This window comes from Melanotaenia boesemani, chromosome 11 (assembly GCF_017639745.1).
Source record: "Melanotaenia boesemani isolate fMelBoe1 chromosome 11, fMelBoe1.pri, whole genome shotgun sequence".
Classification (NCBI taxonomy): Eukaryota; Metazoa; Chordata; class Actinopteri; order Atheriniformes; family Melanotaeniidae; genus Melanotaenia; species Melanotaenia boesemani.
Genome location: NC_055692.1, coordinates 14130484 through 14418841, shown reverse-complemented (window position 1 = coordinate 14418841; position 288358 = coordinate 14130484). Strand labels below are relative to the sequence as shown.

Genomic DNA, 288358 nt, shown 5'->3' with positions numbered 1-288358 from the left:
AGCATTGTTGAATTACTTGTAACTGAAAAGTTTATGATCTTCTGACATTGGAAGTACTGTGAAAAATTTGATTATCAATCACTTCTAATGCTTCTCTTGACCTAATTCGGTCTTTTCACCTGTTATCCTATGACTGATGTTCTGTGTGTACCTGACTTGCCTCAGCCTCTCTGTGTGATGAAGGCTGAGCCAGAGGCAAAACGTTTGAAAACATTTTAAAATGGGATTATGGTTTCAATTATTTATCCCAGTCTCACTGCAAATTTGTGATTTATTACAAGTACTCCCATAAGAACTGTTGTTACATTTAAAGAACAAAGTCTGCGTTTGGAAGTTGGAGGGCATAGTTGGTGGAGATGTCAATACATCTGTCAAGTTAAAGAACAAAGTTTGAGTCCTGTCCCAATCATTTATGTTAAAATGAACCTTACTTTAAACAGCATTTTTAGATTGAGTAACTTTTCCCTTGAATTTGCAGTCTATGTTTTGTCACTGGTTTACACATTACAAGGTGTTTAGTTAGTGCTGGACAATAAAACCTGGGGTCCTTGTTTGATGTTAGGCATGAAAAATATGGGTTGTTTTACTATCTTCTTAATCAAGAGCATAGTTTTACTATTTAAAAGCAGACTTCCTAGTTTTCACACTCAAATATTATATTGATTTCCTTCAAAATGCTGCTGTCACACTCAAGAAGTCACTGTTTATATACAAATGTGTGTGTGTGTGCTTCAGTCTTCAACTAAAAACTCTGCTCTTCCTCTCAAATTTAGTGTTGTGCATCTAAATCTCCTGCCCTCAAGCTTAAAATATTCCCCTTATACTTTGCTCTTGACAGTCTGGTGTACACTGAAGTAAAATGAACACACCCAGAAGGGAGTAGCAACAGCTTACTTGGATCTGGCTTTCTATTGGCTGGAGGAGGTTTGACAGGCTCCTCTCACAACAACCCAAAAGAGAAAAGATGCAAAAGTTTTGAGTGAGCACTGTGCAGAATCCTGCAGAGTGCAGGAAAAAAAAAAAGGCTTGCACTTGAGTGCAGGAGATTTGCATATGCAACTCTAATTTGAGAAGAGAAGCAGCTGAAGCACAACATATTCATATGCAAGCAGGAATGTTTCACTGTGACAGCAGAGCTTTGACAGAGATCTATGCCATGTTTGAGTGCAAAAACAAGGAAGCCTGTTCTCAAATCAAAACACTATGTTCTTGATTAAAGATAGTAAAATACTCCTATGTAAAACCAGCATGGTTTTACATATTTTCGTAAAACATGTTTTTTGTTTTCAAATTCATCACATGACAAATGATGATGATTATGAAGTGTTGTGCAATGACTGGACTTTTACATTGAACCAAATGCATGCCTTCCCTCAGTAAGAAACAAACAGCTTGAAAAGCCATTTAAATTTAGTAAACTATTATGTTTTTAATTGTAAGATATTAGCCAACAATTTCATACCTGCCTTTATACATACGTGCAAAAGCAAGTATTTTGTAAGAGACAGAAAGTTATACGAGATACTTAGAAGCACATGAAAGGAACTGAAAATAAACTTAAATGAGGCAACTCAAAATTACTACAGCAGGGTTTGCTAATAGAAGCTTGATTAAGGAGAATTAAGGGTGTACAGATATCAGTAAAGGGCAATGTCAGTGTAATGTAAGGTTTCAGTATGTGCAAGTTAGATCGGTCTTGATAAAAATAAAATGGAAGATGGAGACGATAACTTATTCAGCAGCCATTTTATCTACTATTCTACACACAATCATACCATATTCTTGTTTGGACTCTTATTTAACAGCTAGTCTAATGGAAGAAAAAGTTTAGAAAAGACAAAAAAAGATTTAAACGATCTGGACTCCCTTTCAGACAATGCAAATGTGGCTTGCTAAACATGAAAACATTCATCACCACACACAAACAAGGAAATAGCCACAGAAAGTGCAAATCTCAAACAAATCAACCCAATGCACGAGTCTCCTGAACTTCACATCTAGTCCTTCCTTCATGTAAGAAATGTCCTTGTTTTACATACAGAAAGGAAACAGAAGTGCCAGCTAATAAAAGAATAAAGCAGCAGTCTCATTTAAAAATACAGACCTTCAAGTATCTTGAAAGGCTAACTTGACATCTTCTAACCTCCTCAGCTGAAACAGCAGTGTCAAGGTGGTATGTCAATAGCTAACCAGAGGGGGGTGCAGATGAACACTGAGTCTGTGGAGTGTGTGACAGGGCAGAAGGGGCTGTAGCTGGCAGATCTAAGAGGGTATAGAGGAGCCTCTTACACAACCAGCTACATTGAAGGTTTTTGTAGTTAAAAGCACCTGACAATACAGGAGTTGAGACTGCAAATAGGAATATTTCAAAAGGTGCAAGTTTTTGACAAGAAAAAGTTTGTGGGACTAGTTTTTGTTTTGCTGTGGTGGCGTCATTCAACCACACAAGGTTTTCAGAATCATGAGGAATATGCTTGACAATTAGTCTGAAAGTAATTTCTGCTTATTGTGGGCACTGAAATGAAAGCTTACTGAGGTTTCTGGGTAAACATTGAACATGCACTGAACATTGTCTGCAGGAGAACCTGAAGTAAATGTTGATTGTGCATTGTTAGGTTAAAGCACTATGGTGACCATCCTTATCCCACAACTCTGAGCGAAGAAGAATAGAGTGGAGCACCTGAAAGCCAAAACAACTTTACCAAGCTGCGGAAGAAGTTTCCCAACTAACTCAACAGTGCTCAGTTAAATCTTGCTCATGTCAACAATTCTGGGATGATATGGTCTTGTTCTAGTTTTCTGGATGTCCAGCAGCAAATACAGGTGCTGAAATGGGTCAGACTAATCCTTTGATGTCTGTTTCGATACTTAATGGGCAGAAAGTAAAATTAAATTCAAATTAAATCTTTATTTGACCCTTTGACAAAATGTTTAAAAAAAGAAACAATAACAAACTAAAATAAGTTGCATATATCTACCATTTATTACCATGTGATATGTGTGCATTATAGTGCACACAGATTATATTATATTATATTATATTATATTATATTATATTATATTATATTATATTATATTATATTATATTATATTGCAACAAGTACTAAATGCAACAAGGTTTTGAGCAAAGTTTTTATCATAAAGGGATGCCATATATCTCAGAAAAGTATTTACCAAATGTTATATTTGACATCAAAAGGTCAAATCAACATCCTTGATTAGAACGCAACATTCAGGAATGCAGTGCACACATGCAGTTATCAAACAAATATTTTGTATTGGTTGTGGGGCAAAAAGACACATGTTACCACGTCTTGTAAAGGGGAGTTCAAGAATTCCAGCTGCAACTTTTTGGAAACAATTGTTTTCATTGAAGTTGTTTGATTAGGAATGGTACTCCATCTTCTGTTACAAGGTGGACATCACCTGCACCATGCCTTGACATCATGTGACATGAATGGCCAGTAGTACTGCTTCTGAGCAGATTTCTGGATTTTATTGGCTGACATATATAATCAGCAACTGGATTTCCATTCAATAGTTGTAGAACAGTGAATTTCAGGGCATAAGGAATTATTGGATATGGCACAGATCTTTTGGATACCTCAAACACTTATATCAGCTATATCTTTTTTGTTAATGAAGCCCAGAGACTGTGGCCTTTTTCAGTCACAACTGCATTTCAGCTCCCCGTTCTGGTGTCATACACTAGGCATCTTCTTTGACCTATACAAATCTGATGCTCAGTTGTGTCTTTGTGACTCCTGTGCTCAGAGTCTTTACTGAATAATGTGCAATACTTTTGAAGGTCTAATTTCAGAAACTGAAATTGGAAAGTTTATTTTAATGTTCTGTACAAGTGGATTTATATCACATGTGGGAGAAGTTAAATAAAATATCCCTTCAGTAGATGAGGAGAAGTGAAATGCATCAAGGTGTTGACCTGAATTGTAGTTCAGTGTTGTTTCTGGGGGAAAAAAACAACAGTTGTCCAATTTGCAACCTTACTGAGAGAGAGTGTGCCACAAAGTGGTCACATGTGGGATGGACTTACCAGCAGTCGTGTCGCACAGAAGAAGCGGATATAACTATATAACTGCTACCGTGCAAGTTGTAGTAAGGGTTTCACTCATGGCAGGAATCTTAGTACTTGCTAGTGTGGGGGACCTTCAGGAATGTTGGACATACTGAGATAAGTAGTGGACTGTGGACAATAAACATTTAACATTTACACTGTCATTCAGTAAGTCCCAATACCCTGCAGTGTACAGCCACGTCCTGATGGGCTTGTGTTTCTGTGTTTCAGAGATAAAAACAAGTAACATTTTTACACTCATGCATGTTTGGAAGTCACTTTGTGTTCAAGTGTGCAACACTAGCAACAAAATAGAGGTAAGCAGTATTTACTTTAAATGGTTATTCACATAAAAGTAAAGTATGCACATTAAGTAAAATTAAAAGCAGACAACATAAAACATAAACTACAGCAATGACTGTGTTTGTTTAAGAGACAGACAGAAAAATAAACAAATAAATGCTTTTCTGAATATATCTTTCTGTGTATTATGGAGACATAATTCAAGTGATACTGTGCTTTAAGGAGAACACACATTAACAGATGTATGTTTGTGTGTGTGTGTATGTGTGTGTTTGTGTAGAATATATGCTCAATATGGAAATAAATGTCCACATATGTCCAGTATGGAACATTTCTGTGATTTATAGGTAGTTTGGAAGAAGGAGATGCTTTGATTGTGGGTGAAGAAGAGAAATCACTGAATGTCTGGGCTCCTCAGAGTTTTTAGTAACCTTACTTGTTAACGTTTGTTGCACCACAACTTTGTTGCTGAGACTCATTTGAACACAGCCTTGCATGACAGCTTTTATTTCTCCCATTTGGTACTTCGATCTGGTCTTTTGTTTCTGGTTTTCCTCTTTTTTTTTGGCATTTCTGCTGGGATAAGGAGTGCTCTGTTCTCCTGGAATATCCATAGGCACAACAGTCTAATGGTAAGAGAAGGTCTCTTGTGCACAATTAAAGTATGTTTATGCCTTTCACTTCCTCCATGTGGCTATATTCGCTCCACTGACATGTTACTGCAAGTGGTGATTTAATATCTTTTGAACAACAGAGAAATCCTTATGTCCCAAAGTTGAAATGTGCAGTTTCTGAGATCAAGGAGGGCACAATGTTTTTGAGAAAATCACAAACCAAGATAACTTTCTGGTAAGCATCTCTGAACTTCAAAGCCTGTTCCTGAACCTGTGTTTCAAGTCTGAGTCTAACAGTTGCCAAAGATTTCCAAGCATTGACAGAAAAAGCTGCCACTGAAGAGGTTGCCATGGGGTGTTTCATGAAAAGCGAGAAGAAAGTTTTGAAAATACTAACAATGGAGATAAAAAAAAAACAGTTAATCAATGCACCTACAGTAATAGCCCAGATATTAGAAGACACAGAGGCATCTGACCGAGAGTCATTATCAGGCATCAAACTGGGGCTGTGATGCAGCAGCTGATGTTTGCCCCTTAACAGAGACTAATTTAAGTTTCTCTGAGCTAGAGTGAGCAAGCCTTACAGGTAATGCTTGCTCTGGTGTGTGGACTTTCATCTTTATTTTGCCGTTAAACTGGACTGGAACTGTACCTATGTCTATAGTGCTGTAGAGCCTGGAGTGCTGGTAAAATGGGGTTGACTAAAGTGGGACCTATTCCACTTTAATGTCAGACAGCAGTCACTATGTTGTCCAACATGTGGCATCTCTGATAAAATGAGGAAAGAGAGTGACTTTCATAGCAGAACTCGTGGTCATGACCATAACACTGCTCACAGACAGGATGTTTGCAAGGTCTGGTGTCTAAACGACAAGAAAACTCTTTCCTGTAATGTTATGTTTCAAACCAGTTGCATTAAAGACTCATTTGCACCAGCCCTTCTGATCTGAATCCTAGTTCCTTCGCTTGGCTGGGTAGGGGTTAATGCACAAACGAACTCTGATGTGGATTAAAGAGGCGAACTCTGGTTCACTCACAAACGTAGCTCTTTATCTGTTTAATGTAAACCAGATACAGGAAGTGAACATTAGTACAAAGTGGATGGCGGGTGCATCGCAAGGCATTGTGGGTAAATGCAGTCAGATCAAACGTGTGATTGGACCGCACAAGGTCTCTTCTGATTTACTGTTAAAAAAATAATAATAAATGACTCAGTATGTGAATATTGCTTCTTGGTTGTTTTTGTTGTTGTAGTTTTAATGATTACTCGCACATATCTCATCTGAGAAAAAAGCTGAAACTGCAGATAAGTCATAGTTTAACTTTTTCATATGTGAGTTTATTCCTCCATTTGCATAAACCATATCCATTGCCACATTATGATGAAGTTAGGTCACTTCAGTTGTTATGTATTCTGTGTATCATACAACTTTTGTTTAGTGTGGTCGTTTGTATAATGTTGCATGTTTCATTAGGCAAGGCAAGTTTATTTCTATAACACATTTCATGTTCAAAACAACTCCAAGTGCTTCACACAAATTATTAAAGGCAAGGTGCGTAAAAAACATTAAAGAGTGCATTAAAAATAGAAGAATTCAAACAAACTAAAAATGATAAAGGAAGTTAAACAGAACAGAATGCATACAGTGGGTTAAATATGATACAGGTATCAATGGGAAATACGTCATCATCACAATTACTCTCAATGTGCATATGTGATTAAATATATTCAGAAAGAAAAAACCCTTCTAATTAAAAGTAGTACATGGCAGATAAAAGAGTAACCAATCTGTTGTCATTAAATCACCATTACCAGCTGTAACTATAGCTCCAGCTCACCAGCAGGGCACCACGCAGTAACCTTTTTCTATTGATGTAATGTACATAATCTCTACACTATGTTTTGTGAAAACACATTGTTTTCTAAAAATGTATCACGCACTGTACAAAAAACTTGAGCCACATCTTATCTGTTTTTGTATTGACAGTAAAGCAGGAAATATTTGCATTATGCAAACATAAATGAAAATACTGTCTGAGCTTAAAGTTTATAATTCTAAGTCTGTGTTTAATTCACAATCTGTAGTCTTAGTCAAGCATATTTGTATCATTCTCCAGGTTTCTTGGAGGACATTTTAGCTCCTCCTTGGATGTTGGCTGCATTTTGTTCTGCTCTTTATTGAGATGATACCACATTGCTTCAGTAACATTAAGATCTGGGCTCTGAGGAGGATTCATCACTCCATTGGACCTGATGCTACTGATATTGAGTCCAATTATTGTGTCATTTGGCATACAACAGCCTTTTCTCCCTATTTGCCCGCCTGTCAATAATGGCTTCTCGACAGCCATTCTTCTATGGATTCCATCACTGGTGAGACTTCACAAAGTAGCAAATGGATCAGCTAAAGGACCAGGTCCATCTCAGGTTCTGTATCAGGCTTTGAAGGCTTTTGTTCTATTTCTAAAAGACATTATTTTCTGATAGTGTTTATCTGCTAGGTGTGCCATTTCGTCATTGTTGCTCCACTTATCCAGATTCTGCAAATTTCCTCAACATGATGAGACAATGCATGTAAAGTTTTCAGCTAATAAGTCTTTGAGAATCACATCTTGTTATTACGAAAATACTATTTCATGCCTGTCAAACTGGGTTATCTCTGGCATTTTTCATAGTTAAACTTGTGCGATGGTATATCCCAAATCCTTGTGACAGACCCCCTGTGATAAGCAAAAATAAACAAGCAAAATATAGACTGTGGAGCATGTCAGTCTAATTAGGTCAATTGGCATTATAATTGGGTATAAAAAGAACATCTGGGGGTGGCTGAGATTTTGTTTTGAGTTAAGATGAAGATGGAGAAGAGTTCATGTTAAAAATTAATACAATGATGTTGTGGAAATCACTGCGTGGTCAAAAGTTTATAATGGAAAGAAAGAAAACTTTGGCTTTTTCAGGACCTTTAAGATGGACTGAGTTGAAAAAGAAAAGCGGAACCATCTGGCTTATTATCAAAGTACAGTTCAAGAGCCAGCATCTGTGATGGTATGTGGGTGCAATAATGCACAGGGTATTGGTAACTTACACATCTGATGCTGAACATTTTCACTTTGTGGCAGAACATGTACTGCTGTCCAGATAAGGTATTTTTAGGGAACACTGGTAACTTCAGTAAGACAAAAACTACTCAACTTGGTCATCTATTGAATATATTGGGACTCTAATTAAAGAAAGGTACAAAAAGGTGTTATACTGGATGTATTGTGGACATTACTCAGTCTAATATATCTCTAGGTTGAGACTGAGCAATATGCACGATAGTTTCAGACACTCTCAATATGCTGAATTGACAGTAAATAGGAAATACATTGATGTGGTTAACTGAGGCTAAAAGTTAATTAAATTTTGTGGGATATTCAGTCCCTGAGCCGGTGGCCTTTAAAAGATGAAATGCAGTATAACTTTGACAAATGAGATTGCATTTTTTCTTTGTTGTCTTTTTAAATTTCCTTTCCATGGTTGGACCAAAAAGATCAAACATGCCCCCAGACAGTAAACTGAGAGCACAGCAGGTGCCTCTGTTTTCCTAGTTTGTGTAGTATTGGTATTATCTTCCTTGGGCTATTTCTGAGAGGAAACGTTTTTTTTTGTCGTGTTCTGCATTTCCAATGAGAAAGAGGTGATAAGATAAATTGTGAAATGGAAGCCATGAGCACAAAGGAAATTTAATAATACAAAATATGAGATGAAAAAGAAAATGTTCAACATGGACAAGATGAAAGATGTTTTTATACATTGTTTATTATGACTTAAAACAAAGGAAAAGTCTTGTGAAATACAGCATTTAAAGTTTTCCACGAACACCCCCACCCCTCTAGTCCTTTATACTGAGTCAATAACCAGTGTTTGTGAACTACTGAGAATCTGAACTACAAACTACTACTACGTATGTGATTTCTCTCTGACTGGGAATATTGAACTTTGTAATAAAAGATTAATACAAGGTCCATAAGAAACTTTTTGTTCATTTTAATTCAGTGTTTCTTACCTTCCACTAAGATGTAAACATCTCAAGACATAGAGAATACATTAGCGCACCAACCGTTCTTAGAGACAAGATAATCAGTATGAATGAGGCGCTAACCCCATCAAATTTCTTTTTAGAGGTGTTATATAAGATGCATTGTCATAGCAGGTAGGTATGGAGAGGAATAGGAAGAGTGATCAGATGTGATTTAAGTAAGAAACAACGCAATGAAAAAAGAATAAATTCCTCCAGCAAAGGGAATTGCAGAACTAATGATATAGGGGGTGTGAGCATTTACATCAATCAAATATATTACCAGTGTAATGTGCCTCATATATGGCTTAAGTACATCAGGCAAGGGTTGAATCATCATGTATTTATGCTTATAACCACACAGGTTTCTGTATATTAAAATTATTAGGCAATCACAGCCATTATCTAATTTATTTCCAGTGTCACCATTATCTAGCTGATGAATAAAGATTACATCTGATTACTTTTTTTCTTGTCTACAAAGCTACACATATAAAGTAAGCATGTGTGTGAGGGAAGCAGTCAAAACAAGATATTTCCATAGACTGAATCATGATAGCCTGAAAAGTGTAAAATAGAAAACAGTTGAACAGAATCTGCTGTATTTCTTGCTGAAATTGTTCAGCTTTTGATTTTTTTTTTTTTTAAATAAAACCACAATCACAGTGTGTTAATTATGAATACATTGGCTTACACAAAAGTGGAAAGATGCTTTCTAGGGGAATAAATGTGTGATATGTGTAATTAAAATATATAGCACGCTCAACATCAAATCCCTAAGGGCTCTCTGTAAGTCTGAGCTGTTTTCTCATGCCACAGAGTTTCTTATTAAAATGCAGTTGAGGTTTAAATAAACCTAAGACATGGATCATCTCCCCTCACAGTTATTTATAAACCTATTTCTGTATACACAATGATCTACTAAGAGCTAAATGCCAAAAACATTTAGAATGATGTTGAAAATTTTCAGTGAGATATGAAACATCAAGAGGTTTTCATAGAAGTTTTAAAAGTGAATACAAGATAACTTAATTACAAGTGGGAAGCATGCAAAATACAAAGTACAAGCCTCATTGTCAGCATTTCCTCGAAGCAAACATGGAAATCTTTGCCTTTAACTCTGCAACATTGCCTCACTGAACCTTTTGGCAACCATCTATATGTAGCCCCAGCTCTGTCCTTCACTGCACCATGGAGCTCTCTCCATTCTCCGTTAGGCGCAAGGAAGCCTTGTCTGTTGCATCTCCAACAAAACCAGTCAATTCTATGCATCAGTGTACTTTCATTTACAGGAAACCCTATAATCAGTTGATAATTTTACTAGTTTATCTCCTGTCCCTTTCTCTCACATGCACTGAGCATTTGTATCTGTTGTGTTATTTGTGTGCATTGATTTGACATCAAATCAATTAGACCCCAAATGTATTTTATGTATTGTATTATTTACTGTACTGTTTGTTTAACTGTAACCAAAATAACACATGTTAATGCAAATCTGTCAAGTGACTTCGTTTGTAATCATGATTAATTATATGACTGCAAAACACTACACACAAAAGTAGCCCAGCTACTCAAGAATTAATAAGGAACAAATGAGGTACTAACAGGGAACGCTTTGTGAGTGCTTTCCTAATAATACAAAATGGAATACTAATCATAAGATAATGATCTGTCCATATTTTATCAGAAAACATACCCCCCCTTTCAGTGCCATTTGTGATAAAACTTTAATATCTATTACTGAGAAACACTAAACAGTAACTGCTCAGTCATTGCTGATTATTCCAGGGTCATTTATATTTTTACAAGAACTCTTGTAAATTTAAGCATCTTAAGATGTTACTCAGCAGTTCATCATTTCAGCATGCGCATTATCTACTGTTTATCTTTACAGCAAAAAAAAAAAAAATAATAATAATAATAATAAGTGAAGCATCAGTAGCACAAGTAGTTGTCAGCAGGTAATGGTGAAGTTTATTGTAACTTTGCCATTTTTTTGCTAATTCTGAATCTCTTCTATGGTGACACATTATACATACTAATTTTTGCCAAATTATGAAGTAAAATAACGCATTATATCAATTGCTTATTCAAATGTTCTTACGTTTACGATGATTTTGTTGACAGTGAAAGAGAAACCAGGCAGCTTTTAATAGGAATTGGCATAATCTCTAGGCTGCAAATGTCTTCTTATTATTAACATTCAGTTATTTTCTAAAATTGTAAAAGATCTACACAAAAAGGAGCAAAAAACAGTGTTTATAGCAGTTTAATTCAGCTACAGCAAGACAAGAAAAGGACATTATTTACATATTAACAAAACACCTCAACATGTCCAAACACAACAATATACAAAACACAGTCAGCTATAACATTTATCATGTTGCCATATACAGTAATAACAAATGTGCTATTTGTTAGACATCAGACACTAGCAGCTTGCTTTTCTTTCTTATTCAGGAGTGATAAGGTTATTCCAGCAAGTGAAAGAGTGTCACTAATGACACTGCATGTTTATAAAGTGCATGCAAATCTCAGAGTAATCATAACACATTCCATGTTATGATGCTAAAGCATACCTTGTTAACACATTACAAGATGTGACATATACGGGAGTACATTTAATCATAGAGGTGGACCAGTGATATATTCTGTCATCACTGAGGTTAATACTTAGCAGGGGACAAATGAAGCTGCAGCAGTAGCAGATGGTGCATGTGTTTCCGTGAGCATGTGTGCACTTACCCTACAAACATTCTGTTACAAGCAAGTGAACTGGTCATGGATTACACATCAGACAGAGAGAGGATTAGTGCATATGATCAGTCTTCTTGCAGTGTGATAAAAAGTAACTAAAAGAGACAGTCATTCTTACTCATGTATTTTGTTTCATGCTACAAATATTTGAATAAAATCAAGAGATACCCAAAGTGCTGCACAGGTAAAAAAAAACAATACAATTGAAGCATTATATGCATTCGTCATTTATTGTACGTAGCTTCAGTGCATGAATAGAACGTGAAATTATGTCATATTTGTAAAGTCATAAAAAATATTCTTAAAGTATTCTTTAAAAATGCATATATAAATAGTAGGTAATTATGCTGGCAAAAAAATAAAAACAAAAAAAAACATGAAGACACATTTAGAAAGGTGAGGATGGAAAGCTGTCAGAATAAATTAAGAGGAAAATATTAAATGGAAGGAGACAAAAAAGAATAATGGTGTGACTGAATGTAAGTCAATCAGACTATTTTATAAGGAAAATTGTATCTCACTGAGTTGCTTAAGAAATCTCATTTAGGTAGAAAACTGAAAGAAGAGTAGATGGTGAAGATGATCATTTCAACATACATACAAACCTACAGGAGTAGCTGAAATGAAAAGCAGAAAACGCAGTTTATTAGACTTTCAAAGTAATTTTACTCTGCTTGCTCTGAACTCCCCAATAACCGTTTGGGTAAAGCTTTATAATAAACTATCCTTACTGATACTGATCTGCACCACCATCTACTTTACAGGCTGTGATGCCTATTTTCTTCATGCCCATCTACTGTGTTCTGCAACAGTCGCCAGCAGGAGCTCTGTCAGTCTATTTATCACCCTGGGCAGCTTATTTATCGTGTTAAAACTAATGCTCAAAGAGACACTGGACCTCTGAGAATTCAAGCCTGTCAGCCTTATACTCGAGGCCTGAACTAAACTGAAAGCACCTCTTCAGTTGTAATATGGTGCCTTTATGCAAACACGGTGACTATTAACTTGTTCTCCAAGTGCCTCATTTACATGTGATACTCAAGAGTTTTGTCTTCTTTTTCAATAAAGCTGTATCAGTTTTGTAACTTAAAATGTGTGTCACAGAGCATCACAAATTAATAAAAAAAATATTTCTGAGCAACATTAGAGGTTGTTTGGATGAATGACAAAGCTAAGAATGCTATAAATCCCCCTTGCACTTCCTTTTTGATTCATACCCATTACAAACTCTGGACCAGTCCTCGTTATCCAGTAATAAACTTTACCACTATCACTATTTATTACTATGCCATTTGTCATAACTCAAGCTGTTATTGCCCATACTTGAAATCTGCAGTGTCTGCACAACCCTGTGAACTCCTGACCTTGCACTACATGACACTTTTCAGCCACAGAAATATGAGATGCCAAACCTTCCTAATTTACTCCACAAGTGTTTTCCTGCTCAGTGAAGCATCTTCACATTTCACTGGATCCGAGTTCAGTATATCACACTCTGCAGCTTGACATGAAATACGGGGCCTGTCACTTGCATAGAGAAATAAAAAATTTTAAAATCTTCCATTTCTGCTAAAATTTAGCTTTAATCTTTTCCAAATAGCCCACTTTGAATGTCATGCTCCCTCTATTAAATTTGCATTTTCCTGATGGATCACATGAAGTTTATCTTTGGCTAAGTTTACCATTTACCAACTGTAAATTTGCTCTTCTCCACAGACAGTGATTGGAATGCAGACCATGTTGCACACACAACTGTACACAAAGTATTGATTAGGCTTTGAAATTGCTCACATTACTCTCAGACTCATAGCACCTGCTTACTTTAATTTTACAACCTTGTGATGGCCCAAGAAGTGACCAAGGTCACAGCATCCTCATACTTCTCCAGGCCACGATCATCCAACATATGCTCATATTTATAACAGATTGTCATAATTTGTGGAAGAAATGGACACAAATGCAGGCTGAATCCAAGGGGTGTATACGTTGATGAGAACAAGGAGCCAGAGACGTGAATTAACAAATTAAACCAGGTGAGCTGATAAACAAAAAGCAGAAAGCAAAACAGATTACACAAAGGAAAAAACTATTAATTAAAACAGGAAAAACAGAATTTAAAATGACAGGACTAACAAACCCAAAACTATCAGATCATAACAAAGATAAATATCTTATGAGTGTATTTATTACTTTCCTATTATCTGTAGTTCACATATGACAACGTTTAGGCAACTATAGATACCTGGCTATGGAAATATACAGTATATACAAAGTTGTTTTGTATCTATCATAAATCTATCTCAGTTGTTTTAAACTAGATAGCTAGATATATAGAAATCTAGATAGAATAATAAGAATATGAAAACCAGTCCCTCAGTAGGGAAACTGCTTTGTTGCAACAGTGCAAGTGAAGTAAGCAGAAGCACACAGGTCATATCAAACACACACATACACACAAGCACACACACACACACACTCTTACAGCACATCTGCTGTTACATACTTAAGTGCTTTGGTCTATCACACACATTCAGACATATCGGGAGGCAACATGGGGTTCAAGGTCTTGCCCAAGGCATTTAGTCAGGGGAAGCCTAGAATCGATCCACCACCGACTTTTAGGTTGGCAGACAACTGCTCTTCCTCCTGAGCTACAGCCCCCCCAGTGAAAAAAAATTAAGTAAACTTCACTTACACAACATTTGGTAACATGGCATCTTCCTTCAGGGGTTTTTTTTTGTTTTTGTTTTTGTTTTTTTGTTTTTTTAGTTTCACATCTTTATTGCCACAATCATTGCTCCTTTTCTTTCTTTATTTTCCTATTCACACCTTATTTTCTACAGCTGGTTGGATCAGGCATGAATGGCTAGGTCTGAATGTTTAAAAATTATTGCAATAATTTCTGCAGTACTCCTTCAAATAAACACTTCTCATTGACTACATAAGTTGTTTTAGAAGTCCTGCGATGGACTGGTGACCTGTCCAGGGTGTACCCTGCCTCTCACCTGCTAAAATCTTGGGTTGACCTTCAGCTTCCCCGTGACCCTTCATTGGCCAAAGCGGAATAGCTAATGGATGGATGGAAGTTGTTTTTGTCTGCATCTTTATGGTGATGGATAATCTTTTTTTTTTATCAACCTATTTTTCAGGTTTATTAAGGCTATTTTTTTTCTTTTGTTTTAATTTTGTTTAGTTAGATGTAGGCAATAAGACAATTTGTTGGCATGTAGACTTAATGAACAGCCCTGTAAAGTTGTGCTTGTTTGTTTGATACTAGTGCCTGAAAAATGATAAAGTTAATGTTGCTATGTGTCAGATGGATGTGTACTGAGACAAGTTTGCTAAAAATTTGTAAAAACAACCTTGTTGTTATTATAAAATCATGTTAACTAATTAACTGAAAATGCAAACCATGCATACATTATATACCCTGTTATGTTTGCTAGTCATCAGTGAATACATGTGAGCATTGATAACAGTCCAATAATTATATGTTATAGAGTGAATGCAAACACATGCACACTAATCCTTTTGATGTTACAAGAAAATAAAGAAGCAACAGTGCATGCAGTTTGTGGTTTTGTCGTGCCTTTATCTGCACTGCCACAGACTATTCTGACAACAGGTTTATTCCTCATTGTAAATTGGTTATTTGGGGGTTACAAAACAATGAAAAGAAACAGCAGGAAACTGTTGAGTGATCACCTCTCTGTTGACCCAACATGTCATTTAAAGCTGGAGCTAATGGAGGTGCACTGCTTTTTTTTTAAATAGAAAAGTATACAGAGGATTTCTACAGTATATTGTTAAAGATTATTTTGCAAAGATTCAGCAGAGAAAATTTGCTCAACTTTTGGGCAGAATGTTCCTGTCTAGTATCTTAAAAGAGTTTTTTATACATCCTAATATGCTACACATACTTTCCATGAGTTTTCTTTAAACTGTATATGTGGAACTGAATTTCTGATTAGCAAAAACATAATATAATGGGACAGAAACCTGTATAAGTTATGTCTGTCTTTTTTAGTTCTTTGGATTTCCTCAATACCCTGCTGTGTGATCTGTGCTGATTGAATCCCCTCTTGTAAGAATAAAGACCATTATAAACAACTGGAGCAATTTTGACTTTATTTCATCCACCAGATAAAATAAATTTCCACAACAATATACATAAACTGTAATAATGTGATTCAGATGAACACCAAGAGCCGTAGGGTAAATCAACTTTTAATATTCTTGACATTTTCACTGGAGCATTAGGAAAGTGATTGCAGTGTTACTCCCTTAAGAAGCTGACTGGCATTTTCATATTATGGAAACTGAAAAGCTGAAAAATTATGGTTCATGGAAATTTAATCTCATTATAACCAAGAGATTGGTGATCCTTTGCATAGTTCCACATGAAAAATGAATTGAAATTTGGTTCCCTGAAGAGTTTTCCAGCATTACAACCATTTCCCACGTATGAAAAATAAGTAGGAAAGTAACCAAATGACACACAATACAAAAATGATACTTAATTAAATGGATTTGCAGTGTAAGAATTGATTAAATTAAAGAAAAACATGGAAAAATATGCATTCTGAATACATTATGAAAGGAAAACACATAGTGGAATAGATGGGAGAGAAATGCAGGAGCTCAGGTGCAGTAAGTTGGCAGAAAGAGATTTCACAACTAATATACAAAGATTTCCTTACTGGAATGTAAAAGGAGAGATGAGTTAATTCTGAGCTTTGTAGAGTTGCGCGGCAGGGTAACCCAGTTTCACGGGAAAAGGAAAAATAGTCCTGTAAAATTATTCTATTGATTCACGTCCAAGACAGGATTTTTGCTGTTCTTTTATGCAACTGCGCAAACAATTGACTCCACAGAGTATTGCATTATCGCAGCATTTCATCTCTCATGGATTGACCATTGGTTCACATTTAACAAGTGAATCAGTCCACATTTGGCAGCCAGAGAGGTTGGAGGAAAGCATTGCATCCATGACTGATAATTTTTAGCCAGTGATATTTTCTGTTTTTTTTTTCTACTTTATATGTGTGTGTGTGTGTGTGTGTGTGTGTGTGTGTGTGTGTGTGTGTGTGTGTGTGTAAGTCGCATGTGGTGTAAATCGCTTTGAATGGTCAACATGACTAGAAAAGCGCTATATAAATACACTCCATTTCAATTCACTGTGTCCTCAGTGATGAAGCTAATTAGTCATTTGTCACATTAGCATATATTCCCTTGCCTTCAATTCATCTTTGCCAAATTTTCTTTGTGCCTCTCTAATTGGTCTTTCCATCCATTTGCATTTTTCTACTCTGTAAATGATCAGGTTGGTTACCAGTTTTTGACTTTTTGCTGATTAACTGACAACCTTAATATGCGTATGGTCACTTATCCTAGCTAGCCATTAAAGCAAAAATGAGGTTTGTATGGATTATTATTAATGTTAGGCATCAGCATCATCCTGAAGATGTTGCAAATAACAGCCAACTGACTGTCCTGGAGATCAAATCCAGTATCTACCATCTTTTATGTCACTGCCATAAGAATTTGTTGGTCTGGCTGTATGTGAATACACAGTGGAGAACAATATTAGTCAAAGAGCAAAATAAAAAAATAAAATAATGTCAAAGAGCAAAAAAGACAATAACAGGATAGTTGTGGAATTGGGAATTTTATGATCCACACAAGGAGATAGTCTGGGTGATAGAAGGTTTCAGTTAAGGAAAATCATATATGATTTTCTGTAACTGAAACCATCTGTAACTGAAAATGAACTGTAACCAATCTCTTATAGGAGAAGATGTGATATTTAAGTAGTGATTTACATTTCTGAAATTAAATCGAAGTCAGACCCTGAAAAGATTCATAAGTGCAGCTTAATTGCACCTGCACTTTTCCTCTTTTTGCTTGCATTTCAGGAATACATTGGAGCTATGTTTCTACCTCATTGGATTTCATGAAATTGAGGTCGTTTCATGCAGAATAACCATGTTTATGATACTGCCTCAGGCTGCTGGAGGTGAAAACCTGTTGCCTGAAGCCAGCAATCCCAGCTGAATAAGTTGAACTGGATCCTTTTCTCCACATGACGGATAAATGGCTTGGACTCAATCCCTTCGCTTTGCTTTTTTTTCATGTCGTCACCTGTCTTTGATGTCATCAGATAATTACTCCTTTTAGAATTCAGAAAGGGCCACTCAGAGCTCATTGCATGGAACAGTATCCATGGTGACAATCTTTGTTATTCCACACTGTGGGAAAAAAAAAGAAAAAAAAAACAGCTTATTGTACTGGATGAGAAAAACGCTTTTGAGCAGATATGTAGCACATCTGGGGCAGAAGAAAAGGGAGACAAAGATGGTCAGAGACAGTAAGACAGAAATGGTAGAGGAGAATAAAGGAGAAAGATGAGAGGCAAACTATTTTTGTGTGTTTGAGCTACTGACAGAGAGAAAGAGAAAAAGAGAAGCATGTCCTAAATGAATTGGAACTCTTCAGGTTGAGCAGAAAACACTTTAGGTAGGGGCTGATGCAGGAAAAAAATCCATTGGAACTTTTATTCTGCACTCACAAAAGGTCTTTATGTAAAAAACATTGATACTAACGAGTCAGGAGATAGAGTATTGATACCCATCATTGACTAGATGGATGGATAAAGACGAGCTGAAGCTGGAAGTCCTTGCTGTCATACATCTCTACAGTACTTCTTATACTGTATTATCTGCTGCTGTTCTCCTATATTACTTCTGGTGTTTTAACACATCTATCCTAATTTATTTTTATCAGGAAATGCACATAAGAAATTACTTCAGACAGCTGTTTGGGACACTGTGATTCTTCTGTGCCCCTCAGCTCCATCAGTCTTCTAATAGTCACCTTTATTAGACATGATAATCAAGCTAAACTGCACTACATGTTGAAGCATTTTGAATTATAATAATGTTCACACTCCAGAGAAACAATGAAATTGGCCATCACATATTTTGCACTCATTACTGTTGGATACTGCCCAGTGTAATTATGGCAGAAAGTATATAGCTTCCAGCCAAGGTTTAACATCGACTGGCTGCCATATTAAGTTTATTATATCTCGACAAGGTGATGAGAGTCACACAGATTAATTTACTCGACTGATGCAGGAAGCGCTAACTCCCAGAAACAACGAATAAGCCCAGAACCAGAGCTGCAAGACTATTTTTTTTTATCTGCTTCATATGATTTGTTTTGTAAAATTCTTGTTTTTTCTACACAATGAAAACTCTATTACTTTAACTGTCATGTTTGTCATGACGAAATGCTGATCACTTGGGGTTATTGACAACAGTTCACAGCAGGTTCAATTTCAAGGAAGAGTTAGATAGTGATGGATTTGTTGTAAGATATGTATGAAATCCTCAGAAAAACACTCTCTGGAGAAGGGGATGGATTACATATTTTCAGTAAACAACATGGAAGCTATATCGTGTGAAATTGCTCCCTGTCTACAGCCATCTGCGAATGATCTACCCACATCATGTTTCTTGGTGTGTATGCTGGAGCATTATCCGCAGCACTTATTTCTGTGGCCTCTCAAAGATATCTTTGGTGTATGGTGCAGCAGTCTCTTCCCTGCACTGCATCTTAATGACAGAAGGGAGGAGACAAAGTTAGAGGGAGGATGCAGTGGAGAGGAAAGTGAGGCAAAGTGACAAAAGTGGGGAAAAAAGGTAAAGGACAGAAGTACACATTTTAAAAACTCAGAAAACTAGGAAATATGGAGGAGATTAAGTGGCCATTTGCGGATCAATACCTATTGCGGACATATTGATAATAGATACGGGTCTTGCAGGAGATTCATCCTTGTCTATTTTTTCCCCTCCATGCTACTCATCTAAATTTTTACAATGATTTATTTTTTTTGCCTCTTGTGTATTTGTGCATTATTCCAGCTGTGTCACCGGGGTAAAAGCTTGCCATCATGTGCTTCTAGAAAACCACCAAAGGTATAATGACAACATTTTCCAGCAAACAGAGCCCAGCACTGTTCTCACTTCATCCCCCGAAAATTCATAAAATCATGCAGGCTTGTCATAGATATTTTTCATGCTCAAACACACCTAACTGAGACATTTTGAATCCTAAACCTAACCAAGTCAGTTTGTTGCCAAAACCTACATGTAGCTATGGAATGAGGCTGAAAAAATTAATGTGAAACAAAAATAAAAATGTAACAGTGTCAACCTGGTGTTGATGTTAATCCACAGTTTTTGTGGACATCCAGGTGTTTGATTTAAAGAGTACCAAAAGTACAAAACAAAAAACAACCAGCAAACAAAGCAGATGCAGGAGGCTGACAGTATAAATCCAAAAAAGTCCACAGATGCACGAGATTTGTGGGTCATCAGATATTGTTTCTGGGGTCTTACAAAGTCTTCTGGGGCAGTGTTCTGATCTGGAGCCATACAAATTGACTTGCTTTGAAGCACATAGTAGAAAGAGGAGAAAAATAGAGCAGAATAAAAAAAGAGAAAATATATTAAAAAAAATAAACAAATAAAAAGGTTTTGTAAACTGACTGTAGCCTAAATGAGAATTAAGTATTACGCCCTGCATAAGTAAATGTGAATAAATATAGGGTCATGAAGCTTTAGGATATAAAAATAAAAGAAAAGGGAAAAGAAAATTTGAGGGGAACCAAGGAAAAGTTTGTAGTGGTTTGTGTATCTGTGCAATTGAGTGTTTTTCCAGTAGTGCATATGATTATCTACAAGAACACTGCTGCAAGCAATGTAAAAGCCAAGCCTCCTTGGTTTCTAAACAACTGAAGTCTCACTCTCACCATGGAGTTTCACACATTGAATTCTTGTCATTTTATAGACTGAGTTTTACAATCAGTACAGTGTGTTTGTTCACGTATCTCTGTTAATCCTGGTCTAGTCCCAGTGGATTAGAGCTTGAAATTCCCCTGAGTTCTTGGAGCTCAACTTTATTGATACTAAGTGTTGTTTGGGAGATTTTCTTTCTCAGCAGGATGAGGATCAGATGTAATTTCACCGTCTGTTGCCTTCATTGATTTTCCCCACAACTTGCCTCATTGTCATATTCATCCCCACTGACATGTTGCAATTTTTCCCTAAGTCTACTATCAAATGTATTGCACAACAACATGATAGTTGTCAGACTATGGTCTTTTTTTGTAGAACAGTGTATAAGAACACACATGACTACAGCTTTACATCAAAGGAGAACAGTCAAAGAAAATGGTATATGTTTATAATCATATTCACAATACACGAACAATCACAAACCTTGCCTGCATAATTCATGTTTTACCAAATAGCAAATTTTATCAACAATATACCTTCTCGTGTCAGCTCTTGTACAACTGTGGTGGGGTGGATTGCACAGAGTACTTTATTACATTGTGTGTGTGTGTGTGACTGGAATGAAAATTAATCTTTCTGCTAAGATGAATACATGACGTTAAAATATAGAGGCATCACTTTCTGACTTACTGACATTTATCATCTAAATGTGTTGCAGGTCAGTAGATTCAGTCATCTGACCCATGCCTCCATGTATATGTATGAAACATGGATTTACCGAATAAAAAAAAAAAATTAAATAAAAAAAAAAAAAGCATTACAAAATATTAAAGAGTATTATATAAATCTTTACATCTACATTATGTGAGGTGGGCTGCTCAGATACATTTATTGTGCTTAAATATGGTTATCCAGATTTATGTCAAAATGTAAACAAGTCAGCCAAAAGTATTTTTGGTGCATAAAACACAATTAAAAGAATCATGTCATAACTTTCCAACCTTGAAACGCTGGGCATGTGACTCCTTTTGATGACACACTGACATTTATTATGTATATTCCTGTACAATGTATGTGTTGCATCACTTTACAACATAATTAAGCTTTATGGCACCATGTCCCAATCCAGCAACTAGATATCAATACACCAGGGCTTATACATCAAAGAAATGCAATAGGACATCATCAGAGGAAGCCAAGAAAAGAAAGAGAGAAAGGGACAGAGCAAAAAATAAGACAAGAGTCAACTTCCAATTGACTTTTACTGGCAGGAGAGAGCTTAGAGAAGAAAAAAGAAGCAAGAGAGATGATGAATTGGCCTCCATTAGGGAGTGCCAAAGTCAGAAAGTCTGCCATAGATCAGTGACAGGGCTTTTAAGAAGGGAATAAAAGAAGTAATAATTTACCTCTTATAAGGTTCATAATTGTCACAAGATATCCCAAAAAACTACACAGTAGTATTTTATTTAGTCTTAAACCTGTACATGTACAGTGTAATTATCTTTAACTGTGGTTGACACCAGTTTTTTTCCACATTCATCCCATTTACAAGACATTTGACAGTTTTAGTTGTACTGTTATGTTTCTTCTCCTCTACTATTTGAAACGTCCTTTGAGTGTTGCATTAAGAGTACAGCTTTACCTTTTACAGTGCTCTGTAACTAAACACATGATGTAGTACGACAACACACACACTGCAGCTGAGGAAGTCCATAGCAGCATGATAGAATTCTTTCTCCTGGAGCTGGAGAAAGAATAAACAAACGATTCCTGCCTTTCCCCTCTGCAACTTACTCCAGTTTAAAGATGGACATGCTCAGGCGCTTCACACTCACAAGCATATAAAAACACCACATGCACAAGTTAAAAGGTCAAAAACATGACTTTCACAAAAAACAGACAATAACATATACATTGGCAATACATCACAGGTCCTTTAGCACCAGTACATGGGTTTAGAGTTATGCACATGCCAGAGAGATATGTACAGCCTTTAGGGGAAGAAGTAATACGAGCAGTATGAGTCAGAAAAGCTGACAGCAAGCTTTACATTTCATGCTGTCATCTTGCTTGACAGGATTATTTTGTTTGCTTTACCTGCATGAATATCTCTTATACATCCATTTTAACACACGTGCACAGCCTGCTGTTTCAGCTTCACATTCTGTCTGAATGTTCTCAAAGGAAGGAGTTTTGAAATATTTTGTGACAATTTTACAGTGGGGGTCACTATAATGGCAGGTAGAATTTGCACCAATTCGACAGCAGGTCACATGTCCCTCCACTACCTAAATTATTGATAGGAGCTGAAACAGGAACATATACTATCCATTGTGTAAATTAAAAAAAAGAAACAGAGAACTCACATGATAAATCCTCAGAAAACACCTTTTAGGTGACAACCTTGCTTTTAACAACCTGATTTCATGTGAAATAACCATGAGGTCTCAACGCTTATTTACATGTTTCTGTCACATAATTCTTGAAAATTATTAGGGCTGTCAAAATATTTTAATTTTTAATCAGATTAATCACAGCTTTAAAATTATTAATCACCATTCGCGATGCTTGAAATTTGACGGTTTTCACTGTATTGTATCAACAGAAAGAACCAATGCTTACAAATATTTACTGTTAACTGACCTTCTCTTGGGTAAATGTCAGATGTCCAAAGGTAAGTAAATGCAGCATGTAATGTACTTCTACATGCTGTTCTAAAACATCTCTACCATGTTCTAGATCATAATTCTGAATAAAAACTTTTTTTTTATTAATTATAAAAATAAAAAAAAACAGCAGATGTGGCGACTGAAGTTAAACAGCCAACATTGATGAAGAAACTCTAATAAAACGGATGAATTGGATTAAAAACAGGTTTTTCCTTTCATTGAAGTGTAGGTGTTTGTGCAGCAGTGATTAAAGTCCAACAGCAGCTTCACTTAAAGTAAACACCTGTTGATAAATTATATCATTGCAAAGTTTTTCTTCACTTTTTTACATTAGATGATCACATTTGTTGTAATAATGAGTTCAATATTTCATAAAATCTAGACCTAAAAAAGGTCTAATTTGTGACCCCCCTGATCAGGGTTCCTGTCTGGGCTCCCATCAGAACTTTTGTAGACCTCCCCTGCATAGCTGAAATCCTTTCCACAGGTACTTTGTCATCAGCTACTTTGTCAGAGTAGGTCCTGCAAAAAACAATACTTTGAGATGAATATACGGTGTGAACCATGAACCGCTAGTTTCTTCCTTCCCAGCTGATGCATAAACATACACAACAAAAGAGAAAATCGATCAGCTGTTAACAGACAGTGTTGGAGAAGACCTTAAAAATGCACAAGTAATAAAGAACAGGTACTTTTTCCCACAGTATTAAAGTAGGCAGGTATTAATTTCCCACTTTCCTAATTAATCAGGTACTGTTCCACACAAATTTCTTTTTACCTTTCTCTTTAGTATCTTCTCCTATGTGTCTGTTGATGGAGTTGCATGAATTTCCCTGCAAAGGGATTAATAAAGTATTTTTCATTTCATTCATTCATTTCATTTCACAGTAAAAATGCTACTACTTCTCTCAGTTGACCATTTACTAATTACATGCAACAGATCTGGGTTCTGTACTGCTAGAACTAACAACAGACATGTAAGAGTCCTGCTGTCCAGTATCAGTCAGAATACCCTCTAACTGATTTCTGAACCCTTATACCTTCTTGCTATACACAATTTTTGCTGACTAATGCTGCAGTTGCTGGAGTTGGGTCAAACGCAGTCACCGGTCAACCACATGCAGATGACTAGAGCCGGCCTTGTGACATCCATCCATTTGGTTTTTAACACCGCTAATTACATATATTAATTGACACTGTTAACGTGTTATTTTTGACAGCCCTAAAAATTACATGTCAGTGCTGTGCCCAACACCACGACCACAGAATTCAATAGGGATGGGTGATACTGCAAAGTTTCTTATAATAAAATAACTCTGTTATCCCCTTTTATCACACACACTTGTTAAAAAAAGTCAACAGTGCAAACTAGCTAAATGAAAGCCAGACTTACTATTGGTTGGATTTCATTCACATTCTTTGACTTTGTGCCCCCCAAAATCCTCTGTAAGAAATATTTTGATCTCATCATGCTTGTATCAAATGATACAGATACTAGCCTTGGTATTGATACTATCGATATTTGGATCAATCTGCCCAGCCATACAAATTGGAAAAATGTTATGTCAGTGGTGAAGCTTTGTTGTGCTGTACGCACAACTTTTCTGGTTCCAGAACAACAAAATAAGGCAGAAATTGTGTTTTCTAATGCAGAAAAAAACTTTTTAATATCTTCATCATAATGTCACCAAAATTAACTGTAGTACACTAAGAAGATGTTGCTCCCTAATGACATACAATTTTTTTTTTACTGTGTTTAGGTGTATGTCTGTGTGTGTGTAGTTTTTTTTTAGTTTTTTTTACATATTCAGATAATTTTAAATGAAATGTTTATTTTATTTATGTGATTGAAAAGATAATTTTATGCTCTTATTATTAATTGACCACCAATATTAGTATAGATAAGAAGAAAGTAGGACACTAAACAGCGTTTTCTCATTACCTGTTTGTTGAATATTGTTCGCAAAGTTAAGCGCAACATTTTGTGGATTTGCTACGTATTTTCAGCAACACAAGAGATCAGTGCACCGGTGCACCTGCACAGATTCTGCATTCTTTCATCCTGTCTGGTTTTAGTCAGACAAATTTTGACGGCGAGAGCATGCTATATAAAGTATGCATTTGCTTGAGGAAGATTGTGAGGAAAAAGTTACAATAATAACTAAAGTTACATTTTCATGTGAAAGTATCAGTATTGTATCAGTATTGTCAATACTTGCCTTGGATTTACTTGATATCAGACAGATACCAAAATTTGCAGTATCGCCCACCCCTATAGGATACTAAAATTATGGAAGTATTGTAGCTTATTAGAACAGTGTTACCACTTCCAAACCAAAACTCTTAAAACCTAAATGACTTTGTTTGTTCCCTAAGGGCAATTTAACCTTGTGATACGTGATGGTGAATTTATAACGTAAGTCCGATTTAAATAAATAAATAAAAACACAGTTCACCTCAGGAGAATTTTTTTCTAAAGTTATACTCTTACACTAGCAAAGTTAAGATATTTGGTGCAGGATATGTTTTAAAACAGTTGTGTCAACTGTGCTACAAGGGAGCAACAATAGTCCCAATCTGGCCCAACAATGAATTTGGCAAATGTAAACATAACATGAAAGACTGTATTTTTACCATTAAATATTATGCATTCCCAAGGCAGTGGGACAAGTTTTTATCCATTTTACTTTTTATAACTTACTTCTACTGCCTGGTGTGAGCTGGGCCTTGATTGCCCTGGTAGTCAAGGCTTGCTCCTGTGCTGCCATGCTTAGTGCCACTGTGCTCTCCTTTAGTCCCACCCTCTCTAGCCATTGGTAGGACTTGTTCATATCCACCACTTCAGCTGTATATTGGTGTTACATCCTATGCAGGGGCTTGTCCTCCCATGATGGTTCCTTCATTTCATTCTCCTCCAGGTTCTATTGCCTGAGGCATGCACTCAGTGCTTCATCCCTTGGGCCATCTTCCTGATATATTCATGGAGCTTGGATGTTTCATCTTGGATAGTGGCCCTGATGCTCACTAGTCCTCGGCCTCCCTCTTTGTGCCTAATGTACAGCCGCTGGATGCTGGATTCGGGGTGGAACCCTTCATGCATGTTAAACAGCTTCTGTGTTTTAACATCTGTGGTCTGAACTTCCTCCTTTGGCCAGCTTATTGTCCCAGCAGTGTATCTGATCACTGGCAGGGCAGGGCAGTTAACTGCCTAGATCTTGTTCTTGCCATTGAGCTGATTTCTCAGGACTTGCCTTACTCGCTGCAGACATTTGGTGGACTTGCTCAGGCTTGGTTGGAATAGCTTGCTTCACACACAACATGCCTTCTAGCATATAAAAACACCACATTAAACATGTTAAAAGGTCAAAAACATGACTTTCACAAAAAACAGACAATAACATATACATTGGCAATACATCACAGGTCCTTTAGCACCAGTACATGGGTTTAGAGTTATGCACATGCCAGAGAGATATGTACAGCCTTTAGGGGAAGAAGTAATACGAGCAGTATGAGTCAGAAAAGCTGACAGCAAGCTTTACATTTCATGCTGTCATCTTGCTTGACAGGATTATTCTGTGTTTGCTTTACCTGCATGAATATCTCTTATACATCCATTTTAACACACATGCACAGCCTGCTGTTTCAGCTTCACATTCTGTCTGAATGTTCTCAAAGGAAGGAGTTTTGAAATATTTTGTGACAATTTTACAGTGGGGGTCACTATAATGGCAGGTAGAATTTGCACCAATTCAACAGCAGGTTACATGTCCCTCCACTACCTAAATTATTGATAGGAGCTGAAACAGGAACATATACTATCCATTGTGTAAATTAAAAAAAAAGAAACAGAGAACTCACATGATAAATCCTCAGAAAACACCTTTTAGGTGACAACCTTGCTTTTAACAACCTGATCTCATGTGAAATAACCATGAGGTCTCAACGCTTATTTATGTGTTTCTGCCACAAAATTACATGTCAGTGCTGTGCCCAACACCGCGACCACGGAATTCAGTAGGGATGGGTGATACTGCAAAGTTTGTTATAATAAAATAACTCTGTTATTCCCTTTTATCACACACACTTGTTAAAAAAAGTCAACAGTGCAAACTAGCTAAACGAAAGCCAAACTTACTATTGGTTGGATTTCATTCACATTCTTTGACTTTGTGCCCCCCAAAATCCTCTGTAAGAAATATTTTGAATTCATAATGCTTCTATCAAATGATACTGAAATGATACTGATCACTCAGTGCTTCATCCCTTAGGCCATCTTCCTGATGTATTCATGGAGCTTGGATGTTTCATCTTGGATAGTGGCCCTGATGCTCACTAGTCCTCGGCCTCCCTCTTTGTGCCTAACTATCGATATTTGGATCAATCTGCCCAGCCATAGAAATTAGGAAAATGTTATGTCAGTGGTAAAGCCTTGTTGTACTGTATGCACGACTTTTCTGGTTCCAGAAAAACAAAATAAGGCAGAAATTGTGTTTTCTAATGCAGAAAAAAAAGAAAGAAAAAAAAAACATTTTTAATGTCTTTGTCATAATTTCACAAAATTAACTGTAGTACACTAGGAAAGTCATGGTTACTTCATTTCATTCTCCTCCAGGTTCCATTGCCTGAAGCATTCACTCAGTGCTTCAGTCCTTGGGGCCATCTTCCTGATGTATTCATGGAGCTTGGACATTTCATCTTGGATAGTCGCGCTGATGCTCACAAGTCCTTGGCATCCCTCTTTGTGCTTAGTGTATTGCCTCGGGACACTGGATTTGGGGTGGAACCCTTAATGCATGGTAAACAGCTTCCTTGTTTAAAACATTTGTGTTCTGAACTTCCTACTTTGGCCAGCTTATTGTCCAAGCAGTGTATCTGATCACTGGCAGGGCATAGCTGTTAACCGCCTAGATCTTTGATCATTAAGCTGATTTCTCAGGACTTGCCCTACTCCCTGCAAATATTTAGCTGTGGCTTCTTTGTGGTTCCTATATGTACATCTATATCTATATCTTTATCTATATCTATATCTATATCTATATCTATATCTGTATCTATATCTATATCTATATCTACATCTATATCTACATCTGTATCTATATCTGTATCTATATCTATATATATATATATGCGTATATATATATATATATATATATATATATATATATATATATATATATATATATATATATATATATATATATATACAATCTTCGGCCTTCTTATGTTTTAGACATCTTTAATCACTGCAAGCCCTCCAGAGCCCTCAGGTACCCTGATAGGCAACTTTTCCTAATATCAAACATTTACACAAAGACTCACAGTAAGTCCTCTTTTAATTTTTATGCTCCACATTTGTTAAGCAGTCTGCCAGAGGACCTGAGAGAGTCTGAAACTGTTGAAGTTTTTAAAGCCAGACTTAAAATCTTTTACTGAGGCTTTTAATTGAATGTGTTTCCTGATGAAATTCATTAATTGAAAGCCATTTACTCTTCTTGTTTTAATTCCTTTTATTCATATTTATTTCATTATTTAATTTTTACTATAATTTTTATCTATTTTTTACTTGTTTAATTATGTACTTATTACTTATTTTAGATACAACCTATTCATTAAGTTTTCTCTATTCTGGTTTTATTATTTTTTATGAACTTTTTTAGATACTCTTTTAGATTTAAACCTTATACGGAAGCCAAGAGCGGCCGTCATTGGCTATTATTCTTTTCTTAATCGTTATCTTGAGATAACGAGGACCTTTTTTTCATAACAGATAATTTATCTTGTTAACTCGAGAAACAAAGTACGTTTTCTTAAAAAACGGAGATGAATAGGGTGTGCTCAAAAATAGGGTGTAACACCTGATTTCAAGTCACCTGGTGACCCCATGACAACTGATGGGAAGGGCAACAGTCATGGTGTATATGTGTAATTATGTGATTATTAAAACTCTCATACCCACCTCTCTCCCATACCTTCCATATCTTTATACTTGTTGCTCTTTTTTATTAATTATTATTATTTAGTCATTTTATAATGTTTGTTTGATCTTTTACACTTTTTAACTTTTTATTTAAACCCCAGAGCTTTGTGTGCTTTATGTGTATGTGTGTGTGAAAGATAATAAATGTCAAGATGTGTGTTTTTTGATTCAGTTTGGTTATATATCTGTATGTGAAGGCTTGGTTTTAATTTGATGTTGAAATTATTTTGATATTTAATTATTGATGTTATTATGCATAGCACTTTGTTCTGCACTTGGTATGAAAAGTGCTACACAAAAAAAATTGATTTTATTTTATACGATTTGACTAGTAATGTGTAACCATGATTTTTTTTCTTCTTTTTTTTTTTTTTAAATCAGTGTCACTAGATGGGTTCCGTATAAAACTGTCTGTTTGGCCAGAGGTTTGCTTCATGTGTGCACAAAGTCTCGTGTAGTTAACCATTTTCTAAACCAATTTGCTGGAAAGTTTCAATGCTTCATGAAGCTTCATTTGACCATCACTACTTGGCACCACCTGGAAAACAGACCCAGGCTCAAGAGTAGGAGTCAATAAGCCAATCACAGTTGTTTAGCATGAACATCAGCAACCCCAGGAGCCATGCCTGTCAAAGCCAGGAACAGATAGATGTTTGGGTTTATGAGCTAGAAAAGTGAGTTTTCTGACATGATTTTTACATTGCACTGAGGTCTTTTTTAAGAAAAGTGATGATGTGTACATGACCCTAACCAAGTACTTCTTAAATACCTAATGCCTAAACCTGTCCTTATAGTTTGTCTAAACCTGCATGGACCAAATACTATATCTTAAATGCCTTTATATATTATTTGTGAAAATTATCTACTATACTTTGTTTTAAATGCAAATAATTACTTTATTAACAGCATTATTTGGATTCTTATATTTCTGCATTGCAATGAATTATTACTTTTCAACAACTATGAATATATATATTTAACTATGAATAGTTAAACATAAGCATAGTTCAAGCAATATGATATTGTCTGCTTTGTGTGCACTAGAATTACAAGTTTTTCATTTTCTATTTGTCAATCTCAATCAATGTTTCTCTCAAAAACATTTGAATGGTCTCTCAAAATATAAACTGAGAGGTCACAAGCAGATTCCACTGCTCAGGAAACCCAAATGAAAGCAAAATGTCAAGAATATTAGTCAGACAGCAAGTGGGTGCTGCTCTTCTTTGAGCATTTATTTCTGTTTTTTTACTATGTTAAGTGAAAAATCTGTGAAACCAGACAGTATAGAGAAGTCAAATAGTTACTGTGTGTCAGACAGCAGTGAAATTTGTAGAAAATGTACGAAAGAGTTCAGAAGATGAGAAAGGAGAAGACATGGAGATATTGTGAAGGAGTCCTGGGCATTTACTTTTTTTATTTCCCAATTAAACTCACAGACATCATGTTTCAACCATGTTTATTGATTTTGCAAATGCAAAAACTCCAAGATTTTGACACACAAAAAAGAACACTACATAGCAAACAAACGGAGAAACACATGTTACTTTTAAATAATTTAAATTTACATAGCATCACTGTAGTTTGGAGCTCAGACAATGTAGAGCACAATTTTTTTTTCTGAGACACTTGAGGATTTTCCAAGATATCTGCCTACTAGGGGAAAACCTCAGGGTCAAGCCCCAGCACATAGAAAGGTTACATATCCTCCTTGAGAAACCATCAGAGACAAATGCCAGTTTTATTCATATCACGTTCGAGCAAATAAAACAAACTGTAGCCGTTTAATATTTATTGGTTCTCATGTATGGATGCTAACAGAATGTTTACCTTAATTCTCAAACTGGGGGCGGGCCCCCATGGGGGGGCACGGCAATATGACGGGGGGCATGGGATTGGGAAAATGTAGCGTACAAACTAATGTTTTGACAACTTGGGCTCTTGGAAACATTCTAGTCCACACTCCAGACACTTGGTGGTAGAAATGCACTAATTCGTTTTTGCCAACCACCAAAAAACATGAAGAAGAAGAAGAAGCGCAGAACAGATATCAGGGTTTATTGAATGCACTGAAGGAAGAAACGAAAGAGAGAGATATGAAGAAACAGGTAACCGGGATAAAAGAGGGCAGATATTTTGCTCTTGGTTTAACGGTAAATGTGTTTCTTATTACATCTTCCTCGTGTCTGTGGCGTTATGAGTATAGTAAGTTGCATAGTTATAAGGTACATAGTTACCACTGTTAAAGCTTTTTTATGCACTTTCATATATTTTTCTCTGAAAATGTCGAAGCATCATAGGATAAGCCCCTACTGTAGGTTGCCATTAAGGCTGCATGATTCTAATTAGGCTCAGTTGGAAACTCAGTGTGGCTGTAGCGTTAGCCAGCTCTTATTGTTTTCATACATAGAGCTACAGCTGAGCTTTAATAGAGACTAATGGATATACTTTGATTTGGGGTTTTATTTTGCTGTGAAAGTTGTTTAAAATGTTTTTTTTAAGTTATTTAATAGTCCCTTAGACAGTTAGACACTTGAGAATAAATGTTCACCTCCAGACACATGAGCAAGGCATTGGGCAAAAATGCACAGTATGCACAGCAGTAAGCACCAAAATAGCGTTTCTGTATACTGTATTCCATACTTGAAAGTGAATTGGCCATGCATGTGTACACTGCAACAGCATCCTCAAGGTTTTCAGCTTTTCAGCAAACTCAGATTAACCTTACTACTGTAAGATGAGATTCATGTTTGATTTTGGTGAATACAAGTTCCATTTGTTTGGACTATATCTTGCTACTGGTGTGGTGGAGAGGAGGCGAAGTGATATGGTTGAGATTGAAGAATACACTCTGATTGAGTAGAAGAAGAGTGTACCAGGTTCTGTTGTGTTGAGGTGCAGGCTAACAATAAAGAGCCATCTAGCAGCCCCCCCTCTTATTTCTAGAATCCATAACTCGTGTTATGTTAATACTAATTAAAGATGAGGACACACTCAAAGTACACTAACTGAGCCCAAAACCGGTCTGAAGTTTTGGCATGAACTCGAAAGAGAGCACAATATTTAAACATCAAAAATAAATTTTGTCTTTGTTCCTTCTTTTTTTCAAATTTTGCCCAAATGATTGAACAATAATTCTTACTGCTTACTGTTTCTGTGCTTTAAGTAATAGAAAAATCCACCATGAAGCATTAAGTAAGTGAAGCAGCTGGACTGGTCATGGAAAATATACATGAAGCTATCGCCAATTATTATTCACACATTCATAAACTTCTACCAATGGTTTTCATAATAACAATAAACCAATTAACAATAAACTAACTGCCTATATGTCACACATGATGTGGCCTTCCATGTTGTAGACTGCTTATTCTGTGACTCCTCTTCATTGATTTCACCTCAGCCTTTAATGGTTTCATAGCCCAGCAATTAGTGGAAAAGCTGAGGCTGCAGGAGGTGGATGCTGGTACCTGTAATTGGATACTGGACTTCTGGGCACATATGAAGCTGACAGTCAGAGCTGACAGTTGCACCATGTCTCCATGGACCAGCAGACTCTGGGGCTTTGTTCAGAGTCTCCTGCTGCACATCCTGTTGACCCATAGCTGTCACATTCATCTCAGATTTCATCAGAGAAGGTGACGAGCGATGCATCACTGGATGCATAAACGTGACTGAGAACATAATGTTGTTAAAGATCTGTGATGAACAAACATTGTTACTGAGGGTGCCCACTTAACTGTTAAAGAGCATCGAAACTGAGAGGTTGATTTTAAGTTGCAGGCAAAAATGTAAAATAAAAAAATATATGGATTCAAATCAGATGTCCCTCAAGCGACAAACTGGCGTGTTATTTATACTAAACTGTGAACACATTTTTATGCATATGGTGAGGCGCTGTGAAAATGCATTGCAAGAGTTGGCAGCAGATGAAACGAAGACATTTGAGCGGATTTTTTATTTTATTTTATTTATTTATTTTTTTTTTTTTTTTTGTGAAAGAGTTCATTTTGAGGCAATAGATCCTACTCTTGGCAACAAATTTTTCTTTCTGACAGGCAGTGGAAATGATGCAATAAACCAAGTGATGTTTCCTTTCCAAGATCTCCCCCCCTCCCATTTCTCCCATCCTGTCTCATGCCCTTTGTCTCTTACTCTGTCTTCCCATGGCATTAAGAAGGTGCTAGAGGCAGTATGGTCACCTATGTTAATTTGAAACTGTGAGAGAATCACTGCTACAGCTACTCACTGAGAAGCACTCACAAAGTTCATGCTGTTATTTCTGAGAACTGAACTGACTGAAAAACATGGAAATAATAAAGTAGATACTGATGTGTAGAGACAAAGTTCAGATCTTTGTAAAAACCAAGTTGGATCAGACTTTTTGGAAAAAAAGTGTTCATAATTTATTATTGAAATGAATACATTATGAACATATCAACAAGTGATGCATAGCAAAATGTTAGAATTAAGTTGTGTAATCTGAAATCTTTTATATACATATTATTTTAATTATATTGTACTGAGGCAGTGAAGCCCATGGATCTGCAACATGCTTGAAACATGGCATGTTTATAGAAATGGAAAGTAAGAGTATTTTCATTAACCAGGCTATTAAGTTTCTTCATCAGATCTGGTGCAGAATAGTTTATGTTGGATTCTCAGCCCCAGTGTTGCTGACCAATCAGAGCAGACTGTGCTTGTTGGGAGGGATGAGGCTTCTATGGGAATTCAAAATTTTACAGGAAACATAAACATAACACTCATATTTTTCTAGACTTATGTAAAAGCTAAGTCCAAAGCTGTCCAATAAACCTGCTCGACTTTAACATGATACTTGCCACCAAAATGCAGTCGATTGCAATCATGAAGTAGCTGTATGTGCATGTGCTGTGCAACACTCACTCACTCACTCAATCAATCAATAATGCTAAAACCCGCCACTTTACGGGTTGGAGAACTCATTATAGACCACAGTGTTTATGTAGTATTCACGTGGGAATTTCATGATCTAACCTGAGAAACGCAGACTAAGAATACTGTCATTGCATCAGATTTTCTAATTAGTACATGTTGATGTGACATTTAATCACAACTCTTAGCATATTCACTTTTTTACCTTCATCAGAGGCAGAGCTGTTGTGTCTGAGATTATGAGTTGTTCAGATATTCAGATAGCCTGTGGAATTATCTTTACTTGTAAAATTCAGTATAATAAATTAAACTAAGTTGATGGATTGTGTCACTACAATTAAAGGTAAATGGTGCAACTAAAACTAAATAACATTTTTTGAGAATAAATACAAAACCTCCTGATATGGTAGTGTTTGGAGTCTCATTTGGTAAATTAAAAAAAAACTTGTGTGGAGCTTGTAGGTTGTATTTGTGTCTCTCAATTGTTGTGTCAGACCACCCCAGCTTTCCATTCTTGTTCATATCTGGATTTCACATAGCCATCTGGGAATTCCTCTGGAGAAACAGTTTAAATAATATTTTTCTCTCACAAACAAATTTCAACCAATTAGATAAACCAAGTAGAAAACCACAAAACCTTATACAACACTAATACAACATAGAGAATACCCACTACTATTTCCCTAAACATTTTGCTTTGGCCACACACAGGCTCTTGAGAATTTATAGTTTTGATGTTGTACAGTTTCCTCTGCAGCAACTTAAACTGGTGCTAAATGCAGACAAGTCCTAATTCATGTTGTTTTCTACTCTGAGCTAATCACCAATGGGCACATCACAGATTACAACATAAAAAGGAACACCTTCAGAGAGTGTTGCAAGCAACAAGCACATAGGTTTTATTATGGACCAGATTTTGACATTTAAACAACACATTGAAAATCTGGCATCCAAACTGAAACTTGGCTTCTATTTCAGCAATAGATTCTGTTTTTCTCTTAGTGCGAGGGAGCATCTGGTGTCTACAACCCTTTTGCTTCTCTTAGATTAGAGTGATATGCTTTATATGTCGGCTTCAAACAAATATTTACAATCTTCCAACCCTGTGTATCACTGTGCTTTGAGGTTTATAACTGGCTGCAATTTCCTAACTCACCACTGTGATCTGTGGAGAGTTTCATAATTGGACGGTCCCTTGGGCTTGGGAAAAGAGCAATTAATATTGTGCCCCATCAGCATGGAACAGACTACAAAATGACTTGGAGTTGTATGAACTGATTTCATTCGAAGCCTTCCTCTTAATATTAAATGCTTCTCTTTTTAACTTTAATTTAGAAAATTTAGATTTACTGTTTATGTTTATGTTGATGTGTATTGCTGACCTCTTGGCCAGATCACCCTTGTGGATGAGGTCATCATCATGAACAAGTCTTATCTGATTAAATAAAGGTTATCAAATCAAATCAAACTTTATTTATAAAGAAATTTTTATACAAAAAGCAGCACAAAGTGCTTTACATAATAAAAACAAATTTTAAATATATATAAGATCTTCACACACAAGTATAAAACAAAATTCAATAACACACACCTGGTCATACTCACACACACATCATCACATTCAGACCCACAAAGCACACATATACAACCCCCAACACCTTCCCCCACCCCTCTTTGCAAAAACATCATCTCAGACCTTTAGTTTCTGTCTCCTTAACTGAAGAATCTATATAAAACCTAACTAGAGATAAACATCTGGAAATAAAAATATGGCCTGACACTGAGGTGAGGAAACACCTCGGGGATCAGTCCACACCAGGACCTGTTCCACAGTCGAGGGCCATAATAGTGGAACAAGGTCTCACCATTAGCTTTAGTTTGGGTTAGGAACAACTAAAGGCCGATATCAGAGGACCTCAGGTTCCGCGAGGGCTCATAACTTAAAAGCAGTTTAGCTAAATATGAAACCCCAAGACTATTAAGACATTTCTAAACTACTAAAAGAACCTTGAAATCAAGCCTGAATCGCACAGGGAGCCAATGCAGCAGATTTTTAAACTGGTGTAATGTGTTCCTGCCCTCTGGTCCTCGTCAGAACACGTGCAGCTGAATTCTGGAGTAATTGTAGATTAGAAATACTCTTTTTGAGAAGACCAGAGAGCAGGGCGTCACAATAATCTATTCTGCAAGAAATAAAAGCATGCATTAGCACCTCTGTGCTGGCAAGAGAGAGAAATAAGCAGACTCGGGTGATGTTTTATAAGATGATCAAATCCTGTCTTTGTGACATTTTTAATGTATGGCATAAAATCCAGCTCTGCGTCAAAAAGGACACCTACATTTCTCGCAAAAGAAAAAGGTTGAAAATGTTTTAATTTTGGTAAAATGATCTCTCTCTTGTCTTCAGAATCAATAATAAAAACGTCAGTTTTGTCCTGATTAAGCTGTAAGAAATCCTCTGCCATCCATGACTTTGTATCTAAAATACAGTTTAAAAGGATGTTAACTGGCTCTATATTATCAGGAGACACAGGGATGTTAAGCTGTGTATAATCAGCATAGCTGTGAAAATCAATGCTGCAGCATGTACAGATTAAAAAGTATTGGGCCTAAAATTCATCCTTGGGGAAGCCCACATTTGATTTCATGGATTCTTGAGAAGTATGTACCCATACTTATGAAAATTATCTATAAGATAAAAAACAGTTAAGAACAGTACCAGAGACTCCCACTAAACTTCTAAGTCTGTTTAATAAAATGTTGTAATCTATTGTACGAAAAGCTACACTTAGATCCAGCAGCGTGTTACATCTAAAATCATTAATCGTCCTTAATAGGGCAGTCAGGGTACTGTGTTTTGTCCTAAAACCAGACTGATGTTTTTAACAAATCCTGTATTTATTTAAAAACTCATGCAATTGGATATAAACAACTTTTTCTATAATCTTACTTAAAAACAGAAAGTTGGATACAGGTTGGTAGTTATCAATAATGTTGGGATCTAAATTACGCTTCTGAAGATGCGTAATTTAGATATAAGAGATAGTTAGGAAGTCAGCCATCTCGTTCTCGCTATAGAATAATCAATCATGATCAATGTAATCAATGTGACTCTATTTAGTGAAACAACAATGTCCTGAAGGATTACATAATGACCTTCTTAGATATGCATTTTGATCCATGCTTGTAAATCACATTGTCTCATGCAGGGTACATTTTACAGGGATGGGGGGAAAAAAACTCACTTTAGTTACAAAATTATGTTAAAATTGTTTTAAGTATTTGTCAACAAAGAACTGTAGCACACCAATATTGTCATTCTTTTCAAAAAGCATTTTTTCCTTCTTTTTCTTAAAGAATTAAAATACCTTTTCTCAGCATTATCACAGTTTTGTGATTCCCCACTAAATCCTTTTTTAAATTATGTAAGTTTTTAATCTTAATGGACTGCTTTTGATGGACTCTAGCCTCACTTTTGATCTGACTTGAACCTCTAATTGGAATAAAAATGTGCCATGTAAACCCCTCAGTTTAACCAATCGGCCTTGATCAAAAATAATTTTCTATCCGATCAAGAGTGGTTTAAACCTTTCCACGATCCGATCAACAAGAAAAATCACCCTGTATAGACCTGTTCCGATAGTTTCTGTGGTGTATGTTGTTCCTGTGCATGCTTGAAACGTACGAGTTAGGTGGCGTGATGAGTTTTAGTGGCAGCAGCAAAACAAAACGGGAGTGTAGTGGATGAATTTCCGTTGGAAACTTAGAAAGAATTGAGGATTATTCAGTCAAAAGATTAGAAACAACTGATTAAATCTTTCCATCATGTAAACACACATCAGATTAGATCACTTTATTTAGCAGCCACATAAACACGTCAGCTGGGATCTCTGATCAGATTTCAGTTGGATAGAAGAAATATTTGTCCATGGCTGCTATTGATCCCAAAAAGTATAGAGTACTGTTAACAATATTATAAAGTATGCTACCATAACCAACACACACACAAAGAAGCAACTGTGTGTCAGTATATTATAACTGCCTCCAGGCAAAACAAGAGGGGACTTGTTTAGCTTGGAGTGGTCTTTGTTTGCAGACTGTTTCACATAGTCAGTGTTAGTGTCACTGAGTGGTGTTTGTTGTCTCTCCACAGAAATTTTTTCCTTTCAAATTTTCAGAGCTGGAAAACACTTATCAAACAGTCCTGAGCATCCTCTGGGAAAGGGTAAGTTTATATTTTAAAAAAATGAAGGGGAAAGCTGCAATTGTTTGTTGAAGGAGAGGCAGAGAAGTTATTTAAAATGACCAAAGCTGAGGTGAAGTGTTCCTGACTCGCTGTAATGCTAACAGCAGTGGCAATGATGTTGCAGCTCCTCATCTCTGTTATGCTTTCAATTGTCTGTGAAAGCAGCAAATGGAACAATGGAGTAGACATTGTTTACTCTTATCTGTTTCTTTTTTTGTTTTTCATTGTCTTTGAGCATCTGTCATCCATCACTGCGATGACTTTCTGCATAGGTGTTTGTATGTGCGTGCACATGCACAGACGGCTATCTTATTCATCCACATTTTGACCAACGTGTGAAACAGAAATCACACATCTGTTTCTTACAAACCCATTTTGTAAAACATAACCATATCTGAAAATGGCCTAGACCTCATATTTCCATGTCAGAATTAGTTTTGTTGTGTTTTGTCTCATGCTGGGATGGAAGGAGAGCCTGCAGTGTGTGATGGGCTGTGAGATCCTTGAAAAAGCTCTGATAGATCAAAGAGACCCTGAAGAAGGAGGGGGAGAGGCAGAAATATGCCTTGTGCTAAGCATTCAGTCATATCTGTTTCTCCCTCAATGTTTTCCTTGCTTTTGCCCTTTTACTTCTGGTGTTTCTCTCTTTTTTCACCCTCAGTTTATTTTCTATTACATCATTTTCCTTTGCTGTTTTTTTCCTTTTGCTTTTTTCATTCACTTATAGTGTTGCTTTGCCTTTTTTAACTCCCCAACTAACAACTCAGACTAAAATTCTACTTTTGTGTTCACTTTCCACAGAGAACAAGTCACAAGAATAATTTCTAAATATTATTTTTTCCCTTTTATCAGTAAGATTACTCATGTAAACTAATCCTATTGGTTGATATAGACTGAAAAATAACAGGTTATGAATAATATATTGGAAACAGAATAAACATCCATGCATTTGTATTTTCATTGACATCAATGTTTTAGATTTTTTTAGTAGAGCAAAGAATTTCAGTTGGATAAAAAAAACAATAAATAAATAAGAAAAAAGAGGGTAAATAGATGGATCAACAATTGACATTTTATCTCATCACAGTTGTTTTCCATATTGGTTGAAATATTTATTCATATTTTACTGCTCAGGATCTTGAATTATAGACCTTAAAAAGATATTTAAATCATTGCAATGCTTCTGCTTCATAACTCAGGTATTATTGTATCATTAGTGTCAGTGTCTGTCAGTGTCTCGCCGTTACTTTTGGATGATGCTGATTTGTAGAATTGATTACGTAGTAGAAGAAAGGAAAAAATTATAGCTATGAAGGTAAATTATAAGTCATTTTAAAACTCACATTGAAACAACTATGAATCTTTATAATCAAATCTAAAGTGTGGCAGCACTGACTTTATCAGTTCATTCTCCTCAGCAGACTTTAGTGAATTCCTGTTTTACGATGATGCTTAAACAAGCTGCAGTTCATTGTTGTAGCGTATGTGTCCATCAGTGCTTCCTCAGTGTTGCATGTTTGAAGTTTTGGTCAAAAAGGCAAATTGGCTTTCTCCACAAAACAGAGTGATTGCAGTACAAGAAAAACAGTTTTTCTCTCTGTAATAGATTTACCTGAATGACTATTTCATGTTCTTCTTTGATTGTTCTCACCTTACACCATCTCAGTACTTTCCCTTTCTGCAGATCAACTTTTTTCAGTGCTGACAGACAGATCAGCAATTTAAAAAAAAAAGAAGAAGAAAAGGAGAAAACAGTAAAAGAGACAGTTTTCTTCATGGGGTAGTTTGGATAGAGGTGAAGGAACAAGCTAGGCTGACAAAGCAAGAATTTGTCAAAAGGCCAGTGAAACAGAGACCCCCAGGGAGCCGGGCCAACAGGGGACTGGGATATGGGGAGCAGAAATCCCCCTAGACACAAGAGCAGAAAGCAAGAGAGGCGAAGCCAGCAGAGCCAACTCAGAGACAGAAGCGAAGGAGGAGGGTCCTGCTCAGGGACCCCCTCTGGAACAGGAACTCAAGAAAGAATAAGAGCATCCCTTTCCTCAAAAACAGAAACCAAAGGCGATTAAGGGGAGTCCCACTCAGGGACCCCCTCTGGAACAGAAACTTGAGAGGTGAAAGAGTGATGTCATCTGCACAACCCCGTGCAGGAACAGGAGCAAGACTTGGTGGGGGTGGTGTCAGCAGAGGCCGGCGCTCTGATTCAGGCATGGCCTCAAAGACAGCTGAGAAGCAGGTTGGGGCACTGGAGATAACACTGGAGACTGAGGCCGAACAGACAGGAGCTGGATCTGTGCCAGAGCTGTGCTGCGATCCACCAAAGCCTCTTCCAGCAGCTCAGGAACACCAGGAAAAGTTTAGGTCTTGTTCAAAGCAATTTTATGATGTCTTCAGAAACATACAGTCTCTCCCTGGACCCAATGTGCTCTGCGACATTGTCAAGAAGGGCTTTGACAGCCTTATGCACTACCAGGAAATTCTCAGATGAAAGCAAGACCACCGGGTCTCTGGATCACAGTCCACTGGGTCCTGTTCTGGCTAGTTCATTCTGTCATGGATAGGCTGCAGGAGATGAGACTCGCGGAGACAAAGGTGTATGGATGGCCAAATTAAAGATCATTTAATTTAAAAAAAAAAAACACTGAAGAAGTAGGAACACTGGGAAATCAACTAACAAAAGACAAAACTATGAAAACTGGACCACAGGGTCTGGAAGAACAAACTCACACAAAGAGTATGGGACAAACTGGACTAAATGATGACTAACACACACAATGAACTGGCAATGAATAAAGGAAAAGCTGGAACATAAATACAGAGGGGCTGATTATAAGATGAGGAGCAGTTGTAACAATTAATAACTGGAAGCCAGGAACAGGAAGTGAACCAGCCAGAATACACAAAGGGAAACAACTCTACAAAATAAAACAGGAAACAAAACTGAATTCAGAAATTACAAAAGGCTAGAAAAGTAAACAAACAACAACAGAAAAAAAGTAAAAACCCACACGATGACAGTTTAAGGCTGCAACAGCAGCAGCTCTGCATGTTCATGTGTCAGTGAGAGGAGGTGCTGTGTGTGTGTGTGTGTGTGTGTGTGTGTGTGTGTGTGTGTGTGTGTGTGTGTGTGTGTGTGTGTGTGTGTGTGTGTCTGTCTGTCTGTCTGTCTGTCTGTCTGTCTGTCTGCAGCACTGCTGAAAAGATGGGAATATTGGTATCCTGGCTATTGGAACTTAATAAGAAATCATTCCTCAGAAGACTGCTTCTATAGATTCTGTAGCTGGAACTGTAACAATGAGTGAGAGACAGATAAAGTGTTTACAAGCCTATCATCACGGTGGTGATAGAATGAATCTGTTTCCAATTATTTGCAATAAAAATACAAATCTGTACTGGAGGACATTAACACTGATTAGACACTTATTACGTCTGTTGGTGTATTAAAAAAAAAAAAACTGTCGACTTTGATCTTTTTTGTTCTTTTGAGTGAAAGAAAATATGTCTGCCTTTAAAGGAAGATTATAAATTTGAGAAAGGCTAGAAAAAAAGGGGGGAAAAGGTGAAATAAGCATGTGAATTTTTCTTATGCAGAAAATAAAGTAGTGACTTTAAATATCAAGATCAAATTAAATGTCATTGGTGGGACAGAAAGGGAAACTTTGATTTATAAAAGGTTGATGCATTATTTTATTATTATAAGAAGTTCATACTTATTCAGCAGATGAGATAGACTGAGGTTTATGATAGGAGGGTATTTTTGTCCTCATTACTAGCTCAAACTTTACTACAACAGTATGTGGTTTATCAAACAATGACTGATGCAACAATTCTTTGCAGTAAAGTAAAGTCCCACTCCTATTTGTCAAAGTAGAAATAAGAGATCACTGCTTTGGTATATCCAAAGCATTATATTAAAATATTATCATACATCTAGATCTGTTTGAGGATTAGATATCCATAAGTCAGACAATACTAGTGAAATAACAAAATAATATGGCAGGAGTAATAAGATTAGACCACAAATATATCTCCCAAAGTTTTTGTTCTAATATAATTTATTGCCTCAAAACTCAGAAAAGTCAGAAATATCTCCATGAGTTCTTTCCTCAACTCAGCTTTGAAAAGAGAGCTGCTCTGGATTGTGACCTGGCTTTAGAGGAATTACCTGAAGCAATCAGATGGCACTTGGACAGGCACCTGGGATAGAGGGCCTTTCTACTCACTTTTGTGAATGTTACTGGAAACCTCATTTGTTCAGATTTTTGTGAATTTCTGCTTAAATTCTATAGAGCTAGATCTCTTCCTGTCTCGTGTCAGTGGTCAGTGTTGCCTTTGCTGCTTAGGGGGACTAAATGTTTAGCGGCTGGCACTGTCAATCACTGCACAATGAGGGATAAGACAATATCGTACTATTTCAATACAGTTGCAGAGCTTTGCTGCTGAGCATTGCTGTGCAAACTGAAAGGCTAGCTTAGTGGTCTTTTCACTTTCTGGGTCCTCCAGTCTTTGTTACCCTATGCTTGAGTCTGTGTATGCAGGTAATGTAAATATTGCTGTCATTTCTCAATCTGATGTATATTGTTTGTAAGTTACTATTTCTGAGGGAAAATATCAGAGCTTACTGGTCAGATTGTGACGGCATCGAGGTATTCCTTATCTGCCTGGAGGGTTTTAGTGGAGTTAGGCAGTGTTTTGGGGCTTGAGTCAATTCAGTCAATAAAAACTTCCCTTAGACTACTGACTACACAGTGACTGCTCTGGTTGCAGTTCCAGTTGGACTGACAGCAAAACTGCTATTGAGGACAATTGGTCACCATTGTTATGATTAACAACTTTTTAAAACAAAATTTAAGGAGATAAACTTTACTGGAATCCATCTTTTATACACATCTGTTTATAAAAGTTGCATGTGTCTTTGACACGTCAAGTCTGTGGTTGTTTTGGGAAACTTTGTTTTTCAATGATTTTAATGACACTAAAACACAGCAGTTTGTCTCCCTCTGTGCTTGTCTTAGGGAGGATGGCCTTTCCGAATTCAGTCACATGATAAAGATGTACACTATACCTATGGTCACATTAAGATAGAATGCAAATCACATTTCTCAGACTGATTCATAAAGGGGTGACCGAAGTGAATGCTAAACCCATGATCTCTGGCAGGGTTTGGGGTTGAATCAGCTTTTTAGACAAATGGACTGTAGGGGATGTTTTATGTTCTGTGGGGGAGAAGGAGGAATTGTTTAACTTGTGAATTCTGAGTAAATGTTTGAATTCCATTTGTAGTGATCCTTCAACTGGGATTTTTGTTTTGTCCCTAAATAATTTTTTTTTTAAATGGAACCTTTAAATCCAAACTTCTCTGCTCTCTGTTCATTTGTTGCTCTTGGGTCATCATCCTGCACCCACCTACCTATATTTCACTCAACAATTCCATAGTGAGAGAGATTAATATAGTCCTACAATCCAACACTTGAATATTACAGTATAGTTTAAAGCAGCAGAGCTGCTTTGTAATCCCATATATCAGGATCAGCATGTAATGATATTAATGGCCTCACACACTCAGTGTGATTCCCTAGTGAGCACTATACGCCTTTCTGCAGTGGCTTACACAACATCCTCTGAAGCACAGACTCCTCTGAGCCTGTCATAAGCCCAGAACATGACCGGGAGGTCACAGATATGAGATTAATTTTCCCAAAAGCATTTTGATTGCACTGATGTCATGCTAAAGCCCCACAGATCAGAAGTATTTGCATAGTAAAATTAAACTTGAGGCATGAAAAAATCATTTTCATAGTTTCCTGCCTTTATTTTATTTGTCATCAGACACAGTGTTAAACTCTTTATAACTCCATGAGCTTTTTAAAATCTAGCAAACTTTAATGCTCTTCCCCATATTCTGACTTCAAAGTGTGTGCATTATTTTTAAAAAAATGTGTACTTTATATAGTTTATCATAAACATTTGGAGAATTAAGTACTTTTTGATAAAATATTAGAAATAGTGAAATATTAGAATTTAACAGCCTGCTGCTGTCTTTACATTTTCAAGACCACAAAAAAGTGATTTACAATGCTGCTGTTTAAACAGAGAAATGAATTAAATCATCACTTTTAAGAGTCCAGACTGAGAGAATGATTAAAGTAAAGTTACATTTTTTTAAAAAAAGGCTGCAGAATTATTTCTCTGTTGACTGGTTATCAGATAATTTAATAATTTCAGTTTGAGAGCAGATTAGAGATTCTATAACTATCACTTGAATAACCAAAAAGCATTATGTGAACATGCAATTCAATCTTTTTCAATTAAATGAGAAGTGATATAAGATCTCCAGCTTAAAAAATCTATACGAATTTAATTAAATTAACTACGGCACTGCTCCGTGACTGGTTGTGGCTGCACATTCTGTACATGTGTTTATTAATTATAGTTACAAAATACAGAGTATTTGGCTTGCTTTTTGTTTATATATACATTGATATATGTATGTATATATATATATATATATATATATATATATATATATATATATATATGTATTTGGCTTGTTTTTTGTTTATATATACAGTGATATATGTATGTATATATATATATATATATATATATGTATATATATATATTCATCGGCTACTGATGTCTCAGCTTCCTTTGGGCTGGAGACTGCATTCTATCTGAGGGCTAACACACAGAGAAAGACAACACTGCATGTTTACACCCACAGCCAGTGTACAATGAATTAAGATAACATGTGTCTTTTCATTAAGGGTGAAATTCAAATCAACAGGCTGCATCACTCTTGTTGGATTCTCCTCATCCCTGCTTTATTTATTTATTTTTAATGAAATCTTAAATTATGCTTTAATACATCAGCAACCTTTATGCCAAACGAACAAAAATACATCCACCTTTATCTTTGAAGATGCATCAACATCTGTTCATAAGTTTGGAGCACATCTATAACTTGCTTGTGAAGGGTTTGTACATCTGAAAGATAAATAACAGAATTTGTTAACTTATGTACTCACAGTTTAATGTAGCTACCCTTTAGAGGCCCATCAGTCATTCATTAATGCACCTAATACACATTCTTTCAAAAACACTGATGATCGACTTTGATGAAATTACCTACTTGGAAGTTACAGAGGATCATCATGTATATAAACCTTTTGGTTGTTTTCTTAAAGAGGTAAAATGTTAGGAGAAGGGATGGATGAGGGCTGGCAAAAAAAAAAAAAAAAAAAAAAAAAAAAGATCATTCTTTTTAGGATTAAGGTAGCTGCTGTAAAGTCAAACTAAACCCACTGGAACACCACCTCTACAAGAACACCCATGTCTCCATTAATCAATTCAGAGTACTCAAACAAGTTTGAATTTTAAAATAAAAAAAAAACACACTTGCCAGAATATAATTGTATACCACATTGTCATACTCTGTCTCACATTACTGTGTGTCCTCAGTCAACAGCCTGCCTGCCACTCCAACCAACCCACAATGCTTTGGGCCTGAAATGTTGCCACGACAACAGGCCACATAGCCACCCATCTTGTGCAGCATGGGGCTTCTTCCTGAAAGTTGTTTTCCTGTTTCCTCTTTCAGTGTCTGACAGTCTATATCTCTACATCGCCTGTAAGTGGATTTGTGTCTTGGATATATGTGAAAGATGAGACAAGTTACTTAGCTATACAGTGAAGAGATTGCCTGCAACTATGACCTATTTTTCTTAATAACCAGCTACATTTAGTCATTTTGCACATGGATGCTAAATTTAGAACAGATTTCCTTGATGTTAATGATATCTTTAGGAAGCGTGGCAGTGCAAAGGAGAGTGTTTTACTCTGCAAATTATTTCTTTTCTACAGGAGTCTTTAAGTTTGTTGAAGCTTATGGCATTCTAAAGAAGACAATCAGGAAGTCGAAAACAGATAAATGGAACAGGAAAGGCCTGAACAAGCAGAGAGAAAAATAGATTATTTTTTCAGCAAAATAGAGTCCATTTTTAAAATTCAACATGAAAGTAGAATTGATAGAGAGACAGTCAGTTTCATTTGATGTCTGTTAAGTAAAAGGCCTCAGTGACACCATGCTGATAACTTTGCAATCCCTCAGCAGTACCAGGGCGCCCTTCAGTTAAATTTGAGCAAAGTTTTGCTGTTTTTTTTTTTTTTTTTTTTTTTTTTTTTTTAATGCTAGACAAAGCAGAAAATAATTAAATCCTCATCTCGTGATGATAGCCCTCAGTATAGGCCCTGGTACTTACTTGACTAACAGTTTTTTTTTTTTTTTTGTTTGTTTGTTTTTTTTTTTTTTTAACAAAAATCGACTCAGATTTCTTATTGGCTGACTGATTGCTTTTATTGTTCCAGTGCTACAAAGCGCATGGCGTAAAACGGAAATCCGCGTGCCTCATAATAAAATTCATGGAATCAGCACAAGACACGTCTTGCATGGCATTACAACGATGGTTGTCGTCGTTTATATGCTATATAGTGGCTACAACAATGAAGGAAAAATGAGCTTTTACACTGAAAATGGAAGTTTTTGCCTTGTTTGTTCAATCGTTAGTTTAATATTTTTTTTCACGACCCTCGAACACACACCTTCAAGGGATTGTCCCTGAATGAGTCCATGACTTTTTTGACTGTTCTCTGCAGTCATTGGCCATTTCCTTCTGTCCGATTAATTGCTGCACATTTATAAATAAACGCAAATGTTATCACTGTGTGGTTACGGTCTGTGGAATTTGCATTTTAAAATTTTCTTGAAAGCACTTTGGAAATCTTTGTTGAAGTAGGCATATATGATGGGGTTCAGGAGAGAATTGGAATAACCAAGCCAGTTTATAACTGCTCCCAGCCAGTCGGGCATATAGCAGCTTTCTGCACAGAAAGGCAGTACCAGTGCGACGATAAAAAAGGGCAGCCAGCAGAAGATGAAAGTTCCCATGATGATCCCGAGAGTTTTCACTGTTTTACGTTCCCTGGACAGCGCTAGCTTTCTCTTTGCCCCCGAGTTCTTTTCATTTATGTTCTCATAGCCAGCTGAGGATGACTGAGGAGTGTTGGGCAAAGGCAAGTGCGTCTTGGAGCTGCTGATAACTTCTATGATCTCCAGTGACTCCCCCTCGTCTCCATGCTTTACCGCACCGTTTACGCACGGAGAGTTTGTCTTAGACTCGTCACAGCGTTTCCAACCTTTGCCACGAGTTTCTCCGTTGGTCTTCTTGTGAAAGATGGCCGGAGACACGGCCAAGCACTTGTCTGAAACTTTTGCTGTCTCGGTTTTCCTCACTGTCTTTCGAATTCGAAACCGAGCAGCCTTAAATATTCGTCCGTAAAGGACTAACATGAGGATAAGAGGGATATAAAAAGCTCCAAACGTGGAGTAGATTGTGTAACCTGGATCTTGGCTGATCATACAGGCGTCGGGGTTTGCCCTGTCTTCGGCACTTCTCCACCCTAACATTGGGGGGATGGAGATGGAAAAACCAATAAGCCAAGTTGCGCAAATCAAGAGCGCAGCTCGCCTCGGTGTTCGTTTATTTACATAGTCAATGGGGTCTGTAATGGCCCAGTACCTGTCCAAGGCAATTGCGCACAGATGCAGGATGGAGGATGTGCAACACAGTACATCCAGAGAGATGAATAAGTCACATATCTCCTGACCCAAAGTCCACTTGTTTAAAACCTGGTAGAGGGCTGCCATCGGCAAAACCAGCACCGATACCATCAGGTCTGTCACGGCCAAGGATCCAATCAGGTAGTTTGCCACATTCTGGAGAGATCGTTCCAGGGCGATGGCTGCCACGACGCACGCATTGCCAAATATGGAGCAGAGAATTAGGGCCCCCAGGAGCAGAGAGGTGATAATCTGGTAACTCAGTACTAGATCTGAAAGAGACCCAGAACTCGTGCTATTCTCGCCACCGATCCAATCGGCAATAACGTCCATTCCTTCAGGATACCCGCTGGTCGCATTGCTGCTGTTGTTGCTTCTTGTTATAAAATCCATAACGCCACCACACTCAGAGCGAAACTTTTAGAAAGCAGTAGGGGGTAACGAAATTGGGTAAAAACTGAGCGCGAGGCAGTCAGCTGCTTAGACTGCAACCACTGCTGCGGTGCGTTTTGCCGGGTCCATCGCAGTTAAGGCGTTCGTGCTGTGGCTCTCAGGACGCATGACGCAGGCGTGTTTGTGGGTGTGCACGAGAAGGTTTGTGCATGTTGCTGTCCATGAGTGTCGACAGCCGGGTGCGCTCACTGGTACTGCGAATAATCTGAGCTTGGTGACGCTGTGAATGCATTTATACCAAGAGCTTTGGGTACGTCAAACTGGGAGGAGGTCACCCTGGAGTTCTGTGCCTTTGCTCTCCCTGTTGCTCCGTTTTTCAGCGTAGACAGCCGACGAGGTTGCTCAACTCATTTTCCTCTCCTTTAATTTACTTTTAGAACTCGCTGACTGTAGAAACATAGTTATTGCTATTTAACCCAAATCTAAGGAACCGCTGTTTGAACGACGTTGAGCGGAATTTTTAACCGTCGATCAAGACAGAATTATTTTTCTAAAAAATAATATTTTAATTACAACGTCCTCTATATTTAGCTCATTTGAGGCAGGCGTTGTTTTAAAGTAAAGAAGCTTAAATTGGAGCATGGAAACTTTTTTACAGCGTGACAGGAGCTGAATTGTATCTTGAGTTGAGATGGAAAAGACAAATTGACCACAATGCTGAGAGCAAAATTTAAGGACCAAGGACAGTTGCTCGATGGTTGAAAAGGAATGTTGCTGCCATCTGCTGTTCGCAGTGCATATTGAACCAATTTGTGTGCTGTTCTAGAGCGTTTTCAGGAGCGGTTAGGCTTCCCTATTATGGAGAGCTTTTTTTTTTTTTTTTTTTTTTTTACCCATAAATAGATAAATTAACAAATAAACAATGCAATTACACATACATTCCATCAAATAAATTAACATGCCAATTAAATAAATTAATAGTTTACTGTTTTATTTAATTATACTTTTATTGATTTAGTGGGACAGCAAAAATTTAAATTTAATGTAATACTTGAATCTGTTTATACAAAATCAGTTTCACATGAACAGAAATATCATTATTAAATATATGTGTTCAATAAAAAAACAAATAAATAAACAAATTTAATTTAATTTTTAATTTAATAATTAAAAAAAACAACATAAGTGTAATTAAAATCAAAAGTTAATCATTAATTTATTTGTTTAATTATGAATTAAACAGCTCTCCATATCTAAGGGGGACAGCACTGGTGTTTATGAGAGAGGATGGAAGACCAGGTTTTTTCATGCCTCTCTGGCATCTCCTGCGCTTCCTGCTTTTTCTCAGTTTCTCCTCCCTCTATACCTGCAGCTGTGCTTAACGTATTATTTCAGACCATAGCATAAATCATTGTTTCTCCAGTCACTCTTCTGCCTTTGTCAACATTACTCTTTTGTTATATAAACCTTTGTTTTTGCCTGCAGATCAGCTACATGGAGTCATGACAGAAAGGACTGGACAACAAATAGACTTTGTTAATCTACCTGGAATGCCCCAGCTCCAGTCTCCAGTGCCTCGCTCTGCTTCTCAGGCTTCTACTGTACCATACACCAGTGGATTGCAGTTGATACGAGGAAGCTTTTGAGGAGATGCATCTGGCCACAAAGGCCTTTTATGATTGTATGGGATCTTGCACTATATTGGATCAGATAGCAGCAGCTAAGGAAATCATCAACACTTTAACTGCAAAACCCTGTACCTCGGCCTTCCAGATGTGCCTGAGGTGTTGACTGAGGCTATATAAGGCTTTAATACTTTATTTGAGGCCTGTGTCGTCTCTGGCACCCAGCTCCTGTCCAACACTTCATGGTCCCATGCTGGCAACCAGCTCCTGTCAAGCAATATTCCAGCACCCACTTTCACACACCTTGGCCCACATCGCCAACACTGCCCCCCAAGCCTTGATCCTGTTCCTTTTTCTGCATGGGGTCCAGCAAGGGACATCATGTTCTCTTGAGCTGCTGTTTCTGTGGGGATCCCAGGATGTGACACTCCTCCGTCTCCTGTGGTTCCTGTTTCTGAGGGATTCCCTGGATGGGACGCTCCTCTGCCTTGTCTGGTTCCTGTTTCCTAGGGGGTCCCGGAAAAGGAGGCTCCTCATCCACCTTCTCAAGTTCCTGTCTCTGAGTGGGTCCCAGAAAGGGACAGTCTTCCTTTGCCTTTTTGAGTTCCTGTTTTCGAGGGGGTCCTGGAAATGGACACTCCACCTTTTTGAGTTCCTATCTCTGAGGGGGTCCCGGAAAAGATGTTCTTCCTCTTGAGTTCCTGTTTTTGAGGGGATCCGCAAGCAGGACGGTCCTTCGCCTTTGGTTCCTGTGCCCAAGGGCTTTCCCAAGTGGCACGCTTCTGCTTCGCCTCTGGTTCCTGAGTGGGATGCTCCTCCTTCACCTCTGGCTCCAGTTCCTGCATCTATGTGGGGCCTGCTGGACTCATCTACATCAGTTCCAGTTTAAGTTGACCATACAACTGCAGCGTTCCTACCTTATTGGTCGCTCTGGAGTGTCCTGCCCTGCCTATTTGGCCTCCGGGTCATTCTCCAGACATCTAGCTCCTGTCTGCCCAGCCTCCCAGCCACTCTCCAGGGATCCGGTTTCTAAGCTACTGTGTTTTGTTCTGATCCCACTCCAGCTATCTGTATTTTTGGACTTTGCTTTTGTCAACATTACTTTTTTGTTAAATAAACCTCTGCTTTTGCATGAAGATCATCCTTTGAGTTCTTCCTCTGTGTAGTCATGACAGGTTTCCCTGTTTGTCTTTGATTTTTGTATGAATTATGTCATTTTGTGGTTTGCAGGGAACGGGGTGTAGAGGAGATTGAGGATCAGTTTTACTCAAAATAAAAAATGAAAGTGAAGGTTATTTTTTCAAAGAAATTGTATCCATAAGGACAAAAGTGTGGAGAATTTTATCTGTGCAAGTGTGTCATTGAGGATGTTAGTTTCAGCTTATGATCAATCCCTTTACAGAATAAACATGTTTAAAATAAGTCTTGTTCATATTTTTTTTTTCCACAGTGTGTGTGATGCTCCCATGACTGAACATCAAGATGTGCTAGGGCAAAATCTTTCTCATTCAAATCCTCCAAGGTGAGGCAAAAGACTCCTTAAATTTATAGAAAATTACTGTTGTAGTTATCTCCACACATATAATGACAAAACTTCTTCCTTGGATTTTCAACACAATCTGACCCCGACTAGTCCTTATTCAGAAACAATGTCTCTACAAAGTACCATTGAAGGAATGATGCTTTGTCCTCAGATACATTTAAATTTTCAATTAGTTTAAAATGATTTACTTTTATGTACACAGAAAGACTTGCAGAGTGATGCACCAGTGGAAACAAAACAAACCATATGATTTATCACAACATGTAATGATTAATGGAGAAAATTGTTCTTCTTTGACAACTACATGCACACACAAATGTCCTCACACTAATCTCTTTGTGTTCTGCTTATCAACTGGAGAAAAAGCTGACTCTGTGGTATTGGATGACAGAAAAAAAAGTGGCTCTGGCTTTTTCACCTCATTTTGGTGAGTTGGTACTGCATAGTGGTGTATTTTCTATAGGTCTCACAGGACAATGGTGAGGCCATGAACAGCGCACCTATTGTAATGGGGCTCGCCGTGGGGACTTTGTCTGTGTCAACAGTGTGGAATGCCCCAGGGGGCTCACAGAGGCAGGGTAGGCCAGGCCAGTGAGCTGGACTGCTCACCTCCTCTCAACTGGAACACTCCCTCTAGCTCTTAGAAAAGGGGGTTGGGGAGAGAGAAAGCTTGAATCTATATATCCAGAAGAAGAGGGAGACAGAAAGAAGGCTGGAGGTTGGAGATCGGGTGGAAGGCCACGTTAGTTGTTTGAAGCTACACCCAATGTGATGTACTGGTGATTGAGGGGCTTTAAAGTGCCATCATGAGCTCCCATAAGGGAGTGTCTGTAGTAAATGGCCCAAGCAGAGCTGGAGATGGTGGAAATGGGGATACTGGTGAAGAAAATGGGCACAATCAGAATCTCACTCTGTGCTCTAAGGCAGTCAGACCCATACCAAGGAATACAGATCCAGTCGCAGAGGGAAGGTCAACCAATGTGGAGCAGCTGGTGAGACCTGCCCTGCCTGGGAGGAAAGTATACAGAAAGACCATCACTGAGGACAACAGAGGAAGGTGCAGAGAAGGAAACCAAGAAAGAGATGAGGAGAAACTAAAAAATAGACACAGAGAAAGAGGAACAGTAAGGCAGAGAAGGATGGACAGAACTGATGGAAATGAAGCACAGGTCCGGCAAGGAAGAGGAAGTAATGAAAGTTCATCCAGCAGTAACTCTGACGTCCAGTTCAACAGGATTTTAGAAGCTGGAGAAGGATCAAACAGCTCACAGAGGGGACTCACATGTCCTGGACCTCAGGGAATTGGCTTCACTCAAACTATCATTTCCAGTTTAAACTCTCAGTCTACTCGACCGGCTATCCAAACCAGATCCATTCCTCTGTCACCGCGGAGACTTTCAACCAGGCGGGCAGTAGGAGACTTGCATCGCCATTCATTTGGTTCATCTAGAGATTCAGATCAGTTCTGGATGGAGGTAAGAACGAGGGCGGCATCTGGTCGATTATCACAAAACCATCGAAGCCAGACGCACATCCCACCTCTCAACCCCTCAGAGCCAGAAGAGGAAGAAGCAGAGAATGAGGAAAATGTGGAAGATGACGAGGAAGAAGGCAACGGAGTGCTGGAAGTGATGAGTCAAGCCATGACCTCAGCAGTGGTTCCACCTTGTATTTCTTTTGGGGAAAGGAGGATGAGTAAAAGAGAGAAGAACAGGATTAAAAGTCTGAGAAGGAGGCAGAGGAGACGTGAAAAATGGAGACAAAGTCAACAGCAGGAGAGCAGACAGGTGAATCACACTGTGGATGTTTAAATCACTGTTTATTTAGCAAATTCTTCAAGAGGACCAAAGAAGTCAGTGGATAATTAAAATGTATATTCATATTTAATGCTCAACAAGAAGGAAAAACTCTTCACTAGTACACTTTTTTACTCATTGGTTGGGTTCAGATAACCTTACCTCATCAAAAGAAAATTTCATGATTTAGGCTAAAATCCATCTTTTTTTTTACCATCTGACCACCACTTCCATAGATGCTGTTTCATTGGTTGCCTTGGTTACATGTAAACATACTATTTTGGCAAAACCTTTAGTTTCTGATTGTTTTTAGAGAGTAAAACCACTTGGATCAGGTTAGAAAACATGTCATACATTTTATATGCAATTGCTTTCACAACCACTACATGTTGCATGTTGTTCTTTCAAGGTCAAATCTGTATACATGAACACATTTTAGGGAGCATAGTCTCATTCATACAATGTAATGCCTTTAGTAACTGTTGACATTTTGTGTTATTTTTATGTAGACACTGAAAACAGGGAGCAATGGGGAAATAATAAAAAAACAAAAAACAATGACCTGTAGGGAATCTGTGGACACAACAAACTCCAGTGATACCCTGAGATTTACATCCAAGTGCCTTAGCTTTAAATAACCTGACTGAGCCACTTAGATTTTAAATGAAAGCTTAACACAAAACTAAGGTGAAAGCTGCAGAACACTGCAAAATAAGACATAACACCGCAATGCCCCCACTTCCCACTTTATGTATTTATAGAAGTTCATGTGATATGGCACCGTGTGTTTATGTGTCTGTGTTTGTGTGTGTGTGTGTAAGTTCATTTCATCCAGATTTTGACACTTGACAGTCATATCAGCACCCAGCTCATTTCAATAGCCATTGTGTGCATAGTTTAAAGTGGGGTTACATCTGAATTAGTTGCATGATGACGCCTGGGCAGAGAGCCCTTCAAAACCGACCAGACAAAAGAACAGATCCAGCTTTGATTGCTTGCTGCGAATCTGCAGTCATGCTGGCTGACTGAAATTATTCAGACTGTTGTGTTATAGAAAGCTGAATAGAATTAGTTGATTTGAGACTCATAATATCAGTGTCCTAATTCAAGGCCCCCTGCTGACATCATTATTTAAGTAAAGACATTCCCTTTGCTTGCTCAGTGGGGTGTTTCAGGCCTTATGTAAATACTTAATACCAAAAACATGAGACTCTAGTGTGGTGAGTTGCATTTTTACTAGTAGAGAATCCATGCAGAGAAGAAGGAAAAAATATGAAAATGTAATGCTTGTGAATATTAAAAGATATCAGAAAAATTGAATTTCTTGCATTAATAAGGAAGGTGTTTTATGGTAATAGCCATGTGAACTTTATGAGACAGCCAGGCATGCCACATCACTCTGTTGCTTTGAGATATGCTAAGCATACTGCATACCGCTAAGCACACTTTACTTGGGAGTTGTATTGATCTCCTCAAGTAACTTTCCGAGAGAAAAAAAACTTATTTATCACATTAGATATTGCTTTAAATTGATTTATTCAGTGGACTCTGAATGAGCTTGCCTGCTCATTTATCATTATCAAGCCTTCTATTCAAATGTATTTGGGTAAAGATTACAAACTGGGAGAAAATCAGTTCAACCACAACTTTTATTAGGCTTTAATCACCACTGCAGTGTTTGTACTTGTAGCCCAAAATAGCTTCACCCATATTCTTACAGATTTTTCTGGCCTGGAACTTTCTAGATTTCAACATTAGCTTAGAATAGAGACACTATATAAAATATTTTGGGCTATATTATAGCTTCTATAACTCATCCTCTTTTAGATTAGTTAGAATGTTTTCCATTGCAATGACACTTTCCACTTGGTTACATATTCCATATTTGTAAGATATCACCTCCTGGAAGGTAATTTCCAATCCATATGGAATATGTAACCGAGTGAAGAGAGATTACAGTGTAAGGTACAGCATCCCCTCTATAAAGAAAAAAAAAAGTTTTACAAGACGTCTTTACCTTGTAAACTGTTGTCACATTTCACTGCTTACATTGCCCAAGTATTTTTTCCCAAACTAAATGTAAATAAGTCTTGTCAGTTTCAGGGCAAGGTCAATGCAACACAGCCAAGACAGACCAGATGAATGTCAACCACTGCAGTCCATTAATTTTATCATATTTGCAGAAGTGCCAGTTGTAGTCATGTGTAGTTTTGTTAGTTTTTTTTTTTTTCATCTTCAAAGATTCAAAGACTTTTACTGTCAATTCACCATATGTCAAAACATACAGAAGAATTGATATGCTGTTCTCTCTCACCATAAAAAATTACATAACAAGGACACGTGAAAATGATTTAAAAGGCACACATGAAGGAAGATAATAAAAAATAACAAACTAAATAAAAATTAAATTAAAAGTATGCCATCTGCAAACTTAATTATGTGGTTGGTGGTGTACCTGAGCACACAGTCATGAGTCAGCTGGGTAAAGAGCAAGGGGCTGAGCACATATCCTTGGGGGGTTCCCGTGCTCAGTGTGATGGTCCTGGATGTGTTGTTTCCAGCCCAGACATTTTGTGGTCTCGCTGCTAAGAAGTCTAGAATCCAGTTACAGAGGGAGGTGTTAAATCCCAATTGATCCATTCAGCTGCTGGGGGATGATTGTGTTAAATGCTGAACAGAAATCCAGAAACAGCATTCACACATATGAGTCTTTGGAGTCCAGCTGGGTGGAGAGTGGCTGAGATGGCATCTTCAGTGGATCGGTTGGTCCTGTATACAAACTGGAATGGGCCATGGCAGAGGGGTGTATGTTAATGTCATGGACTGGTAGTCATTGTAGCCGGATGGGTACCAGTTCTTTGGTATCAAAATTACTGTGGTGGTCTTGAAGCACTTAGGGAAAACTGCTTGGCTCAGAGAGGTGTTAAAGATGTCTGTTAGGACATCCTTGAGCTCCTCAGCACTGTCCCTAAAACCAGACTATTTATGTTGTCCGGTCCTGTTGCCTTGCATAGGTTGACCTTAGAAAGGGTATTCTTCACGCTGGCTGGGGACAGACACAGAACCTGATCGTGTGGGGGAGGTGATATGATCTGTGATTGTGGGAGGTGATGTGATTCCATCTGTTCAAATTCCTATTTTACAGAAGCTGATGTAGTTTTTATGACTATTTGAAGTTTTTCAGAAAAACAGAAGTGAAAGAACTAGAATTAGTACCAGTTTGAGCACTGTTTTTCCTGGATAATTATCCAGTAGCTCTTAGTAGAGTGTTTTACATATCCATGTAACCATTTACCATTATAACCAAGACAAAGCTGCTATGTTACAGTGCATGTTGAGAGCCATAATAATGCGAGATATATGGGCCCAGTGTTCTCTCTTCTGTGTTAATGACACACCTTGGGAGAGTGAGCTGATGCTACAGGGAAGTCCATGGAGCTCCCCCTGGTGATAAAGTGGTAATTACTCTGGAAACACCCCGAGGCTGTTTTTCCCCCTCAAACAGTGAAGCTCTGGACACAAATTCCTTGAGGGTCTGCTGACACAAGTCTGAGGAAGAGGTGGGGGACTTGAGAAGGCTCAGGTATATCCTCTTACATTAGTTATAGCTGGGATTTGGAAATAGGAAGATGAGTGTGGATTCAGGGCCAGAGAGAGAGGAAAAATCGATTGACTAGAGGGAAGACAAGAGTTTGAGAAGGAATGAACATTGACGTGTTGGGATGAAAGATATATAAGAATATGGAAAATGTTGAAAAATAGAAAAAGAGAAAATGAAAGACTCTTTTAAAGGGCTCAACAGAATATCTTTATCATGTAAAAATGTGTCTGCATGTTTCATATTAAATCGGACAATACAAGTGGTACATCCTGAGATAGACCAATTTCCCTCTTTTCTGTATAAGTAAAAGAGGCTAAATCCAGGGTCAAGTTATTTTCTCTAACAAAAAAATGTTTATGCTTTACAGTAAGAAGTGGAGAGACATGTCATTCTCCCTGAACTCACACCTGACACCCTCATGTACTCACACATATTAACATGCTGTATTCATGGGCATCATAGAGGCTTACACTCATCAAAAAGGCTGAGAGAAAAAGAATCTCAAGAGAACTGCAAAAGAAGATGCATTCCCATATGTTTATCCTCTGCAAAACAATGTATTAAATTTGATGATCATGTCTTTCTAGTTAACATCTCCTGCTGTGGATGAGAGGTCAGGATCCTTGATAGCTCTCTTTGATACTTTTACCTGATGCAAAACACCCATGTAAAAAGAGAAGAAAAGATGAGACAGCAATGAAAAATGTTTAATTTTAAATTTTATCCTAGTTGCCCATTTTGGCTTTAATAATTTTACTTCTAATCCAAAGTTTAAGAAAAGAGCTATAAAACAGCAGCATGCTTTCAAATAAACACGTGCATGTTTAAATATTTAAATATATTTGCAACAGCAGTAGGACAAGAAAATATGTTCACTCACATATGCTTGGCTGGTAATATACTGTAGCTTTCAAACTCCAGCTGCTTGATTCTTAAATGTTTTAAGGCTTTTTAACACTTTTGCCTTTTTCCATGCTCAGAGTTCAACAGGAAACCCAACCACGAGCAGCAGCAGCACCAGCAGCAGCAGCAGCAGCAGTAGCAGTGAGGATGATGAGGCCCTGAGCACCAGGGACAGAGATGGTTTCATCTGCGCTGTGTGCTTGGATGTCTACTTCAATCCTTACATGTGTCATCCCTGCAGCCACATCTTTTGCGAACCCTGTCTGAGGACGCTTGCTAAGAACAGCCCCACTAATACCCCCTGCCCCCTGTGCAGAACAATCATTACACATGTCTTCTTCCAAAAGGGTGAGATAATGGCCCAAAACCATCAAGTTAATACAATAATTATGGTAATGCAAAAGAGACTGTGAAATCAGTGCAAGCATATTAAGGTAATGAAAAAACAGACTGATGTGTGTTTCAGCTAAATCAGTAGGGCTTCATGTGTTAGTTGTAACAGCGATTACATCTGAGCTGCACATTGTTCAGGGGGCCCAGCTGCAGATGCCCTGTAGGGAACAGGACAGACCTTTAGTTCAGCTCACACCAGATGAGTCACTGAGGCTAAGAAAGCAAAATCAAAACATAGGGAAAACTTTTTTGTTTTGCTTTCTAATGAAAAAGTGAGTGGTTTTGATGGACTGTGCACTGTGATGCAGGACAAAAAGATGCTTTTTTTCCACAGGTGAAAAATAAAACCCCAACACTGTAGCATTTACACAAATGTAGTATGTAATGAACAATTATCATATATGTTTATGCACATGAATTTCTTGCGTATTAACAAATGTCTTCAATGTAATCTCATGATGACTGCACAATGATTACATATAATGTAGTCAGATTCGGACAAAGCTATGAATAAGTAATGAACTTCCTTGGCCTACTTCTTTATGCAAAGCGTGAGCTGTAGGGATGGTATCGTTAAGAGGACTGGGAAAATCTTGTGAATGATTAGATGACAAGATTCAGTTCTTGTGTTGATAACCAAAGCCAAGGTCACACTAAAACTGTAGGAGGAGGGCATTAGGTTGCTGGTGATGCAACATCTGCCGTTTTTTAAAACACTGGACAAATCAAGCATTATCTAAACATGGGATCGAGAAGTGGATAAGTGTATGAAATGTTGACTTTGGCTAATCTAAAGTTTATCTCTTTTCATCATTCCAGAGCTAAATCAGACAGCGAGGACATTCTTCCCAAAGGAATACCTCTCCCGGAAGCAAAGCTTTCAGAAAGCAAATTGTGCAAAATGGCCTCTGCCAAGCAGCAGAAAACTCTTCCGCATCTTTGGAGGCAAGTTTTTAATTATATGGGCTCTGTAGTTAGGCAAAATGCCAGCAGCTGAGACTATGCATGTAGACTGAAGCATAGAATATTTAATTGCGTTTCTCTTGTGTCTTGTAACACAAAACTTTGACATTTTTAATGGTTTGAGCAGCATATTAAACACTATATGTTAAAGTTGGTACAAACAAGTAAATTCTACTATCTTTTACTTAAAAATTGAACTGTTCCTCAAAAGTTAGCTTGATGTTTTATTATTAGGATAGCATACATTTAAATTTATTCTGATCACTTAAGTCCTAATTACAGACAAACCAAACCATTTACAAAACACAGAAATTGTTTAAGATGTCTTCTTCTGTCACATCAGTATACAGTTTTACAATCTTTTCTAAGACTGAGGCAGTTATTATTTTAAAGTTCATTTTCAAGATATATAAAAAAAAGCCTATAAAATTCCTCTGAAACCCTGCAAAGGACCTTTGTGCCTTCAACAGTAGCTAGCCATTTTGAGTCCATTGTACATGAATTCCACAGATGCAGAAACCTCAGGGATTTCATAAAATCAGCATAGAAAATGCTATTTTATCGAAAACCATGAAAAACATTAAATGACTCATTTATGTTTATACCAGGCTTCCAGAGGCAGTCCAGTCCTATTGGTAGACGGCAGTTCCCTCATGGAGGAGGCTACCGCATGGACACTATGGACTTTGAAGATGACTCTCGAGGTTGGAGGTTTGATATGGACATGGTCATCATCTACATCTACTCGGTCAACTGGGTTATCGGCTTCTTCATATTCTGCTTCCTTTGCTATCTCTTCTTTCCTTCTTTTTGAAAATTCTGGTTACTATTATGAGGCGGCACACAAACAGGAAATGTTTAAGACTGATGAGGTTAAAGCTGGGATTTGAAGGTTATTCACATGTATCATGGAAAAAAAATACAAAAAAAAAAACATAGGGTTTAGAGTTTAGTGAGGAGCCAGTGAGGGAATTTGAAGCACGTGGGATGGTGTTATAGAGGCAAAACAGCTGTGTGGCAGCTTGTTGTCTTTCATTAATAAGTAATTGAAATGGGAAATGGTGTAGATGGATGTTTTGAGTTATTATTATTCTTTATTTATTTATTTTCTAATATCAGATTCCACATGATGCACTTGTAGTGTGGGTTGTGCAAAATGGCCCTTTCCTGTTTGAAAGAATATAATCGGTCCTAGGTTGAAAAGTTTTACTTTCGACACAATCCTGTTATCATTTAAATTAATGGGGAAGCAACTGGAACGCTCCAATGTTTCTGTTTCGCTTGACTGTCTGACTGATTAAATATAATTTTTCACCTTAATTTTGAATGGTTTAAAATCATCTTTCTAGCCTCTGAATTACAGTTTCACAACACAAACTCTACACTATATAGAACATCTTGCTGGATTTACTTTTATTTATTTATTTATTTATTTTAAATATTGTATTTTCTTTGTTCTCAGGCTTCCACTGGAGGAAATAAATCTGTGATTTTATCAAATCATTGTATTTTTCATAAGATAAAGATTTGTTTTACATTTTGGGGACAAACTCATGTATCTAAGTGAAAGAAGAAAAAAACCCATTTACTTTTTTTAGTGCTTCTCCAACAAGAATCACGACTATTGTGTACATAGTGCACATATGTGCACATATACAGTATCTTTTAAAAAGCAACTATTTTCCTCCTTGTTTATAATTATCAACTTATTAAACATCTCAGTAAACATATTTTTCTTTTTCTTTACTTGAAATAATAACTTTTAAAAGTAGATCAAATCAACTATGCAATCAATTAGAAATAATTTATGTCTATTTCATTATTCATTCATGTTTTTGACTCTGTTGTCAGCCATTTACAAAATTGAAAAAGGAAACATATGACATTTAAGTAAAAAAAATAAAAGTTCAATAAGCCATGCTTGTTATTATTATTTGTTTTCTTGTTAAATTTATCAAATAAAAAAAATTGTATAAGTTGGCTGGCTGGGGTGACCCTTAGACATTGTTGTAATTATGATTAAAGTGGCATTGCTGGGCAACATCCCTTGATGCACTCTGCACTTTTCTCTCTTTATTTTTTAAGATCTATGTTTTGTTTTTGTTTGTTTTTTTTTTGTTTGTTTTCTTTTGTTTTCTTTTGTTTTTTTGTTTTTTTTAAGGCATACTTTTCATTGACTTATGATTCTCTTTTTCTTTCTCAGTGGGTATCCCTGGCTTACATGACGGTGCTTGTTGTCCTCATAGTCCGGAGGACCAAACAAAAGATTCAATGCAAGCCATTGTTTTCAACTTTTTAATGAAGTGACTTTATATGAATACAATTATAATACATAGGAAAAAAATGTTTATACTAAATATGATTTAATTGGATAACTATTGGATTACAGTTAAATTGATTGAATTAGATCATTATTGGAATGGACCAAACAGTATCTTTAAAATGTCTTGACATAACTTCTGATGTGAACTGGCATGATGCAAATGCAAATAAAACTGAACTGAATTGCAGTTTAATGGGAATTGAACATGTTTCTCAGTTACATGTAGGTTGAAACAAGTTATTTAATAGAGCAATTAAAAAGTAATTAGTGATGAACATATGTGCAGTAGGTTCAAACTTTTTGGGCACAAGTTTTTTGGGCACAAGGCAAAACTGATATTTTTATTTGTTTGTAAAAGCTAAACATGCATGGACACCTATCATAATTTATTTTTAAAGTTTTCTTGTTCCATTTAAAAGTCAATAGTAGTGCAGCTTTAGGTTAAAGCACTCACTGAATTCTCCTTCTAATTTATTCAGAATGTCGACCATATAGTTCTCTACAAGGAAGGATAAATAGCCACTAAAAGCCAGCAACAAATTTAGGCACATTTAACAGCATAAGACTGTAAATGTTGAAGGAGTCTATTTCCTTTGTGATGTTATCATAGACAATAAATGATTACATTTACTGATTGTATAGCTCACTGCACAGTTTACTTGACTGTGTGTGTGCACTTATTATGTTGTTATGACGCTGCCAGCTTCTACTATGAGGGCAAAAGTAAATCCAGATTTATAAATCATTATAATTTAATATGATCACTTTATATAATTGTAGGGTTTGACTCAAGGGTATACTTACAGTAAGCCAGGTAACAAACTTGATACTATAATATGCGCCAATTCGGTGCAAAAGTTTAAACTGACCCACTTCAGTCCTTCCTGGAATATTAAATTCGTCTTTACTGTTCTTCTACACAGGCGGAGACAAAGTGACTAGTAGGCCAATCTTAATTTCACACCTACAGGAGTTTATACAGCCTGCGGCTCAGGGCGGGGGTCTGAGTTGATGGGCTCTATTAGTATTCGCGTCCCTCGGGTGCGCAGTGTTGCCAGCCATAGAGCCACGTCAGGCCTGTAGCAACTGCTCGTCTTCTACTGCCTCTCCAAGGTTAGAGACAGGCCCGCCTAACTGGCTGGAAACACTCAGAGGAAAAGACACTGGGAGCCGGGCTGAAACAGCGATGCCCGGAATTAAGTTTTTTTGAGCGTTCACATTTTTCTCCGGAACAGAAGCTCAAAGTGTCGGCGGCGAAATTGTCAGCGTGGACACTGACAGCGTTATTTCGTCTCTATAGGAGGTTGTGCGGCTAAGAAAAGATCGTTATCGCCCGGTGCTTGATGGAAACGCGCAATCATAAAAAATGGTTGCATCTGGAGGACATCCGTGAATGCGATCGTTTCCTTTTGACATCGGTGCGTCAGAAAAGACACCTCAGTAAGCTGGTCTTCTGGTTGGGTGTGAAGTGTCTATTGTGCACCGTGGTCCTGGTGGAGTGAAGGTGACTTGAGCCCCGTCGCAGTCGAGGCAATGCGGAGAGGAGCCACAGGCGCTCATCCGGTACCTTTCCTGCGCCCCCAGGCTCGTCTGGAAGAATATCTGCTCCTTCTCTCACATTAAAGGGAAGGGACGTGAGAAATAGAGCTATAAGAGTAATCGAGGTTCAACCCAGTCTGTAGTTAGCGAAGGTGAACTGAGTCTAAAAACGCAGGAGAGAATAAGGTGAACAGTAAGGTGCAGGGCGGTGGAAGCAGGAGGGGAGTAAGTGGTGGAGTTTGGGGGGATCCGACTAAATCGTTCTGTCTTAGGGCTGTTTTTGTGGTGGATGTGTATGCATGAGTTCTGCATCGAATGGGCGCAAAAACCGCCCCAGATCCGCCGGGAACATCTTCCAGATCGGCAAGCCACCTTACAGAGACCCACAGAGGAGGGAGAGCACCGAAAGTACCCGCAAAGCTCAGCGCGCCGTGGCCGACTGCAGAATGGTAGGTCTGCGGAACGTCAATGCCTGCATGGTGCCTCTTACAGAGTACTATTATCTGGTCATTTCTCTGTTCTCGGACAATGTGCTATCCCGTGCATACAGCATGCAAAGGGGGCAGCTGTTGATAAATGAAAAAAAAAGACTGTACCCCAGTCTGGCAGCCTAAAAATAGCTGTTTGCATTTGCATTGCTTTGTCGGCAGTGAAGCCAAACAGAACACCTCAGCGTGCAGATTGACTGTGTGATTTGCATATAGAGTGTGCAAAGCTGCTGGTAATTTGAGCTGATTTAAAAAGTGCCTGGATTTGAAAACCTATCTATGGATGGGTTCGTGATCATGATTTATTTTCACAATGCAGACAAAAAGCCTGCTTTTCCCCGTTTAATTTCTTTTTATACCTTTCATACATCAGTGATCGTCATAGAGCCTTGCTGTTCGTTTACAGGACTACAGCAGGATGCCATGCAGAAGTTGCACAAAACGAGCAAAATGTTTTTGCTTCAAGCTCAAGGTTTGATCTGTGCAAACAACAAAAATTTAGAATAACTAAATCCCAATCATCTTATCAATCAGTCGTGCCGTATCTCTTTGCTGGCTGTTGTCATGGCGCTGCTTCACTTTATGTTCAGTCACGTTTCTCTTAGACATCAGCGAGATTTTGTGGCTGTATGTGTGCAAGGTTGCAATTTTTTTTTTTTTTTTTTTGGCTGTACCGAAACACACCACCATGTGCCGGCACATGGCACATAATTTATTTTTTTGGGGGGCGCAAAGTGTTGGTCAGCATTTCTTGTTCTTCTTCTCTGACGCGGTGTGAACTCAGGCTAATGATGACGACTTTTTTACTGCACTGATCAGATTAGAGCAAGAAATCATGTTCAAACAAGTTATTTGTCACATTTATGTGGTTCAACCTTGATTAAAGAATTACTTATTTTTATGATTTTATTGTAACACAGATCGTTCAAGAATTCAACACACTTGTGGCTCTGTACCGTGAACTGGTCATCTCCATCGGCGAAATAACAGTCGACTGTCCTTCCTTACGGGCGGAAATGCTTAAGACCCGAACTAAAGGCTGCGAAATGGCGAGAGCTGCACACCAGAGTCTCTCCTTGATATCGGGGTGAGTCGACACAGACTCTGTCCATCGTACTGAAAGTGGTTGTAAAATGTTATCTATGACTCTGAGCGTGAAACAACCCCCCCAGCAAATGGGGGTGGGGCATCACTTCAGCGCCTGAAGTTATAAAGTATCTCATTTGACCAAAATAAAGCTCTAATTTGCATAAACATTTAAAATTTTAGGCTCATGCAAGCCCTTTACACACACACATATACACACACACACACACACATATATATATACACACACACACACACACATATATATATATATATACATATATATATATGTATATATATATATATATATATATAACCCTGAGTTTGAAGTAGGGGAAGCTTGTGAGAAAATGGAACATGAGATCAGCTTTTAAAACTGACATCTCTAATTTGCAAGCAGAAGGCTATAACAGGAAGCAATCACAACAGCCTTCTGTAACTGATCACTTCCATTTAACTGTGCCTAATGCACAAGGTGGAGTGGAATTGGGATGCTTCCCAGGACCAATTTCCTAGACATTAGTATCAGTAATGTGAAGTCAATTAATTTTTCTTTTATGCTTTTTAGTATGATTTTAAAGTGGTTCTGTGTCTGTGTGTGTATTTTATGGGTTGTATCTTTTATTGTTAGTTGAACATTTAGAGGTTTTTTTTGTTTGTTTGTGTGTTTTGTAAAATTTTATAAGCATTCAAATATTTTGTGGGTTTATGATGACCATGATAAAACAGTCAATGCAAAACGGCTCAGTTTCGTGTTGGTTCTTTGTTAGCTTAATCAGAGCTATTTTTTTCTTGAAGTTAGAGGAATAGATAGATTTAGAAACCTGAAATACTGTTGACTTGGCTAACACCAACCTCTCTGCATTGGTGCCAGTGGAAGAAGGGCAAAGCGAAGCTTGGGAGTTGAAGATCCTCTGTGAAGTTAAGATGCCAGCTGACTTGGCATCCTTAAACTTACTGGGAAAAAAAAGTTAGGAAGATTGTAGCCAGTGGTGAGAAAGATATGGGGGATTTTTGCTGTGCAAGATGTGCTTGCTGTGCTTGCTAAAGCCAGACACTATTACAAAAGTAACAACCTTAGGCTTACTGTAGCATTATAGTTCATATCTTGCCTTGTGATTGGCGTACACATAAAAATTCTGGCTCAATTAACATTCAGCTTTAAACAATGTATATTTTTCTATGCATGTTACTTGCATAACTATTTTTTTCATTGACTCTATGGCAGATTTATTTTATATTTGTACAATAAATTTAGCCAGTAAACTGGTTTGTTGTCTGTGTACTCTCGGATTGCTCTATGAATCATACAATTCATATATTATGTAAACATATGTTATGAATTAACCCTTTAAATACATACTTTTTTTCCAAAATATGGCTTATGATTGCATAGATATAATTATTATGATCATGCACCAACTAGTATAGTTCTGAACTTGCTTCCTCTGAACAATGATGGCACAGCAGCTTTAGAGGGAACATCCCACTGATAACAGCGTTAACATTATTCTAAAAAAACAGATAGCACATATTCTAAATTTCCTTCCACAAAAGTCATTTTCAGTTGTTTCCTAAAGATGGAGCTTGAATTAAAGAGATCATTTCACTTACATAAACTAAAAAGAGTGTCTTATGGCTCTGGTGATGCAGGAATCCTTTGATGAATGTGCTCTAAGAAGTGCTGTTTGTATTAGTGATAGTGTGCTTCAGCAGAAGTGCAGTAGAAGGTAGCATTGTCACATTACAAGGATGATATGGAAGAGAAGGTTGCTGCTGGAAGATAGAAATTCAGTAGCATAATCTGTGTGAGAAATGTTTGTACCAAGTGCAAGTTTCACACCTTGCAGTTTTCTCTATAATATCACACCTGCTAAATATCACTTGCTAGCATCCCATTTAACCTCAAATATATTTGGTTGCAAAGCTAAAACTCTGTTAAGTTTAATGAATGCTAGTGATAATTTCTGTTCACAAAAAAACACAGAAATCTGATTTTATTTTATGTTACACTGTCTTTAGTATATTTTTTTATGTATTGTCAAACAGCTGAATGCTGATGAACACCTGTGTATGCTGCTAGTAAAATCTAGCACAACGAATGAAAATCTATCCAGCAGTCTAAATGTTTTTGTTTGTTTGTTGTTTGTTTGTTTGTTTCTAGGATGAAAGTAAATAAACAGGAACAAGAAGTACAATAAATTATTCATTAATGCAAACTTAATAACCTTTTAATGGCATCAGCTGCACCAAAGCGTTTGAACACCCAAATAGTTCAAACTTAACTCAAGCTGGAAATTTAAGGGTTATCATCAAACATATTTAAAGGCAAAATTAAAATAGCTTTGCTTACCACTCACACCATGTTAGAACTGATTTCTATTTAAAGTTAAGAGTACTTTCATTTTTAAACTGGGCTCACTTTAATATTTAATTTGGTGACTAAGTTACTCCATATGGTATCTATGAATTGTTGCGCAATCATCTTAGATTCATTTCAGTTAAATAGAAAATATCTATACAGCTTTATTCATATATTTAGATTTTTTATTAAATTTACATGAGGAATTGTTCTGCTTTCCTGGAAGCCCAAAATCATAGAGTGGAAACGACTATGAACTTAAGTGTAACAGAAATGCAGATTTAATAGCCTATAAATGAAGAAAAGAATGAACTAATATTGCTTTACCAATGTACACTGCATGATTTCATGTATCAAACCATCATGTGCCATCAATTAGAAAATCATGACTTAATTTTATTATTTGTACCCTCAAAATGTTAGCATTAGCTGATCAGCAATGCTAGGAGTCAACACTTGAAATCTTTACTGTCAAGGTCCTGTAAAACAATATCATCCCACATGATAAACATGATCTCATCTGTGTACATGTATATAAAGTATGTGTATATGAAGTTTTTTTTGTAGTTGTTTGTTTTTTTTTTTTTTTTTTTTTTTTTTTTTTTTGCTTTTTTTTCACCAGAAATGCAGAGAAATGCTTTTCAGAAGTATTCATCTTCTTTGGTATTTTTTGTATTTTGCTGCCTTACAAGCTAAAATTAAGATGGATTTTGGTGAGAGCATATCATTTGTCCAACACAGCATGAAAAACAACAAGACTTTAATATTTTCCTTCAGAAAGAACAAGTGTTGCTTTAGAATTATGGTTAGAGATATTGTTATGCTGGAAGATGAATTTCCATCCTAATCTCAGTTGGATGAAAGATTTAAAAGTTTTCTCAAAATTTTGCCTGGCTTTAGCACCATCCATCATTCCTTCACTTCTGACATTATTATGTTTTAATTACATCACTTTGTATATATAAAGATATCATCTGCACAATTTGCCATGTTTATTGGCTCCGTTCTTACAGTAACCCAGACACTGGCTATAGAGTGGCACTTTGTTTTTTTGCAACTTCCAGTTTCTTTTACAAACTCAGATGAAAAGTCTGGGATATGAATTAGAGGAATAAATGAATCTTCTCCAGAAGTATAACAGTTGAATTTAATTTTTAAAATAAAACTACATTTTATTTAATCCATGTCTACAAAGATGATTTACACTTACATTTACAGTTCATCAAGCTCTAGCTAGCCTGTAATCTTGCTTTGTTTTCACTCTGCCATCTCAGGCCAGAGGATGGGGAAATCCACCCTGAGATCTGTAGACTCTTCATCCAGCTGCAGTGCTGTCTGGAGATGTACATCACAGAGATGCTGAAATCTGTCTGCTTGCTGGGATCCCTGCAGCTCCACAGGAAAGGTAAACACACAGCTAACCCTTCTGGGTAGTTGATAGACTGCATGCCTAGTTTCTTTTAAAATAACTAGGTGAAAAGGATCAGGCAAGTACTTCTGTTCTAAAGACAATCACAATACTTGAGAATATTTCACTATATATGTAAAGCAAGAATGCCATTTAATTTATAATCAGACAACCACCTGCAACTTTATCATCATTATAATAATATTGTTCTTATCTTTATTAATAAACATGAATACTTATGTTAGCATAAGCTATTACCTTTGAAACCTGAAATGTTTATGGAGTCTGAAATCTGCAGCCTTTTTTTCATTTTCTGATATTTTATCATCTATTTAAGTGATGCATGGTTACGGGTGCTCTCTCTGTGCTTTAGGTAAAGATTCATGTGGCCCTCCTGGCGTTGACAGCAAGACTGAAGACTCAGACATCCCCATCCTGGAAGACACCTCTTCCTCCCCCACCGATTGTCCTCAGCTCTGCTGGCTAGTGGCTACTGACATAGAAAACATAGAAAAGTAGGTGGAAAAAAAATATCCCAAGGGAAAAACATCTTATAAAAGAGTTTTTATGTAAACATTAATCCGTATTCCATTTATCCATCCTAAATATAGCAAATTTATTCAATAAAGTTTGAGATTTTGTTACAAAAATTAGACAAATTCATCTGTCTATATACTTGTTATACAGTAGTTTGTGTGTCTACAAGTATTCGTCATAATGACCAGACACAGTGGTTCTTGAAAGTTTGTGAAGCCTATTGAATTTTCTATGTAGCTGCATCATGTAACCCAAAGCATCCAAGTTACAAGTCCTAAAATGAAGAAAACCCTGTTAAACAACTGCTGATGAAAAACTGTTTAGTGGATTCCAAAGAAATATAACTTATCTGTAAAACATGGTGGTAGGAGTAGCATAGTTTGGGTCTGTATTGCTGGATGAGGACCAGGCCATTTATTATTTTTGGCAGAACAATAACTTCTGAAGTAAAGCAGTGAATTCTAAAGAAATATGCCACATTTGTCTGGGAACTGAATCTCAAGAGGACATTGGTCATGCAGTAAGACAGCAACCCTAAACAAGTTGCTTTACCTGAGAACTTTTTAAAAGAAACCAAGTTCCTGTTTTTAAATGGCCTGAAAAAGTCCTGATCTGACTGCAGCTGTTCAGAAAAAATAACTAAGTGTTTCAAGCTGATATGCAGAATTAATCAACAGTTACGAGGAATACACTACCTGATCAAAAAATAAAAAAGTTTCCATCTGGATTGAACTAAACAAATAAGTACGAGCCTCCTAATGGATCATTGTTGGATGGGCGATAATCTTTCAGCTGGTAACAAGTTACTGATGCAACGAATAGCTTCTAATCCTGTGGTCGTGGTAAAGATGTTAGTCTGTTGAAGAAGGATCATATTATTGGCAAGCAGAGAAAACATCTAAGGAGATTGCAGAAACTACTAAAATAGGGTTACGAACTGTCCAACGCATTATTAAAAACTGGAAGGAAAGTGGGGAACCATCGTCTTCCAGGAAGAAATGTGGCTGGTAAAAATCCTGAATGATTAAACATTTGGTGAATTCAAATTGAAGACAAACAACAATAGAACTCAGGACTGTGTTTAAACATGAAAGTAAGAGCAAGCTCTGGATGGAAATAAATCTTGTGACATTGCAGAGGCTTATCTTAGTGCCACAGCAAATGTGTGCTGTAATCAAAACTAAAAGTGGTCCAACAAATTATTAGTGCGTGACCTTTTTTGTTCTTTTTTGGTGGCAACTTTTTCTTTTTTTTTTTTTTCCAGGCAGTGTATTTGATGCAGCTATTTGGTGCACAAGGTGTGTTTAAGTGTGGGAACGTTTAAACCATGCATGTGATACTTGAGAACTGGAACTGAATTTAGATTCTAACCAGGAAATTTAAAAAAGCTTAAAAACTTTCAAGAAACACTGTATACTTGTCTACACTGTCTACTGTTACAAGTTAGGGACATGCATTATTTTGGAAACAAATCAAAGTCACTGCTGATCGGCAGTTTATGTGAGTTTGTTGAAATTTCTTGTGATGCAATAAAAATCCAACTGTGTGCATATGTCTGTGTGTTCATCTAAGAATTTAGTTACACTTAAGTTACACAAACTAAATCCCATGATTGTTTGCAGGGATATGAGAGAGATGAAGAACCTTCTCAGTAAACTCAGGGAGACAATGCCTTTACCGCTGAAGAACCAAGGTAAGAAAATAACTAAATACATAATAAGTCCAAAGAGCAGTGGCATTTGGATAATGGGTTGTTCATAATTGAAAAGAAAACAAAAATAGAATCACAATTAAAACTTTTATAATGATATGCAATCACTGTGGGACCCCTATGTTTTTCTGCCCAGATGACAGCAGCTTGCTGAACCTGACTCCCTACCTACTTGTCCGACAGAGGAAGAGGCGGTTCTTTGGGCTCTGTTGCCTGGTAACCAGCTAAGAGCCCCACCTATATGTAGGAGGCGGCAACAAAGACACCATTACCCACTGTCTGTCACCACTTGTGTCTACCACCAACCTATTACTGCCATTTTAAAATAAATAGTCTCTTTCTCTTCTTTTTTTTTTCAAAGGCTGCCCATTTTATAATTTTATTTTTTAATACCAAGAAAAAATTGTAACTGCAAGGGAATGAAACAACTCATGAACATATATTTTAAGAAAGTTTTGCAAAAGCTTCTCCCTTTTTTGGTAAATTAAGTCAGATATCTGCTTGTCCAGTGTGCAAAGAGAATAAGAGACCATCCAACATAATGTCAATGTTCAATTACTTCCACATCCAGAGTGAATGAAATGATGATTCATGTTTAAAAAAGGGAATTTAAATGTCTGTTTTGTCAGAAACAATGTGATATCTTAATGAAGAGATGCCATTTGAGAGTGTGAGGAAGGTACTTGCAAAGACAGAGTGAAACCTTTGTTTGTCAAAAGCGATACAAGTTTGTTCAGAAGAAGTCTTTTGTGTATTCCAGTCTCTGTTTTCCGTTTCTTGTTGTTTTTCCTCTTAATGTACTTAATTTAGTCTTCCATAAACCAAGAACCTGTATCCAACTTAAACTTTCCACTTTCATAATGGAATATATGATACAATAGCCTACTCAAAAGAAAACTTCTTTGCACACAATATCTATCTATAAAATGAGACATTAGACTTGTATATACACATAATCTTTACGCAATGCTCTGAATTATTTTTAAAGATGGAGGCGTCTAGTAAAGAATGTTGGTCCGTGTTGGTATACCATGTGGGAAGAATCTTGTCCTGACTGAGACAGTTATGCAGGCAGAGGGCAGGTAATATGGGTATTGCTTATAAAAGATAGTTATCAATGTTTATGGAAGGATGAAGATACAGTAGTCAAAGCTGTAATAGGTCGTTTTACATTGTTAATAAAACTTTTGTTATTGAAACCAATTAGCTGGTGTCTGTGCTTGTCTTGGGTGTAGTTGACTAAAACGCCCACTTGGTGGAGACAAAGAATCAAAGGAGAATAATGTGACATTCAGATAAAAACTAGTTGTTGGACTGATTTAGTGAAACATTTGCTCTTTAGGCTTTTGGGTGATGAGACAATCAATAAATTAGGCTAATTTTAATATAGCATTACATTCCAAGACAATTGCTCTTTCAGGGTTTACTCATATAGTTATGAGAAGTTGGCAGAGTTGCTTTTGTAAATTTTCTATAACCCCCCAAAATGCTCCTGTAGTATGAAAACCAAGAGCAGCCATGTTTTAAAGGATTTTTAAATAACATTATCTCGAGATACTAAATGAATTATCTTGAAGTCAACTATCTCAGTATCCAAAGACATCATAGCAAGATAGTATGACAATAATTTATGTCCCAATCAATTAAATTGGCTGATAATCACTCACTTTTGAGCTTTCTGTGATCAGTTTGTGATTTCCAGGAAACAAAACTTATCTTGGGATAACCAGTATGTAGTTATCTAGAAAACAAAAAGTTGATTTTTCAAGATAATGAGAAAAAAATCTGTTTTTCACAAAAAAAGGACTTTGAGATCTTAAGATAACAGAATAAATAACTTGTGATCTTGAGATAACAGCATGTAAAATAAATAATTTCAGGCATTGCTGCTCTCAGCTTCCTGTGTGCATTTAAAATAATTATCAATATAAACTAGGTCAGTGGTTCCCGGCCTGGGGTCTCTGACCATTTTAAAATTAAGGTCGTGTCCACAAAGAGATGAATTGAAGTCTATCCACTTAAGTTTTTTATCACTTGGTTGTTTCATTCTTATAGAACAAGCATTCTGGGACCTGAAAGCACAGACTTTTGAAATCAGGTCGCGAAGTGAATAAATGGGGGTGGTGATCAAAATCATTTGTTGTCCATGTTCTAAGTGGTTTAGTGAGGTCATTGTGCTGGTGGAGCTGCAGTACTGAAGTAGTTCATGTCTAACCTGGTAACCTTGATTTTTCCCGAACTATTTCCATAATGAAACTTGCCTGAGAAACGCCACAGTGCAGATGGTATGTCCCTGTTTTAAAAAGTAAAGTAAGACTTTACGTTGTTAGATGAATTTAGTTTTTTTTAAATCAAAGGACAGGACAGGACTTGGTTAGAATGTATAATTGGCGAGAAATTGGAATGAAAGCAAAAAGCCAAGCATGCTTTCAGCATGGCACAGGTGGGTTGTGTGTGTAGGGGATCATTAAGGGGGCCATCAAGGAAAATATGTTGAACTAGGTGAATGTCAAACTGTTTGCCTTCATGTAGGAACATATGCTTTACATAGCTTTTGTTTTCTTGTCAAATGACCTGTTTCTCTCTGCCCTCTTAAATCTACTCCCCTGACTTCAGTATTGTATTTAGCACTACTCAGCCTCGAAGATGCTACAGGTCAGTATAATGTTCTTTCATCTGTTACTTTCCAACATCATGTCTCTAAGGATGCGTCTGCTTGCTTTTTTTGTTCACATGAACTTTGCTTTAACCTGTTTACTGTGTTATGTTAGCCCCCTCCTTTTTTTTTTTTTTTTTGAAAAACCTATTGTGGGTAGAGCTTCCTCTTTCCTTTCATGACCTGCCTTTATACACACTGTATTATCAGTCTCTGCTATAATATGCTCCTGGTCTATTTTTTTAAGGAAGCCAAGCCAAGCTGTATAGCAGAACTGCATGGAGATTTTAAAAACCAACACCTTCTGCAGAGACATCATTATATATCAAATCAAATCACATCAATAGCAACACAAAACCAGACATCAAATAATTAAAATTATTTTAACAATGGATAACAAGAAATTTGATCATCAAAAATTAAGTGTTCTATAACTTCACATTAGATGGTTCTATTCATTTACTTATTCATCTCTTAAAAACATCTCTAGAGAAAAAAATGTGCAAACTGGACACAAATGAATACATAGCCTGGGTAGACTGTGGCCTATAGGCCCAACATGTGGAGAGGACATCAACTGGTTAGACAGTTTTTTTAAACTTAACCTTTATTGGCCAATTAGAAACAGCAAAAGTTAACAGCAGAGTTTGGCTCAATTTGAGTTTTAAATGTTGGCCCACCAAACTGGTGGACAGAAAATATGACAGCTATGAATATAAAAAGAAAAGCACAACATCAGAAACAAATCTCTGATCAAGAGCTACTAGGTAAAATGGCTTGAAGAATCACAAATTTCAAATGACCAAATCTGTAGTCAACAACATGATGAGAGGTTCACAGCAGGGCTGCAAGCTATAGTCTAATGTTGGCAACTTCCACATAACTCTTAGCAGAAGCTTCAGCAGCCAGTTCCAGTCACAGCAATGACTTCAAGCTCACTGGAATGATGCCTAATAACTTTCTCATTATGATAAAATGTGATGATGAGCCAAATGACCATGATTCAGCCATATTTAAAGACTTGTAAGGATACTAGCAGTAATTAGCCAAACCCCAACTTTCATGTGTACCTTCATGATGAACACTTCACCTATTGTGCCAGAGAGAGCACAGCAAAACTAAAATTCCTGCAGCTTGTTTCCTGTGTTGTGAGATAAAACTGGATCAAAATGGGAAATTAAATGTGTCTGAACAAATACGTATATATCCCTACTTCGGACATAACACTAAAAAAATACATTTCCATTGCTTTGTTTGCAGTAATGCCAGTGGGGAATGATCAGTGAAAAGTTGTTTCCAACTTGCAGGTGTAATGCAGCAGAGCTGGATCTAGTAAAATCCAGTATTAACATTATTTAAACATCAGATTATCCTAATCACAAAACATGACCTTATCAACAAACCTCAAAGAAACAAGTCATCTCATATGTCTTTAAAGTTAACCAGTAACGTGCTTAGCCATGTACCCTGTTGCGATGTTTAGTTGTGTCATTTTCTTATACGTAAAAATGCATTTCTTAGACTTCTTTTCTCGCTGGTGGTTCTACCAGTTAATAAGTCAATGGTGCAAAGCGTTGTGATCATGATGGTTCATGCTCTCTGGGGTATATTAATTCATGCAGATAAGGAGGCGGTTTTGTTCTTCTTGCAGAGGTAACACTGGGAATTAACTTGCTTTGTTTTTCTGTTGCTTCTATATGTGAGCTTGTTACGTGTTAATAGAACATTTATGCATGTTTTCTGTTAATGCATCTACCACAGACGTGGATGCCTTATGCCACCTTTGTTAAAACCATAAATGAGTGCTTAAAACAGACACCCAACAGCTTAAAATGATGGCCTGACAGATAAGAGAAGAAAAAGAAACACTCTTCTTGCTGGTTTATGGAATTCAGTTTATCTGCTGACAAGAATTTTCTTGTGGTAGTGAAACATTGGATTTTGACTTTAAAGCATTTCACAAACAGGTTCAGACACATGGGTGCTCAAGACCTGGGAGGGCAGCAAGCCAGGGACAGGAACAGGCTGCCAGCAGGGGTTTATTTGGGAATCTGTGCCTGCTTTAGTAAGCACACGATGTTATCTCAACTAAGAAACAGAGTTTTAAACATTATCTGAAGAAACCTTCACAAAACAATTTTCCTCAACATCAGGCCTTATCTTTTTTACTCATCATCTAATTTAATAATTTTTTTAAACCAAAGATTTGCAACACATCAACAAATTCCATGGTGTTGTACCTGTATCCATTGTCTGTGACATTCACAGTAGTGCTGGTCAAACATGTGTCATTATTACTTATGCAAAACAACAGCAAGATCAAACTGGAGTACAGCCGTTTTATTTCTTGATACATGCATAAAAATGTGTCTTAAAGTATGCTATGCAGTGACACTTAACACAATAATTATGGTTTTATGTAAGAATTAACAGGAAAATTAGGTAAATATGATATATCAGTCAGCGCACCCCTGAATCCTCAAGAAGCACAAGGGTGGATGCTGACTACTGACACCTTTTCTCCCTTACACCGTCGAAGTCCTGCTTCACACTCACTCATGGTTTGTGTGGCTGCTGATGCATCTTCACCAATACGAACACACACTTGTATTCCAGGGATTGAGCATTCTGCAGAATCCTTACAGCGACAGACGTTGGCTTGATCTAACAAAATCCCATGAAAACAAAACAAGATGAGCAATGTCAAACTCCACATATTGTACATTGTGAAGATGTCTTTCATGCTCCTACCATCGCAGGTTTCCCACATTTTGCAGCCAGTGCAGTCTGGCGCTGGTGTGGTGCGCTGTCCCCACCTGCAGCTGTTGTAATCTGCTATCTCTATGTGTTTCTCCATACACTGCAGCACGTGCATTTTGCACACAGTGATAGCTAAAAAACTGCTACTTCCTGGAGGTGTGGCACACAACTCCAGTGATGGACTTGAGAAAAGAAAGAACAGACAAAAATCAGCAGCAAACACACAATCAAATCAGCCAGTCTGCAAATGTTAAAAAAAAAAAAAAAAAAAAAAGTGATATGACTTAACAGCTCATTGAAAATACCATACCCACACTCTTTAGCTGATATGCAAATACATTTTCCTTTATAAGGTTTTTCCCATCTCTTACATTCCACAGTGGGATGGGTGGGTTCTGGATTTTCATCTGTGGGATACGTAGGTATCAATCAAAAACAGGGCTTATGCATTTTGAACAATTATGAGCAAGAATAAAATTAAAAGTACAACATTCTCAAGGCTCCTTTTTTTATATATAAATCCAATATCATCTTTCTGAAAATTGATGTGTTTAAGAAGGGGAAAAAAATATATGTATATATAAATACCTTCAATGCATCGGATTTCTCTTGGGTCTGGTGAAAAATTCAAACTGGGGTTGCAAATAATTGTTGCTTCTCCTTCTAAGATTCTACCCTTAGGACAGGATAAGACAACTGACTGCCCGATGGAATAAAATGGTTGTAAAGGAGAAGCTATGACACCCTCAGTAAGTGAATTAAGTCTGCACATTGAACCTGTGGGGAAAAAAATGGTGTTATACAAGGTAAAAATGTAGCTCACTAAGTTTGGTTTTTACTCACATATAAAGCTCTTCATGACCAAAGTCCATTGTATCTTAAATATCTCATAGTTCTGTCTTTTTCCAACAGAGCATTTCACTCTCAGACTGCAGGTTTACTTGTTGTTCATCCAGTTTGTAAAGGAAGGATGGGGGAGGCAGAGCCTTCAATTATAGGCCCCAGTTACAGACAAAGACACTTTCTCTACCTTTAAGATAGGCTTACAGCTTTTCTTTTTGATAAATATTTTAGGACTAGATTGAGAGACTTTTATCTATCCCTTTAGTTATGCTGCTTTAGACTAATCTGGGACAACACCAGAAGTAGACCCTCCCTCATTGCTGAGAACAGTTGAGAATCTGACTTTTCTTAACAATGTCAAGGAAATCTGGAAGGACTTGTGCATTTCTTGGATGTTCAAACAGCATAGGAAAACTTTAATTGTGGGGGGGGGGGGTGTAAATGCAAAGAGCACAGAGCTTTACTCACTGAAGAACGACGCTGTGTGATACTGAGGGGGGCAGTGGTTGACACTGTTTGTCCCCTGATGGTGGATTTTATTCCCAACAACAAAAAACATGGTAAATTTTGGTGAGCAGTCATCAACCTGGCACTAAATTCTATGTATCCATGCTGTGACAGGTAACGTTGGTTATGCTAGTTAATATTAAGAGACAAGGGGTTACAGTGTGCCCTGTGATGGACTAGTGACTTGTTCAGGGTGTACCCTGCCTCTCACCTGCTAAAATGCTGGATTATGCTCTAGCTTCCCCGGATGCATGGATGGGTTATGGTGTCGCTGAGAGTTAATGTCTAATTTGGGAAATATTATCAAATAGAATGAAATGTAATGTTATTTGCTCTAATCAGGACAATGTTTTAACCAGAAAATAAAAATCATCCAGTAAGTAACACAAACGGATCACGTACACGGTGTCCTGCAGCCTATAACAAAAGATACGAAATATCTAACAAACTAGAAAATTTCACATTTTTGATTTCCTTTACCGACTTTTAATAACTTATTATAACTAGATTAGTGTTTTATTGCTAATATGGGTCATACAATGTACTTTTGGGGCAGCTTGGCTCAGCAAGGTAGAGCGGTCGCCTTGTAACCCAAGGGTTGCCGGTTCGATCCTCGGCCAAGTCGAGTTCATGTCGAGGTGTCCTTGAGCAAGACACCGAACCCCTAATTGCTCCTGATGGGTCATGGTTGAGCGCCTTGCATGGCAGCTTCCGCCATCAGTGTGTGAATGAGTGAATGTGATGTATGATGTAAAGCGCTTTGGGTATCATTCCAGGTACAGTAAATACAGACCATTTACCATTTTACCATTTTTTTAATTGGTTTATAATTGGACTACAATGAATTGTGTTGTGTAAAAGTGCCTTGAGATGACTTTGTTCTGAATTGGCGCTGTACAAATGTAGCTAAACCGAAATTAATTAAATTTGGTTTTAGGTACTTACGTGCACATTGTCCAGGTGTGCCAGACCAGGTTTTACCAGAAGTGCATTCCAGGATGCTTTGGCCAACAAGGTGAAAACCTGCAGTGCAGGAATACTCAACTCTGTTACCCACAAGATAAACATCCTTAGGGTTCTGTAATTAAAAAACAGAAAAAAAGAACCAAATTTTTATTTTCAGTTTTGACCTATGAAATCTTTACATGATCATTGAACTTTTACTATGTTGTATCTGTTCAAGTACTAAAAATACTGAATAGCTGCTTCATCAACCTCAACTTTACCTGGATGTAACCGTTTATAAGAGGGAGTGGGGTATCACACTTTGGACTTGGTTGTAGAGTATCATCAAAGCACTCAGGCTCCATGGTCCTGTAGAAAAAGTAGGTCAAATTAGCACATGTTACAGTTTATTTCTCTCATCAAAAATACAATACAATAACCAGTGGTGACTGCTTTAAAATGAGAATTATGTAAATATTTGATGCACAATAAAATAAAAAAATAAGCTTGCTCTGACTTTAAGTATTGTAGCTCATCATCGTCACATTCAGAAGTTTCTATTGGTTCTCCAATACAGTGTTGCCCCCCATTCTGAGGGAACGGGTTAGAGCAGGAGCGAGTTCGTGAATGAGTGAGTCTGTTCCCTGTTCGTGTGCACAATGACCAGGCGGACCAACATGACCAACTACCATGGATCACTCCTTAATGGACACAAACAGAAACAACATAAAATATTTTAACTAATGGGCTTGGTTGAATGAAGTAGTTAAAAATTCTTAATGAAAGGCAGCATCCACCCTGTTGGCCTTCTGCTTCAGTTCCCTCCTCACAGGCTAGCCCTTTTGTGCCATGCTTGCAAATGCATTTGCATACATCTCCATCCATGACAACTAGGCCATTGTTTCTGCAGGGCCGGCAATGGCAGGGGTGGCTCTCCGTAAGGTATTGCTCTATGGCCCTTCGCAGGTAGACCCTCTTCATTCCCGCACATTTAACTTCCTTCACCAGCTCTGACAGCAGCCGCAGCTGGTAAAAAGTAAAAAGTAAATCCAGGATCATATCTATGAATTCAAAGTTTTAAAAAACCAATTTTACTTTTCGCTCACCTTTTGATTTATGATCTGTGGGAATGATCTAACAGACTCAGCCCAGTTTGAGTACATGTCCCAGTTCTTTTTTGGATCTTTAAGGTCCATTCTCTTCAATGCTTCAATATGTGAGACGCTTCCCCCATCCACAAACACTTTATCCACATTATTTGATCTCTCAAAATCTATTTGAAAAGGGTTTGTGGAAAATGTGAATGAGACAAAGAATTACATGCATCTATTTTTTCATTTTTTGCCTTTTCCTTTTCTTTATTTAATAGTGCATAGCAAAGGAATTCATTCATTCATTCAAAGCGACATTGGTCTGTCAGCTACATAATTTAAAAGGGTATGGATGGATTTTGATTAAATTTACAAGAAACATTAGAAATAGAATAAAGGAACATGTGATTATATTTTGGGGTGATCCAGATCATCGTCTGGATCCAGAAATTTTTTGAAGGATTTTTTACTATTATGAAATAGGGATAAATTTGTCATTACAGCTTCTAACTCAACAGATAATGCCCAGAATCATTAGCAAATAAAACATACAAGATGACATGATGGTAGATGTTAAATACACTAACAGCTAACCCAAATTGCCACTACTAGAGAAAATGCTCATTTCTTTAAGAACTTCAAGAGTATTATAGCCATTTGCTTCATCTTGGTGTCTAAGGGTATGTTTTCAAAGTCAAGGTAAGATGTGGCATCTGTCCTGGTGATGGAAATAAATAGTGATATTAGCTTTAAATATACATAAGGGTGTTGGTAACTGAGCTGTTGGGCCTTTTGGGGCTACTCTCAGATGAGTGATCCTATGGCTTGGTGGAGGTCTGCAATCTCTGAGCACTTCTAGTTCATTCATTGATTTAAGTGTGTAAAATTAAAATCCAAACTGTACCTTTGGTAGAGCCCCCACCCCCATCTTTCTCCTTGCATTTCTCCACTGTAAATGGGATAAACAAGATCCAGCGTTTGGTCCTCTCACATTCCCGAAGCACCAGTTTTTCTTCCACTTGAAAAAAAAAAAAAGAGAGCGAGAGAGAGAACAGTGCCAGAAATAAATAGCAGGATTAGGTTAGATGGACAAGATAAGGTAATTTAAAAAAAGTTAAATTCTCATCAAGTTATAACTAGTTTATGTATTCATTGATATTTTTAACATAATCAGAGGTTTATTTGACAATTACAAAGTAGGATTTTTTTCCTTTTAAATACTCTGGAGAATTAATTGATTCTTAAGTAGGAGGAAATCTCAAAGTATTTATAACCTGACAAATAAAATTTTTTTTTTCTTAAAGTTTGTAAATTCTTACGCATATATTTTTCAGTTTCTTCATCAATTGAAATAATGACTTTAAAGGAGCCTCCCAGGCTTCCCTCAGCCACATAGTGGGTTCCAAACCTCTCCAAAATCTTCCTGTATTCTGAGTAGTCATAGACAGTTGGGAGTTTTTCCAGTGCCTTCCAAAACTCCTCAGATATTGGGAGGTAGTTAGGAGAGTTACTCTGGAACTGAGCTACCTCTACGTCATTCTTTAACACCAAAAGCTTGTATGTCTGGGGGGAAGGAAAAGGAGTTTATCATTTAAATCATCTTTATTACCTCATTTGAGCTCCCTTTTTTATAATAAAATATCATATCCTAAAAATGTTCTGTCAAAATTGCAGAAGAAAAACTTTAAGGGTTCTACAAACCTGAGTCTTGTCTAGTTTCTCATGAAAGTCATAGTTGCGAAATCCTGATGTGGTCCCTTGTGCTGTCTCTCTTTCTACAATATCCTTAGCATAATGCCATTTACTGGTGAATGTCTCATCACTGAAGTCAGTCTGGACTTTAACCTGGAAACAACACAAGTTTAGCAAACTTAACAAATGTAATTTTGCCTGAAATTCCTTCTTTACTGAATTTAAGGAGATTATAAATCTGTGAACACCCACTAACATCTAGAGTATTTTTATTTATTTTTTTTTCAGCCTGGTATCACTTGAGTCTTGTCATGGGTATTTATTGCCTCTGGCTCATCATGACATTGACATGAACACAACAATCACATGAACAGACTTATTTTCAATGAAGGTACTGGTATAGTGGCTACAAGAATGGGTACATCTCACATTTACTTTACAGAAACACATTTACTGACTCTTGTCTGGTTCTGACACTGAAAACAATCAGCTGTGGAGACAGAAAACAGTAGTTTCAGCTCTTTGCAAAACTGCTGTGGAACTGACATCAATGATTCGATTAAATATATATAAAAGACTATCTCATAACAACATAATAAGTGGCTTGAGGCAAGGCTGGTACACTACCAATAAAAAAAACAACCTGTCTCATGTTCCAACATTTTTTATCAATCAGCTCTTACTAGAGCTGATTGATTTCAGGAAGCAAACCTTAAACCTTTTTTTTTCCTGCATTTTTAATTGTTGTAGCTGATTCCCCAGATTAAAGTTTTAACCCTGTAAATAGGCATTAAAACAGGATCTTTGAAGGTACCTTTTACTTAATTTTTTTCCTCTGGTGGTGATGCATGATGATTACAGTCTTGGTTGAAATTTTTCAAGCAAATGACAACCTAACTGATCAGACCTCATGTTGTGTGGCACATGTCCAGCGTGAGTGAACAGTAAATGAAGAGTATGAAATACAGCTCAGTTCCCATTAAAGGTAACCTACCCTTTGCAAAAACTAATTAAAATGAGAAGATAATTAGAAAATACATTTAAAAGACTTAGCTAAGAACAAGAAAAACTCATCTTTGAGACAGTCAGATACCCTTTCACTTTGACTCGTGACTCATACGTCTGTTCAAATGCAGAAAATGAAGCAACACCTGCAAGCTAGTTCAGCTAGTTCAGGCAGACAACCTGAGCTGATGTGTTGCTTTCCATGTGATCTGCCTCAAACATGTTGATATGTTGATATGTTCATGTTACATATCAACGATGCCCATCCAATCTGGGGGTTCTATTTAAACTGCACACTTCCTACTTTCCTGTTTGCTTCAAACTTGCTACCACTACCACTGCTACTATCATTACCGCTGCTGCTGTTACTGCTGCTGCTACCACTACCGCTGCTGCTGCTACTGCTGCTTTTATTTCAAGCCCTTCCGCCACCCCACCATCCACTTGTAGGCTCTGGTTAAAAGAGAAAATATTGTCCAACATTCGCTCCAATATTTAATTGCTAAAAAAACATGCATGCACAAGGAGTCATGGAGTCAAAGCCTAACCACCAAACTTCAATGCTCAGTAAAGCTTTTATACATCAACTTGTGAGTTGTCTGACTGAAACTAATAACATGGAAAATTTTATTATTAGTCTGTTAGGACTCCAAGTAACTCCACTTTCAAACAAAGCTGTGCACATATTTAAATCAGGGTACTTCTGTAAGAAAAACTAATTAAGAAAAGTGTCACTAAGAATCGTGCAGGCATTTCTATGTACCAACCACAAAGCTGTACTGGATGACATTGAGAGGCAGTCGATAGGTAACTTTATGATCACCACTATAAGTGGGTCGGCACTGGCCTCCAAAGCTGTTTGTGTTGATCACACTGCCTCTCCTCTTTTCAGTCACTGCATCATACCTACAGAAACAATGAAAATATATACGGGCTATATAGCTTCTTACATTATCTGTGTGCATATGGTGGGTAAATCTAAATAGAAATATGTAAAAAAATATCTGTCACTTGCCCAAGTCCTATTTGCTGAATGTTAGGTGGAGGAATTGTGTATTCACAGATAATGAATTTTCCAGTAGGACAGTCCCGTTCATCCAGTCCATCTCCCTCACAATCTTGATCTCCATTACACTTCAGAGACTTGTTGATACACTTCCCTGCAGGTTGAAAAACAGTTACTGATTAATCCGTTCTGTTGATGAATGCTGAGGAACAGTGAACTTTATTTCTAACCTGATTGACATCGAAACCTGTTTGCACATCCATGATCTAAGGGGCAACTTTGTGTAGTTTGACAGGGTCTGGTTTCAGTGCGCAAGCCATCGCATGGGTTCCCACCAAACTGAGAATACTGGACCATGGCTCGACTTCTTGTCTTTTACATACCACAAGAAGAAAAACAATTTAGCTGCATGATTTTATGGGTGAAAAGAAAGTTAGATTCAAGTATTTATTGATCGTTTTAACCTGTGTTTTGGTGCAGGGATTACATTGTGACCAGCTGTCATAAGGCCCCCACTGACAATGAACCCTCAGATCACACAATCTTAAAAAAGAAAAGTTAATTAAATAATTCATTGAACAGAAAGAGATTATTCATTGCAAGTCCACAATGACAATGTAAATTTGTACTTTATTATTATGCTTTGGTTTTAGTGTTGAAACAACAAAACACATTTACACTCTGGCTGTGAAGAGGATAATCAGCCACGGCAAAATCAGTGCAATGTTCTGAGAAGAGAAGAGAAGCGAAGAGAAGAGAAGAGAAGAGAAGAGAAGAGAAGAGAAGAGAAGAGAAGAGAAGAGAAGAGAAGAGAAGAGAAGATATTACTGCATACATTCTCATTTATTTATCAGTCTATCTTGTGGTTTTCAAAAGCACAAAGTTTTTGTAATTTATCTGTTATTGAAAGAAAAGAAAAATCTACTTGCCTTCATGGTGGATGATGTGCAGCAAACACAGAAGATGTTTTTCAAACTCTACATTTATATAAGGCAGAGTCACACTATTAGAAGGACAGCCCACTGGTTTTTTAAGAAGAAACAGCAAATGCGTGCCTCTGTATGTGTGTGTGTGTGTGTGTGTGTGTGTGTGTGTGTGTGTGTGTGTGTGTGTGTGTGTGTGTGTGTGTGTGTGTGTGTGTGTGTGTGTGTGTGTGTGAAGCTGTGAAGCCTGTTTCTCTGTGTGTGTATCTTTTTTCTTTTTTTTTTTTTTGGAAAAGAAAAGAAAATATTTTTGTGGCTTTTCCTGCCAGAAAGCTTTTCCCGAAAATCACTGTGAGGCTGAAAACAAAGATGGAGTGAGTTTCCTCTGTAACATTCTTATTTTCTCATGGGGGAAATTTTTGCTTCTTACTGCAAAAAAAAAAAAAAAAAAAAAGAGCGAGAGAGAGAGAGAGAGAGAGAGAGAGAGAGCTTTAAATGAATAGCACTGTGTTCTGTTTTTCTGTCTCACAAAGCCAGTAAGTGCCAGATGCTGTAACACCTAATTTGAGTAAAGCCATATTTGAGGTTCTGTTCTTAATCAAACTAAAACTGTTGGTTTTGTGCTGCTTTAACTTCTTTAGATGTTTGGAATGTTGACATTTTTTGTACCCCATAACTTATTACTTCTGACACGCAAAAACATACTATTTCTTTCAGTACTGGTTTCCACTTTGGTCCTTTACTTTATTGTATGTTGGTTTTTCTTTCACAATCCAAACCTAACAAGGAACACCTTTCTCACTAGGATTCTTATTACTAAAACAAGTCCTCTCAGTTTTAGAACTATAACTGTTTGAGCCGTTAGAAAACATATTTCAAGATCTTTGCTGACCACTTGGGTCTTTGAAATTGATACAAAGGGGTGCAATTAGCCTTGACTTGGACTCTCATGTATCAGAACTGAGATGTGATATAGTCAAGCAAACACTGGAGGGCAATAGAGCTTTGAGAACCATTTTTATCTGCATGCTAGGCAAGGTTTTAGATTTTTAATCACAATTAATCACTTATGTTTTATGAAGGTAATCTAATAGATTTTTGAAGATCAGAGAAAAACATTTGACTCTTATAAAGTTAACTTCTCCTGTTCTGGTGCTCATTAGGCTGCATGTTCCGTTTTTAAGGCTTTACCACATGAATCCTGGTGTATGATTCAGTTTGTCAGCTCACCTGCATCATTTTCCTCTTGTATCTTTGGGCTCCTCAGCTTACGTAAGAGCTGCGGAGACTCGCATCGTAGGCCTTTGATTAGAGGAGAGTTTGATTGATGTGTCAGTCCGTTGAAGCCTTTGTTTAGCCCAATAAAAAACGTTAAAATTTAGGCCATGTTAAGACATCCGACACAGACCAGATTTAGACCAAAGTAAACCTGAGCTAGGTACAGTTAATGACATTTGGGCAAAATGTGATCAATGTGTCTTGATTACTGTGTTACCACACTAACTCCTCATTATGACCACAAACAACTTCACTTAAATAAAGTTGAATTTTTCTGATAACAGAAAAGTTGATGGACATTTTCTGAAGGTGAAGGGGTGTCAACTAATGTGATGGGGGAAAAATGTCAACTAAAGAATAAAGTGGGTTTCAGGAAAGTCTTATTACAATGGCTAGGCTGCATGGTGGTGTGGTGGTTAGCACTGCGGCATCACAGCAAGAGGGTTACTGGTTTGAGCCTCAGCTGGGTGGAGGTTTGAACCTGGGGGGTGGTGGTCTTATTTGCAGAAATAAAGTATTTCAAATCTAATTTTGCTATGGACAAAATCAGACTAATACTAATATTTACATGTAAAAGATATTTTTTTAATGAAAAAAACAAAAACATTATACAATAAAACTGTAACCAAAGAGTGCTGGACATTGGCTTTTATATAATAAAAGAGGCATGTATTACTATTCTAGAGAGTAATAATCATTTTGAGGAAAAGAAGGGACCAAATATAAAACATTCATTTAAGCACAGTGACACCTTTATGGCCTAATACAAATTCAAAACAATAAAATGGAAAACCAAGTCGTGCAATCTTCTGTGAAATAATCAATGCAAAAAAGATTTCCTTTATTTTTGAAATGTGCACCCAGTGCTAAATGACTCAGCTGCAACTCAGTACTGCAGCAAGTCCCTTAAGCTTACCCAGACAATAGGCTACCAGACCATGCCCTCCATTAGTTCTGCTTCAGTGGGTCTTGTGATATTTAGAGGGCTGTCCTTGACCGATATGTGCTCTAGAAGTTTGGTGTTTCTGCTCAGAAAGAAGAGTACCAGCAACTTTTATGCATTTTAATCTCAACAGGGATGTATTTTAGTATGTAGAGATAAATCATTTGTGAATTAGATTATCATTATTTTTTGTGATAGATTCCATTCTGATCATGCAGCATTATGGAGGAAAGGGGCACAGTTCTCAGAGTCTAGACTGGATTAGCAAGATAGATGGTGGCAAACTTCTGATGAGGCTCCTTAATATCAGGAAGAAGGAGAAAGAGAGGAGGTGGACTGTGAAAGGATCAATGAGAGAGAAAAAGAGACAGAGAGTTAACTACTAAACATAAGTGGGACAAGAGACATACAAATTGGCTCAGATAACCTTGGACCAGGAATGTGGCGTCAGAATTATTCATGTGGAAAGTTTGACTGCATGAGAAAATGAAAGTGATGAAGAGTAGTTGAGCAGAGTTCAGGGAGGCAAGCTTCAATGTTTAAATTATGCTTAATTGGATTGTTAATGTATTGCTTCACTTCAGCTTTCTTCTCTGGGTTTATCAAGTTTTTCCTCCTCAGTCATCTCTGCTTCCTTACACTGTAACACTTGCCCCAGTCCCAATTTTGTTGCCACTACTTCAATCCAGCAATCTTCTTGTTTGCTTTTTTCATAAACCATGTTATGTAAGATGCAGTCATATTTTGTCATGCAGCCTTTCAGGGCATCTTTTCTGCAAATCTTCCTTCTTTATCTTCACCTCAGCTAAATCAAACTGCCATCTGTAAACTTTCTTCTTCAGCTTTCTGTCCCATTTCTTGCCTACGCAGGGAGCATGACTCTGCTAGAACACTTCTTTAGATTCTAATCACTGCTTCATTACCATTGTTTTACTTTTATTTCATATGTATCACAGTAATGCATTGTTTGCTCAACTGTTATTCTTCAGGTTTTTAAGTTGTGTATATGGTATAGCCACTCTTTTGTGGTCCCAGTCTGCATGACTTTTAGCTTGGCTTCCTCCCTGCTTTTATCAAAGTGAGAGCACTCTGACCACTTTCCGCTTTAGGTAAGACACTACGTACTCATAAGTACTTCACAAAATACCACAGTTTAAATCAAACATCCCTTTAAGTTTGTAGCATGAAGTGTGCAATTGTTTTGATTAAAAAGGACATATAGTAAACCATCAGTGTCTTCTTGGGATTAGTATCTCTGAATCGGAGTGATGCAGAAAACTGAAACAGCAATCTTGTTTTTTTTTTTCTTTCTCTTTGTCCCCTTTGTTTTGTGTTGACTGCTGCCTTTTTGGCATTTGCTGTCTTCTTTGTTGGTATTTCTGTTTTTATTGCTGGAGTAAAACAGCCAAGATCCATAGGGCAGACTTTTTTCCGCTATCCCTGAAACCACAAATTGCTGTCCGGCCTGTTGTCACCATATGCACATGTACCTTTACTAGCAGACACTGAATTGCCTGGTGGAATTACTCTTCCTCCTCCACACACTCTAAACTTTTCTAAAACTGCGCATCTCCCCACTGCCCCTCTTTAAAGTGTCTGAATGCCATCATCCATCGCTGCCTCCTACACCTCTACCTCCTCTTCATCTGTGTGTGCGTGACAGAGACACTAGCATACACACAAATTTGAACACATTCTCCCATTTCTTCAGCAAATGGGTATTCATACAGAACCCATTACTGAACATTTGCTTATTTTTTTGCAGTAAACTGCTCCATTAATAATGGCACAGGTAATAAAATAAAATATAAACCACAGAAGAAGAAAACGTAAAGAATCCTTGTGTTCTCGTAAAGATGAGTTTTCAAAATTTTCTCTTAACTTTCTAAATGTGCAACCAGAGCAAGTAATACTCAATGAGACAGCCAGAATTTAGTTAGCACCACTATAATGCCATCATTGCGAGCATCTCTCCCAGGGGATAATGCTGTTGATTGTTCATAATATTTACTGTAATCATAAAGAGTAACACAGTATTAAAACTTCAGCTTAGTGATTTTCCAGCATATAACAACAGAAGTTCAGAACAATCCAAGTAAGAGACCTGATGGTAGTGTGAAAGAAAATACTCAGAAAAGCAACAACACTGAGCCTCTTAGCACTTAAATCTGTTTCCATTTCAACACCTGGCCGCCCGATGGCACATGCTACATTACAAAACACAGTCTCAGTAAGGTCACCCTAGGTTTCACTGCCCACCTACCTTCCATCCTCATCACCCTGGAAACAGGATGATTTTAGGTTGCTTTTCTGCACAGACAGGGAAAGAAACATGCTAGCTTAAAAGCTGAAAATCTACATTAGTATTGCCATTAGCTCAAGAAATGATTTATAGTGTTATTGTAGTGACTGCAATGATAATCTTAGTAAATCTAACCAACCAAGCAACAACTTAGGTTGTCAAAAACTGTTTAAGGAATGAGACTTCTCTCAGTAGGCATAGAAGCTTTATTTGATTGGCCATTTTCCACTTAGAACAGAGTCACTCTCATTTGAGTGAAGTTTTTTTTCCTTTTTTTAAGTTTTACAACAGCTAAGGAGTTTTTTTTTACAGAGGGGGCAGAACAGAGGGGGCAATTACAACAGTTTAGACCAGGGAAGACACATATGTTCTTACAACACAGTTTGCAAGTCAAGTCTTTTTGTTTGTGTGGTTCCAGGGGTTACAGAAGTGCAACATGTAAAAAATAAATTGATTTAGGCATCTGCCTTAAAGGGACAGAGAAGTTCCAGCTGAGATGCACACATGCTTTTCAGGGCAATAAACAAAGCTGGCCGTGGGTGTGTACAAACCTCTTAGACCCTACTGGTGTACTGCAATCTGTACATGTAGAAGCTTTTGTTTCATGCAAAAAAAGTACAAAATAAATAAATAAAAACAGCAGGATAGAGGCTCACTAAAGATACAAGTTACAATAAAATGTTGGTGACCTCTAATAATAATTCAAATAATTTACAGCTCATCTGCAGTATACTATTTTTAGTTACAGAACGTAGAAACTTTGCACAATATAAAACATTTTGACACAAAACCACACAGAAGTGAGGGAAATACTGCTCAAACTGAGGGATATAATACAAAGATGATCTTCTGACTGAAACTCAATCACTCACATGGGACTTTCAGAAATGGCACAGTTACAAAACACATACATTCACCAAATGGAGAAGATAAGTTGTTTTTGTTTTTTTTGTTGTTGTTTTTTTTTTTGGCTTTACATTAGCAAACTTTACAATAACATAGCTGCAGAATACATTCTCTACAAAAAATGCCACTCTGATCATACGGTGTGTGGATGTTTGGCGTGTGTGAGATTGTTTTCATCTGTAACTTCTCAGACTTTGCAACTTTGTCGTTTAGAATGACATTTCTACATGCTTTTCAATCTTTACGATAGACAGTGCAAACTATAAAATGAAATGCAACAACACAAATAAGAATAGAGGATGCTAATTATTCTGCACCACCAATTTACAGAAATTCAGGGAATCAAAAAAACAGTAAACATCCATTATCAAAGAGCTACAGATGGATCTTTACAATTATTGTCAAATCTCTGAGTTCACATAAAGAACCCCTGACCCATGATACCTAACCTTTGTCATCTAAAATAAATTTAGTTGCTAAGTGACTGTTATGCAGTTTTATCACCTGTTAATATGAAAGATTCAACATGGTGATACATCTCATGATGACTCATATGTGCTGCACGATAGAAGCAAATACAGAGACTCACACAGGGGGCAAGCAACCAGCGAAGGAAAGACAGACACTCTGCGGATACACTCGTGTACCCCGATACACTGTATTTTTATATTTGGCTATCACGACTCAGCACCCACCATATAATGTAATAACTGTGTCACGCCACTACAAATGACTGGTTGCCTCTCCTGCATCTCTTACAGTAAATTGCTTCTTTTGGAGCTTTCACACTTGCTGAAAATGTCAAAATTACTGGTGCAAACGGACAAAAATATATCTGTAGATAACACAGTTGGTGTTTTTTCCCAGCTAGCCAAGTTGCACCCTCCCTCTCTCTTCCTCTGTGGCTTTGAATTAGTGAATCAGTGTTTTTAATCAGTGATTTGTTTTTTTCTTTTTTATCTATGTATTGTGCAAACGCATGGAAACAACAAATTTTAATTTTATTCATAAACACCCACAGTGATTAGAGCAGGGATGCATATTGTTTGAAGAGAAGAAGCAAAGTAAGAAAGAGGATTTCACTTGGACTTATTCTCCAAACAGGACAGAAGACAGCTAGCTACTTACACCAGCCAACAATTTCAGTTACACAGATTTATTTAAAACAAGCTCCTAAAAATCTGTCACTTTCACCTAAATATCAAGACTGATGTATCAGTACTGTTAGAGGCCTGATATGCTCTAAGGAACCTACTTTTGATGGAGTGGTGAACCTCAAAACTCAAACTTTTTTGCTGGAAAAAGCAGGTATTTTTACAGCAGCGGGAGGAAATAAAAAGAACACCAAGCTTGAAAATCAAAAAGTTTTCAATCCCCCAAAACAAAACAATAAAAATAATTAACTAAACCTCATTCTCAGTGTTCCAGCCAAACATCACCATTGCTTCTACCATGTCAGCTTGTTTCGTTTCATCTCTCCTGATCTCTCAGTTCCCTATAGCCCTAAATAAAGTGAAAGGAGCTGTGCAGCTCCCCTTCTGAAATAAATGGCAAAGAGAAAAGGTTGAGAGCACAGACCCCAACCACTGCTACTAGTGGCGGTGACTGCACACTCCGACACCTCCTGTGGGCTCTCAGGTGGCGTCATCGTCATCATCGTCAGCCAGGTGATGATAGTTGAGGGTGATGACTGCGCTGATGAATTCCCCGAGCTCCACAAAGTCAGCTGTGATAATGTTGATGCCACTCTCCCCGGGTCTTTGCGATCTAATCCACTGCATCATGCCCGGTAATGCCCTGGAAGAATGTGCAAAATTGCATGCACAGTGTCATGTCATCAAGAAAGAGCAAGAGGGGAAAGAGAAAGTCAAAAATGATACAGAGAGTGGCAGAGGAAGGGATGATTCATGGCTGGTTGGTTTAGGACCTTGCTGTGATAAAAGATCTGTGTGACGCAGCATATGATGTCTGGCTGTGTCCTTCTCACAGCTGGTGTCTGGCGGTGAGAAGGACACTGAACACTCACTGGACATGATCATAGAAGGCGAGCACCAGGGGAGGGCGTTACCCCTGCAGATGCCTCTTTTTGCATGACAGAATTCTTCGAATTATCTCCACCTCATGTTAGCATGCTTTCTTGCAAGGCTAAGTCGTATGCTGGGAATCTGTGTAGCAAAATGCCAGGAATTTTGAAAGATTCCCACATCAAAGTAGCTAAAGTCCTGGTGAGAATGGCTGATAGTGGAATTATCAAATGAATAATTCATGCCAGGAAAATTGATGGTTTTGTTGTTGTGCTTTAAATAAACTGACAACATTAAAAAGAAATGATAAACAAAGCTGAGGCGTAAATCAAAAAATCCTGCAACATAGAAAAGAGGAAGGAGTATGAAAAGCAGTGGTTAAAAACAAAAAATTCAAATGAGGTCACTTCCAAATGCCTATAGGGATACCTGCAACATGTCTTTTAATTAAATTCTTAAATGCCACAAAGGCTTACTTTTGTTTGTGTCTGCATGTACACATGATCATGATTTTTTTATGCTAAGATGTTGTGGATAAATCATGTCACTGCAAATACCTTTGATCTAAAGTGTTGCAACAGTTTTGGTCCCAGAGGGGCCTTGTATTTTAGCTAATGTTCTTTTCCACCATTGGTGCTAACCCTGCAGGATTTGCAGTCCTTATATAATGAAATGAATATAAATATAAAAAGCAGTTTGTTTGCATTGCTCAGGTGTATGCACCTTTCTGTGATTGTCTCCCTCAGTCCGCTGGCCACGCCTTTCATCACAGTGCTGGCCTTTGGCGTCAGAACCACCTGGGAGACAAAGAAGGTCCCCTTCCTCCTGCAAGGAACACATCAAAACATTTATATTTTTTCCTTTACTTTAATTTGCTCATCTTGGTTTGTGCATTTTATCTGTATTTCTGTAAGGCACCTAAAGACATTTATTGTTGAGTGTTATTGCATATATACAGAAAACTGAATTCATTACATTCAATTTCCCCTGAGAAATAAAAAAACATTAGGCTGTAAATTAATTCTTTATCAGGTTTTACCAAAACTTTTTAACCTTGCTGCTGTATGGGTAAATGCTTTTTTAAAAAAGTATAAATGTAGTTTTAATTGGATTTTCTGCATGCAATGTTTCAGACGTTCTTTTTAGTTATAGCTGTAGCAAATAAAATTGAATGAGAAAGATAAGCAAATTAGCACACAGCAAAAATGTTAGTTAAACATATCAAGATGGAAAAATCCAATTTATTTGGACCTTTGGACCCTACCAAAAGTTAAGAAAGTAGACAGCTAATTAAACTAATAAAAACTTATTACCCATAACCCATTTCAGGGTGGTGAAATTTTGCTTCATTTAATCTCACATAAACACCTTCAGGAGAGTAAAAAAAATAATAAACCAACAAACCTGCGGTCAGTCACAGACGCCTGGAGGAACTGAATCAGCTTCTCCGGGTCAGTGGTGTTGGCCCAGGGAGAGGGCATCATCTGGCCTGGCCACAGGAAGGGCACCTCTAGCGCCATGGGGTGATGGTAGAAGACAAGCACCTGGTACTCCTTCTCCCACAGATACTGCAGAGTCACCTGAGTATGGATGGAAAATGTTTAGGTCAGGGGTCTGCAACCTGCGGCTCTGGAGCTGCAAGTGGCTCTCTGGACCTTCCACAATGGCTCTTAATACATGACTAAAAATCCATACAGAACTAATGTTTTTAAAGAAAGGTATAATAATCAATCCAGGTTTTTAACATTTTTCATTCTATGGAATAATTGCATTAATTTCTAAAACATAAGGACACTAAAAGTACCACTAAATTTTTTTTATCTATTTTTCTTGTCAGTAGCATTAAACTATGGGCTTTGTTTCTTTTTTTTACATAAGTTTCCACAAACATCTACATGAAAGCATAAACTTACTGTCAGAACAGCACAGCAGGTTTTTACCCTTCGAAGAGTCTTAGCTCCCCTCTCAAAGGTGTAAGCTTTTTAGAAACTTCTTTGTTTTTACTTTTTTCAACTGAAAACCCAAATGTTCAAACAAAATAGTAAAACTATGTAAATAATGTAAGAACTAAGTCATTCTATGAATAAAATATGTTAACCAAACACGAGCGGTGTTCAGCATGAGGCCTGAAGAGCATCACGGGGCGAGATAGAGGTTGTTCATTATGTGTGTGTCTACCCAAACATGCCAATGATATAACCAAAATGAGTTACTGTATTAATTACTGTATTATGTTTTTTAACTTTAATGTAGTGAAACAAGATTATTTTTTCCCTTCTATGGAGACAAATGGACTCCACTAATTTGAACTGGACTGCTTACTTTACAGACTTTATCTTTATCGAAACTGAACTGAAGGAAAATAATGTAAGTGTCCGATGTTAAGGATCACTCCCTACAATTAGTGGTTATAATTTTTGTCTTGATATGAATTTGGTTTTTTCCACAATACTGCTTTAAAAAACCTAAACTATATTTAGAACATGGAGGAACATGTTTTTTAGGCAATCTACTGCAGTAATTCTGTATATCAATGTAAAATGTAATTAATACCCACTTATGCATGGGTAAAAAAAGAAATCTGTTGAAATACAGTGAAACCTGTATAGATGTGGTCATACCAGCCAGCGCCACTTTTAAAAGGGAGGAGGAAGATGGACTATAGGGCAGATAGTGAAAAAAACATTCAAAGAAATACAGCAGTCAGATCTGGGCATAAGGGACTATTTTTTTCTAACTTGTCTTTTATGCAAAAGGGTGTTTTCAGAGTGTTCCATTATCATTATTTTCACTATTATTAAGGATGTGACAACCATCACTCTTCAACTCATGTGATCAAAACAAAGAATTTGTCTGTGCAAGGTTAAGCAAAGGATAAGTAACACAAACTTTAGTTCAAAGATGTAAAGGATAGGCTGTGTCCCTGCATCCCAGTACCTCTATTTCCTGTCAAAAGTTAAGAATATGCATACCTCCTGAGCAAACACAACTGGGCAGAGTTTCTCTCCAAACACCTCTTTCAGCATGGCTACCAGTTTTTCATGGTGCAGGTTCTGCACGCCGTAGAAATGGTTGAAGTCCAAGAAGACAACCTCTCTGGCGTGAGCTGACAGGAAACTACTGATCTGCTCCAGGCCTTCTCGGACCTGGGAACAAATACATTAACATTTCCAAAGCTAATTATTTTTTTTAATGGAATGATTGCACTCAAAATCTAGATGCATGAGCATCTGTGATTGTGTACTTAAACTCTCTGAAGTACCTTGCATGTTAAACTCACAGCCTCCACTCAAACATACAGTAAATATTCTGTCACGTAGACAGAAATTCTCAAGCATCACTTAACAAGCGCATGCATCGGTACAGTCATCACATCAAAAACCATCCAAACACTGCGGACTGACCGTGGCACTGAAGAGCCCGTGGGCGAAGTAGAGCTCATTGTCAGGGTCGCGGGGCTTGGTGGAGATGCGCAGGTCAAAGAAGCGGATCCCAGCTTCCAATTGGCTGATGAAGTTCATAGTCTGTGTAGCCAACCATTTCCTCATTAGCTTCTTGGCCACTGTGCCAAAAACAGAAACAAAGTTCTGCACCGTCTCTGGCTGCTCAGGGCCCACCGGAGATGCTTCATCGATGTAGAAACTGAAGGAATCGTGGGAGCCTGAATAAATGACACAAATATGAGTCTGCATGCAGGTACTGACAGCTGCATTTTGGAGAGACAAGTGTAAGAAAGGGGTCAGCACTGGAAAACAGCCTGGTGCCATGGCAACAACTATCTGAATAACAGCATCCGTGATCCTAAATCATGAACTCTGACAAGATTAAATCAGTCAAATCTGTGCAAAATTACAAAATATTTCCTATCTGTTAAGATGAGCACAAAATGGTAGCAGTTTTATTTGGTATTTGCATGTAATTTTATGGACAGTTTGATCTAAATTACAGAATTTTAGCCAACAAATTGCTTCACAGGGCTCGTTTTTTATTTTGGAAACAGCAGCTTGACAAGAAAATAAAATTTAAAAAAAAAAAGTTCTCCTTAATTTCTGTTTTTTTTTTTTTTTTTTTTTTTTTTCAAAACGTTAGGTTGTCATCAGCAGAAAAAACTTTCTGGTTCTCATAGAGTCATTTTAGTTTAACTGTTATCAACTGAGTAACAAAAGTTTGGAACAGCTGTTGAAGTGAGAGAGACTGTTGGCAAAAAAAGAAATATATATTGAGAATTTGATAGGAATAAATTTGGTTGTTTTGTTCCTTAGCCTTTTAGCAAAGCATATTAAAATGCAAAACCCAATTCTGCCTTAAATTTAATTAGACAATTGAGTCAATAGTTATTATTTTTATGTCATTAAAATGCAGATAAAAGGCATGGAGCTGATTTTAAGAATGGCAAATGCATTTGGAAGCTACTCTAAACCCACAACATCCAGTCAAAGGACCTCTCAGCTCAAGTGAAAAAGGCCATCCTCAAGCAGCAAATGAAAACCAAACCCATTAGAGAGATTGGACAAATATGAGGAGAGGCCAAATCAATGATTATGAAAGTTTTGAGGGGTAAAAATCTAAAAAAAAAAAAGAACATACTATTGAGTGAAGAGGGATAGATAGATAGATAGATAGATAGATAGATAGATAGATAGATAGATAGATAGATAGATAGATAGATAGATAGATAGATAGATAGATAGATAGATAGATAGATAGATAGATAGATAGATAGATCTCCATCACAGTTTCAAAACGGTCCAGTTTGTACCCAATGACGGAGCCAGCTTTCTTTCTAAGTTTGTTCAGTCTGTTGGTGTTGCTGGCTCCGATGCTGCTTCCCCAGCACACAGCAGCAAAGAAAAGCACACTGGAGACGACAGACTGATAAAACATCTCTGACATTTTACTGCAAACAATGAAGGATCCGAGCCGTCTACAGAAGTAGAACCGGCTCATCCCCTTCCTGTACACAGCATCTGTGTTGGATTTCCAGTCTAGTCTGTGATCGATGGGCACTCCCAGGTACTTATAAGTCTCAACAACCTCCACCTTCTGCCACATGATTTTCAGTGGTGTTAGAGGAGTCCTCTTCCTCCAGAAGTCTGTCACCATCTCTCTGGTCTTGGTGACCTTCAGATGCAGGTGATTCCTGCCAGTCCACTTTACAAACCTGTCCACCAGAGCTCTTGTACTCCCTCTCCTACACACCCAACAACAACTGAACCTTTAGAGAATTTCTGAAGGTAGCAGGACTTAGTGTTATACTAAAAATCAGTAACATCCACAGTATAAAACAGTAGTGAATGATAGCAGGATTCTATCCATGGAGGAAGAACCCCACCTTATCATCCAGCCAAATGAAGGTGGAGACTTCAAAAGAACGAACAGAAAAGATTTACCACAAAGCGCAAAACATTCATTCAGCTTAAAAGCAGAAAAATCAGATTAGACTTTCAGATGAAAAAATAAAAAAAAATCTTAAAAAGCCTAAAGTTTTGGAACATTCATCAGCTGAAACTAACATCAACCAGTAGTATGACAGGAACAAATGGAAGAAAAAAGTTTGGCCTGGACCTGAAGCTGGCAGCTTGACAGCATGGGCATGAATGGCTTCCAGAGGCACATGTTTACTACTCTTTATTAATAATATGACAGGATAGAGACAGGTTTATAGGGATATACTGTTCAGATTCACCCAAGCGCCACCAAGTTGATTGGAACAAGCTTCATAACACAGTAAAGAAGAAAAAAGTTGGGTTTTTTTTTCAAATCAAATATATGGCGAAGACTGTCTTTTATGGCAAGTACACAGTTCAGGCCTGCAGTTAACTGTCATTTAAATTACTTATTATTTTTCTGATCATTTTCTCCATATATCAACATGGAAATGCTCAAGAATGGCACTAAAAAGTTCAAATACCTTTGAAAACTGACAAATTAGTCATGCAGTCATGCTTTCAATGACAAAATTTGCTCTTTTAAACCCTCAAAGACTTTCTGAGTGAAAAAGGATCACACCTTCTTTAAATTACATAATTTCTAATGGATGACAAAACATAAACATGCAGAAATCAATTCCAAAACACAAGATCATGGATATTTTGCCATCAGATTAATGATTACCAAGTGATAAGTCTAAGGTATCTGAATGTTTTTTCACTGCAATTTGAGACAAAATAACAAAGTTAGTTTATTCAATTCCATTTTTTAACAAGTAGATCTAATTCTAAATAGAAACCACAGAACCAAAGTGGCCAAAATTATCTCTAAAGGATCAAAATTAATAAAATTATTTTGTTTTGTGCATGTGAGTAACTGGAATTGTATCTGTACATATTAATGCTTTCAAAAGCTTTTAATGCATTTTTTTGCTCTTTTTATTATTTTATTTTTATTATAATGACTGCAGTTATTGTTTTGAAATGCAGCAGAAATGTCAAGTAAAGATATCTCTAAACCAGAGCAGATACAAGTAACACTTGAACTGGAATTCCAAAAAATGTTTTGGAGCTGGGAAAAATGTAAATAAATACAGAATGCATTGCTTTAAAAATGTTATAACTGCATATTTTATACACAAATAAGAAAATATATCCAATGCTGAAAGTGAGACATTTTATTAATGAAAAATATTAGCTTATCTTAAATTTAATGTCTCAGAAAGGTTTGGACAGGGAGATTTTTACTCCTGTTTAGCATCATATCTTCTTTTAACAGTCTGTACACACAGGAACTGAGGAGACCAGTTGCTGGACCTTTGGAGAGGAATGTTATCCCACTCTTGGTCTTATATTGCCTTTTCTGGATTTTCTATGTGGTATTTTGTGTTTTATGGTGTGCAAAATGTTTTCTGTTGGTGAAAAGTCTGGCCTGCAGCCAGTCCAACACATCAACTCTTCTACTACAAACCATACTTTTGGAACACATGCAGTATAAGGATTGGCATATGCGGCAGTAAAATCTGTCTTTATTCAGTATTTTTGGTGAACTTTTAGAGTTTATAAGCAAAATACATAAGTTTCCAGCTCCATAAGCATTAATGCACCCCCATACCTGCAGATACAACTTCACAGCAGATATTTTACAACAAGCCAGATGAGTCCTCACATATTTAACCTGGGAAATGCAGTGTTTATGATCTTCACACAGATTTTCAAATGTTGGTTTGTCTGATAACAAAACAGTTTTGCACTTTCCCTCTGTCAAAAAGGAGAACTGTGAGCTTCAATTCCTGCTTAAGACTAAGAAACCATTAAAGCGAATTATACAAATTAGCCTATCCTGTTCTTCCCAAGGCAACTGATCCTGTTTCTGCACCCCCACCTTCCACCAACAAACTGACACAGCCTGAACTGACCTTCAACCATCTATACAACAGTGCCAGGTCTTCACAGTCAGTGCAGAGAGTGACCATAAGCAGGTTAGACAGCTGAATCCTGCGGCAGAGCAGAAATCCACATCACTATTGGCTGAGCTTCACCACCAGGGTCACACAGTTATACAGTATGACCTTAACCAGCTGCAACAGCTGCATCTGGTGACTTACTTTTTTTGGTTCTAAAGGTTGTGCACAAAATAAATTGTATATATAACAAAATCATTATTATACTCCACTAGAGGTATTCCCTCTATAAACAGATCAGGAATACATAAAAAAATCAATTACTGTATCTTCAAGGTCAAAATGATTAAATTACATATTCAGTTTTCTTATTATAAAAAGTACAAACTCCTTCCCAATTTTAATTAACAGCAGATATGTCAATAAAGAAAAAAAGAGTCATGACAGAGTCATTAGACCCATAAAGTTCAAGATAGAAGATGTAATGCTAGATTTCTTTATAATATACTCAACTAACCTGTGAAATTGTGATGTGCAGTTGATATAAATAAATGTCAACGGTCCCCTAGGATCCTGCAATGGAATATATTTTTCGAGAGGTAATGAAAGCTGAGCACATAAGGCAAACTAATAAAGCTTGACTGTGAATTGCAAATGAACATTGCCTTAAATATTAATGACAAAAACTTGTGGCTGATGTTAACTGCTGAGAGAAAAAGCCTCACAAGAAAACTCAACACTGTGCTGACCCTGAAGGACTGAAAATTTTGCCAAGTTTGCAAAATATCTGTAAGAATCTGCAGAGAAGCATGTGCAGATATATAGAAACAGCACTCCAACGCCATCAAGCGACACTGAAAATGATTTCTTGTTATTCATGATCTGAAATTACCTAAATGCTGTGCCATGCCTCAGGGGCAGCATGTTCATTTTTAAATGTGGCACGATATTAGAAAAATTCGATAAATGTGGCACATGAATGCAGACAATAAATTTCATGCTCATACAAATTTTTAAATGACCATGTGTTTTCTGTCCTTTTATTCTATTTAATGTTTTTGCACTAGTCATCACAGTCAAACACATTTGCATAATGTCCGCTTAGTGGTCAGTTTGGCCTCTCTCTTTTTCTTTTGGAAGGCTCCTGAATGAGAGAAATGACCCAGGAATATTTTAGTCGCAATTATGAAAAGAGCTGTTCAAACTCTCTAAATTTAAAAGAAAAGATCCTTTATCATCTACCTTAGTACAGGAAACACTGACCAAGAAAAAAGGAGCTAATCCTGTCCAAACAATGAATAAGCAGCAGCACACACATTTCTTTTTGTCCAATCGGCTGTACAGTTAAATACGACGGGACCTTTCAGAAAGGTGTCTATAGAGACAGAAGTGAAAGTAATTATGTTTGATTTGAAAGCTGAGAAATCTAAGACTCAGAAACAGCATGACATGTCAGAACATTTAAAAAAAAGGGATCTGGTCTAAGATCTTAAAATTAGATAAATACCACCATTGGTGAACATGGTCATTTACACTCAGCTCTTTTTAAGGATCCACTCTATTCAGGCTGTGGTCTAAACTTTAACCAGCTCATTGCAACGCCTTGATTCTTTTCTTTTTCTGCCATTCTGTTGGAAACTGCCTGGTGTTTGTGATAATTGTCCAGTTTGTTGGGGTCAAGTTTTAGCATTTGGTCAAATGGCCTCAAATTCAGCTGTAGAATACTTAGTTGTATAAAGAAGCTAATGGCTGACTGTATTGCAAAGCGTGCAGGTCTTATAGCTGCAAAACAAGTTCATGGCACAACTGATATAAGATGTTTCTGCAGATATAGTGAGTCTGGTTGTCACCAAAGTTGGCACTGTGCATCGTTGCCATGAATCTCCACTGTGATCTCATCTATACAAACAGTATTTTCCACAAGTTTTGTTGTTTGTTCAGAAGCAACATCCATCCATCCATCCGTTTACTGCCGCTTATCCGGAATTGGGTCGGGGGCAGCTGCCTAAGCAGGGAAACCCAGACTTCCCTCTCCCGGCCACATTCACCAGCTCATCCGGAGGGATCCCAAGGCATTCCCCAGGCCAGCCGAGAGATGTAGTCCGTCCAGCGTGTCCTGAGTCTTCCTCTGGGCCTCTTTCCAGTGGGACGTGCCTGGAACACCTCACCAGGGAGGAGTCAAGGAGGCATCCTGACCAGATGCCCAAACCACCTCATCTGGCTCCTCTCGATGTGGAGGAGCAGCGGCTCTACTCTGGGCCCCTCCCGGATCACCGAGCTTCTCATCCTATCTCTAAGGGAGAGCCTGACCACCCTACGGAGAAAACTCACTGTATTCGCAATCTTGTTCTTTCGGTCACTACCCACAGCTCGTGGCCATAGGTGAGGGTAGGAAGGTAGATCGACCGGTAAATCGAGAGCTTTGCCTTTTGGCTCAGCTCCCTTTTCACCTCGACAGACCGATGCAGAGTCCACATCACTGCAGACGCCGCACCAATCCGCCTGTCGATCTCCTGATCCATCCTTCCCTCACTCGTGAACAAGAACCCGAGATACGTGAACTCCTCCACTTGGGGCAGGGCCCTGTTGCAGACCCGGAGAGAGCACTCCACCCTTTTCTGGCTGAGGACCATGGTCTCGGACTTGGAGGTGCTGATTCTCATCCCAGCTGCTTCACACTCGGCTGCGAATCGCTCCAGTGAGAGCTGAAGATCACGACCCGATGAAGGTAACAGAACCACATCATCCGATAGGAGCAGAGACCCAATCCTAAGGCCACCGAACCGGATCTCCTCAACACCTCGGCTGTGCCTAGAAATTCTGTCCATAAAAGTTATGAACAGAATCGTGACAAAGGGCAGCCTTGGCGGAGTCCAACCCACACTGGAAACAATTCTGATTTATGTTTTTTTTTTTTTAATTAAGCTCTAATCTAATTATGTCCTAATTTAATCAGAGCTACGCTACATAAAGCCTGAGTCAATGTCTCTCTCTTTAGTAAAAATAAAAAATACACAAGAGACAAATGGTGACAGTAAACATGCTTTGGTTCTATCTCATCACTTGATTTTAAAGATATATTCTCCAGTTCATTGTCTAATATGAACTACTTACCTTAAACCATATTCAAACCATTTGATGGCGTTCCTGTTACAAATCCCTAAATAATACAGCCATTTTTTTCAGTATGAGCCAAATGTAACACTGAAGTAAGGGTCACAGCAGCCGAACTGATGGGGCAACTGTGAAAAACTATCTTCCTCTGTCGATCAGTTTCATAATCACACATTGGGTAGGAAAAATAAAGATGTTGTGTTTCAGCTTAAAGTATAGAGAAGGAGAAAGAGCCAGAGCAAAGAGGTGGGACAGAAAAAGGCCAAAACAAGCTGAGACAGAGAGCCACTTATTGATGATGATGTTGATGGTGTTGATGACAGTGGTTGTGTCTGATGACAGTCGCCTTAGGGAATTGACCAGTGTTAACTGAGTCATTCTTGCTGAATGGGAGTAAGCTTTCAGAAAAGGCCACCAGTGGCGTATCCCCTTTTTCGAGAAAAACAAAAAAAACTTCCTGTTTATCATGGAGCCTTACTTGGTCTATTTTAAGATGCTGAGGGGAGGAGAGAAAATGGCTAAGGAATGACGTGACGGGATGAAGATTAGTTAAATGTTTCTAGAATAATAAAAAAGATGCTTCATCCTTCATTATCTACACTTTCCCTATACAATATTTTCCATACAATTTCAACATATTTTTTTGTGTTACTGTTTTCATTTATTGTCTGCAGCCATCTGTTCCTTAAACTCCTCTATAGTTTGCTTCAGTCTTATTTCAAAGCCTGTTTTGCTTTATTCATGTTGTATGAGTACTATTCTGTATAAAGGACATGGATTTCTGATGGGGCTGAATTTTTTGACTATTAAAAACAAGTTTTTGCAGCTATGTCATGATTCATTGTAATGATCACTAAACCCCAGTCCTTCATATGTAAATGCAGTTTGTGAAAACCTGTGTTAACCTTTTAACCGCCTGTTGTATCTTTTGTAAATTTATTTATTTTTGACTACCCAAATGGAACCCCAAAGAGCAAAACATTTCTTTTCATTCCCTGCAAGGTCATTTTTACTTCAGTTTCATTCACCTGCTCCCCTTTGTCAGAAGTACATTCATTTCTCACCTAAATGCTTAAGCTATTACGGTTAGGCAGGTAAAGAACGACCTCAGTGAGGCCGCTGTAAATCTGATACTGGTATTATGTGGACACATCATAAGGTACAGATTTGATCCCATCCTCTAGCTGGAATTAAGCTGGTTTCTTTTCCTCCAAAGGCAAACATACCAGCTTTAGCCAGATGTAATACAGAATTTTGAACCTTTAAGCTTGTAATAAGTTTTCAGGAACTAGTTTTCAAGTTTTACTGATCACTTCAGGTAATAGTAAAATTAATACAGATTTGTTTGCATATGGGGTGAACATAAGAAAAGAATTTGTATTCTCTGTATGTCAAGCAGCTTATTTACTTAAATCTTTAAATCTCCAAATAGCAAAATATCAATGAGGGCAGCTTAAAAAGACAGAAGGATGTTCTGTATTTGGTTTTTTTTTCCTTTTCTTTTTATTCTTTTTTTTCTTTTCTTTTCTTTTTACCACTGAATTTAAAATTTCATAAATTTGCATGGTGAAGCAATTAAGAATTATCCTGATACAAATGCAACACAATATTCCCAAATGTGTTTTCATTAGAGTAGCATCACATAAAAAAACACTTAGGTTTTTGTTGTCACACAAGAAGATCAAGAAGTTTGAGTGCTATATGAGTAAATACTGATAGTATAACTTATAATTGTTTTTAATCTTGCAATCAGTTATGATGCCCTCCGTGGGCGGTCTCATCCATCCAAGCTCGGGTCCTCTACCAGAGGCCTGGGAGCTTGAGGGTTCTGCACAGAATCTTTGCTGTTCCTCGGACTGCACTCTTCTGGACCGAGATGTCTGAGGTTTGTCCTGGGATCTGCTGTAGCCACTCTTCCAGTTTGGGGGTTACTGCCCCCACGGGCACCACTGTTGCCTTCACTTTCCAGGCCTTCTCAAGTTCTTCTTTCAGGCCTTGGTATTTCTCCAGTTTCTCATGTTCCTTTTTCCTGATGTTGCAATCGCTTGGTATTGCGATGTCAACCACAACGGCTTTCCTCTGCTGTTTGTCCATCACCACAATGTCCGGCTGGTTTGACATTACCATTTTGTTGGTCTGGATCTGGAAGTCCCACAGGATCTTAGCTTAGTTATTCTCTACCACCTTCGGAGGTGTTTCCCACCTTGACCTTGGGGCTTCCAGTCTGTACTCTGCACAGATGTTCCTGTACACTATACCAGCCACTTGGTTATGACGCTCCTTGTAAGCTTTCCCTGCCAGCATCTTACACCCTGCAGTTATGTGCTAGATTGTCTCAGGGGCCTCTTTGCACAGTCCGCACCTGGGGTCTTGTCTTATATGGTAGATCTGGGCCTCTATTGCTCCGGTGCTCAAGGCCTGCTCCTGTGCAGCTATGATTAGTGCCTCTGTGCTGTCTTTCAGTCCAGCCCTTTCTAGCCATTGGTAGGATTTCTCGATATCAGCCACTTCAGTTATCTGTCGGTGGTACATCCCATGGAGGGGCTTTTCCTCCCATGATGGTTCCTCCATCACCACATGATCTGTTTTCCACTGCTTGAGACATTCACCGAGCACTTTGTCCATTGAGGCCATCTTCCTGATGTATTCAAGGATGTTGGATGTTTCATCCTGGATAGTGGTTCTGACACTCACTAGTCCTCTGCCTCCTTCCTTGCGCTTAGTGTATAGTCTCAGGGTGCTGGATTTGGGGTGGAACCCTCCATGCATGGTCAGAACTTTCGTGTTTTTACATCTGTGGTCTGAATCTCTTACTTAGGCCAGCTTATTATTCCCGCAGGGTATCTGATGACCGGCAGGGCATAGCTGTTAATTGCCTGGACCTTGTTCTTGACATTGAGCTGACTCCTTAGGACTTGCCTTACTCGTTGGAGGTATTTGGCTGTGGCTGCTTTTCTTGTGTCCTGTTCGAGGTTGCCATTTGCTTGTGGGATTCCAAGGTACTTGTAGCTGTCCTCGATGTCTGCTATTCTGCCGTCTGGGAGTGAGACCCCTTCTGTATGGACTACCTTCCCTCTCTTTGTCACCATCCGCCCACACTTCTCAAGTCCGAATGACATTCCGATGTCATTGCTGTAGATCCTGGTTGTGTGGATCAGTGAGTCAGTTTAATTTCAGTTTCATTTCAATTTTGTTTAATTTCATAGGACTGAAAATTCTATTTATTTGCTGTAAGTCTCACATTTTATTCCCTCCTTCTATTGCAGGTGACAGAACCACAGAAAGACAGATTCATATTATTTTTGGTACACTGTTGCTGTCAAACTCCGCCAGAAAAATGTGCAGCCAGGCAGGGTGCAGCTCTCACCTACCTGACCTAGTAATAGCTTAAGAAAAACAGCCAGCCATGTCCCTCACTCACCAGCTTAGTCTGCAGGGGGGACATGTCTTCTGTCCCTTATCAACTGTATCTTCTTTTTCTTCTGTGGTAATCCTTCAACCTTAAGAAAAGCTGGCACAAGCCACCTGAATCCTACTAAATAGATAGACACAGTGTGAGGCTAAAGTGGCATTTGTGGCCAATAAAGCAAAGCTGAGTCATGTCTGACAGCCTACTGCCATGTCCTTACCTCAACAAATGACGTGTATAAGGGAGAGGAGTCATAGGATTATGTTCATGAAAATTTGAATTCTTATTTATGAATTATAGCCAAAATGCTGTTCCGCTGTGTCATGAGTCACAGGAGTACAAAAAGTTCTGTAATTCTGCAGTTATCTAAATAACAACTCAGTTATTTTACAATAAATTAAAAATCCCAGCCCAACTCTCATAACTATCATCCTTTCTCAGATGTATTGACAGGTATGGCACTAGAAAGAAATAGCTGTTTCACAGCTCACCTCATGTTTTTTCCATGACAATTTGAAATCAATTTTCACAACACCACTAAATCAGCTCTCCTTCAGGTGACAAATGAGTCATTAGCATCTTGGGACTTAAATAATTGTGCAATTTTAATTCAGCTGGACTTGATCATTCTGTCTAAATCAATCATCCAATCTCCCTGGATTGTCTCTGCCACATTGTTGACACAGCTGATCATAAAATAAGAAGACACACAAAAAAAGAGAGAGAGAGAGTTTTGTAGATTCTTGTCTAATTTCAGGCTATGTTCAGTGGAGGGAAAACAGCCTGGTTCCAGTTTTATCTATCCTAAATATTTGGCGTGTTACAAGCCAAAAGCTTTAAATGTGCATAAAAGATGTGTGAAAACTGCCCCAAGCTGTGTGCCATGTTGATTGACAAAATGGTAATAACAAGGCTGTGTAGTGGTTTTCTCTTCCCAAGGATAGATTAGTTTTATTTCCCTCTATATCACATATATTTCTTTAGTCCAGGGTCTATTTTATTCTTACATTATTTATTTACCTGGCTACCCAGTCACCATAAAGCTGGATCTTATTGAAAGCAACTGATGTCATAATACGCCTCTTCACTGTCCAGAGGGCAAGAAAAACACTGTTATAAGCTTTTATCACTTTGCCTATTGATTAGTGTAACTCACTGACAGTGGGAGGGAGTCATCCGGCTTGTCTAGCCTGTAGGTTGTTCAATATGTGACAGTAAGTCTCTTCAGGAAAACTGCATCTTTTTCTTTAACTGTGTCAATTCAAAATGTTTTTAAAAAGTTAGGATCAATTCGATTTATTTTAAGTGACATGCTTAATTTTGCATTATTACTGAGTCAATGGTAATTACAAAAGGTAATGGCCGCAGACTAATGACACCATCATCTCCTTCTATAAGCCTTGCTTTGGTGATGTAATTATTCCTGCCACTGGGAGCAAAATCTCCCAGGAAATTGAAGGAACGATTTACAGCACAAATGGAGAGCATTTTTTTACTGTGCAACTAAAACAAGAAGATTGATGCTGCTTTTGTTTTCTTTGGTAGTCACCAATAGCTCTCCCTCAATCAGCTGAAATTGTGAACACTACACCAGCCTGAAGAAAAGGAAAGAAAACAGAAAACAGTTGTCAGGGGAGGCAAATAAGGTTTGGAAGGAGAGTTACCGAAAATGAAGTTCAATGAACCTCTTATGCTCACATTCAGTTTTACTGCAACAGTAACTAATGAAACCTCTTCTTCTATCATTACAGACCGTTTTGCTCTATCCCAGTAAGACTGTGCCTTGTGCCGTGTGGATCTACAAGGAAACAGGTGGAAACACTGGGAGGCATAGGACTGAGAAGCTGTTGTTACAGTAAGGTTATAAATTACCAGGCAGCAGTGTAAAGCTGTGGCCCCATACGTTCAACAACTAACCAGCTGAATCTATAAAACAAAAATCTAAGGGTAGTAGCTGAGCATTTTCTCAATATTTCAAGCATCTTTTTTAAATGTATGTGTTTACTGTTAAATTTGATTTCTATTTGCATTTTAACCATCTCTTTTAATATCTGCTTGTAAATGAGCTGTGCTCCAATTATACTGTGCAAAGCTAGGTCACCATGAGATTAGCTAGTACTTCTCCATTACGGCCACCACCTCAGTCTCAATGATGGACTGGGGTGATTATCCTTTGGTCTATTAACCTCTTAATCTTTTGAGAGTGTCATTTTGAAAATTGATTCTTTCTGATTTTCTACACTAGTTACACAAGCAACAGCAAACACAAAACAACCAGCTGATAGACCGAACCATTGAATCAACAGTTCTGCACAGGACAGAGGTGGACTTCCATAATCTGTGTCATTGCTACTGTAATTCTTTAACTGATTTAAAAAATAACCCAATATGCAAATCAGAGATAACAGAAGCAGCACATTCAGAATGCAGAGGCAACCTGTCATAGAGCAGCTGAACGCTGATGCAGCTTTGAGAATATATAATGTGTTCTTAAGGTACAGTACATTCCTCTTCCACACAAATAACAGAAGATATGGAAAAAAAACTGCTGCTGTTTGTGGAAGATTGAGTATATAGGCAGTCCAGTCTGAGAGATTTGTCAACAACAGCTACAAACCATCCCAGTAATATCCCACCACATGATGGAGAATTATTTAGGCTTGGATAATCCTGGCTGTGGCCAGTGAATTAACTACATTTTCACTCAAGACTAAAGAACATCACTAAGTTACAGGAAGGCAGCTGCATGGCATTTTCCACCAACATCATCTTAAAAAAGAAAACATTCTTTTAAGGTTTGAGGAGATTAAACTTGTGCAAGAGGTGAAATGCTTTATTCTTTTGATTCTTGTCCCAGATTTATTCCAGCCTGAAAAAAAGGAGCGCTCTGATGAGACAAAAGAAGTGTGATATGAGACGCGCTTCTCTAGATCTGATGTACATTCCAAAAAGAACACGTGGATGGTGCTAAAATAAGCTCTGATAAAATCCTTAGGATTGGGGATTTATCTTGGCAAACATTATGCCAAATGTGTAAAGAGACACAAGAGGGTGTAAAGACTCAGTGAGTCTTTTTTAGAACCTGTATCCAAACAGAGGACAGACTAAGAAGCAGCTGAGCTGCAAGGCACAGGACCAATAAAAAGTAAGTGCAAATAATTAAATTGGACAGAATGTGTTAAGAATATGTTGGCTTAACACAGACATCCCATATGATTCAGCATAATGTCAAGCAGGCATGCTATGCTGTCTCTAATAGTACTGAAATATATGAGGAAATACATGGGTAGCATCCCTGAGAGCTGTGGTCAGTGCTGGTAAAACGCCACGCCTCACTGCACATTGAGCACTAAGCCATCTGCATCTGAAATGTCATGATTCCACATGCCAACCGTAAACACAGCAGGCAATTTGTAGTTCAACAGGAGGGTGAGGTGAAGAGAGGGGAAGACTGACACTGAGATGGAGAAAATGAATTAGAAACTGAGGAAAATGAAAAATTAATGTGGAGGTGTAATAATCGCAAGGCGGCAGAAATTGGAATTAACTGGCTGCTAATAAGCTGTTCCATCTGTTAGATCTGAGTTGAGCTTTACAACCATTTCTAATTTAAATGGAGTTTAAAAAAAAAAAAAATCAATACACCGATTGGCTAAAGGTCTAAAAGCTCATTTCCTATCATCGCTTTTGAGTACACACTGAACTCATCCTACATCGTCTCATCTTATCTTTGGTCACCACTCCAGTACAAACACATCAAGTCCGATACAAAACAGCGCAGTCCGTCTACTCTGAATGTCATCTACCTGTGGTATTCTCATTGGGCACAGTAGCCATCAGCCACGTAAGTGTTATTTATAGCTTTCAGACAGCGGACCTTACACGAGCGAGCCAAACTGACAAATGGATGGCACTTCTGGCGATGCGCAACAGGTTCTACCCTTTGTTCTAATGACGTGCAGTTAAAGTCATGCAATTTTGAAGGGTGTTGGAGTTGCACTGAAAGCAAAGTGAAACATCAAAGTTGCAAAAGTGGTTGAAGGTCCACGATGTTAAAACTCACAGCCAATCTGTGTTTTTTTTTCAATGCACTAGAAGAAATGCGCGGAGAAAAAGAAATGGCCATTCTTCACATATGATTACAAAGAGGGTGAATGACCACCTACCGGGAATGGCGAGGTTAGTGAGCGGGATAGTGTGCATGCCCTGCGGCAAACTTGCCATCCAGTCTGCGAACCGCAGGTCGCTTCTCCCGTGAGACGAAGCCATGCTGGCACCTTGCACAATGCTCCGTTCTCCCGGACCGGTGCCTGCGCCAGCCTGGAGTGCTCTCTCTCTCTCTCTCTCTCTCTCTCTCTCTCTCTCTCTCTCTGTGTGTGTGTGTGTGTGTGTGTGTGCGTGTGTGTGTGTGTGTGCGTTTCCACACACAGACTCACAGATACTCTCTCCCCCTTACACACACATATTAGCGAGTCCACCCCACCTACAATTATGAAAATGCGGTTGGACGGATCCAAATATGGCAACACTCGGTGGGTAGACGTCCAATACGTGACTGTGTAATAACACTGAAGCGGTACATGTTTCAGTTACACAGTCGCCCTTTAAATAGCAGCAACATGTACAGTCAAGAATAATAATTCAGCTTTATTACAAAACGAAACGCTTTTTTCTCTCCTTTCTCATATTCAGATTTAAGCGGCCAAAAGATCCAGCATCACCCCTCTATATTTTCTCTATAAATATAGACTTTTGTAAAGAATTTAGAATTTAAAATCTAAATCCCAGGAGCCTCATATCTCAGGTCTTATGGACGCCTATAGGCAGCATGGATGTTGTTCAATACAGCTGCAATTAAGATGTCAGTGACAAAAAAATAACATAATCTGTGGTGGTAATCAGCTGGCAGGCCACCTTCATGTGAGTCATTCAGAAAAAATGGGTCACAGTGGAATAAAGATTGAGAATATGCTGAAAGATGTGCATGTTTTTCATATATATGCATGGTGTTTGGGTGAATCTGAGAAGTCATATTTCCCCAAGAAACAGAACCACATAAAAGTCAAATCAACAAATGCATATGTGATTAACACAATCAAAATATACATGTTCTGAATTTAAATTATTTATTCTTGCTGAAAGCACATAAATCAAACACTCAATAATATAACTTATTTATTTGCTTTTTATGGCATTAAGCAAGTCTGCTGTCTGGGTTGAGTGAAGAATCAGTCTTGTTGCATCAACTAGGTGCACACACAGCTATTTTATGAGGTACACCAGTTCAGCTGCTTGTTAGCAAAACAAACATGAGAGCAAATCAATGCGTGTAGGCATGTATATCTGGTCAAGAAAACTTGCAGAAGTTAAACCTGACTGAGAGAGACATTAAGGGACGTTGAATGTGGCATGGTTGTTGGTGTCAGACTTCAAAATCTTCTGGAATTTTCACTTAAATTCATCTGTAGGGTTTACAGAAAATTACATTTAAAAATATATATCCAGTGAGCAGCAGCTGTCTGGATGGAAATGCATTGTTGATGTCAGAGGTCAGAGGAGAATGGGCAGACTGCTTGGTGATGATAGAGAGGCAACACAGTCTTAATGCAAATGAGCTACAGCATCAGAAAACCACACTAGGTACTACTCCTGTCAGCTAATACCAGGAAATTGAGGTTGCAAACATAAAGCATGCACCCACCCTGCTCTTTAAGTTTCAGGCAGGTGGTGGTGTAATGTTGTGGAAGATATTTTACACATTTTATGACCCCTAATACCATTTAAATGTTGTTTTAACACCACAGCCTACCTAAATATTGTTGCTCACCATATCCATCCCTTAATGACCACAGTGTACCATCTTGTCAGATACAAGAACTGAGAGGTTAATTGTGTGATATATCAAATGGGTCATTCTGTAGCCATCCTCTAAATATAAGGCTTGAAAACTGTCAGAATCTTCATAAATAAAGAGGATAAAGTGTTTTTTGGTGGCTTATGTTAACAGCTGTGACAAAGCACCCATATGCCAAAAATCAGCTTCTCTAGCCGAGATAATGCCAAACTGGAGTTTTTAATATAGCACCCATAATAATTTGGTTTCTTCACACCCGATGATAAATATTCTAAATGTAAGACTTGAAAATGATCAGAAACTTCATAAACAAGGAAGATAAAGTGGGTTTTGGTGAATTCAGTTCACCAGTGTAATAAATGTTGGCTATAATTTTTAAAAAAAATTTTTATACAATGATCTGGTGACCTCCTGAAATTATCTTGGGACCCCCCCGATAGATGACCGCTACTCCTTGATCCTTAAAAGAAAAGGGGCATTTTACCTGTGCAAAACAGAGGGTAGATCTAGCTTGAGGAATTGGGATTGAGTCTGAATATCTTTAATTAACTATGATCTTAGAGTGATAAAAGATATGACAAAAACATACATGGGGGGGGGGGGGGGGGGGGGTAAACTTAAGTTTGCCAAAAACCTGAGTGCTTAAAATAGCCTCTTGCACATGCTCTACAGTTAGCTGATGCTACATTTGTCTGAGCTTTTTGACAAACTTTGCTAAACCCATTTCCTTCACCTACTTGCACATTTACAACAGAGAGCACATTCATTTCTACTGTTCCAAGACATTTATTCCTGTTAAATCCCACCATGTTTTCGAAATTCCCCTCCACCCTGCCTTCAACTACCAAGTATAAGAAATAGGTTACAAAATGTAGGCTTATGGGGTTCCACTAGAGTTTGACTCATGAAGGGATGTGCTATATTAACATCAACAGCCGGTGGCAACAGCTCCTGTCTCTTTCTTTAATTTTTATGCTTGATGATCCAACCCAGTTGATCTTCTTGAACCTAAAATCCCACTGGTTAAATTATCTGGTTATGTAACAGCCCTCAGGTAACAACAGCGTCTCTCTACTCAAGTGGAAAAAAATCACATAAAAATGTCAATGAAAGCCTATCATCCAAATATAGAAAACCTTAACCTGTGTTACTGCCAAAGCAGTCATTTTGCTTTGGGTCAGTGGCGTGTCAGTGTCGTGGAAGAATTAGCCAAAAGACAAAACAAAATTCTACTTGTTGACTCTGCAAACCAGGTTTATTTGATTTTTTATACAAAGACAGGGGACCAAATACTGGAGCAAACAGATTTAAGGCGTATTGCTTTTGGCTTGAATTATATGACTTTCAGAGAAAAAGAAGTTCATATTATGGCAGAGGTGACTGTTCCAAACATGTCCTTGTCAGTGCTACAACACTACATCTCGTTCTCTTTCCACATGCAGATAAAAATGCCATCTTAAACTCAACACTGTAATGAGTTTTTGTTGTTGTTGTTGTTATTGGAGTCATTTTACATTTAGATTTAAACAGCTGACCTACAGCAACCCTGTTCTCTCAATTCATTACATTTGCATTTTATCCTATTACAACAATTTAAACTTACAGTAAAATGTGACTTTAGTTTATTTCAGCAATTACCTTCATACTAGAAACAATATATTTTCTTCAGACACAGACTACAATCAGATTGTAATTTCCAGATGGACGATTTGGTAACAGTTGCACAAACAAAGGTAAAACTTGATGGTGTAATCGTCACACCACACCACAAAAAGAGCCAGGGAAGTTGGCTTCCATGAGAGCTTTTCGGTTGTCACTGCTGCAGTTCAAATCCATTTCATATTTCCACATTGATTACCAGAAAACTAGACTAAGCATTTGTGTTTTCTAAGCTTATTTGACTGATCCAGCTTGTGATGATATTTCATCACCTGTTTATCCCAGCATAACTAAATGACCCAAACCAAAAATACATCTTCAGAGCCGCTGGAAGCGCCTCTAAATTTGCTGCATAGGTCTCAGGTTGGGAGACACCTACATGAAACCACAAGAAGAAAAGAAGCATTTTGTCAAACTTAAAGTTAGAAAATATATTGTGATGCTTGCAGTCAAAGTGTTATATTACTCACCTCAAAATCTGTGCCAGTGCATGTCTTGATATCCTCAGGAGTAAGCCCCTCCCAAACTTCAATCAGAGTCAGGCCCTTTGTCTTGTCCACATCAAACACAGCCTGGTAGAAAGACGGGAGGTAGAGAAGAGGGATGAAATAAAGAGGAAAAGATGGGCTGTTTGGAAAGAGATGGCAGAAGTTGATGGGAAATTGAGTATTTCTATAACAGGCAGGTTTGAGCCCAATGATGTAAGATCAGTTGAGTAGCATGCAAAGATGTCAAGGCCTTAATTAAAAAACAGACCTTAGAGAAACAAAAAACCCTCCCAAAAAAAGTGTAAGTGGCTCAGTCAGCAGGCCAGAGTGCTACTTCACTGTCACCCATCCAGGAGATGACAAAATAGCTGCAATTATTGGTGACACATTCAGGAAAGGCTTCAGAGAGCAGCCCTCAACTCTCTGAAGCCACACCAGTACAAACAAGTGAACAATTATACTGTGAATATTTCACTACTTATATGATTTTAAACACAAGAGAAATTTTGTTTAAAAATAATGTAAAAACAAAATTTAAACATAAAAAATGAGAAAAATGGCAGGGATGGAGGGGTGATTTTTCAACTGCTCCCTGTACCGATGGATTTTACATTACCATTAACATTTACATTATAAAGCTGTTAGAACACTCAGGTCTGCAGGACACAGTTTTTGTAATAATTGTAAATGTTAGAACCAAAATGAGAACTTTCTCTTCTTATTGTCCACGATTGTGGAACAACCTCCCCAAAGAGGACAGAAGGAATTTTTTTTAAGCTTAACTTAAAAAAAGAGACTGACAGAGACACTTTATAGGGTTTTTGTCTCCTTGAATTAATATTTGAGAAAAGAACTTTTGAATTACAAAATTGTACGGAACGTGCTATTTAAATAAGATCTGACTGAAATGAAACTTGGGCACCACATCCCTCATCCAAGACTGCAAAATTGCAAGCAGCATTACCACATAAGTTTTCAATTTCAAACCTCACTTTTTGCAAAACCCTGCACAGTTGTCTGCATCAGACAAACATTACAAACATTTTAAGCTAAAAGTGTGTACCTTTGGAAAGCAGCAGTATGTACAATGTTAATCTTTATTTACACAGTGACAATTCAGTCTCCTCAAATGTGGCAACACTAGCTATTGAATTGTTTCCATGGAAATCAGAGCTTTAGCACCACAAAACACCTCAGAAGAGCTCTCCTGTTTTAAATAAAAATGGAGGAATGCTTCAGGCTGTTTTCATTTCTGGTTTCACAATGGTGGCGTCAGCTACCAAAAAAAGAAGAGTTCAGTCCAGCTGGAGATGTTACAGGCTTGTATTCATCAAAATCTACTGTACATCCACTTCTAATTAATGCACACTGTAGTAAAACAACAGCTTTCTTGACTGTTTCCTGTTAATTGTTGGTCAGTTTTAATAACTTATTAATAACTAACTAACTAGTGATGTGATTGAACTAGTGATTTACCATATCAGCACCATATATCTGATTGAAATCAACTACCTCAAACTCAACTGTGATAAAAGTGACATGATTATTTCTGGCCCTAAATCCATCATCAAAACCACAGAGAACATCTTAGTATTGATAAATCCTCCGCGCCATCGTCCCCTTATATTTATAACCTCTGTATCACCTTGATAGTAGCCTTTCCTTTGAGCAACATATTAACCAAATCACCAGAACAGCATTCGCCTACCTAAAACGCCTTGTCTGTATCCGTCCATCTCTCCCCTGTTCTGCAGCTGAAACCCTCATCAATGCTTTTGTCCCTTCTAGACTTGATTACTACAATAGCATCCTTGTTACGGCTGTCTGTCATTTCACTGATTGCCCTCTCATTTTGCATGGAAATGCCTGTGTGTCGTCACCCATCTGAGATTGGTCATGCTCTACACACCTTACTTCCTGCCTACTGAGGATTGGCTCCTTACACCACACCTCTGCCTTCAAGATGATTGGATAATTACCAGGCCAATCATCATCCCTACAGCCACCTGATGGGGAAATAAAAGCCATCTGCACCTGTGTATTCTTTGGCAACTGTTTGCACAGACAGTCTGCCCTTGGTCTGAGAGCTTTGGTTATGAGCACTTGATTCACCACCTTTGTCATTGCATTTATCCTCATTCCCATTTGTATCAATAAATTCTGTTATCTCTCGGTTTTACATCTGTCCACACTGTCTTTTGTTACGTCCATCGTACCCCTGTACTGGGTCGTAACAATCCTCTACGACTCCCCACACCAAGTTTTAAAACGAGCGTTGATGCATTCAAAACACTGCCTGCTCGTCTCCTGACTCACATTTTCCCGTGACCACATCACCCCCACCTTCCAGAGACTGGCTTCCTGCTCCCCAACAAATCCAATTTAAAATCCTTCTCAAATTTAAAAACCTTAATGACCTGGCTCCCTCCTATTTGACTGACCTCCTTCATTGCCACATACCATCACATGATCTCTGCTCCTCTGATATGAAGATAGTCCCTTCATAACCAAGTAAAGCAACCTGAGGGGGCCGAGCTTTTTCAACTGCTGCCCATACTCTCTGGAACTCACTCCCAAAGAAATCCATGATTGCTCTGACCTAACATTGCTAATAAATAAAACTTACCAAAAGATATCTTTTCAGAGTTGCCTTTAATGACTTTAATGATTATAAAATTTGTTACTTGTGTAGGTCCTAAGAATTTAAAGGTTTTTTTGTTAATTGATGTTTTTGAATGTATTGCATTTTTTACTCTTCTTCTCCTGCTGTAAAGCATCTTTGAGTGTCCTGAAAAATGCCCTATAAATAAAATTATTATTAGGGGTGGGACTTTCGTCCGATTAATTAATTACAAAAAATGAACCAGTTAAAAAAATAATCGCATTTAATCACGGTTTGAATTCCATATAACGCAGAACGTTTGTCAGTGCACGAGTTCCTGGTGCATCAATTAAACTGAGACACATCAGAGCTTGTTGCCAATTTAACTAATTTGGCTATTTCTTCTATATCTTCTAGCTATTTCAAACAAGTGACTAGCGACAAGTCTAGACACTTTTTCTGGTGTTATTGGAGACTTTTGGAAACTGACTGGAAGGCATGTTTACTTCTCCTCAATAAGCAGCGCTTCCGCAGGCCCCTCCCCATCCAAAAGCGCTCACAGCTGCAGTCAGAGCAGGAGGCGTTCACCTCTGCTCCATGACCAGACTGAAAAGAACGTGCAAAGCTGCTGCTGGCTGATCCCGTCCTGGCTTACTGTCAGATATTAATGCCTATTAATGAAGAGCGTGGACCAAAACATTTAATACGTTAAAAGTACTAAAACATGTTGTAGACTCTTAATCAGAGAACAGCTGCTGCAAGTTAAAGTACTTAAAATAACACTTTAACTTCAGGTCTGTTGTTTTTGGCCAGGAATATTTCTTTTCCTATTATTGAAATGCAATTAAATGCATTTTTCAGACATTACTAGAGCTTGTGTATATAATATTAATGTCTGTTTCTATATTTTGATTCAGTCGTTCACTAAAATCAATTTAATCTAGATTAATTAATTACATTTGTGTAAAATGTTGGAAATCCTTAGTAAAATCTTGCCTTACAACCACACTTCTACTTTATTTGTGAACTACTAGATTTGTGAATGTGAAGTAGTTTTTGTAAATAAAAAAAAAATAAAAAAAAAAGCTCTAGCTTGAAGAGTATCTGTTTAGCCATACCGCGGTTTGTCTGCCAATGAATGAAAAGCAGAATAAATTAATGGGTTTCAACTAAACGAGACATGTGAAGTGGTCATCTTTTAAAAAGACCCTGTACTGACCTGGCAATCTTGTCACATTCAAGAAATACCACAATCACTGAAAATGTACCTTTATCTCTGATATGCTATGAATATAGAGTACATTCAGACAACAGGCCTGCTTCTTTGAGCTTTTTTTTATGAGGCCGTTAGTTTAATTAAGTCTGGTGCACACATAGTTTATAAAAATTCTACTTAACATATTTCAGTAAAAAAAAAAACAAAAAAAGGAGAAGAAAATCAAAATAAAATAAAGTCGTTCACATTAGAAATTCCAGTTCACTCAAGTTAAAAAACTGGAATTTTGACATACTTATGTGAGCTTTCAATGCATTTATAGTGTTTTCCTTCATGTGTTTTGGAGCAAAACATTGAAAAGACACAATAATCTTCGCAACTGGACCCATATTGAGGGAGAATGTCATGACCGAAAACAGCCAGAATGTAATAACACGGGGAAATCATGCACGGCAAAACAAAAGGACTTGCGCTTGCAAGTGAAAGGCTTGGATAGTTTTGTAGGTGTCACATGCTGACAACACTGAAAGGTCCTCTGTGGAGCTGGACCATTTTGTTTATGTTTCATGTCTCAGCAGTAACGTACCTTTCAGTGCCTGTGGTATTTTTCCTGGCATGTTATGTGAGGCTTACAAAAGGAGAATTCATTCTGCATGTATTCACACCTGACTACTTATTTTAGCAATAACCTCAAACATAGAACAAAACAGCACATGTAGCTGATTTTCATCTATTTGAATAGGTATTTGGATGTAATGCTCTTCCCTTTTATTAAAACCAGAGCAAACAGAAGAGGAGCTTTAAGAAATGAAAGAGAGAACTAGATGGCTACAGCCACAGGATGGTAAATATTGGCAAGTAAAATCACGTCTTGGAGCTTTTTACTCCAGAAAAAGGTGACTTTGTTGTAGGATTTCTTCTTTTATTGGACTGACAATACTGATCCTCTTTCTTTGCCAACATGATTTTTGCCTGCAAGGCACAACTAAAAAGCTGGAGAGTCTGTAGCACAAACAGCCACAAATTCAGTGACTTCCAGTTCTCCAAAGGTAGCATGCAAAAGAAACAAAAATTGTGGCTCTATATTTTGTTGTAGGAGTACTTTACCATGCTATCAAGAAAGTATTTTTATCCACTTGAGATAAATGTTTTTTGCTTTAAGGACAATGAACCAAAATTCTAGTGTCCTTTCTGCAGTATATCCTGGAACAATATTCGAGGCATAAAAAAGATTTCCTGAACCTTAACAGCAGCTGGCTCTACATATGCAACCAGTAATTATCTTAAATGGACAATGTGAAGTAAAACATGCAAACCTACAAGTAAGTAATAGTTCTTTTTCAGTGTGATGGCAGAGTTTTGAAGAATGGTACAATGTGTGGTCATGAAAACAAGTAAGCATGTTCCTCATTAGTAAGATATGCTCTTGATGCAAGAGAGTAATATACACTCTCTGTTGCAATAGTTTGAAAAACTCAACTGTTATTTTTAAGGAAGCAAACTGTAATCAAATGTGACCATGTCTCCATGGAAGCTAGAGGCAGACTATGACAGCCCAGAGACACGGGTGATCAGCAACAATCCCGAAGCACAAACCCAAGCCACCCCACCATGAAGACTACCCCGGACCCATCCTGAGTGCATCAGAGTAAGGCCCCAGCCAGAGCCCCCCTCGGTCACAGGGCACAGGCCCCGACAGGCCAAGATCGGCAGCTGCCGACTCTGCCAGGCACCGGCCATCCAGGGTGGCCAGAGCAAAGGGCCCCAAGCCTCTAGAGCCCAGAGGCAGCCCCCTCAAGGCAGAGGGCCTGCACCATGCCCAGTAGGACCAGACAACCACCCAGCATGGGCTAGCACCCACCCCAATGTTCCAGCTGCACACCCCGGAAACCAGGGCACCATCTACCAAATCCCCACCCCCAAATCGTGCCCTGTGAGAGACATCCTCGGCAGACCAGAGGATAGGAAATGGATTCCAATCCTAGCACTGCAAATGCCCATATGGGTTGGAAATTTATTGTATAAACTAGAGCAGGGGGTAGCCAACGTTGGTCCTCGAGGGCCCCAATCCGGCAGGTTTTCCAGATTTCTGTGCTCCAACACACCTGACTTAAACTAACGAGTCATTGTGCAGATCCTTATAGGCTGCTGGATCCATTTAATTTGAGTCAGGTGTGCTGGAGCAGGGAAATCTGAAAAACCTGCCGGATTGGTGCCCTCGAGGACCGACGTTGGCTACCCCTGAACTAGAGCAATGGCATTATTTCTATTACTGCAAACAATGGAGAAATATTTAAAGTAGAGGCTTGCTGGGCCCTGATGCCTCTCTAAGCAGGGACCGACAGGAAAAGCCATACCCACATTCAAGTAAAGCCTGTCAGGGCTCTCAGCTCATTAGAGCCCCACACAGTGACAGGGCAGGAGGCAGATATCTCACTCCAATATAGCAGGACAGATGGAATGTCACAGGGAACAAGGGTCTACGGATAACACAGACACTGACATGCATCTCTAACCGTGACATTTGTCACAAGTGATTAAGGAGAATTAATGATTTATCAAAATGTGCCAGAGGTGGTTGATAAAAATGCAACAGCGGTGTGCAGTTGTGGTAGATGCTGTCAAATGTTAGTGGGAAATTCAGTTTGACTCTGCTTGAAATTTCATGAGACCTTGACACATAATGGTAAGGGTAAGTACATCTGTTGACCTCATTTGTAATATTCATGCTGAGTGGGAAAAAAAAATAATAAAAAACAAAATGTGGCTCCATTTGCATTGTGGCCTTTTGTTGTAAAAATGTTGAGTCCCTTTTCCTCACCGTCTTCAAAGCCACGACCGTCATTAACCAGATTGATGCAAAGTTAGTCATTAAAAAGCTGGCAGACTACATGACCTGTCTGGCGAGAACTGGGCAGAATACTGTGTAACACTAAGAGACAATTATGCAGTCAGCTAAATGTTTTCAGCAACAAAATATGAATGTGATAAAAATTAGCATTTCACCCTCCAACAAATAAACAAAAGGTTATCTTCGCAATGCATTCAAGCAATTATAATAAGCAGATTTTGGGATGTGTTCTCACAAAACCCGGGACCATAAAATAATTTCAGTTTGATTGTTGCAATTATAATTGCCATCATTGGTATTACTGTCATTAGGCAAAATGAGGAGAGTAATATTTTCCTGAGGCTGTAGCTGGATATTTTAGGAATAATTTACATTTATCTGTGCACAAAAATATATTCTTTTTATTCTTATTTTCAAAACAGGAGAGAATTACTGAACTAAGTGTTGAGAGGAAAATATACTGAAATAGATAGAAAGGAGACCTCTGAGCAACTCAAGCCCCATGGATCACAAAGTTGATCTGATTTACTCACAGCACATATGAAACACACACTTTATCATTTTAATGACAACACCGTTTCAAGCAAACACACTTGTAAAAAGGACGCCTTCAAGAAATGGAAACATAGGATGAGCCAACCACAAAAAAGCAGCAACAGGTTCCCACCAGCCCGGGTCTCAAATCAGAACATAACTAAAAAAGACAACACTCGATTTACCATTCCCTCTGGCCATCGAGAGCCGAGGACACTGCTTGTGAGAAAATGTTGTGTACATCAGTGTCTGTGCATGCACATGCCTGGAGGGGGGGGAGGCAGGCCCCATTTGTACTATTGCTTAGCAAACATTTCGGATCAGAAATTTTAATCATGGAAGGAAAGCAACCACTGGAGAATAAATTTAGTATAAACCTCAGGCTCATTAAAGGTATGATTTCGGAAGTGGAGTACCCTTTTTTTCTTCTGTTGGGAATCACCCCATGTGATCACTTTATTAATAATTTTTTCAGGAACCATGAGCAGTTTTAAAACATCTTGTTGGTTGAGACAGAACAAAAAGCTGCAGAATCTATATGTTCATTTGTTTAAAAAATGAGCTACAGATGAATAAAATGACTCCACAAATAAGACAGTAAGTTATGGGCTGTCCAGTGCACAGTCAGGCTAAAAAAGATTGCTCATCCATGATGTTGTCCTGACAGTGATAACAGCTTCAGTGTCTTCTTTCATCTGTCCTCACCACTTCATCCCATATTTGTATTAGCTATTATATTAGACATCAACATGCAGGAAAGGTTTCTGCAGAGGGCCTTAAAAGTGGTTGCTTTTATTGATCAGTGTTTTCTGACAATCACAGATAAATGTGTTTTCTCTTCCCTGTTGTCATGGAGAAGGATGGGAGCACAGCAGAGCATTGCCCTACATCCACACAATACCATAAACCACAAAGACAACAACACACAACATATGCAAGCTAGATTATCACACTGACAAGAAATAATTTGTGATTATGAAACTTGCAAACTAGTTTAATTTTCATTATTATTATTATTATTATTATGTCAAGCACATTAGGTAAATTCAAAAATGCTATTTTCTTTGGCATTTTTAATATAATTCAGAAAAAGCCCATATGAGATAATTATTTTGCATATTCTAGTTGTATTAATTTCTCCTAAATCTATGCAAATGACAGTTAATAAAAATTTCAGTCATTAAAAATCATGTTAGGTTATTTATTTTATGAAATTATGAAAACAATTATGAAAACAGCATGTTTCCCAAACACTAAAAATAGTGGTCCAAATGATTAAGCATAACAATTTCAAAACATTATATAAGTTATTACAAATTTAAAAACGTACACCTGTCACATTTTTTTTAACAGATCAAGTTCCATGTTAACACCAGAGCCCCTCTTTGAGATCACCTTAAAAACCATTTCATCCACTGATTCTGTTAACCCCATGGACAATTTCTATATTTATTTCATTTGAGGATGCCAGTATTTCCTCCCAGAGTTGCTGTTTGGAGGTATACTGCTGTCCACCCTCTGATCTTCCTTTTAATTAATTGGCTTAAGGTCAGGGGATGATGGTGCCCACGCCATGAGCCTTTTTTCCTTTATACCCATAACAGCCAAAGATTAAAATGTATTTTTTGCAGCATGGGATGTTGAGTTGTCTTGCATGAAAATAAGTTTACTGCAGAAGACACAGTTAGTCCTTTAATGCCATGGCAGGAAATGGTCATATAGAAACTGCTCACAATTTCCAGAGGCCATTTTGACACGTTCAGGAGCCCTAAAAGGGCCTTCTATCTCACTCCCCATTATTCCAGCCCAAAATATCACTCTACCACCACCTTGCTTACGTTGCAGCCTTGTTGAGACATGGTGGCCATTAGGCCTGAATGATTTTGGAAAAAACAAAATTTAAATTTTTCATACAAATATTGTCATTGCACATTGGTTTGCAGTTCAATCATTTAAATTCCAGCCTCCGTTCAGTATTCACAGAGAAATATATTTATTACAGGAGATGGAGAATTATGACATTAGATGATGTCCAAATATGAACTGATTTATATATTCCAATGAAACGACGTAAACTTGATAAGAACAGCATTCACTTGCCAACTGCAAGATAAAACCTATGGCCAAAACACTAGTCTGAAGGAAGTACTTCCTTCTAGAACAAGACTTTACTTTGTCCTTGTAGTAGTAAAAACTAAACAGTCTGATGATATTCATCTTGTTTACACTACAGCACGTCTTTTTCTGCAGACAGAGGAGTTCCACTCTGATGCGTGCACACGTAGGTGAGCACTCTCCAACTTAATAACAGAGAAGTTGGGTGAAGATATGTCCCTTGAAAATGTCCATCTTTATGTCAGTCCTGAAGACGCAGCTAAACAAACGAAATCTGCTGTCACTGTAGTAATTTCTCGACCATATAATGCCTTAAAATGGATCCAGTACTTTTTGTAGGTTTTATTTATGTCAATACATTATCTGAGATCTGAACTTTTAGAATATTTAGAGCAATTCCACTCAGTAAAATGGTCTCTATTCCTTTCTTTAGGACATTGCAGAAGTTGGACCGTTATCTCCCCTGAGTATTTTTTGTCACAGCAGTTCAGTCATTTATGGAAAATTAGTCTGCAGTGAGGTCTGAAAATGTGATGTGACTTCACAGCTGAGTGTAGCTGTCACATAATCTTTAAATGACTGACAAGAAAAACGACAGGAATTTACGACTAAAGCGGGAAGATTTGTAACACTGTGGACACTGCACATCTTAAAACCAGAATTAAACGTGCAGAAGTATTAATTGCGCTACTTTGCAATTTGATAATTACAACATTTTAAATTGCGATCCTTTGTGCGGGAATGATGCTAAAGAGTTGTGCTTTCTGACAACCTGATGGATGAAGCTGTTCCCCATTCTGGCGAAGCTGGTATCTGACGGGGTGGAAAAGGGTCCAGGGCAATGTTGACAGGTGCTGTACATGAACTGTGAGGGTGAGGAATGGGAAAGCTTATCGGGATGCTTTCTATGGTGCCCCTTTCTATGGGCAGAAGGTGGTCATGGTGGGGACCGATGCTCTCACTCCTCAATTTGCGAAGGAAGTAGTCTCTGCTGAGCCTTTCTTGTCAGTGATGTGAAGTTGGCCAACCAGGTGAGGTCATCAGAGATGTGCGCCCCCAGGATGCTGCTGGCATTCTCTCCACCGATGGTCAGTGGGGGATGCTGCTTGGGGCCTCTCCTATAGTCGATGATCATCTCCTTTGTCTTATCTATGTTGAGCAGAAGGTTGTTGTTTCTCCACCAACTGGCCAGGAGGCTCACCTCCTTCCGGTAATTGGTTTAATTGACTTTGCTGATGAGACCCACTGTGGTGGCATCATCTGCACACTTTATGAGGGTGTTGCTGCTGAACCTGGCTGTACTGTCATGGGTCAGCAGGTGAAGAGTAGGGGACACATCTTTGGGGCACTCCTGTACACAGCATGGTAGTGCTTGAGGTGTTGGAGCTGACTACAACTCTTCAGGGTCTCTTTATAAGAAAGTCCCCCGATGTAAATATACAGCCCCCGGTTTGCAGCACGTAAGCTGGCAGAGTCCGGAATGTTGTTGTTGAGCCATGTCTCCGTAAACACAAAAACAGAATGTCCTCAGCCCTCCATTCAGAACTCCATCCATGTGGACCATCCAGTATAGCATGGGATACATCAGTGAAATAGAAATAAATAAAAAAATAGCCATCATGTATTTGTGAGCCCACTGCAAGCATTTCTCTTTGTGAGCATTGGTTAAGGGTAGCTGAAATATACCTTTGTGCACAGCTGCAATCCTGCAGCAGTTTCAAACGCCTGCTTGCTTCTCATTAGTGGCTTTTTAATAGCTGCTCTCTTTAAAAGATCTATTTGCCTTACAGAAACCTGCTTTGACATGGCTTAATCTGAACAAACTTTTATTACTGTATGAACAAAACTCAAGCACACAAAACCAATCACTGCTCAGCAGGTGAGGTTCAATACTTGCTCAATCCAGTGAGAATGTAGTTTCAAACAAATCAAACCTCAACAATCTCAAATGCAAATAAAGGTTCCATCTTGCTCTTTAGCTTAAGCTTTGCTGTTCACATGCAGATATGTCTAACAGGAACATAAATAATCATTTTAAGTATAAAATATGAGTAGAAATGCAAGTCTGGATACCTTGTTTGGTTTTCATCCTGTTTTCTGGGCATCTGAAAAGTGAACAGAGCTAGCTGGCATCCACATTTAAGATCATGTTTTTTGACACAGACAGGTCAACTTTTCAGCAGCAGCACCTTTCTTCAGCAGTGGGATATACTGATTATCAAAAGACAAAAACAGCAAGCAGCAGAAAGGTGACAAAGAAAAGCTGCCCTCTCAACATTGCTGTCAAGGATCCTTGAGGAGGACAAACTGACAGTCACATGTCAGAATTTTTTAAATCTTTGCCTAGACTACAATGACAGACTGGCGTCATCAAAGACTGCCATCAAAATGCTTATACTTTGGGACAAACAAAGCTGGTTTGTTGTGGATGGAAGGCTGACACATTTTCAAATGTATTCAAAGCACAAGAGACATAGAATCAGATGACGAAAGTTGAAAAACGGGGGATGTGGGTGTAGGAGAATAAAAGGACAAAGAAATAAGAGACAAATGTGTGTTGGAAGAGAAAGGAGAAGAAAAAATAGGTAATAAATTATGGACTGAAAATATTCAAGAAATAGTTCAAGAAAGAAAGAAAGAAAGTAGAAAGACTGGGCATGTATTCAAGAAAGACAACACTTATAAAGAGCAAGAGAGGTTGCAGTATAAGTTAAAATGAGAAAGGTTGAAAAGAGGAGGAGGAGACGGTACCAGTGCTTGCAAGGCAGTAGAAAGGGCTTTAACCTTTACAAATGTTGAAAGAAATATGCTTGCTGAGAAATGTTGTGCAATAACAACAAAAGCTAGCTGAGCAGAAAGGAGTGAGTGAGGTAGGGGTGGGCGAGGAGACGTGGACATGTCGTTTTGGCCCTTAATAGGTCATGCTTTCAGTTCCAGAGACAGGGTAATAAGAAACTAACCAAAGTATTAACAAAATTGAATTAGAACCAAGCTTTCCTGGCTACTTCAGCATCTTAGAGCTTTATTTTCACACACACACACACATACTCCCTTCATGTATTCTACTACCCATCAACTTACATCCTCAGTTGAGAGTTACATATTACAAAGATGTTCTGCCTTGCATAAGTTCACCCTGTGGTCTGCATTTACAAATGAAAAATGGAAAGCAACGCTCATCGGCCAGCCCATGGGCACTGTTTAATTAGTCTCAAAAGCCTCGATAACCACACATGTGTAGAGATCAGTATCTGGAAGCGGAAATGTATGCTCATGAGGTAGCATACATACATGAATAACATACAGCAATATGAATTACAACAAAAACAGCCAAATCATAGCAATCCATCACCAGCTAAGACCAATGACCTCTTTGGTCATCAGTTTAAATGACTCCAGCCTTCTTCTAGATGCAGGACAAACATCTTTCAGAGAAGAGCCCTTTGACAAGAGCCTTAAGTGTTTAGGTTAACAGGGTGAGCCTCACTTTTTATTACAGTCCAAAACAAACAATAACAGGGCTGAGGCTACAAGCACAGCACAAGAGTCAGAAGGACCCTTAGGCTGGTATGAGTGAATCACCTAAATGTATAATTAAACGGAAACTCCAAGCATAAAACATTTTAACAACATAACATTAATAATACCCTCATTAAATGCAATTCCATCTACTAATGTCTCTTCATTGTATCGTACCAAACTATTTTTAAATATACAGGTACATGTATGAGGGAGATGCAGATGAGAGAAATAGATCCAATGTGTGTGACTTGTGTTTAATGAGTTTGTGGTCTCTGTATGCTCTGCTTGCTGCTGGCACAATCAGGAAACTGACTGGGTGGGACCAAAAAAGACAAATGCATGGACATTTTGATCAGCTGTGCTGTTTTCTGAAGAATTTTCCTCACTTTTATACTAATCTGAAATGGATAAATTGATTCCTCACTAGTCCACAATGTCAATGTAAAACCAGGTTTTTGTAGTGCTGATGTAAAGTTACAGCAGAAACCAAAAAAATAAATAGGGTCCCCAGAAAAGCAGGAAACCTTAACGTGTTACAAAACACCCGACAATGTTTGCATTGTCATTGTCTGGGTTGCAGTTATTCACATTCATGTGCTGAATACTAGTCAGTTTTACATTGTTGCATTTGAGCATAATGTGGGTCTGACTCATCTGCTATATCATTACCATAAATATCAGCCATGCATCTCTAATATTTAAAAAAAAGAAGTGCCTTTTGTATTTAACCTAACATATAAAAATTGCAAAGGCACTTGCATTTCAACACAACCAAATCCAAAAATCCGGTGGGGGGAGTTCGAGGAAGCTTCAGCTGACATGGTCTGACCTTAAACATGGCTTATCCATTTCTGAGTGGGGCTGTTGGATGTTGTGACCTGAATATTTCATGTATCACAGGTATCCCACAAGATGCCTTTTTTTGTTTCAATAATGCAAAGTAAACCACTATAAAAATCTTTTGTAGGCCAAGTAAACAGTACAAGTCTATGACTGAGACTTTATTTATCCACTCATGCATCCATTTCCATTTGAATTTAGGTTGACTGAAGCATATTTGTGAAGAAAAAAAAGATTAAAATGAACCTTTTCTGTGATTATTCGGTCCACGCACTGCTTCCCTGTCAAAGGCAGGCTGCACTTGTCCAATATCTTGTGTTTTCCTCCCTGAGAAGATAAAGGCAGTTGGTCAAAAGGTTGAGTATTTGCTTAGCCACTTAAGTCTGTCAGTCACTTTGGCTGTACTCCTGAAAGAATTAATAATCTGTAGGTTTAATATTTAAGGGAAGATTATGTATGCTCTTCCTAAAGGGAAAAGAATATGTATGCTCTTTCTAACATATTCCACTTAACTGTGTCCCATTCTCCCCTTCCATCGCCTTTAAGGAAAACCAAAACATATACAAATGCCTCCAATGATGCCTGAAAAGCACACATCATTTGTCATTCACCCCTTTCCTTTAGTGCTGTAAATTTATGCTAACCTGCTGCACCATCTGGACAAAAGCTGGGCGCCAGAGTCCCATTAGCAAAAAGCTGCATGCTTCTGTGAATGCAGAATGTTACACCACCCTTGCATCATATCAGTCTGGACTTTCTAAAAGTAAACCAATTCAGTTGGATTGTCTACTTCTATTTTCAGAAGCCCTTTGGGTTCATTCATCTTGAGCTGGAGCATGTGTCTAACTAATCTGCTCTTCCCAAAACACCAACTCCAATTCTTGACTTGTATCTAAATTAGCTGAAGACAAATGAACAGGGAATCTTTTCTGTGTAGAACCTCATCATAGTGAGTTGGCATTCTGTGGTAAAAAGGCATTAAGCAATCCATTAACAGACTTGTCCTTATTCAGCCATAACACTTACACTCATTACAAGAGGAAGCGGATATAAATTATCCTGATGTCCCATTATGGGAAAAGGAAATTGCCAGTTCAATTTGACTTGGGTCACATTCACTCCTAAGAAAAATAATGAGCCTTTTGGATGACTTTAACAAGCAATATTAGTTAGAACAAGTGTGTTAAAATCACATGCTTACATCCTTATGGCTATACACACCTTAGCCGAGTGCTCCATGGTGACCACCACCTTGGTTCCAGCGCTAGCCACCAAGTCCATGGCTCCTCCCATTCCTTTCACCATCTTACCCTAAAAATGGAAAGAAAAAAAACAAAAAGAAAATTAGAAAATGAAACAGTGACTTAAGGGCTTAAGAAAAATGACAGAAGTGCCTTTCTCTTTTCTGTAGCTATTTAAGAAAATGTCCCAAAGACAAATCCCCTCTCATCAAAAACACATAAAATCATAATGCAGCTTTGGATCTTCAATGCACAGACATATTCTAATGCTCTGTGCTCAGTAGAGTCTAATTTTAGACCTGCACCAGTGAGATAGAGCACAGGAGAAGGAGATTGGAATGGGTCTTCGACTTAGAAAAATGTGGCAACACCACAAATGTTTTCCGAACAATGATGGTAAAATATTTTTACCAAAAATGATTCATACCTCCCTTTTTTAATGTTGTGAGCACTGCAAACATAATAACATCCAACACAATGACATTTGCAACCTCAAACTTAACAAAATATGCTCAGAAGTAAAAAAAAACATTCTTTTTCTGAGAGTTTTAAACCCTCAACTGCAGTGTAATGCAATCAAAACTCAGACTTACTGGGATAATGTTTGTATACATTTAAATTAGCAAATGTAATAACGAATGCATTCAAATGAAGCACAAGAAGGATTTCAGTCTTCTGGTGAATTTTCTGTCTTTTGTTGCTAACAAAGGGACTAAGTCTTAGAAAAAGAAATGTAGCACACATTTAATCCACAAATATTCAGAAACTACTGCATCCTATTGCAAGTATAAAAACATGACAATTGTCATGAAATATAGAAGTAGTGCAGAGTTCTGCACTGAAGCAAAACCCAGATATTTTCCATCTTGTTTTTCAGTGTATATGTTTCAATGCCTGGCACTTTAAGTATCTCTGAATGCTTCTGTGTAGAAATCCCAAGCACAAAACCTTCAGGTCAAATTTCCAGGAGTAAACAAAATAAATAAGCGTGTTTATTTATAATAAGTGTGTTTTTTTGCATTCACACACAAAAAAAAAGGTTCAAGTTTTTTTTTTTTGTTTTTGTTTTTTTTTATGCGAGATATTGAAAGTATGTTGCAAAAAGGAAAATTAATCTAAAAGAACATCACCACTATACAGTTGCCAGCCTGGTGAAAACCTGTCTGCAAGTCCGACATTGTTCCCAGCAAAGCTTGTTTCCAAATAGGGAAGGCCGACATGCAGATATGGCCACAGGGTGACGGCTCAGTAACTGAATTAAAATCCCATTTCCTCATCAATCATGTGAAGAGCCTGTTTTGCTCTCCGCTCAATAACCAGAGGATATATATGCCAAATGTGGTGCATCATAGGAATACTGTCTGCCTCTGGGGAGGCCAGCTGGGTAGAGAAGATATCAACTTAGAGCAAACAGAAGGTTGTTGTTGAGAGGAGGTGAGTCTGAGAAACTGGAGAAAAGCATATGATGTGTATACACTTTCATGTATTATCTTCAAGATACCGAGTGAAAGTGGAGTGCTATAAGAGTTTATTGACATCCATAAATAAAAACACACAAAATGCAGGTTACAAAAATAGTAGATATGTCTTTAAACTTTCCTCCTTCAAGCAGTCTTGCATCCTTTTTTTCCCTTCAGTGATTTTATCTATCACAAAGCAGCATGAGCCGATTCGCAAAAAGGAAACTGCCCCTTTTTCATAAGATCAGTGTTGATGCTCTTTGTGACGCTCGGTGGGTTAGGTGGTCTGCGTGCACAGGCCTTAAGATTTAACACTGTTTGATCTGATGGCAACAAGTTGGGATTTATACCCGAAGTCTGAGCTGGACACCTGCTGTGTGCATGGCCAAATGTGTCACTAATGCTAGCATACTGACCTGGAATTGAAGTGTTGCCAACACTTACAGACAGGTTGAAGCTCTGCTGCTCGCTGAGAATTGTCAGTGACCTTTATGAGGATTGGCATTTGCTTCTGATAAACAGCTTTGCATGTTGTTACTGAAGGCAGCTTTGATCTAAGTTGCTCCATCCTACAAAACTCAAACTTATCATGATAAGTATGTGTATGACAAAACACACGTTTTGCAAATGACATGCTAGTGTACAATGAAAATCAATAACACCCTGCTCAATAAATCTTTTTTGAGAGTTTATTAAAGCCATAACTTTTGGTTAGTTGTTAATTAGACTTGTTTATTTCTGGTTTGATGCGGCAGCCATGCTGTAATATAGCTCTTAGCTGAAAGCGCAACACCCACCGAGTGATGGTAAGCTTTCATCATTTATTAGAGGCATCCAAATTTTGGGATTAGCACTTTACCCATTCATGGAGGATATGTAGGTTGCCATGTCACCTGACTGACAGAACATGTGTGAAGGCACTCAGATGGAACCAACATATCTTCATTACAATATCCTCTGCCTAAGTTGCTACCAACAGTGGGGTAATTCTGTCATTTAATTAACAAGCTTTGATGACACTGACCTTGCTGGTCTGACTGAAGCCCCACAGGTTTTTAATTTCCTCGTTGCTCTGATTGTGTCCAATTGCATGCTGTAATCTAAGCACCACAGAACTGTCAGAAGTGTCTCTGTAGATACCTTTATTTAGCACAAATGCGCATTAGGAAATGAAAATGTGCTGTAAAGGCCCCTCTGTAATGTGAAAACTAGTATTGGGCTGGACAGATATGAAGTCCTGGGGACATTTTTGTGCATGTAATTTTGGTAGCACTATTTCAGTGTTGCATATCTTTTATTATTAAAGAAAATCTAATTCTCCTCAAAGAATGTAAAATTACTCAAGTGTGCAATTTTTAAAGACTCTTATACGTCCCTGCTCTAGTTATATTTCTTCCTTCTTTATATTCAAGCCAAATGAAGATATAAACAAGCCTAAACTTGCAGTTTAAACTGGAAGTTTACAATTTATTAAGGTGAAACTCACCGTTCCAAGTGTTGAACCATTTTACAGATGTGATGTTTGCAAAGTACAGTTTCAACAATTCACACAACATCTGCTCTGAGCATTTTTAGATGCTGTTTGTTGACAGAGAATTTAACTTGTTATTCACAATTACGTCTCCAAGTACACTTTGGGGTTGCTTGCATTATTTGTGTTGCCATGACAACATAATACAATTTTCTCTTTTTTTTTTTGTGCTGAAAAGTGTTGACTTTTCAGTCAGTGGCAGAAATACCCCAGAAAAATGACCCCCTTCACAATCCACGAGTTCCCACTAGCCAAGTGGCTTCCTTTTTCTCCCCCTCTGATTTCCTGACAGTCTCCTTCGTCTGATTCAAATGGCTCTCTATTTAATAACATAGCGACAGACTGCAACAAGCCTCTGTTACCCAGACAACTAATAACAAGAATCAGGGAGATGGAACTGACAGGGAGACAACTGAAACTGAAAAACAAGAAATAAATACAGTTCAATTTACTATGAAAATTATATTTAATTCCAAGTGAAATCGTAACAACAGACACAGCAGTGGTGAAAAGCAAAAAAAATAAAGCTTTAAAAGTATCAGTCTTTTACTACAACTCTGGCATCCACGTCCAGGTCCATTTAAATAATTCTGCGAGAAAAGGCACCAATGAAAGAGTGATTTAATTTTCCTGCTGACTTAAAGTTTTCAAAACTCAGGCAATGCAGATAATGCCGAAATCCAGAGTTGTGGTGTGTCACTACAATGGAGTCAGACTGCGTGGGTTATTATAACTTATAACTAAATTCTAAACATACTTGGTTTAAGACTCTACAAATGGTTAAGCCTTACACTAAATCCTGCTTTAATGCAAACAAATAAATTTTCGTCATATTTTTGAAAATTTATATATTTTAAAGTCTTATTAAGCACAGGAATAAAATGTTATTTTGATATTCTAGTTGCTTTGTGTGATTTGATATGAATGGATCTGATTCTGTTACAACAGTGTGACATACTGTAGTTTCATATAAATGTCTGGCTAATGAATCAAATATAAATTAAATTATATCTTGGCAGAATTAGTTATATAAGCTTAAGTCAATATAGTATTTCCTTCTAATCAAACTTGTAATTTACACCCCGAATATGTGCATGGTGACTGACTCACTTTTGAAACCAGCCTAGAGGTGAACTTTTGAGGAACTGGACTTTGAGATACTTGTTTTACTCCTTCAAAAGATACATATTTGATTTCTAATGCAGGTTATACTTTAAAAGTAGCTTGTATAAACTAAAAGAAAATAAACCAAAATATTACATAAATAAACAGAAAAAATGCTGGTAGACCTATTAAATCAAGCCAATTAAATTCTTTCCCAATGGCTGAAGTAGCACGTTTATGCATTCATGTCACTACAACAACATGAACGAATGACATTAAACAACATACTACAGGCTGTTATCTGTGTATCTGGACTAATACAGTTAGGTTGTTTGTTTTTTGTTTGTCTTTTTTTTTAAATAAATTGGAGTACTGCAGTCATTTGAAGTGAAAAACCACAGGAAAAAAGGTTTCGAGCGAGGGTCAGTAACAATTTGGATTGACAAAGCGTGATGTATTTGTTTAACAACAACGTCAACTTTGAGGACTGGAATTTGCCAGATATTTCTACAGATTGCACTTTCCAAAAAGGAAAGAAGAATGTAGAAAATGGACAAAAGACTAAATCATCCTTATTATCATCGTTATCCATTCATTACAAATGCATGACACTCTTCCTAGGCCCCAATGAATTCCTTAAATAAACTGCTAAATTAAATTTATGTTTTCCAAACAACCATCTTAGTCAGAGTGACAGATATTAGTTGCCAAAATCTCCACTACAGAGGACAATGAAGAAGCATTTTCCCGAGAGCACACTCAGATTCAATGGCAATAGAGCAAACCACTTTTATATAAAAAGGGATGCTTGCCAGCCAGCTCTGAACTGGGGACAAACAGTGATTAAAACATACTAATTTTTCTGTAATAATCATATTCTGCATCTTGATATAAAAGCATCTTTTAGCTCACTTTGTAATTTATTCTTCCTCAAACCCATTATAACATACTTTAAGCTTATCTATTATTCACAGTCTATTATTTTGCATAGTACATTAAAGCATTTACTTGGATGTGATACAAATTATCCATCAATTTTCAAGTTTTGTTAAATTTAAGTAGCGAAACTGCATTTTGTGCTGTGTAAGACTTGACTAAGTTCAGTGCTCTTTTACTTGGAATAAATGTGTGCACATATGACAACATCTACATCTCCTGTGAACTTCTGGGTGCAAGACCTTCATGTGCCGGTCGACCTGATAAAGTATAAATGGTAAAATAGGATACTTGATCCAAAACGCCAGCCATTATTTCTGTTTCCTCTCTCTCTCCCCATCTATGTTTTTCATGTTTTAGGCTGAGTTAAGATGTAAAAGCATTTCAAAGCTCTCAACTGGAAAATGTTCATCTACATTTTGCATATTAAAATCATTTAAAATCAACATGATCAAGCTGAGTGTACTGCATCTCCAACTCCTACGTAAAACATTTCTAATTTCACGCTATGCACCCATCTTTAGATAGTGAATAATTTCCATTATCACAGACGGCAGGAAATGTATTTCTCTTCATCCGACCTTTCCAAAGAAAGGATAATGAAGATTGAAGTGAAGGGAAAAACTGAGGTGCGTGAACCAACAATGCTTCAGTATTTTGCTGTTCAAACTGTCCAACTCAACAAAGACGAAACGAGATAAACTCCTTGCTTATGAACAGCTCCCTGGCAGGGCTTCAAAATACGCATAACATGCTTAACTAAGCCTTGGTTTAACAGCAGTTGCCATTGACAAGCTAGTACAAATGGCGAGGTAAAAGTCCCTCAATCCTTATGCACCAACCATGTCATAAAATGTTTACTTCCAAATGTTTTATTCTTAAGCTCTGAAATAATATGTCTTAGTGGCTTTAGTGGCTGTTTCTACTTGGTTGTTTAAAAATACAACTATAAAACTATGCACTGGCAGGAACAACTTTCTATGGACACTTGAAAAGAAGCACCCTGGGATGCAGTTTTCTGCTTTAGCCCTCCTACACTGTGGACAAGCTTTTAATAGGCTCTTGACCTTAGTTATCAGTAAGCAGGACTGGGGTCTCTATGGTTTCAAGACCAGCTGGCTCGATGGAATATCTAGTAATAATGGAGACCATACATTATACTGTAGCGCTCACAAACAGCTCTTGCCAACCAAAGCTGTGAAAACATTTTACTAAACATTTTTCTTTCTAGAGAAATCCAGACAACCACCATGATTAAAATATAGCATGCTATTAAGAGAAGAATTTCAGGCAAATATAACTTGCTGTTTTAGGCAAACTCATGACCATCACATTTTCTCTTTGATACACTAACCCACAACTAAGCAGAAAAAAAAGAACATTTGGTGAAGAAACATAAAAAATATATTAGTAGTGGCTGCATTCATGCTTACAAGGCATTTTGTTTTTCATGGGAAAATGAACATGCAGGATTAGAGCACGAGACAAGTGTCAAATGTGTGTTAATTTACAGCTCCAGCAAATACCAAAACTCAGGTAAATAAGGCTAAAAATGAAGTGACTGGTTTTGGCTGCATGGAAAAGGAATAGTGAGAGTAACAGTTAAGCAATCAAGAAAGTAAGACAGCGATCACAACAATTTGCAATGAAAAAGAAATAAAACAGTATTTTTCTCATTGTTTCACAGCAGTTAGATTATTCACAGACAGACATAAAAACTAGATATGACCAGTGGTTCTAAAGCACAACAGCCAAAGACATATCCTCAGGGTAAGGGGCCTTATGACCAAATGAGCCGAAGTTTTTATTCTGTAAACTGCGGCCTCACAACTCTGTTTATGTGCTTAAGCTCAGAACCACTGAAGCAGATAGCCTAAGCTGCAGCTCAAAGAGAGCAAGGAAGGGGAGGTTTGCTCACTTTTCATCCATCATTGGGATTATTTGTCAATCCTTTTATACCATTTAGGATATGAAATAGCAACAGCTAATGGCTAAACACTGTCACAAGTTCCTCTGTTAGAAATTATGAGCTGTGGAACTTACAGCCTAGACCAGGCATGTCAAACTGGTCCAGCAAAGGGCCGTGTGGCTGCAGGTTTTTGTTCCAACCAAGCAGCAGCACACCAGATTTGACTGATTCAATCAACTGATCTCAGTCTTCAGACAGCTGATTGGTCAAACTGTGTGCTCTTGGCTGGCTGGAACAAAAACCTGCAGCCACACGGCCCTTTGCTGGACCAGTTTGACATGCCTGGCCTAGACTAACACAAAAAAGAAATTTATAAAACTGTGAACATATAGGGCAAGGACACAAACCAACACCAGAACCCAAAAAGCAAACACTATATATATATATATATATATATATATATATATATATGTACCATCAAGACCTAACTTACTGGGATCATCCAGTTGGCTAGATCTCCATATTTTGACACCTGCATGGCTCCCAGCATTGTCAGGTTGATGTGACCCCTTAAGAGAATGATACAACAGAAGAAGACAGCTGTCAGCTTCAGAACAGTTAAACTTATAAACTCTGTTCATCAGACATAAAATACATAAGAAACACAGAGCTGTTGCATGTTTCCCTTTCTATCACTAGACACACCGCACATTTGCAAAGACACTGAGCAACTGATAACACGTTATAACCTTAACAAAGTTAATCATCTTCTTAACGCTGATTTGAAACGGTGCAAAGATTGCTCATGTTCCTAAAGTTTTCAGATATAAACACTGCAGATAAAAATGATAATTTGTAAATGTGTGGTATTGTAGGTTACAAAGTTAACAATATACCATGCACTGCCTTATCTTTTCCCAACACCTCAGGAATATTAATTGTTTTAGCACAACGTCAAACACACTTGCCCAGAAATTCAGCATGGTTCCATTTAGTCCTTGCCAGTGTGACTGAACAGCACTATTTATGACCACTATTGAATTTCTGCTGGGTGGACAAGCAAAACTGATGCTGCAGGGAGCAGGGGTGGGCAATATCAGTCAGCAGGCAAATTAATAAAAACCACAGACCTTGGGTATATTGACAAGGCTGCTGTCAAGTGCTGATGACAGTTGCCATTAGTTAGTATATGGTGTTATATATTATTCCCATGTCCTTAATGACAAGAAAAGAGGGTTTGGTGAAGGAGAAAAGTGTGGATTAAGAAAAGTGTGGATTAAGGGGCCATTTGTGCTTTCCTTATTGTTAAATGCATAAACTGCAATTCATAGAGTGACTTAAGGTATTACAAAAATGTTTTTCCATGGACTTAACTGTAACTCCCTTAAATGTCTGACAAATCTAACTTTCATTTGACAAATAAGTTATCAAAGCTAATGTGTATGGCCTTACCCTCGGATCATGGCAAATGACTCATCACTGGAGAAATATGCAGCCCCAGGGAGCACGGTGACAGTCTCCTTCCCTGCAGAACAGGGACACAAAGTACCGGCATAAACTTATAACAGCTTCAAATTTAACAACATGTGTACAACCTGTGGCTATACTGTATATACACATATATATATATATATATATACACATATATATATATATATATATATATATATACACATATATATTATTATAGATAGATAGATAGATAGATAGATAGATAGATAGATAGATAGATAGATAGATATGGCCTTTGTGACAAAGTTGTAAGCTGAAATGATGGAAAGGATTATAAAACTTCCTTTGGAAAGCTTTAAACATGAGATGTGGTAAAACTGTTGACTGTTGCCAGTCAGCTGTTTCTACAACTTGGAACAAGTACGAACAAAATGGGAAAGCATGCCTACTTTGTCTAAAATTACATGAATCACCAGTAGTTTTATTTTGTTTGTGTGCATATGCATATGTTTTGTCAATAGCTATACTCCATGTATGAACTTGTATATATGTGCTTATACTTGAACAGCCTATCAGAGAAGCTGAAACAAAGTAGTTGTTTTGTTAACTTTTTACTATATAAAATAGCTTAATTAACATCCTCCTAAAGTGCTTATAATCTTTGCTAGGGTTTGTAAAAGTAACCAAAAATTTTTGATATATGAAAGAAACTGAGGTGTCAAAAGTCAATAATATGTCAATATGACATTGAATGAGTATGTGAGTAAAATGTACTTAGTCTAATGTTTTACCATGACAGATATGACAGAAATGACTTAGTAAGTCCAATAATGACACATTTTTTCAACAGATAAATAATTAAATCAGTTTGTGGGTATTGATAAGGAAAGCCCTCACCAGCATTAATCAGGTCTGCATCTACTTGATCCTCTGTAGGGTATGGCCCCTAAGCACAAAATCAAACAAAAAAGAAAATAAAAAGTAAGCATGAGTACACACAGGTGGTCAGCCACATATATGCTCACATACATCACTCAGCCTGACCGGCTGTGATCTGTTGGGGGGAGATACAGACACAACCACATTTCTTTGATAAGGTGAGGCATTGATTTGCTCTGCTACCAACAAAGTGAGCAATCCTTTTGAACAAAGAAGAGATGAACGGTGAGGTAAGATCAGCACCTCTCTGAATTTAGGACATTTAATTAAAAGAAACTTTGAAAAATAAAGAATTGGCATAGGTACATGCATTCTCCTGCCAACACTAGTGACTGGAAAGTCATTCCACTGCAGCTGCAGCAGTCTTTGTTAAAAGCCCCAGCCAGCAAGTAATGATTGTGAGAAAGAAAAAGAAAGAAAAAATGTCAAGCTGTCACCAATAGTTATATAATAAACCTAGCACATTTCAAATGAGGGCTTCAGCTTGCAATGACGCTGTTTCAGTGAATGGCTATTCATCTTGCCACATATTGAGAGCATAATTTGATTTTAAAAAAAAAAGCAATACTTTACTTTTGTCAAAATGGCAATCAATGCTTCTTTTTAGATTTAAGATTTAAATGAAAACGATAAAGAAAATGCTGCAGATGTCTTACCAGTCCCAAAATTCCATTTTCACTTTGGAGATGTATGGTAATATCTGGTTTTATAAAGTTGCTGGCCAGCATGGGGATACCAATACCAAGGTTGGCTGATTGTTTCTTAGTTAAAAAAAATGGAATCATTTCATTTGTATTCATGAGATCAAAGTCAAGTTTTTTACTTTAGAAGATTTATCTACAAACATAAATTTGAATGCTGCTTTTCCAGAATCATAATACATTTTACAGCTGTCTCTTTAACCATCTTAGACCTGTGCACTCGCAGTAGTGATACCAAAGTGTCATGCAGGACTGCAAGGGAATGTGAATTACCCCCCCTCCCCAAAATAAATAAATAAATAAATAAACAATAAATCACTGAGAGTTTAATCACAGACCAGCCTCTTGTAGAGAAGTAAAAATGCTATTAATACAACATGTTTGAAATGCTTAAGAAAAGAGAAATAATAATAATAATAATAATGGATTAGATTTATATAGCGCTTTTCAAGGCACCCAAAGCGCTTTACATTGTGTGAATCCATTATTCATCCACTCCTCACTCATACCTGGTGATGGTAAACTACGTGTGTAGCCACAGCTGCCCTGGGGCAAGCTGACGGAAACGTGGCTGCCAGTCTGCGCCTACGGCCTCTCCGACCATCACCGAACATTCATCCACACATTCATACACCAGCGATGCCAACACTGGAGGCAAGGAGGGTTAAGTGTCTTGCCCAAGGACACAACGACAGATGACTGCGGGAGCGGGAATCGAACCGCCGACCTTCCGATCATTGGACGACCTGCTCTACCGCCTGAGCCACTGCCGCCCATGAAATGTATGCATAATTTCCCTGTGCAATTAACTGGTGCAAAGAACATAATTATTCATTGTGCATGCTGGCAACAAGGAAGGCTGAGGTGCAAATCTTCTTCTGTGGCTTTTGACCATTGCTTGCTCTGGCTGTATTTGTGTTGATTAAAGAAATCAGTCAGAGAAGGCATTTATATGAATTTCCGATTTCTTCACTGCTTGTATATTTGTCAAAGGATACCGTACATCCCGTCCTCAAACTCCAGAGCAGCCCTGCGAATGATCCTTTCCCGAACAATGTCTGAATCCTTCTTTGGTTTGGGCTTCTCTTCTTGGCCTTTTTTTACTGTGCGCTTCTGGAATCATAAAGAGACTCATGAGACGTCCATCATCATTCAAGACCCTTTATGACCAAAAACAATACTGAAAAAAGAAAAAATTAATTAAAAAACAATTTGTGTGCTGTATGTCCACAATAAAACCATGTTACACTGTTTTTTTTTTTTTGTTTGTTTGTTTTGGGGAGGCTTATTTTAGTTATCCTGATGCAACTCCGCCAGTATAGGAAGAATACAACATGCTGCTTTCATGTATAATCTTTCCACTCATGTGAGCTCTTATAGATCTTGTTTTGTACCTCAATCCTTTTCTCATAGCCACCTCCCTGAACAACCCTGTGGACATAGATGCTTGGTATATGGATGTCCTCTTCGGCAAATGTCCCAACATCCACCACCTCTTCCACCTGCGCAGAAAGACAAAGTGATGAGTGCTGCTTTCACCTGCAAAATGCCCTTCCTTCCCTGAGATTGAATGTTCAGGTGAATAAACCAATCACTCTGGAGGAAAAACTCAAAGGTTTTAAGGTATCCCTGATTGCTAATTCCTGTATTTTTTTTTTTGTTTGTTTGTTTGTTTGTTTGTTTTTATGGAAATACTTAATACATCTTAATACCAACAGCAGGCATTGTAAATTAGCTTGATATCAAATCCTAAAAATTATACATGTGGTGATGCAGAAGCAGATATTTGTCCATTAAAGATAATCTCTCATGTTTTAAATGCCTGCCACTGTCATGCATTTCACAGAGAAGAAGGTGAAAGACGCTGCTGTGCTGATTCAGCTAAACAGCTTCAGAGTCCAGTAAAAGTCACCTGTGTACCCAAATCCAGTTTGGCTAAATGAAAACAGAAGAGGATCATCTGACACACTGAGCCCAGGGGATATAGCTGGATCCTTGGATCAAAGTCAGCAGATACTAAAGGTGTTTGGGTGTTTGGATGACAAAACACAACTACTTTATGAAGAAAATAGTTTATTCTAACAATTTCAGTGGAGCTTGTTAAAAAAGAAAAAATACCACTTGTGCTGTTAAAATGAATCCTTGTAAACTGTTTCTTACATATGTACCAAAAAATATATTTGGAGATGAAAAAAAAAAAGGCTTCACCTTTATTTAGACAGTATGCAGCAGCAGAAGAGAAATGTGTATGAGAGGTTATTTCTGTCTGACTGGCAAGACACCGATGGAAATGGCTATTGATTTAAGCAGTGTTGGGTCAACACGACTGGGATAGAAATTCCACAATGAACACACCCGCTCCCTTCTCCTTAGGTAACAGTTGGGAACTGCTATAAAGCTGCAGCCTACACCTCTACAGGTGTCCAGGGGGTGTTGTACAGCATGTGTGGGCTCCACTAAATCTAGCTACCCATTTTCAATCTGCAAAAGGTCTAAAAAGTCAGATGTTGTATTCGGCTGTACCTATGAGCTCTGAGATCTCAGGTAAGTACAGATAAAAAGCTCAGCTGAAAAGGGATCAATAGAAAACTATTCTTGGGAGAAGGTTACATTTAAGGAGATACTCCTTAAATGATAACATTTACAATGCAAAAAATAAGAAAGGGAAAGGAGAATTATCATCACATCTCTGGAGGAAAAAGGAGACTTAACCATGGGAACACAATTCTCACCCTCACTTCTTTTTTGTGTTTTCATTCTGTGTGGCTCACAGTATAACCAACTTATCCCATTTACATGAGGGGCAGGCAGCCGTTCGGAGCAAATTAAATTGAATCTCTCCTTATCTCTACTTCCTCCCTCAGCACTCAGCGCTGACTGAGAGGAGTCAATGGCCAGGAGTGGATCCCATCTTTGTGTTGTCATGGATACAGAGGCTTTGGTTTCTCATGAGCTAGGGCCACTCAGGATCATAAAGTGATTTTAGACTCCTTTTATGGTTCTCTTGGTTGGTTTATGGTAAATCTCTAATGCTTAACAGCAAAAAAATTAGGCCGTGCAAGATGAGATTGGGAGCGCGAGAGCACCGTAACAACAATCCCACACAGTCACCCACATATTTCTCTGGGGGCTTGATCTGTCTTTTGTGAGACTGTTGATTTCCTGAGACATCTTCATCAAGCAACAAGGTGCTTGTCACGACATATAACTGTATTGAAATAGTGAGGCTTGGGGCAAGGTAAGCACAAATATTGGGTGGTTCAAATCATAAGAAGAAAGAATTTAATGGACTGTGTTAATGTCCATTTCTGTCTTAGTAAAAAGATGTCAAACAGTGAGCCACTTGAAGGCCACAAACGAACAAACAAGGATTTACACCTCAGACTGGTTTTGTCCATGCTTGGTTTGTTTGTCTCTCACATGCATGCAAACAGACCTGATATTCAGTTCTGTTTTCAATTAGTCTTCTAAAGCTAAGTAACAGCCCGATAATATGCTCATACAATTTAAATTTGCTGTGTACATAAAAAAAAAAAAAAAAAATAGAAAGAAAACTCTCCTTTCATCTATGTGATGTGTCCCGACTCCACAGGAGGTTCAACAGACAAGGATGGATAAAGCTTTAAAATAAAATGAAACACACAGAAACACACAAATGAGCAGGTGTGTGGAGCGAATAAACAGGCGCACGTATCGACATTGATATTCCTGTATCTGTACACCGATTTTCACATCAATGAGAGCAGAGCGAGGCATGAAGTGAGCTGGCAGGAGGACAGAGGGAATCAAAGTGCCCTCTGGGGACACAGCAAGCGCTTTTTCGAGAGGGTGTGCTTTTTTAGGCCATGAGCTTTGTCAAATCTTGTTAATCTCAGATTGATCTGTTAACAATGCAACCAAATCCTTAAAATAAACCACCAACAGCGCTGTTGCTTACAGTGTTTCCTGTCCGGTTATTAATAATGCTAGAGACATGCTGCACTCAACACAAACATTTGCTCAGTGAAAATAAAATAAAGCAGGACAAAACTGTATTATAGAAGGTTTGAAGAGAGAGCTAGAGAAAAGCAAACAAAAGCACACAGAAGTTAGCTGATGCTCTCCTTTTGTTTAAATGACAAGTGACATTCCAAATATGCATGAATGGTGTGAACTACAGCTACCATTAGATTCAACAAGGTGGCATCACACTGATGCTGCAGATTTGCTGCTGCACATCCATGATGGGAATTTCCTGTTCCGCCACATCCCAAAGGAGCTTTATTGAATTGAGATCTGGTGACTGTGGAAATGATTGGAGTACAGTGAACTCATTGTCATGCTCAAGAAACCAATTTGAGATGATTTGAGCTTTTGACGTGGTGCATTGTCCTGGTAGAAGGAGCCATGAGAAGATCGGTAAACTGTGCCAAGGAGCTCAAATTGTGCCAGAAAAAAATCTCCACACTTTTACATCACCAGCAGCAGCATACCTGCATACCTTGGGCAGAAAAAAAATAATAATAATAATAGTAATAAAATTTATTTATAGGTGCTTTTCTTGACACTTAAGGTCACCGTACAGATAAAAACAAGGTAAAAACACAGTAAATAAAAAATAGATAACAATAAAACAGGAAACGAAACAGGAGGGTTTTAAGCTGTGACTTTAAGTGTGCAAGTTTCACTTATTTTGTGAGATGGGGGGGGGGGGGGGGTGTAAAGCAGGGTGTCATCTGCATAGCAGTGGAAGCGGACATGATGTTTCCTAAAAAATAAATCCAAGAGGAAGAATACAGATGACAACAGGGGAGCCAGTACGAACCCTGGGGTACGCCTGTGGTGTCTGGGACTGGGTAGGGATGTGAAAGACAGCCACAGAGATAGGATTTAAACCGGGGGGGATATCTGAGTTACCGTGCAGTGATGTGCACAAATAAGTTCAAACGAACGTGTTGGCTGAATATGTTTGTTTGTCTGTGAACTCTGAAGTGAACGAAACATATTTACAAATAAAGAACTTGAACGTGAACTCAGTCAGATTATGTTAGGTCCCACAACAGTCTCTCCCTACATTTTCCTGAAGCTACACCTACTACACACTAGATTACCCATGATGCATTGTGCATTCTAGCATAACAAACCAGCAACACTCCGCAGTGACACCGGTGAAGGCTACAAAGTTAACATCCTAAAATTCAAGGACAAAATATTGAATGAATGAAAAACATTGCTAATTGTACTCCTCCAACCTTTTTGCACAGCAGTTAAATTAGTTCTGAGGATGGCGCCTGAAGATAATGTCATATGGAGTCATTCATTGCCTTGAAATTTTTCCTCCTGTGATGATTTATTTGGTGACCACATTTATGAAAACTGAATCATTAATTACTCATCTTGTATACAAACTACTTCATTTAAAAGGGTTTTTCAGAAATACAAAATTGTAGATAATGCTTATATTATACACTGAAAGCAGATCTCTAGTGAAAGTATCATAATGTGCAAAAGCTCATTTGTAACAACATCCCAATAAAAGCTCTTTATAATCCTTAAAGGTCAAGACAGTGAAACAGCTTTTGTGAGTATTTTTTTTAATCAAGATTAAGGATTTATCAAATTAAGCTAATTTGTTGTCTAGTGTTTTGGTTAGTCTCTGCAAAATTTCACAGGCTCAGATGTATGGACAACCTACTGAGAAAGTTGAAAGAAAATATTCTAAGTGAAAAGAAAACAGGTGTTTTCATTTTTATACATTTGAAAAAAATGTCTCTGTGGCAGTACAAAATATAAGATTCAAGTGTCAACAATATGAAAAAGAAATGACCTGCACAGAGACCATGACCATCCAAAGCAGATTTAATAGCATTCATTGATTTTGAATAATTTTAACATCCTGCTTTTGGCCAACTGAGATACAAAAGCCTCGGTAGCTTAATATTTTTTTTTGTATTTTGTTTGGGTGTGTGAGTACTGAAATCAAACATTCAAGAGGTCAGAATAAAGCATGGTGCGGCTACAGGCAACAGGGTGAAACCACACTCTCATTACTGCATGTATTTTTAGCTTTTCCATCTTTCCCCCCATTGTGTGTGCATGTGTGGGTACTTGGCCATGCTCTGTTGCCACTTTCTGGGATCAGCTCAAGCTCCATCCTCTAACCCAAAATACTGACATCACAAGCAATCTGTTTCCTCTCAGTGGAAGCTTGACTGCCTTTAGAGTATCCACAAAATAGGAGACAGCCACCCTATGCAGGTCGTGACAACGCAACAGTAACTAAAACTATATTTTAATATGTACATGTACCATACACTTTTAGAATGGCTCCCTTCACAGCTCAAATGGCAATGTTTGCATTTCTAAGAGCACATAAGCCTGAATCAAATTTGTGTCTAATGAAGGGCAGTTGCAAGTAGTCTTTAAAATTATATCCACAAATGTAGCTTATGGTTTTTCCTTGATTGCCTCTCAATATAACTTTTGTATTCCCTTCCCCTTCCCTGCTTCTCTATTTAATGTCCAACAGTGACCTGCAGCAGATTAATAATCTTTTGCAGTGTCATTGGCTTTACAATCAGTCTTCAGTAAAAGTCAGGATGGCATTGAATATAAGTCTATGTCAACTTGACTTATTTCCATACTTAAGTCCATACCAGGCCTGGTGATGGATTGTCACATACAAAATGGGTCATGACTGCAATGTTCAATTTGTCCTCTTGTGCTCTGGAAGATCTGTATGCAGCCATCAATATGCAATATTTATAAAAGCAAGTAAAAATGTTCTAGTAATAAATTAGATCAATCTTACACTAGGTTTAAATATCTGTCTAAATGTCAAAGGGCTAACCTGAGGAGCTGAAAGGAAGAAGAGTAGCAAGTTCATAATGTGATCTCAACTAAAGGAACTACAGAAAAGTGTTTCACAAAATTTAATGTTAAAGGATGAATAGTGTTCGGTCCTTTAACTATGATGGTTTATATTTACACATGAAAAAGAAAAAAGGGCATATGGCAAATATTTAATCACTAAATCTTGGAAATGTTACTTGGCTCATCATATCCATGTTTTTTTTCCATGAGCCCAATTCTTTGTTGTGTCTGAAATTTTAAATTTATCAGGATTACAAAAAAAAAACAAAAAAAAAAAAAAAAAACAGTTTAATATCAAGTCAAAGTGACCTACAGTAATTTCTTTCTTACACAGACAATCGAGCATCTAACTTTCTGGGGGATGTCAAAGGCTTTTATACTCATCTCTCCTTTGATATTACAGCAATTTACTGTAGTTGTAGCCTATCAAACCCTGCAATTACCACCATTTGCTCTTGAGAGGCTTTAGCTCAAAGTAAAAGAAAGTGGCACTAACTTCAGAACAATGTTAACACTGATGATGTGGCATATCACAGAGATCAGAGAGATGTTGTAGAGAAACGCCTTTAAAACAAGTAGCATTAATACATCCTACGGAAAAGTCTTGATTGAATCAATGTGATTTTCCAGCACATATGAATTCTATCAAATCCAGTTAAGGAAGTAGCTCTTCTTTTCTGCATCTGCACTGCAGGACTCTTTGTGTAGGAGTTTAGGTGCATCTGTACCAACAGTAACCCAAACTGAATTGCCCAAAGATGTTTTTTCCAAGGACCAAAAAAGATTATTTCACTGCTAAGTCGTAGGTACTGCTATTAAAGTCTGGGATAAAGAGTGGATAAAGCAAATTAAGTTATTAAAAGTGTAAAATGTTACTCCTCGCTGGAGTACTGAGGCTCCCACTCTTGTCACACAGCAGCCTGCAAAGACATTAATGCACCTTAGCTTTATTTTTTCTAAATCCTTTAAGGTTACCCATTTCCACAGGTTGAGAGTATTTTATGGCTAACCTAAAAAGTAATTCCTCCTTACTGGGGTCATCTTTTGGGGATAAAAAAATCTTTTCATAGTAGAGATGGTCAAGAAAAAGTCTCCCAAAGGGTGGTAGTTTCTGAGAAAAAGGTTCGCTGCATGATGGGAATTTTTCAGAAAGAAAATTCCACGGTGACTCTTCTAGCTGGCACAATTACAAACTTGTTTAAACAAGCAAACACAGCACTGAAAATTCTCAGTCCAGAATAATCAGAAGCAAAAATGTCACCGATGTAATCTGCAGTTATCTTTAGTAGAAATTTAAACCGACATTAAAGCTCAGGGTTTATAGAGCAGAAATAGAAAAGAATTACAGTGATGCAATTGCTGGCTAGCTGCCCCATCAGAGCTCCTATCTGCATTGTCACCAGGAATAAATGCTTCTGAAAACTTTTTTTTTTTTTTTTTTTTATTGTTTTTGGTTCCCAGTTTCTTCAAAAAGCCTCTAAAGCTTTAAAGGGGATCAGACAGACCACTCACCGCATCGTTTCTCACAATTGCTGCAAGCAGAAATATACAGAGCTTCTAATGCACACAAGAGTCGATTCGGAAATTGTTTAGACAGGAACCGATGCAAGAAAGCATTTCAATTATTTGTCAATAGTGACTTTAGAAGTAGATTTATTGAGGAGAAATAAAAAACAAGAACAAAGGCTACAAAACTCAACAGGGTAAAGTATGTTGACACTAAAACTGAGTCTCATAATCTTTATTGTTTTGATATTTTGCGTTGAAGCATTAATAAAATCCCCAAACAATACCATACTGAAGGGCTAAACTGCAAGTGCTATTCTTTTTGTCAACATAGATATAAAAAAAAGCCAATACTGTGAGATAGAGGTCATTTATATCTAAATAAACCTCTTGAATAGTTAAAAAAAAATACATACTTAAAATTCAATTCATGCTTAACTGTTGGAACACATGCACGCCACACTATCTCGCAACAAGAACACAGCTGAATCATTTACTGTGACTGATAGTGAAACAACAGTCGAAAGGCCATTGCTTTCGTTCAGTCCCTGGTACATCGACTCCCACAATGCACAGGGATCTGTCACTGTATCTCTGATAAGGGAGAAACTGGACCAGCTGGATGCCGTGGAACATTGAACAATTGAATAGTAGGGTTCGGTTGCCTGGCAACCATGGTGAGAGGCAGTGATCTGGTAATTTACTTTTGTGTAATTTTTCTTTTATCTTGCTTTCTGATAGCCTTCCAAACACTTGGCATAAACTTGGTAAAAAGAAGGATTGTCTGTCAGTGGCAGACAATGTGACTGAATTTAGTTTATTTTGAATATTTAAAAACTTGTATGTTAGAGATAAATTTTTTTCTGTCTGTGACCCAGTCTTGTAATATTTAGGTAAATATAAAACCCTGACCACAGCGCCTTCACATTACACAATCTCACCATCTTCTACTAATAGTGCAGACAACTTTTAAATCTGCTGTATGTCAGATATCTCAAACTCCTTCATTAATTTAATCTTTAACCTATTTATTTTTGTTTTTTTGTTTCTTTTAATCAGTAAAATTCCCCAAAGTCTTCTGTAATTCTCTCCATTAATGCCTTGAAATTCTCTGTCCCTTGAGAATTATTCATTTTTACGAACACTTAGATGACTGGTTGCTTACAAACTAAAAGCTGCAAAGAGTTGCAAGTTAAATGAAGAGGATAAGAAAGAATAAAAAGAAAAAAAGATAAATAAATAAAACACACACACACACACAGACACTGCCTGCTAGTTATTCAACCAGTGCAGCTGACAGCATGGTCAATATTAACAAATCACCAGATTTGAAGATAAGACAGAAATTGCATCACTTTGCAAAATCAATCAACCTACACTTTTCATCCATGTAGGTCCATGTAGCCCATTGACTGGAACTAATCACCATATAGGATTTAGGGAATGTTATAAGCTCTACAGACTGAGGAACCCACCACAGGATTGTGTATTCCTGAAAAGCTGCTCATAGTCAACCTGGAAGCAGAGAATATGTAAATGATCACTATGTACAGATTTTATTCTGTGTTCCAGTCTGACGAAATACTTACATTTTACCTATACACACATTTTGGGGAACATTTAAAAAAGAGTTTTTCTTTTTATTCATAATCAAAATGAAATCTGGATGAAACAATTTTTGGTTGTTGCTGGGAACCACAGCAAGGCTGTTATAATCCTAACAACACAGGGTGGGTACAATACTCTACAGGGAGTCATTTAGTTCTGTCCGGTTCTTGCCTGGTGCTTCACTAACAATAATAAGAGTTTATTTTTCAATTTACCCAATTTTCTAAAAGTTTAGGCAGATCTTCTATGTAGATACTTTTTTGATGAGAACTGTTCAGACAAGGAATCAGCAGGTGATCTGAGCTCACACCATTTACAAGGCTGAGATAAAGCTGAGATTGAGGAACGCCACGTATTCCATGCACTGTTCTCAGTCTGGCCCAACATTTGGGGTGAAAAAAAGAGCACACACTCATCATGAACAACAACAACAACAACAGGAGGTTAAAAACTATGCAAAGCAGATGCACTGATGGACTAGCAGCATATCTGCCAGCAGCATTACAAAGCCAGGAATCTATCAATTGCTCTACAAAAGTAGAGTGAAATGAAAAGAAGATTGAACACAGCCAATCATCTTATAAAGGAAGACTAACAATTCACTGGGATCCTTGAGTTAAGTTAGTTAAACTTACTGTAATTCAACTAAAACTAAAAAACACACAGCATGCATGCAGTTTTAAGTTGCTCTTCATAAGTGATAGTGATAGCATGTGTAAACTAATTAACATAATCAACTAATTAATTGGGGGTGGGGGGGGGGGATTAATAAAGTAACAAATTATCCATTTAATAATTATTATTACTAAATTCAATAAAAAAACACTTTTCTATCATATCATACATGTTTAAATAACAATGGCAGGCAGGCATTACAGATATTAAGAAATAGAAAAAGGCAGCAACACATAGCAAGAATCACAATAAAATCATAAATTACATAATTTATAAGTTAAAAAGTTAACATGCAGATTTCATGCATAGGTGCATGAGAAAAGAAATGTTTTTAACCTGGATTTAAAAATGTCTACATTTGGTGAAAGTTTAATCTCCACTGGCAGTTTGTTCCACTTGTTTGCAGCATAACAGCTAAATGCTGCTTCTCCATGTTTAGTCTGGACTCTGGTCTGGACTAGTTGACCAGAGTCTTTGGATCCAAGAGCTCTGCTGTATTCTGGGCCTAAACTGTTCTGGGATTTGTAAACAATCAGAAGGGTTTTAAAATCTATTCTGTGACTGACTGGAAGCCAGTGTAAAGATTTCAAAACTGGTGTGATGTGTTCAGATCTCTTAGTCCTGGTTAAAACTCTAGCAGCAGCGTTCTGGATGAGCTGCAGATGTTTAATGCTCCTTTTAGGAAGTCCTGTTAAAAGACCATTACAGTAATCCAGTCTACTGGAGATGAATGTATGGATGAGTTTCTCTTGGTCTTTCTGGGAGACTAAACTTTTAATTCTGTTGATGTTTCTGAACTGGTAAAAAACTTCTTAGTGACAGCTTTGATGTTGCTGCTGAAAGTCAGATCTGAGTCTATCAACACTCCAACTTGGTCAGTGGTTTTAAGAACCCGAGTCTCCAGGACGTTTACCAATGCTGACCCTCTTCTCTTTGCTACCAAACAGAATAATCTCAGTTTTGTCTTCATTTAATTGTAGGAAATTCTCCCTCTTCCAGGTGTTTATTTGCTCCTGATACTGACACAATAAGTCAATCAGGCCGCAGTCGTCTGGTGACAGACACATAAAGTTGTGTATCATCTGCATAACTGTGATAATTAATGCTAAAGTTCTGTAATATTTGACCCAAAAGGAGAATATACAATGGGCAATTTTCTATTAACAAAAAGAGTTTCTTGTCAATTAATTAAAATAAATTTAAAAAAAATTTAAAACATATCTGACAATTTATTTTTCCCTTTTAAAAACCACTATTTGTTGCCATTTTACTTTATTAAACAGCACAATGAAATTTCTGTAAGTAACACAAGAGTGCATGAATATTACAGTTTAAAGGCATTACATGACTGGGAAATGTTGCAAAGTTTTGACTGGGGGTTTTCATTAGGGAGCATTTGCTATAAATAGAAAAAGCTTCCATGAAAACCATACAAGCTTTTTTATTATTTTATTCTATGACTTCAAGTAAATAAGTATGACTGAGGAGGAGAATCCCCTTTAATTCAGCTTTTGTAATTAAACTTTGATGTCTTGTCACAAGGCAGCACATATTATAATGTTTTCCCCACTGGATGTGAAAAATCTGTTGACATGTGGAAGACGAGTGTTGTGCAGTGCAAACTCTTCAAAGACTACGTTGGAATTGACCTAGTTGTCTGATGTAGTCTTCTCTCGTTGCTGGCAGGGAGAATCAAATTACATTTAAAACAAATCAATTCATTTCAGACGCAGAGCGTCTGTTTCCTAAAATAAGATGATTTCTGTCAGTTTGCAGTATGTTTTGGGTGAGATTAAGTAATTAAAAAAATATAATTGGATTTCTTTAGGCGAAACCCAGGTGTCTAGGACTCCAGTTAAAAGGGAAGTGCATTCATGTCCCTGATGGAAAACATGTGTCAAGTTTTTTTTTTTTTTTTTCATCCATTAAACTGCAGAGGATGTTAGTCTTCAAAAATTTTCTCAGACATAATTAACTGAAGTGTGTCAGGGGCATCATGGAAGCTTGTGATATTGTGGGATCTGAATCTTTTTCAGCTTATGTCATCTGTTCCCCCCTTCCCTTTTTCCCACTCCTGCCACTTGTCACTCTTTTAAAGTTAAAAATGCCACAAAAACTATTTTAGAAATGCAAGTGGATACTTTCTATTTGTACGACCAGATGCAAAATGGGTGTCTACTCCTTTTAAGTAACTGTTACATCCACCCTGCTCACCGTGAATATGAATATCTTGAGCAGATGATTCTGTGTGCACAAAGATGTAAATGGGCAGTCAAATATTAAATCCAGTTCATACACTTCCATCCCAGTCTGCTATGTTATCATTACCATAATTGATACAACTACATTCTACCTCACAAGTGCAGCATATGTCACCAAGACACATTTTTCAGTAGAATAACTACTGTAGCACCACGCTGACTCTCGTTATGACTGTCACCACGTCCGTTCCCTATTAGGTGTTACACCAAACAACTGAAATCAAGAAGTTCTTCCCATTTTTATTTAATAAGGCTTTTTGGTGATAACATTTACCCTTTCCATTTAATCCCTGACATTTCTAATCAACAGCAGACTAAAGGCACGTTTGAGCTCGACACAGAAGACGGATACGCAGACGGACAGACAGGTTTGTCCGTCTTCTGCGTTGGTTACATGAACAATTTGGTCCATTTCCAGGGATCTTAGCTATCCGTTGCTTGACACAGAAAACAGAGCAATACCGCCAGAAATTGCGGGGGCAGTGCTGAGCAAAATAGCTGACAGCAAAAGAAACAAACCAGAGAAGAAGACGAGGATCAGGAAGGGAAAAAAAGCAGATGAAGAATGAAGACAAGGACAACAACTCTGTAAATTGCGCGATATTTTGAAAAAAGTCTGCAAATGTTTAGGGTGTGTTGGGAAGTTGGAAAAAACTTTATAACGATGCATCACCGCTTCCAAACAGTGTCTGAAACTGATATCGGCTCGCAGGAGTGAACTCTGAACTTAGCACTTAGTGGAGGAATTAACTTAACAACCATGGCAACGCAAACCACACATAGAAGTATGCGGACAGCAACGTATGGCAACGTTAGAAACAGACATCGTTATTTACGTAAGTAAGGGAGCATAAATGGGCCTTAAATCTCAGGTTTAGCGAACATAGAATAATTATGCTGCTCAGATTTATAACAGAACTTAGTTTTACAATTTATTTTCAGAAAGTGTCTATTTTATGGTTTTCACACACAAGGTCTTTCTTCCTGCTGCTCGCTGAATCAAGCCATGTCTATATGAGAGGTGTGAAGCTGTTTGTGTTGGAAGAGAGGAGAAAAAAAACTAACATATACACACGGAGGAAGGAGATGGATAATCATATTTCTAAACTGTCAAATACTAAACAAGTGGGGAAAATAGACAAACTGAAAGCAGGTATGCCGTAGACAATGCATAGCAAAACACTATCTATTTGGTCAATCTTTATGAGTGTAAGGTTTTAGAATGTCCTATTTATTAATAAAATGTAAAGTGTTAGTGTTAAATTGAAAGCTGTGCAAAATATCACTGTTCATATTTTCACCCTGAGGGACAAATTCATCTGAGCCAAGAATGGGAAAAAACCTTGAAAAATAAACTCCATGTAACTTATGAAACCCATTAATGGATAGCTCAAGTGTAGATTTCAAGCTGGTAACTCCAATTACAGAAATGAGTCAAGAGATGTGTAGGTAGACATGAAAAGAACATACATAAAAGCATTAAAGCAAGTACTTTTACCTCAACTATGGTGGTTTTGGCTGCCTTGCACATGGGCTGGTTGAAGTTCCTGGCTGTCTTCCTGTTGCACCCAAGAAGAAAAACAGAAATAAAGTATGAAAAGGATAAAAAAAAAAAATAAAATAAATGAAAACAAAGCTATAAACTTATTGTGATGTTCAATCTCTGATATCTATTATCAGTTAGTAGTTACTGGAGAATGCTGCCCTCTTGTGGCGAAAGACTTCACTGCATCTACAAATTATGATAGTTCCACTGCAATGAATTATTGAATTAGGTCACATGTGTTATGTGAACATAATTTAGACCTATTGTGACTTCAACACACCTGACTCAAATTAAATGGATCCAGCAGCCTATAAAGTTCTGTACAATGACTTATTAATTTGAGGCAGGTGTGTTGGAACAGCGATACATTGAAAACCTGCAGGACTGCAGCCCTTGTAGGATCAAACTGAGTGGCCCTGATTTTGACTGTGCTATAACAATTGACGAATATCATTAATATGTTAAAGTAATTACTTATTCTTCAAACATGGGCTGTATAATTCACAAATCACAAAGCTGAACTACTGATGTGCAATCTAATTTCTTCATCAATTACCTAAAAACAATGTTTCCTGCCTTGTCGGCCTTCCATGCTTTGACCAGAGCAAAATCTCCAGTGATGGCTTTTTCCATAATGTAGTGCCGGCCATTGAACTCCCGCACCTGTGAACAACAGCATATTTTCCAGAAGTGAGAGGATTCAGCAAAAAAAAAAAAAACAGAAAACTGTTGTTCTGCATTTTATTACATATAGGTTTATTATATCAATATTATTACACTTATCAAACAAAAGATTTGCAGGATTCCAAGTATTAGTGGCAACAAATAATACTACATGTGCATAAAGAATTGCTTCTGTAAACATAAGTAACTTTGATGTCTCCTGTTTTTAAATGCAACTTCCGTCTTTCAAACATGCATGGTGCATTATACTTTATAAGCTGTTTGTTTTTGTTCAGCATCTGAAACCTTTAGTTATATACAGTGCAAAGATGTCATTATTGTCATTAGTAGTGTGGACTCGACCAGATCATATCTTAGCTCCTGGCATTAACAGAGGTACCATCATAACGAGTGTTTAAGTTCATCCACAGCTTCCAACACACCAAACAAATTCTAAAGGAAAGTAACCAAGGCGAAAACATTTGCAGTGATACTAATATGTTTGCAGGATAATGATCACAACAGGCACCCTCACCTCTCTTTTTTCACTGGAAATGGCGATGCTGCCATCATTGTTGTACTTAATAGGGGAGCCTCCTTCTTGGATCAAAGTACCATAGCCTGTTGCTGTGAAGAAGGCTGGAATCCCAGCACCACCCGCCCTGATCCGCTCTGCAAGGGTACCCTATTGGAAAAAAATGTGACAAATAATGTCTTAGAAATTCTGTAACAAAGACACAATCCATAGTTTTGATTTACAGCCTGTCTCCACTGTAATCTTACCCCCTTTCTACAGAGATGCTAGTCCTACTGACTTTTTACAACGTTGCTTACAGAGGAACATTGTTGATTGGGCTACAGGCTGATAGTGAAGAGCAGCTCTAAAGGTTAAGAGCAGTGGCTCAGTTCATTCATGTAAATTTACCATTTACCATTTATGTAAACATGTTGGCATTGGAGGATTATGTGATGCAGAGAAATATTACAACTGCCTCAACAGTGTAGCTATCCATATTCTGTAGGTCTTCAGGGAGTTTAGACTGGCATGTGAATCAAACAGTGAACGTGGTTTTGACCAACCTGTGGTGTTAGTTCCACTTCCAGCTCCCCTGATAGATACTGTCGCTCAAACTCGGCATTCTCTCCAACATAAGAGGAGATCATCCTCTTGATCTGTTTAGTCTGGAGCAGCAGGCCCAGACCAAAGTTGTCCACTCTGTTGAAAACATTGTATTGTTAACTAAACAGTGTATTAACAAATTCCAAAATAATTAAGTAAGGTTTTATAACAGATTTCTTTTAAAGGTTTTCAAAAGTTAAATAAAAAATATTCAGCTATGTGTCTATTTCCAGTACATTATTCATTTATTATGCATTTCATATTATTTGTACATTTGTTTTAATTTTTTTCCAATTTATTTATATTAAAATAAACAAATCTTTCAATATCATTTTGTCATTTAATTATTTGTAACCACCCTCAATTTCTAAAATATGTAACTGAGTTCACATTACCATCCATCCAAAGGAAGGTTATTCAAAGCTGTGATGGGCCAGCCCAAATGATACACTCCAGCTGCGTCCCCCTCCAAGGTCATATCAAAATTCATTAGACCAAGCACAGCTGCAGGGCCTGAAGTTGCCACTAAAGCAGTCTCTACTAACGATAAATTCCACATAATTACTAAAAAATAATAACTCAGGCAACAAACTGTAAACTACATTAAACTGCTTTTAAAATGACTTTGGTCTCCAGGTTTTCTGGCAGCAGGGTTGTGTATAATATTCTTCCTAGAAATATAATACACAACGTTAGAAAACATTGTAATCCAATCATATTCAATGTCTAACCGCTTCCTGTCTTTCTTCTTAAATACCAACAAGTGAGTGAAGGAGTTCTCCCTCTTTTCAGACACTGAGAATCAAGAACTCTGCTTTGTCTTCTACTCTAATCTCAGGTCAGCTGACAAGATATCTAGGCCATGTGCACTCAGAATACTAAAAACAGATGACTGTAATGAGTATACTATTTGACACACAGAGATTCAGTCGCACAACACACCAACAATCCGTGTCATGATGCAAACTCTGTGTAAAGGGTTTAGCAAGAAGAACTCATTATCATTTTTTTGTGTGAATCTGGTAAGACTGTGTGTATGTGGTTAAATACTAAAATTTCTCCAGGCTGAATAATGAACACTTACTGATGAGAGCTGCTTCCACTGATGATTCTGAATACAAATGTGAGCAGTTTTTAAACTAAATATCTTGTTAGTGTAACATTCCTGAAGCAGCTGATTATGTGACAAGTTCAAAATCTGCAGGGGGAAACAGTTCTAACACAGTCCAAAAAAATCTTCTTGTGTGCAGCTGAATGCTTCTCAGCTCATGTTACAGAGCATAGAGAGCCCACTGTGTTAGTGCACTGTCAAGTACAACGGCAGAGCTTTTATGCAGTAGTGGTTAGATCCTACCATGTTAGAGACAAAATGCTAAACCTGTGTTAGCAAATTATAATCAAAAAGAAACTTGTACTTCAACCTTTTAACTAATACTGTATACATGACAGTACAACAATTAAGCAATTACCTAATCAAAATTGTTCTCATCTATCAAAACTACTTGATTCAAGTTAGCAATGCCCACAGCTCAGTTATCATCTTCATCAATGAATACAATAACTTTATTCAGCAGCATTCAGCCCTGCATGCTAAAAAGTCATCAATACACTTACTAATTTTAAAAATCCAACGGAGATTATAAAGGATCCATACTTTAATTAAAGTGAACTTATTTAATTCTTTATCAGGTTTAATTTAAAAATATATAATCATTCATTCGGGCATTCTGGGTTTAGGGTATCTTCTCAAAAGTCAAACATCATAGCAGTATTGTTCTCCCCTACAAATCCTTCCCTGCAGCACAGGAAATTTTAAACATGATCCAGATGCCAGCAAAAAAAAAAAAAAAAAAAAAAACAGCGGAAAGACTGAACCATGGCAGCTTTAAGAAATCAAGAATAATCAACTTCGCCAGTCATGGGCAACAAATCCATTTTCAACTCCATTCCAGAAGTTCTTATATAAGCCAGATACATGCCTGCACCGCCTGCCTATATCTACAAGTTCAACCAAACCAGCAGAAATACATGAAAGAAGATGTGGATTATGCATAACCACTTTCACTGTGTAAAAAACTTGTGAAGGAACTACATATGGAGACTATAGTACAACAAATAGCATCCTCAACTGGCTAAAGTAAACCATTTGAGGACATGTCAAAACAATTCAACTTCAAAAAGTCAAAGTCCAAGTGAATTTCCTTTTCACATAACAGATGTAAGTTCATCTGAGTTCAAACAGTATCAGTCGGTGTTTCCTACTGCACAGCCTTGGCATACAAACTGCACCAAAAGTTACATTTTTGCATTTTTATACGTAACAAAAATATTAACCTGAAATTGGTAATGAAACGTGTTAGCTTTAAAGATTACATTACTCTTATTTACAAGTCAATGTTACATTTGATTCATAAGGCAAAAGTGAGAAAAAAAAGCTTCTTGGGAAACAGGAAGATTTTTTTTTTTACATTTTTGTGCTTCCATCAACCTTTTTTATTCCACAATTTCAAATTGTGCTAAAAAATTACATTAAACAAAAGTTTCAGAGCTGATATATAAACTGACTTAAAATTTAAAAGTTGGCAGCCCTCTGGATTAAACATATAGGTGCACATGCTAAACAAATCTCCTGATTTCTGAAGGAGTGGCAGTCACTACAGCCCACCGTTTCTAAGTGGCTGCAATGCTGATAACTTATCAGAGGCTAACTACTGTGTATTTCTGCAGGTCAGGGTTTTATGACACACTATCAAGATAACAATTGCTTTTGACACCTTTTTATTACCCATTAAAATCAAAACTAAGAAATACCACATGTACTCAACAGAAAAATACAAAGATTTAGTGTCACTTTTTTTTTCAACTCAAGGGCCATAGATGGGACATTGATGTTTATATGCAAGAATTCAGTCTGGTTACAGCATGTGCCTGACCTCATTGTAGAACATCTCTAAAACTACACAAGTAGTACAACTTGAAAATTACATAATCCTTTCCTTTTTATAATGGTGCATGCAGAATGATAAAAGCAACTCACCTCCCATTATTCTTGCATGCCTTATATAAATAATGTCTGCTTCTGACCCAGCACACACTTACCCTGCATTGTTACTGACTGCAGTAAGACCCTTTACACCAGTCTTCAGTAAACTGTTGATGAGATTCTCTGGTATGCCGCATAATCCAAAGCCTGAAATGGAATGCAAGAAAGAAAGGCACATATAGTGTATACATAAACACAAAAAGCAGCAACCAACAAATCTGTGTTTAAAACTATTTATGCTAATTCATTGTGGAGCTTCTGTCAACCAGCTTAAGAACATGGCAAATTTGTGAGGAAAACAAGAATATGAAGATAAAAGTCTAAAATTATTAGATCAAGTCCCATGTTATCATATTTGTGTGGATATGGGATGTCAGCATTCCAGATATCATACTGATTGAGACTGTCTTCTGAGAATCTGTTTTGCCCTCAGATAAATGTGTGACGCAGTGGAAAAAAAAAACACTCTCAATGATTTCTGTATGTTGCACCTGCACCAAGCTGTTCACGGTATGTTACATTTCTACATCTTTTATAATTACCTCCAACCAGAAGAGTAGCTCCATTGGGGATATCTTTAATGGCCTCTGTAGGATCTGAGTAGAACTGTGAGCTTCTCTGGTGGGAGGTGGAAAAGTAACATCCACAAACCTGTAAAATAAATAAATAAATAAATAAAAGTAAGGCAAGTCATGGGGGTAGGTGTATCAAACTTTTACTATTCAACACATTTTGTAACGAAAGGAGCTCGAACTGCAATAGAATTAAATCTCAACTCATTATGTCAAACCAAGTTAGCCAATGGCTCAAAAATAAAAACATTTGTTTTATACATATATCTATGTATATATATATATATATATATATATATATATATATATATATATGTATGTATGTATGTATGTATATGTGTGTGTGTGTATGTGTGTGTCAAACTAAATATAGTTTATATGTAATATAACATCCACTGAGTAAAACTGTAAAGTGGAAAATAACTGCTGTAACCAGAGGCAGTAAAATTCAGAAATATCATATTAATTTCTGTAAATGCAGTAAAAACAGTTATGTAGAGATAACACTTCAGTATGGACTAAGGTATGTATGATATAAGTGACTATGTAGGTACATCTTTGGTTGGATAGCATGAACTGTGCTATGCATACAAGCTGCGGCCTGCCAAACATGCATCATGTTCTAAGTCACTAGTATATTAATGTAAATAGGAGTGATAATATTCTCCTACAAGGTATCCAGTCCCTATTGTAACTAGGGAAATATGTTGCATTGGTTTACGTAGCCAGCAAGTTGAGGTCAAGCCACGATAACACAATAAACTACACTTAAGTTAAACAAAACATGGTTGATTAAATTATCTATATTTTCGGGAGATCCCTCAACTAGACAACAGACAATAAGACTGTCATGATAGGACATTTTAATTTTGCAGAACTATATGCAACCAACTTGTTTTCACCCATTCTACAGTGCTTTGATGTAACAGTGTAAATACAGACCTTGATCAAATGGTGGCTAGCGAAGTTTAATTTGGTTCTGCGGGGACCTGGGCGAATGTTGAAGAGTACATTTTCCGCTCTGCGAAAAGCTTTAAGAGTCGCCATGTTTTGAACTACACACGGGTACGAAGCCGACGGGACAGGGTGAATACTCCAGCCAGTAGAAGTCAGGTGATGCCTCCTGAAAGGTCGCAAAATGTGGCTAGTTGGCCAACTAGCTCAGCTCCACCATGACATTGTCTTGGGTACCAACAGTAAAGGGTTAAAAAGAGAGGCTCGGCTAACTAATTTAAATTTAACCCTGTCATCGCCACTACGTTATCTTTACGTCGTTGGCGTACACTAAGCTGATATAACGTCTATTTTACTTATTTAGATTGTAAAGTCATAGAAATAAGTATAAACACCTTTAAATCTACACATTTATGATTTATACAACAAAATTCATCTTATTTAAAAATTAACCAAGAACACGTGACTAATCCCTTGCTCACGTGACGAGTACTTCTAGTCATGGCCGACGACTACAGGCGACAAGTCTTCGAGCTAGAGAGAAGGATATTTGAGTTAGACATCAAGTGTTCAAGTCTCAGAGCGGAAAAGCAAGGTGCCAACAAGTCATTTTCTTTGTTTATTGCTGCTACCATTTGTATCTCTTGTGCGTAGCCATCATTAATTTTTGGTTTGCTAGCCAACTGCTAGATAAGCTAACTTAACGTTATTCAACGAACGTTAGCTTGCAGTCTTAACAGCTGACAAAATAATGAAACTGCGCACATAAAAAATAATGTATACTTTAGTTGTTAATTAACTGGTACCTTATTAACTATGTAGTACGGTTTAATTACTGTGTGATAAGTGTTTTTTGTTTGTTTGTTTGTTTTTCTTTTTTTTTTAATTTTTTTTTTTTATTTGTAATCAGTTTTTGAGTAAACGGCTAACACGGTTTAGCTAAATCAGGATTGTTGACAGCCGTGTGAGAAATTAATATGTAAACGGTTTAAATCTGGAAGAGAAGAAATTGAAGAAACAATCACAGTTATATCCCGGATGTTAACATTAATTTTATATTGGTAATTGCGTCTTAACATCAGACTCTTTCTAAGTTAGTGCAAAAACCTTGACCACTTAGTGATTGCATTAGCTAGTTACTATCATTTTTATGCTAAGTATTGAAAACTAAATTTCACCAGTCAAATTGTTTTAAATAAAACATGAAGTTACGACGCATTAGTTGGCTGCAACTGTATTCTGTTTTTGTTTTTGTTTTTTTAACTGAATTTTCATGACTTAACATTTGTTTTTGGTAATATGTCAACATGTCCTTCTTCCATAGATGATGACTATTTACAGAATGCGTCTGCCATACTAGGAAATTTGAAAAGCTTTTACAGACAAGGAGGAGAGAATAGCAATCTTTCCAAGCTGCTTCAGGATTACACCCAGGTATCTTATTGCATGACACTTCAGTAAATGTAGAATTACAATGTAATTTTTGTATCAGTTATGATTTAGTATCTAAAGTAGGTTTGTAAATTCACAGAGAACTGTGACAAATACTGATCTAACTTAACATGAACTCACTGTAATTGTCAGCAATGATTAGCAGTTCTTCTTGCTAACCATTAATTAATTCATTTTCACAACTGTTGTTTTTTTGTTTTTTCTTTTTTATCTAAACAATAAAGCATTATACTTAACTAGGTTCTAAGCTGCAAATGTTTTCATCAAAGAAATTAAAAAAAAAATGGTATGTGAATCAGTGATATACAGACTGTATGTTCATCTCTTCATTAAGTAGGGATTCTTCTTTTTTATTGCATTTTGTTAGGCAAACAAAATGGCATTTTAATTTATTCATCTGTTCAATTATTTTGTACAGCCAATGTCATGCCGAATTAAGCCGTCACAATTGTCTGTTAATGTGACTCCAACAGTTCAGACTCATAAACTCAGGTCTGTCACAAAATGTTATAAAAGAGTGCAAGTATATGTTTTCATGCATCACACTGACACTTTCAGCTGCCATGAGAGCAATACAAAGTAGTATGTGTCTGAAAAAGCTTGACTATGAATTATTATGGGTGCATCACATGATGGAAACATTTTACTGAACCACATTCCAGTTATCTTAAAATCAGTTCTGTCAGCTGATGTGATAGGGCAGCAAAAGAGGAGCAACCATACTCTTAAGGAAAGAGCATTAGTGAGGTTGCAATCCAATTGTCTGATTGTGGTACTCTAAATTAAACAAAGAACCCATGGATAAAGGAATTGCACCAGTAGCAACTCTTCATTTTTTTTGTTGTTTTGCTTTGCCTTGAAGTATAATTTGATAAATATGCACTGTAAATTATGGGTTGATTTTATTTATTTGGTCTCATAAGTTTTTTGTCCAGTTGTGTAGTACATTCTGAAATGCACTGATTCAAGATAGAATGTAATCAGTGGTGGAGCATCAGTTGTTTAATGTAAGATGTTTAACTTTCAACCTATTGCTCTTTTCCATTTTGTTTTACAGATGACAGGCTGTTTTGTTTTTGACTGTTTTTATAAATTACATTTTTTCTTCTTGATGCATATAATTCCTCCATCTTGTCCTTGCATCTTTATTGTAGACCGGACAAGTCACTTATAATCAAGCAAATGGTTGTTACTGCTGTACAGAAGTAAATTATTTGGCGTAAGGCCACCTGTATTCCAAACCTCTTGAAAATAGGCTTAAGGTGTTTAAATAGAAGGCTTTGGCTGTGGCTGTTACATTTTTACAGCTTTATCATCAGTTATGTCTTGATATATTCTAAACGTGTTATTCAATGTTTGTGTGTATTTCTTTGTCATCGCTTAGGTGATTCTTGACATTACTTTTTATGAAGAGAATAAACTGGTGGATCAGGAATTTCCTGAGGATTGTTCACCTTTTAAAATCCAGCAGCTGCTACAAGACCTAACTGAGCCAGAAGTTTTGGCAGCAAGGTTAGCGCCAGCACAAGAGGTATGTTTGTCTGAAAATTATTTTCTATTACAATGTCTTATTCCACATAAAATAAATACTGTCAGGTTAATTAGGATGAAACATTGTACATTGTCATATCCACTTCAAACACTGTATAAAATTAATTGTGCAAGAAATAAACATAATGGGTATAACATAAATACAATGGAGGCCCCTTAGAATTACATCTGACCGATTTGTATTCTTTTTTTGTTGGTTCTATGAAACTGATAAAAGTATATTCTACTTTGGAACCATTAACCAGAGAGAAAAAACATTCAGCACACTTAGACAAATATTCTTTGATAATGGAGGTGTCCAAGCAGTATTTACCGGTGGTATTCGTATCTTTTTTTGTGTTTTATAGGTGCAGTCTGTGTTGGGAATAGAGCTGTTAGAATGCCTCTACTGGAGACGGGGAGCTCTGCTATACATGTACTGCCACACCCTTCATCAACGAAAACAATGGATCAAGAAAAACAAGGAAACATTCCTTAAGGTGCCACACTGCAAATCTTCTAAGATCTTTGACACAAAACTTGCTTGTGAACTGAATATTTCACATTTGTATGGTTATTTGACAGTATCAGCTGTGAAAAATGACCATACGTTTCCTTTGATGGCATATGCTGATAATAGGTCTAATGCATGTTTTGATCCAGTGTATTCAGGAAGGCGTGCGCTACCTGATGCGGATGCTGCAAGTGAGAAACTCTGTGAAGCTCAATGATGGGGTGGTGCTTCATGACAGTGCTACAGCAGGCATGCTATCTGAAGGTACATGTGTGATGTTTATGTGAATGACAAAATCTGTTCTGCTGTCATCATATTTATTAACACTTATCCTTTTGGTCAGGCGTCTTCTCTGACACACACTTGTTGACGATGATGTACATTGGGGAAATGTGTTTCTGGGCAGTCAAGTATGAAGACTGCAGTGCTGACACTACAGACCTCAGAGAAGATCATCTCCAGTTTCGGGACATTGGTACTCAGATCCTCAACAAATATGTGCTCGTTTGTGAGGGTCCTCTGCAAGGCCAGGGGTGGAACACAGAGAATGCCAAGGAAATTCTTAGTATTTTACAGTGAACTAAGCTGTTCCACTGTTGAAGTTGCTCTTAGGCACAGATCTAAGTTCAGTATTCAAATGTGTCAATCCCAAATAAAAATGGAGCCCAGCATAAGGTGTGTAATGTTGTTGAAGGTTAAAGGGAGGCACACAGAAAGTTTATATGCAGAAAGAGGTATTTGGATCAGTGTCTTCAGGCAGCCTAATCCTATGCCAAACATCTTGGCCAAAGCAGGTGAATGACAGTTTCAGAAAGTATAGGACTGGAGGTTTAAAACAGGCTGCCAGGGAGGCTGCTGAATAATTTTGCTATCCTGCTGACAAAGCAGCTATCATCCTGATTCTAGACTTGCCTGGTCACTGGTTTTGCTCTAAGAATGTGTTATAATAACATTACTATTACTTTTAATGAATATTAATTAGGGAAAAAAAACATTTTTATTTTAAGAATTTTTACACATTTAAAGATAATCCAGCTGGAAATGAGACATTTGCACAATAACCTTTGTATTTATTGTTTTGTTGCCATTTTGTTATGCTTTTGAGATATTATAGCGTTAAACAAATTGTGTGTAATAAATATGCACACAAAAGGCAAAAGAAAGGTGTTTAAAAACTGACTGATGTATTCATGACCAATTTTAAGTATGTTTGGATTTGTTCATACCAGCTTTGTAATGCATCACTAATATCCCCATCTGTTCCAATTTCCTTGTCTCAACCACTCCTTTTGAATAACATTGGTAGTGTAACTATTGATAGAAAATCTTTGTTGTTTGGACAGAATTTTTTTTTTATGTCATTGTTGACAATAAACACGGGCTTTGTTTAAGGAAAAGTAACTTCATATGCTTTTCTTCCTTTTGTATTTAGATATTTCCCTTTTGTGTTTTTTGTCTGCAAGATATAGAACGTTGGAGAACTTCATTACCCACAATGCTACACTACTTCCACCAATGAGGAAGTGTTGGAGTAATACGTCAGATTTGCTGTCGTTTCAGTAATCGAGAATTGTTGGTGGCTCACTTTTAAATAAAGTCACAAAAGATGCAGCAGCTCGAGTCTTTAGTGATCCGCAGCCTCAGGCAGTTCAGAGACCGATATTTTCCGGATAAAGTTGTCACCGATGCTAGCTTGACGGCAGTTGTAGACCCAGGAAAAGAACCACAAGCGGGATTTCTGGACAGTTTACCGGTAAGGGAAGACTAATTCCCTTTTTTTTTCTTTTTTTTTTCCCCTTTCTCTGCATGTTCAATTTGTCATGCAACCTTTTATTGGACGATGCCGTACAGAAAATTAATAAATATGTCATTTCAACATTGTTTATGTTTACAAACGTCACCCTTCTAGATAGGTAGGACAATAGTTTTATCTGTTATGTAATAATATTACATCTCAAATTTCGAAAACGTTGGGACGCTGAAATGTAAATAAAAACAACAATCATTCGCACATCTGAGTCTCCTATTTTATTCCCAGTAGGACGTCGAAACTGAAACCGAGAGCGTCCAGCTTTTTTTGTTTTTTGCTTGTGTGTGTGTGTGTGTGTGTTAAGTGAAATTTAAAATGAGCTCAAATTTACCATAAAACGGAGAAATGGCTCAGTTCCACGTTATTACAGACAGCGTATGTTCTACAGGGAATAAAATAAGTGGCTATGAATATGACAAATCCCTCCATTCTGTATTTATTGACTTTTTACTCAGTGTCCCAGCTTTTGTAGAATTGGGTTTGTGTAAAATAAATACTTAATTTAACTCGTATGACTATTTTGTTCCAAGCACTACTGACCTCTTAAACGGTGTCATGTGACCATGAGTTTTTGTGTTTTTATCTTTGTTTATTGCAAAGGAAATAGCCCCTTGGTGATAATAAAATTCACCTTGATATAATAAGTTTTCAGTTGTGTTCACTGTTCATAAACAGTTTAATTCATATACAGCTGTAGCATATACAAAATAATGTGCTGTCACAGATTTTGTTTTCTCACCACAACTATTTGTTCAACTTCCTGATAATAATCATTTCCCATTTATAATTTGGGAAGTTTTGTTTTTGCTGACAGCACTTGGGAAGTTGAGACAATATTTTAATTACGCTACTTCATTTAACTCTAGCTGCCTTTGATTTTGTGTATGTTTTCATCAAAGATTATGTCCAGTCTTAGGACTGAATGATGAAGGCTATTAACTGTACCTTTGTTAGTGTCAGTTGTTCATAGCTTCCCTCCTTCTTCTTTCTGTTGCTTAGTTTTTTCACAGGCATTACAGCAGAACTTTGTAACCTTGAGAAGAAGGCAATATTTTGGGTTTGAAATTTGAATTAATAAAACTTACAGGTCATGTCTCCCTTTCACCTCTGCTACACTTTGGCCACTCAGCTTTTCTCCAGAGGAGGCTGTTATGTTATAAATGTAAATAATAACTTTTGAGGTATCAGTCCAACTCCGGTCCTCGTGAGCTACTATCCTGCAGGTTTTAGATATCTCCTACTACAACGCACCTCTGCACAAGCCTGTTAATGACCCGGTAATTTGAGTCAGGTGTGTTGCATCGGGGTAGAATCCAAAACATGCAGGACAGTAGCTCACGAGGACCGGAGTTGGAGACCTCTGAGTTAGACAAATCCCTGCTGTGACTCCTTCTAACTAGTTGCTTTAATTCAAGCACAGCAGATTCTTGTAAATTCCCTCAGGAGTATTGGGAAGAGTCAAAGAAACTAAAAACAAAATATTTCTGTTCAGTTTGCCTTTATACAAGGAACATTTGGATTTCCACGATCAAGCATAGTATAAGTGAAATGCAGCATTCAGCTGTCAGGTCATACTGTAGCCACAGCACATAATAAAGCTACAAACACCTATCCCTCTCTCTGAAGGTGGACATACACTTCCTGATCATGACCTTTCTCTCTCCTGCTGATATCTGCCGTCTGGGAGCTACCAGTCAGTACTGGAGAGCCATGGTGAAGGATCCATTACTTTGGAGATACTTCCTGTTGCGGGACATGCCAGACTGGACCTCCATTGACCATGTGACCATGCCCAAACTGGAGTTGCTGGATGCACCACTAATCAATGAAGATGAGAGCCTGGAAAATAGAGAAGAGGGGGAAGAGAAAGGACGGGAATGGAAATGTGACTACATGTCAGAGTATGTATCTTTTGCTGCCTTGCATTAAGGTGATTTGGGAACGCCTTTCTACTTATTTCTTCTACGTCTCTTTTGTGTCAACAGATACCTCAAAGCTTGCCCATCATGCAGACAGCAATGGCTCCCCTCAAAACCAGCATATGAGGTTGTAACCTCGATTTTTCAGTATCTGTTGCCTTCAACTGAACCTCGTTATGCCATGTTTGGTCCTGGCATTGAGCAGCTGGATGTGTCCTTAGTCACAAGAATGATGCATGCACAGGATAGGCTTTCTGTTTCTGGCATACCACAAAGACAGATAAATGGTGAGACAATACTGATGTTTAATACACCTTTTCATTATAAAAAAAAACACAATAAAGCTTGCCTTATAAGATCTATTTTCTTCAACAGCTACAAAAATAATAATCTATGCAAACTCTAATACAAACTCAAGACAAATACAACCCTGTTGTGGTATTTGTACACCACTAGGTGGCAGTGTTAACCCATTAGCTTACTTATTATTAGTCATGCTACCCAAGTAAAGGAACCAAACCAGTGCCTTTCTGTTTTGTTTTTTTTTTTTCATCTAGGAATTGGGTCAGGGATCAGCTATATGTTCAACAACCAACACAAATTTAACATCCTAACTCTGTATTCAACCAACAGGTAAGTATTTTGTGTAAAATGTTACTTTATAACTTGCAACTGCTTGTAACCATGTTTATGCTTATCACTGTGAATACAGTTAAAGTTATTAAACTTTATGTATCTGTGTCTGCAGGGCTGAGAGGGAAAGAGCCAGAGTGCAGCAGGAGAGTGTCGATAATAAGCTCTTTACTTCTGAGGGAACTGATGATTCAGGCTACCCAGTGTACAGCCCTGCACCTCATGTCCAGCAGGCGTGCCAGGTGGTGGATGGCTTCATTTATGTAGCCAATGCAGAGTCTGAGAGAAGTGCGAGACAATGTCTTTTTTCTTTTTTTTTTAAATTCCAGCTTCTAATACTCTGTGACTGCCATGCCACATCATTAATGTTAGTTGCTGACCAATCAGCACATTTTTTTTTTTTTTTTTTTTTTTGTAGATGACTGGAAGTCAGAGGTGGCCCAGATTAGGACAGTGCTGAACTGTGCTGGGGAATCCACATCCAGGCCTTTGCTGGTGCTCTCTTGTGTCTCCAGAGAACAGCCAGAAACAGTTGGTACCACCAAAGGTAGAACTCCCTGTGTTTATATGGCAAAGAGACTTGGCCTTCCCCAGCTCTCTCACCGCTGGATGGTAATTGTTTAATATTTAGCCAGCTGAAAGGCTTCAATATCTATAAAGTGTCCATTTGTGGATGATTTACAAACTGTGTTTCTTTCTTTTTATAATCAGGTGCAGGATACAGTGGCAGAATCCCTGTCAGGTCTTCTGGATGGAATTTCCTGGCTGCTAAGATGTTCTGGTGTCAACCTTTATGCTAGCTAGTTCCCAAAGGTCTGCCGCCATCTGATGAATTTAGATTACAGACCCTGTTTTTCTACATGATCCTGACATAAGAATGTAGTTCAGTTCGCTGATTTGTACCATATGCATAGACAAGTCTCAGTCAAGTCTCAGGTCATAAAGAGTTCCAGAAATGCTGCCATGGAATCTGATGCATTAGCTGAATAATGAGAAGACCTGTTATTTACTGTTAATATTTAGAGAGTTTTATGAAAGGCACTGAAGGTAATGGAAACACATTTTTTTAACATTGTTTTTCTACAGAAAAACACTTAAAGTTGTATTGGTAGTCATTTCTATGTACATAACACATAAAGCAGGAACACACTACCAAACAGGCTCTAGTTTGGAACTCCAAAAACAAAATGGAGCTTATTCCAGTTTATTGCTAACTTACTGAAAAACTTTGCATGTTTGCTAATGAGCCAAGTGATCCAATGGTATAAAAATCAGATGGAGCCTACAAATCTTACTGATGGCAGTTTTTCTTTTCACTAGATCACAATTTCAGTATATAAAAATAAGTTCTTCTTAATTAGCTCGTTCATTGTCTTGTGATTCACAGATTTCACAATTAGCACAGTGTGCTAAGAGCTTTTCTTGGAAAAATGTTTCTTATGTGAGTTTCAAATACACAATCAAGCATGTGCACACAGTACAGAGAATGAAATGAAGCTAAAAATCAAGTAAAAAAGCATTTACTGCTCTTTAGAATGATTTTATATTTACTAGAGTATTAATAAACACTGAACGATTTAAATTGTTTCTGGGTATATTTGTCTGATCCACATCATTTATTTTTTATGCAAGCTGTGACAAGGATTATTTTTTAAAATTTATTGTGTACTTTCATTTTAGTACTGTCTTCCTCAAATAAATAACCTATACTGGCCAACAGGGGGCTAGTGGTAGTCATGGCAGTCATAGCTTGTCTACATTAAATTGCAAATGCTATTTATATATATAAATATAAATATATATATACATATATACATATATATATATATATATATATATATATATATATATATATATATATATATATATATATATATATAATGTATCACATTCTAATAACAATGATACTGTATGCTCTACAAAGGCATTCAGACTTCATTCATCCATCAGTTTGTACCTACTTTGTCCTGAATCAGTGGGCTTGAATTTAATCCTGATGCAATTGGGTGGGTTTATTTTGGACAAGCCGCTGGTCAATCATGGGACTAATACAGAAAGATGGACAATTTAGAGTCATTAGTTAATACAACATGCAAGTTTTTGGACTGTAGGATTATGCAAACTCCACATAAGTCCCTACCCAGCCAGCAAACCTCAAATCTTGAAGCTTAATGGTGATTGAGAACTACATCAATGAACCACCCATTCCAAAGCATTTCATTATGAACTGTTGTAATTTTTTCATTAATTACTTTTCTGGATAAATAACGGTTTAAAAGAAAATTACTGACAAGATCACTCAGATGCACATGTCTAGAATCATCCTAGAAATCCAACTCTGTTAAAGACCTCAGTTTTATATGCAGTAAAATAGAAAATCAGTAGGCTAGTTGAAACTGGGAAAATCAGTATTAAGTTCACATCGTTATATGCTTTGTTTATCCTTTACGTTGCATGAAAATTACATTTATCTTGTCTATTTTTATGCGCATTTATGATTTTCTAAATTGATTTCCAGCAAAGTTGCAGCACTTAAATCATCACATCCCTCCCTACCTATGTTTGAAGATCTGTGGTTTTTCTCCTGAAAATTACCACCTGTTACATTTTTAGTATCCTTGATGCTGGTGTGTCAGATACTCTCACAGCAACAATGGTATATCTGCAGCATGTAAGGTATAATAAGATAATGTGCATCATTCATGCCCTTTTATTCTATTTCCTTAGTAACCACATTTCCACCAGGAGGTCCATTTTTCTGAGCATCCCCATACATATACTGCTCTAGTATAAGGCCATGTTTGGTGCCATTTGGGTGCATTCATTTTTATTTTTTTTCTGTTTAAGGTTACCTTTACTTTGAGGGAAATTACAGATGTGCATCTGTATTTGGTTTGAATGTATCTGAGAGAAATACGGAAAGACTCGGTTCTCTGTAAACAGGATGTCTTCAGTCATGCCACAGTTATTAACCCACAGTCTGTGTCTGTGCTGACTTTTGTGTGTGTGTGTGTGTATGTGTGAGCACAGTTTAAACAGACTAGATTACCAACAGTTCCGAGAGACTTCATCAGAAAGAAAGTATTCCATAAACCATGGTGACCTGTTTTCGGGCAGGCAGGGAATGTTATTCCATAATCCCTTGTTGTTACTCTGTGATCCTGATCTTGCCCATTAAGGTAGAACACCAAAACTCACTTGTAATGTGAGTGTGTGTTTGAACATGCAAACTTGTGATTACAGTGTTGATTTTTAAAAAAATAAATTAAGGTTAGTTTGATTAAAAAATACATTTGAATGTAGGCTAACAGAAAATTTAACAAAGTTACAGGAGGTTTGCTTCCAGGATGCATTAGAACAACTCTTGGAACTAGCATGGATATTTTCAAGGTCTGTTTGCTTAGATTCCAGACTGTGAACCATTAGCACACATCCCTACATGAGGGTAGCTGGGCCTTGGTGGGGGAGGTGCTCGGTCTGTGTTTTGGAAGGTTGAATGAATACCAGATCTCCAGCTGCATCTTGTCATCCCCACTTACAAGGGGCCTCTGGGATTAGGCGCCAAGCAGAAGAAACCCCTATTTACTGACCCAAGAGAGCTCACAGACAAATTAAGTCGGCAACACTGTAAGCATGGTGAAAGTGTACCATGCATGTATTGTAAAATGTGCACAGAGACACAAGGATGCAGTGTTTCATAGGTACGTCTCTGTGTGTGAAAGAGAATTGAATAAAGTTTAGCTCACAGCATTTTTAGTGTAGTGTTTCATTGATGGTCTGTTTACTTTCTGCATTTTTTTCATGCTCAAACAGAAAAACAAGAAAAACACAACAGAACATAGCACATGGACAGATAAGGGGAAATGGAGTACAGAAGGAAGAAGACAAGAAAAGAACACAAAGAAAATTATGAATGCATGTTGTAACAATGAGTGCTACTCTATTCAGATTCCAGATGCAAACCAGACAGTATAGAATTCAAGAGAATAATAACAACAACAATTATTATTAGTATCTGTTTACTTTTGGCAAGTGTTTTTTGCTTGTTTCAAAATGTTTCACCAGGTCAATGAAAATCAACTTTTTCCTCCCTTATATTATGGTATTCCAGCTCATGCCAGCAGTAGTCTGGAAACGGATGCTTGTGACATATTTGTTGTTGTTTGTTTTTTTTCCTATTCCCTCACTATGTTATATATTAATTTAATTTTACTTCTTTTTAAGACACATGTAGCTTCATTTAGATAAAAACAACAACAACAAAAAACAAGTTGAGAATGCACAGTCACAGATTTACTAAGAGTAAATGATAATGGCTCCACATACTAGAGTACAACCTAACTGAACTTATACAGTTTTTAGTGCATGTAATTGGGCTGCACACACCAAATTTCACACCAGAGTGAATTATTGTCTCCAGAAGAGGACAACAAGGACATCTGATGAAGAACTTTCTCAGATTGTACACTGATGGCGCAACCACTGGTTTACTGGCCAGAACTGACATGGAAATAGATGTTTATTTATTTGGAATCTATACGGTAATGTATCTGCCAATCAAAGATACAGTACAGTGCATTATTTTCCAGTAAATATAACTCATTTATAAAAACAATGTCCTGACTGTATTTTTTTTTTTCACTGAGATAGCCACAATTCTAAAATGCCTAATTTATAGTCCATGCTGTTTTTCCTCTACTTACCTGTAAGTACATGAGAGATTTTTGCATAACAATCTTAAAAAAAACAACTGCAGTTGTATTGTACTTCACTATTAATGATCCTTGGGATAACCATTCAGAGCACAAATAACTATTTTGGAAAGAGGGCATGTAAAGATGCTAGGATATTTTAGAAAATAAAGGAACTTGCATGGTATGAGTAAAATAATTGTTTTTTTTATTATTATTATTATTTGTTTGTTTTTCTCTTTTTTTGTTTTGTTTTGTTTTTTTGACAACATTAAATAATGAGTAGCCTTTCTGAAAGACTCCCAAAGCAAAATTTTAAACATGTAAATGTAAGTGACATATTTAAGGCTCTTTATACCTTTAATCCTTTGAGCCCTGAGTCTATTTTTCAGGGTTTTGCTCAAAAATCGCTGCCAATAATGAAATGAAAATATATGTGCAACCACAAGGTCTATTTGAATATGTATGAAGTCATAGTAAGGGGAGCACTTGCGAGATTAGCTAAGAAGTGTAATTCTTATTATATGTGTTAGTGGTAAAGTATAAATGAAGACGACACATAGCACAAATAAAAAAAAGTTTCAGGCTCACACAAAACAACAAAGAAAAAACTTTCAGGATGAACGTGTATATCCTTTTGGAACGATGCAGCTGTCGCTCTAAACCTCAAATCAGGTACAAAAGTAATTAAATGGAGGAGTTTTTTACACGGACGGTTTAGGTGAGGTGCAGTATGGCTCAGGTTGGCCATTTGTTTCAACCTCTCCCACCACGGTATCTAAGGTTTTAAAAGGTAAACAATTTGCATAGCTTTTCACAAACAGTGTGTGCACACTTAAAGTAATAATTTTAGAATATAATTTCAATGTTTTGCAGCAGCTGCTCTTGCTTTGCTCGCAATATTACAGTCTGGGCGATGAAGCAGCATTATTTCTTTGTTGATGTAAACATATTGTAGGAGTAGATTGTAACATGAGTGGCGATACACATGCAAGGAAGAAGACAAAAGCAATTGTTATAAACCTGATTAACTTGGCTCCAAACAGAGCTTGCAGCCTTTCCCCAACTTCTGTTATCTACACTGCTGTCTCCATGTTCCATACTCCCTCAACACCACTCTCCTACATTCATTAGAGTTAAGTCCCTGATTTGTATTCAAAGATAACAACCAAGATTCAAGTAGGTTTGAAAAAAAAACACATCATTTGCATGATGCATTGACTGATTAAGCTAAGCGTTCCTCTTAATTGTGTTGTTTTGCACATGGTGGGCCTCTCATGGTGATACGCTGTAGATCCTATTCATCCCATGCAATCTTACCAATTCTCTTCAATTCTTTCCCACTTCACTGTGTCTGTCCCACCTACCCCCCTGCTGTCACATATATGGCAAGCAAGGGACCTGTAATATTGGATTAGGTTTCAGGCATATAGTGATTTATTTGTGAATCACTCTGCGCCTATCAGCAGCTCTGTAATAAAGAAGATTTAGAACAAGAAGCACAGTGATCCATCCTTATATCTGCTGTTGTTATTGTGTGTGTGTGTGTGTGTGTGTGTGTGTGTGTGTGTGTGTGTGTGTGTGTGTGTGTGTGTGTGTGTGTGTGTGTGTGTGGCCCAGTGAATGTTGTAATGTGGGGACCTAAATCTGTTTACACAGTCAAGATATTGGGACATGCTGTTCTTAAGAGGACAAAAAGGAAGTCCTGATAATGTAAATCATTCAATTATTTTAAAGTGTAAGGTTAGGGGTCATGTTTAAGTGTTGTGTCCATTTATTCTGTTTTCATCTAATCAAATAGACATCAAGAACCAGACTTAGTTGTAAATGGCCACACTGATGCGAATCTACACTAAATGCATTACAGGTGACTTGAAGGGGTTGACATAAAGGGCACTCTTTCATTAGGTGGAAAATAGAAACAGACACCCAAGCACAAATTACATGGCCATTGAAAGAGATGTTTTGGACAAAAGCAATTATAGATATATAGATGTGACTTGTGTTGCTGGATGCATCTCAGTTACCAAATAGTCTTAAAAATAGCATAAAAACTGTAAACACCTCATCAGTTTTGATTAAAATAAAATGTGGGCTTTTTTCTTTGGGCTTGTTTAAGGATGAGATTTTTAGCCCATTTCAGGCTGAAGAGGTGGTGGTGATGAATGCTACAGGACTTTCACCAAAGAGACACAAGTTTGTGTACTGCCTGGGTCCATTATGTTTTCAGATTAGGTGATGCTTTCAGACTTTATGTGCTTTCATCATTTTGAAGTTTTATTATCCTTAGTTTCATATACCTTTTTATGTTTGTGGTTGTGTTTCCATTTAATTGTTTTTATGTGTTTTTTTCTATTTTTGTTTAAAGCAATGGGATGGAAACACAAACACACACACTCACATATACTGTAAAAAGAATAACATCCATTACAACTCACAATAATTTTAATGAATCCATATGTTTTCATTTTCTCAAGGTTTGAATTGTGTCATCTCTTCCTCTGAAGATCTGACTGGAGGAGTAGTGGCACATCCTGCTCATCTTTATGAGCAACACATTTATAATCATATAACAGTTGGGTAGACTCACTCTGACATGTGGGAGGGTGGAATTAGATCATCCCACTCTGGCCACATCCAAATTGTATTCCATAATAAACCATGCCTATTCACACACAATCACTCCCCATAAACAGTTAGATTTGATATAGGTGGAGTTGGATTTGGGCAGGTTGTGGCCAGTCATATATTACATATGTTGTGAAAAAAAAAGCGATAAGACATTTATTTTCCAGATTAAAAAAAAAGAAGAAAACTTTGTTAAACTTTTCCTATATTTGGGTAAAAGCACAGTTACTGTCTTTTGTATTCAGAAGGTTGTTTAGCCACCAAACATTCATGACCCATGTGTTCATAACCTTTCATACAGTTCACAATGCCATCCTCTAAAGCAGGCGTCTTCAACTCCGGTTCTCGTGAGCTACTGTCCTGCAGGTTTTGGATTTCTCCTACTACAAGATACCTCTGCACAAGCCTGTTAATGACCCAGTGATTTAAGTCAGGTGTGTTGCATTGGTGTAGAATCCAAAACCTGCAGGACAGTGGCTCACCAGGACCAGAGTTGGATATCCCTGCTCTAAAGTACCATAAGGTAAATATGCCTCATATGAGTGTTTCCACATTGAAGCAGATGTCACGGTCAAAATTGTGATCTTACCCTTTGAAGGGAGCAGCTGAGTGCTGTGCTTTTTACAACTGGCCATTGTAAGATGTGAGACTAAGATCGACATTCGTTTCGTCAGTTACATGCCAAAAAATGACTAAAATATTTCTCTCACACCATTTTTGGGTTAAAACAAAAACATTTATTTTAATCATCTTTTGGTTAAAAAAAAAACCCCAAAAAAAACCAAAAAAAAAAAAAAAATTGTAGCTTACATGACTCCTATGATGTACGAAAACAATGGATCCAGTTTTCCCTTGCCCGGACACCAGTCACTGGGGGCCCCCTTTGGCGCCAGACCTGGAGAGGCGGCAAAGGGGCAAGTGCCTGGTGGCTGAGCCGTTGCCCATGGGTTAGCCTGAAAGGTTGACATTTATTGCCCCCCACCCCTCCCAAAGCCAGGGACCTTGGCGGTCTGATCATCGGTTGCAGAAACAAGCTCTAGGGATATGGAATGTCACCTCCCTGGTGGGTAAAAGAGCCTGAGCTGGTGTGCAAGACTAAGCAGTTTCAGCTAGATATAGTTGGACTCACCTTGATGGACGGTTTGGGCTCTGGAGCCACTGTTATCGAGAAGGACTGGACCATCTGAGTGCTGGATAGCACTCCTTCTGTGGCTCCCTCGATCTGCTTGGAGACTTCAATGCCCAGTGAGACCTGGAGGGGCGTGGTAGGGAGGAACAGCCCACCTGATCTTAATCCAAGTAGTGTTTTGTTATTGGACTTCTGTGCTCATTATGGATTGTCCAAACACCACGTTCAAGCTTAAGAGAGTCTACATGTGCACTTGGCACCAGTACACTCTAGACCTCAGTTCGTCTTTGTAGACATGACTTGCGGTCGTGTTGAAGTCCCCTGTCAGAAAGAGTTTCAAGTCCCATCTTCAGCAGAGCTTCAACCATGTCACAAGGGATGCAGGGGACATTAAGTCTGAGAGGGATTTGTCTATGGCTGAGGCGGACAGTTGGAGCTGTCGTCGTAAGGTCATAGGTGCCTGTTGTGGCTGTAATCCCCAAAGTTGTTGGTGGCCACCAGCAGTGGGGGATGCCGTCAAGATAAAGAAAGAGTCCGATTGGGCCTTTTTGGCCTGTGGGACTCTGGAGGCAGCTGATGGCTGTTGGCAAGTTAAGCAGGACGTGGTTTCGGCAGTCACTGAGGTAAAAACCTGGACATGTGAGGAGTTTAGAAAGGCCATTGAGAATGACGTCCGGTGGGCTTCAAGGAGATTCTGGTCCATCATTCGGCAGCTCAGGAGGGGAAAGCAGTGCACCATCAATGCTGTGTACAGTGGGGATGGGGGGATGCTGACCTCAACATGGAACCTTGTGGGCTGGTGGAAGGAATACTTCGAAGACCTCCAATCCCACCAACATGTCTTCAAATGATGAAGCAGTTTGGGGACCCAGGGGTGGGCTCACTTATCTTCAGGGCTCAGGTCACTTAAATGGTTAAAAAATTCTGCTGTGGCAGGACCCAGGGTCTAAATTGGATCTGCCTGGAGTTCCTTACAATTGTTCTAAGAGTGGTGATTCCTCTCTTCAAGATGGTGGACAGGAGCATGTGTTCCAACTACAGGGGGATCACACTCCCCAGCCTCCCTGGTAAAGTCTTTTCACGGGTCCTGGAGAGGAAGGTTAGTCGAACCTCAGATTGAGGATAAGCAGTGTGGTTTTCTTCTCAGTCATGGAACAGTGGACCAGCTCTACACTAGGGCTGCCACAAACGACTATTTTGATAATCGATTAGTCATCGATTATTTTTTCGATTAGTCGACTAATCGGATCATATATAAATTGGATACAAAACCTAGATTTTACATCTAATTTACATATGATTATATTATGAGGTATATGCTAACTAAAATAAAGACGATTAAGATGGTAGTTCATTAAACCTTTAATGAAATATGCAGCCTGTAGCAACAAACACGTATCATAAAGTGCAAACAGTTGATGGAATAAGGATAAGGCACTGGCCAAAACAACACAAAATACTTTAATCAAATCGTCATCACTTATGTTAACATTTGCAGGTATCGGTATGAGAAAGTAAGTTTTACGCTAATGTTGTTAGCTTAGCCAGTTAGCTTACCTAGACAACGGTCCACCTTCCTCGTTGTCGCAATCAGCCACAATGTGCTTCCTTTTCAGGTGCTCGTGCATCGCACTTGTACTGTTGTGGAAGGCAAGTTTTGCCTTGCAGATAACGCATTCGACAGCTTTTTCTTCTGTTTTCTTAAAATGTTCCCACACTTTAGAAGTCCGTTGCCGGGTAGCCATGATGATACAAAAGCCCGTCTGGTTTTACTTCCGGTGACATCACGTCTGACCCCGATTACTTCTACTGCGCATGTGTGCCATGGACAGAAACGCAGAGGCGGCAGTGGAAAATGCCGCTGCAGGTTTCTTTTTAAAATAACGAAGCTTCGACTATTAAATTAGTTGTCGACAATTAAAATAGTCGACATAATCGTGACTAGTCGACTAATTGTGGCAGCCCTACTCTACACCCTCTTCAGGGTCCAGGGGCAGAAGAATTCGTCCAGTCTAGATGTGCTTTGTGGCCTTGGAGAACATGTTCGACCATGTCCCGTGGGGACTGTGTGGGGTGCTCTGAAAGTTTGGAGTACTGGACCCTCTTGTATGAGCTGTCCGGTTCCTGTACAACCGGTGCCAGAGCTTGGTTCGCATTGCTGACAGTAAATCTGATACATTTCCAGTGAGGGTTTTCTAGAAAACTCTCATTCAGAAAGCCACTTGAAAAGAGACTGGAGGTTTGTGGCCACTGTGGATATGCTGAATCTGTACACTGTGCTCCTCTGTTGTAAACGTTACTGCCACAAATCAGCTAATGAAAATCTCTAACAAGGCCAGTGTCTAGTTTTCTTCGGAAATGATATAGCTTAGTTTACATTATACAAGATCCACTTTTAATGACATCCATTGTCCAAACAAACTCACAAACTTGGGATGGTGGGCAGCATACTGCCAAATTATCATGTTATACCTGTGATTGCTGCAGAATGTCAGGGCAGAGGTATAAAGTACTGTGTAGTCTGTCATTCATAAAGAAATTGTATGCCAGATAAAAGTTTTAAAATGTGGTAGATATTTTTATATACCATGTGCTAAAGTTCCCATGGCTGCTGTAATAACAAACAGATGACATAGTCAAAAATCAACATTGTTTCAGGTGCTATAATGATTAACAGCAGCAGCACGTTCAACAAAAATCCAATGAGAGCTGCTTAGTTGCATAGGTTTGGGGAACCCAGTTTTAGCCCCTCCACAAGATTCACAAGGGTATCGGTATGTGGGCTAGATGCATTGTTCTCTTGTCACATTCAATACACCATAAGTCCACATGATTCAACAACAAGGAAAGTACTTTACTTGGTGCCCCCCTGCTCCTCAAGCCAGAGCAGTCTGTCACATAACTCATTAATAGAGGGAACTCAAAGATAATTTAATATGAGGAGGTTTTTAGCAAGTGTTTCTCAGTTTTTTAATTGATGTCACACAGTGTCTTGTGAAAAGTCAGTAAAGTAATACTGGATTAATCTTAGCTTGGTTACAGAAAAATGTAATTAAGTTATTATTGTGCATATTGAATGATGATATACAACACTTCTAAATCTCAAGAAGTAATCCCTCTGCACTACCAGTCAGAACTTTATTTGAGTATTTATGTTGTGTAAGAGCAGCACTGGTTTTTTATCAAGTATTTTATGTACACTGCAGTTGGATGACATGGAAAAGCTAACTCATAACTTGTAGACCTTGTAAACAAGAAGGGGGCAGCGATATAAAAATACAAGGACAGCTCTGCTCAGCACAGACAAGCCAATTCCATTTCTCCCCATCACATCACAAATTATGTCAACACTGCATAAGTGCAGGGAAAAAGATGAGACTAGGGATATACATGAACACAGCCTTCCTCTGTATACACATCTAGAGTATATCTGTGTGTTCAACAGGCTTTTTTTCTCTCTTTCCTACTAATCTGTTTTAGTTTATTCTGTTTTCTATCATGATCATAACATGAGGTTGTATGCTGTAAAACATGTCTGACCAACCTGTTTTATACGATGACATATGACTTGACTTCATCTTTTTTATTCTGTCTGAAGTAAGATGAGTTTACAGGATGCACTTCTGCCAAATGACAGACTACTTCAGTTGCTTTGGCTTTAATAAAGTCATTGATTTTGCTCTCGCTGATGGTTGTTTGCTTTGAATTGATCGATGGGAAGTCATATCTAGACAAGGGAAAAAACATGTCAGTTGTGCACAGTAAAACTGCAAGCATGCAGCTACAATTGGGGGCTTCGTGTTTGTGTGTTTGTGTGTGTGCGTGCGTGCATGCGTTTTATTTCTCTTGTGTAGAAGCAGGACGTGCGTTCCAACCAGTGACTCTCATGTCAAAGGGTGGATATTAACAGCTGAAAATGTGGGCGAGCCTTTTGTGATGTTATTTCTTTACTGGACCCTCCACATGAGCCCACACTGACTAATTTGTAGGCAACCAAGTTGTCACTGAATTTTATTTGCATGTCAAAACTGATTATATTGTTAACCAACTTGACTTTGCTTCCCTGCAAGAATAGCTCTTCTATCTAAATTAGACCTTAAAGAGAAACAAATACCTATAATGGTTCGATGACAACAAAAAATACACAAAAAGACACATAAAATTAAATAAAATTTGATTAAAAGTACACTTAAATTTTTGTTTAAATTCCTTTTATAGTATGGCCCTCATGTCTCAGGTTTGAATATAAATGCCCTTTTATTCATTCAGTCAGACTGCCTGACTGACTGACTGAATGAATGAATGAATGAATGAATGAATGAATGAATGAATGAATGAATGAATGAATAAATGAATGAATGAATGAATGAATGAACAGTACAGTCCTGTGTATGACTAAAATTCTAACTCCTCAAGTATTTTAAGTATTTAAAATGAATATTTCTAATGGATTCCTTAGCTACAGAACTTATAAATATACGAATAAATAAATAAATACGGGGGGGGGTTACTTTGGAGGTTTGTCCCGTTAGTCCTCCTGACTGTCCCTCTCTGTGGTCCTCCTCACAGAACAGCCTGGATTGTTGGCGGATGAGGGCGCCTCACAGCCGTGAGAAACACACATCATTTTCTCCGCTTCAGCTTCGCAGTGTGCGTGTGTATCCCTTAAAGTGGGCTCGACGATGAGCTCCAAGTAGTCTAGAATAAGACAAAGAGCTTTTCGAGGGGAAAGCTCGCAGCCCCTTCGGTGACCTGGTGATGTGAAAAACGTGAGCGGAGAGAGCTTTTACGAGCCGAGCCCCGCCGAACTGGCTGAAGTGAAGCAGCAGGGCTCGTGCCTGCTGGTGCTGGCGCAGACCATCTGATGACTAACTTCTGAAAAGTCCACTTGCGCCGTTCTTGCAGTTTTTCCCAGCTCGAGACTTCGTTATAGGTGAGTTCTGACATCGTTTTTAAATAGTCGTCTGTTGTGTTCATCTGAGTATTTTCTTAAATGTCGCGTACGCAGGAGTCGAAGCTTTATCACTTTTTTTTTTTTTTTTTTTTTTTTTTACACACATCATACTTCTCTCTTCAGTCTGTTCGACTATTAATATCAACATATGTATACAAAGTATGTTGCATGACACTGCACACTAGTAAAAGACTTACATTTGTGCAAAACAGACTAGGGGGGAAAAATAGAAAGAAAGGGAAAATAGGGTGGGTGGCTGTGGAGTTGTTCGACTTTTGCAATAGCAAGTTGCAAGAGTTGAAAGAGTTGGCTGTTCTGGGATGGAGTGACAGCCATGAGTTTTTAAAATTTTTTATTTATTTATTATGGATGCAGTCTTTTTGCATACATAGTGAATGGCAGGCACTTCCAAATGCTCATTTGATTTAAAAATCCATTTAATCTTAATTCATAGATTGGATACGAAACATGAAAATCAGCAGAATAATAGCAGCGGCTAAAACTGATTGATTCTTAGTAGATAGAGATTTTCTATAAATTAGAAATGTGTTATATAATCAATGGCTTTAATTTAGCCTCACACAAATGATTTTTACATAAAGCCAAAGGGGAAATTATTGCCATCCCAAGTGGTTATAAAGGAATCCTAAGTTATTATGTGCGTCATCATTTATCAAGTTCCTCATCAGGGAATGATCGATTGTTGCACAATCTACAGGCAAACACCTTTCCACCTCTGCTGTTTTAATAAGGCTTGATACTGCTTTCTAATGAGCCTCATACAAGGCATTGTTCAACTTCTTAAATGTATTATCCAAATTTACTGGTGAAATTTAGCTGTTGTGGCAGTTTAAATTTTATATAAGCATAATGTAATTGTTTCTTAAACCAGTAGTTCTTTTTTTCTTTTCTCTGATAAAAGAGGATGAAAAGATGCTTATTGCTCAGTTGAATCTTATATATTTTGTCATATTTGTTCATTTTTGTTACCAATAACTGATGGCATTGGTGCAGAAGCTGATTTGAAAATCGCCAGCAATCTCTTTGGCGTTATAGGTGTGACCAGCTTAAGTTGAATAATATTTATCAGAATGCAGCTTAATGTGATGGTTTGTTGTTGGATCATTTTTGCAGAATAAATGCATAAAAAAAACACAAAGAACATTCACAATGGCAGCAGTTCCACAGCACCATCCACCAGTTGCCAGGAGATATTTTAATAGATGAGGCGAGGAGTTTTAGATGATATTAGCCCCATTAGTTTCCGTCTCACTGTGGCTACAGTACACAAAAGCACAAATGTAATGTTCAGTACCCTTTGACAGCTCAACAGAGCTCTGAAAACCACAAATGTCCACGTGTACCTATGTGTGTGTCTAACATACAGAAAAAACAGCAGCTTTAAAAGCAAATTAGAGAAGTGCATTTTCACATCTGCTGAGCTCACACAAGTAGGTTGATATATAGTAAGGTATTTGTTGTGAAGGACTGAGTTCTACAGTCTTGACTGTTGAAATTCAGTCAGTCATTGAAACCTTTTTTCATATAACTCGGGATGTGGTTTACTTCAGAGAAATTTGGATTTATTGTTTGTGGAATGAACACATGCAGCAGATAAAGACTTAAAGTTTCGGGGTAAAAGTTTTACTAGCTGTTTACTTAGCATCTGAGACAAACTATTGTATGTCTGGACATGCAGAAACATAGTCTGGAATTCTGCAAAGCAGACTTTTTTTTCTCAAAAATCAATTTTCAGGCCTGTGTAGCAAACATCTCTGTCTCTACTGGACTCAGGCTAATGCTTTTGCTATATCCAGTTCTTCCTTTTACTTGATTCTATACATGCACCCACTCCTTTACTTCTCTAGCCTTCCATACACACATACATAAGCAGGGTTTGCAGATGTGTGACCTGATCTGCTTCCAGCAGAGACTCTTCTCATGCCAGCGTGCTGACTCTGAGTTTTCCATACTCTCTTATGAAATAAGAGTACGAGACATTAGAGCAATCCAGTAGCCATATTTGAATAGCTGAGAGCGCACACAAGCGCACATGCACGGATTATAAATGCATGCATTCTCGCATATAGTCTCAAACACTTTTTCATGCATTCACAGCTTTGTAAAAACAGTCCAAGACCTGTCAGGAGCAGCTGCAGTTTTTAGGCCCCAGCTCTGAGTGGCTCAACCAATCATGTCTTTTTCCTCACTAGCATCTGGTCTAAAATGAAAGCGCATGCTAAAGTGGTATGTTTACTCAAATGTTGTTTATGTTAGTGATAAAAGGCTGTTGGAAAAGGGTATAGATGTTGTGGAAGGGGTTGTCATGCAGGTGGTGATGTTCAATTCAGTGTAACTCTGCTTATCATTAACTGTAATGATATCTTTGCTTATTTGTTTTTTGTGTTTTGATTTTTTATCCCTCCTTTCCTTTGTCTTGCTTTACTTGAGAAATCACACCATATATAGCTTGGAATTTTGTGCAGGCTTGGCTAGTTATTCACAGGCAATGTCCAAAATAATTAAAATGTTCATACGAAACTGCTTAAAGTCTTCCTTTAGTTCTCAATATGGACAAGTGTGATCTGGGCTCTGATTTGTACTATGAGCATCATGATTGTGTTGTGATGGATAGATTGTAATGAGAGGAGCTAAAGAAATAGACAAAAGGTCCTAAAAAATAATAATGATAATTGGAGGCATTGCACATCCCACTAGTTCTGCTTAAAGTCACAAAAAGTCTCATGTAACTTTGAGTGTATTGAATTCTGATGATATTTTCTTTCTATTTTAAAGATATAGATTTGATATTTATAGGCTTGGCTTCATTGAAGAGGTTGCAACTTAATGTAAAAAAAACAACAAAAAATAAAACAAAAACAAAACCAAAAGAACAAACCATTCCAGATGTGACAAAGTGGAATAAATTTGAACAGAAAGAGTAGCTTGCTCAGTCTTGTGCTTTAAAACATCATAACGCAGCTTAATTATGTTAATGAGTATGTAATGATACTCATTAACATAATTAAGTAATTGGGTAATTTAATTAAATATAAACTAAGTCTCCTGCAGATAAAAGGTTTTGTTTAAATCTATTGTTTCGATAGAAAGAAACTGACTCATTTTGGAGCTATACGTATCATGGAGAAGCATCTTATTTATCTGTTATTAACCTCCACTGGCTCTCCTATACAATGCTACAGCTGTTTGTTGTCTATAGGCCCATCCTCATGCATGATGTCAATGAAATATGGAGTCCTTCTTCAAGATTTAAAAATAATTGGGTACAAAAAAAATATTCAGTTAAACTTTTAAAGCTTCTGCAATATGGAATTCAGAATATTGGCTGTCTCACTAGAGCACCACATCTTAGCAGACCACAGCAAACAGAAATGAAACAAAAAGCAAAGTCCAGCTAAAATTTCATGGTAAACCTGTCAGGTTTCCTCCAATTTATTCTTCCACAGTGTGTTGAATTGATTGCAATCTGCAAATTTACCCCCAAGAGTGTCAGTAAATACAACACACTCTTTATGTTATTCTCAAATACAAATCTAAAAAACTTGAACAGAACCTCAGTAAGAAAGAGAAGTGCTGTGTCCAGAATAACAAAAATTAAACAAATTTCAAAACAATTTCAAAGATTTAAACTACTTTCGTACTTCCACCTGTCCTGGAAGAATCTGGACTATTCTGTGCTTAATAAACCTAATAAAACCCAAGTCTTATAATCAATAAGGATTTTTTGAAAGTTAAAGTTTGAGTTTCCTGTCATTTACATAAAGGGAAAAAATGAAAATATGTATCTCGAAAATATATATATAAAAATAGGGCTGACAATCTTTAGACGACATAACATAACATTAGTTTAAAAAAATCCAATAAGTCGGTCTAATAGTCCTAATTCAACCCAACTACGTACTAACTTCAGCATAAATGAAGTCCACTGTGTGCACAGAAAACAGAAGTAGATTGAAAGCAGAATAATGTTTTTATAAACTTGTTATATTTTAAAAGGTTGATGTTCAATAATTCAATAAAATCAGATCAAATCCCATGTGACATGCCCTTCTGCAGAAATGAAGTTCACTCTCATTAAAATGTATAAAACAGACTCTCTACTTTAGCGATAATGCATCGTCACACTTAAGTGGCGTTTTATAAGGTTATTAATCTGCGTAAAGTATCTGATACAAAAGCCAAGTGTACACATGAAAAACATGTTTGCTATATAATATGTGTGTGAGACAGTTACCCCAGGTGCTGCAGCATCTGTAATAATTCTGCAATGGCCAATTTCCTTTCCCACCCTTAAATTAACTTAGGTCAAAGCTTTAAATCGACATAACCCTAACATAGTTGAGGTGTAGTTTGCTCCATAATGACTACTTTATGGTATGGTATTTTTTGGCTGAATTGTCTTTATTGAGCATTTCAGCCCACATTGTTGCTACTGTTGTTTACGAGTTTGGTCAGCAGCTGTATGTAGCAATGACTGCCTTAGAAGTAGTTAAAATTTTTAGCCAAATTATTGATTAATGACTTTTAAAGCTAATTTAAGAATCTTTTGTACACCAGCAGTTCCTCTGCAACATGAAAATGTCCTCAGTGTGAAAACCAGAGGAGGCAAGTCAACTTTTCCAAATTGCATAAAAATCTATTGTAAAAAAAAAAAAAAAGATTTGTAAATTGATGCTGCTAATGTGAAATTTAAAACCATTAATCACACGCCACTCGATTTTTTCCCCTCAAAACCAACAGATTGAGTCCACTAGCTGTGCAGACAGCAAATGTGTAATGAGCAGCAAACAACAGAGGGCATGCAGATCCTCACAATCTTTCTGTTCCTTGAATTCTCTCTGGAGGAACTTCAAGCTAAACTTGGGCTTGCAACAGTGCTCCTGTGCATGTGTGTGTGTGTGTGTGCACATGTTTTCCTTCTTCAGTTATAGATGGGACTTGGTGATATGATGCAACCTCTTACCCCCTTACCCTTTCTTTTTCTTTGCCTTCACCTTTATACCACCATCCCATCTGTTCACTCCCCCCCTTGTCAGCTTCTTTTGAACAAACATAGATGATTAATAAAGAACTAGGAAAACATGGGAGAGGCATTCTGCTGGCAGTGAAGTGCTAAGCCAAGATGTGCATCTGAGTGTGTGTGTGTTACTGATGTGCTCATGTTGCATGCATGCGCATGTTTTGGGGCAGAGGTAGAGAGAGGCTAGCTGATCGCACATGTTTACCAAGGGACCTACAGAGGCCTGGACCGATCCTCCCTCCTTTCTGATTGGCTACAGCAGCTCTTCCTGTGAATCTGGGAGCCTGTTATTGGTCAAGAGAAGGAGAGCAATGAGGGACAAACGTGCATGAGATGGAGCTGAAGTACCAGCCGTGCCAGGCCTTTCACAGATGCTTTTGCATGAAAAAGAGGGGGACTATAGGATTAAGATGTGGTCACATGTTGGAGAGCACGGTCTTCTTTCACTTTAGTTCTTCTAATAATGAAAGAAGAGACAATGTGAAGAAAAAGAATATAATTAACTTAAATCCTTCTGGAGAAATCTGAAAAGGACCAATTACTATAATAGTAGCCCTTCAGCTGGAAGAGAAAAATGATTAATTGTAGGTTATTAAAGCTGAATAGAGATGGAGACAGTCAGTGTGATGGGATCTAAAAGCAAGACTAAGTTGACAACTGCAGAAAATGAGCAATAGTAAGAGAATTTTAGTCAGGGCAGATGAGTCTGCTGCCGGACAGCTCTCTACCATGAATTCCTGCATTGTATAACTTGGCCTTGCATTATCTCTGGACACTTGGAATTCATTCATGCACACACATACAACATACACATTTCTGACTGAATTTCTACAGTAAAAGAAAATTTTATTGCCCAGGGGCAAGGCATCACAGAATTTTCTTACATTGTGAAAAAGTTGTTCCAAAAAGCTGTTTCTTATGGTTAACATTTGGAGAAATTAAAGTTTTTTTGTGTATTATTTAGATTTTTAGTAGTAATAAGACAATTAAAAAGAGATAACTTGTCATTTTTAAGTATTATGTTACAAAGACTCATGATCTTTGCTTAAGCATGTTCTCACCACTCCATCTTGCAAAGCTTTGTCCAGGCTTGTCAGTTGCCCAGCAGAAATATTGCTACCAGTAGGGCTGCAACTAATGACTATTCTTATGGTTGATTAGTCACCGACTATTAAAACGACTACTCGACCAATCGGAATTATGTATCTCATGATTATTATATATGGATCATATTTCACTTTCAGCTTTGAAATCTTGCATGAGGTTGTTAAGTAAGTCCGACGTGCCTCCTCTTTAAATGTTCGAGCATTGCAGACGTACTTCCGTGGTACACAAGGTCCGCTTTACAAATCTCACATGTATTTAATTTATTTTGTAAGTTTAATGTGAAGTTATCCCAGACTTTTAACGTTCTCCGCTGCCGTTTTCCTCCCTGGTCCACCACCATATTTTTCCCCTGGCGGACTTAATTGCGCATGTGCAACTCTTAGCAGAGATAAAAAAAAAGAAGACGATGTCTCACTCTGTATTTTTTTTTCCCCTCTTTGTGCATGTGCAACTCTCAGCAGAGATAGGATTAGCAGACAATGTCTCACTCTGTAGTTTTTTTTTTTTTTTTTTTTTTGCCGACAATAGTCGATGACTAAATTCGTTGTCGACTATTTTTATTGTCGTCTATTGTCGACAACGTCGACTAATCGTTGCAGCCCTAGCTACAAGTTAAAAAAAAGCTAAAAAGCTAAAGCTAAAAAAAAAAATAAAAAAAAAAGACAAGATAAGATAAGATAAGATAAGATAAGATAAGATAAGATAAGATAAGTGAGACTTTGATATGTTACATCTTACTTTGTTAGATTGCATCAGAACTGGGGAAAATGGCAGAAACCTAACCTTTACACTCAGAGTAGTTGGCTGCCCAGAAATCTTGTGGAGACACAGCTGTAAATAGCCAAGGGTGTGGACTGAAAGTTTGGCCTATATTTAGAGGTTGGACTTAACTTGTAGAACTCAGCCGCCAACACCATTCTGTTGACCAGGAAGAGTTTGTCCCTATTTTTGTACAAGTAGTACTTAAAAAAAGGTGTATGTCGACAGGCTGGAGGAGAGGCTATGTGTGTTTCAGGTTTTGTTTAGAAATTTTCAACATCTTTCCATCCTTTATATATTAAACTGCATTTTGCTGTTGAATCAGGACATCCAAAAGCCAAACCAGCTATCATTCATATAGATCTAAGCACTCAAGTTGATGTTGAAGATGTTTCTGAAAGTGGCGAGACCAGACTGAATTTCTTTGCAACTTAACTATAGTAAGTATTGGTCTGGACTCTAGACAGTTTTCTCTGTCATTGTTTATTTCTTGCTGTTTTTTTTTCTCTCTTATTAAATGTAATGTATGCCATACAGAAATCCTAAAAGCTGTGAAAAAGCCTTTCTTCCAGGTTTGTTCTGTATATAAAACAAAAAAATTCCCACAAAAGAATGCTGTCATCGCCATGTGTGACTGTAGGGATGAGACTAATAAAGTTAATAAATGAATATATCTTTGTGCGATGGGAATTATGGCCAAACATTTCAGTCTTTGCTTCAACCAATCAGAAAATTTTGCTTTTTATACTTTTAGCTTTTTTTTCAAAATCTGAAAAACTAATGGGATGAATGACAAAACTACAAAACGAAGTGACCTTCATCAAAGATCATTCTAAGATTTTTGCATCACAGCAAGAAGCTTCTTTGTGTGTGTGTATATATACATACACACAATATATACATATACATACTTGCTTATGTTGTTTGGACCTTTCTGTGTGGAACTTAGAAGAAGTTTAGGTAATTTTCCTCTGTTTGCTCTTTATTAGTCCCAAGATGGACTGCCAACCCCTCCATGGTGTTCCCCTGCTTCATTACACCTGAAATTAGCTCCAATCTTCTCAACTTCATGGCAATCTTTTTTTTCCATAAAGTGAAAAAAATGTGATTTTTTTTCATTGTGGTTAACTTTGACTGATTCAAATAAATTTTAAAATAAACTAACAACCTGAAATGCTTTCTGTCTTTCATTAATTATTAGGAGATGTGTAACATGATCATGGTCTAATTCAAATTACTTTTCCTGCTCTCCCACCTGAATCTGGAGATCATGTAGATCTGGTCTGTTTGAAAATGCACAATTTCAAATATGAGATACACAAACAGCCTTTTTAGATCTAACTTCCAAAGTTGCAGAGGCAGTTTGGCATGATAATTAATTATACCCTTGTTCCGTATTAGGTTTCAAGTGCTCTAGCTTAAAATAAATGTCAACCACAATTTGTGCTCGTATGGCTGCAAGAAAGATAGAGAGGAGAGAGAGGGAGTGGAGGAAGAAGGGTCTTTTGACATGGGCATGTCATCATCATGGGCAGTTTAGCTCATAAATATAATCACAGTGTCTCTGTCCCTTTCTCATTACCCCCTACTGTCTTTTCCCAGCATCATGGTCATCTCAGTCTCCTCGCCCAATCTCCTGCTTCTACTCATGATTTCCTCCCTGGATTGGCTGCCTTCTCCAGGATCTGCCTTTCTTATTGACCAGAACCACATGACATCATCAGGTGAGTTCCTGTAGTTATTGCTCCTTCTTATCAAGACAAATATGTAGGTGATGGGAAAGTAATCACTCTTCAGATAGTTCGTCAGACTATCTACGTGCACCCCATCAAATATTAACATGTGATTCAGGTTTTGTGCTCAACATGTTGTTGACACTTCTTATCTTGTCTTATGTCAGACATCAGTTGCAGAATGCTGTGTTTGCTCAGACACATGTGGAAATGTTCGCCACTGAGCACCTTCCGGATTTGGCTTGTCGATCTGGTGGGTGATCAATAGCAATAGGGTAAACATATGGCTGCAGCTTCGCTGTCAAAGTCCAGGGACAGAACGATGCAGGATGTTCTGCCAACCCAGTTGTCAGTGGACCATTTGGATTAATTAGGTGAAAGAATGCTGTGGCTGAGAAGACATGCCAGATTTTTATATAATTTACCACTTACAATGGCCAAAAACACGGCCGGGATAATAAAAGATAATGTTTTTAAAATAACCCATAATGTGTTTTGTAACATCCACAAACTCACAGAATTGACTGAACAAAAATGGACAGATATCTTCAGCCGTTGGTTAAAGCAACTGCAACAGGATTTATGTGAAATTGGCAAAGCGTACAACCTAGGCCAACGAAGGTCTTGTAAGGTCTACTTCCAGGACAGCAATTCTCAGTGAAGAAGCAGCAACTGCAAAGATTAGATTGCTTTTGTTGATGACTTTGTCAAGACAACTGCATTACTTGTTATGAGGAAAATGTAGCTTGATGCTGCCATATATGCATTACTGGTTGATGCTAACCTCTAAAAGATTTAGAAGCAACCATTTACTGCTCCAACCTTTATCAAATTTGGAACTGGTGCAGTTTCAGTAAGGCTATCTCTTGTTTAAAAAATGAATGCAATTAAATATCTGGCTCCACAATTCCTAATTTAAAAACAGTTTCTTTAGACTAAAATAAAGAAAAAGCAGATTTTGATGAGGACTTTGGTCTAAAAAGAAAGGGGGGTGGAGGGGTCAGCTCCTGGGCTCTTGGGGCCCTGGGCCCTGCACTCTGGCCATCCTGGATGGCCGGTGCCTGGTAGGGTTGGCAGCTGCCGATCTTGGCCTGCTGGGGCCTGTACTCTGTGGCTGGTGGGGGGGCTCTGGCTGGGGCTCTCCTCTTCCACCCTTTGGATGGGTTTGGGGTGGTCTTTGTGGTGGGGTGGCTGGGGTTTGTGCTCCAGGCCGCCCTAGTCTGCCTCTAGTCTCCATAGAAGTGTGGTCACATTTGCATGATCACATTCATCTCTGATCATTCCTCATCCCTCGTACTCTGCATGCTGACACAGTCACTGAGTCATCCAGTGGGTTTATACAGTAAGAGCTACTTTTGTGTAGGTATTTTTTTGGGAGTGTGTATCTGGTACTTTGGTTGTTGTGATACATGTTTTTTTTTTTTGTTTTTTTTTCATTTTGTTGTTGATTTGGTTATCTTTTTAGGAACTTCTGGTGATTGTCAGCTTAGTTTACCGGTAAAAGCTCTAGGAAATTCTCTGTTGTGCTTTTGTACAGGTGTAGCATTTGGTTGTCTGGTGATAGCTTGCATAGAAGGGTGATTGCCTTCTGTCTGTTGTGTCTTTGTCTCTTTCTTCTGTCTGCTTTCCTTTTTGCTTCTTTTCGCTGTCCTCCTTTTTCTGTCCCCTCTGGTCAGGTCCGGCAAGATTACATATATTCCATAATTCAAAATAAATAAATAAGATTAAATTAATTAAATAATTAATCAGATTATCAAAAGGAGCCTTATATCCACTAAACTCCCCCTGGCAAAGCCAGACCATCATTCTGCTTGCTAAGCTTGATGGTGGACAAGACAAGTTAAAGTTTGCATGACTTTAACAATACAGAATATCAAATGCAAAAAAAAAAGCATTAAAAATTGTTATTTAGTTTCACTCATTTTTGATTGCACATTTTGGCAAGTAACTATAAACCAAATGTGTGTGCTTACAGCAGGTGCATCTGCTTACTTTCTTTAAGAGGTGAGCCAAACAGTATAAGGCCTGCAAATTCTCCATGTGCTGCATGTGCATTCATCACATGTAAAATATGTCTCATTATCTCCTCTTTTGTACTGCTAACATTTGTCTGGTGTTCCGTTTGAAAAGAGCATGAAGAGCATGAAAGTGTGCAAACTCATCATGCCATTAATGTTATGGAAAACCATGCATGACGTGTCTTAGATGTAGTTTAATTGATCACATGGTGTAATGTGCTAGCACGGAACTACAGTACTTGCTTTGCTTATTTTTCAGCTTAAAGAAAAAGTTCTGGTGTAGACTACATTTAATAGTTAGTTTTATGAAAATGGGTAAAGAATATGCTGGTTTTTATGTGAACAAAGACATTTTTATCAACACATATCATTACTGGTTAGAATTTAGCACTGGTGGAAGGAAGCTTTTTTTGTCATTGGTTATTTTGCCACATTTTCATGGCATCCTTGAACAGGGTAACAATACTACAAGGAAACTTCTTTTTTTTATGATGGTTTTAGTGAAAAACAGCTGCAGACATACCACTGGAATCCACTAAAGAATGCCAACTCATCTAGTCTTTTCTGCCAAGTTCAGAGCATACCATGTTTTTTTCTTCCTCTGAAAGGGGATTACTCTGTTTGGAACAGTGTGCCATTATTATTTCAGTGTTTTGTCAGGTTAAATATACAGATCTAAAACTCATTTTTTCTTTTTGCTAATTTTGCTCATTGCTGTCAATTTCTGAAGTGCAACAACCTCTGTGATGACATTACACTTCTTGATTGTTATGGGGGTAATATCCTGCTGCTGATCAGCTTAATGTAAAAGCAGTTGTTTTGGACTTAATGGATAGCTGACTGCTAGGCATCCGCTATGCAAAGATTTTAAAGATGGTGAAAGATGGAAAGCATTTTCATTTAATATGCTTTTGATTTTTTTTCTATATTTCTTACTTTTTTAAAAAAATATTTCTACATTAAAACAATTATTTCTTTGAATTAAAAGTTATAAGTATTTTTTTCTGCATCAAAATGAGAGCTGAGTCTGATCATTGTTTTTGCCTGTTTGTTTGTTTGCTGAGAAAACTATGCAGAAGCTACCAAGCTGAAACTCCAGAAACTGATGGAGAGTTGGTGTATGGTTAAAGTATAACCCAATACATTTTTGTCCAAATTTAGATAACTCTTAATTAAACTGCAAAATACAGTATTGATCTTGGTGGATGATTTTCTCTCTAAACATTTTTCCTGCCTAAACATATTAATATACAGCCCTCCACAACCAAGTATACAAGTATACAAGTAGATGATTCAGGTTTATAAAATCAGCAGAATAATAGGTGAAGGCGCCACGATTAAGTATAAATTCAACAAAGGCTTAGTATTTCTATGGAAGGATGGGTTGTGACTTACCACTTTGTACCAAAGTCTGTCAAAGAATCATAATCAAGTTCTAAAAAGTGTTTCCCAATGCAAAGAACGTTGGTTTCAGTGGACATTTCGGTGCATATTCTAAGGATGAGAAGTACTGTTGTCACTATGTGACTTTCATGCCCTTAGATCTTACATGAGAAGCCATCATTCCATTGTGATCAATTTGAAGAAATTTCTCTCTTTATTTTAATTTTTAAATTTTTTATTTATTTATTTTTTTATTACACTTTGACTCCTTCTTTGGTCTTCTCTTTTGTTATTTTTTAAACCAGTGGTGACCAGTTCATATATATATATATATATATATATATATATATATATATATATATATATATATATATAGATATATATATATATATTAGCATTTCTTTTATTCTAGTAATTTATTTATTACTCTTTTATGTTTTTTTGAAAAAAGTTTAAGTTTTTTTAATGTGCGGATGTCCTGGCCGTAGATGAGATGAGTACCCACTCTCTTATGGTTGTGTATTTGTATTTGTATTGTCTTTTTGTGTCTGCTATTGGCCACAGTTACATGATGTTTCTTAATTCAGAATTGATTACTCAGAATTAAATAATTTTGAATTAAAGTATTCTCTTTTGAGTTTACATGGGAATAGAAATTCCAAATTAAGGTTACATGGGAAACATATTTAATTACCTTTTTAAATTCTGCTTAAGATCTGTGGGTTGGGAAGGATTCTTATTGGACAGGGGTCAGAGATGACGTATTTATGTCAGCCGGAAGAAAACAAACTCCAGTTCCTACTTCTTTTTATTTTGGTCTGCAACATGGAAAACCACATTATAAGAACCATTTTTGCTTTGCTTTTAATTATAGTTTTGAAGCAGTAGCTTGACACTAGCATAATACTTCACTTTGGTCTGCTGGGGAGGAGAAGGGAGTACCGTACCGTACTGTCATTGCGACAGGACAAGGGAACAAGTAGGCATAGAACGACTGGAATTAATTTAAAGTCGAATGAATGTATACATGATGATGTTAATATTCAATTCGGACTTAAAATCAGAATAAACCAGCCACTTACTTCAGATTTAAGTTTAATTCGGAATGGGAATTTTCATTCAGAATTAGGTGTTTACAAGGTGATTTTAAAGAGGATTTAATTTTTATTCTGAATTGAAGGGGAATTAAAACTCATGCACATGTGGCCATTGTGTTTTGTTTCTTGTACAAAGGATTTTACTGCAATCCAGTCTACTTTCAGGTATCAATAAAGTTACCTACCTACCTATACTTCAGCTGCTTTTGGGAAGAAATTAGTGTCTGGTTTTACAGCACACAGTTTCCACCTCTGTTTATTATACTTGGGTTTTTGCTGTAAAAAACAGCATCTGTGATGGAATCAGTGTCAATGTGACGAGTGACTTAATGTATGTGAGGAAACCTTTGATGCCTAAGCATTTTTTGTAATTTTGTAAAGACATATGCTACCATGATGATGATGCTTTTTTCCAAGAGGAATGTGATTATTTTAGCAGGACAGTCAGACTCTCATGCAGCCTTAGCTTATACTGTAATAGTGTGCCTTTATATAACCAGAGTGTGTGTGCTTGACTGGACTGCCTACAGTCCAGTAAATGAAAATATATGACACTTTATTAAGTAGAGAATCAAACAACAAATATCGATATCTCGTATTCAGCAACAATGAACACATGTTCTTCTTGGAAAACTGGTGCAATTAGTGTCCTCAGCTCCTAAAAGCTCAAAAAGTATCATTTGAAAGGAGAGGTGCAACAGTAAACATGCATCCGTCCCTTTACCTTTTCCCTTGTTTTTTTTTTTCTATAAGTGTGGTGCTGGTATCATAATTTAAATTTATGTGTATGAAGTTGGTCATTGAAGACTATGACAATGATTTATTTCTACTTTTATTGAAGGCAAAAAAAGATGAACAAGAGATTTTTTTTAAAACATTTACATTTTTTAATTTTTTTTAATTAGGTTTGTATGTTAATTCTAACATTGACCACCTACTTTTAACACCTGCATGACAATGCTTAACAAAGGCCCACACTCTGCAACCATCTGTGCTGTGGGCCAGTGTAGATATCTTGTGATTTGTAATGACATTGTGTAAAACATAGTGAAAGCAATATGTATATATATATATATATATATATATATATACAAACTGTCAGTAATGTCTGGAATGTGTGTTCACTTTCTTAAATCACACAGTTTCCACCTCTGTTTATTATACTTGGTTTTTTGACTTGCATTTTTGCACAGACCATTGCAAATGCTGTTATCGCTGCAGATTTCCATGGCTTTTTTTTTTTGTATTTGTCCCAGGACAAAACATCAGCAACTAGGTGAAGTCCAGCAATCAAACATTTTAACCACACCGCCTCCTTCGAATCTTAAAATGGTCTCCACAGAGCTCTGCGGTAACGCAGCCCTGGTCTTCCTCAACAACCGTTAAAACATTTGTAAACACAAAGCAGCCAGTGATAGCTTGAGCAAATACACACAGACTGTGCCCTTCTCAAGCTTACCACTGTACAGCCTTCATTTGTGGCATCAGTTTTCTGCACCAGGGTTTACCCTGGAAGTACTCTGTGCCCGAGTAACCCTCAACATTGTACCTATGGTGTTGTTAAAAGCCATTTTTCTGTCACACTTACTTGAAAGAGTCTTCGAAAAAATGTAGTTCCTGCAGAATTTTTATGTCAGTTGTAGCACCCACCGCATTACAAGCCGAGAGTAGAAGTTTGGAGATGTTTCTATGTAGTTAAAGGCTTACCAGAGTGATTATAGACACTATAATCACACTGTTTAAATTTGTGTTTGTTCTTTCTTTCTTTCTTTCTTTCTTTCTTTCTTTCTTTCTTTCTTTCTTTCTTTCTTTCTTTCTTTCTTTCTTTAAGCTGTCTGTCTAAGCATCCCTGGAGGACTTATGCTCATAGATTGATCCTGCGGACTGAGGCTGTGTTCTGGGCCACAGAGGTGGTAACCAGTGGTAACCGTGCAGAGGTTTGGTGCATCTGGCTTGTACACACAGTCTGCAATTACATCTGCTTCAAATCCAAGAAGTGGGTGTGAGCAGCAAAGTTAGGACTTGGTGTGGGATATGGTGCCTGAGGACAAAAACAAATTAGAAAGTTAAAATGCAGGAAATAGAAAATCTTAATGGTGGGAGATGAATAAAACTCACAGTTGATAAATGCTGGGTGAAGGAAGAATAACAGCAAAGTATGTGACTTTCTGCAGCAACATTCTGCATCGACTGTGTACTAAAGCATTTTTCAGACATGAACACCTTTCCAATAATCTGCAACTGAAAATGCTTTTCTGAAAATATCCCATGCTGTTTACAAACAAGGGCTGTGTGTTATCTCTGTTTTCATGTTTCTTCAGCATTCTTTAATGCATATTTTGAGGTTGGAAAATTAGATAGCTTGATTGCAGCAATTTTTTATTAAATATTTGTATGTAGGCAGATTGTGACATTTATTACAAATCAGATGTAACAAAAATATTACATTAATGATCTCTTGAAAATCAACTTTTTCCGCATCTCAAGAATAAACACAGCTAGTATCCACTGACAAGGCAGATTAATCTTAACACACCCACTTGAAATGAATTCCTAAGGATTTCCTCTCTGTTTTATCTTGTTTATGGTAACTACACTACTATAAACAATAAGGGGAACATTTAAACAACACATCTCAGAACCTGATGAATGAAATAATCCAGTTGAAAATCTTTATTCATTACATAGTGGAATGTGTTGAACAAAATAACATAAGCACGATCAATGGAAATCAACATAATAACCCATGGAGGTCAAGTTTCAGAATCATAGTCATCACAAAAGTGGATCCAATCACATGCTGACCAACTTCTGTGAAAATTCATCAAGACAATTAAAAATGAGGTTCAGTAGGATGTGTGACCTCCATGTGTCTGTATGCACTACCTACAATGTCTTGGCAAGCTCCTGATGAGGTGACAGCTGTTCTCCTGAATGATCTCCTCCCAGACCTGTATCAGGGCATCAGTCAAACCCTGGACAGTCTGTGGTGCAACGTGGCAATGGTGGATGGTGGTGAACAGGGAGGTTAGCCCATAGCATCAACGCCTTTGCCATACAGGAACTGCTGATACACTCCAGCCACATGAGGCCGAGCTTTGTTATGCATCAGAAGAAACCCAGGTCCCACTGCAGCAGCATTTGGTCTGACAGTGAGTCTGAAGATCTCATCCTGGTACCTAATGGCAGTCAGGGTACCTCTGGCTAGTATATGGAGGTCTATGCTGCCCTCCCAGGATATGCATCCCCAGACCATCTCTGACACACTGCTAAAGCGGTCATGCTGGAGGATGTTGCAGGCAGTAGAATATTCTCCACGGCAAAATAGTAATCCTGATGCTGGATTGTTGTCCTTCTACGGTTCCCTCCACATCTCCTGGTATAATGGCTTGTCTTCTGGTATCTCCTCCATGCTCTTGACACTGTGCTGGGAGACACTGCAAACCTAATTGCCACAGCACGCATTGATGTGTCTATTTATACAGCAGCAGGTGAAACTGATTCATAATAAGTGTTACTTCTTAACTGGACAGATTGATATCTCAGAAGTATGACTGATTTTGAGGTACATGCTAATGATTGTGTGTTCCCTTTTTTGAGCAGTGTGGTTTGTCTGTGTCTTTTTCCTTGAAGTTTTGTCTTGTCATCTGCAACACTGCCTACACTACTCACTCTCTGAATACACTATGCAGCCTTGAAAGATAATTTCAGAGCTCATCAAAGTCTTTTATAAAAGTAAAAATGATCATACACAGTTACCAAATCTGCATATCATCTGCCTTTCAGCCTATCTGCCTGTCTTCTGATAAATTATTTAAAAACTGTAAATTTTAAAAGGTAATCACGCTTACATTTACTTCTTAAAATATATAATACTACAGCATAACTTTTTTCTCTTGTTATGTATTGGCTAATTAGTGTGATATATGAAACTAACTACAACTTGCTGTCTGAACAGTAGTTTAAACCTCCCAAAAGTAACAGAAGATGACTGATTTTCTCCTTTATTTTAAATATAAACTGCTTATACAGTATAATCATACACAGGATTGCAAAGAAAATCTAGAAGGAAGAATTCCATAAAACAAAATTAACAGGTAGCACACAGAGAAAATAGGAACCTGTTACATTATTTCAGCTTTTTTTTTTTTTTTTTTTTTTTTTTTTTTTTTGAGTTATGTGACAAAAACTGTAGTTTTCTTCTTCACAAGGCTATCACAATTAAAAAAAGGCAATTTCATCTATCAAATTTTAGTAACAAGTAGTGACTCATTACTAAATTGAACAGTACTGTAGCTGGGAAGTAATGTCATGATTTAAACTTTTGACAGGAATTTAGTATGGGCTTGCATTAGATTCTAAATATAAGGTTCTTGATTTATTGAGCTGGAGTGTCACTCATAGCAAACAACAACAAAGTCACTTAGATTCATTTGTGGACCATGCATCTCACTCTTGAGTGTAAGACAAGCGTTGAGTTACTAAATTTAGCATAATGTTTTCCCCATGTGATGAGTGTCCCAAGTGCTGAAGGAGACACTGGATACAAGTCACCATGAGATTAAAAAAAAAACCAAACGATGACTCTATTAAACGTCCATACTGTGAGCACGACACTCCTACTCACATATATAAACTCACACTTTGGCACAACTGACATAACTATGCCAGTTCTTTGGGTTTTATTGGCATTAGAGGAGATTAGTATCATTGGTGCAAGCTGATAAATCGCTGGAACCAGAATAAGTTGACTGGGTCATTGTATGGTTAAACACACCACTATGTGAACTTGACTTCAAAGCTATGAGCACTGCTGGGAATCACCAGGATCAGCTGCAGCAGCTTCTCATGCTGTGGTCTTGTTTTATTATACTAGCAGGAAAAGCAGGATACATTCAAGGAATTAAACAATGGCACTTTGAAATTCTTTGCCTGTTTTTGTTTTTAAGGTGTGAGTTTAGTGCGTTTGTAATTGTGTAGCTGCGCGTGCATGCTGTCAGTTATTTATATCACCTGTTTACATTCCATTGTTTGTGTCACGTTGTAGTTTCTCCCCCCCTCCCCCCCCCCCCTCTCTTCTTGCCTACGTCATGCCCTCTCTGACTATGTCAAATAATACCCATATGGTCTCTGAACCTAATATCTAACCTGCACTTTAGGCTCTTTTAAAGATTTGATTTTACTTACTTTCCAAAGCTTTAACACATTGAATGCATAAGAAAGTCTTGTCTTTCTCTGGGCCTATTCATTCTTTCATTTACTCATCATCCAATGCATGCTCTCAGTATAAGATAAATGACATATGCACTGTAATAATTCTCTCCAAGTGCTTTGAAGTGTTTGAGCAATTTTTGTGTGCTGCTTGGGATATAATGCAGGAGTTGGCATGTGCAGACTAAGTCATGTGCTTAGTCAGTGTCAGTTTGTCCTGCCAATTTCTCCATCTGGTTAGCTAAATACAGACACACATGCACAGACTAAGGGTATTGCAATATGCAAACATCTGGCGTGGGTGATGCCGTGGCAGCCCAAAGTCTAGGTTGAACAGCAGCACCAAACAGGTCATAGGTTTGCATAAATGTTTAAGGCCAACCTCATTGAGACAAATGAAGCAAATAACTGTTTGGAGTTGAGCAATAAAGCACAGAAACAATGACAAGCTGATAAATGTAGTTTAGTGCTCTTTCTACATGGTTAACTTTTAGCTGACAAGGACTGATGTTGCACTTCTGGTTTGTCTTCAGAGTTTTTACTGAGCTAATGCAAACTTTTATTCTCTTTAAACTTTGCCGGAAGTTGCTTTGGACATCATTGGTTTAGTTTAGTTTAGTTTAGTTTAGTTTAGTTTAGTTTAGTTTAGTTTAGTTTAGTTTAGTTTAGTTTAGTTTAGTAAGATCCTTATTAGCTGCTGCAAAGCAACAACATTGAACTGTAGATTAAATTAATATTTGTTCATGTTTGCATGAATTATCCTTATTTTTCTCCTGAAACTTCCTTCAATCCCTTATTATATGTATGTGCAGATTCCGTCCATTAAAATGGAGGGACATATCTCTATTTATTTCATATTTTTATTTATTTCAGAATATTTAATTGGAGAACCTATTTGTTTTTGGTTTAATTTTAAATGTCATTAACTATGTTTCCTTTTACACCAAAGTTAAGTAATGTCATGTTTTGCATTTGTTCCCTTACTGTACCAAAAAAAGAACCGAATTGTGACCTGATTTTCACATTTTTAATACTTACAGAGGTTTTATACTGTATATGGACAAAAGTAACTGACCCAAAATTACACCCTGTGGAGCTCCACGTTAATTCCACTGATAAATGTATAATATAAATAAACAGTAATTGTTAAAACACATCAATGTAGATAGATTTAATTTTTTGCAGCACCCTTCTTTTAAATATCTCCAGCTTCAGCTTCATTACAAGATATTGGAAGCTCCCTGCAACAAACTAGATTTGTATTCCAGGACTGCTAAAATAATTGATATATATATAAATTAGATTCTCTGATTTTAATTTCTTAATTGAAATTGTGCAGGAATATGGGAAGATTGACATGTCATACAGTATTTGTAAAATGAGGGCAACTTTGGAAACGCTTGCTTGTTTTGTTAACATTTAGTTAAGCTGTGATCTGCACATTGTCTTTACTTTTTCCCTTTCTGTCACTCTTTCTCCCCCCCTCCCTGACATCTTCTCTCTGCTTTTAGTAATCTTTTGAAGCGTGACAAACCTTCAACATTAACTTAATTCTGCAAATGAGCTAGAAAAACTACTAATTCATAACGTCATTGCCTCATTTGCCTCATCATTACAGTCAAGCATTAAAGAATGATGGATCTGACAAGTACTGGTTGTACCTTCCTCACCATTGTTATTATATCTTACCAGCTGATTCACAGGCTGAGCACTTTATGTAGGCAACGTAGTGGATTTTAAACATTAATGGCAACGTCTGACGTTGGTAGACGGTTTCCTAGCTCCTGTTCATGGCCTGATGTTGGCAGGATGTGATGCTAAGAGCTGTTCTCAGCTGCACACAAAGACCACACAGACAGGTAGGTACATATGAAAAGCTTTCAGCTGCTCATCATTTAATGGCAGTTGGCAGGTACAGGCAGGATCTAGCTGTCTATCACTAAAACTGATTTTCATATTGGTGTAACTAAATGCAGAAGCAGAAATTGTAACCCTTCAAAAAAGGAAAAGCTTTTGAATTATTAGTTAGCCACAGTTTGAACTATTATTGTAACAGTTTCATCCTATGAAAATAAAATACAATGTGAGGCAGTGACATTTAGAAAACACAAGCCTTTCTAGATGTCACTGTGGTAGACATTTACTTTGTTTTTTATTGTTGTTAAAACATTATTGATTTTTGTCTTATTATTCAGACTTTTGTTTTATTTTTATTTGTCATTATTCAAATAAAAATTTAGTAAATGACAACATTTTCCTTTTTTTTTAAGTGCAATAGAATAGAACTTTATTTGTCATTGCAACAAAAAGTGCAACGGAATTACTAATGCGTGTAAACCCTTTTTTTTAACTTTTCGTTTCATTTGACCTGTCTTGTTTAAGTTCTTCCTTTGCATTCGCTCCCTTCAGAAAGCTCTTTGATGGTGGCAGATGGAATTTGTAGCATAGGGGAGGGAGGATGAGTTGAAATAGCAAACCTCTGGGAACCATGACAGCTTGCAGAAGATGAAGGGAGGCAAGGTGGGGAGAGCACTACGTTGTAGGAATGCAGTGAACTTTGAAGCTGGAATAAAAAAAAAAAAAGTAATCAACGGGATGATGTATATTCTGCATGAATAACTCATCATGTGTGCAGTGTGATATGAGTGGATTGAGCTTGTTAATTAGTGTTTTGTTGTGTTGTGGCTTTATATGGAAATGTTAACAGGGCAAACATATTAAGAAGGTGTGTGTTTGTGTGTTAATTGTACTTCAACTGTACACATGCTGGCACAAGAGTAAGATCTTTTAAGTGAGATTCAACTATCTTAAACATGTCTATGACATAATCAATTAGGTTTTATCTCAATAAACTTGAAAACAGTTTGAAGATGTGTTCAGCTCCAGTCTGACTTCAGTTTTCTGTCTATAATCAGACCCCCTTGTGTGAATAAGATTGCAGTCAGCAGTGAGAGGAAAGAAAATGGTGAGAGAGGGTAGAGCAGAAATCAATGACACCTTCAGCCGATTATTTATGATTGCACCAAACTGTGCAACTCTATGCTGGGCAAGAAGCTAGTCTCTGACATGAGTGGGGAGGGGGTGGAAGGTTGTTGATAAGGAGTGATGGAATGCAAAAGCAGAGCTGGAAAGGGCTGAGTCAGGACCTCAAGGTCTGTGTGGACAGATCTAAGGGTTGGTGTATGATATTTGATGTAAACCCTGTATTCGCAAGTCTTTTTTTCTTACTCGTGTGTACACAGAGATTCAGTTAGTACAGTGTTTCCCAATCCCGGTCCTTGGGACCCCCTGCCCTGCATGTCTTAGACGTGTTCCTACTCCAACACACCCAATTCAAATTAATAAACTTCCTCATCCAGTTCTTTGCAGCCTGTTAATGAGCCATTCATTTAATTCAGGTGTTAAAGTACGGTTACATATAAAACATGCAGGGCAGGGGGTCCCGAGGACCTGGATTGGGAAACACTGAGTTAGTACAAGTATCCTCTTGATTAGATAAACTGACCACCGCAAGTCAGACTAAAGCCTTTTCCTTTGGTCTCTTCACAGTTATCTTTTATGAATGATAACACAGTTTTAACAGCTTTTCAGTCTGGTTTTAGACTGCTTTGTAGTACAGTGACAGCACATGTTACAATGATTAATCACCTGCTGAATACAAATACAGAAAAATGCTCAGTTTTAGTTCTTCAGATTTGAATACTGCCTTTAATACGGTTGATACAGTATGTTCCTCATCTGTTTAGAGTCTGGGCTGGAAATTAAAGGCCTTGTTCTTAGTTCATTATCTTCATAGCTCTTTAACAGAACTTTTTTCATGAATAACTTTACCTTCTCATCAACTCAGCTGGCATGTCTAATGGATCATTTAGCGCTTCTTCTCATCTTGATTTGCAAATTATCTCTTAACCAGCTTATTCAAGACCATGATGGGCATTTCTGTTTTTTGCAGATGACACTCTGTTATACGTGTTGATAAGCTACAGATCACTGCAGCCTTTTGAATCTCAAGCTTCTTTTTCTGACATTAAATCTCTGCCCAAATTCAGTTTGGTCCCCCAAATTCTTTCTTTCCTGTTGTTTGTTGTGACAGTGGCTTAAATAATATCATCCATCCTGCTAGGAATCTAGAAGGTATTATTGGATTTTAACCTTAATTTTGATGCTCAAGGCAAGAATGTTGTTCAGTCTTATTTTTCCAGTTTGAGAACACCTTTTTCTTTCAGCTGTTAATTTACAAAACAGTATTCACACTTTGGTTAAGTCTTGTCTTCATTAATGCATTGCACTATTCTCAGATATCAGTCAGGGATTCCTCCATCAGGTCTAGTCAGTTCAAAATGTAGACTCATTATTAGGACTAAAAATAATGGATACAACATCACCGGGCTTGCCTCCCTCCACTGGCTCCCTGTTGGATTTTGTATTGATGCAAACAGACACACTAAGGGCCTGATTTACTCATGGTTTGCATGTAAAAACATGTTCCAACTTAATAGCACAAAAACATTGCAGTTGATTTACTAACCAATGGCACAGATTGTTAAATTTTGTTAACAAAACTGTTAAATGGACAAAACAATGCACGCAATCCATTGAGCGTATTTGTCCTTTATTAATTGATTAATACACAATATGGGCATCTCTGCCAGAAAGCACAAAATATTGGGAGGAGCAGGTTCAAATAGATCAACGTAGCATATGCAATGTGACTTACCAAAAATGAAATTGATTGCTATGGCTAATTTTGTGTCTATATTTAGCATGTTTGAAAGGCAAGTGCAAACTGGCACAACTTGGCTGCTGCTATTGTGGCGAAGACGAGGCATAGATACCACGAAAGACGACAGAGATCACATCTTTGCCACTCATGTAAATAAGTTTGAAATGCCAGAGACAAAGATTATTGAAACATATGGCTGTGTTGCTGTGTTGAATACTATGTTACGCAGGATGGGCTCTGCGTCTGCTGGCATTCAGAGCCCTCACCAGCGCCTGTACCCCATCTTCCATCCCTTTCTACGGGCATTAATGACCATCGTCAGCCCAGATACAGCACTGACCAGTTGGGAGTGTATGCTGCAATGCGCCCCCATTAGCGCACCCAGTGTGCACCTCTTGCATAATGAAAGGTGCCACAGGAGGCAAGTTTATTTGATCAAATGTCATCTCTGGAGCTCAGCAATATTTTTATTTGCCTCCACTAATATCTATTTCTCCATTGGATCAAATTTAATTTTGCTTTTGCAACCTTCCTGCTCTTCTTCTAAACTCTTCCTGGCAAAACCATAACACACTCTAAATCCTCATTTGAATGCTGCTGTTTGCATCTGTTATCAACTTATAAACAAACAGCACATGCAATCTATTTGCATGTGCATGCAAATTTGCACTCTTTATCAGGGATCTTAGTATTTTCAAACCTAAGATAAGCTACCTTCATATCCCTCCATAGCAACATTTCCTGTTTGTGCACGTTTTTGGTCAGATATATTCATCGGATAGTTTTTGTACTGTGGTGTTATTAACACCCCTCTGCCCTAACGTGCTTTATACCTTCTTGTAACGTACTCTGTATCATTATGAAAGAGCTATCCAAATTACATTTCACTATCATTTGTGTTATGTAAAAAATATGTGTAAGTATATTTAAAAGAAATTATTAAAATGTTTTTTTAATTGTATATATTACATAGGATTATACCTGTATATAATGACAGCTGGGAAATGTCATTCACATTTTGTCCATTCCTCAATGATGGATGGTGTAACATGTTTAGCCACTCTAAATGGCAGTAAGCAGAATGATTATAACATTATTGTACTGAACAATCCAAACCCCTTCAGGGGTTGACAGATGTTACTAAAGATAACTGATCAATCTAGCCTGTTTGTCTTGTCTTCTGATTATTAACATCTGATGTTTTCATTTGTCTTACTGTCTTTCAGCTCCCTTTGAGCCACATTTCACAGAGTGCATATCAAGGGAGCAGGTGACATTCAGCTGTTGGTGGAGTCCAGGCACCTTTCACAACCTGTCTGCCCCTGGAGCACTCAAAGTCTTCTACCTTAAAAAAGAAAGAATGTAATTTCAGCTCCTTATTAAATGTGCATGTATTGAGCCAAATTAAGGCCATCACTGTACAATAACAGTTTTTTTTTCCTGTCTTCACTTTTTCAGTTCCCCCAGTGAATGGAAGGAATGTCCAGAGTATAACCATTCAAATAGGGAGTGTTTCTTTGATGCAAACCACACAATGATTTGGGTCCCCTACTGCATGCAGCTTCGTAGCGAAAACAACATCACATATTTTAATGAAGATGACTGTTTTACTGTGGAGAATATTGGTGAGTGGGAGATTTTTGCATGTGTCCATATCATACTATCATGTCTAAAACCCTTTTCATACAGTAGTCCCATCTTATCAGTGCAAACAAATATATAATTCCTTACTTAACTGTGGTTCTTTACTTTTGGTAATTCCAGACCAAAGCGGCACAATTTATCGTCACAACAATTTGCTAATACACAGCAGGCCTGTGTCACAGAATCAGCTGGATGACAGCGTAGTTTTTGTTAAAGCAGTATGTTCTGACATGATGGCTCTCCTTTACACATGCACATCTTTCCGCTCAGTTATTTTCTCTGTTATCAGAGGCTCATCAGTAGCATCAGTTTCAACCTTACACTCCATCGCTGTACTTCCACAAAGAACACATTATGTTGTCTTTAATTGAAAATTTAAAAGTACATTTTAAAAAATAAAACATCTGTCTCATGAAAAACACACACCTGTGTCCACTGATTTGCTATTGATTCATTTCCTGTATAGGTGTTAATCACTAGAACATTTTCAGGACATGTATTATTAAATCTCTGACACCTTGGGCCCCCTAACCTACTGTATATGGTGTCATCATATATCAACAGCTTAAGATTGAAACGCCTAAGGACCTTAGACTCAGATGGTAGAGTTCACCAAGAGATTTAAAATAATCTCCAAACCTTTACAAGGATCTGAAACTGCAGTCCTTAAGGGCCACTCTCCAGCAGGTTTTAGAAATTTCTCTGCATCAACACACTTGACTCAAATTAGTGCAGAACTTGACATCAAGGCGTTGAATTTTATTTTATATTTATTTTATTTAAATCAGGTGTACTTGAGCAAGAACACATCTAAAAGACATCTCGAAGACTGGAGTGTGAGATCCCTGCTTTAAAATAGTGGCTCTGTTGTGAAAAAGATTATCTATTAGTAGCATAGATTTCAAGTTACAGTCTACATAAAAGTTTAAGAGCAGAATGTTTTATACAAAGTCTCCAAAAACCTTAAAATTTCATCTTAGGATCAGCAGGTAAGTTTTCCAGATGTTAGTGTCAAAGTGTTGTGCATCTGCAGCAATTACATGATTTGTCTGCATAGGTGCGTGCCAGGAAAAAAGCCTTTATTGCCATACAGGAAAAAACTGCAATTTTCCAGGGAGTAAACACAAAGACATTAAGCAGGAGTCTTGAAATAATATGCTCTGACCAAAATAATCAGAAGCAGTTGTTTAGCCACAGTAATAGACTGTTTGGCTGGAGTCTTACAGCTTTTTTCTTAGCTTTAGTTATTTTGATAACTTGCTTTGCTGGTTTATTACTGCCACCACTACATCAAAGTTTCCATTTTTACCCAAGAAGTAATAGTTTGTAGTAAATGCATTTCACCTAATTAGTGTAAATTGTTTAATAAACCCCAAACCTTTCCATTTTTATGCATAATGAGTTTTGCTAATTCACTCTTGCTCCAATCTCAGCCCAACTTATTAACACTATACACAAAATCTGTTGTAATTTACATCTTACATGTTTGTGAGTTTGCGTATTGTGGCTTGCAATGAACATTATAACCGATATTTTGTATTCTGCTTCATCAGTTGTAGACCAATGTGTGAGATAATTCAGTAAGTGAAAGGGTACAAATAGCTGTTTTTTTTTTTTTTTTTTCTCTAAATATTTTGTTCAAATCTGAACTTTTGCCTTTTTCCTCACAGTGCGTCCTGACCCACCCGTGTCCCTTAACTGGACTCTGCTGAACATAAGTCCCTCTGGGCTAAGTTACGATGTCACAGTCAGCTGGGAGCCCCCACCCTCTGCAGACGTTGGTGTGGGCTGGATGCGCCTTGAGTATGAAATCCAGTACAGAGAGAGAAATTCCACAAACTGGGAAGCAGTGAGTCCAAGCTATGTTATTTAAAATAAGTACAAGAATTCATTTGTGCTGATGGATATCAACACCCACTTTTAAACTGCACAAAATGGTTTTTTGCACATGCATAAGATCACACAAACGAAAGCACTCATGCAGCTTCTTAAAGTAAATTGTAGGTAGGTCATAGAGACAGAGTGTTGTGTTTCCTTTCCCCTCCCCCTGAACTCCCCCTTGAACTCTTGTGGCTGAAATGCAGTGTAGCTTTGTTGCCAAGGCTGTGAAAGTCGGAGCAAGGCCCTCTGAAAAACAGAGCCTCACTGAAGGAAGTGAAGGGAGGAATCTGTGGGTCAGAGGCTATGGAACCTTGTACAGAACTCGTATTCATTACTGCTTGGCCAGCCAGCTTGACAACTGCAGCCTTGTGAACTGTTTTAAGACCCCTCTATTGTCATAGCATGTCCTCTAGCCAATGTATCTGAAATGCCTTAACAGATGTGCCTTTGGAAAGGTCATAGTTAAAGTTTCCAAAAATAACCATGGACATGTTGAAATGTTATTTAGCTGCCAGCAGCTTCATTGGATGTTTGTAGTTTCTCCAGTCAAAGTAACAGCATCAGCATCTGATCAGTTAAAAGACACCAACATTGCATTCTTTATATTTTAATGCTGTTTTCTAAATCTGCCATTTTCAGTTGGAGATGCAGCCACACACTCAGCAGACAATCTACGGTCTGCACACAGGAAAAGAGTATGAAGTGCATATCCACTGCAGAATGCAGGGCTTCATTAAGTTTGGCAAGTTCAGTGACCCCATCTTCATCCAAGTGACTGAGATTCCTAGTAAGGGTAAGATAAAGCTGGAGCAGGGTTGGAATGATAAATATCCTCGATTAGATGAATTGACCACTGATTTGTCTGTCTTCAGTTTGGACATTGAGAATACACAAGCTTAAAAACTGTATCATTTTGATGATGGTGACATGTTCTCTTTTCTTTTATTCGTAGAGTCTACTGTCCCAGTCACTCTGGTTCTTATTTTTGGGATTGTGGGTATTCTCATACTCATCATGTTGATAGCCATCTCACAGCAGCACAGGTATAAATACCATGCAAATTTAATGCCCTCTGCAAAGACCTAAAATGGTGCAAAGTTGGAAACTTTAAGAGTTAAGCTCCTCTTGGCAGCTGTCTGATTTTCACAAGGCAGTAGGTGGCTGCAAGACAAAAATAAAATGTATTTTAGTTCATATTTCCTCAATTTGTGTTGTAATTTTCCAAAAACAAGTACAAGTTGTGACAGACCGAAGAAACAATCAGAGACAACTATTTATAGCATTACCAGAGAGGGAATTCCAACCCCAGTGTTTGACTTTAAAATGCCTTCAGGGAAATTCTGCAGACTCTGGAGAGGTAGCTTATCTGCTTAATATTCTGCTGTGCAGCAACACTTGCACAAATATGAACTGCATAGAAGAAAACCATTATTGCGTTCTCACCACAATATTAGCATCATAAATTTGTAAATGAACCATTGAACAAGGGCTGCATTAAAGAAACAACTTGTGTGGACTCATAAAGTCAGTTAAAAAAGGTGTTTGAAGGTAAACTAAAACTTTTTGGCTACAGTAAGCAAAATACCTTAGTGTTTAAAAGTTTAATCATACATACCCATTCATTTTTAATAGTTAGGTGCATCCAAACTTTTGACCGGTACAGATTTATTTGGAGGAAAGAAGCTCTTATGTCATTAGCTGTGAATCAAGCGGCCGTATCAGTCATGTTTTAGAGTTTGTGTTATGAATGAATAATAGTTTTTATTAAAATAGACTTATTCAAATATTCAATCAAGAGCTATAAGCTAAGAGTTACACTATTCTGACCAGAACAGTATTTAAAAGCTGTGGACGGACCTTAGCAGTAACAAAAATTGTGAAATGAGAACCCCTGTACTTTTATATGTTGCTGAATCTTAATAATACAGACACCATGTTTTCTCCTGCCTTTTCAGATTAATGTTGGTTCTGTTGCCACCTGTTCCTGCACCTAAAATCAAAGGCATTGATTCAGAGATGTTAAAGGTACATTTATGTGTGTGTAGTTTTTCTGTCTTGTCTTTCATTGTACTTATACTAAATCTCAAGTAATATTCACATGGGTGCTTGTTGGTGTTTTGCCTGTTAATCATAGAAATACACTATATCACTAAAAGTATTGGCTCACCTACCTGATTCTTGTATGAACTTAATAGACATCCCATTCTTTATTGAAATGAGTTCAATATGACGTTGGCCCACCCACTGATGTTGTCAGACACAACCTTGTGCCTGGCTCTCAGCCTCCACTCTAATTAATCTCAAAGGTGTTCTATTAAAGTGAGGTCAGGACTCTGTGCAGGCCCATCAAGTTAATCCACACCAAACTCGCTCATCCATGTCTTTATGGACCTTGCTTTGTGCACCTGCACACAGTCATGTTGGAACAGGAATGGGCCAAAATCTCTTGGTATGCTGAAGCATTCAAAGTTCCTTTCACTGAAACTAAGGGGCAAAACCCAGCTCCTGAAAAATAACCCCAAACTATAATCCCCCTCCACCAAACTTTACACTTGGCTCAGTGCAGTCAGGCTTTCTCCTGGCAACCACCACACCCAGAATCTTCTATCAGATCACCAGATGGTGAAGCGTGATACATCACTCCAAAAATTCTTCTCCACTGATCCAGAGTCCAGCGGTCTCTACACCACTGCATCCAATGCTTTGCATTGCTCTTGGTGATATATGGCTTGAATGCAGCTGCTGTGGAAACCCAATCCATGAAGCTCTCTTTGCACTGTTTTTGAGCTGATCTGAAGGCCACATGAAGTTTGGAGGTCTGTAGCAACCAGCTCTGCAGAAAGTTGCAAACCTTTGCGCACCATGCGCCTCAGCATCCACCCACCCCACTCAGTCATTTTACAGGGTCTTCCACCTTATTGCAGAGTTGCTCTCGTTCCCAATCACTTCCACTTTGTTATGATACCACAGGCAGTTGACTGTGGAATATTTAGGAGTGAGGAAATTTCATGACTGGACTTGTTGCACAGGTGGCATCCTATCACAGTACCACACTGGAATTCACTGAGCTCCTGAGAGCAAACCATTCCATTCCTTCACAAATGTTTGTGGAAGCAGTCTGCATGCCTCTGTGCTACATTTTTATACACCTTTGGCCATGGAAGTGATTGGAACACCTGATTTTAATTATTTGGATGGGAGAGTGAATACTTTTGGCAACATAGAGTATGTGCTCCTCAAGAAACCACTCATGTTAGATATATGATGAAGTTTCCCTGGCTTCATTAATTCAGCAAAGAATTTCTGTTACAACCAGAATGTTCCATTTCTGATTGTTATAGATGATTTATTTACGTTCTCAAAGGAAAAAAAAAAAGTTCAAAACAAACAACATTCCTTTGTGCACTTTGTTACTCAGTAAGGAGATTAAATAAAGAATTGCATAACCAGTTTTATAATAATTTTTACATTTTCATTGTAACGCTGATGAAAAGCAGACTTTTGTGTGTCCATGTGGCTAATTTAGCTCAGGCGTGTTGGCCCACGTAATTATCATTCTACCCTTTGTTTCTGTCCTAGCCATGGCCTCCAAATAAAAAGCAAAATAAGCAGATGGGAAACGAGAGACTAAAGGAAACAACACATGAAGAGAGTGTCTTTTAAAAACAACCCCTGAACTTTAGAAAGACATCCTAATTGCACTAAACAAAACAGTAATGCTGCTATTTTGTTGTTAGACAAACTGAAAACACAATGTTGGGTTTGCAGCGGATAGATTAAAATATACATTGTCAAGAAGTCCCAGACTTTAATTCATTGTATGTCTTGTCTGCATGCAGAAGGGAAAACTGCAGGAGCTGAATTTTATGCTGAATGGTGGAAATGGAGGTGGTCTGCCAACTTATACAACAAACTTCTATCAAGATGAGCCATGGGTTGAGTTTATTGAGGTGGATGAGGAAGATGCAGATACTGCGGAGAAGGAGGACAACCAGGGCTCAGACACCCAGAGGCTCCTGGGGTTACCCCAACCCGTCAGCCACATAATTTTAGGCTGCTCCAACACCATCAGGTAGGGCAAAGTGTCTTTTGCACATAAACTGTTTTTATTGTAGCAAATACAATTTTTTGCCCACACTTCTTTTTGTCTTAATTTCTCCGTCAGTCAACCTGATGATGATTCAGGCCGGGCCAGCTGTTTCGATGCAGATGTGTCTGAACAGGACACCCAAATGCTGATTGCCACTCTTCTGCCAGGCCAACTTGAGGATGAAGAAGTCTCCCTGGACTTTGCAGAAAGTACCCCAGCCTTGGAGAGAGGTGAAACGCCCCTTGTCCAAACCCAAACTGAAGGACCCCAGACTTGGGTCAACACAGACTTCTACGCCCAAGTCAGTAATGTTATGCCCTCTGGGGGCGTGGTACTGTCTCCTGGCCAGCAACATAGAATCCAGGAAAACACCTCAGCCTCAGAGAAGGAAATACAAAAGAAGGGAAAACAAAATGAAGACAATGAGGGGCAGAAAGAAGAAGAGCCTCAGTTTCAGTTGCTGGTGCTGGATCCAGAGGGAAGTGGCTACACTACAGAGAGCAACATCCAGCAGATTAGCACTCCCCCTAGTTCTCCCATGCCTGGGGAGGGATACCAAATCATACAACCTCAGCCAATGGAAACCAAGCCTGTTGCCACAAAAAATGCTAATCAATCACCTTACATTCTTCCTGACTCTCCACAATCCCAATTATTTCCCCCTGTTGCAGACTACACAGTGGTACAGGAGTTAGACACTCATCACAGTCTGCTCCTCAACCCACCTCCCCACCAGTCTCCCCCTCCCTGCCTGCCACAGCACCCCCTCAAATCCCCTATGCCTGTAGGTTACATTACCCCAGACCTGCTGGGGAACCTTTCACCATGAAATGACATTGCTGTGAGATTTTAACTGTTCAGCTAGTCAGTCAGGAAGTCCCTTGCAAGTTGTGCTACCTGATTCCTGCTGGAAACCAAAAAAAACAAAACTTGCAGCACACTAAGTGTATGAGCATGTCCATGTTTTCAGATCATGTTCAGAGAAAGATGTAAAGCTGCACATTATATTCTTAATTGCAAAAGTTGATGCAGAAACAGCAAAAAAGGCAACATCATAAACAAAATGCACAAATAGCTCTTTTTAACATCATGCATGATTGTAATGAATCAGAAAAAAAAACATCAAGTCTGTGATGAAATGCCTTAAGTTGCGTTACATTTCGGGCTAACTGTGTGTTAGAGCAGTGACATACTGAAGTCTTAATCTTACAGTGAGATGTCAGTGTATCGGTGAAGAGAACACAACATTGTTGTCTCTGACATTGACAGAATTTGCCCTGCAGAGGTGTATTGCCACTTACATTTCTATATTTCATATCTCATAATTATATGTTATTAATACCTCACAAGATATATATTTTTCTACATAAAGTCAACACTGTTAAACAGCTATGCAGGTTTGCATCCCTGGCCTCATTTTATCAAAACTGTTTGTGTTTTCATGAATAAGAAGCCAAACTTAGAAGATAAGATGTCAAGACATTTTCTCTGTAGATGCAAATTTGGTGGGATTGATTACATCAACGGCAAGAAACAAATGAGAACAATAAACCAAAGTCAGAAGAGCCTCTTAATTTAGGATCACTGTAGCTCTGTCTTTCCTTAGGGAGTGGTGAAAGGGAGGCTGAGTGATGAAGGAAAACCCTTCTTGAAGTTGATAAGTCAGCTAATAAGAGAGATTAAAACACCTGATAAATCTTTCTTGATATAATTTGATCATCAAAGACTGTCCATGTCTCGCTTTTGAGTTTCCCTTCATCTTTAACAAAGGTTTTTTATTTTTCATTCATTTTCACATTTACTGGGAAACACATGTCACTTACAGAACTGAAGTGCATTTCCTCTAAATTGAGGTTAGGATTTGCTCAGTGGGGGTTCATCTGTGCAAACTGTGATGTAGAACATGTAGCACCACCAAGTGCCTCACTCAAAGGCATGCTATTTCAGTTTTTAAGCAAAAGAAAATGAATGCATATGGCTATTACCCATTAATAATCTTTAAACTGAAACTTTATTGGTCAAGCTCTCTGTTAGAATTGTATCCCCTTTATGTCGCATTGTTGCTGCAGGGACAGCAACTGGAACAAGTTGAAAGACTGAAAGTGTAAAATACATGTAATTAGTCCAAACTATACTTTCTATCTGCCACTTATACCATCTAACATTCTGCCTATTAAGATGGTATTGGCTTGCCATGTCAGTGTTATGGTACTGTTCATTTATGCATTGTCATATTCAAACAAGAACTGCTATATATGACTTGATGTAAATCTTTATTGTGCGCAGATATACAACAAAACATTTGCCCAAGTGCTAACACAGAAACATGCATGCATGCTTATATTCATATAATACTTAAAAGAAAAATTTGCCTTAATTATATATTGTACTTAAATAGCTTTTTTGATATAGCCCTATATATTGTGAGCTGAAAATTGTTTGCACAGTTTTCAAACCAAAAATGTACCTCAAAATTTATAGAGAAAGATTTTTGTACAAGTTTAGATCTGACAGCCCCCCAAAGAGCCCCAGAACGGTTAGTCAGATAGCATTAGCAACATGTGTGTTATAAGGCATGAATGTAGTTAGCACCTTCCTGTACTTTTCTTAAAATAATCGCATTTAGGATATTGTTTATTCAGAATTTGTCGCATAATCAAATTATTTTAGGCCTATATAAGAAGCCTGTCCTTAACTCTTTGATAATGTAAACTTTTATAGCAAAAGATACAAGATTTTAAACTCATCGTGTTTTCATCTTCTGAGTTCTACCGTAAAGACTCAACAATATGCATTTGACAACCAGGACAGCATTGTATATTGTGTATAATAATCTGTCAAAATCAAGAGAGCTCACCTTATAGGCATGGTTTGTGATGCTACACAAAGAATTTCCATATCAACAAGTCTGTGGCTGAATCAGAGCCATTGTTGTACAACATCAAATTGCAACCTCCAGATGAACGTGAACAAAACATACTTAACAGTGGAAGAGAAGTACTCCCAGGCTATGATTTATCCTGTTTTGGGCTCGTTCATGAAATGAGTAGGCAGATAACCTGGATACATATAATAGGGTTTTGTTTTTTGTTTTTTTGTTTGTTTTTGTATCAGAAAACCACATAACATTGAGAGACAAAGATGACAGTTTTAAAATGTGAATCGGATAAATATGCTCTATTTTTCTCTCTCTGGTTCTCTCCTGTCTTTGAAAAAAAAAAAAGAAAAAAAGACTGCTGCTGCTGCCTAGTGCTGATGATGCCAGCAAGTAAATGCTGTTGCAGAAATGTCTTAATATATTCACTGTTGCTGTAAAATTATAGTATATATTTTTATGTCATTAATGTTACTAGTTACAATGTAATGCTGCTTGGTTCATGTATATTTTCTACATTCAGCCTTACCGTCATGGGGAGGGTTTAGTCGTGAGAACGCAATGAGAATGTAAATCTTTTATGATAAAACTTGCAAATTGGTTGGGACTGATGATCTTAAATCAGTCTGAACAAAACAGGAAGATGTGATTTGTTCATTTTTCAGCAGCATAACAATAAATATAGTCGTGCCTCAGAGTCTGTGCCTGTCCAAAGATCCCAGAAGTCTCCGGTGTTCATGAAGAATCGAGGAAGAACTGTCGAGGCTCTGTTTTGGTTGTACGATGGTAACTGTGAATGTGTAACTGGAATATGAAATGCCTTTACAATACTGAGGAAAACGTTTTAAACAGTGTTTGTATGGAGGACAGTCAGATGCATAAATTGGGAGGTGCTTTTTTTTATTTTTTATTTTTATTCAAGCTTATGGTACAAATGTTTACTACATGTGAGTTTTTATTCCAGTTTACTGCACTCATTCATAAAGTAATGTCAACAGTTCTAAGTGTTGTTTGAAGCTTAAAATGTCAAAAACACTTAAGAGGAAGCACTTTGTACACATACAGTATATATCTAATGTTTAAAATAGTTTATTGACTTTATATCTTGGAATAAATCAAGTGTGTGATTTACATGTTACTATAAAACAGCATTGTGTTTTCTAGTCAGCACAACAATCAGACCGTGAGGAACCTTCAATAAGCTTCACTTTTATTCTAAAGAGTTTATGTTTATAGAAAGTATTTTACACTAACAGTGCTAGAATGATGTACTGTAATGGATATTCAAGATAGATCATTTATGAAGTCATATGGAAATATAGGGTGTTATGAAATGGTTATGTTGAAACTCTGTGTTCTTTCTTTTCTCTCACTATGTGATTTCCACAGTTCTTTACTGAGTGCATTCTGTTGGGGCAGAGCATTTTGAAATGATGCATTTTGGTCTGCAGCCTCACTGTTATGTGCAAGAGTGGCTTCTGTCGCTCACTTAAGTCTGGAAGTAATCTTGCTGGAATTTGTGCTGGTTGTTACTGTTTATCAACCAAACAACATTCAGCCACACATTTTTTAGCTTCTTAAGGAAATTGTTTAATTCTTGACTGAAGTACTGCGGTATACTTTTCCTTTTTTTTTTTTTTTTGCAGGACATTCAGTGGCTCCAATCTTTCTTCCCATGTTCAATGTGTTCTCTGCCATGGATCATCCAGGCTCATAAAACTGGAAATAATCCACATGCCAGACTTGGAAGCAGACTTGAGCATGAAAAATGCCATAATTTATCAGTCTGCACTGACTTCAATGATTAATATGACTCCTTTTTTTCATTCTTTCTTTTTTTTTTTATTTGTCACCTTTATGTTTTTTCAGCATCACCCCTCTCCTTAGAGCATCTGTACTCTTCTAGTGTTTGCTTCAGGCCAAAAACTGTTGGCCCCTGATAAAGTGTTCATTTTCTTTCACAATTGAGCCTTTCTGGCATTGTATGTGTGATCAATAAGCTCTCAACAAGTTACACAATAAATATGCAGCATCTTGTGCATTGCTTTAGTCTCTGTTGATTCATGAATGAAACATAACATATCATGAAAGCAGCTTGCTGGGTTTAATTTTGTCTAAACACTCCCAAGTTGTCCAAATGTTGTTTAAAATGCAACTAAACTAATTCTTTATTATATTTTTTTAAACTCTGTGCCGACAAAGAACACAAAGGTAAACTCTGGTAATCCTCAGTATGGTCCACAGAAATAGTCGGCATGTTCTAATCCAAACAGATAATGTGGACTGAATATGTGTGTACAGAGGAGAAAAAAAATTGCATACATGTGTAATAATTGGATGGTGGAGAATGCACACTTGTTTGTGAGAAGCACAGAGGAGCTTGTGTGTGAATGAGTTCACAAGTGTATGATTTTCTCTGCTGCTGCTGGAGTAAGTGGAGGGAATGAAAACGGCTGCAGAAGCAGTTGTGCATCCAGGGGAAAGCATATTGGATAATTAAGACAGAGGCTGTGTACTGCGCTGCTCTGTGTGGGGCTGATTGAATCAGAGAGAGAGCCACTCACAGCTCTTTGTCTCAGGACATTGCAGGTAATTACCCATAAGTCACTGTTCCCCTGTATTGGATCTTCAGCCCAATTACGCCCACACAAGCTGTCCACCTTAGCTTCATTTATTACCTCCGGTTGCCTGTTGACCTTTTCAGGCGCACAGTCCAACAGGCAATTCAGCTAAATAACATTGAGCAAAGCATGTTGCACTTTGAGTCTTGAAGACACTCAGATCTGTACACACTGACAAATTTAGGTTTCTGCAAAGAAAATCTATTTTAAGATGCTTCTCTTTGTACATTGCATAATATTTGGATCCAAAACCATTTGAAAAAGTAGTTAAAATACAATCACTACCACTAACAAAATTAATTATTTGGCCCAAAATTTTTAATAAGGCTAAGTGTCAATGGAAATACAGTATAACAGAATAAGAAAATGACTTAAACTGATATGTACCTGATATCGGAAATGGATTTGAGGAACCAAATATGTTAAACTACTGCTCAGTAATATTTTTTCTTTTAATTATATCAAGGATTTTTTTAAGTGATTAGTATTTACACTCATCTCTCCAGATAATTACTTCCATATGTGTTTATCATGTGCATGAAAATCAGTGAATTTAAAAGTATTGTTTTGCATGTGTGACAAGAAAGTTTATAAAGAAATGCAAGAAGCATGATCCATTAAAAGTATGAGATAAGTTAACATTAGTTAATCATTTAAAATGAAGAGGGTGCTCTGTTTAAAGTTCATTTGTGTGTAGTTGTGGATACATGGTGAGACTACCCCACTGTATAGATCATTACCGCCATCTGCTGGCCTATTTTTAAAAAGCATTACTTTTTACACAGCCCTCAAGCTCTTATTACCTCATTCATAAAAAAAATAAACAAATTAGGAGGTCATTCAATCCTTACGCTAATGCAGAAGTCACATGATTTTAACTTTTAAAGTACCAATACAATTAAATCTGGGGTATCTATATCATAAATATATCAGTTTATGGTATCTGTGGCAAACTAACAATTCTTACTCAGACAGCTTTAAAGCATTTAAATGTTTAAAAACATCATTTAGACAAGAATGCACACACATTAAGAGATTAACTAAACCATCTTTATTCAACTCTCATTTTCCATTTTCAGTGACTTTAACAGAATGCCGTTCTCTGTGCAAACATCAGGTCTTTAGGGTGACAGTTATATTTCCACAGAAACCATCATTAAGTACAGAGTGTATTCCAACAGTCATTCACCACTTCACTCTCATTTTCTGATTAATAATTCTCAAACCATAAAACTTTGTAAAAGCTGTTTTTCCCCTTTTAAAGCCTTAAAAAAACATTTGCTATTTATGATCTATGTAGAAGATTTAGTAACTGAAGTACTGCAAGGTGTAACGTAAGACATCTAAAGTGAAAGGGTATACCTGAAATATGTTAAAACTCATGAACTGTATCACTAAGTACAAACAAAAGTAAAGTCATTCATTATTGTTACTTCTATAACATATGTTCAAGACTGATCAATAGCACTATTTAAAGTTTGCTGTGTAGTTACTGGCCTATAGTTTTGGGTTTTTAAAAAAAAGGCTGTTACATGCATTTAAAAAAAAACTTTTTTTTTTTAAACTATGAAATTTTAAATGTTTAAAGTGTTTATCATGTTCTTGAACAACCCCCTCCTCTCTCACCTGCCTGACATCATACAGGTGCCACTAGAGCATAGTTTCTGCGCCTGGCTTCATATAGGATGGTGAGAACAAAATGGAGGAGGCCATTTGTGAACATGACAACCACATGCACTCCTGAGACAGGAGAAGAACAACCACGGACAGATCAAAGCAGTTGAAACTTAGCAGGTGCAGTTCATCTATATGAATAATACGCTGGCACTACTTGTGTTGGTTGATATTTTCATTAATCTCATTTTTATCTTTATGTGTGATATTGGATTTTGCCTGCTCATCTTTGTCGTCAAGATTGCTCATCCCCCTGTCCCAGGGTAATACTTGTTGGTAAAAAGAGCACTTGGCCTCTGTGTTGCTGGCTGATATCAGTGCCAGCTTACAACTGTTGTCATCCTCAGCTAACAACACCAGGGGGTCAGGCTCATTGGGCTGTCTGAGGCTGCTGTCAGGCAGCAGGAGGCAAGCGTCACTGTCAGGTCTCCCTAACATTATTAACTGCATCGCCCATTAGCCCGTGTCACTGACAGGAGGCGGGCAACGCCTCATCACAGTGTCAGAGACCAAGCGACTGCTCACTCCCTGCATCGCCAAACAACCTGCGTCAGTGTCAGCATCAGCTGGCCTTAGGAGAGGCTTCATTGTCAGAGCCTGCTGTCCACTGTCAGCTGAACTTCGACTTTCACCTCCCTGTGTCTGTTACTCAAGGCCTAGTGGGGGCTCCTTGGGCCCTCTGTGTCATCTCCTGTATGTGCACTGCTTGCTGCATCTGATCTGAGTCTAAATGATGCTGACTTTGAGATGCCCCATTGTGGTGATCATGTCCTTCTGAACCCAAACCTTGCTGACTTTGACCTTGTCCAAAGTCAGAACCATGGGCCGCACTATCATGGTTTCCATGGTGATGATGACCATGGTTGTTATCATGGCCACGACCAACGCCACGGGGATGGAAAAAATGATTATCCCCATGGCGGTTGTGACCATGATGACCATGATGACCATGATGACCATGGCTGTGATGATGACTGTGATCACGCTGCGTTGCATCACCTCCAGCTGGACTACCATCTCCATCAGGCTGTGCATCTGCTTTTGGTTTGCATTCCTCTGGAGTCTCAGCAGTCTGAGGAAAAACAGACACAGAAGTTGCATTTTTCATTCAATGTGTTACGAACATATTATCTGAGGAATCCTGTTTGTTTAAATTAGATAAGCATTGCCACGTTTTTTGGCGTGGTTTGTACCTCATATGAACACTCTCCACATATGTGTTTGCAATAGGTATCTTTGATTGCATTCTCAATATGGCCATGTCCAATGATAGAGTATGGAAGTGAAATGTGATGGGTGAGACGGCCACACCTGATGAGAAAGGGACAGAAAAGTGTTGTGAAATCGAATATTGTATCCAAATTGGTCAAAGTAATCTCCCTTACAAAATCTGACATAAAACATTAAACAAACCTGTCATAAATGAGAAAATCATCTTTCTCTCCACCTAGTGACTGCCAAATATCAGGCTGTTGCCCATCCTGTTTGTAGAGTGTGACGCCCTCTGGAAGTCGCTCAGCCAGCATGGGATGCAGGCGCTGCGCTTGCTCCCCCTGGTGGTTTATGACCATATAAGCCACATCCCTCAGCCCCTGACTCTCCAGTGTCTGGCGCAGGCCCTCCATTCTGATAACAAAAATGAACACCAGAAAACATAAGTTTAAAATCTGGCTCAAAAAAATGCATTTAGTAATAATCACTCATATATAAAACTGATAAACATGTACAAAAAGAACACTGTGACAGATATCTTTTTTTTTCTTTTTTTTTTTTTTAAAGCTCAAAGTACAGTTGTCTCATACCTGGAAGCCTGCACCAAACAGAACAGTCAGCTGGCCTGTAAAAGGGTCACCACTGTCACCCGGCCCATTGACCCTTTCATCGGCTCCACCTCCCCGATCTTCCAGGCTGGTGGCAGCTGACAGCGAGGCCCACCCCCTTCACTCTCTGCACCGCCCCCATGGAGCAGGCAGAGAGTGAGGAGCAGACTAAGGCATGTCCACATCTCTGTGGCGCCTCCTCACTGCCCCAATCTGCAGAGCACAGAGAATAATGCATAGTGGGAGGAGCAGAGAGTTTAGAAAATGGTAAGCAAAGAGTGAAAGAAGAGAAAAAAATTGATCAAGCTCAGCAGACAAAAGTGACCCAACAGTACAAAGAGTCAAATAAGTTAAATTCCTTAAAGTTGCTATTCGTTTTCACTTTGTGTTAATCATACTAAGAAGTTAACTGAGTGAAGGAAGTTCCTAAATCTGAGCTTTTGTTCTTTCTGTATAAATTAGACTTAATAACACAATAAATGCAAAGAAAAACCAAGATTAACAAAAACCAAAGCAGTAGGCATGCTTGAATATGGCTGTATTCTACATGTCTCACAGTGGCTGACTGTAGTTAGATAACCTGAGACACTGCATTAGCAATGAAAACATTTGACATAAACTGTCCAATATCTTAGTATATATCATTGTTTACCATTACATACTAATGAAAGGATTTCCTTCTGTGGATTTGCACCTTTTTCTTTTAAAGTAAAAATTCTGTCACTCACCTTTTGGTTAAAAAGTTTCCTTCTCTCTGTTCAGCTCTGCGTCGAGGCAACTCCTTTAACAAAAACAAGCCTCCTCCTCCACTGCTCCCCCCTTTTATACTCTGCCTGTTGTTTTGCTAACTGTAGAGAGGACAAAGTTCATACAGCTGTCTGCTGATGCTTACACTTTTCTCGAGTTTAAAAAACACCCAGACCTCGAAATGCTCTTGGTCACAGGATACAAAGCATTCTGTATAGGAAATGTTTATAGCAACTGGGAATTTGACTAATTCTTTCAAGGACAAGGAGTGAGGTGAAAAAGTAGCCTCTGCCTTGGTGATAGTGAAAGAATTTGCCTTGTAAATCAAATTGCCTGTTTTTACAAGTGCACAGTGTATAATGAATTGCAAAGAAGACAGTTACAGATTGCATAACTGTGTTTCTTGTTTTCTACAAAGGGAGAAGTGAAAAGGACAGAAGGCGGGACCCTGGAAGATGTCCAACATGTTTCTGCAAGATCCACATTAACACAGCTGAGCTTGTATACACAAGTAATGTCACTTTATCAATCCTCAAATTTAAAGAGTTAATAAAAGAGCACAGATAAAGTAGATTCCCATTAACAGGAACCCAAAAACTATTAAGATCATAGGCAAGTAAATAATACTCTCATGGTCAAGGGCAAGCCAAAGTGGAATGGTTAATTTAAAACCAGGTTTTACGTCACTTGAGACATTAAGTGACCAAGGACCCCTGAAAACAGTACATTATCCATTAGTGGCTGATGCCACAGCACAGTTCCAGGTGCCTTACCAAACAGTTCTGAGACACAGTGAAATTCTTGTTAAATGCTTAGAGTTCAATTTCCTGGATGCACAGCCTTACATGACAGTAAAACAGTAATCGAAGTCAAATTAATAGATTACATAAACTGGCTATAAACAGTGTGAGTGTACAATCAGGTGAGGTGATAAAGGCCAGGTAGCTGGGCGTGATGAGCACACTGTTAAATGATAAGGGGGTTAAAGGCCAGTCTGGTTCTAACAAGGCAAAGAAATATGAAAGTGGGGGTGTAACAATAAATGTAAATGTCTTAAACACATATATAATGTGGTTATAAATATTTTGTGTGAAACAGTGGTTAGTATTCCAAGGGATAGATCTAATAATCTGTTTATCATATTCCATATACAGTAGCTTCTATGAAGAGAGCTGAAAGGGAAGTAAGTTTAAACCTATATTTAGGATGCTCTGTGTATGGTGTCCTGATGAAGTTACCCTTTTCCTATTAATGCAATGAAGCATAATGATTTGAAATAGCAAATAAGGCTGCGTACCATAGCAAGGTCTGTTGACATGGTGGTATCATTTTACCCTTGGAAATATAATAACAAAAAGCCACAGATTAAACTAGCTGTACCATTTAGTGTAAGCAGCAACATGGAGGATGCAAACAAGAAATCAGGTAATGGAAGCTGGGTCTAGCAGGTCTTGCAAACATCCAGCCCCAGTGTTACTCATTTACGGAATATAGCATTCTGGCAAATATTCAGGGCACATTGACCTACATATAATCACACTTATCAGTAAACTGGCAATAGTATAAGAATTCAGTGAGTAATCATTTTTTAAAATGACAGAGGAGCAATAATATAGTTGGTAACTCAGAGAATATTACTTAAAATGAACTAACATAGTCCTGTTTTTGCATACAGTTGAGGCTTCTCGGTTTGTATAATATCCATGCAACACAAAGTACTCAAACTACTTTATGCAAAATGTATTGTATTATATTATCATGTCAAAAAGGTTCCTTTTGAATATTCACCTCTTTAATCTACACTCACTGACTTATAATGTTAAATAAAAAAGTATGAGAATATCTTTCTTTTCTAAAAAAGGAAAAACTGAATGATCTTGATTTTAAAAAACAAAATAAAAGCCCTTCATCTCTCCAAATTTTAGGCTACATTCTTTCTAAATGCAATTTTCTATGTGGCAAACATATAGGCGGTTTTAAAAACTGTGGAAATTTGTTTAACAGTCTTTGTGTAAGGTGAAATGATTAAATGTAGTTAGGCAATGCAAACAGATGTGCATATCTAAAAGTACACCAGTTCACACTGCATGTCAGGACAGAAGCCAAAAGTCATGAAGTCCAAAGAACTCTACTCCTTATATCAGATCTTTTGGTTCAAGCAGGTCAGAGGCACGTAATCTGGTACTCACGTATGACTTGTGTCAAGGTCCTGAACTGTTAAGATTCTAATTTAACCTTTAGACAACAAATCTAAAGCTATAAAATTTTACATCACTAAAATTATATAGAAGGTTTATCTTTTTTGTCTTACTCAATTTTGTGAAAAGGCTTTGCCCTTTTCCAAGCTGTCTAACTACGGATTTGTTCTTATTCATTGTTCTAGATAAATAAAGGAAAATAAATAAATTAATTAAATAAGTTCAAGAAAATGTCAAATGTTGTATATTTCTGTTTGTAGTAAGTAGCATTTCTTACAGTGCAACCTGATTTCCTATTATTTTGTTATTGCTGCAGCTTCATGTAACTAATTCTAAAAGGGATATTTTTGTTACAAAATTTGTATCTCAAATAAAAATGGTTTTGTGCAGAATTTAGGAAACAATTAAAAAAATAAATAAAATAAAATAATTCTAACATTATTTGTACTTCAAAGTGAGTATAAAGGGTAATGATATGTAGTCTTTATGCATGTTTTACAGTTAATTAGTTCAGTTTGAATGTCAGTACATATCTTAACTCTTGCATCTTGTCAGCAAATAATGAAATATATATATATATATATATACATATATATATATATATAGCACCATCTATCCCACTCGCTGTTTGAGAAGAGTGTGTAACATCCTGCGGGACCAGCACCACCCTGCTCATCACCTTTTTCACCTGCTGCCCTCAGGGAGAAGGTACAGGGCCATAAAGGCCAGAACATCCAGAATGGCCAACAGCCTGTATCCTCTGGCTGTGAGATTACTGAACACTGCCCCCCTCCCCTTTCTGCCCCCCTCTCATGGACAATAACCACACCCATCATCAATAGCACTGAACTGGTTTTACATTGCTGCATAATGTCACTATTCTCATGTATTTGTCTGAATGACCCTGCTCTCAAATGCACTTTATCAACAACATGCCCTTATGCTGCTGCCAGTACTGTTGCTGTACTGATGTCATACTGTGCTAAATGTTTACACTAGGGTATTTAGGGGTTACTTAGGTATTTCACTTTATCAACTATGCATGTGGATGCTCAAAACATAATTTCGTTGTTCTTCTGTGACAATGACAATAAATACTTGAATTATGAATTATGTTAAAGTAGTCCCTCTAAACGTGCAATATATTTAAATACATAGATTTAAATATAAATATTTAAACCAGCTTGTTTATCCAAATTTTTGCAGGCTGTTGCGTGGGTGAGATGGTTTTGTGTATGTGTTAAGAATTACTGACAGTCAAACGTTTGATCAAGACATTACAACTGTAAAATTCAATGATTATATTAAAATGGTACATTATTCTATTATGAACACCGCAAATTTTTTTACTTTAATTAATTATTTAACACATAGTTGTGGCAGATCATCTGAATCTTTGCATTTTCAATAAACCTTATTTAAATACCATGACTTCATCTGATTTTTATGAAACAAGATCACGTTTCACTGTTTAAAGGAATAATATATGATTTGTTCTGTTATTAAAACTTTTTCAACTTCTATTTTATTTACTGAAATATTGCAAGTGCAACATTGACTAAAAAAATAACCAAATCTATCCACACGAATCTTCACACCACTCGTTCAGTTTCTACAATAAAACAAAACCCAAACAAAGCTGCCAGCCTAAGAGGATTTTTTTTTTTTTTTTTTAAATATATTTTATTTCCTTTTTTTTTTTTTCTTTCTTTTTCTACTCTCATGTTAAATTCTTTAGCTGTGCTAAGATGCTTATTTTGATACGATAAAACTTCATACACTTTATATTAATACTATTTGATACATGTTTTGTAGAGAGTTTCCCCGTTGCAACATTGTCACTAGGCAACGGCCCTTGGCGTCTTTGAGTTTGCAAAGGTTTCTGGGAATCGGAGGCCTGAGGGTTGAACGACCGCCCTTTTTGGAGCAACGAGACTAGAACAGCGTTTCATACGTCGTGGAAAATAATATCGTAAAACAACTTTGTGAAGGATCGTAACCAAACTTAAGGTATGCATACCGATGGTTTTTAACCCCTACTCTGACGTACAATGATTATAATCAGAAAATCTGTCTGGGAAAAGTGTATTTTAATGCGCGGTTTGATGACGTAATGTTGATTGTCAAACGCGAAATGGCGACCGTGCTAAGAGGCCCATTACCCGCAGCTCTAAAGGCGTGTACAATGTTTATTTCCTTCATATTTCAGTATCCAATCGGTTGTACCACTATATTTACCGTGGGTAAGTTGGATACTAGTTGAATGTACCCTCCAAGTATGTGTAATGACATACTGTGCCGCTCGGTTGGGGGCAGGGTTTCTGTTTGCTAATTTAGCTAACATGGTGCTGAGTTAGCAAAACCGAGTTCCATGTGCCAAACTTCAAGGCTTGCAGCTGCTATTTTTGCGGGGCTATGAGGAAAAGACATTTCTGTTTAATGCACAATTTTATTACAAATCACGCTTTGTAAGTGTAATGTTCCAGTTTAATTTTAAGGCTGCTGCTTTTTCAAGAAGCAGTTTTTTTTTTCCTGGAGCAAGTATCTGCAACTTTGATACATAAGGTTTCAGCATTCATGAAAAATATATGTAGACAGACTTTTCCACCTATCTATCTATCTATCTATCTATCTATCTATCTATCTATCTATCTATCTATCTATACACACACACACACACACACACACACACATATATATATATATATATATATATATATATATATATATATATATATATGTATATATATACACTTAAAGTTTTTTTTATGGGCAAAGAGGTATGTCCATAAGCTACTAAAATAACAGCTATTCTGACATGCTGCTAACACATGTATGGGTAGTCCTTGTAATAGCTTTTCCACTCTTCTCAAGTGTTCAGATTTTCATGCCCATCTTTGTCTGTTCCAGTAGAGAGGGATTGGTTGAATCATGGCGACAGAGGTGGAGGTGAATGGAGGTTGTGAGTACCCAGCTCACTACAAAGTCATGATGGACAAACTTAATGAACAGCGACAGCTGGACCAGTTCACAGACATTACTCTAATTGTGGATGGTAAGAACAGTGTTGTTCATTTTCATGATTTTGCTCAGTTGTCCTGTGAATGTCCAGTTTAGTCACACAAGACACTGTGCAGACTTAACCTTTAAATTGAGGGGGGAAAAAAAAAAAAAAAAACAATAGCCACACTACATTGGTTAGTAGATTTTCAAAATAAACAGAACTCAGCTCTTTACAATGGTTTAGTGCAATTATGTAATTATTAACTGTTGATTTTGTATTTATTTTGATCTCCATTAGCTGTTGAAGTACAGATATCCTATTATTTCTTCTTCAATGCTCAACAACGGCATTTAAAACTAATCAGCCTAAAGTTATTTATCTTATTTGAATGATGGCATGTTCATTCTGACTCTACATGGTCGCACATTCACAGTTCTCCTCTGCCCTGATGTGCAAAGACACATGCGCATGCACAAGCAGGTGAACACACTCCCACCAAGTGACAGACAGAAAATATGTGGCGTAAATAACAGATAATTACCTGGCTTAAGAAATTTACATTCCATCCTGACGATAAAACTGACCTATCGTAGTTTGATCGTAGTTTTTATTTAACGTTTAAAGCTATTCATCAATGTCTGTGCTCTATCATATGGTTATTAATGTGTTTAATTGAAAGCAAAGCTGCATTCATCTCACACCATTGGTAGATAAACTCCTCATGACAATTGTCCACATTAGCAGAACTTATCATATATATATATATATATATATATATATATATATATATTATCAGTGCTTTCTGTGAATCTGTGACTTTTCTAAACTGTTCTGAACATGACTCATTTCCTTGTTTCTTTTTTTATTTCAGGACATCAATTCAGAGCTCATAAAGCAGTGCTGGCAGCATGCAGCCAGTTTTTCCACAATTTCTTCCAGGATTTTACCCAGGAACCTCTGGTGGAGATAGAAGGTATTCTATTTCTCAATCAAACTCAAGAAAAGGAAGAATCAGTTACACTTTTACACAAAAGTAAACTTTACTTGGAAGTAACACCAGTGTAAATGTTAAGCTGATGTTTAATGGTTAAAAGTATGCTCTCTGGTGGACAGTCTAGGTAATGGGCTCATGATTTAAGAAATTTCTTAAGTTCTGCTATACATACTCTGTAGTGCAGTTTTAAGTCAACTAACATCTACAGTGGTACCTGACAATGCAGTGAGATTGCATTTACCAGTTTCAGTTTAACTGATCCCAGTCTGATTATATGAAAACTTCTGATGAAAACATACTCTTATTATGTGGAACTTGCTTGCCTCAAAGAAACTGTAAAAGTTTGCATCAAATATTAGAAAAAAAAAAACAAAACAAACAAAAAAAAAAGAAAACGCTGGAAACATGAGCTAGATAAAAATGGCATGAAGTTAATTTGCATTTACAGGATACTTAATTCATCGTCAAAGTATTGCACATCCATTTACTAAGCAGTGAGGTGGATGTATTTTATAGAACTGCATGCATTCATTACTGCTGCTCTTGTATTTTAACAGGAGTGAGCAACAAAGCCTTTCGCCAGCTGATGGAGTTTACTTACACAGCAACGCTCACTATAGCTGGGGAGGATGAGGTTTTTGACGTGTGGAAGGCTGCTGAATATCTACAGATGCAAGAAGCCATCAAGGCTCTCAACAATAAGTGAGACTTAAGTACATTAATCTGTCATTTTTTGTAGTCAAAGAGGCAAAACTGCCATTATCATTATTTGATGAATGTCTTTTTTACCTCTAAACATTAGTCTATCCTGTCTTGCAGGATAAAAGAGAATTCCTCTCTGCCATCGAGGAGTAAAGGTAAAAAGAGGAAGATTGCAGAGACGTCTAATGTAATTACAGAAAGCTTGCCAACAGTGGAAGGGGAACATGTTAGTATGTTCATCATATTCACAATAAATCAGAATTTCTTGCTTGTTGCTGTCTTCATGTTTTTACACCATCTATATTTAATGGTCAAGAATGGATCATTTTTATTGCATTGTAGGTAGAGATTGAGGTGACGGGAGAAGCATCCATTGAGGTGGAGGAGTCTGGACTGGAGGAAGTGGTAGATGGAGAAAAAAGTGCTCAGGAAGCATCAGATGACTCTGCTTTGGCTCTTCTTGCTGACATAACTAGCAAATACCAGCAAGGGGAGCCAACAACACAGGTGATCAAGAGAGATGGGATAGAAGAGGTATGTTGATGTTTTTCTTTTTAAATATATATAGTTTATTAGTTGGTTATTTTTGGATATAAGATTATAACAAATGTGAAAGGATCAACTCCAAAGTTCATTTGTGTTTGTGTTAAGCAGGAAATTGTGTATCAGGAGGAAACTGTGGCTGCATCCAAAGTCCTGGAGAATGTTGAAGTCGTTGAGGTGCAGATATCCCAATTTGACAACATGTTCCGTTGCAGCAAGTGTGACCGCAGCTTCAAGCTGTACTACCACCTCAAACAGCACTTAAAAACTCACCAGGGCTCACTGGAGAAACCCCATGTTTGTGGCCACTGTGGCAAAGCGTACACGCGGGAAGGAGCCCTGAAGCAGCACATCAGCACGTTTCATTTTGATGCAGAGGAACTGTCTCGAAGCCAAAAACCCCAGAAGAAAGTGCATGTTTGTGAATATTGCAAGAAGCACTTTGACCACTTCGGCCATTTTAAGGAGCACTTGCGGAAACACACCGGTGAGAATTTACAGAAAGTGTTACTGATTAATCTCGGGTTATATCTGCAAAAGTATCTATCCATGATTTATCATGTTAGTCTGACAATATATCAGATTATATGTCTACAATTTAGATATATGTTGTTTTTTTTTTTTTTTTCTTTTTCCTTTTAGGAGAAAAACCTTATGAGTGTCCAGATTGTCATGAGCGCTTTGCACGAAACAGCACACTGAAGTGCCATATGGCAGCCTGTCAGAATGGGGCTGGAGCCAAAAAAGGACGAAAGAAACTCTATGAGTGCCAGGTACTCACCGTTTCTCTAGCTTTCTTGTCATTTAAGGTTTTAATGTTGACTTGTTTGTGAATCGTGCATAAACTTTTTAAAAATGTTATTTTCTTTATTTATAAATATTGTCAGGTGTTTCAATATCAACAGCCGATGTTTATATCCTGCTGGAAATAGTTAGCATTAATCCCATTTGCAGTGTTGTTAATATGTGGAAACATCAGTCTGCATTGCAAAGAGCTTTCACAAATACTGGCTGCAGTAGTGTTTATAAATCTAGACTGATGATATGAACACTGGTTTGTAGGGTTAGTAAGTCAAACATCTGACACAATCTCAGAAGATAAACTGTCTCCCCGAACTTTGGTCCTCTGCAGAAATGTAAAATCAGTAGAGCACTGGTGCACCAGCCTAGAAAACCTTCAAGCTCTCCAGGTGTCACTACTATCACTCTTTTCTAATTAAATCCCTTAAAGTCTTTGCTCATGTGAAGACACAGGAAGTAAACACATGAAGACTAATACCTGTATACCAACAATTTTTTTAACATGTTCGTGCTACTATAAAAAACACATAACCATCCCTCTGCATATCACTAGAAAGAGCTTGGTTATCAAGTATCACAGTAATGGAAGCCATAGGACCAGAGGGAGGTTCAAACTATTTTTATTTTTTATGTATAAGTTTATTTAATTCTTTACAAAACAAAATGATCAATACAAACAAATCTAAAAGTTTTATAACCCTTAAACTTACTGTTTAGTGTAATAGTGTTACTTAGTGGCAGCCTCCACACTATTTTGAAATAAAGAATGTGTGCTCCCTATGATTGTGAGAAGGAAGAATGCTGATTAGACTTTGTGATGGTTTCCTTTCTTCATTCTCCTTCAGGTATGCAGCAGCGTGTTCAACAGCTGGGACCAGTTCAAAGACCATCTTGTGAGCCACACCGGAGAAAAGCCGAATCACTGTACCGTGTGTGACATATGGTTCACTCACGCCAAAGACTTAAAGGCCCACCTCAAAGATGTACATTCAATTGAGGATAAGACCACAGAAGAATTGGTCATCACTGATGCGGCAGCTGCCACTCTCACCATAGCAACACAGAACATAGAAGGAGCTGAAACCGTCCTGTTGGATGATGGTATTCAGGTTGAACACGTCACAGTCGAGCCTTTAGATATGATGGAAATGGAAGAGACTGCAACTGTTGTGGTGGAGGATGGAGGAGTCGGGGAGATGTGTGAGGAGGATGTAGAGAGATTAAAACGGGCAGGGCTACAGATCCAGGTGGTGCACGTGACTGCAGCTGACGTTGATGTGCAGCAGGTTGTGAACGCTCAAGTGGAAGTAGATTTGGAGGGAGAGATGGTGAACGTGGAGGAAGCAGAACGAGCAGTGGTAGTGTGACAATAAGTCTTAAATGACCTGTGGGACGCTTCCAATTCCAAACAGCTGCATTATCCTGCAACAGACACTTTATTTTTTTTAAAGCCCTTCATGTGGGTATACAGCATATCACCTCAGTATGTCCATCTATCATTTTTAATGTCTATCTTCCTTCCCGCATTCTTTGAAGCTTTTATCACAACTCTTGTTAGTAATACTGTATTTAAGTTTTCCATCATATCTCATATTCTTACTATCTTCAGTTCATTAGTCCATTTTCATGCATTTATTTTTGCCTCTGGTATTACATATTTTGTCTCATGATCTCAAATTTCTTGCCATGACAGTTTAAAGAGTGGTTGAATGTTGCAGAAGCTCATGAAGTTTGTTTTATGCTACTGATTTTTCTCAGTATGCTCAAGTTTGACATTTATTCTTATTTTCTATTGATTTTTAAGAGAATGTCAGCTTTAAAATAAAATTGTTTTTGAGAATGGACTAGTGTTGCATCTGTATAGTGAAATCCTGGTGGTTTAAAGTTAACATAGTGGGTTAAATATTAGTAGAAATGTTCCAGTTTATAATGTGACTTTAGAATTTATGTTTCTTTAATGTTTGAAGTTTCATGGAGAACAGAGTGTTGAACCAGCTAAGCCTTCCAAATCTGCAGCTCCACTTCCCTGTATAGAACATTTCCTCCACTTTGCCTGACCTGCCAGAACACTGACTACTGAATGAGAGTTTAAAGATTTTTGGACATTATTTTTAATAAAAAATTAAAAACAAAGCAGTCGGTCAGTCTCTGTAACACAAAATCTTGTCATTTGTCAGTTGTAAAGGAATTATAAAAAGTATGTATGCACAAACATATTAGGCCGAAAATGTATCCTAAATCAGAGGTTGTCTTACGTTTGTCATTTTGGAATTACTGTGCATAGAACAATGAAGAGTTTGGCAGCAAATTAGTCCAGTCCAAACTAGAAATTTTATTGCACTTCAAGCTATTTTTTGGCCAGAAACACAACTTGATGCAGACATTGCTCCATTTATGCAGCATGTGTAATTCTACCACGCAGTGTAACTTATTTAATAATATAACAACAGTCTGCAGACGGTTATGATTAAAAATATATGTTGAGGTATAGATTGAGGCAACTGACTCCATCAGTACGCCTATATCAAAACAGCAGCCCCTGTAATGTCAGAATGGTCAGGTATTATTTATTTATCTGAACGTCTCCACTTCGAAGGCCCCACGCTGGTCCGCTGACCCCTCCTTGAACCTCTACTATACAGGTAGCCGGGTTGAGGAAGCACGGTGCGTGACTTAACCAGGTTCGGTTACCTAGTATCCCGCCGAATATGCACACACACTCGCACACTGCTTAGTAGACTAGCTCCCGTGGTACTGAAATAAATTGCTTCTAATTCTCGCTGCTCATTGGATACTGGAGACACGATGGCCTCCTTGCGTCATCTCTGATTGGTGGATCCGCCTGCTCGTTAAACGGATTTCCATCACAACAGATTGAACCGGGGAGCAGCTGCACGGGAGCCAATGCGTCCAATGTCACCGGGCATCAATGAAGGATTTGGCTGCGAGGTTGGTAAACATGGACGCAGAGGCTCATGAAGATACTGTACGCATCCAAGTAAGACGAATCCTCACGCGTAACATATCTGCTGTTTTTGTTTCGTATAGTTATGATTAGGAATGCCTTAGCTCAGAGAGAATGGCCTGCTGTGAAGGATATTAACTACCTTTGTCGCAGATGGGTTAACCACTTAACTGACGCACTTACAGAGCAATTTCCTTTATAAAAAGCCGTTTATTCAGAAGCTTGCATTGACGCTAGTAAAACATACTCATATATTTAATTTCTAATACGTTCTTTACGTTCAAGTTCACTTTTAGTTGTATAGCATATTTACTGCAACCATAGTTGCCCAAAGTGCTGAACAATAAAACAGCTACAACACAAAACACTACAAAGTAAAAAGAAAAAAACAAAACACTACACAGAAGAATAATAAACAACAAAAATCAGCAAAAAAAACAAACAAAACAAAACAAAACAAAAAAAAAAAAGAAATGACATAACTGTGGATATTAGTTTAAACATTAAATGCACCACTTACAGCTGATCTAGCAGGTGTGCACGCATGTGAAGCAGGGTAACATTGGGGTCTTCAATAATTCTGAACGTCTTTTCTTTTAAATGAGGAAGACCTGAGGTCAGCAGAGCATATGGCCTGAGTCAGGCTGTAGTACCTGTTACACTCTGATGAGGTTTTATTTGCCTTCAAGTTAAAAATGTCAAATATGGGCACTGAAACTACGTGTAAACTTTCTTCAGTAAGAATTGCACCCGTTTAGATCGTTATTATAACTTGATTGAATGGACATTATCGGTGGTAGACGATTAATAATCATATCTACACCAACACTGGTATCTAAATCGATAATGGCGTGATAAAGTCATACTTTAATGTAAGGCTTGAAGACAGATTATTTATAGGGGATGAGGTTTTATTTTTTTTTTTTTTTTTTTTTTTTTTTGTGGAGTCAGTTCACAGCTGTGAAAAAGCACCTACATGCCCAAAATCTGCTCTTTGAACAACACAAGTAATAACTTTGTTTCTAAGTGTAAGGCTTGCCAACAGTGCAATCAGCAACAGAGTGCACTGGGCAAATCAGGTTCTCTCACTCAGATAATGACAAATTAGGATTTTTATGGTAATAACTTAGTTGTTAATGTGTAAAAAATTTAAATGAATTAATTCCATATATTAATCTCTTTGCATTAACGTGTAAACTTTGACAGCCCTATAAAAAGGATCAATATCATTATAGGCGATACTAGCCCTTTTTTTTTTTAGTTGATATCAGATCGATATCAATCTTGCAGTATCACCCACCCCTAAATAGGTTATCAGCCCATTGGTATGGGACAGTAGGGCCCTACTCCGCCTCCTATCAGGTCATTATCTTATATTCAAATTCCTGATCAGCTGCAATAATATTAACGTGTATGACATGTTTGGGCTGTCTGCTGTCAGTGGACTGCATTCCATTTCGAATGGCCACCAGTGTTGTGTCGAAACGTGCTACCTTGTAGAAACGTGCTACTGCAGTCTGAATTTATAGGTTTATCTGTCGGTCTGTGCTACCTTATCAGAACAGGGTACCTCGCATATTTTTAATACAATTAACAGTTTTGTGCAATCAGAAATAGTTAGTTAGTTAGTTAGTTAGTTAGTTAGTTAGTTAGTTAGTTAGTTAGTTAGTTAGTTAGTTAGTTCAAAGATCACTCATCCGCATAATTGTGGATTGATAATCTTTAAACTAACAGAAGTACCCTATAGGCATTTCTTAAGAAATAATGTCATGGGCTTTAAAAAAAATCAAACTTTGAATAAAGAAATGACGATAGAACCTTTCTACAGTATAAATTACTGTAGTTCTTCCAGTTTTTGGAACAAGCTCAAACTATAGGGTTACAAAAAGATAAGTCGGTTACGTAAATGGGTGAAAGTTGGTAGTTCTTCTGATTTAGTGACTGTAGATAGTGTCATAAAATCAAATGCTTACTTCATATTTCAAATGTATTGTACAGCCGTACTGTCAATTACTCAGTAACTAAATGATCTTTTTTTTAATGGTAAATATATGGGTTTAATTAAGATATTTTAGCAACAATATTTAATAAATTACAGCTTTCACATTATGTATAGATTGACATGAAGGGCAGCCAATAGGATGAGGAAAAAAACAAACAAAGGAAAAAAAACTCCCTGGATCCCTGTTGGATTGGATGTTAGTCTTCCCTTATCAGCTGGACTGATAGTGATGTGAATAGATGGTAACAGCCTACTCTAGAAGGCACAGTAGGGCCCTACTGTCCCACACAAATGGGCTGATAACCACTGATAATGTCTATTCAACTGAGTGACAGCAAACTTATGGGATGATAATTGCATCAAATTATCCCAAATCTTGTCTTGCGCTAAAAGGTAAAATACAGTGTCTAAATTTAGAAGTGTGAGTGAGGGCCAGTTTAATCAATTATTCAGATTTGCATGTCTCAATCATTTTACCATTCACTCTGAAAGGACCAAGTCATAATGCTTCATCATGAATCTTTAACTAGAACAGTACTTAGATTTTTGACCCTCAAGAAGTAAATAGCTTCAAAATGTCAACAATTAAGCTGGTAATCTTTAAAGTGCACCTAAGAAAATATATCTTAATTATTCTTCTAAATTGGAAGCTGGTGAATCTATTTCCATATGTTTTAAAGCAAAAATAATCCTTTAGGGGTTCTTTTTCTGCATCTGAATAAAATCTCTTCTTAATTGTATTCTTTTGATCATCAATCAGTCAGAGAACATGAAACATTATGCTTCCTGTGATTTTACTTTGATGCAAGCCTCTTTGATGTGTTGATTGAGAATAACATGCAAACTCAGGTAGCTCTTTAAAGCTGGAAGTATTAAATGGATTTAGATTGGAACCACCAGATGCCAACTTATTGGTATGTTGTTGTGCTCCCTGTATGGTGTCATGGTAACTTTATTAAGGCCTCAGAGACAAAGCTCTTTGTGCTGTTCACCAAGATGTAGCCGCTTAGAAATATATCACATCATGCTTCGGTTAAGGTCATGTTCTTCAAAAATGCTTCTTTTAGTTTTTTTTTTTTTTTAAATCTTTCTGATCGACAGAAAAACACATCACAATGATATTTAAAAAGAAAACCAGTCTAACATTTTTTAGATTAGTCTTAAAGTAAGTAGATTTCTATTTATCTGACTGTTTGGTAAACCAGTTATTTTATCCAAGTAATGTTTAAGCTTTAATGTTTCCATAGAAGCTTCTGCAGCTCTGCTTTGCACTGTGTCAGTATGTGTGTCAGAGGGAACGGACTTTTCGGGGGGGAAATGTGAAATATTTGCCTCACAGATTCCAGCGAGGCCTGCCTCTCTGTTCCTAGGGCCCACAGCCTTCATTGTTGCAGCTCATTCACTGCTGTGCTTTCTATTCTTCTCAGATGTGCATCTCAATTAACAGACTGGGGAGCTTTGTGTGGTGAGAGCTCGCTGTCTGTGTGTGGAAACTGGTATGTGTATGTATTTACCCCTAGTCTGCTTGTGCATGTTTCTGTCTTAGAAAAGGGTGTGTGAATTTAAATATGGTGCTTTTCTGCATGGACACTTAAAAGAAATAATAGAAACTTCACAACAGATATGTATTTTTTAGATGGTGCTGTAAGAAGCAGCCTACATGCATTCTCCTGAAGGGAAATGTAACAGGTGGAAAGAGCAGGTAATTGATCCCCAGCTGCTATGGATAGGCTCTTGTGTTTTCTGTTGTTGGAGGGTGTGAAGAGGCTGCTGAGGCCAGCAGTGCAATCAGCAACAGAGTGCACTGGGCAAACTCTACTTCTTGTCTTTAGGGATTCTCACACAAATGATGATGCGGTGAGTAAGCAAGGGCCTGTACTTGGCAAAGCTGATTGTGTTTGCTGATGAAAGGCTGTCTGTCTGCAGACTCAAAGCTTGTTTGTGATAAACAAGTTAAAGTGCAGTTTTTGAGTTGTAAAATTATTCTTTATTTTTGTCTTTCTTTTAGTTACCCATTGCACATATTGCACATGGAACAATTATTATATTTGCAACCAGAAATGTATTTTAATTTAATTTCAATTAATCCATAATTTCTCCTATGCAAAGTAAAAACAACACTAAGACATTTTCATCTGCAAATAAAAAAAGACTTGCTATTGAAATTTATTTTCTCTAAAAAGACATAGACCTGCAATGTCTCTTTGGATTTCAGATTTCTACAAACACGTCAGCAAGCTTAATTTATAAACTTGAATGGTTTTGCAAGTGAATAGACTTGCAAACAAAACAGGTTTAAACAAAGGGACACATATCAATGTGCTTGTACATCTTTTAGTCTGTTTGTACACATAATTAAACAGAGGTACTCTCACTGCCCCATGCGGCTCTGCGTAACAGCAAATTTAACAGTGTGTGCTCTCCTCTTCGACACACAGTTCCTGTTAATGTGTAATCCTTCGTCTGACAAGAAAACACACAAACATGCTTGGTCATTGTCTATCTCCTAGCAGCCAGGTAGATTTGCTGTCCAGTGGAGGCAAAAGACAAAGAAAGGAATCATTTTAAACTAAAAGTCATCAGACATTTTTTTAATCACCAGGCCCATTCAGTTTCTCGTAATTTCTTTACATGGCAGGCGATTTCTTTCACTATCTATCTATCTATCTATCTATCTATCTATCTATCTATCTATCTATCTGTCTATCTGTCTATCTGTCTATCTGTCTATCTGTCTGTCTGTCTGTCTGTCTATCCATCTATCCATCCATTCATCCATCCATCCATTCATCCATCCATCCATTCTCTTCCAGAACTCAACTTCTTGTCTTATGATCTATTTATCTGATGTGAGGTTGTCTTTATTCCTTTTTTCACACACATAAAAGGCAGCACATGTTGCTTTGTGCTGTAAAGTGGAGGTTATTTTCCTCTTAGATGCTCCTTTTAGGCGGGCTGAGATCAATGCAAAGATATTCATGGTAAAATGGCAGGAAAGCGTTTGAAGGCTACGAGACTCAATGCCCCATAAAGGAGACTTGCTTTGATTTCCAAGCAAGGCTTCAAGATACATTCATTCATTTTAGTATAGAGACAAATGAGAAATATAGTTACTGTGACCAGTATTTTTCTTGCCTTGTAAATACATCGTAGAACCATTAAAACACATACTCGGTTCTTTTAGTGTTTCACTTATACAGATTTACTCACATCATTTTTCATTATCGGTTAATTTTTTGTCAATTAATGGTAAAACATTATAATTCAGATTAGTTGATATAGTAATTTCTGCCATTGTGTAGATATGCCAAAGGTTACTGTTAGTCATTCACTTTGTCAGAGTTCCCTGTTGCACTCAGTACAGAGCCTTTTTCTCATAAGTCTTTAAATATAGGCCACAAATATATAGTTACATTTTAATGACACAGCCGAGCCCTGATTTCATGTTTCTGTTTTATCAGATATAACTTTATCAACCGTGGATGCTGATTTTGTCAGAGACTAATTTTAGTAAACAATAAAATTATATTTGATTTAGTGTATGTTTCATCAGAAGAGTTAATATGTGAATGTCAACATTGACTAAACAGTCACATGACTGTCCAGTAAATAATTTATGTGTTTAAAAGAAGGAAAAAAAATCATTGGGGTATGGATAGATGGCAGATATACTGACAATAACAAGACATTTTTTACAGCTTGTAATCAAACATCGTGCTACAAGGCGACTGTGTACAGTTTTAAGTATATATTTTTATAAACTTGTACAAGTCTGGCTCCACATCACAGACTTTATCCAGACACTTCATTATCTGAACACTAGTGCTGCAACTAGTAAGCCTGTGGTCTTTTGTGACTGTCCTAAAATGTTGGACAACAAAGCTGGATGAGAGCAGTTCCTCAATAAGAACCAGTTAACTTGTCTGGGAATACTATTAATGATTAACCCTTTAAAGCTTGATGAAAGAAATAATAGGTTTATTTTTTTATTTACTTATTTTTTAATCTGAAGTCCTTATTGGGCCATTTAACAAAAATAAATAAACAAAAATAACTTGCATATATTTATAGTTTCTGGCTGGGTGATATTTTAAAACTATTTTAGAGAATGAAGTATCCACCAGTGGCCGGAAGACAAGTTTTAGATCACATACAAAGGAGTTTTGAGTATTTTTATTACTATAAAGTGATGCAAAAGGATTTAGAAATTGTGTGTTTCAAATATAATAAACACAGCATTAAAGGGGTAATATTGATACACAATTAATTACCCTGGACTATTTTTTTCTAATACTTATGTGAAAAAGAAAACTTGTGATACATTTTTGAATGGATGAAACTCTCTGTAACTCAGCTCATTCATGTACTGTAAAGATTTTAGATTCTAGTTTGTCTCGTGAGTATAATGCCCACTGCTGTATTTTTTGCCATAACTCACTAACAGTGTTACTAAAGCATGGTGAAGTATTAAGTGTGCATACTAATATTCTTCAAAAATATATGAATGGCAAGTAATGTGTCAAGATAAATAAATGTGGCTTATACAGAACTATCCGATTACAATGCTTCTCTTGTATGATTTAGAAACAAAACCAATAGATGGAATCTGAAATAAGTCTTAACTCTGTATTTCAAGCAACTACATTAAGCTATCAATGTGTTTTATTTGTCAAGTTAAAATCTGAGAAAAATCTGTTTGCATTATCATGTTTAATTTTCACCTGTGATTCCATTCTTCTTGCTCCTGTCTTGGGACATCGTTAGGGCTTTCAATCTAATAGCAACAGCATGCCATTAATTACACACTTACACAACCACACATCACACTGACACATGCATAAACACGCATAAAGGAATCATAGCCGTCACTCACACTCTGCATTTAAAATGATAATGATTTGTATTAGTCATGCAGATTTTACGGCTTTATCTTTGTGGTATAAATAAATCTCTGACTTTTATTTAATACTCTGGCCTTCATGGCAACCTCAGCCTGTGTTGTCATGTAAATACATCTCAACCACTAAAATAACTAAGAATAATAGTACATATCAAAAGAAAGTTCAAATGCATATTGCACGCATGGCAAGTTCTGCGCACAAACTTTTCCCTGTGGAGGTTAGAAAAACATGTTTCCTGTGATATGCAGAGATTCTTGACCTATAGAAAAGTCATATTTTTTTCAAAAGGAAGTTCTGACAATCTTAGAACTGTGAAAATGGAAAATGCATAAAAACCTAAATGAACTGAAAAACGTTTAAAAAGAAGCATAGTTAAAATTAGCTCCAGTGTAAGCCTTACAGACTTTATTTTAAAATATATCTGCATCTCTCTTGTGGTTCATTCCAGGTTGCCTTAACCCCCGGGGCTGCACCCTGATACCGTTCAACCTCCCACGTCCAGCTTCTCTTCCCTCCTCCACAACCTGTGGCATATTTAAACCCAGGAGACTTAACAGACTCCATTAAAGCGACCTCAGACTGCAGTGAGCGTGAATCTGATAACACATGGTTTATTGGATCTCTACGCTTATCACCTTTTCTTCAGCAGACCATCAACTAGCAGAGATTTATTAAATGCAACAAGTTTACAACAGCTTTAAGGCTCAGATGGCAAACTAAAGCTGATATTCCTCTATGGTGAGGACAACCTCTGCTGCAGTGGATTTGGTACATTTTGGATAAAACATGTACTTGGATCTTTTGGACTTGAGGTGTCGTCCTATTCAGCTTAAATACAGAAAGAAAATATCCCATCCTAACTTCCATTGATTGACTCCTCTATCTTAACAACACTGATATTTGAACAATGACTAATATAAAATTATTTAAATTGGAAATGGCTCAAATATTTGAAGGTAAGTCAAGTATTTTTGCTGATACAAATCTGCTTTATATCAACTTTTATATGTTATCTATCCTAACATAGGTAAGTCAGTGCCATACTTTATAAATGGGTAGAGGTTGTGTTTTGGTTACCTGTTTATGTTTTGCATTTTTATGTCACTTGATGTGAATAATGTGTGCTATTTTTTTATGTAAAGCACATGTCATACTTGTTGTGTATACATCGTAAAATGGAGGAACAACTATGTTGAATACAATTTTTATAACAAAGACTGTGTTTTTAAAATCATAAATGGGTTTTATTGGGATTAAAATACATGAATGATACCTACTGTCAGACAGAGGTTTTACTGGATATATTATTAGAACCATTTTCTTTTAACTAAGTTTGTATTTTGAAAATAATGACCCTTTCTTTCAATACATTCAATCCTGTGTCACTCCCAGTTATGAGCTAAGCCTGTCCACCCGGGGCGTTCCTTGCAGGATGACGGCTGTCTGCCCCTCAGAGAGCAGCCCAGAAGGGGCTGAACCTGGGTCTGGAACAGCAGGAACCACTGGGAACAGCTCAATTTCTGGGGCTGATTCCAGAGTCTCTAATGGAGACTCAGTCGGAAGTTCTGCTGGAGGTACAGTTGTGGGTACTAGTGGCCAGAGGTACAGCCGCTGGAGTTGCCAGGACAGCTCTGACATCAACACAGACGATGAGGGGGCCACCGTCCGCCGTCTCACTCCGCTGGAAATGCTCAATCTGGACATGTGCCAGGATGAAAGGTAGGATTCAAAAGAAGAGGCAGAAACCTTTTATATCCTTTATGGCTAGATTTTGACTTTGGACTTAATTATTCTTTCTATTTGGTTTGACTTTGGGGGGAGTTTAATTCTCTCTGAGGTTGTTTTACTGTAAATCATAAAGGATGTTTGCGTTACATCTTCTGTCATGTCATTTGGTCACAGGGTGGTTCGTGAACTCACTGTGGGCAGAAGAATTGCTTTCTACAAGATTCGTGGAGAAATTGGATGTGGAAATTTCTCTCATGTAAAGCTAGGAATTCACGCTCTTACAAAAGGTAAAACCATCTCTGCTATCAATGCCATCCAACTGTACTAAATGCACCTGCACAGGCCAAATAAAAACATTAGAAAAAGGGTCATATTAACATGACTGACCAATTAGATACCAGTAGAAGCCAAGGCATTTGACATGATTATTGCACAAAAGATTGTGAAAGAAAATTTAAGGTAAGCACACATTCTCTCTGGCTTTGTATTAAATCTACGTGATAAGTTGGCCGGTAAGTCATGTCTGTCAAAGGGCTGAGACATTAAAAAATTGTGCCATTTTGTAGCACTTCACTAACAAAGCTATGTGTGCCTGGTCAAGGGGCTGAATCAGCCACAAAGAGACACTCTGTCTGCTGCCCTTGAGCAGATGGATTGATTAGAGATCTCCAGTTTCCTTAGCGACGGCTAAAATTGCTGCATGCTTCATCAAAGGCTACAGAAAGAGACCAAAATGAGTGTGTAGCTCTGTGTTTGTGCGCTGATGCTCAGATGGTTTAAAGGTTACATATTTTTTTTCCTGTTTTCTTGACTTCTCTGTACTATGTCAGTTTGTGTGTGTTTACATGCAAGTGATACCGTTTAGTTAAAAAATATGAGCTGCAATGCATTTTGAATACTCCTATTGACAGCTATGTCACAGCTGAACCGGAGCCTAATACCAACCTTAATAATGCATACTGAAGCAAAATTAGATATCTCAACACCATTTTGCCACTTTTCTGTATTCAGTCACCTGAGAAGTGTTGTATGTGTGTTTATAAATCATTTAAAGACATACAGCCAAGATCTTCCTTGTCTAAATTTAAAAAGTTATGTGTTTAGATCTTTGTAAAATGTTACTTTAAATATTGAATTTGTTTTGAAGATTGCACCACATTTTCTTTGCATTTTGAAGATGATAAATTAAATTTGATTCCCAAACAAAGCAACTGCTCAGCACTGTTTTTGTCATAATTAATCTTTATTGTCTTAAACCTCTATCTATTTACACTTTATACAGCAGTCACTGCTGTATAACAAAAAATAAGAGCACTTTCCCCTGGTTTACGAAAACAAATTTCCTTTTAAAAGTGTGCTAAAAGTGAAAATTGATCCCCTGGGAGAAAATAAAAAAAGAAAACTGGTTTCTAGGGCAGCTAATCCATCATCAAATTAACAAGAGCAAAGCATTGGTGTTAGTAGCTTCAGTGGCAGCTCTTTGTTTCAAAGATAGTACCATTTTGTCGACCGTCTGTCATATCCATGTGGAATCTTGTGTCTCAACTTCTGAAGTTGTGTATTGTGAAGTAAAATGAAAAGACAGAATGAGCTTTTTTCTGTCATTCTATTATCTCATTGCTAATTAACCATAAACCTCCCCTGTGGTATCACCAGACAAAGTGGCCATTAAGATCTTAGACAAAACCAAGCTGGATCAGAAGACTCAGAGGTTACTGTCCAGAGAGATCTCTAGCATGGAGAAACTACACCACCCCAACATCATACGCCTCTACGAGGTTTGCTTCAAACTTCTCTTCCAACTGTCCTTGAACATCCCGTCTTGCATGCATACTTACTCTTGTGCTCTTTGTCTTTATTCTCTTTAGGTGGTTGAGACTTTGTCACGATTGCACCTGGTGATGGAGTATGCAGGAGGAGGGGAGCTCTACACCAAGATTACTACCGAAGGAAAACTTTCTGACACTGATAGCAAGATTGTCTTTGCTCAGATCCTCTCTGCTGTTAAACACATGGTATCTACATGTTCATATAGCTTATACTGTGAAAGCAAAAAAAAACTACATCTTGTTATTAATACACCCCAATTTGGATTTACCTCTAGTCTTTATAGTTGTATAATTGTACCATGAATATGACTATCAGACTTTAGTCTTACAAAAGTTATGACTAATTGACTGAGTTTTACTAACAAGGTATGATGAAAGATTAATAAGATATTATTTTAAACTGTAGAATATTTGACAGTTTACTGAAATATACAAAAATGGTTAAGAACATCCATAAAGCCCTGAGGAAAATTTGCAAATGAACAGTTGTTACTGACTGTGTGACAGAAATTAAATCAGTGAAAAGAATAATTTTCTACTTGAATGAAGAATCTAAATGATCATCTCAGTTTGTTATTCATTCCTGTAGCCAAATGTTGACTCTATGTAGGATTAGTTCTGTCATAGTTATAGGGTATTTGTAGAACAGGGTAGAACTCTCCTGTTTCATATGATTCATGTTTCATGAGATTTTTGCCAAATGTATTCTTAGATATAATAATACTTGCAATTTTCCATTATTTACACAAACTTTGAACTTAGATTTTTTTCCAGTAGCATGACTTTTTTTGTCTTTTTGCTGCAGCATGAAAACAACATCATCCACCGCGACTTGAAGGCAGAAAATGTCTTCTACACCAGCAACTCTTGTGTCAAAGTGGGGGACTTTGGATTTAGCACACTGAGCTCCCGTGATGAGACCCTCAACACATTCTGTGGCTCTCCGCCTTATGCTGCACCGGAACTATTTCGAGATGAACATTATGTTGGCATCTTTGTAGACATTTGGGCCCTGGGGGTGATGCTGTTCTTTATGGTGACAGGCACCATGCCATTCAGGGCAGACACTGTGGCCAAACTAAAGAGATGCATCATGGAGGGAGCCTACGTTCTGCCCACTTGGGTGCCAGAGGCATGCCAGAGGCTGATCAGGGGAATCCTCCAGCCCATACCATCTGACCGCTGTACAGTGGAACAGATGATGGGCTGTGAATGGCTGCTCCCGGTGGACTTTCCACGTGCCATGGAACCATTTAGGCTAGAACCATCCCATCTAGCAGAAAGTGATCCATCTGAACTGCTGGAGGAAGAGTTGGAGGTGAAGGGAGCTCTGGAGACTCTAGGCATCACTTCAGAGCACATCCTCAACAACCAGGGCAAAGACTGCAGGAGCTCCATTACTGGAGCCTATAGGATCCTGCTACATCGTGCTCAAAAGAGACGGACTGTGGAGAGCATGCCTACTGTAACACAAAAAGTTGCATCAACAACAAGAAGTAAAAAGGAACGACTAAAAGTGTACCGAAATTTAAGGCACACATCTAAACTCTGTGTAGTTCTGTGACAAAAATGTGCTTTGCTCTCAAAATTTATTGATTTTTGTGCGGGATGAAATTGCATGATTTTCATTAGAAAAAAATGCTTTTCAGTCCAGTAATATAAATTAAACTTATGGAACATCATTCAGTTCCTGAAACCTGGGGTTTCTTAGTATCTCTCTTGTATGTAAAATTAGTCTCTGTGAGAAGGCTGCTACAAGTAAATCATTATTGTCTCTTTTTTTCTGACAGGGGCCTGGAATTCTCTTTTGAAATATAATTTACTTATTTAGTTACATAATGATAATCAGATAGCATGCAGAATTTGTTTGGCTGGCTCCCACCCATCTGATGCTCAATTGTGAAATAATCTGTGTAGCCGAAAAATAAAGAAAATTGTTCAAAATCAACATAAGCCGAAAAATGGTGCAACATACAGTCAATACATCAAATGTGCTATTTTTAATTGCACTTTTCTCCAATGCCTTAGTGTTTTTTCTATTATGATATTAAATCAGATTAACTGGTTTCATTATTGTTTGTGATGATACAAATTGAGAATTTCAGATCTTATTTGATGTATCTCTATGAGATGTTCCTGCTGTTAGACTGGACCTCAGTGTTTTCCATTTTAGCTAAAAAAAAAAAAAACAAAACAATAGATTACATTAAGCATTACCAACTACCAGAGCTATTACTTGATGTGGAGAAAATATTTTTATAATTTCTTTTCCTACATAACAGAAATTCTGTTTATGTTTCAGGTGTCAGGTCTTTAAATTATGTGATGCCATGCCCATGCTAATGCGCTGACTACAATAAACATGACTACAAAAAACTCAGCAGTCTGATTGTTAAATATGATGCAAATCCAGCAGATTGTCCTCTTGTATTTGTTTACTTTAATCCACTTAATATAGAATAAATACATTAATGTTTTAAGAGCAGTTATTGGTTGAATTCTTACACAACTGCAATTTCCCCTGCAAAATATTATTACTTGATAATATGCATGCAGTTTACACCAAAAATGCCAAAATAAATAAATGAAAGTATAAATAAAAAATATTCTAACATGACCACAGAAAACAGGTCAATAGAGGGACGTGACATAGTTTTGAACTGTACTACATTTCCCAGAAGCACCCAAGACGACCACGTACTCAACTCATATCCGTCTTTGCGTAGTGACGCATTTTTTGCCTTGTTGGAAGGTGGTTTCTGAAGGAAGCGTTGTGACTAGAGACGGTAGCTGAAGAGAAAAGCTGAGTGGAGACTAACAAGACATCCAGACGCACTTACTCGAACTGTAATTTGACTCCTGTAATCAAACGGTAAGAATATCTACATATGTACGTAGTTATTCTTGCATTATCGCCAGTATTTGTCATGGCACGAGGGACCACGCCCTCAAAAGACAATCATTATAATAGGATTATTAGGCTAACGTTAAGAGCAGATCGTCGATGTTTGCCTTTAAAGCGTTTCCAGTTGCTGCAATTAGAAATAATAATGCAGTACCATTTCTGGAGATTAATGAATTAAAAAGCTGCTGCCTTTTTCCTTGTACCTTTTTTAAGGAAGTTTGTGTATAACGTTACACTGCAAGACAATGCTCTTCATTTTTCACACAGTAAAGACACCCCGCATCCGGTCTAGATTGACATATATATTTTTTATCTTCAAAATATGAAATATTTTATTATGACAAAGATTATACAGCTTATTTGTTTTGACACTTGATATTGCATCCAGAACCCGTGACAAGGGCATGGAGGCGGGGCTCCATGAAGGATGAGGTCATGATGGACTATAGTGGTGATGCAATACTGAGGCGAATTTGTAGACATATTGCACGTGGTTATTATCATTTTAGGTCGGCATTATTCATTTTATTTAATTACATCCAAAAATGTCTTGGAGCTGGCTGGTCAAAATATTCATTCACTTGACTCTACAGCCTCCACGTGGAGCCCAAGACAAACAATGAAGCGTCTTGGGAAAGGGAGCATTTACCATTGCATCCTTTTGTCCTGCCGTATCGAGAAAAATCAATATCTCAGTTTGACATATAGAATGTAATGATTTCTTAAGGTGCAAATGCAGAAGGACTCTTATATTAGATATTTAGTCAGTGGTGTAATGTTTGATGTAACCTTTGAAAATCAAGCACAGCAATGTGGATATGCAGCCCAACAATGGAGATGGATTCATTGTTCATTTTAGTTGGCCTGAATATATATTATATAATATGGATATGTTGAGCTAAAATCAACGATTGTTTCATCAGTGGCTGGAGCGTCACCATCTGCTTTCCTTTTTTTTTTTTTTTTTTTTGTTTTAACTATTAATCAAATTGGAGTCCAGTGACATCTAAATATACTTGTTCTGTTAGATAAACAGTCCAAAATCCAAAGATACAACTGATAATCTACAGCCATTCTTTTATTTTTTTATGACACATTTCTCAGAATTACATGTTTAAAAATCAGTTTAATTAAGTTCCCAAACTATGTGAGGAGATGAAGTCCACGACACAATAGTCATTCATTCACTAATGTCTTATTTGTTCAATATCACCATGATATTATTATAATATGATCTTAAATGCTATTGAAAGCAAAAAATGTAACTTTTTAATGATCTACCTGATACTGTTTTGCCACAGATGTCAGTGACTGAGGACCTTCCAGAGATGGATGGAGCAGACCTGTTAGGGCTACTGTTCAGTGATGGAGGGGATGGATCCACTGAGCCCTTTTTTCCTGATGAGAATGGGCTCATTGAATCCTGGCTGTCTGAACAAAATGTAAGTCTTACTAGCAGAAAATAAAATAATACGTTGTTTATAAATGACTGAAAGAAACATGCCCTTTTTTAAAAACAACAACAACAAAAACCCAAACATTTTAATTGTGTTTTGTGTTTTTGTTTAAGTTTTCTTTTAATTCAGCTGTGTCTATTTGTCTTCCAGATGCTGACTGGTATGGATACTGAGGATTTTCTGTCATGTTTGTTGGATGGAGAGGACAACATGGAAACTATCTATCCTTCTCATTCTCCAATGGGGAGTGACAGCGGCATTTCTGATGATAGCAGCACAGGGCCTGGGAACGGTAATCTTCCAGGATGCCCGAGTCCTAATGGCAGTGACAGCGACATTGTGCCCAGTCCCAGCTATTCCCAGCCCAGCCCAGTGCATACTGATCCTGCTGTGATCTCTGGAGAGGTGCAGACAGACAGCCTGGAGGCCTTAACCGTCCAAGCAGATCACAGCTACTCCCTGCTGCAGAGTGGAGCCAGGGACATGGACATGGACATGGACATGCTGCAGAGTGTGAGGGCAGAGAAGCCAGACACAGATGTCTTTATTGATCTAGGTATGTGTTGATGAAGGACTCCAAAATATAGACAATTTTTTAGTGACTCTAACCTTATGTTCAGTTTATGTGATTACCCAGCATACTTTGAAGTTGAGAAAATCCATTTAAAAGAGTTTAAAATGTTTTTGTGACAGATGATCTGGTGAGTGATGCAGTGGAGGAGGACGACATCACCGAAGAGTTGCCTTGTACCTTGGCTATAGAGGATTTGGCACAGGATTCAGCACAGACCAACAATGCAGACCAGGTCAGTTCCTCTTTCTGCCATAACCATAGAGAGTACAGTTTACTGTAGTTGTATTGTCTCACATGCTTCATTCATAAGATGGTTACCGTTGCACAATACAACTGTGTTTTATTTTCAAGTAAAAACACTTTTCTTTGTTCTATTTTTTGCTCCATCTAGTTCCAATTTAAAGAGATTGTTCTCACTGAGGAGGAGAAGCGACTTTTGGCAAAAGAGGGTGCTACCATTCCCACACACATGCCTCTCACAAAGGTAATTTTCAGGTTATGTCTCTATTTTGAGTTGAAAGTGTCTGTTATCAACACTCCTCTGCAACGTAGGCTTCACTGGATTGACGTCTGCAAAAAACTGTAGCTGTAAATATGGTATCATAAGAATAACCAAGTTTAGCTGCTTTACAGTTTGAACGTGGTAATTTCTGTGTTATATCTCTGTATGATTTATCTGTGCTCTGTTTGCCCTTTTTTTAGGATGAATATTATATTTTCAAATGATTGTTTTTTCTGTGATGGGGCTTGTCAAGGCTGTTAAGCATTCCTGTTGTGTGAACATTGTGGTGAGAGCCGACTCTACTCTGTGTAACAGGCGGAGGAGAGGACTCTGAAGAGGGTCAGGAGGAAGATCCGCAACAAGCAATCTGCTCAGGAGAGCCGCAAAAAGAAGAAAGTATATGTTGATGGATTAGAAAACAGGTAAGAATGTGAGGCCCAAATGTATATCAATAATGAATACATTCTCTTTATTATGCTACAAATATCAATACTTGTTTTGTGATTTTTAGATTAAGAGTTTAGATAATTTACAATAAAGACTGGAAAAACCTGTCCTGCATAGGACAACTTGGCATTTATTTTTTTTTTTTTTGTGTGCTTGCAGTGACATATGCCTTTTAAGGGCATGATTGGCTGAATACATGTGAGTCTGCATAAACATGCTAATTACTGAATCTTTGTCTTTGACAGGGTTGCCATCTGCACTGCACACAACCTGGAACTACAGAAGAAAGTCCAGATGCTTCAGAAACAGAACATGTAAGAAGCCTTATATATTATTCATGTCATATTATGTAATAACACAAATGTAGTTAAAGCAAACTTTCTGAATCTAAATGTCTCCTTTTGGTTCTTACAGGTCCTTGATAGATCAACTGAAAAAACTTCAGTCTATGGTGAAGTTGTCGACTATGAAGGCTAGCACGACCAGCACTTGTGTTATGGTAATTTTGTCGGCTTTATTTGCTTATTTGTGTCTCTAAATTGTTAAAAGAGTGTTGACCTCTCTGCTGTTTGGCTGCATTTTTGCTAACTTTTGTCTTGATTTTGGCTTCTAGGTGTTTTTGCTTTCTTTCTGCCTCATCATCTTCCCAGCAGTCAATCCATTCAGTGGAAATGCTGAAAAAAAGGAGCTCTACACACCTTCCTCCAGTAAGTTTAGTCAAAAAATAAAGAGGTTGTTATATTGCATACAGCATCATATGCCTGAGATGTGGCTCATCTTTGCATCTTTGTTGCAGTCATCTCCCGGACGCTGCGCTCTTTGCCACCAGAAAGCTTCGATGCGTATGCTTATGAAGAGGAGCTGGACTTGGTGCCCCAAACAGTAGAGAACACCAAGACCATCTTTGCAGGTGGTCTGAAGAATCACACCCCTGACTACCAAAGAGTGGAACAACCCGACTCGGAAACTGGTGTCAACAGCAACTCCTCAGCAGACTTTCCCAGTCCAGCTCAGGCAGCGGAGATGAAGCCAGGGCTTCCTGCAGGTGTAGGGCCAATACAGGAGGGATCCATTGATGCTGTAGTAGCATCCGCTGTGGCGTATGAAGTCCCAGGATCTAAGGATAGCTGGATAGACCGAAGCCCTCCATCAGTCATCTTACAACAGCATCGCTCTGATGAGATGTAGTTGAGGCGTTTTGATCAAAATAACCAGCAGAGGGAGCCATTTTCTGATGGTACCAGAGGGAAATCTAAACAAAACAAAAAAAAAGAGGAAGGGAAAAAATACCATGATTTATCCAGCTATAGAATCCACCTGTTTTTCACTGCTTTCCCCCTCTAAGCCTTGTGATTAACTGCAGTTATTTTATTTGCACTTTGCGCTAACTCCATTGCTCCAGAGGAAAAAAAAAACTGGAGAGAGATTTACATATTTCAGCAGTGTAAACTACTGTACTTAAAGAACAGGCCAGTGCAGCTATAATATGTGGATATGCTTTGCTGCTACTGATGTAGCTTTGAGGGTGGCTCTCTTTTTGTTATACAATGTGTTGCAGATTACCAAAATCAGTAAATTTGATTGGGACAGCATGGGAATATTCACAGTGAACTGGCAGAGAATTACATCAAGTATAAGACTTGATGGGATTCTGCATTTATTGTAGAGCTTTGGGGAGAGGTTTATTTGACTGATTATCTTCAGCAGATATTGACACACTTTCCCAAAATTTTAATTCACTCAGCCATATAAAATTATTAGGAAATTAAGTAGTTCAGTGGTTTGTACTGCAAACTCGTCAGCAACATGTATCGTAGTGTAGAAGATGGGCTGCTTGACTCTCATGAAGCTTGAACAGAGTGGTTGTTTGACCACTGTATGCAACGCTTAAGCCATTGCAGGACATTTGGCCATTTAGAAGACTTTTATAGTTTGTTTGTATATCCCTTGTAACAAGGGTATCCATGCCTCTTTTAATTTCTGAACGCTTTGTTTTTATGTTGTACAGTTAAGCAAGAAAAAAAAAGTGGAAATCAAGCTGAACCATTGACTCTAATCCCAGTCTATTTCTGCAGTCTTTTCTTTTATCCGTTCTTGGGATAGTTTTCTTCTTTTTAAAATGAAATACCTTAGTATCTGTGTATTAAGAATACGGGATTTGATATATTTGGTCAGTAAATTGTTTTGCAGTAAAGTATATCCTAAAAATGTAATGACCTGTTTTTTCAGTGAAGCATTTTGTTTTTGTTTTGTTTTTGTTTATTTTTTTGTATTTGTTTCGTTACTGTCAGTGATAAATGGAATCTAAATTGTATTAAAACTTCTTTGTAATAGTTGACAGGCAATGAGATTTTAAGTGTCAAACAAATGCACTGACTTTTGACATAGTCCAAGAATGAAATGTAAATATACTGAATGATTGTTACACTCTGTACATATAAACCCTTTATGTATAAGACATGTCTGGACATCTATAATAATAAACTTTTTTTTTTATAAGTGCAAAGTTGATTTTTTTTTGTTTTAATTAAGAGCTGTGTAAATAAATAAACGTGTAAATAATTTAATTTAATTCAAAGCATATATATTGATTTTGTTTCCCAGCTTTAGTAATTTATAATTGTTACAGGAAATACTTATCCAATTTGGCAGCACATTTAGCTGCACAACATAGTCTGAAATGATTTACCTCAACTTTCATCATGCAGTTTTTAGTCAGGTGCTTTGCTCGAAGCTCTTTCTGATTTAAGCTGTCCTCAAGAGGGATTTCCACAGTCTATCTGGGATTTCCCAAAAGCCAAAGAGCTTCCTGCTGCCAGACCTTTTGTTTATCTAACCAGAATACTGAATACTAATGAATTTTTATATGCACATGCAACTGCATGTTGTGTAGATTATTCTGTAAATCTGAAGTTAAAAAGGGCAGGAACTTTAGTTGGTCACTCCTTTTACTCTTTTCTTTTTGGTCTCTGCTTTTGTTGTTTTCATTTCCCCTAAGTGACTTAAGAGCAGTAGACCTATTTATCTGACCTTTGCAGTAACCTCAGCTGTGGGGGATAACAACACATACAATCTGGTTGATGAATCACAAGTGCGGGGTTGGAATCATGAGTCACGAGCTCAAATAACTTGTTGAGGCTAGTTGCATAGTGGGTGAAAGTTCAGGCTCTGAATGGCCAGCAGATGGCGCAGGTAGTTCAGATTTTTTATGTTTGAACGCTCAGTGCAGCTCCAAATTTGATGTAAATCAGGTGTTATTATGTAGCCAAACTCGTTTGCATTCAAATAAAAGTCAAACTGCATGGTTGGTTATTTGACTCATCATTTAAAAAGAAAAGTGTAAAAAACCTCTTTAAAGAAGGACAAGGTTCCTGTAATTCAACGCTTTGTGTGTAAAGTTCACCCCATCGATTATGCATATTCCTCATAGCATTTGAACTTATGTTTGTTTTTATTTTAGTCATGCATAGGCATAGCTACTTCAATTTATTGCTCATTCTATTAAACGTGTCGTTTTCAAGTTTTGACAGGACCAGCCAGCCGCTGCGTAAACACAGCCTGCAGCATCTGTCTGAAAAGCGAATGATATTTAATGTAAACATATGCTTTTACCACCGATAAGATAAACTACTCTGGAAAGGCTACTAACTGCGGCCCGCGCGCATCTGTCGGGCATCTGCCGCGGGTCGCAGAATGGAGTGGCAATAAAGACTATGGGGCGTACAAAGGGCGCGTGCACGCAACCCCTCACACACCCACAACACTCACATCCCCTTGCGCCATGGAAGGACCGGGGGCAGGTGGAGGACGCATTGTTGTGACGCAAAAGCCGCCTTTGTGTCCGCGGAGAAACGAGGCGCTTATAGTCAGGGCGGCAATTAAGTGCTCCTTTTTTCAAGGAGCGAACAAAAAAGTGGCGTGTGCCTGGGCCTCAAGCTGTGTGGTCACTCCTCCACAAGACGTCAAGAACTCTCACTGTAATTCGGGTCAGGACAGGCTTGCGCCCCCCCTCCCCCCTCTCTCTCACGGGACAGTTCTGTAACTATCGGGCAGCCTGTAAACACAGCAGCAAGTTGGGTAACAGGATAGAAAGCACGCGCGCGCACACTAACTGAGCTGTTTATTAGGGGCAAGTGACAGGGAAAGTTTGCTAAATAAAACTTAGCAGTGATTCCCCACGCTGGGAAAGTCCAGTTTAAAAGACTGCTCCAGCGTTTATCATGGAAGATATCGATTTCGCTGTTTTTACTCTGCTACCCACCCACAATAAAGATCCGCCGGTTTTCCGTTAGTTAATCTTCATCCAATGTCTGTAGGATGTTCAGAAATCTATTCTGTTGGTGAAGATCAATTATATAAACCACAAACAGCAGAGATCCAAATAAACATACAGCCTAATTAAACAACTGGTGTATCTGTAAAATATGATATAGGTTCATGACTGGATTTCAACCATCTAAAAACAATAGGCAATAATAGATTGTTTAGGGGGTTAATTAAAGCCACAGTGCATCAATAACAGAACGCAATGTTTCCAATAACTTTGAAAGTCCATCCTAAACAGGACTTTTAGTTTTTGTACAATGTGGTGATGTTGGATGTTGACATGACATGGGGAATTGAAATTTTGACCCACGTGGGGCTGTCACAACAGCTTCGGGGACTTTTGCTTTCCTTACCCTGACTGCTATGAACCAATAGTAGGAGGCAGGAGCGGAAAAGACCGCCCCTTGCCGAGAAACTACTCCTGCTGGTTATAAATCCACCCACAGTCTGTTCCGAGCTCAGAATAACACAAGAGACTATACAAAGAGCCACACAGCCTTTTCGTGTTCACTGCAAATCCCGATCGCGCTTGGATTATAACTATGACTCTGGAAGAGATCTGTGGACAAGAGAACAAAATGGAAAACACTGATAGGTAAATATCTAAATCATTATTATAACGATATTTATGCGGTTGAATGAAGGCTTTTTGCTTTAAAAAAATGTACCCAGTGTACTAATGATGTGTATTTTTCTTTGTTAAGGGTGCAAAGTGCAGGCGCAGCCCTGGAGGAGCTGCTGGTCGCTGCAAAGAAGCAGGACTACCTGACAGTTGGAGTTTACGAGTCTGCTAAAGTCATGAATGTGTAAGTATTGCAAATCATTAACTATAAAACCCCAATTAGCCTACCATTTTTATATCTTCAACAAACGCACGCAAAGATATCCACTCATCACTTTTCCCATCTTTCTCCACAGTGACCCAGACAGCGTGGCGTTCTGCGTCCTCGCAACCGACGAGGAATACGAATGTGACATCGCGCTTCAGATCCATTTCACCCTCATCCAGGCTTTTTGCTTCGATAATGACATCAACGTGGTGCGCGTGAATGACATCGAGCGCCTGGCCGACCTCGTGGGTTCAGACGAGACCGGCGAGCCCAAGGACGCGCATTGCATTCTTGTCACGGTACGTTCCCAGAAACTGGCAGCCAGTGAATCATGCATGCATCACTCTTTTGTAAGAATCTTTTGCACATCCTGCCAAGTTACCTCATATTTGCACGACTCTAAATGTCTCTCCTCTTTTTCTGTTTTAGAGCCCCAGTGCAAACCCTTGGAAAGATCCTGCTCTAGACAAGCTGAGTCTGTTCTGCCAGGAAAGCCGCAGTGCATATGACTGGGTACCTGCCATCACACTCCCAGAACGCTGAGGTGACATTCCCCTAAAGATGCTTCACATGATGATGAAAAGAAAGTCAAGGAGCTGAGCTTCAGCCAGGAGAGTCTAGCCTTTTTGCTTATCTTGTCTGGATTAAGAGGCTGTGGCTGCAACCCCTCCTGCAAGAGTGCACCCTTCCTGCGCATTCTGGGCCAGCATGTTGGTTCTGGATTACCCTGTAGAAGGGTTGAAGTTCAGAGGTCATGTGTTGACCGGGTCAAGTGGACACACAAGTCTGATGGACACTAAGAAGGAGCTGGACTTTGCTGCGTGGTGCAGAACAGGGGAGGCCCAATGATCGCTCTAGATGACAGGCATAAGGGGAGCTGAGCAGACAAGGGCGCCAAGGAAGATACAGTGGACTTTTGAAAGTGTGGAGGCAGGACTGAACCTCATCACAGAGGAACAAGTCTGATGCTGGTTCTGAAGATTGTGTCTGAAAGTGTCTACATGGACGTTGCTTTATTGTGGCAGCTATCAGGAAATACTTGGACCAAGCAGAAACTTTGCTTGAAATCCTGACTTGAGCTGTAACTGTACTTGTGACACTTATTCATGGACTTAAATATTTCTTTAAATATGCAGAAAGAATAATGCATTATCCATTTGAATTGTACTCTTTTGAAATATTTTGTGAATAAATATTTGGAATCAAACCCTTCCTCTTGCCTCAGAAATTTTATTTCTTGTGTCCAGCTTTTTCAAATCACTCACATGGACTTACTCTCAGATGACATAAGATGCAGCAAATAGAACGGAAATAAAAATTTCAGGAAGTGTTGCATAATTACTTAGAATACAACTTGAGCAAAGCAGAACAGTAGGATGTGGGTCGAGAAAGTCGTGATAAACTGATTAAGTGACTTAAAAACTGTGTAAGTGAAGAAAGCAGATGCGTTACAACATGGCTTTAACTTGCATTTCTTGTACCTAATGACCTTTTACTGCTCATAGCAAGCCAGCTGCCATATGTGACACTGCAATACTCCTGAGTAAAGGGGGGGAGCTGCAGGAGAAGGCTTTCTTTTGTTTGTACAATAGAAGCTGGGTATAACAGGTTTGTGTGTCAATGGGCAGCAAGCTCAGTTGTAGCTTTGTGCAACCAGTGGGAATATGAGGGTGTAAATTTTGATTTGCTGGGTGAAACTAAACCAATTCAAAAACCTAATTTGCACCATTGTGAAATTGACAGTGTTCCTAATCTTACAAAGAAAGTTCAGTTTTAAGCAAAAGGCATGATTAAAGTTTGTACTCCTGCAGATGTGCACACACAACCATGTGCACACCACAGAAAATGGGCTGGAAATGTAACAGTTTTTAAGAAAATGAAGGTCATCAGTGGCAAGTAAAGGGAAGTGCGTGAGCGTTGCGGTTGGCTCAGAGCTAAGGGCTGACAGTAATGGGTGGCCCACATCAAAGAGATAGCAGACTTCAGAGGAACTCATCTACAATTTTCTTGGCAAGGCACCTCAGTCTCCAGCCAACTGCTGGCCAAAATCTTTGTGCACACTCACATGAGCACACAGGTGCATGTAAGCATGAACTGACATCTGCATGTACACACCTGCACATGTAAGTGCTCACAGCCATGCACAGCACATGCCCTGAGCCAAAGGTACTCTCTGCTAAGACTGCTGGCAGATAATTGCGCAGTATTCTAAGAATAAAGGAAGCTTCACTTAGACAGAATTGCATTAACAAAAGGAGCTTGTTGACATGCAATAAGGGGAATTTCCACTTTATGTACTTACTTGGATGGAAAACTCAATAAATAACCATACTGCTGGCAAAACTAGTCATTTTATTACAAGTGCTGACAAAACAGTAGATTATGATTTAACAGTCTTGTGGCTCTTTGATATGAAAACCAATTCGCCTGTCTTTACCATTTGTCAGTGGTGATGCATTACGAACTCTACCTTGACTTAAAATGAAACTGGTATCTGAGTGAAAGCTGAAATGCAACATCTTTAAAAAATATATCTGCAAAAGTCCCAGATAATTAACAGCATAGATGATGACACGTATCAACATGCTTGTAATCTAAACCCTCACAGAGTAAAAGGGTCAGAATATCTTGATTTTGCATGTTTCCAAAAGTGCCACAAATATTCAGAGATATAATATTTGTTTGAATTGGTCAGTGCCCTAAGAGAGCCTCAATTGTTTTCAGCAGTGAAAAAACACTAGCAGGCAGCAACTGCTTCTCTTGACCTAATTTTAGGGGAGGAAAAAAAGAAGCAATATTTAATGCCCCAGATAAAACCTATTTTGTCAAGATTGTAACTGTTTACAGTGCTGCAAGTAAACAGACCTGTGTAAGTGTATCACAGTTACATTAAGTATTGAGTGCATTGTTGGATAAATCGTTGACCTAGTTTACCAAAAAGGTTCCACTGATGATCTTTGATAAATCAGATTTTTATTTGTGCTCCTCCACGCCTTGCTTTTTGCATCTCTCAGGCCAACATTATCTGAAATATCTCAACCTAGCAACTCTTCAATAACCCATAAAAGCTTTAAGCCAAACTGATGAACAACATGCCTGTTTTCATCCTCTCTTTTCTTTTGGCTATAAGTGTATATGGGCCAACACTGTGAAGGAGGAAAGAAAAAAGAACTCATACTGCTGGAAAGAACTCTTTGCCTCTGCTGCTGGTTCTGTTTGCATGGAGTTAACAAACATCTTCTCCCTGTGTTTGCTGTGGTGCCAAAGCCTGGAGCAACAGTCCAGACTGCTGAGGCAGCTGACTGTCTGCACGAAGTCTGGGCCAGAGATTTAGAGCTACGATAGAGTGCAAGTGAAGGAGCGAGACCAGACAGATGTATGTTATGACTTAGAAACTGTTTTGTTTTCAACTTTGGCACAGAAAGATTTTTATATATTTTTTTAACAGTAGGACATATAGTCCAGTAGCCTTTTCTCTAGTATTCACTGGCCACAAAACTAAGCAGTTTTCATGTTTGTCCACGATAGATCAGAAATGCAAACATTATTAACATTTTTAAAGGATTTTTCAAGATGTAATAGTTGTTTTAAAGGATAACTTAGCATTTCGAAACATATGTTACTTTTCTTTCTCAAATAAAGATTTAGTGTAATTTTAAAATTTATTCACACAAAGCTGTGGTCAGTAGCTTAGCTTAACTTACCATTAAAGTGTCAGGTATTTAAAATAATCTAAAACATTCAATGTCATATTCATAACTATATTTTTGTTTGTGCAGAGCTGAATGAAAAAAAAAAACCAAACAAACAAAAACAAAAAACAAAAAACTGAAAACTGTCCCTATAAAACTTAGGTTTCATTGTAGTTTCTCTTAGAGGAATAATATGGGTAAAGACAATAGGGGTACAAAGCTGGTTGTAGTCTGTGCCACCGGCGTATTAAATCCAATACACTATTCCTTTAAAAGTGGGCCTTTCATAACAGCTAGCCTAGCTGGCTAGTATAACAAAGTCCTCCATCCCAGACTTTTATGTAAATTTATAAGCATGTTGTATCTATTTCATTTAAACAAAAAGCATAAAACAATAAGTTGTGATGAGACTGAAGGATATGACTACTTTTTGGCAAGCAAAAAGTGACTTCCTAGTGTCTGATAGCAACCGCACAATTATAGTAGAACTCAAGATGCTGAAATCACAGTTTTTTTTATGTGTGGTGCTGAGTCTGTGTTGCCAAGATTCCACCATAGGATGGTGATAAATAGGAGCTTGTTTTTCGGAAGAAGTGAGCACAGCTGCAAGAACATCCCTATGATTGTTGTCAATGTTTTATGCTAACACAGAGCTTTACTTAGTCACATAAAGAAGAACAGAGCAGATCTGTCTTCTTGCATGATCTAAAACCTTTCACTTTTAACATGCTGGTTAGAGCTTGGAGGCAGTTTGCTGTGATTAGGCTGATTTTTACAGGAGGGTTTTCTTAAGCTGATTAGGGTTTCCTCCATTTCAGGAGGAAAATAAGGTAGCCTTCAGGTTAACACTCCAGACAGGGGATCATATGCTCTACAATACACACACAGAAATAAATTGGCACACAGAAGACATAAATTTGGATTACAGAAACCATACAGAGAATCCAACTTTGTAATCTGGAATGGAAGCCTCTGTGTCTTTACATGGTCAAAGTATTTGCATTCTTATATTTTGAATATTTAACAATGTGTTAACTGTATTTAATACCTATAAGGATCCAAACACGACTCTTTTAATAATGATATTGAGTGCTTAGTTTGTACCCCAATTAAAGAGGACAAATGCAAACTATTGCTGATTTTCTCGTATATTTGTCATGTACCAGTAAATATAATTAATATTCAGTTTTATTATTTTTGCTTGGTGAAATGTTACAGTATGTGTTTCCATATTGGGACACTAAAATATTCCAGACTCATGGTTTGACTGTAAATGCTTAATGCTTGTTCGAAAGATACTCTGCCCTTCCCAGAGCCATTAGTTTCATGGATAAGTGTGCCCCCTTCTTCCCATTCCTGCTCTATTTCACTTACTGTAACCACAGCAGGATGAGATTACACGATGAGCTGGCAGGCAGCATCCCCTCACTCTCACCCCGCCCCACCCAGCTTTTGCTCTCGCGTGGTCAGACTGGTAGCATGAGATCATGGCTCAGCTGCATTTGGCAAGCTGTTGGGAGAGATAGATGAATTGACGGCTGGTGTTGGGTGTCTTTAATTTAAGTACAGTGTATGTGTCACACACTGGAGAGCTGCACCCTCGCTGCATCTGCTACTCCTCACAGTGAGCTCATTCTTTAGGGAATATGTGGTGAGCCAGCACAATATGCAGCTTTCAGAAGTTCTTATAGTCACGGTACAGAAGATTTATCGTTGTGGTGACCAAGGTGATTCCACATCAACAATATATATACACGCACCAAAGCTCCTGTTTGTGACGAGTCACTATCAATCTGTCAGTATGACTTCACCTTGACAGTTTTGAGTTTTATGGTTTCAGTTAAGGTGAGGTAGCGGTAGATTTTTAAGCATATATATGTGCAAACACCTGTGTTCCAAGGATGACCACACCGCACAGATGAGATCACATGATCCATGAAGCTCCCAGTTCAGAAGTAATGGTCACAGCTCTCTTTCTGCAGAACCTATAATCAAACTGAGCAAAACAGGTGTTTGTTAGCCAAGGGGAGGGTGACCAGGTTAGAGACACACATGTACACACAAACCTGACCTACACTTTTGAGATTCAGTGTGTCTCTTAGGAGGATAGAGTGACACACACTGCAGGTCACTGCGGGTGAGGTCATGACACAAACATAACTGCTGATAATATGAGTGAAGTACTACTCTTCACTTTCTAACAAAAACCACATGGAGGACTGAGTTAAATATATCAACAGGGCTGAAATGATTTAAATTTAGAAGTTAATCCCTCTACTATTTGTGCAGAATAAAGTCATTTGGATGTTTGTTTTTTAAATTGCTATGGGATTGCATCATGACATTTGCTCAGCACCAAATTATATGCATTGAATGGATGGTTTAAAATGTGATATTTCTTAGTGCAGTGTCTAAATATCAACATATAAATGATTATATATGTGCTCTCATTTCAGTGAATCTGCGGTCATACAGTTTATAATAAATAGTAAAAAAGACACCAGCAGTTACTTCATGGAAGCCTCAACACCTGAACTCCATCCAAGTTGACTATAACCCTTATAACAATTATATTTGTTGATATTCTTAAGATATACAAAATAATATATGACTTTGGAGATAACTAGTTGACTCTAGAATGGAGCAATCAAATAAGACTGGGCATTTGGTTTGCCTCTTTATGTAAGCTGAAACAGGATAAATTAATCAGCATCAGAGATTAAGAGTCTTGTAATCTAACCAGATAGAAGAGGACAGAAGAGCAGGGAGGAGAATTGGAAATTAACATGGAAAACAAGACAAATATATTTAAGAATGTTTAAAATAAAGGCCTTCATTTTTTTTAACAATCCATTAAAGAAAATGGAATTTGATAAATGTAAGATTTTCCTCTCACATGTTTCCTTCTCACCCTCTGATTGCCTTTGAATTCTAGTCGTGTTTCTGGTTTACCCTGGCTGCCAGTCTGGCTGAGGTGGGGCAATGCTAAGTAGTTTGCTAAATATGGGGAGCAGACTGTAACCTCGCTGGAGCTGACACATTACAGACATAGCTGAGCTTATCCTTCCAGGAGCACATGTTCTCTGAGCCATGCCAGGAATCCCCTCTCATAACCCTCAGTTCGGCAGCAAGCCGGAAGGCATGGCCATAGAAGTCAAGGCGGGAGGAGAAATGAACCAACACTACTGTCTGGGCAGATATAGACAGACATTCAGACATTCAAATACAATGTGGAGAAGCTGCCAGCCATGTGCTCATCTCAGCAAAGCATTTTTTGCTCTCTCCTGGCATGCAGACAAAGCAGATGGTCAGAAAGATAGTGCTAAATCAAGGAAAGAGAAGAAACAGAGTGAAAAAGATACATAACATAGAGGGTCTAAATTCCAAATTCCAAAACCCTGATATTTAAGACAATTTCAAACAATACGCAGCAGTGTAGAAAAGTTACACTCATTCTTAACCACAAGGGTTGTTTAATTCTAAAGCAGTTTTGCAGCAAGGACAGCACAAACTGATCATATAAAGCAGTCATGCTGTGGAAGGTGCAGCGATAGCCAGTGAGTAGAAACGGACCACAGTAAATGACATAACTATCAAACTATCTGATTTCATTTCACACACATAGAAAGACTCCAGAAAAACTGAGCAGCCAGCTGAAGTTGTTCACCTTAATTGAGACAATAAAAGAGCAAAAGGTTGGAAAAGAGATGGGGGTAAACATGACCGGAGATTAAACGGTAACAGAAGAGAGGTATCAGAGTGAAAAGCAAAGGAGACAGCACAGGAGGATCCCTGATGAAAGTCTTGTTTGCTTGTGCTATGTCGTCACTCAGTTACAGTTCAGGGTTATAAGGGGAATGATGATGCAGCAGCTCACCGTGATAGCCGCCTGCTCATGCACAAACAAGCTGGATTTCTTTGAAAGCATGTCTGCGCCTGAGTGTTTATAAATGGGTAATAATAGATTACTAATGCTTTCAAACTTTGCTCACACACACACACACACACACGCACACACACACACACACACACACACACACACACACACACACACACACACACACACACACACACACACACACAAAAATGCATAACATGAAAGCACATGATTTGTTTTTTCACCTTGCTGAAACTTCAGCTACAGATGAAACTGACCACAACATGTTTTCATTTTGCAAGCCTGTGGTACTCATGTTTTCTCAGGAGTTGAAAACATGCTCCTTGAACCACCAATCGATTGCATAATAATACCAAGTTTGGACTGACTGACCATATTCTTGGCAACATATCTTATCTAATGGTATTGCTACTCCAGCTTCTGTACCCTGGCTGATAGATCAAAGCAAACATTATGTTCATACATGTTGGCTTTGGCTTTCATACCAGCAACAAAGAGGAACAATGAGTCTTAGTACAGCTGATAATAACAGATCATGAGTAGGTTTCCTTTGTTAAGATAACAATAAAAAAACAAAAACAAAAAAAAACAAAAACAAAAAAACAAAAAAAAAACAAAAACAACAACAACAAAAAACCCAGTGATATTAATTTAAATTGGAGTCTTTTTAATGCAAAAGAAGACATTTGCAGGTCTGCATGCTGTAGTTTCATGTCCTGCATTTTAATTTGAAATTCCTCCCAGAGGATAACTTGAAAGTGCAATCAAACTGTGCAAGGGTATGAGAGGAGAGAGATGTGTTTTTCAAGGACTTTTCAAGAGAGTGATGCAATTGCCCCTCATCCTTACAGTTGTTTTTTTTCATAGCAACATGCCGCACTTAACCCAGTAACACAGTGTACTGAGGGTGCATGGCAACAGAGTTTTCTCTTTATGCCTCCTCCCCTCTCTCAGTTTTTGTACCTCTGCATTTCTTTGCTCAGTGATGAAACAGATACCTTTACATCTAAACAAGATGTTTATGTGAGTGCACTGTCATTGATGAAAAACAAAAATAAGCTTTTTGTTTTGCCGGTGTCACTTAATCTGTGGGTATCAAGGGGCAGGCAGAGGGAAAACAGAAAAGGGGGGAAGGGGTTGAGCTCTAGGGCCCATGTAGCAGCCAATCACAGGGCAGGATTAGCCATGGGCAGGCGTAAACATGAGGTGTTGCTGTTGGTAACAGATATCTGATTGGCTGTTGTGAGTTTTTGCTCAATCGGATAGGTGTTTCTGTGTGTATTTTGATCACTGTATAGTGAATGTGTTTATCTGCTGTTATGTTTTTAAATAACCTTGTTATTTTCCTCCCCATCTGTTTTCACTTACAGATGAGGACTTAATGGTATATGACCTGTCTGAGTTGTTGTGCACCTCACGTGAGGCCAAATCTGCTGAACTTTGGTTACCTTTAGTAACTTTCCTGCAAAGGGAAGGCCATATTGGGTTATCTAGGAGGCACAAGTACACACCAAACACTAATATTACAAAATGAGGAGGGAGATGTGACGTCAACTTATGAGGACAGGTTGGTGACACAATTGAATGATGCACCTGCCCCTTCATGCTGACAAAAGGACTGTTTCTCACTTTGACCATACATTTAATTATCCAACATATACACATAGACTATCAAGAAAGTTTTCATAACACTTCCTCCTGCATGTTTTTCTATTTGCAAATTTACACGAGCAGACCAACAAATATTCTAAGTTGTCAAAGTCAAAATAACATGTAATCCTAGAGGTCAGGGGCAGTCAGCCTGCTCAGAGTCACACTCTGTTTACCACAGAGTCAAATGGAGCACACAATGCAGCACATGTCAGGTTTGTTTACATGCAGTTCCTTCCTGAAAGGGGAGGCTCCACACATACAGCATTCCAGTGTTGCTTTGGAAACAGGGCTCCCATAACAACCAATAGTAAAGCAGGGATTATGCCATGTGCGTTTGTGTGTGTAAATTAATCAAACTGTTTCATCCTATCTGGCAGCATGTTGACGGGGGAGTTTTTTTAATCAGCTCACTCAAGAAAGAAAGAGCCCTGCACGGCAATAATTCCAGGATCAAACAAACATGCTGCTAAGCCAATTAAATTTCTTTAATAGAAGGGTTATGAGGAGTGTGCACGTGCCTGTGTTTGCCTGTTTTGATGGAAGTGATTGTGATATAATTGTTTTGTTTGTTATTTCAGAACTGTTTGTATGATTTTCATCTCTTGACTTAATAGTCGTATAGATTGTACATGAGCAACTGCCTTGCTAAAAATGGAATCCCCAGCGTGCCTTCCTTTTTGTTTTGTGCACATGTACCAGTGTGCATATGCTCATGTGTGTCTTATACAGCTGTTATTGTTATGATAGAGGTTGATTGCTGGTTCTGTCACCTGTTTTAGGTTCCTTTACCGCAAGGATCTTTCTGTTTTCCCGTTAGCGCTCTCTTTATCAGTGTGGACACAAGTAACAGAAGCCAGTTATTAAGTGTTGTAAAGAGAGTTCAAGGTACACCAGAACTTGTGTACAAAATTAGGAAAAGAAAGACTCATGCATGTAACAATTTTCATTCATAAATTATGATAATTAACTATAATTTGCATTTACATGTAAAATGCATTTTTTAATTTATTTTTTCAAATATTTGTTGTAATTGTGCATCATACTACTAATCTGCAAACATCTTTTATATATTCAAAGAGCTGTAAAGATAACAATGAGTGTATTCAGTGTTTTTTTTGTGTGTGTGTTTTATGTGTGTGCACATGTGTTTGAGTTTGTGAGTGGAAACTGATCTAAAGTAGGAGCCATGTGTTACCTGCCACACAGGAAGCAGCTGCAGCAAGTAAACAATAGCTGCTCAATGGTGTGTTAGTGTGTGTGTGTGTGTGTGTGTGTGTGTGTGTGTATACATATTTATATGCAAGTGTGTGTTTTGTTGATCATTTTCTTAAAACAGAGCTTCTTTGTCATTTCTGTCTATTCTCTTTTCTTTCTGTCTTAAATTCGCCAGAGCTTCAGCTCGGTATTCCCCTAGAGAAGAGGAGAGGTAATCTAATCATCCACTGAGTCTTTGCGTTTTCTTTTAATCACCAGCAAGCATCAATACATGTGAGTGCAGTCAGGTTCATCTAATCACTGGAAAACAGAGATCTTGAAAATGAGTATTAGTTCATCCAAAGGAAAAAGTAATCCTTCACTAATCTCTTCATTGAAAGGAGAAACAGCCCTCTGGAGCTTCACTGTGTTGCTTGAAGATTGTTACATACCCTGCAAGAAGGGAGAACTTTTTATTGTTCTCGAGGCCACAAGAACAAAATGATGTCATTTTGCTCTTGAGGACAAGAATGGGGACAGCTAGTAGCTTCTTCTCCACACATCAGCTGAACAGAATTTTCTTCTCGCGGGGCTCCAAGAATTACCGTGTGATTGGTTGGACCTTTGAGGTGGGCGTAGTTAGGCTTGTTACATACTCTGCGAGAAGTGAGAAGTTTATTCTTGTTCTCGAGGACGCAAGATCAAGATAAAAGTTTGTATTGGTCATTTCATACTCCATTTCATACTGTGTTTTTATGTGCAATGGACAGCTGACCTGGTTAGTTCATATTTAACGAGAAACTTTGTCCATCTGTCTGGTTTGGTGAATCTTAGTCATAATGCAAAATGCAATGAAACTGTAAGTTTCATTGCATTTTGAAGAAACTGTGAGATGTGTGCTTTCAGTAAATGTGTTGTTCGTCTGTATGCATGCCATCCAGTGGACACACAGCTAAAAGCTACCTATTTGTGTAGTGTTTGTAAACCAAAAGTTGCTGCATTTTTTAAAAAAAAGTAAACAGACATTTTCAGTCTAACAATGCGATTAATCTTGCTTAATCGCAAAATTTTCTTGCAACTAATTGCAATAAAATGTTTTAATTGTCACCCAGCACTAATACATACATACACACACACACACACACACATATATATGTATGCTATTTTACACACAGACATGCATGTACTCAACCACAGTCGAAGAATCTCACCCAGTATCTGAGTCAAAGAGGATCTGTAGGTTTTTGAGTTTGCATGAATGTGTGTATACCCTTTGTGCACATGCCTGCATGTATGCAAAGAAGGGGAGTTCAGGAAGTCCTGCTTTTGAAGTTAGTCTTCATTGAACAATTATTTCTTGTACACTATCTGTGTGCAACGTGGTCTTGGATCACTTATATGCAGATATCTTGTACATAGGTTATTCTGTGAAGGCAAGTTTTATCCACAGCCAAAGGGCAATGCTACTCAGTGACGTCTGAATTGGAAATTGACAAAGATGGTCTTTGTTGTCTCTGTGGGCGAACCAAATGAACTAAGCATTTGAGCTTCCCCTTTGGTTGCATCCAGCCATATGATTAAAGGTCCCATATTATGCAAAATTCACTTTTTAATGGTTTTGGAACAGTCATACTGGTCCCCCCGCATGTGTAGGAGACCCCTAAGTGTGAAACTCTTTCAGGCGCTCTCTCTCCCCCCTGCTCCACCTCTAGGGAAGTAAGCGCTGAAATGAGCTTGTTTGAAAGCGTGCACGTTATGACGTCATAAGGGACAATAACCACTCCCCACAGAGCGATGGACCCGTCTACCGGCTCTCAAAGCCCGCCCTCTAAAAATCACCTAGCGCCCAGTGTTTTTCCCTCTTCGGCAACCCTCGTTAGCGGACATGGCTAAGCGACAGAAGCACTGTTCTGTTTGTGGCTGCATAAATGAACACGAAAACATTTTTTTACTTCCATCCACTGAACCCACGAGGACTGAGTGGATTAATTTTATTTTTGGAGGAAATGTACCCGGAAAACTTCCAAAGGTTTTGCATGTCTGTGGCCAGCATTTCAAAGAGGACTGTTTCCACAACATGGGGGCATGGAAAGCAGGCTTCGCCAACCGTTTGAAGCTGAAGCCAGGTTCAATACCAACTGTCCGTGACACAGCTGGAGAGGTAAGAGCTGGCAGTTATTTTATCGTTTCGGCCTTATTAGTCTGATAGCTTGAAAATATATTAACCTGTCAATCACCTCATGACGGGCGATGCGATGGGCGGAGCCAACAGCTGAGCTGCTCCACCAGGGTTCCGCCCACCATAAACGGCACATTTCTGAAGCTGCTAAAAAGAGGGAGGTGAAGAGAAGCCGCTGCACTCAAACTGAGGGTCGATTTGTCCATACCATGGCGGAAATATTTCATTTAGATATTAATGAATGGTCTCAGATTGGGAATAAAGTGTATAATATGGGACCTTTAAAGTCTCTCTGAGAATAATTCAGTGCCTGGTTTAAACTCATAATAATCTCTGATTCTTTCATTTAGATTATTTTAATACACTTAAAAAAAATACTTCCTTGCTTCTTACACTGAACTTTGCTGTTGCATTAACACACTCACCTCCTTCCACCGCTGTCATCCTCATTCTTACTTTATCAAGTTAAGTGTGCCACACGACTATGAATCTAAAGTGTCTGCATGCAACCATGTACAGTCTGCAGCATGCAGCATTTCTGCTATATTACCGTTGGTCCTCTCCATCTCTTGAAGCTTTCTCTCTTAACAAAGCCAGACATGAGTCACCTTTCATTCAAATACAGCCCTCTTTGTTGCAACAGATTCAGAAGCAGTGAATGTCTCTTCAAACACACACATGCAAACACACATAAATGCACGCACACAAGTCCCCGAGGGCTTGTTTCTTTTGATCTGGATCTTACTCAACCATAGACAGTGCAGCAGGTGTGAGGCTCCCATCAGGTGTGTGTTTACAAGTACAATCGCGTGTGTATGTGTCATCAGCCATATGGCCTTTAAGTTGCTAACTACACACCTAGCCCTCCTTATTCATCCACTAAAGTAAATCCGTCTTCATACATAAACACAAGCTCACTTTCATGTTGTCTCTGAAGCAGCTGCAGTAAACTGAAAACACTGGTGAATGCACAACTAAGAGCAAATCAGAGCAACTACTACCCTGATACCCCACCAATCAGGCAGTGGAGGTTGAATGCAATCACAAGCTGAGCCAATCCGGGGTACGGAGTCAGGAATAACCAATGGCAGCAGGAGCCAGAAACTGAAGCAGTTGGAGATAAAGATTAACCAATCAGAGGCTGAATTTGTATCCACTGATGTGTTGTTTTTGAAGCTCAGCTAAAAACTTTTCCTTTATGGTGAAGCATGCAAACTCTTAATGCCCTTGCTCTGTAATGCAATCTTTATAGCTATTTCTACACAGAGCAACCCAAATTAGACAAGATTTGTGAGTTACAAAACAAATCCTTCTATGTTTTTTTTAAGGATGTCAAATATCTGGAAACAGCCATCGGTCTCTAGCAGATGTTGCAAGATGATGAAATCACAGAACTAAGCAGCGCAAACACTGAGCATGTTTTTCTGTTTTGGATGAATTACATTTCCAGAAACTTACCAGACCTCATTGTGCTGTCTCTCTGTACCTCTCCAATGGTTTTTGTGCATACATATCTATATATTTCTGTTAAGTGTGTCAGCATGCTGGTCCCAGGTCACCCTAAACCCATTTCTTCACGGATGATGAAGATAGAGGCATGACATTGACACACGTGCTGCCAACTGTTGCTGAGACACAAAGCAAACATAAAAACACTTAACGGACTGTGAAGACCCCCCTCTCTCCTCATGACCATGGCACACTCCAATATCATGGGCCACACACACCCCTAGCCTGCCTTCATTGTCCTTGGTGAATGACTGCAAGGGTTTGTGTGTGTGGGTGAGTGTGTGTATGTGTGAGGACAGCTGGCTCTCTGGCTCCATCAGTAGCAGCTGCCCCAGCTTCAGGCCCCTTAGGGTTGAACAGTGTAGATTAGAGGAAGGGTGGAGTGTGTATGTATGTTTTTTTGTGTGTGTGGCCCAGTCTTTGGCCTTACTAAATGAATGGGCTGCCCCTGTCCTTTGTCCCTCCTCCTGAGTCATTTTCTTTTTTCTTAGCATCTCTCTTCAAAAACAAAAAGAAGATTTTTTTTCTTAAATGCAAAATTAAGATGCAGTACAATTAGTGGGACAAGAGGGTGATACAGACAGATGAACAGCAAGTAAAATATAGGCAGTTAAAGTAGCCAGCGACAACCACTTAAAGGGCTAGACAGTAGGATGGAGACAGTGATAGACATAGAGAGTTTTGGGTCCCCACATGGTGCTGAGTGGGGGCCAACGATGGTGGCTTAGCGACAGCTGTTACTCCTGCCTGGATATCTGAGCCAAGCCCTTTCAAACATGCAAGACTTAGATGAAGAATGGAAGGGGCCACTTCTCTGCAGACAGAAAATAAGGAGCTTTTGAAATAGATGGGTGTGGATTTTTGCCAAGACACAAAAGAGTGGCACACTTCACCCAAATGTCTCTGCTCATAAAAAGAGCATTCTGAGTGGACTGATAGGAGGGAAGGAGTTACCACCTAAAGAGCCATTTATAAGCCTGTTTTCATCCATGCTGATTTATTAAAACAAAAAGGCATCTGCAGGAAAGTGCTACAGTTTGTTGACATAGAGGGGCCATTCAGAGTGCCTCAACAACATGATATTTACCCAGGGTTATTGGAGACAAATGCAAATCTGCTCATTCTGGTGTGATCCAGCATACACCTTGAAAACATTGGGAAAAGTACACAAATCAGCTAGTTGAAAGCCTTAAAGAGCATTGAGTCATATGTTTGCAACATCCAGGTAATGGAGATAAATTAGGATAAATGAAGGCTAAGCAGAAGGATGGTATATGACACATAGCAAATAGCATTTTGAAACGTCCCTAATGACACAGGGACCTCCAGAGAAGATTCAAAGTGAGTTATATGATGAGCAGCTGTTTTCATAAACCGCTAATGCCTGGTTCCTTGTTGGCTCTTGGATCTTGTATCTCTTTACAACCTCCTCACTTCTGTTCTCCTCCTCCTATCTTTCAACCTCCACATTCATTGCAAACCCTCTGACCCCTGTTGCCAAGACAACGTGTCAGTCTGATCCAGTGTGACAGCTCTATTCACGCTGTCATTGTCTCTAATCACTACCAACGAGCGATCCCTAATTAGAGTGAGGGATGCTCTAGAAATTAGAATGACGGTTGATTTAATTATGAATCCTTTTGTCTGCTCTTTGTTTATTGCACACATTGTTATTAGCTGTAATAAAAAAAAGTCTTTTGTTGTCAAATGTAACTTTGCCAAGAAAACTAAACAGACAACACAACATATTGTGTATTTTTAAAAATTTTATACAGGAGCAGTTGATTCCTTGTAACCAAACAAGCTCAGGATGGTATTGGCCAGTGAAAGGCCTGTTTAGAAAAGTCTGTTGAATGTGCTTAATGTTTAATTACTTGCAGCAACTGTTTGCTATGTCAGAGCAGATGAAAGGCAACTGGGTAAAAGAAAATGCCAGTGCAAGAGTGCAGGTGTAACATATACACCTGACAAATCTTAAATCTCATTCTTTTATCATCTTGATATGGTCTTTGCAGGGATTAGCCCTAAAAAAAGAAACATATATGAATATTGTATGTCACATCATGCTGACTATGTTCTGCATGTCACAGTGCAAAACAAAAGATTATCTCCAGTGTTTGGACTTTTTTTTTTTTACCATGTGTAAATTGTGCAAGTTAAAGTTTACAAAGATCTAAATGTGTTTTAACATCTACTGCAGGTAATACTCAGAAAACATAAGCAAAGCAAGCCCAGGTTAATTCCACCATCTACTTTCAGGAAGTTTCATGCAGCCTTCTGCCTGCCTGGCAAATATGTGTGGTAACTATTCAGCAGGTAATTTCAAAGCAAACAGGAAGAAGAATGCATTCATGTAAAATGAAAAATAAAAAAGAATCTGGGACTTTTTTTTATTGTATAAAAGCAATGTGAATGCTTGTTCTTTCATGACAGTTCTGCAACATTTTCAGTGTAACTGATGTAACAGAATAACTTGAATTTCTAGTAATATTTACACAAAATCTATTAAACAGGTTCCATATATACCTGACAAGACTAAAATCTCTCTGTGAAAGTTTCAATTTAAGTTATGAACTCCCTCCTCCCTTCTTCTGGGAATTCCATCCATCCATCTATTATCTTAACGGCTTAGTCCATTTTTGGGTCACGGGTAAGCTGGAGCCTATCCCAGCATTTTTAGCAGGTGAGAGGCAGGGTACACCCTGGACAGTCACCAGTCTGTCGCAGGGCCAACACAGATATGGACAAACAACCATTCACACACACACTCACTCCTAGAGAGAATTTAGAATAACCAGTTTACCTAACATTTACCTAACAGGCATCCCCTTTAAATTACTTACTGTAACAGTCTTTTCCTGTTGGAGAGATTCCTTCATCCTGAACCATAGGTATGAAATATTATTTTCATTACCAAAACAATATGATTCAACCTGATAATGTGAAGATTGGCATATTGATGTTTGTGGAGTGATATTTTAGGGTTCACTGTTCTTAGCTTAAACACAACAGAAATCACACTAATTTCTGATTTATATGCATATGAACTGGAGTGGGCAGCATTTTAAATAGTGTTTTTCTCTCTTTCCCCCAAAATAAGATATTTAAAAAGTAAACTAATAATAATTTTTTAACATAATAATCAATAAATTTAAATAAAAAATCTAAGGAAAGTATGTCCTGGTTAACCTTTATAAGTTTACTTTATTGATATATTTCCATTAGCATACAGCCCTCACTGAATCCACCAGTAGGTCTCCTATTTACCACCAAATCATGACAAAATAGGGGTAAAATCTACTGCTCCACTCACACCAGAAACAGAGCGTCCTAACAAAGTATCACATTAAGGTGACAACAAAAGCACTGCCAAATGATGCATGTGCACACAAACACACCCGTTCTTGTCAAATAAAAGACACACTTCTACTGTTGTACAATGATACACATATGGAAGCAGAGTCTTGAATATATGTAAACACAAACAGAATTTGCTTTCAGGAGCATTTTTTTGTCCTGTCCTGTCTTGACTGTTTGCACTTGCAACAACACACGTTAGTGCATGGCTGATAACATCCATCTTCCTTGCTATCTTACTTTCTACCTGCATATACCTGCCGAATCCTCTGGTTTACAGCAGGCATCATCAGCCTGCCTGTCTGCAGTCCCCGACACCCTGATTTATCCACATCCTTATATTTGTACCAACACAATGAGTTAAAGCACCTGGAGAGACAACTTGTCTACATAGCCATCCTACCACCATCAGTGTACAGCAGCAGGATCAAGGTGTCTAACTCAGAGTATGTAGGTTAATTCACAGGTGCTATGGAGTATTAAGTTTTTATGAAAGTGTGTGGGCTTGTGACAGCCCTTTTTCTATTTGATATGTAACATTTTACTGAAGAAACAAATAGCTGATTGTATGATATTTTGCATACTTAAATGCATGCAAGATAAAATCTATGAACAGTTATTAAATCTTTATCTAAGTCCTGTAAGTTATGAGTCATGTTGTGTGCTTGTGTGCATACATGAAAAAAAGCAAAAAATAACTAATCACTAAAATTAAAAAGTGTGCCAAACTCTTACACTTCAGCTTCCAAGATATTGTTAACCTGTAGTTAGCTGTACTTGGATTATTTATATGTGTTAATGTGCCTAAAACACTAAGGTTGGGTAAATGTCACCCATGCTGCACTGGTTTTGAATGGCTACTCACAAAATGTTAGTGTTCTAGGGTTAATTTAAGGAACTCTTAAGCTTATATGCATCACAAAATGAGGCAAGCTGCGCAGACCACACACACACATACAAACACAAAGCTAAGAGGCCAGTAGGTTTATAGCTGCTTGAGTCATGGAGATAGAGCTCTTTAATGAAGTCTGTAGTAACAAAGACAGGTGTGTGTTTGCTCAGTGCAAAGTCTAAATTTTGGAGCAAATCCAGCTGTGCACATACAGAAATGTGCTCCAAAATCAATACAGTACTACATTTGGTTTACACTGTAAACGGGCCTTATGTACAGTGTCAGCGTTGTCAAACTGAAGGTCATATTGAAATAATATTAATGAGTTAAGATGATTTTGAAAAGAAATTATTGATCACAAACATTACAGTCATCAAATTGATTTGACCCCTCTGGCTTTCCAAATTTAAACACACAGTTACTTATTACAGCATTTCTTACTAATTCAAAGAAAGACTTATCTAATTAAATCTAATTCAATCCAACTTCATTTGTCTGCATGTTAAAAACCACAGAGAACCAAAGTGCTGTACAAAAATCACAATTAACAACATAACATAACACATGACCTGAAGCATTAAATTTACATGCATAGAAATTTTAAACATTCTTAGTAGTTAAAAACACAAATGCAAATGTAGCAACAAAACATCTTTGGAGCATTAATGATCAACTTAACCTTTGCATCTATGCACTGGAGTTCACGTATACATGTGCGACTGACACCGTGCCACAACATCATTATCCCTCAACCACACGAGTTGCACGGTCAGGTATAGAGTGTTTTGTTTGCTCAGCCATATCTAAGACACACTCAGTATTTCTCAGGTAGGGTTCAGGTTAGAGTGTGATACCAGACTCCACACCAGCACGCTCTCACACCCAAGTAACAGTACACTTAACCTGTCCACTCTAGATCCAGAGCCCCATGGCGGAAACTGAGGTAGAAGGGTAAAAAGGTGAAAGATCAGCCTGTCACTAGTCTGAGACATGAGGCTCTCCCATGGGGCTTTTTTTGGGGGGGGGGGGGGGGGGGGGGGTTTCCAGTGGTCTTCACAATTTAGCAGGTTCTGTTTCAGAGAAGAAGTCAAGCATTTCAGAGAAGGGAGAAGGTGAGATTACTAAATGTGTGTGTGTGTTTATGTTTTCAGCAGATGCCAGGAAAGACATCGTGAGGTGTGTTTCAGAGATCAGAAGAGAAACTGGAAAGTCCAAACCGACTCACCGTGCCGTCACCTTCAGAGATGCAGCAACCAGAAAGAAAGAAAGACAGAAAGAAAGAAGCGAATAGCCTGGTAGTCTTGCCGAGGTGTTATAAGCTGCATGTTTGCTGCCAGCTTTCTCCGTTCTCCCGGCTGCTGCTGGGAGCAGCCACTCATGCTTTTTTTCTTTCTTTTTTTCTTTGTTAAGCAGAAAAGTGTAAGATGTTTGAGGGCTTTGATGTCTGAAAGACAGAGAAAAAAGGATCTTAAGATGAACAAGCTCTTTGATCATGTGTCAGGGAATTTTAGCCTTTGTTGAAGTGATGAGTGAGTTGAAATAACTTCAGTGATATAATGTCATGTAAGTCCACACCAATGGAATACAATGTTTTTGTCATTGAATGACTTTTGCATTTAGATTTGTTAATGCATTTGAGCTTTACACATAGATTGATCACCTTTGAGGGGCAGAAATAGTTAACCTCCCGACATGTCTTTCCACCCCACAAAGAAAAATAATCTTTAGGTAAAGTTGCTGGATCATCACCACACATTAATCACCCCCTTTGAGTGGGACAGAGTTTAAGAAACACCATAGCTTATGTTATTTTTAGTGTTGCCTCAGCTTTAACCTAAGAAACTTGACATCCTAATATAAACACATTTAAACCAGACAACCCACTGAAGTGGGATTTTTATTGCCCTGGCTAATGCAAAGCCACTTTGATGTGATCATCTGCAATGAACTCAAACACCATCTAATGTGAGCCAGACATCCCCTTTCTCAGCAGAGCAGAACTTACCTACATCCTGTTCTACTTCACTGGCCAGCTTTGTGAATGGTTTGCTGCAGCCCAGCACAAAATAGCTGATCTAAAGCACAGAAACATGACTGTATTGCTCCCTGAAACTATAAAGACATTCAAGTTTAAAAATCATCTCTTCACAAATCTTTGAACACAGCAAAAAAGTAAAATGTCAGCCCAGCAAAACTTACTGAGATGAGTGCATGCATATGGTCATCATGCAAAAGAGTTGGCTTTCTACTCACACATGAACAATATTCTGGAGGCATTGTTTAGTTCAGCATTGCAAGAATTTTAAAGCACTTTACCAATTCTGTTTATCAATCTGGTTATCTACATCACTGGAAAGTTCTTATTCCAGTTGTATTCAAGATAAACAGCACAGACTATTCTGTCTTGACATTTAGCAATGGCCAGCAACGATTCAAATGTTGCTAAATCTTTTAATGAATGTGTTCTAAAGCTGGTCATTTCACAGTGTCCATGGGAAATGATAGGCATTGTGATCCATAAATGCCCAAATGTTTAAGTCCTGGTTTTTTTTCACCATATTCTGTATTTCTAAACTCAACTAATCTGAATAGTCTGTAAGTAAAAAGGGAAGTTCACAGACCACTACCTCCCACCATCAACCTCATACAAGTGTTTGTGGCTACAGATCTTTTTATGTCCGGACATCAAAGTTAAGAAACAACCTTTTAAAAAATTGAATAAATATCAAATATGGCACAAAAAGACTCATTTACAATCCCAGGTTGGTATAACAATTCTCTTGATAACGAGGTGAAAATCAAATAAATCACTTTGTTCCATTTAAGTATTGTACAACCAAAGAGACAAATGACCTGTGGAGCAGGTAAATAATGCATTTAAAAGTGAAGAATGATACATCCCAAGTCATTTTAAACTCTCTGGTATACTGAACAGGATGCTTGTTTGAAGTGGTTGCCAGAGATCAAGCTGTAAACCAGGCCGAAGAAAAGCTGAGTCCAGCTGAGCACATAAGAAAAGGCTGCTGAACCAGCTGCAAAGTGCACGATCTGCTGAGCAAAAGAGGTGGGAAGGCAGTACTGCACAGAGTTCACACAGTTGCTTAGCAGTTAATGTCTCCTCATTTGAACTTTATGTACCCCTTAACAAATACTGGGCAAGGATATTTATTTTTAAGAAGCAGTGGGGATAATTTAGAGGTGAATACAGTTAATGTTCCAATGAAAAAACATCCTGTGCTCTTTCTTGTAAACAGAAGCAGACTCACTGCCCAGCAATGGCCCAAAGAGGATATAGCTGATTTCTTCGTAGTGCTTAGTTATCTTGCTTTCTAAGAACTTCACATTTTCCTGCTTCAGTGACAGAACAAAAGGAGACATCAAGTTCCAGTCTGTCTAATGAAAATCTTAGAAACTTAGTTATTTGCTGTCTTTAGTATCACTGGGTAGCTCTGCTGATAAAGATTTAACTAATCTATTCAGTTCTGTGAGAACTACACCTTTCCTCATTTTAAGCACTATTTCTGTTTCTGTAGTAGGTCTGCAAAGACATAAACCTTTCGTGTATTTAACAGTTTGATGCTGAATCAAAGCCCAGTGTTTTAGCTTTGGCCATTTATTTTCTCACACTATTTAATAGAGACTACATTTGACCATTGCATGCATTTAGCTCATTCATTGTGTCCCCTCTGTCAAAACGGGTGTGACGAACATCCACCACCACACAGTCTTCCCCTCAAGGACACAAATCTTGCCAGGGTTGGCTGTGACATTCTTATACACCTATTTAATCTGAGTTTGCACCATTATTTTTTACATTTTGTTAATCTGTTGCAATAAACCTTTTCACTTACTTTAATTATGAACACTGATAGTTGACCTGCAGACAGCCACATTAATCTTATGGCTTGGCAAAGCATTACAAAAGAGAAAACCCATTTCTCTGTGAAGTCTATGGGGTTTGGACTTCAGGTAGTTAGAGACTTCAAATGATTCTGGACAAAAGATCAAAAATTAACATTTTTTATTTGGTTATGTGTTAATCTTACTTTATTTGAGGTCCTTCAAAAGTTATTATCATGACTAAACTAACAAATATTTAAGTATATATTAACACTTTCCAATAGCAGAATGGCGTCATTCAATCAGTGATGCATCAATAATAGACATTGTATCTGATAGCTGCAACATGTAATAAATCATGCTAAAACAAAGTAATCAAAGGCTTCAGAATCTTCTGACTGCACAAGAAGAGGCAATTTTTTTCTAGGAAATCTGAGAGAACACCTCTGAATCATAGCTGCAAGAATGTCTCGACAGCAAGGCAGACATCTCAGAAAGAGGTGAAAGAGCACATGAGCCAAAATCAAATGTTTTCTTTTATAAACTAGATGGTATAAAGCATAAAAAGTCTGCAAATAACATTCCCTCTGCAAATAAAGTAATAAAGTAATAATAAAGTAATAAAGTACTTTATCACTTATCTTAGGCATCATGCTCTTTGTCTTCCTCACCCAGACGATCAGCTCAGTACGCCCCTTTATGCAATGGTCTCTGGAGAACCTACTGTGTGGCAGCAGTTAGAGGTAAAGTTTCATAAACAAAGACACAAATGGGATAGCACATTTACACATTACCCACTCTGTCTCTTCCTCACATGTTCAAACACATGCAGCTAATCACCCGGCGTGGATAAGGGGATAAATGAGCTTGGATATAGTGAATGGATATTTAAGTTTAAAATTTAGAGGGGGGCACTTTTACAGTTTGTCCTTCCTTTTTGTCCCTCTCTTCATCAGCCTTTTGGGTGACAGCAGCTGCCCCATACTCATAAAATCTTCAAATCCACACTGGACAGGTAGTGCCACATGTGTGGAATTAAAAGCCTCTTGGAGAGCCCAGTCTCGGGTTACCAGCTGCACGCGACAGCTGCCTGAAAAAGGATCTGGTTTCTTGTGGTTTTTGTACAGTTGGTGATAGATTTGCAGCAAAATGCAGGAATTGTTATCCCCTTACCCTTCCACACCCCACCTCCACAGTCCTACCAGTGATTAAAGGGCAGTTTGACTGTCAGGGACAGGAGGGACATTATCTTAGCTCCATGAACTCAGTGGCACTCTCAACAGAGAGTTACAGCATCCAACATTTAACATACTTTTTTGCTACATATTTGCACTGCAAATTAAATTGTTCAAATGTACTGCTTTCACGGCGGACTAAAAATAATAAAAACCCTTGGACAAGACATGCAAATGAAATGTTGAAGGTAAGTTGTCCTGACAACATATGGTACTGTGCTGAAGCTGTTCTCATCAGATATGAGCACAATAACTATACACAATTTAATCTCCTCTCCTCAAAAGACAACGTGTCTGTAGAGACTAGGAGTGCCTGGCCTTTTCTTTAACAGCGGGGCAGAAGCATGGAGAATAGGCTCTTGTCTAAGAGTACTGTTCCACTGGTGAGATACCAGCTGATTTGTAAGTGAAGATGACGATCTGTGAGGGTTTATGTAAGGAGAACTCGGATATAAGATGCCCCTCTCTGACTGCTGTACTGTACTATCTATGTGCAGTTACACACTGTATCTTCTGCTTACTGTTTAGGGAGATGACAGATACAGCAGAAAGAAGATGATGTCACGTTTCTATGTTTTTCTCCATTTCCACCTATGAATTGGATACTATTCTCTTTATCTAACGGTTCAGTATTGTCAAGAGATAAGCAAATGCTTGTGTCCAGGACAGAGACTTAGATAAGTGATGAATGATTCAAACGCACACGTAGACTAGTGTATTAAATGCGTGTAAAGATCAGGATCATTTAGGGGGGAGTGTTTTTATTTTATGAATCAGTAAAAAACCTTTATCCTACAAATGTTTTGTGTAGTCATCTTTCAGGAATGTTCTTTTCTGGGTGTGAATCACTCCTTATCAGCCTGCCTATGAGGAGGTGAAATGTAAACATAAGCATATAGTGTCATATTTTTTTTTTACTTTGAGCTATATAAATTATGATGCTTTTTCACAAAGAATGTGCAATGCATTGCATTGATGATGATAAACTGTATTTTTATTTTATTTATTATTATTTTTGGTTAGTTTTTCCACTTTTATCTCTAGATGAATTGGACTTTTGCACTTGTAACCGAAACTTAAAAGCAACCACTTGAGCCTTAGTGATTTCTCTTTTTCTCTCAATTTTCTCATTTTTTTCTTATTCATTTTAAAGACATCTTTTGACTGGGAAGAAGCAGAATGTATTTGTGCATAAAGACAGCTAAATTACAATTTGGAAAGCTGTTCCATGTGGAAAACATTATCATTGTATTACAGGCTTTTCCACCAATAGTAGTCAGAAACTGAAACAAAGTTTAAAATGTTTTTCACTGGGTTGTGGTTTTCAGTCTTGTCACTGCAGAGATAAAAAGTCTATTGAGAATCAGTTATGTATAGTGAGTGAAACGGTAAACACAACTTTAAGAGTTCAAAGTTCGAAGGTGACATGGACTTTCATTTAATAAAAAGTTGTACAGTGAAATAGAGAGTTAAGAGTTAGAATAAAGACTGAATATAAATACAAAAAATACCAATAAAATGTAAGTGAAAAACAGCAAGACTTCAGCCAGACTTGAACACAAGACCCTTACACAGAAGCCAGATGTCTGTAAACATCCTTTTCCTGTGTTTGCACATCTTCTCTGTGTACAATTACTTTACTGTGCATGATCGTCCAGTGTTAGTACATTGTAGCTGTTTAGTAGTTTTCAGCAGAGATATTTTTGTACAGCAAGGACCTGATTACAAAGAATTATCTCTCAGAATGATTGTAAATTTGCATGAAAAAATAGGGTCAAGTTCAAAATATCACACAATGTTCCTCTAACATCTGCAGTCAAATCGTTGCAAACCAATTAATCTTTTCCCCTGACAGTTATTGCAGAGATGTTAACTTGTGACTACAATTTGAAGCAGAAAGCCATAACAGTTAATGTTCTCAAACCAGTATGGCACATGCATATGGTTCTTTAAGTGCATCTCAGAAAAAATGATTTTCATGCTTGTATGTACCTTTTCAAAAGTTTTATCCTAGAAGCTGTGAAGCAAACCTGCAACAACATGTACTGTATGAGCAGGTTAACCCTTACATAAGACACACAATTGGTTTCTGTCAGCTGTTACCGAAACTCCATCTTAACCACAACCCTAACACAGGCAGTCTTACTTTGTATTCCAGCTGTCTAATCATGCAATGATTTACATCTGGAAAAGCAGGTGAATGCAATAAAGTTGTGATAATACAGCAACTGTATGATAATAAAGCACCAGCTGTGAAAGTCTGATGAGCACAGCATTGCTGTACAACACATGCTTTTCTGTAACCTGCTTGCAGTTTATTATTTGACTGTGTGATTCAAGGTTGTGTAACTCTATCAAAGCACGGGGACTTACCACGCTGCTTGTTTGGCAGAGTGCTCCATTTCTGCCCGTCCATGCTTTCAGAGAGGAAATCTGAACTGTCACATGGCATCTGCACTGGGCAGCACTGCTCCATTGTTACATATAACAACGTCCCTGGTGTGTGCATTCTCAAAAAAAAAAAAAAAAAAAAAAAAAGAAATACAGTGATCATAGCAGAGTTTACATGCCCTTCTGTGTGGTTTGTTTTTCTTTGAGCCCATAGTATATTTTAATATTCTTTTCATTTGCTTAAGGAATAACCCCCCTTAAGCTTAGCATAAAACCCATGTTTACACTGACAACATTGTGAATGGCTCGTAATGCTTATAATAGAACTGTATGGAAAAAAAAAAACCCTTCTTCCTCGGCTGACTCTCATGCATGCAGCATGTGCAGAAAAATTCCCTTCAGATGTACATCTGCATCAGCTATTCATGGAGTGAGCTGTTTTTTTGTTTTTTTAACCATACTACAGCTCCTTATTCCAACATGAATTTACAGCTTTTCAGAGCTGCCAGTTTAAAGATGTAGACAGATGGACCTGATTTCCCCTCTTCTGTTGGGTCTGCTTCTTTTGAGACTTAACTTTGTACAGCTAGTTCTCATTAATCTTTCAAATACAATCTTGTTGAAAATATAGTCTATAGGATCATAGTGAGCCATTTAATTTTTTTAACAGTAATAGTTTCATTTAAATATATTCACAATTTCTTGACTACGAAATATCATGGAAAAGATAAATGTTATACAAAGAAATTACTTAGTGAGGCTGCATGATCCCAGTTCATTTCAATATCCGCTTTATCCAGTTCAGGGTCACAGGGCGTTGCTGGAGGCTATCCAAGTTGCCAAGGGGCAAGCGGCTGGTTACATCCTGGATAGTTCATGGGTCACTTTTATTAGACAGTTTTATCCTTCTCTGCCTCTTCAGTCATAGATCAAATCTTAGCTAACTTATGCTGTCAAAAGTATCACTCAGTCAAATCAAACTGGTGCAGAAGCAACATTATATTAAACAAAACAGACTTTTTGAATAAAACAGAATTAATTCACTTAGAAACACCAGAGAAAGCAAGTGATGACATGTAGCAGGTAGCCTGTACATGAAATTCCAGCAACTCATCAGCACTGTAAAGCTGTGTCTGTTTTTGAATGCTTTTGCTAAGAATACAGTGTTGCTTCTTGATTTTTTTTCTGTGATTTTTTTCCTCAGATGGAACAAATGTGGTTAAAGAAAAATGTGCTTTTAGAGACTTTTGTTATATTTCCCTAGTTGTTGCATGATCATAAAGTAATTTATGCCTATTTGCAGACACTAAAGGTAAGTCAGATTGAATCTTTCAGGACTATAGAGGTAAAATAATTTAAACTAATATTTGATGTGAAAACATTTTACTTCAAAATAGCCCGGCAATGATTATCCTCACTTAAGTTTCTTTTTTTCTACATTACATGAACAAGTCTGACCAGGTTGCTTCTTATCTTACTGAATGCATTCACCATGGCATTATACATTAATTCTATAAACCTCCCACTCCCCTCCTCTCTACAGGGTTTTGTTATGATGATAGCCTACTACATGCTGCCTCATTTTGTAGTCACACTGCTAAACCACAGAGTCAATACTACTACACAACTCAGCATCAATCAGTATCCAGCAGCAACATGACTCATGTTACTATAAGTCTTGTGATCCCACATGAGAGCAACAAGGTGACTGCAGAGACAACACAGTTACACAGTCTTTACATTTACTGTATATCAGCACAGTTTTTGTGAGCTATGTAATTCTTGTTTTTTGTGACAAAAAGCCTTTATACACAGAAGATTATGAAAGAGGAGGGGGAGTGAGATGAAGAGAACTGGCAGGACTGTGAAAACCTTTAAAACAAACAACCTCTGTGTGGGGGGATATTATTATTTATATATATTTCTCTTTTCTTTGTTGGGGGCTGATGATGTGTACCCCCTACAAACTTGAACGTGTCCAACAGACCCACTCCTTGCTCTGGACTCCTTCCATACAGCCTTGCAATGAGACTAGTTCTGGTCCAGAGTATTTGCTCTTTGACGTAGACAGGGCCATGACAGAACTGTTGTAACTGGGCAAAGTTTATCCTGTTCCACTGCTAATCAAGACCTTCACCAGCTGATTATCCAGAGGGAACAGCCAACCCCTCTTAGGGGCCCACACAGGGACACTGAATCTGGCAGAATATGTGCACCCATGAACAGATACACATGCAGGATGATTTGCCTCTGGCCTCCAGTGGGGGTGTTCTTCTACAAACGTGTTTGATGTTCACTATTGCCTTTTGTTGCATCAGCACAAGACTGTCTTTGTATGCCTGGTGTGCAGTGCTGCATTGTACCAGCCAAGTCTGGACTGAAGGATCAGCAGTGTCTCTCACCATGGACTGATGTAGGGCAGTGTGTGATCTGGGTCAGTTGTGGAGATTACTGTAGGTGAGCTCAGGACGGAGCTCCTGCTTCTACTGCTTAATGCTTTCTGAAAAACAGGATATCTATTAGGAGTTTGTGGTGCCATATTCCTAATTTTCAGGACAAAGCAACATGTAAATTTGCATCTTGTGACATGTAGCTCCTTGTTGTGGTAGTTGGAAAGGTTCCATTTGTTTTCAAAACCTCTTAAGTTATGGAAGTGTCAATAAAACTCTAGGTGAGAATTTTAAAAAAAGAAGTTTAAAGACCATATTTGTAGACAATTTCTTAGATGTAATGCAAAGCTAAACAAAGTTTAATTAGCCATCTAGTAAGTACGTTGGATGGCTAGCTTGCAGAACCCAGTGGGAACAGTCAGGTACGGATAAGTATTATAAATCACAAATTTAACAAAAGTGAAATGTTGGCTGGGCTTCATGGTGGTGTGGGGGTTAGCCCTGTCGCATTACAGCAATAACATGGCTCAGTTGGGTCCTTTCTGTGTTAAGTTTGCATACTCTACCTGTACATGCAAGGGTTCTGTCTTGGTTCTCCCGCTTCCTCTCACAGTCTGAAAACATGCCTGTTAAGTTAAAGATGCACTACAGAACTTTTGCTGAGGTATGACATGTCCAGTAATGATGGCTAATTCGACTTAAACCTTGCATCCTACCTGTACTGTGAGCTCTCTCCAACCAGTAAAAGACAGTTATATCTTGACTCTTGTCTTATCTTTTGCTGTGACCATTTCTCTCTCTTTCTTTAAATCCCTTACTCAGATAATGTATTATTGTGTTTCTTAGCCTGTGTGTTGGTATCCCCTTGCTAGCATATGATGCGATGCGTAAAGTGAAACTCAGCTGCAACATCTAGTGATATCTGGGAAGAAGACGTTGCATAGTGCAGTTAAATAGTGCATCTTTAACTGGTAATTCTAAATTCTTCCTAAGAGTGAGTGGTTGTTTGTTTCTCTGGGTTGACCCTGTGATGGACTGGTGACTGCATCTCTCCTGATGGATGGATGGATGGATGGATGGATGGATGGATCTGCCTGTCAGCATTTGCAATGATTGAAATCTTTGCTGTGACGAAGAAAGAGGAAAGCTTAAAGGCGGTAATTTTGACTTACTGTTCAAACTACACCCCTATTCTTACTAAGGTTAATGAGTTGTGGATAAAGACCAAAAGATTGAAAACACAGATACAAGTGACACAGTGGAGTTTCCTTTGAAAAGATTACTCTCTGCCTAGTCATTTTTGAGAAACTCAGTGTAAAGCAGCTGATGGTCGTCACTGAAGGAGGAAATGTTTGAGCATCTGGTTAGGTGAGATGTTTCAGATATGTTTGACTGGAAGGAGGTGGGAGGACCAGGAACCCCCTTGGGCAGACCCAGACATAATAAATTTTTCTCCTGACTGTGGTGCTGGAAGAGGTATGGGCCTGTTTAGACAGAGGCAACCAAGACAAGGATAAGCAATAGTACTACTACCACCACTATGGTAATTATAATTGTTGGTCTTATAAAACTCATACAATGTTTACCACATGATCTTGATAAATCCTTCTCCCTTCCGCAGCGAAATTACGTCAAATTTAGATTTAACCCTACATGTTTAAGTACAACCTACTCCTTTCTCTCCCTCTACCTTTACTTTTTTCCCCTTTTTTAGCTTAATTCATATTCAAGATCACTGATTTTAAGTCATGTGGTGTCTGTGGTGTCAAATTCTGAAAAAAGTCCCTCTCACTGATCCCTGTGAAGACCAAACCTCAAGGAGAAGCAACAAAGTGGATGGAAACGTCAACATTATTGACCGGGTGACCAGTTTGTTTTTTCCCCCTCTGGTCATTAAATTATTTAAATTATTAAAAGTCACACTCCTCAAACAACAATAGCTAAGGTGTATTGTAAGAGCCTGGTACACCTAGACAACACACTTCAGAGAAAGCATTTTAAAAACATTGCACAGGGTTATTATTGTATTCTTTTAAACACAAATGGACTTTGTCATAATCCTCCTGCTGCTCTGCATAGTCAAACAATCCTTTAATTAATTCAGTCCCTGAAAGGGCACAGCGTAGCCATCGTGTAAAGATGTCAACAACACATGCACCACATCAAAAGCCACATGCTAGCCCATCCCTGAAAACAAAAACAGAGCAATGCATCCGGATACACATGTTTACATATTGACACATACACAATCTCGTAGGATCAGTGCTATCTAAAATCCCCTCGGGATGTTTTTCACAGCGAGAGCTGATGAATGAACGGCCCCCCTGAGGATTTATGTGTGAGTGTGAGTGTAGTTTTGTGTGCAAGATGATTTGAGAAGTGTGTATTTGAAGGGGTTAGTTTAAGCACATTTAATATCTAAGAGGAGATCAAAATGTTTAAGGAAAGCAATGCATGCAAGGCTGTTTTTGACTGTTTTTCAGTCCTGATGAAGGAATTTAGCTCTTTTTTATATATATAAAAGCTTTTTGTCTCATTTTCTTTAATTTATCTCAGATTTTACACCAGAATTACAGAACCACAGCTGCCCATACATCAGCTACCTCTGTAAAAGGGGCTCCTGTTTCAGTGTTGCAAACATCTTTGTACATCTTTATTTTTGCTTTATTCTGTGCCACTTTTTCTATTTTTCTTTTTCCTCCTTGTCCATCTTGTTCTTATTTTTTTTTTTTATCTTGCCCCCATTATTTCAGTCTTTGTTTGCTTCTTTTGACCAGGGACATGACATTTACCTACAGAAGAGAGAATTCAAGCAATTAATAATCTAACATTGGGGGATTACAAGTATTACTGTTTAGAGGCAGCCACCATTTATAAATAACCATATGGGAGAAACAGATCATGTAATGGTAAACACAAAGAAAAATAAATTAAGGGAGGGGCTCTTTTTGTTTTTTTTTCTTTTTACCTACAACATTTAGATTTTTTTTGTCCCCTTCTCAAGAGTCCTAAATCACTTAAGTTGGAAACAGTGCTGGGCTGTAATACCCTATTGTTTTTATTGTTCTTATCTCCTGCTAAACCAAAGAGGACGCAATAATGAATGTGTGGAGATTAACACATACAGAGGCTTAAAGTTAAAGTGTCAGTTGGTTTGGTTATTGTTCGTGGTGTGAATGGCAGCACAGAAATGAGTGTGATGAAGCTCTGATCATGCCAATAAAAAAGAAAAATCTTTAAACACATTTTATTTTATTTTATTTTATTTTATGAGGATGTATATTTGATATACTTTGGAATTTACTTTAATTTAATTTAATTTAATTTAATTTTATTGGGATGATATATTTGGTATATAATTTTCTTTTCTTTTCTTTTCTTTTCTTTTCTTTTCTTTTCTTTTGTGGGAACGATATACTTGGTATACTTTGATATATAATTCCACTGGGTTAATGCATAATAATAGTAATAATAATAATAATAATAATTATATAATTATAAAAGAGAGAGAGAGCACATTCATTTTTTTCTGGGGGGGCAGATTCGATGTTCAGCAGCAGGTTTTCACAACTTCATACACTTGTGTCTGCAGCTGTTGCTGTAAGCTGTAGGTCACACCAAAAGAAGAGGAGGCCTCATGGGGATTCCTTCAGCCCACTCCCTCTTTGACCATGTGTGCAGTGTAAAATGAATGGAATCAATGGTATGCATCTGAAACCAAAAACTGACGTCTGCTGTGAGGAGTTTAGCATAACATTCCTATGGAGATTCCTCTGGTTTCACAAAGCTTGTGTGGATAACAGATAAAATTTGTAAGCTGAACAAAGCATAATGGACACTTGAAGGCTTTGAAAGATACCAGATTAATCCACATTCATATGGGGCCAAAGATTTTCTTAATGAGATGCTTGAAAGCTAACTAGAGTGACAGCTGTCCATCAGCACGGATAAAGTGGCAGGAAAGAAAATATTGTCAGTCTGTGTGTGTGTATTTGTGAGTGAATCTTTTAGGAAAATAGGAGAAAAGAGGCTTGAGCTGCAATTTGAGCACTTACCATTCCTAGAATTTAACAGTTTACAATAATTCCAACTACATTTCTCTCTTTCGAAGTCATGGCAGTGAAATCCCTCTTAACAGTAAATCTCCTTAACAATGAGAACTGAAACATTTCAGTGTATTACACGCTCAGTGAGTGTGTGTGTGCGATCCATCCTTATACTCCCACTCACAGTAATGAGCTGCATAACAGCTTGTTGTGCATTACAGATGACTTAGCTGTGCAACCAGTCCTCAGGGTGTCTTCAGGCTGTCATGTTTAGATAACACTGGCCAGGCAATTAAACCCAGATCTAACCATCTGATAAACTGCTCATTATCAGTTTGAACACATGGCCAAGAAGGTTAATACTATTAAAAACGCATTACTGATTTTGATCAGTTACACGGACACTGCATCTTTTAATTTGATTTTTAAAAATGCAAAAACTTCATGCAAATAATTGAAAAAGAGTGTTTTGATGAATGTCCAATGTTACAAGATAATTGTTAAAAAAGAAGAAGGCTCTGAAACTAAACGCAATAGTTGACAAACAAAAAGAGAAAAGATTTATCTATTTTTTCTGACTGCAAGACAGCTGGCAGTTCACTCTGACATGCTGGGAAAGGCTAACATTTCCAGTCTAGTAATAATTAATGATCAACATAATTATCTCAAAAAGTCATGTTTTTATTCAGTTAGTCAATTTTGTTTAGTCAGTTTAGTCAAGGTAGGTTGACCTGCCTATTACATACAGCCAAATTCAGGAGTCATTTTGTCAGATGACAATGTGATTAGCGACAGTTTGAACCTGCTTCATTCAACTGCAAGCTAACTCTTAAGCCAAGAATATACTTGCTTTTTAACCTCACATTCATGTAGACAACTGGGTCTGATGTAAGCTTCATTGTTCACATACTTACTCCTGTATTAGTTACTCCACTAGGAAGCATGTTAATGGATTTAGTTGCCAATATGGCAACATTAGAGGAGGTAAGAGTTTGGTTCATTTGGCGATCACAGCAGAATAAATCAACAGAAGTGGTATAGTAGATGGTATATAAGGCTCCTAAAACAATCACACCATGTCTTGTCTCCCAAACTTTTCATCACTTTACTGTGGTCAGATCTTACATCTGATCGAATTTGTCCCTACACTGCCCCTAGTGGCTACTAGCATATTGCTACTAGCAACGGATAACTTGAATTTCTGAAGACAGGACAGATGTGACATCAAATAAATGCAAAATATGCAAGGGAGGCATGATAAACAAGAGTATGCATGATATAAAGCAAGTATATTTTGGTCTTAGTATTATTGGATTCTTTTTAGTTACATTTGCTGCATGTGTTCTTCCATCTGATAAATAAACTAAATAATAGGTTAACGGGATTGTCTTAACTGGGAATTTGGGTTCCTTTTAGCTTTGCTGTTTTTACAAAAAGATATGAAAAAAGTTCCATTTATGTCTAGTTGGTGGTATATATGCAGGAGTTACTAATCTTCCAATCACGTTATCTGGGCGTGTTAAGGCCCATTTATGCTTGATGCAGAAGAGTGATACGTGATGCGTGATGAAAAGTTTCATCCATCTTCTGCGTCTGTAATGTGTGCAGTTTGGTCCGTTGTCAGGGAGCTTAGCTATTCGTTGTTTAACGCAGAAGACAGAGAAACACCACCGGAAATCTCGATGGCAGTGCTGAGGAGAATAGCTGACATGTGACCAGTGAAAGAAACCAACCAGAGAAGAAGAAGAGGCTCCGGAAGGGAACAAAACACCAAAAGAAGAATTAAGACGAGCACAACAACTGTAAAAGTTGCATGCGGAGTATTTGCCATATTTGTCATGTAAATATGGCAATACTGGCAATAGTAAAGACTTTTGGCTTTAAAGATGCGACAAGTAGCATTGACACCTAGTGTTTCAAATCAGAACTGTAGTCGAAAGACTGCGTGCGCTCAGGTTTGTGGGAGGATGGCTCTTTTATGTACAGTCTATGAAGGATGGAGAACATAGCACAAGCAAACATCATGATGAGCGAAAATTATTCACACACAGTAAGTTGCTATGCTTTGCAATGCTAGTGCTAATTTCACACACTAATTTACGTTAGCATAAAATAGAGTGTAACCAAAAGCTACATTAATCACCACACAGAAGCTGTTTTCCCTTAGTCTCACTTAATAAACAAATTTGATAGCAATTTCATAAGTTTATAAGGACAAACACAGTATTGACTTGGCCAAAACATCATTACATTTCTTGTTGTAAACTAATAGGCCACCAATTTACTCAACTAATACATCCATACAGTCACACGAATTAATTTAATGAGTGCTGAGAAATAAATTAGACTAAAATCTTTGTAAATCAAGAAAAAAAACTTTTCAGTTAATTTGAGCAAAATTACCTACTTTGCCAGCTCTGCATTCGCCTTGAAGTTAATTTGGTTTCTTAGACTTCTCCACCTTTCGAAAGATTCTCCAATACTGAGCCTTG

At 37.8% G+C, this 288358-nt stretch overlaps 13 protein-coding genes and 1 long non-coding RNA gene across 23 annotated transcripts; 8 read left to right on the top strand and 6 right to left on the bottom strand.

Moving 5' to 3' along the window:
- Positions 1-46684: 46684 nt before the first annotated feature.
- Positions 46685-48672, bottom strand: htr1aa (5-hydroxytryptamine (serotonin) receptor 1A a). Its single transcript, XM_041998403.1, has one exon. It carries the CDS (start codon positions 48427-48429, stop codon positions 47146-47148), a length of 1284 nt encoding a protein of 427 aa, XP_041854337.1. The 5' UTR covers positions 48430-48672; the 3' UTR covers positions 46685-47145.
- A 13948-nt stretch (positions 48673-62620) lies between these two features.
- rgs7bpa (regulator of G protein signaling 7 binding protein a) lies at positions 62621-71910 on the top strand. 2 transcript variants are annotated; one of them, XM_041998308.1, is made up of 6 exons: positions 62621-63564; positions 64524-64690; positions 68326-68456; positions 68833-68974; positions 70619-70689; positions 70844-71910. In XM_041998308.1, the coding sequence occupies exons 1-6, from the start codon at positions 63415-63417 to the stop codon at positions 70933-70935; spliced, it is 753 nt and encodes a 250-aa protein (XP_041854242.1). In that variant the 5' UTR covers positions 62621-63414; the 3' UTR covers positions 70936-71910. The 2 variants fall into 2 exon arrangements, with proteins under 2 accessions (XP_041854242.1, XP_041854243.1); XM_041998309.1 differs by lacking the exon at positions 62621-63564 and adding an exon at positions 63600-64075.
- A 2098-nt stretch (positions 71911-74008) lies between these two features.
- On the bottom strand, positions 74009-84265 carry c7a (complement component 7a). The gene is made up of 18 exons (XM_042000331.1): positions 84142-84265; positions 83891-83940; positions 83677-83755; positions 83443-83584; positions 83222-83366; positions 82974-83112; positions 81211-81354; positions 80829-81072; positions 80414-80527; positions 79525-79691; positions 79216-79444; positions 78936-79119; positions 78700-78787; positions 78419-78551; positions 76712-76900; positions 76434-76530; positions 76115-76305; positions 74009-76027 (listed from the first exon to the last, which is right to left on the bottom strand). Exons 1-18 carry the CDS (start codon positions 84145-84147, stop codon positions 75843-75845), a joined length of 2526 nt encoding a protein of 841 aa, XP_041856265.1. The 5' UTR covers positions 84148-84265; the 3' UTR covers positions 74009-75842.
- Positions 84266-88846: 4581 nt separating this feature from the next.
- On the bottom strand, positions 88847-109821 carry plcxd3 (phosphatidylinositol-specific phospholipase C, X domain containing 3). The gene is made up of 6 exons (XM_042000588.1): positions 109611-109821; positions 94993-95249; positions 94561-94734; positions 92993-93168; positions 92312-92413; positions 88847-91361 (listed from the first exon to the last, which is right to left on the bottom strand). Exons 1-6 carry the CDS (start codon positions 109711-109713, stop codon positions 91199-91201), a joined length of 975 nt encoding a protein of 324 aa, XP_041856522.1. The 5' UTR covers positions 109714-109821; the 3' UTR covers positions 88847-91198.
- A 2713-nt stretch (positions 109822-112534) lies between these two features.
- On the bottom strand, positions 112535-159440 carry oxct1a (3-oxoacid CoA transferase 1a). The gene is made up of 17 exons (XM_041999297.1): positions 159187-159440; positions 158215-158323; positions 157729-157819; positions 154590-154725; positions 154045-154194; positions 153403-153509; positions 152799-152859; positions 139793-139900; positions 139397-139511; positions 138354-138448; positions 137656-137704; positions 136759-136831; positions 135800-135875; positions 128347-128436; positions 127372-127452; positions 113428-113529; positions 112535-113332 (listed from the first exon to the last, which is right to left on the bottom strand). Exons 1-17 carry the CDS (start codon positions 159289-159291, stop codon positions 113297-113299), a joined length of 1584 nt encoding a protein of 527 aa, XP_041855231.1. The 5' UTR covers positions 159292-159440; the 3' UTR covers positions 112535-113296.
- A 150-nt stretch (positions 159441-159590) lies between these two features.
- Positions 159591-164095, top strand: c11h5orf51 (chromosome 11 C5orf51 homolog). The gene is made up of 6 exons (XM_041999299.1): positions 159591-159793; positions 160523-160632; positions 162035-162181; positions 162549-162680; positions 162844-162958; positions 163038-164095. The coding sequence occupies exons 1-6, from the start codon at positions 159700-159702 to the stop codon at positions 163271-163273; spliced, it is 834 nt and encodes a 277-aa protein (XP_041855233.1). The 5' UTR covers positions 159591-159699; the 3' UTR covers positions 163274-164095.
- Positions 164096-164228: 133 nt separating this feature from the next.
- On the top strand, positions 164229-168638 carry fbxo4 (F-box protein 4). Its single transcript, XM_041999298.1, has 7 exons — positions 164229-164447; positions 166131-166405; positions 166490-166710; positions 166981-167056; positions 167172-167344; positions 167475-167668; positions 167768-168638. Exons 1-7 carry the CDS (start codon positions 164301-164303, stop codon positions 167858-167860), a joined length of 1179 nt encoding a protein of 392 aa, XP_041855232.1. The 5' UTR covers positions 164229-164300; the 3' UTR covers positions 167861-168638.
- A 964-nt stretch (positions 168639-169602) lies between these two features.
- Positions 169603-176961, bottom strand: LOC121648866. Its single transcript, XR_006012044.1, has 4 exons — positions 176679-176961; positions 173422-173424; positions 172865-172868; positions 169603-169612 (listed from the first exon to the last, which is right to left on the bottom strand). It is a non-coding gene; the product is annotated as an uncharacterized LOC121648866 (long non-coding RNA).
- A 3127-nt stretch (positions 176962-180088) lies between these two features.
- ghra (growth hormone receptor a) lies at positions 180089-216057 on the top strand. Its single transcript, XM_041999296.1, has 10 exons — positions 180089-180437; positions 188968-189089; positions 204757-204892; positions 204989-205155; positions 206845-207023; positions 207695-207848; positions 208008-208098; positions 209011-209080; positions 210895-211127; positions 211221-216057. Exons 2-10 carry the CDS (start codon positions 188972-188974, stop codon positions 211972-211974), a joined length of 1902 nt encoding a protein of 633 aa, XP_041855230.1. The 5' UTR covers positions 180089-180437; positions 188968-188971; the 3' UTR covers positions 211975-216057.
- Positions 216058-217673: 1616 nt separating this feature from the next.
- LOC121648718 (selenoprotein P) lies at positions 217674-221014 on the bottom strand. Of its 2 annotated transcripts, none has more exons than XM_041999002.1 (5): positions 220864-221014; positions 220118-220348; positions 219729-219941; positions 219509-219626; positions 217674-219387 (listed from the first exon to the last, which is right to left on the bottom strand). In XM_041999002.1, the coding sequence occupies exons 2-5, from the start codon at positions 220318-220320 to the stop codon at positions 218659-218661; spliced, it is 1263 nt and encodes a 420-aa protein (XP_041854936.1). In that variant the 5' UTR covers positions 220321-220348; positions 220864-221014; the 3' UTR covers positions 217674-218658. The 2 variants fall into 2 exon arrangements, with proteins under 2 accessions (XP_041854936.1, XP_041854937.1); XM_041999003.1 differs by having other exon boundaries at positions 218617-219387.
- Positions 221015-224975: 3961 nt separating this feature from the next.
- znf131 (zinc finger protein 131) lies at positions 224976-231257 on the top strand. Of its 5 annotated transcripts, none has more exons than XM_041999415.1 (9): positions 224976-225090; positions 225994-226135; positions 226956-227057; positions 227636-227780; positions 227898-228006; positions 228123-228314; positions 228435-228810; positions 228966-229096; positions 229970-231257. In XM_041999415.1, the coding sequence occupies exons 2-9, from the start codon at positions 226012-226014 to the stop codon at positions 230489-230491; spliced, it is 1701 nt and encodes a 566-aa protein (XP_041855349.1). In that variant the 5' UTR covers positions 224976-225090; positions 225994-226011; the 3' UTR covers positions 230492-231257. The 5 variants fall into 5 exon arrangements, with proteins under 5 accessions (XP_041855349.1, XP_041855345.1, XP_041855347.1 ...); XM_041999411.1 differs by having other exon boundaries at positions 228432-228810; XM_041999413.1 differs by having other exon boundaries at positions 225991-226135; positions 228432-228810.
- Positions 231258-232009: 752 nt separating this feature from the next.
- nim1ka (NIM1 serine/threonine protein kinase a) lies at positions 232010-244746 on the top strand. 4 transcript variants are annotated; one of them, XM_041999418.1, is made up of 7 exons: positions 232010-232122; positions 235519-235587; positions 239441-240711; positions 240895-241007; positions 242377-242498; positions 242589-242735; positions 243355-244746. In XM_041999418.1, the coding sequence occupies exons 3-7, from the start codon at positions 240425-240427 to the stop codon at positions 244111-244113; spliced, it is 1428 nt and encodes a 475-aa protein (XP_041855352.1). In that variant the 5' UTR covers positions 232010-232122; positions 235519-235587; positions 239441-240424; the 3' UTR covers positions 244114-244746. The 4 variants fall into 4 exon arrangements, with proteins under 4 accessions (XP_041855352.1, XP_041855351.1, XP_041855353.1 ...); XM_041999417.1 differs by lacking the exon at positions 235519-235587; XM_041999419.1 differs by lacking the exons at positions 232010-232122; positions 235519-235587 and having other exon boundaries at positions 239075-239948; positions 240385-240711.
- A 542-nt stretch (positions 244747-245288) lies between these two features.
- On the top strand, positions 245289-250928 carry creb3l3l (cAMP responsive element binding protein 3-like 3 like). Its single transcript, XM_041999343.1, has 10 exons — positions 245289-245421; positions 246756-246896; positions 247062-247467; positions 247605-247717; positions 247877-247969; positions 248303-248409; positions 248680-248748; positions 248849-248933; positions 249048-249141; positions 249231-250928. The coding sequence occupies exons 2-10, from the start codon at positions 246756-246758 to the stop codon at positions 249620-249622; spliced, it is 1500 nt and encodes a 499-aa protein (XP_041855277.1). The 5' UTR covers positions 245289-245421; the 3' UTR covers positions 249623-250928.
- A 2273-nt stretch (positions 250929-253201) lies between these two features.
- On the top strand, positions 253202-254797 carry gadd45ga (growth arrest and DNA-damage-inducible, gamma a). The gene is made up of 4 exons (XM_041999344.1): positions 253202-253355; positions 253465-253566; positions 253679-253889; positions 254020-254797. The coding sequence occupies exons 1-4, from the start codon at positions 253303-253305 to the stop codon at positions 254131-254133; spliced, it is 480 nt and encodes a 159-aa protein (XP_041855278.1). The 5' UTR covers positions 253202-253302; the 3' UTR covers positions 254134-254797.
- The last annotated feature ends 33561 nt before the right edge of the window (positions 254798-288358 follow it).

Excerpts from the sequence above, each read along its gene's own strand:
- htr1aa (XM_041998403.1), bottom strand. The coding sequence starts at position 48,429 with ATGGATTTTATAACAAGAAGCAACAACAGCAGCAATGCGACCAGCGGG.
- rgs7bpa (XM_041998308.1), top strand. The coding sequence starts at position 63,415 with ATGAGTTCTGCATCGAATGGGCGCAAAAACCGCCCCAGATCCGCCGGG. Across the intron at positions 63,565-64,523 it reads CCGTGGCCGACTGCAGAATG|ATCGTTCAAGAATTCAACAC; the intron begins GTAGGTCTGCGG and ends ATTGTAACACAG. Across the intron at positions 64,691-68,325 it reads AGTCTCTCCTTGATATCGGG|GCCAGAGGATGGGGAAATCC; the intron begins GTGAGTCGACAC and ends CTGCCATCTCAG.
- c7a (XM_042000331.1), bottom strand. Across the intron at positions 80,528-80,828 it reads AGAAACTGAAAAATATATGC|TGGAAGAAAAACTGGTGCTT; the intron begins GTAAGAATTTAC and ends TTTTTTTTCAAG. Across the intron at positions 78,552-78,699 it reads TTATAAACGGTTACATCCAG|AACCCTAAGGATGTTTATCT; the intron begins GTAAAGTTGAGG and ends TTTTAATTACAG.
- plcxd3 (XM_042000588.1), bottom strand. The coding sequence starts at position 109,713 with ATGGCTTCGTCTCACGGGAGAAGCGACCTGCGGTTCGCAGACTGGATG. Across the intron at positions 95,250-109,610 it reads CACTAACCTCGCCATTCCCG|GCTCCCACGATTCCTTCAGT; the intron begins GTAGGTGGTCAT and ends TCATTTATTCAG. Across the intron at positions 93,169-94,560 it reads CAGTTGTGTTTGCTCAGGAG|GTGACTCTGCAGTATCTGTG; the intron begins GTATGCATATTC and ends ATCCATACTCAG.
- oxct1a (XM_041999297.1), bottom strand. The coding sequence starts at position 159,291 with ATGGCGACTCTTAAAGCTTTTCGCAGAGCGGAAAATGTACTCTTCAAC. Across the intron at positions 139,512-139,792 it reads GCTATGAGAAAAGGATTGAG|AAGCGCACAGTAAAAAAAGG; the intron begins GTACAAAACAAG and ends TTATGATTCCAG. Across the intron at positions 135,876-136,758 it reads TCATTTGCCATGATCCGAGG|GGGTCACATCAACCTGACAA; the intron begins GTAAGGCCATAC and ends CATTCTCTTAAG.
- c11h5orf51 (XM_041999299.1), top strand. The coding sequence starts at position 159,700 with ATGGCCGACGACTACAGGCGACAAGTCTTCGAGCTAGAGAGAAGGATA. Across the intron at positions 162,182-162,548 it reads GGTTAGCGCCAGCACAAGAG|GTGCAGTCTGTGTTGGGAAT; the intron begins GTATGTTTGTCT and ends TGTGTTTTATAG. Across the intron at positions 162,959-163,037 it reads AGCAGGCATGCTATCTGAAG|GCGTCTTCTCTGACACACAC; the intron begins GTACATGTGTGA and ends CCTTTTGGTCAG.
- fbxo4 (XM_041999298.1), top strand. The coding sequence starts at position 164,301 with ATGCAGCAGCTCGAGTCTTTAGTGATCCGCAGCCTCAGGCAGTTCAGA. Across the intron at positions 164,448-166,130 it reads GATTTCTGGACAGTTTACCG|GTGGACATACACTTCCTGAT; the intron begins GTAAGGGAAGAC and ends CTCTCTCTGAAG. Across the intron at positions 166,406-166,489 it reads AAATGTGACTACATGTCAGA|ATACCTCAAAGCTTGCCCAT; the intron begins GTATGTATCTTT and ends TTGTGTCAACAG.
- ghra (XM_041999296.1), top strand. The coding sequence starts at position 188,972 with ATGGTCATCTCAGTCTCCTCGCCCAATCTCCTGCTTCTACTCATGATT. Across the intron at positions 189,090-204,756 it reads GAACCACATGACATCATCAG|CTCCCTTTGAGCCACATTTC; the intron begins GTGAGTTCCTGT and ends ACTGTCTTTCAG. Across the intron at positions 208,099-209,010 it reads GCCATCTCACAGCAGCACAG|ATTAATGTTGGTTCTGTTGC; the intron begins GTATAAATACCA and ends CTGCCTTTTCAG.
- znf131 (XM_041999411.1), top strand. The coding sequence starts at position 226,012 with ATGGCGACAGAGGTGGAGGTGAATGGAGGTTGTGAGTACCCAGCTCAC. Across the intron at positions 227,781-227,897 it reads ATCAAGGCTCTCAACAATAA|GATAAAAGAGAATTCCTCTC; the intron begins GTGAGACTTAAG and ends CCTGTCTTGCAG. Across the intron at positions 229,097-229,969 it reads AGAAACTCTATGAGTGCCAG|GTATGCAGCAGCGTGTTCAA; the intron begins GTACTCACCGTT and ends ATTCTCCTTCAG.
- nim1ka (XM_041999417.1), top strand. The coding sequence starts at position 240,425 with ATGACGGCTGTCTGCCCCTCAGAGAGCAGCCCAGAAGGGGCTGAACCT. Across the intron at positions 240,712-240,894 it reads GACATGTGCCAGGATGAAAG|GGTGGTTCGTGAACTCACTG; the intron begins GTAGGATTCAAA and ends ATTTGGTCACAG. Across the intron at positions 242,736-243,354 it reads TCTCTGCTGTTAAACACATG|CATGAAAACAACATCATCCA; the intron begins GTATCTACATGT and ends TTTTTGCTGCAG.
- creb3l3l (XM_041999343.1), top strand. The coding sequence starts at position 246,756 with ATGTCAGTGACTGAGGACCTTCCAGAGATGGATGGAGCAGACCTGTTA. Across the intron at positions 247,468-247,604 it reads AGATGTCTTTATTGATCTAG|ATGATCTGGTGAGTGATGCA; the intron begins GTATGTGTTGAT and ends TTTTTGTGACAG. Across the intron at positions 248,410-248,679 it reads GTTGATGGATTAGAAAACAG|GGTTGCCATCTGCACTGCAC; the intron begins GTAAGAATGTGA and ends TGTCTTTGACAG.
- gadd45ga (XM_041999344.1), top strand. The coding sequence starts at position 253,303 with ATGACTCTGGAAGAGATCTGTGGACAAGAGAACAAAATGGAAAACACT. Across the intron at positions 253,356-253,464 it reads AAAATGGAAAACACTGATAG|GGTGCAAAGTGCAGGCGCAG; the intron begins GTAAATATCTAA and ends TTCTTTGTTAAG. Across the intron at positions 253,567-253,678 it reads TCTGCTAAAGTCATGAATGT|TGACCCAGACAGCGTGGCGT; the intron begins GTAAGTATTGCA and ends CTTTCTCCACAG.